The sequence below is a fragment of the Onychostoma macrolepis genome, chromosome 20, assembly GCF_012432095.1.
Source record: "Onychostoma macrolepis isolate SWU-2019 chromosome 20, ASM1243209v1, whole genome shotgun sequence".
Taxonomy (NCBI): domain Eukaryota; kingdom Metazoa; phylum Chordata; class Actinopteri; order Cypriniformes; family Cyprinidae; genus Onychostoma; species Onychostoma macrolepis.
The window spans coordinates 20,333,808-20,593,939 of record NC_081174.1 but is presented as its reverse complement, the minus strand read 5'-3'; the positions used below and the strand labels follow the sequence as shown (position 1 = coordinate 20,593,939).

Below are 260,132 nucleotides of genomic sequence, written 5' to 3'. Positions count from 1 at the left end.
TAGGTTTAGGAAAATGTAAGGTGGGAGGAGTTGGACCCAGATCCAACCACACCCCCTGGATCTTGTGTTCTGCAGTGAGGACCATCTCGTATTTTGTGCAGTTTACGGTTGCAATAACCGGCGCAGTATTGATATCAGATCGCGTGGGATTACCTGATTCATCAATGAAGGTGGTCAAAGCAGCAGCGCGTGTGATTCGACGAAACTTAAAAGAACAAGGTGTCAGTGTGTCCTTCGTCAACCGTTTCGTTTGGGGGGAGATTGGTTCAGAGGATGTGTTCTTACTCGGGGGGGCACATTGAAGAAACCGAATTCGGAATTGAGAACCATCAATTCATGCTTGTCATTTGTGGTGTCTGTATTTCACAAAGTAAGGCTGCACCACATCGCAAAATTAACTACCCTGGAGTTACAGAGTGCCAGCATACGCAAGAAGCTGTGCAAAACAGTTCTTTTTCAAGGGTTTGGGGACCCATCCAAGATGGCGGCCGCGCTGATATGTCAGCTCCAATAGGCAGCGTCAGTCTATGAGGCGTCTACGTATATTATGTGTAATGAATGAAACCGTTTCGCGCAAGATCAGAGGTCGCGCGGAAAAACCATTACAAACGTTCAAGCGCAAACAGCGGCACTTGGAGCAGCACAAATATCTGAGGTAAGACAACAAAACCTTTCAAATAAACTATGGTCTTTTTGAAGAGCTATAAAAATAACACCTAGGTAATGTCACAATTGTGTGTTTCATAATGAATAAATGATGATGGGCCACAGAATTGTAGAAAAATTAAGTACAAACGATGTTAATGTGGCCTCAATATTAAGTCAGTTTACCGGTCCAGAGTTAATTATTCCACATATACCATGGTTACTACAGCTGAAGACCTTTTCTCAGATGTTTTATTTCAAGATATTTTTCAAGATTTTAGCCTGCTGGTTACCAGAGCACTCGTTTATTGATTATTTTCACCAACAGAGGGCGCTGCGAGCTACATTAATACCTTTCATATAGTAATACAAGTAAATTGCCGTAAAATTACCAGAACGACTTTACCGGTAAATTCAAAACTGCGCTGTTTACACAGGCAACAGCATTCTGTCTTTTTTCCGGTAAAGCACCATTCACACATCGGTTTTAAATTAGCGGTAAATTCTGTGACATCATAAAACGGAAATGACCTCTAAACGGCTGCGCCTCGCGGTGTTGTGTTTGTAAACATGGAGGGGTAAACGCAATCAGTGTTTTTGTTGATGTTTTCATTTTTGTGCCAAATGTTCACGTTCATGCTGCTTCTTTTGGCCCAGAGACATTGCATGACTTCAAACACAGCGCGGAGTAAATGCGTCATCTGCATCAGAATGTTATGATTGGCCCAGAGCTGTTGAATTTTGAATTTCAACGGCTCTGGATTGACCCGGAGTAGACGTCTTACGTCACCGCGTTCTGAACTCGTACGTGCTCATACCGGTAATTTTCCTTCTGCATTCAGACACAGCAGAATTCCGGCAATTTACTGGTAATGTTACAACTTCTCAATAAGCCCTTTCACACATACAGACTTTTTGCGGAAAATTACCGGTAAATTGCCGTAAAAGAGATCATGTGTGAACAGGACCTTTTCAAAAATACCGGTAAATTTGTTCCGGCAATTTACCAGTATGAGAAGTTGTAACGGTACCAGTCAAAAGAAGCAGCATGAACGTGAACATTTGGCACAAAAATGAAAACATCAACAAAAACACTGATCGCGTTTACCCCTCCATGTTTACAAACACAACACCGTGAGGCGCAGCCGTTTAGAGGTCATTTCCGTTTTATGATGTCACAGAATTTACCGGTAATTTAAAACCGATGTGTGAATGGTGCTTTACCGGAAAAAAGACAGAATGCTGTTGCCTGTGTGAACAGCGGCATTTTGAATTTACCGGTAAAGTCGTTCTGGTAATTTTACGGCAATTTACTGGTATTACTATGTGAAAGGTATTATATTGGTAAATTGCCGGAACGAATTTACCGGTATTTTTGAAAAGGTCCTGTTCACACATGATCTCTTTACGGCAATTTACCGGTAATTTTCCGCAAAAGTCTGTATGTGTGAAAGGGCTTATTGAATGCTTGGTCACGTGCCGCTACTTTATTCGGGAAGAACCTGGACGACAGCAGCGTGCTATTATCATCAATTCTCAAAAGAGACACCATTGTCCCTATCAAGGTAGTATGTTTAATTAAAATAATACTGTTTGTATGTACTTTATAACTGCCTTTATAACTATAATTTCATGACTCCTGTTGTTTTAACAGACTGAAATTGATGGAGATATTTTAATGAACCTAACTGAGACTACGAAAGTTTAAATATTCCCAAAAATGAAGGATTAAGTTAAATTCATAAGATTACAAGAAAACCTAAAAACTGAGATGCCAGCAAGACCACAGACACCATGAGTAAGTTACTACTCTACGGATTTAAACATTTGTGGGCACATTTAGGCTACTAATTATTATTAACTGTTATACCTGTTGCTGTCTGGTCGACGCTACGCAGCTCTGAGAACCAGAACGACCAGACACAGGAACAGTTTCTTCCCTCAGGCAAATTATTTAATGGGATGTACGGAAGAACTTAGTGACTTTAACATTTTCTCACATTTATGCATTTGGTTGACATTATTACAAAGCAACTTTCATTGCATTGCCATTTTTAATGGGATGCTCAATTAGGTGTAATGGTCAGGTCAGGTGTCCACATATGTTTAGCCGAACTATATTGTGATCTTTGCAAATCATTGAGCTGTTTTTACCATACTAACATGCACCTTTCTTATTGATATTTCACCTGGATCAGTCTCAAGACTGATTCTTGTTTGTTGCAACATATTGTAGCAATAATAATAAAAAAAAAGACTTGAGAGAAGATTGTCCTTTCAAAGAAAAAAAATAAGCAAACAAGATCAAAAATAATTCAAGGTCTGTTTGATTAGATGTACACATATACATGGTAATTTCCACAATGCAGTAAGTTTATAATTTTAGAGAATGATGAGGGTAAAAATGTTTTTCTCTATTTTCAGGTATGCAACAGGCGAACACAACAAGATGTCTTCAACCCTTGTTACCAAATACCAGTTCTTGAGAGTAAACACTGGCAGAGGATGTGCTTAAAAACAAATTCCAAAAGAGAAAGATCACCTTTGATTAATGTTGAAGAAATAAATGAAATTTGCTGCAGGTTCGGCAAAGTATGAAAACAGATCATTTTATCAGGAGTATATGGCAGCCATTGTAGAGGTAGGTTTGCTAAAATAAAGTCACACTTCAATACTTGCATTTCTATTATCAAGTGAGAATGTTTCATTTATATGTTTATTTTTCTATTATTTATTTATTTAGTAGATGGATGATCTATCTGGCCAAGATTTGTATCAAAAGAGGCCAAGGCCAGTAGGGGTAAGTGTCACAGACAGTGTCTGGTGGCACAGACAGTGATCAACGAGTGCCAAAGAAGAGCAGTTGGGGTAGATATTGTTACTGAGTTGGATGAAGAAAAACAAATCGTTGGTTTGGCACACAAAGGTAATAAATCACTGATTTACATGAACAGTAATGCTAAGAATCACAATTATCAGAAACATAGTATGCCATATTCAATTTAACAAATGTTATATTTAAGGTCTCAATGGTTACTGCTGTCCTGCTGTTTCCACTTCTATTAAAGGAGAGTCAGAGATCTCTTTATGTCATCAGTGAGGTGAGTGCATTAGGAACAGTGTATCCGTAATATTTAAATCTATATTTTTTTCTTTTTCAACCCCTTCTCCTGGTTATGATTTCTTCTAAACATTTAGTTAGGGGTTATTCTGTGGAACTGTTTGTGTCCATGCATGTTCCACAGTAACATCAGCAAGAATGAATAAAGGGAATATTCAAACAAAAATTAAAATTCTGTCATAATTTACTTGAAAGAAATTTACTTAATCATTGTGAAATAAATTATTTTCAAGAATGTCACTGAAAATCATTGACATGTTGTTCTGGACCCCAGTGATTTTCATCATATGGACATTCTTTAACATTCTTAAAAATATCTTATTTTGTGTTCTGCAGAAGAAAAAGGGTTGTTTGGAACAACCTCAGGGAGAGTAAATGACGACAAAATATCCCTTTAATGGGACATATACTTTTGATTACAATTTGTTATATTTAGAATTAACTGTTTTCTCACTGATGTCAACGTATAATATTAGTAAGGGATTCTTGCAACCAAAAAAAACTCATAATGTAGTTTTTCATGACTACTTGCCACCCTCTCTATTATCTTAATTATGTTGATAATACAGTTTACACTGCCTCATCTTTCTTTTCAAAGCCTCTTTTACATTAATAGGTTCAAAAATAGTCAAATATGTATTACTGACTCATTTTTTAATCTTAATTTAAAAAAAAAAAATACACTTTAACTACTAAATATTGTTATAGTATAACATTATTTTCTCCTTGTTTAGGAGCCACATACACTCAACCCCATGCTGTTTATAAAGGGACGTGCCTTGGATGCAGAGTCTCTTTTAGAAATAATGATGGAAGGGGAGGAGGAGGTCTGAGAAGTAGACGATGTGAACACGGCTCTACACTTCATCTTCAACACTGAATATGCTTTAAAGTTGACATTCATTGAAAACTGTTTAATGTATCATAAAGCCAAAACCAATATGCCAGCCACAATGGCCAGTTTTTTAATTAAATTAATGTATATGTATATAAATGCATGATGTTGATTGTTGTTTATTTATTAATGTTTGTTGGTTTGTTTGTAACACATTTATGTTTGATTGTTGTTTATTTATTTATGTGTTTGTTGGTTTGTTTGTTTTACATATTTATGTATTAAACAGTTTGTGGACAATCACGGTGTTCTGTCTATATAGTGAAATTGGATTAATAATGTATAATAATAATAATAATAATAATAATTTTATTGCTATCTAGAAAAAGGTTAAAAAAGGAACCCATGAAGGTCATTAATGCACCTTTAAGTGAAGGTTCCAATTAGAACCTTTTCAAAAAGGTTAAAAAATGAACCTTTAAGGTTCCCCCACAGTTGTAATCTCCAGGAACCTCAAAAGGTTAATTTTTGAACCTTTTCTTCTAAGAGTGATCTTAATGACCTTAATACCATTTTGCACGGACAATCTTATCATCCTGTGTCATTTAAAGCGCTCGTTACCAATTTCACAATTTAGTCGTATTTGCCGTATTTGCAGCAGAGATGTAGATTTTCAACAGCAATCACATATCCAAATCCAGTCTGCAGTGAGTCGTTTTAAAGATGTATCACAACAGGAGAGTCTCGTTTAAAAAAAAAAAAATTGACCGTCGGATTAATTGTTACATTCAATATTCGCCTGTTTCGAAGGACATTAATAATGTTTTATTGAAACATTGGCATACTGTAGAGAGTGATCCCAGTCTCAAGAAGAGTTTTGACGACCCACCTCGTTTAGTGTATAAGAAAACACCTAATCTTCGAAATATCTTGGTCAGATCTGATTTGAAACCTGCTCCTCATTTCTTGAATAAAATACCGTATGGGAATTACAGATGTGGTAATTGTCAACAGTGCAATTTCACATATAAGACGTTGACCTTTACACATCCTCATACGGCGAAAACCTTTCAAATTCGGGGCACCATTTCGTGTAAGACGACTAATGTTATTTACTTGTTGCGTTGCCCTTGTGGCTTATGTTATGTTGGTAAGACTTGTAGACCTTTTAAAATTCATATTTCTGAACATCGGTGTGCAATTAGACATCGCGATCCAAAAAGTCCAGTAGCACAGCATTTTGCAAACTCGAGACACTCTGTTTCCACTCTTCAGTACATAGGAATAGAGGTAGTCAAGTGTCCATGGCGCGGTCGTGATATTAATAAAATTACTTTTACAACTTGAGGCCTTTTGGATTTTTACATTAGATACGTTGTCCCCGAGAGGATTAAATGAGGACTTTGATATTCGTCCATTTCTTTAAATATGAAATACCTATCTATTTATATGGCTTTTTTACAGCTCTAATAAAGGTTTTGATGGTACTGGTTGAATTTATGTACGTAGGCAGGTATCAATTAATGCTGTTGAATTGTAGATTGAGAATTGTATTTTGTTATTTTGCATAGCTTTATATACTCCTTTTTCCTTCTCTTTCTTTTTTTCTTGATTGATATGTTATTGTTTTGATTTATTTGTTGGGGTATTATTATTATGGTAATATTGTGCTAGGTCATGTGACCTTTGATCACCTGGAGGTATAAAGAGAGGCATATCAGTGTTGTTCATTTGTCTGATGAAGATCCTGCGTGCTCGAAACGTAACACACTATGCAAATTTTTTTAAATAAATTTATTTGATACTTTTGGAGCTTTGGTGTTGCCAACTTTGCATTTGCATAAACAGTCAGAAACAGTCCATCTTGAAAATGGCTTTTGTAATTCTATCTGCAACCAAATCAATTTCTTCTCCCCTGTCAGCCATTGTGGGTTAAAAACCAGCTGATAAATCTACAGGAATATATTTTAGCTTGTGCAGTTTGCTACAGATTTGCAGGCTCCGAGTCCAATTATCCAATCAAAGGATGTAAAAATGCTGACGTTATTATATACCTGCTAGATGGCCCCGGTGTCGCCAACTTGGTTAAAGCAACAGTTTAATTTAATTTTAAGCTACAGGTGCCCACACTGTTGATTCTGAAGGTTTCAAGGCAGATTTCGTCGGCCATTGGCTGAAATCTGATTGGATAAAAGCTCTAACATAAGCATACACTATAGTGGAAGCAGCGCAACTAAGAGAAAGGCTATGAAATTAATAGAATAGACTATTGGGAACAATTTAATACATATTAATATTGCAAAATTAATTGCAAGTCAGTGATTCCCTGACGGCCCACCACTAGTTTTATGAATACTTTGAATGAATACTGTTAGGGATACTGTTCACATACTGTTAGGGAAGTATGCAATCTTGGATTCAACCAATCATTTGTTTCCTTCCTGAGTGAATCAGTGTTGTTGAACAAATAAGTTGATTTATAGGAGTCAATGACTCATTCGTAAAGACAGTCACTTATCGCCACCTACTGGTGTAATTATATAAGAGTCTCCATATAGCACAGAGGTTATCCAAGATGTAGTTCTCCTAAAATGAAATTTTTTTCGTTCCAATTTGTGTTTTTGCATCTATTCCACGCATTCCTGCTCTTACTGTGCATTGGAATGTTTAATATCTTTTTTGGGCATGATAAAATCACTCAGACATTTGCCTCCAGAGCTTTCTTACTCTACCCCTTATATTGTCTTCTGCCCTCCAGCTAGCATTATGCATTCAAATACAGCCTGTGTGCACACATTTATGATTGTTTACTGAAATCTTTCCCACATTGTTACATTTAACTCTAAGATGAATGCAGTCTGTAGATTAATGTTACGAAGAACAGTTCACCCACAAATGACGATTCTGTCATCATTTACTCAACCTCATGCTGTACCAAACCTGTATGACTTACTTCTGGAAAACTAAAATAGTTAGGGAGAATGTTCAAGCTGTGTGAGTGATTTTCAATACCACACAATGAAAGCGGATGTCATAGTGTTTTGGAACAACGTGAGGTTAAGTAAATGATGACAGAATGTTTATTTTTGATGTAAACTATCCCTTTAAACTCTATATGCATGTGTATGCATTCAAAATGCTTCCGGCTTCCTGTTCTTCAGAGATTAGCACACATTTTAGTAGGTTTCATGTGCCTGAAATGTATCTACCTTTCCTCCTAATCCACAGAAGCCTCCAGGCAGCAGTTATCAGTGAAATGATGCGCTGACCACCCTCATCCCTTTAAACTCTGTTTCTCTCTTGTTGTCTTCCATCCTCTCATCTCTTAAAACAGGCAGAGTGGAAGGGAGAGGTACTGTGACGTTGCCATGGTGATGCTCTTGTCTTCATCATAGGAAATTCAATATGCCTGGTGTAATGTGTCTGTATGTTTGGATGTGTGTGTGACCATGAGAGTGTGTTTTTGTGTATAGAAAGAGCTTGTTCATACTGTAAGTAGAAGGCAGTGATGAAAGCTGAGTACATGCACAAAGACAACATTGTACACGACTTTGGCTTTTAAGAACAAAGTGTGCATGAGAAAAAAAACAACATGCCACTCACAGCTGTGTACGATTAATGATTCCTATGATAAGATGCATAAGTGTCACAGTAATCTGGATGCCTTGGTGTGTGTATATCTTAAAAGAAACCTAGCATGCTGATACAGCTGCCAGAGAGTTGTCATTTTAAATGTGAATGAATAATTTTTACATCACATGGTCAACATTTGGTTTCGCAGTTAGTTCACAGATAAATCAGGCTGCCTGCAATCCAGCTATTATAATATTCAGCAGCAGACTGTTGAGAGAAATATTGAACTGTGGAAAATGAGGTAGACGTACAGGAGGCCACGACTACTGAGCAGAGGGCCAGAGAGCCTTATTTTGATTTAGCTGTGTTGTCTCTCCATGCAGTTCATTGCTTACAGAATGTATGAGGGCTCTATTTTAGATTCATTTTGTGCTGCATGAATATTTCACACACTCTCTGGACTTTGTGGCAAAGCATGCTGCAAGTCACTCTCCATTCGCAAGAGTACTGTTGCGACATGTATCATATAAAATCATCCTGACAACCAGGCTTGTTTTCTCTTTCGGTAAACTCTTTTTGTCCTTCTGAACATTTGGCTGTAATTCAGATTAAGTCATTTTTTGTGCAGAATGTTGTTGCAGAGTACAGTTAAACTGGCTTGCTATACATACTGTTTGTGTGACTGTTTATAGTCTTCTGTTGTGAAGGTTTCAGCCTTCCAGTCATGTATAATTCAAAGCCAGGCTCTCGGTTACATCACTAGATACATTCATCCCAAACCTCTGCAATCAGACTCCTGCAGCTTCCTTTGATAACCAACCGTAGCGTAGTCCATACACTTAATGCCAGACTCAATATTACGGAATCACACTTGTTGCTTAGAGTGGGAGGCATCCAACCGTTCAGCCCATGGTAATTGAGAACACTGCCATAACGGAGGCAATTTGAACTGCACCTCGTCACAAAGTAGGGGTCCTGAACTTTGCTGAGGTTACACCTCTTTTGTCCACTCTGCAAAATGGCAATTTAGTTTCAAATGATGTTATTGTTTACAGGACACACTGAATTTGCAAACATTAGTGTCCTCAACTGACTTTTAGCTCCTTGTGTACCTTGTTTGTGCATTATACCTTCATGTAAAATCTTGTGTAATGAACCATTTGTTTTCTGTCAGAGTTCATCCTAAGCCAAAAAAAATATATAGTATGGTACCATAACTCTGCAAAGTTGACCAGCACATAATGGAAATCATTGAAATAATGGAAATCAAAAGTGAATTTTAATTAATAGATTAAAAATACAGAAAATTAGGGCTGTCAATTAAACACAATTTAATGTGATTGATAAACAAAAATAACCCCAAAATTGTGCTGTATGTGTTTGATTCCCTAAAAAGAACCAACTCATTGAGGTATTCGTTGGGGAATTGAACTGGTTGTGCTATTCCACAAGCCTACAGTAAATGGATGGATAAATGGATTAACTGCTTGAAGGATGGATGGATGTGCAGTACGTGTTTGATTCCCTAAAAAGAACTGACTCTCTTACACTGGTTGTGCCATGTTAGTTTTATGCACTAAAATGAACTGTCCCAAAAGTCCCAAATTTGTGCAAGAATTAGAGGTAACACTTTAGTATAGGGACCAATTCTTACTATTTACTAGTTGCTTATTAGCATGCCTGTTATTAACATATTGGCACTTATAAAGCACATATTCTGCATGACCAAATTCTGCATCCCTAATCCTACCAAATACCTCAATTTAACAACTACATTACTAACTGGGCATTACTTTAGGGGGCAGTCGTGATGGCCTGATGGATAGAGAGTCGGACTTGTAACCCAAAGGTCGCGGGTTTGAGTCTCAGATCCGGCAGGGATTGTGAGTGAATGACCCTTGAGCAAGGCACATAAATGGCTGTGTGTGTGTGTGTGTACTTGGATGGGTTAAATGCAGAGCACACATTCCGAGTATGGTTCACCACGTCACGGCCTTTCCTTTCCTTTGAACTGTTAATAAGCAGCAAATTAAGAGTTTATTGAGGCAAAAGTCATAGTTAACGGTTTGTTAATAGCAAGAATTGAAACTTAAAATAAAGTGTAACTGAATTAGACTGCAACGGTCGCTGTAGTTGAAATAGTGGCAGAATACTGCAGAAACTAGTATTTTACTATGATGTTACACTTTTTGACCGCAAAAACTTGTGAGAACCAGTAATGGAACCAAACGTCATTTGTCAATACTCAGCGAAAATGAATAATTACTGGGCCAATCATTAGTTAAAAACTAATAAGTTCAGCTAGTGTGAGTTTAAGAGGCCAAATAACTTGTGAATATGCATATCTTTCTCTCTCTGTGTCCATCTCCAGTCAAGCTCTGTCATCCTCATGACATTGTCTCTGTGACTTTGATGATTATGTGCTGAGAGAAAAATAGAGGCAAGGGACACCTATGGGGTGTGTGATTGCTGTTATGGAGGAGCAACTGATAAAATGCAGGGGGGGGAAGTTCTCCCGGTCAAAGGACGGTCAAGCTGAGAAATAAATGCAGTGCTTAGCAGAGGAGAAGGAGGACAGAGAAAATGAAGCGAGACACTGAATGAGGGGAGAAAGGTTGAGCTGAACATGTGACTGCAAAAACCAAAGGCAGAGGAGAGGAAAAAACAGGGAAGATGAGATTTGAATTCCGATGTGCAGTATAAGTAGAAGTTTGTGCAAGCATTAGATGAGATATGTGTTAAATCAAAGCCACGGCAATAACGTATGTGATTGGCTTTGGCAGAAAGAGCAAACGAGCCTAAGCATGGAGAAATACAAGATGTGAAAGGGAAGGGGGTAAATATGTATCTGTGCTAATAAATGCAGAACAAATGTGCCAGTGTGTGAAATGTAACAAACCCTGGGAAAAAATGGGAGAGTGTAAGATACTAGAGGCGAAACAAAGGTATGGCATTGTGCTCGGTCCAGCAGAGAGAGCAGAACATCTAATCCTGCACCTCTGACTCTCTCATTAACTCACACAGAGAGAGCAGGTGAAAGAATGGAAAGTTATGGGCACACTGCGTTTGTCTGTGAGTGCCGGTGTGCCCCAACTGCTAAATTAAGTTTCCTGTTGATTTGTTTTGCCCAGATTTGAGTGTGACAAAACCAATTAAAACTGTATAATATTAGTAGCAGTGCTGTGCTCAATATGTAGATGCACTCTCCAGAGAAAAATTTAAGCACTCGGACCATGCTTTTTTTGTCAAAAAGCACCAAAAAAATTAAAGTGGATCATGTGAAGTCTTATGAATTCTTTTTTTTATTTGGATTTTCAATTAGTTTTTGTCATTTTGGACCTTGACAGCTCCACTACTCATTCACCTTAATTATACTGAAAGAGAGACCTGGATATTCTTTTTAAAAATTCACCTTTTGGATTCTGCATAAGAAAGTAAGTCATACCGGTTAGGGACAACATGAGGGTGAGTAAAAGAAATACATTAATTTATTTGTGTGTGTGTGTGTGTGTGTGTGTTTGTGTCCTTCAGTTGCAACAAATGAAAATGCAGTAAAAGAATATGAAATGTATGACCCCTGAAAATTCAGCTAGTGACAACTGCTACTTTCCTAAAATCTGTGTTGTGTGTAAAGAACTGGCTTCTGTACAAAACTAGTCATTAACAGTGTGATTAAAGATACATCAGAAATGTTTCTTTTATTTCTCCCTCTTTTTTTAAATGTGCTGCAAACAAGTCACACACCAAGAGCTTTCTAGTTACTTTAGTCAGTAATAGCATTAAATGCTTAAAGGGACAGTTAACCTGAAAATCATAATTTTATCGTCATTTACTCACCCTCAAATTGTTCCAACCTGAATGACTTACTTTCTTCTGTAGAACACTTTCAACTGTTTTTCACTATACAATTAAAAAGTCAATGTTTTCCAAAATGACTATTTGACTTTGATGTTTTCATAGTATTTGTGTTAAAAAAATCAATGTCAGGAGAAAAAATCTGAGTAGTACAAGTAAAAGTACAAGCAAAAGTCTCCATTTGCTCTCAATTCAATCTCATTGCTATCTGTAGGAGAAACAATTAAGATATTAGAATCTCATTTGTGACTTTTTGTTCTTATAGGACCAGAATTTACAATGCTACAGTATCTCACACAAACCCTTCTCTCCACCATCACCAACAGCTGTGAAATCTCCATTTTCACCGGCCATAACTACACTGAGTCTCAGTTCACCTCACAAAAGAAACGGGCCTCTTCTGATCCAAACCTGAGAGATTGGTGAGAGATTGCTTCATTTTTTTTAAAGGAGAGCTGTCATTTTTCATGAGGCAGGTTGTTTTTCCCCTGCCATCGCTGTCCGTGTTCACTGTACGGTGCAGAGGGAGACAGCAAGAGGAGCAAACACTTCTGCAGTAATTGGGTACAGACCAAGAACTTTGGCGTGGCCCAGCGTAAGCTGATGTGAGCCTAGTAGGAGCGGAGTAAACATAAAAAGGAAGGGAGCAGGGGAGACTATTGGGGTCTGCAGGGACTCACACAAGAACACAAAGCATTAACATAATGAGGCTGTGGGGGGTTGCGTAAACAATCTACCTCATTGTTCTACAGGTGACACAACACCTCTGACGGCGTCCAGCGGCCGTTTCTGAGAGAGACTATTCATTCTAAACAGGTCTGCACATGCTCTGACGTGATGATTGATAGGGAAAAAAATAACATTTTCTGCAATTTAAAATGAAAGTCTTAGCTGGCTGCTCGCCTCACACACTATATGTTGATTTTGTTGAGTCATTGTAGATGCTTTCTGGAACTCTGCTTGAATTTTTATCAGACAGCGCTCTTTCACAGCCAGCAGCGCTCTCGCTTAGAAGCGTGAAACAGAATTTGCTTAATTCTGCAATGTGGCGCATTATGCTGTGGCATTATAAAAAGAGCCTTTAATATGATATGACCTAGAGTCTAATCTACTCTCTAAGGATGCCCTGCACACTGTAGCTCTGACCGATTCAGTATGTCCTGTTACAGTGAGTCCATCTCAATGAACCCTTAGCAGTACAGAATCATTATGGATGTGCTATAGAAATTTATTATCTTTATCTGTATGCAGAAGAAATATATGGATGTGCCTTATTGGCTACCATGGTACTGAATGATCGCATATTCATGTACTGCAGTGTTTAGAATACCATACCACTTAAGGTACTTCAGGAAAGGTCCAAAACAATATGGTAGATAAATAAATTGTCTTTACCTGCAGAGTCATTAACAAACAATAAAAATCATTTGCAAGTTTTGTTTTCTACAATAGATTGATCCACCTTATCCAGCGCTCTTTTTGTTTACTCTCTAAAAAATATAGTTTATTGAGGCAAAAGTCATAGTTAATGGTTTATTTATAGCGAGAATTGAAACTTCAAATAAAGTGTGACCGAATTAGACTGCACTGGTCGCTGTAGTTGAAATAGTGGCAGAATACTGCAGAAAACTAGTATTTTACTACGATGTTACACTTTCTGACCACAAAAGCGTGTGAGAACCAATAATGGAACCAAACGTCATTTGTCAATACTCAGCGAAAATGAATAATTACTGGGCCAATCATTAGTTAAAACCTAATAAGTCCAGCTAGTGTGAGTTTAAAAAGCCAAAAAATGTGAATACGCATTCCTTTCTCTCGCTGTGTCCATCTCCAGTCAAGCTCTGTCATCATGACATTGTCTCTGCGACTTTGACAATTATGTGCTGAGAGAAAAATAAAAAATATCCAATTACTATTTTGGTGTGAGAAACCACTGCAAACTTATATTGTGTGAATGAACTGTCCGAATTAAGCAAACAATTCCAGACCTTTTTTTATTCACGAATCTACACTATTAGATCTAGAATCTACACTAGTTCTGATTCTAAACAGCTGATAAAAAAAAAAAACATACAAGACTTGATAGCTGAAATATTATCAGAGAAAATTCTCAAATTGGTATACATCAATCCCATTGACAAATAAGGATTTATCAGTTAAATCTTTGCCAGGTCACAGTGGGTCTTGTGCCACAGTAAAAAAGGGTCTAGCGACACCCTTGGACCAGGATATTTTGTCCAAAATCCCAATGTAGTTTCTTCTCAGTGCGCCTTTATTTCAGCAGTTCTAGATGATCAAGACAATTTCTTTAAAATTGCTGTGAAATTTAATTGACAAAGCAAAAGAGAAAAAACCCACAAATGAGGCTAAATTCCTCCTCTACTCCTGAGGCCAGATTACCAGCTAGCCTGCTGGTTTAAATGAATATCCGATCGAGTCTGAAAGAGAGGCAGGATTTCTGCAGAGCACAGATGCTATGCATAATTCTCCCTCAGCAGAAGCAAATGCCTTATCGTTAGTTCTTTAATCAATGCAAAAACAACAAGCTTTCTGTTAAAGAGACTCCTCATCCTCTCTCCAGGCTTCAAGTAAAACAATATTCAGTTGACGCAAGCTAAATGACTGGCTGAGGTTTCCCCAGTAACAGGTTACGAAGTGTGACAGACACACACACACACACACACAAACAAACAGGACGGCACACATATGGCATATCACTGAGAGGCAGACTTTGTTTCAGGCTAAAGATATTCTGTTCAGCTCATGTTGGCAACATCTACTCCCTCAGCCCATCGCACCTTCACTCCTGTCCTCATTCTCCACATATAGCCTGCTGCCCCACTATCCTAAATTTCCAGCAACAGAAAAAAAACAATCGGTACAGGTGACAGATTGTCAGGCTCAGAGAACGGGAAAATGAGGCGGGGGTGGGGTAATGTCCCACAAAAAGGGGATCCCACAAATCGTCTCGTGAAAAAGTGGGTTACTGGGGCTGCTGGGATTGGTGAACAACGTGGTAGAGACAAGACTGGAGAAACAATGGTGATGACACATTCTGAGCCAAAGGAAATGAGTGTGTGAGTGTTAATGTCTGGTGTTTCTCAACCGTACTAGTCAGTTTACTGTCAAAGTACATACTAACAAGGCTTGCAGGTCAGTACTAAGTTTTTATGTGGTGGAAAATGGCTCAGAATACCAAGATCTGACATACTTTACTGTAAACATACAGCATTGTTTGACCAATGTGAATGTGCTTGATTACAGTACGTATATAAAAGCCTGGTTATAATGTTTTTCTCTGTAATTTAATGAACAACTTGTGCCATAATAGAATAGAAATAGAAAATGTATAAAAAAAAAATCTGTTTTTAATAACGTTATTTAATGCCATTATTTAATTTCCATGGGCAGTAAAAGCACATTATTTATTGTGCCAGACAAATAACATAATTTGCCTCTTTTCTGTGAAAATTGAGTTAATTTACACTAAAAAGAGTGATAATTCATTGAATGCAACACTATTTCATCACATTAATCATCTGGTTAAACAGAGTTGTGGATAAGACGCAAGACGTTTTTGAGAAGTAAAATTTGCTGTAGTCGCCCAAGTCCGTAACCTCTATGATGAACTCAACTGACATCTTTCCCAACCATTAGAAACCTGTCCCACTTGTTTTCATTCACACAATCGCCCCGCTTTCCATATTAACGGCTCAAACTGACACACCTGACACAACATGTTGTGCATGATGTAGACTCATGATTAACAGCCTGACCTGAATAGTCACACAAAAAATAAGCAGTAAAGAGTATGTGAACGAATATGCAGAACACATGCTACAGGAACTAGATTAGATTACAGGAACTAAATATTCAACTAGATTATTAACAGGAAAAGCAGAAATGATTGTCTATTCAGTGTGTAAATCCATAAACTTACAGTTCATTCAGTTACATTGTGCTGGACATAAACTCATAACCTGCAGCACAAAGGTAAACCTTCTAAAAATGGACTTCGGCCTTGCATTATACAAACTGATTTTCAGAATAACTTGTTAGTGTTGGCCAGCACAAGCTCTGTAAAGGGTCCAGCCACACAGACCTGCGGGCCAATCAAGCCCCACTGAACATAAAGCATAAATGATCCCAGCTGCAGCCTACAGCCTCTAATAGGAAAACAAACAGAGCATGACCATATTTACTGGTGCTAGAGAGCGTCTATGTGCACAGACACACACATATACACAGCTCTCCCATTACTTAATGCAAACCTTGCAGCCAAAACTGGAGACTGCAGTTAATTTGGATGTATGGCTTCTGGACCACAAGCGGAGCAGTCATAAACTTGATATGTATAATTAAAGTAACAGACGGAATATAGAATAAAAAGTGTCTCCTATGAGTCAAAGTTAAAAACACGCTGCTGATGATCATCCACCATAACAAGCCAGGAACAAAAGGACAGTGTCTCCATGCATCAACAGCTGCCCATAAGGCATACTAATGCAGCAATGATAACAAATGATTGCCCTGCTGGCGGGAAATAAATCCATCATAAATGAAATGAAGGAATGATCGATACTGTGAACACTACAGAAGGTTGATATGTGAATTATAGGTTAGGCTCTGGCGTGAGGCTACCTCAGCCAGCACGTGCTTACTTATTGCATTCGTAGGCAGGCAAAACAGTATGAAAAAGAGCTAGAGACCAACGCAATTTTCATAGGGCAATCTACGTTTATTTAAATAAAAACATTTTTTTTTTTTTTTAAATGTACTAACTGAAATACAAAAATATGGACTCCAAAAACAGAAGAATGTTCGCTGCGTTTGTTAATAACAGAATGAAAACAAAGGCTCGTGTGTTGTCGCCTGTAGGGGTTTAGAGGAACTAATGCAGCTGGACAGATGCGCAATAACAGCTCCACGTTTAATATTAAAGCTCTGGAGTTCCGTCAAATAAGAGACATGTGGCAAGCTGTTTTACCTTTATTCCTTTAACTTTACTCATTTAATTTACATAGAGTAGTCCACTAGCGACTATACCGTCTTTATTGATTTCACATATCCTAATTATTCATTCAACTGTCACAACTGACAAGCAAATAGCCTATGCCACGGTACAAATTTAGAATCTGTGGTTCAGATATGAACTATTCAACTCCAGCTTGACTAGTACCATTCATTGGGTACTAAGCTATTGATATTTATCTCAACTGTTACAAGTAACATTCTTCATCTCACTAGTAACATTTGCTTTTTCACTTAAATGTAATGGCTTCTTTATGGTTTAAACAGAATCTTACTAGTGCGATTAAAATATTACACGTAACTATTGGAATACACGCTACTAGTGTCCATTCAAATGTTGCTGGGACAACTGAAATAGATACTAGAAACTGTTTGAGTAGTTATTAGAATAATGAGTATTAACAGCAAAAACAAATGCTAGTTAGTCTTAAGGAATAAATGTCAAAACGGCTTGCCACAGACATATGAACACATCGTGGTCACCATCTGCCGCAGCAGGGCTCGGGTGCGAATTTGAGGGGGCTGTATCGGTTCATGGGAGATTTGTGATGAGGGCTCACCTTATGTTTTATCTTTTTCCTTTTTAAAGGTACAGGGTGACTTTAGTGGGGCCATCGGTTCTCACAGCAAAACCAAAAGGGGCGTTGTCTTTGCCAAAACATGTTCACACAAATACGCACAACCTTCCCAAAGTCCTGAAATAAAGGTAAGCAGCCCTTGCTCAAGGCATGCAGAGAGTCCCAAGCGCTCATTCCTTGCCGGTCACCAGCGACAGCTCCTTGAGAATGCCACTGGCGTCCACACGCCGTCTCTCGCGTATCATCTCCTCCAGGCTGCGGAACATGAGCGTGTGCGCGGTGCTCTCGGACAGGTGCACCTTCAGAAAGTAGCGCTGCTCGACCGAGTGCGCCTCCCCGCCCGCTTTAAACTCCCGCTTGCCGAAACGGCACCAGGCTGCGAAACTTTCCGAGTTCGTCCAGCAAATCTCGCCGCTGCTGAGCCCCACGTGCCCGCTCGCGTTCTGCATCACCAAATCAGCTGGCAGCGGTCGGTAGCGGTACCGATTGTTCACTATCCTGCCCTGCCGACCGCAGCTGATCTCAAATAAGCTGTCCTTGCGGATCTCCCCCTTGTAGAGGTGAATAACCTGATCCTCCCCTTCAAAGATTGCCCAGTGCGGGGGTTGTGCGTTGGCCACTAACTCCAGTAGATCCCCGGGTTTGCACATGGTCAATAAAGTTTTCACCGAATAAACATTCAGGTCCTCGTTCTCTCGCAGTTTGGAGTATATACATTCCTGGCAGCAGAACGCCGAGTATTCGATTTCATTGAGCGCAACCGGACCGTCTTTGCTAGGGCTGTTGTTGTCTTTAAAGCTGTCCGACTGCGATCGATCGTCCAGCTCTTCCTCCTCATCGGAAAAGAAATACGCCACGCCAACACGCAACTCGTCCTTCTCGATGCCCGATGGATCCCCGGTGGGTAGCTCGCTGTAGTTCAGGTGGGTGATCCGGTCCAGTTGGTTTCCCATCAATAACAGGGCAGAGAAGAGACATGGAATACTGCTTCTGAAATGCAAAAGGGTTATGTGAGTGTTATGCTAGAGAGGCGGACTGGAATTATTCTGACGCGCCCAAAAATGCTGTCTAGGTACACAGCCGTAGTAAGTCACCTCACAACACAATAAACCACGCGCACCTGGGCGCGTAAACAAGCCAGTCTCGCAGAGCGCGGCACAAAGAGGCAAAGGGCGAGTCAATGTTGAGCTGCTCACGAAGCTCTTGTTAATAAGTTCACAACACAACACCTCGAACGGACGCGTACCTGCGTATTTCCCCAGGACTATGGCTAATGGTCCTTTCTCTCCATCGGTGCTTGCGCTGTCTGTATCCCGCAAGGTCTCCAAAACAAAACGCGTTCGCCTCCCTGACGTGTCCTCGAAGGTACACTGGATTCTCTAACACTGTGCACCGCCGCACTTTAAATAGTCTAGAAAACTCCGCCCCGACCAGCAGAACCTGCCCTCCTCATGGCGATTGGTTCAGAGCCCTCATGAAAAACTTAGACCTTTGCTCAGAGGCTTATAATATTACAGCTGTTTGTGTTGTTCGCAGCCTTCAAGACCCAAAGGATTTGGCAGATTTGTCATATATAACAATAGTAAGTCTAGGCTTGAAATAGAGCTAGGAAAGTTTAGAGATTCATTATAAGGACATGTGGGTTCTGAATGCTTGATTAGCTCTGTCAAATCAAGTTAGAGCTTTTGTTTGCAGGGAGAACACTTTATTAAAGCAGTATTCAGGTTCAAGACTTAGCCTAATGTCTGCATAATGTTGATGACCAACGACCACAAAAATAATTTCGCCTTGTCGCTCATTTTCCTTAAAAAAAGAGCAAAATTGAGGCACCTACTATGAAGGTAAATTAATTTAATAAATGCACTCTTTCTTCAAGCATTATTTAAGTCTGATGTTGTCATGACAATAAAGTTATGAAACTGCAGTATAACTTAAACACAAAATGCATTTTTATGCATCTATGACACTTTACAATAAGGTCTCATATTGACTAATGCAATAACATTAATGAGCAGTACATGGTTCTGTATTTATTAATCTTTGTAAATGTTGTTTAATAAAAATACAGTTGAATTAAAAAATGAATTAAAAATGAAATAATATTAACAAATAACTTTTTATTTTAATAATTGATTAGTAAATATTGAAATTAGCATTGAATAATACGTATTTTCACTGTTAGTTCATGTTAACTATTGTTGTTAATTGCTGTAATAGATGCAACCTTATTGGAAAGGATTACCTATATACAAATTAGCCCCATTCAGTTCTATTGTAAGTACCTCATGGTAACCCAAATTTTTGCTCTTTTAGATAAAAGGAGGGACAAGAACAAATTAATTTTTTATGGTAAAGATAAAATATCTAAAATATATTTTATCTTGCATTGAACCTGGAATGTTTCATTAACATGACCTGGATCTATATGATAAGATAGAAGCTGTTTTTCTGTCAGGTCTGGTGTGGTCCTCATAATCCTTCATTTATCTCCCTCACACACAGGGACATATATAACACACTCACTAGCTGTCATGAGACTCGGACAGTCAAGTGACTGAGTAATTCCTTGCGGCATCGTCTAGCCATTCATAATCAAGAGTTTGCGGAAATGAAATTCCAGCCCTCACGCAATAACGCATGCACACACACATACACAGTATCAACCCTACCATAATATGCTACACGCAGACACATATTCCCACACAAACAAGGTACTCGAGTGGCAGGCTTGAAGTTGGAATGATTTAGATTATAATTATTCTGCAAAGACAGATCCAATTATCCACCTATGAAATGGATTGCCCTTGTGTCTCAATAATACACCCATCTGTGGATATGTAGTGTGCATGCGTGTTTAATATGTATAGATGCTCTGCCTATGTGTGTGACGGCGAGAGAGAGAGAAATAATCTATTTGAAAGGCAGATGTAGAGGACCCTGAAAGAATGCTGATGCTTTGGTACATACATATACACACACACACTCAGGTACGCGGCGTACATCAGGAGACCTACCTAGGTGTCAAGTGTGTGAATACTTGCAGTGCGTGCGCGAGAGAGTGACAGAAAAGAAATGGAAGAGAGGGATGTGAGGGAAATAAAGGGACAACACACAATATCCACAGGACTTCTGCACTTTTCTTCGAAATATAGAGATGGGCCATATTTGCAGTAAACAAGCACGCTGTAATCATATAAGAACACGAGGGAAAACAAGTCAAGCACAAACAAAGAAGAGGAGGAAAGAGGGATGAGAGCAGCAGAGGAATAGAAACCAGGAGAAAAATGGCTTTTGGTAACAATGACCATGTGGCAGTCTTGCATTCAATATATCCAGCTGAAGGCATAGGCTTTGAGAAAGCAGTATTTTATGGGCTTCATATAAAACGCTGCCAAGATAACTAATCATTCCCTCTATATGAGTTTAGCAGTTGGTGTATGTGAACCTCTTTTGCAAGCAAGATAAACACACTTGAATCTATCTTCTGCTCTAGCAGATATAGAGTTTTTACCTAAAAGAGTTTCTTTTGTTGTTATTATTCCATAGAAAAGTGCAAGCATTGTAATATATACCGTGGGGTCAAAACGTTTTAGACTATATTGAAAAAATGGCATTTCGTTTTTCATTTAAACTTTGAAAATAGTAATAATAGTAATGAAAACAAAAGTTTAACAAAACCTACAGGGTTCTGTTTTATTTGGTGCTCATTAAATAAGCTAATTTGTTACCCTGATCACATAATGCTTTGTACCAAAACACGGAATACGATCCGTAGCCGTAGCCTATTCTTTTCCCGCTTGCTCGTAAGCCACAAACATTCATCCATTCAACTGTATATATGTTCTCTAATGCTGCTCAAATTTTAATGAAAAAAATATATGTGACCCTGGACCACAAAACCAGTCATAAGGGTCAATTTTTTGAAATTGAGATTTATACACCATCTGAAAAGCTGAATAAATAAGCTTTCCATTGATGTATGGTTTGTTAGGATAGGACAATATTTGTCTGGAATCTGAGGGTGCAAACAAAAAATCGAAATATTGAGAAAATCACCTTTAAAGTTGTCCAAATGAAGTCCATAAGCAATGCATATTACTAATCAAAAATTAAGTTTTGATATATTTACGATTGGAAATTTACAAAATATCTTCATGGAACATGATATTTACTTAATATCCTAATTTTGACCCATACAATGTATTGTTGGCTATTGCTACAAATATACCAGTGCTACATGCTACCCGGGTCACATATTAGCCTAATTTAGTGTTTATTCACATGATCTCAGGCTTTTGTATCCCACTGTAGCAATTTAAAGAGAGAAAAAGTAGCTTCAGTATGACTGCAGAGGATAGGGAATTCCAAACAATGCATCAGTTCCTACCAAAAGCCCTTATATCCTTATGCTTTATATATCACTGTGTCCTCAGCTCAGTGATTATCACAGATTTGTTTCATACTTAAAGTGGTTTCTGAGAAGCTCTCAAGAGGGAATATTAATTAAGATTGCACTAGAAATGGTGTTACTGTCTGTTAATACCAAGAAAATGAAGACTTTGGGCGTCCAGGATGAAATGTATCTGATTTATCTGGCTTGACCTAAAAATATGCTCTGCTCTTAAATTCTCTGTCACAGTCACACAACAATAACACTGCCAGTCAATCTCTTGAGTCACAGGTTCTGAGTGCAGCGGGGTAGCGTTCCAAACCGTGCCTGTGCTTTAAGGGCCCTGACCCTGCTTTAGACCATGCAGCGAGATCAGCTTCCATGCCAAAATGACATTTTAATCCTCCCTTTCGCAGGACACCACAGATACTTTTTTTAGACCTGCAAGAAAGAGTTGTGTTTTTGAGATGGCGTTATATATATTGTGTTCCCACATCGGGTGGAGAGAGGGTATTGACAATTCTTTCACACATTTCCCTTATGGCCCTTTTGTAGAACTCCCATAACACTGTGCTATTGATGGGGCAGCTCACTGACAGTTCATTCTCCTCTTCTCTGCTTTCAGCGCTGCCATCCTTACTCACCCCCTCTTTTTCCACACTTCGATACTATTAGTAGGCCGTGCTCCCTGAGCCTTTATCTGAGAGAAGTGCGCTCTCAGCCCTACACCCTATCACTGCACAAATAACTATTATCAGGACCGGTTTCCTGTTATGAGCCAGCTGGCTTCCATGGCATTTCATATGAGATTTTTCTTACCATCACTGAAACTTTATAGGGCACCAGCCCGCACAGTCATATCCTGTCCTGCTGTGCTTCTAACCCAGAGTTGTGTGCTTTTCTGCCACCAGACCCATTAGAAAGCCTGGTGAGGAACTAATGAAAAACGAGAGTTCAAAATGACTGGTCAATCGGAGAGAATGAGCTAATAACTAGCTGTCAGACAGAAGGGTTAATGCAGAGGCTGAGGTGGTGCGAGGAGTTTTAGCAGATAGACATTTTCTTCTGAGAAAGTATGTCAGACTAACAGAGGCTGTTAAATTATAAGCTTTGGGTTGAGGCCGGTCCATTGATTAAATACATTTTCATGTCATCTGCCAAATGGAAAGTGTCTGAGGAAAAAACAGTAAGATGGCATTTTAGGCGATCCAGCTGAGCTGTAGCTTTTTGGATGTTGAAGAGTGAACAACTTGACCAAGCGCTGACAGGAACTGGTAATTGGTGTTTTCTGTTTGGCTTTTCAGCAATAATTATATTGCCAGTTGCTGGTCAATGCACTTGTTTACCTTCAATCACTGTACTGAGTTTTTCTCTGACACCTGTCTTGACTTTTTAACATGCTGACACACAGGCTCTGGTCGAGGTGGATCGTGAAGCAGCATCTTCCTCAGTAAATCTTGCAGGATTGTGCACCAATGCCTTCTGAACTTCAACTAAATTCCTTAATTTTAATAGAATTTAAAATAGCAAACATGATGCATAATTACTATTTGTATGTATAATATGAGTATAAAATGAATTTGGAATGTAAAGAAATGCATTTAAATGTAATTTAGCTTGAAAGCTGGCTTGACAAAGTGTTGTCTGAAGGTTTTGAAAAAAGTTTAAAAAGCCTTGAATTTAGAAAGTTAGACAGGCAGATAGATAACTTATAATGAACTTTTCTGGACCAAACATATTCATTTCCCAGAATACATTATCAATTTTGATTTTCTAAGCTCTGCAGAGAGTGGCCAATTCCAATTCTACCTCACAAATTAAAAGAGAGTCGATTCTTCAAATCTGAATTTTGCACAACCTAATATCTCAATTTTAATTATCATTTAACAGTTCCTCGCCTCATAAAAGGCAAAAAGAGCCATGTTCACCCAAACAGTTATGCCCATCTGTATGTTTAAAATAAATGCCATGATTTTTCCCAGGCTAAGGTTATATTTTGTTGTCAGCAGAACAAGCAGGAAGAAATGCGAGCAGATCGGCACATTCCATTTCCTCTGACAACATAACAGCCTTTGCCCCCCTTCATCGTTCAAAACCAGTTTGCTCCTGTTGTTTATTCTTCCACAGCTCCTGACAGACGTGCTGATCCCCTGTTCTCAGATCAGAGAGCGTCTGTGTTAGTCTCTCTGGAGGGGAAGCGGTTAGTGTGTGTTAAAGTGTCAGCTTCATGACATGCTCAGAGACATGCAAAGTTAACAATTAAATGCTGTTGAACGCGGTTCTTTGTTATTCTGGGTTTGTTTGTAACACGTTCTCGTGTTCCACAAAGTTAATGCTTAACTTGTGGCTCGTTAAACAAAAGGCTGCCTGAGTTTTTTCACTCAGTCTAACATCAGGGTTTTTTATGGCTTTGCTGCTTGGCAGCAAAAAATGGTGCCCCGAACAATTTGACTACAAGATTATTATGTTTAATTGGAAGCACTAAGAAGCGGGTCCACGAGTCTGTGTGTAATTTAGGTCATATATACCTACTGCAAGACATGTATCATTGTTGTAGCTTCTGGTGCTTCCAACACCCTCTAGACCCTTTTAAATGTGTATGCAGTACCTAAGGGATCTCATTATGTGTAGGCCATTTCTTTGATGAGGGCTTAAGAGATCTCTTAACAACATGTATAATCCACCTGGACATTGCAGGAAAATGTCATTCAGATAGAAAATGTTTTGACTATTCCGATAAATTTGGTCCTTGAGATTACGCCATTGTTAATGCTCTATTTACAATATGTCACGGAGTATCTCTCAAGGTCTGCTGCATCAGCAGTGTTATTTTTTTCCGCACTCTTATGCACCTCATTGATTACTCTGTTTACCGGAATGTTGTATGAAAAGCATTATCTGTATGTCTGTCTTTCTGGCCGTCAGTCCCAAGCTGGTTAACTAAAGAAATGGGAGAACATATGCATAGAAAGTAACTAGGGTCATGTGGAGGTCAGTCATGCCGGCAGAAGACTTAGTTCTAGGAACATTGGCTCCAACCTCAAACAGGAAAGTAGGTATCACACTGTGACTGAATTCATTGCAGCCAGCATTTGCTATAGCCATAAAACCACAGAAAAAAGCTATGGCTCATCCATGGTTTCTTGCAGTATACGCTTGAGACAGTCTGGGCTGAACAGCTTAAAAAAATGGATTTGAACATGGTAAAAACCTCCAGGCATTAAATATGGTTCAAACTAAACTTCCATAAGATGTTTTATGAGCAATTTGTAGCTTTAGATCTTTGTAATTCTATTTGTAAAGATGGCAAATCCTTCTCCTGAGTTATTTGTGGTGATATAAAGTACTGTTAGCTTCATGACGCTCAAAATATGTGCTTGTTCCATCTGTGATGGGAGTGATGCCTAATGAAAAATAATCTGCACCATAATTACAACGGAATGCAATGAAAGGTACCATATGTTTAACGCTGATGATTAATAACTCTGCAAGATAAGTAAGAGTTCTTTATGATGTATTCTTTTTTTGTAAATATCCTGCACAGGTGGCTAATTAAACCTGCTTTGGAAAATACTTTTGGCACATTTGTCATAAATGCAGATGCATTACGCTGAGACTGTGACAGTAGTCTGTGCTGATATTTCAAACAGGATATTGTGATTTTATCTTAGTAGGTTGTCTGTGTTGCTGTGATTGCTAAAGTCTTATAATGTGGAAAAAAACAGTGTGTTCCCCAGATTTTTACCCACCGAAAAAATCTCCCAGCGCTTTCCTTGCCCCAGGCTTGCTCTTAGAAGCTCCACAATTAAAGTGCTCTTGAGAAGCGCATGACAAAAATAATCTACAACTAAACCAAATCAGTTCATTCAGATTAACAGTAAAGACGTGTATTGGGGTTGGAGACTAAAAATGCTGATATTCAAAATAGCTAACCATGAATTGAAGCTGTACATATAAATGAGTATAGAATCCCTCAGATATGTCTTGTCTGCTAAATAAAAGTATAGATGCAACAATAAATGTGTTTTGAGGAACCATTTCTTAGTTGATTTATTCTTAATGTGGTCGCATTTCTATGCCAAAAAATGCAAACAGGCCTATCTCTCTGCGGAAAAGATAAATTAGGATATAAAGCTATCAGACAATCATGTCTAGTTCATTTTGCAGTTGGCACAGTGCTACTGAATACATTATTTAAAAAAGTCCTCATTACAGTTTTGCCAATATATCTAGTTGAAGGCATGATTTTATGAAACCGAGAGCAAATACAACCACAAAATAAAATAAAACAGCTATTTTTACTAATTTATAAATATTCTTCCATTTATACACTTGTAAACACTAAAATCCACTAAGCAAATTATGCATGAATTTTTGAATCCATTTGCAAAGACACGGGTCAGTAACTTGTACAAATATAAAGGGAGTAAGAATTATGTTGTTTAAGGCACAAATAATGCTATTACTGAAATAGCATTATTTGTCGTCCTGTTTTGCTTTTTCTTGATACAGCTCATTTGTTGGAAGATTTAAATTAAGCTGACATTTCTGCTCCAAAAAATGTTGTTCTGTGCAGTGTTCAGATATTAATACTCCAAACTTTTAATAGCTGTTGTCAACTAAACGTGTTTCTTACCAAACTGTCACAAGTTAATTCATAATGCTTATAACGATCACTCAAATTTGGCTCTTTACAAATACTTGATTCTGATTGGTCAATTGCATCATCCCACAGTCAGATATTTTTATAGCTACACTGTATATCAGACTGCTTATGCATACATAAACTCGCCGCTACTTTTAATGTCTTAATATCACACCTCTCACTCATGCTCTCTCATTTCATACAAACGCAACTGCTTCCGTTGGATGAAATGACCTCAAATTACTTTAGAAATATTGTTGCTGTGTTTGTCTTGTTTCGAGACTGAAGTTGTAATGCACTATTTTTAATCACAGTGAAAGTTTTAGGTTGATATACAGAATAATATTTTATTGTCAACTTATATATAGTGAGTGTAACAAGTTCAGAGTAAGGGACCTGATTATCATGTCTGGTTGGATATTGTAAATAATAATTATTTATTTAGCTTTCTGTTAAAGTAATTCTGTATTCTTTGTTACATTCATCCCAGTTTTCTATATTTTATTCTTATTTAGTTGTCACAACAGTTTTTCTGGAATAAACTATAGCCATTATCTTTGAAACTAAGGTTTTAAGGTTAATTCACCTTTAGCATTTCCTCCCCTCAGTTCATTTGGAAAGGTCTTGGAAAAACCTTTCTGTTCAGTCTTCCTCGAGCTGTTTTCACATAAAGCCTGCAGGACTCAATTCTCCCTCATTAGAGAGTGATGCCAAGGGCCTCCATGCTGTTGCTTATCTCATTTAAGCGATTCCCTTTCTCTATTCGTGGGAAGCCCCCTGCCTCCACCCATCTGCTGAGCAGAGCTCTTGATTGGGGCAGTGGAGAGTGAAAGGCATGTGACGTGTTGGCATTCTTGCCATGTGGTCTGAATGACTCATTCTGGAGTGAGTAACTCTCTGATCTAATCAACAACTTCTCCAGTTTCTGCCACGGTGGGCTGAGAGGTGGTCGTGCATGTCCGAATCAGAGTAGCTGGTGTGCTTTTCTCTTCAGTGGAATAATTCAGCCAAAAATGAAAATATGATTAAAAAAGAAATGAATAAAAATTCCTCCATGTCATCCAAGATGCATTTGTTTCTTCACCTGAAAAGATTTGGAGAAATATAACATTACATCACTTGCTCACCAATGGATCTTCTACAGTGAATGGGTACCGTCAGAATGATAGTTCAAACAGCAGATAACATCACAATAATACACAACTAATTAAAATGATTCCAGTCCAGCAGTTAGCATCTAGCAAAGTGAAAAGCTGATGGTGATAAACAAATTCATCATTAAGATGTCCTCTATCCATAATATTTCTTTCTTAATGGGGACCTATTATGCCCCATTTTTAAAAGATGTAAAATAAGTCTCTGATGTTCCCAGAGCGTATATGTTAAGTTTTGGCTCAAAATTTTGATTTTGAGTATGTTGCTTTAAATGCAAATAAGCTGTTGCTCCCGGAGAAGAGGGCGGAGCTTCAAGAGCTCAAGCTCCTGCATTAGCACTAGCAGTGCTAGCCTTTGCAAATAACTATTATCCACTATTAGTACAAGCCTGTTATCTTTGCAGAAAACATACTCTGTTTCAAAGTTAGTCATCTGATTATACTGTGCATAATAAATTTGCGTTTATGAATCACACCGATGGGGAACAAGGCGGGATAAAAATAACAACATAGCTGGTCTCATGCTATCACAAATTTTATAAGTCCCACTTCTGATCATGAGCTCGACAACTTCAAGCGATTGACTCACATTGCTTTCATATGCAACTTTTAACTACCACATTCCTATTTAAGATCATTCTGGTAGCACTTGAAGGCAGTATCAGTGAAAACAGGCAGGGACAATGATAGCTTTAGCAATTAGCCTTACAGAGTGCCAAGAAGCTCTTTCAAAAAGGCAATTTGGAAAACAAACGCGTGAAACTTACTTTGTCTGGAGCTGATGTAAGCACACGAAGCATTGATATTGATTCCTAAACATTTAGGGGACGTTATACTGATTTTTTTCCTGGATATTTCCTTCATAAATAAAATTTAACCACTGTGTCCTCGGCTCAGATGGGGGGAGATTATGGCGACTCCTATGCACTACATTAGTGCATCCCAAAACACAACACATGTAAAGCCTCTTTGGTGCTGACATTGTATATGTCTCCAGTAATGGCGGACTGCAGCTTCTCACTCAGGGCTGTGTCACAAATGGGCGGGACTTTTTCCCCTCAGTTACGTGAACAGAGGGAGAAACTCTTTTGGAGAGACTGCTCATTTATTGGTTTTATTTTAAAAAATGAGTTGGTGGATTTTTAACATTATAGGCTGGTTGTTTTCACACACTGCAGCCACACAACTGTGTTCAAACACCTTATAAAAGTGATTTTTGCATAATTGGTCCCCTTTAAGGGAAAAGGTAGTTTTGTGTGAATCAGGAGATTTTTACAAGTTTATAAGCAAAAACAGTCCAAAACAGTTCTAAATATGTCGGTGGAGTCTGATGTGAGAGGACAACAGGGAAAGACTTTTTCACTTGAGGAATCATTATTATGGAGTGGTATTTTGGTCAAAAGCCGAAGTAAAAATTTAAATGCCTTAATGATAGATTTGTTTCTTACAAACACAGATTTTCACTTCACAAGATAGTAATTGATGGACTGGAGTTGTAGATTCTTGTGATGCTTTTGTCAGCTGTTTGGACTCTCATTCTAACAGCACCCATTCACTGCAGAGGATTCTGATGTTGTTCCAAACCTGTATAATATGTAGGACACAAAAGTGCCATAAAAGTATCATAAAAATGGTATGTGTGACTCGTACACTGTATTCTAAGTCTTCTGAATTTGTATGATAGTTCTGTGTGAAAAATGGACAAGGATAACTAGTCATACAACAACGTGTTAGGAATTACCATTTTTTTCATTTCTGAGTGAACTATCAGTTTAACAAATGTGTTAGCAATCTCTGATTCTCCATCTCCTGTCTGGTGTACTGTAGTTGCATAGGGTAGTGTATAGTTGTGTAGCAGAATCTATGAATTATTTCATTCCCTTCGTTCTGCCCCCATGCTTTCTAAAAGGGTAATGTCAGGGCCTTGAGGTGATGTAGAGGGGTCATGGATGGGGCAGAGCACCTCTGTGGAGTTTTATGGTGTCAGCAGGGTGCTAGAGTCATAGAGAAACCACCCTGTTATTTAAAGAAATCATCGGAGGACAGCAAGATTGAAAAGTAAGGTGCTTATTTACTAGAATGAGACTCCCTAGCTATGTTGATGTACTAGGGTGGATATTACATTATGATGGTGATGATCTTTGACTCTACAAACCCACTGTGAAAGCCTGACCTCAGAGAATGAGGCTTCCTGTGCTGCTTGCTTATAGATAATAGGAATTTTCTAAACTTTCCAGTGTTTGAACGTTTAAGATGCACCAACAAAGAAATGGCCTGCGGTTTCTTGTAAAAGTTTTCAGAACCTTACCAACTGCAAGTACTACAGTATTGTTGACATTTGGTTGTCTGGGAATTTGGTTCAGTGCACTGAATTCAAGGTTAACTGTTTTGATTTGACTTATTTTCAGAAATCTTCTTCTCCAAATAGCTTGCAATAAGTATTCAGCCCCAGTGTTTGGACAGATTACGAAAAAGAAAAAACAACGTTCAATTCTATCAATCTGTCAACAATTATTTAATCATCAATCATGTTTTCCAAATAAAAAATAAAATCACTTGCTTTCTTGGGGCAGTTTTGTTACTCTCTGTGCAGAGCATCGTCCCCTGGTTAATTTCTGGCCCTTTTCAGTATGCATTGACAACACTGATGCAATGTCTGTGCAATTTTAACATACATTTGGCATATTATTAAACCAGGGCTTGAGACGGGTAAAACAAACGATTAACTCATTACAGAATGGGTTGAGTGAACCATTTATGGACTCCAGGTTAAACATTCATATGCTGAATCATAAAGCAAAATCATGTTCAAAAGGGAATTTGGCAAACCATCATCGTGGCATTTCACATGATGAAATCATTTGACATAGTTTTTGTAGTGCTCACTATATTACCTGAATAAAAATCCAAAATCATTCCCAAAATACTTAATAAGGTGATATCTTCAAAGCTCTAGTATATTAATCATTATTATTCTGAAGTCTCCAATTTCGGAGCAGAGAGTTTGAATATAGGCCATTGTCATCGTACCACTTTCCTCTGGAGAACAGGAGTGTGTGAGATTTGGAGTGTGTGCGTGCAAGTGTGAGGTCGGTGCAGGGTGAAGGCGGAGTTCTTGACTCCGTTGCCAGGATGAGGAGAGTTTATTTCAGAAGCTGATTGAAAATTCCAAGTTACTGTCGTCGGTCTCAGGAGCTCCTTTTAAATGCCAGAGCAGCTCTCAGTGCATAACAATCGTAGTGATTTCCCCTGGCAACACCCTTATACAAGTGAGCACTCACCCTAAAAGTCCTCCACCAAGAGCGCACGAAGGTCTATGGGAAAGTCAAGTTCTGAGCAATCTTCAGCTTTTATTTGAGGTTTTGAATTAGACCAGGGCAAGATTCATGCCCAACACAACAAAGGTGACCAGAAGCATGGTCTTTTGGATTTAAGGCCACATTGTGACATTTAGTGGATTGGCCTTAATTCAGTTTGTGGGAGTGAGTGTTGGCCGAAATGGCATGTTGACGCATTTATTGCTTCGACCTTGATGTGACATTATGGTTTTCAAGTGTTTGTTGAAGACTTGCCGCTGAGTGTGTGTGCGTACCTCACAGCATGTGTTCTGTAATCTATGTGTTATATCTTTAAAATGCCCTTGGGCCAACTTTCCACACTAAGCCTTTCTATACATAGACGCACATACAACATACATGCCCACCTGCACAACAGCACACTGGGTCTTACCTGCTTACAAATCCCTCTTTTCCCCTTTGACATTTGCAGTCAATAATCTAGAGATTACGGCGTGATTTGAATCACAAAGCAGCACTGTAAAACATTTTCTAACTTGTTTTTGCTGTCTCAGTGTATCGCATGCTGTCCTTCTTTTCTCATTTTCTGCTCTTTTAATTAGTAGAAATATGGTGGAAGATGTGAAATGAGACGCTTTGCTGTAAAAGGTGAAAAATGTTTCTTTAGGCAGAACACTGTACGCTTGCAGTCGGAAAAGTTTAACTTCTAAGCACATTCAACAGTACAAAGACAAAAAGCAGGTTCTTGAACTCTTTCGATGTATGAATGCATTGAAGTTGTGTATTCTGATTTGATTTCGCTACATAATGATTTATCCTGAATAGCGTTGTCATACTAATAAAGTCCGTGTTGTTTGGTCAATAGCAATTTGCAGCTAATAATGGGATGCGTTACAGCATCCTGTTTAATATCAGTCATTTTGAAATTTCTTTATAGCATCACATCCGTTCTGAATATAGTCTTGCAGTATGAATTCTGGTCTCCCATTGCAGAATTTTGACTAAGAACTGCCTACTATGTTGCTTGTTTTGCGGCATCAAGCCAAGTAGCTCCGCCACAATGAAATCTCATTGGACTGAATTAACCACTCTTCATGTATATTGCACATCAAACATGAATGAGTAGAAACTGACTGTGGCAGTTTAATATTAGATATTATATGACACATCCCTTAAGTTCCACAAGGAAAACCGTAAAAGTCAAGCATCCCTAGCGTGTTTACAGTAGCAACTGTGCATAATTTTCCAGCTATTTCTGTTATTTCCAGAATGGCACATCTCATAAATATGAGTCTCGAGACATCTGCGTTCTGTGCAGCACTTTCCTCAACTATTCCTCAGTGCTGTAACTATTTCTCAGTGCTGTTTTAGGGTTTTGAATGAAAGCATCTTTACGCATCTTTCCACTGCTCTGTCTTTTAAATATTTTCTATGGACACTTGTGATAGACAGACTTTACTTTTTACCGTTGTAATGCATCTCATGCATATGGAAGCTTGTTTCAGCCACGAAATAAAAAAATGCAAAAGATGATGGCGACTTTTGCTCTCACAATTCTTTTTTAAACTCAATTCTTCAAAGAAAAGATCAAATTCTTATTATGAGAAAAAAAGTCAGAATTATAAGATAAAAAGGCACAATTACTTTTTAATTTTTTTATTCCATGGTGGAAATAAACCTCTGTACATGTGAGCACTGCATTTTTTAAATTCTGAGATAAAACACCTTTTAAAAACACATCACAAGACTGTTCATTTTCATTTTGCTGCGCTTTCTGTGTGACCAAAATTAAATCTGTCTCACCGACATCTTACTTTTAAAAGTGCCATAGAATGGAAAACTGTATTTACCTTGGCATAGTAAAATAATAAGTGTTCTGTACATGGAAATGACATACCGTGAGCCTCAAACACCATAGTTTCCTCCTTATGTAAATCTCCTGAATGCAAAAGACCACTGAAAAATAGGCGAATCAGAACATAACACTGACTGTGACGTTATATTCGGGATCACTAATATACGTTTACACCCCCAAAATTTGAATATACCCGCCCATGTTCTAGGCCAGCCGCCAGCCGAACCTGCAAAGCCGAATCATCAGAAATTCTGCAGGTATTGTGAAAAAACAAGTGAGGACAACAGCGAAAATGGCAGATCATGGAAATAAATGTTGTGTTCCAGGCTGTACAGGGGGATGGGTTGGTGTCTGTATTCAGAAAGGCACGGAAAGCAAATAACACATTCTAATAAAATAGGGCGAGCCACTAAAAGGACATTAGTATATTAGTATGCCGCTCCATAGTATAAACAGAGTATGTGCAATTGCGAATCTCGAAAGTGAAAGTGAAACTAAAAAGCGATCGTGCATTTGAAAGCAGTTTCAATGCATATTAATAGCGGCTCCCTGATGCCTGCATTTTATTTACAGTATAATTACCCAACGATATAACTGTGCTAGAAAATATTGAAATATATATTTTCCCTGTGTTTCCTTCCTGTGAGCTACTGAAATGAGCAGCACTGTGAAACAGCCAATCAGAGCAGAGCAGAGCTCAACATTATTATTCATAACCCTTCCAACTAAGGTAATAACAGACCATTTAATTCTAGGGAGAAATCCTAGGGTTGTAAATGGACATGTAAAACTGTTTCTGGAGAATTTTTTCCCTTACCTAAGCCACATACCTTCTATGTAGATATCAGAGAACAATTTAAAATATTGTATCAATGCATTCTATGGCACCTTTAAGGATGGGTTTATGATAGAAACTGTACAGAAGCCAGCTAATCAGATTGGAAACTTTGATTTTGAGATGTTTGCTATTAATATGTTTGCTTTATGAACATAGAATTTTAGGATCAGACCTTTTAGAATACAACAATGTTAACTTAAAAGAAATTCAGGAATCCAGAAGGATTCAAATTCAGGATAAAAAGGCTAAGGGAAACAAAGATGACAAAGATAAAGAATGAACCAGTAATATAGCAAATAAAGTGGCTGCCTGTGAAGTCTTCATAGTTTGACATATTGAAGGATTATGTTTGGCCTATTTGTCTGTCTTAAAACAGACAGTGCTGTTAAACAACTAAAATGTATTGAAAATGTATGTGAGTGTGAGAAAGAAAGATCGTTCATTCATTCATGCATGCATACATGTGCAGGCTGCAAAATTAAAAATGGCCTGTGAAATACTCCATGACATAAAAGAATTATAGATACCTTGAGCACAAGTTGTCTTCCTATGTCACTCTCTCTCACTCTCCTTCAGAGAGAGAGCAATTTCTTCTTCGAGAGAGGAAATGAGAAATAATCTTCCCAGTCCAGACCAATGGGCTGTGGCTATGCGAGACCGGTTTAAAGTTAAAGTGAAGCGAAAAACAGTGCGCATTTGCATTTAAATCCATCTGACCTGCAAAAGCACCGTTCCCCATCTCAAAAACAAGACAATTACAGCCAATTACCAGTATCCATTTCCCCTTCTCTTTTTCATTTTTGAGTTGTTCATGCATGCAAAAAAGAAAATGTCTGAATGATTCTGTCATTTGTGACAATTACAGATGATCCACTGAAGCGAAACGACTATCTCTGACTCTGAAATGGTTTAATTTATTTATTTTCTGTTCTCCGAGCGAGAGTGAGCAAGTGAGAGAAGCATGAGACAGAGAGGACTCACAGAAGTGCGTGTCTGCGAGTGGGAGCTGAAGGAAAAGTTTGGAACAGTTTCTGAAGCTTTTAACGTCAGTCTGAAGGCTTGCACAAGGCCTGCATGTGTGTTGCGTCTGGAGCATGTAGATATTTTTCTGTGCTTCGGCTTCCCTCTCTGAACTCTCCCTGCAGTTAGCAAGGTTTAGGAACCAAACGAGACGAATCCGTTTGCTTGTATCAAAAGCAGCCTTATTCAATCATGCTCTGCAACACGCAGCTTTGTGCCGTGATATTTATTTATTTATTTCCTCTATCAAATAATTGACAGCACATTCTGCTCTGCGCCGTAGGACTTTTGGAGCTTACACATGATGCCGTGGAGGTGATGTTGAAGCATTCGAAAGTCAGTCTTACCATTTTGAAATGTAAATAGATTCAGTCAGAAGTAATATATATGGACGAGTTATAATGAAGGATCAGGGATGAGAAACAGGCTTTAAACACTTCAAACAGACCCCCCACCACCACCACCGCCACCATCGCCACCCCTCAGCTGCCTCTTCTCATGGAGGCAGGAGTGAGAGCTCTTGTTGAAACCAAAAGAGATTTGCAAGTATTCTAGTAATCCATTTCAATCCAATGTTCTGCGTTGACAGGAAATTTGTCATGTGAGAGTTGGTGATTCGGATTGAAAATTCAACCTCCTTTCCTTCTGTCTTTCCTCTCCTGTTTTCTCATCCCATTATTGTTTCCAAAGGGAGTTCAACCTCTAAACCTCTATTTGAGATCTCTTTATCTCATTTTTTCTTGGGTTAATGTAATAATTATGTAGTACTCTATCTATCTATCTATCTATATCGATCAAATGTGACAGTAAGGACATTTATAATGCAACAAAGGATTTACATTCTGTATAAATGCTGTTCATGTAAACTTTCTTAAAAACTGTATTACAGTTTCTGTATTACGGCACAACTGTTTTCAACGTGGATAAGAAAAGTTTCTGAACCCCAAATCCGCACATTAAACTGATTTCTGAATTTAAAAAATAAAATAATAATAATAAAATGCATACATACATAAAAAGTAAATTGTAAAATATAGGAGAGATTTTAAAAAATCAATTTTTTTATTTATATATATATTTACTTATGTACACCATGCAATTATTGAACATGTTATGTACCAAATGAAGATTTTTATTTATTTAAATGTATTTATTTATTAAAGATTATTTTTATTTATTTATTTTTCAGTTTTTACGTATTCATCCATTAAATTCTATAACATTTAATTTTCCTTTACCTGAGTTTGAACCCAAAATGGGTTGTAGGCCTGTTCTGAAAAGGTCGCAGATTGCATGGATCAACAATGCTACCTATAAATAATAAAATGCAACTATAAAATCATATTGTAGTTAGGACAGCAATATTGTAGTTAGTTACAATATTGCATACACTGTAAAAAGTGATAAGTTGACTTAACTTAAAAAAAATTGAGGTTAAGTAATTTTAGTATTATTAAGTAAATAATAATAAATAAATAAAAATAAGTTAAGTGAATTGTCAAGTTCACTTAACTTTTTTAAAAATTATTATTTACTTAATTTTAAGGCAACGGGTTTCCTCAATTTTTTTAAGTTAAGTCAACTTATCACTTTTTACAGTGATACTGCTGTTAGGACAGAAAAATAAAATCGGATTATCAACTTTTAAAGTCAAGAGAAAATACTTCCCATATGTTTTGTTATTGAGGTTTGTACATCTAATCAAACTCTATGGTCAAAATTCATCTGGAGTGGTTCTCTTCGTAATAAGCCTCTTTTTAACCTCTTTTAATGCATATTGGCTCCTTAATTGCCCTCCCCTAAGAAATCCTAAAATCACCACAAAGCCCTGTAATTTCCGGTCTGACACTGGTTTTCTTCAGTTGGTCTTCGTTTTTCCACTTTACCACTCTTAATCAGAGATAAAGGGTTATTCATTTGGCCAGAGTGAGCCTATTAGCACTAATTATGAGTGAGGTGTAGTGTGGAAGAGTGTTCACTCATTACTCACAGATGAAGAGGCAGAAACAGAGGCTCACAGAAGGAGAATGATGGAGTGGAAAAGAGGGAGAGAGAAAGACTTATAGAGAGCAGCAGTATGTCCGAGAAATTCTCAGGGGGTTTAGTAGATAATGTTCTCTCTCTCTCTCTCCTTCTCTCTCTCTTTCTTATTGTCTTTGAGTGTTTCTCAAAGCTTCCTGAAATTAGTCAATGAACACTTTTTTTTTTTTTCTGAACAACCCGTTCAGAAAAAAATATCCCTTCACTGTATCACTGAATCAAATTAAATTGAATGAATAACAACTCCTGACGCAATTGCAATGTTCCAAATAAACAAATTCACAGAGAGCACACGGTCATAATGCAAGCATCCAAAGGCTGTTTTTCTTATGTTATTCCCAAATGCAGTTTTGTTGGAGAAATGGAATGTTATTTCACTTGATATTTTTTCAACAAATAATTACGAAGGAACGGACTGATGTCCTCAGAAAGCTCTCACAGTACACTCAGGACCCCTGTGTACTTCAGTTTCCCGCTATATGATAGTATTTCACTTTAACTCATACTTTTCATGACCTTTTTGAACATGATTGAGCTGGAAGCTGAAAATGCGATGCAGCTGCCACAAGTATCATCTACAAAATGTCTGTGACTGATTGTGTCCTGAAGTACAACATTTCCACATGAATGCAAATGACTAAGATGTGTTACCCTATGTTTATCCAAACATGGTTTGGTTTTAGCTACATTGTAAGTAGTTTTATGAGTTCAAAGTGAGATTTTTTTCTTATTCTTGAATGATGCCACAATGTGAGCATGCACATCTTTCTTTGCATTATTCAGTTGCTTTAGGCACTATAGCTCTGGTTTGTTTACTCTGCATAAGGAAAGTGGCGAGAGGGTTCTGGGGTCTGTTGAAAATTGATATATTACACATAAATGCATCTTTTAAAACACTTCTACATTCTCAATTGTCTAGCAAAAATATTTTTAATGGAAGATAGTGATTGCATAATATTTCCCAATGTTAGTTTGATTAATTGGCCAAGACTGCTACTGCATAAAAACTGTTTGACATAGAGATAGGCAGTTTCCTTACCATTACTGCAATGTAAATTTTTTTTTCAGTCAAACAGTTTTGAGTATAATATATAATTTTTTTTAATATTGTTTCAATTATTTAATATAACATATTTAAATAATAAAACAGTAATATTTTGTATTTATTAAAATATAAACCATAAACAACTATAAATTAATATCATTTAAATAAAAAAATTATATATATATATACATACTCATATATATAACTAATTAAATTTTTTAAGATTTCAGATTTTTTTATATAAACTATTTTTACAACTTTCTTTAATATTCGGGTGAGCAGTAATGTTTTTAGTAAAGTACAGTTTTGAAGTATAATATATGAAATGTGAATGTTTTTATTAAATTATATAATATAAAATATTTAAAATATAAAATAGTAATATTTTATGAAATAATAATTAATAAATAATTTTTAATAATTAAGTAAATCAAATGTTATAAATTAAACTTAATTATAATCTAAATTTATATTTGAATCAATAAAAATTGTATTCATTACAACTATTAATAGTTGTTTTTTTTTTTTAATATTATGATTTTTCCATTTTTAAAATGCACTGATACACCAAATGGATAAATTGAAAAATGGATACATTGTAATAATTGGTGTTGCAAGTAACCCTCAACAAATATTGCGACTTTTAAAGGCTTTACAACCCTACTTCACATTTTCATATTGGGTTCAAGGTCTTAAAACACTCAAGGTCTGTTATTTTCATTCCCATCTCCAAAGGGAGTTCTTTAATGCAAATCCATTTGTCTCTGGGGGGAGAGATGAGTTATTCTACCGCGCTCTTTGTGCTAGTCTCTTATAAGTGCTTTTTTTTTTTTTGGTCCCCAAAACACTTAGCTACCAACAATTCGGGGTATTAATGTGCAGCACATGAGTCATTGCTTCTCCTGAATGCTTTCTGTGGCATTCTCTGTCCTTTAAAGATGCTTCCAAAATAAGTGCCCTTGTTCTAGTTGACTTGAACGCAGAAATAGTACATTTATTTCACTCTAAGATGGCTCGGATCAAGGCTAAGTGACCTAGCAATGCTATCTTTGCGCTATGCTGCAGAGCAGCTGCCTTGGATGACACAGCAGGTGAATTAACACTAAAATATACACTGTCTCCTGTGTCTAGAGCGATTTTAGATTCAGACCCCAAGTCCTCTGGCTTTATGGGCATCATCCATCCGAGGCCTCTGTCCTGCGCTGAGCTACCCAGGGAGGGGGCAGGTTAAGTATTTATGAGAGATGGAGGAAAAACCAGCTCCAGCCCAGGCAGAGGTAATGGAGGCGAGCGAGAGTGGCCGCAAACGTTAGCGGCTGACCTTTTGCCACAAAGACGCAGCATGAATTCTTCATTACTGCTCTGTGGTGACTCGCATCTCATTTTTGAACGTAACGCCTTCCAAAGAGACCAATTAGCATTGATCATTTTGTTGTAATAGCGCAGTTATGGTGATGTTGCATGCATGCTGATGCGACTGCCAATCCCTTAAGCTGCATGAAGAGTCCTTGTTTGAGATGTGATGGGCCTCCTTTAGGACTCACATTAAACACTCCTTATGAAGGAAAAATATGGGCAAACAAAAGGCTTAATCCTAATAGGTACATAATGACAGTCATTTGTGTGTGTGTGTGTGTGTGTGTGTGTGTGTGTGTGTGTGTGTGTGCGTGTGAGTGTCCATTGCGCATAATATAAGTTCCTAAAATATCCCTACTACCTGATAAATATAATTGTACACTTTCAAGAATCCTTCAAAAAATCAAGCACTTTATTACATCATCTACTGTAATATAATGACATCTCTGACATATAGGCTATATGTATAAAATATGACTTTGTCAGACAGCATGTCTACCTTTTAATAGTCATCAACAGTATTGTTATTCTTAACTAAACCTAAAACTATTAAAATCTGTGTCACTAATTGATATAAAGGTGAAATTATATAAAACTGAAAAAAATTGAAAGGCTGCCTTGGAAACTAACTTAAAGAAGCTGCTTAACTTACAAAAAAATGACAAAAGCACATAAAATTATTAAAACAAATTCAAATTCAAATTTGAATATATAAAAATAAAAGCTAAATCAAAATATTGTTAAATAGTATGTTAGTATATATATATTGTATTTAAAAAATAACTGATAACCAGCTAAATAAAAACTGATAACCCATTAACCAATCAGAAGCATTCTCTGCTTGTGAATCATTTTGTGTGTCCATGTTTGCTGACAATAGATGAATTAACCTGGTTTAAAGTTTCTAGTCTAAAGTTGACGAATGCCATGATGGTGATTAATTAAAAAATAAATAAATTAAATTTAAAAAAAGATGTTTATCAATATTTGAATCCCTTTAAGATATAACAAGATAACATAATTTAAACAAACAATCAGGGAAGGAGGAATAACAGACATCTTATCAATAATTTAACAGTCTGAGAAGAAGACAAATTTTTGTGTGCATTATAAGTACAACAGAAATCCCTCATGCTCTGTGAGTTCAGCATAAAATGAGGAAGCATATAGAAATTATTCACCCAGAATATGAAATATATTTTGCCATCCTTCTGCATTAATGGCCTGTGAGGAGTGTCTGATTCCCTCTCTGTCTCTCTCTTTCTCATAACCATACAACCTCACACCTCTCGGAAGGACAGATATGAGTATATTAATGAGCCATCATAGCGCTGATGACAGTAATGTAGGTGTTTCATTAGGACATGCATTATGTTTAATCCCAGATCAATACAGTACCATCTCAGGACTCCACATAATTATGAACACACAAAGCTGTTTTAATTACTGTCTGACTACGTGAAGGATCACGCAAAGGGTTTTCCATTAGTAGCATCCTTGTGTTTTTTGTTGTGCTAATTATTGCAGGTCCAACATTGCAGTGGAAGGGGAAGATGCAATACTTGTTTTCATATCTCAAAACCAAAAAGCCATTAAGGCTGTGTTCAGCAAACAGCGCTGAATTCTTGGAAGTGCAGCACACTCTTTCTTAAGCTCATAGTCGAGTGCTCACCTCCTCAGCTCTGCCCTCACTCACCTCTTCTCTCCCCTCCTGTCTCGTTTTTCTTGGGGACATCGCAGACTGACTCTGGTTTATCTTCACATTCCAAGCCCATGCTTTGTTGAGTCTGTCACTGTGTGCCAAAGCCTGAAGTTGAAAAGGAATCTGAGGACTTTGCTCTCTCTCTCTTTCTCTCTCTCAGTCTGCCCCACTATATATACACACTTCACGCTGAATTTGCTCTGACATGAAGAAACAAAATAATTAAAGACGGCTGTAAAACAAAGAAAGAAATCTCCATAGCACAGGGACATTACAAGGTCAGCATGTGTTAAGATGTTGTATTTTACAGGTGGATGTCAAACAAAGTTGTTATAGGGATTGTTTTCTGTCCTCGTGTGGAAGGGAGGTCACAGCCGTAGAAGATTCTTGGTAAAATCACTGCTGATGGTGCAATGCTTCTCTGCGGAAGGACTTTGTGAGCACATAATTCTAAGCTGAGCTCGCCCATCGACGAGCTATTATAAACACGAGGCTGTCCTTGAAGTCAAGAACTTACAGATCTACAATGAAAAATAGGTCTCTCTGACTGGAATATTCCTATTGTTGTGATGATATTGAAACATTTTTAAAATAAATATCTTTCAATTCAGTCTATAAAAGCACTCAGCACTTGCAGATAAATCAAACATGAGATTGTTCATTTATTTAGGCATAATTATTATAATATAATAATTATTATAATAATGAACAGTATGAAAACATTTAACAGTGCTATTGTTTTTAACTTCAAGTTAGATGACTGCCAAGGTCATTTAAATGTAAAAAAAAAACAAATGAGCCTGCACAATTAAATCATTGACATTTTAGTATTATCTGAATACTATTAAAATATTTATTAATATTTTGAATGAACTTTTATTTTTATTTAAAGTTTTCATTTTTAATTTGAGTAATTTTGTTGTGTTTTGACATTTTTTCATTGTTATTTCTGTTTAGCTTTAATTTATTATTATTATTTCAGTTTTAGTTTTAGTCATTTTAGTACTTCATTTTTAATGTAATTGCCAAGACGACATTTCTCAATTTGTTTCATTTTTCTAATCTCTAATATTTATAATAATAACAAAATTACCACATTACTCAAATTACAAAATTTATTATTACTAAATAATAATACGAATAAATACAATAAATCTCTAATTGCAGCTGACAACCAATATGGTACCAAGATATTGGAATGAGCGTCTCTCCAGTATTAGGATACAAAACACTGATACTCATAATTCATCTTATTCATCTCTGGCTGTGATATCAATAACAAAACTGCTAATCTGCATTCTGTAAAGCTTTATAAATATGCATATGAAAATCATTAAGAATAAAGCCATGTATTGATGCGCACATCCCAGTTATCTAAAAAAGTAGTGTAGCTCAAAGGGACAAAAAAGGCTGTCTATCAGAAAATAGTTTGACTTGGTTTTAAGTTTTATAATTAGCATAGCATAATGTGTCCCTTTGCCCTCCAGACCTTTTACACTGGTGGAGGCCACACAACTGGTTTGTGATGATTAGCATTGCTTTTAATACAGATTGATCATGCCGGCTGTGAGGCTGGGCTATGATAAAGGTACTTTGAGCTTCCCTTTTTAAGACACCGCTCACTTTTTAATAGGAGATACCAATAACACTGAAGCCATAATTAATTTTTCATGTTAGTTATATTGGAAATCTAACTTCATCCCAGCCTCAGGACAGTGCTTTTTAAGTTTCCATGCTGACACCATGGGCTATGATTTAATAATGCCTTCTCTCTTGTGTTGTGTCCAGAGGTATTTTATTAGAATGATTTAATTAGCCAGGAAACGACTCAACATCTCATTTGCCCCAAGCCAGTGTTACACCCCCTCTGCCTTTTTTTCTCTTCCTCTCATAAGGGAAGAGGAAGTATGTTTTTAGTCATAAAATCATACAAGGTTTAGGATGGATAGATAGCTGCATGTCAGTTTGAGTGTCTGCCAAGCTTCAAACAGATGTGTGTCCCTGTGTGACTGGATCACTGTGGGCTGACAGCAGTTTCCGGTACGGACCAAAGTTTTCAGCAAGTCTCTTCTAGCCAGACTTATTCTAGCAGCTTATTCTAGCCAAGAACCACCTACTTAGAAAAGGAAGAGACCATTTGACCGCATGGAAAGTGTTGTTTTTACATGTTGATTAGTGGTGGTTTTATGTGAAATAGATGGCACAATCTTTGACAAAATCATTAAACATGCATAAGAAAATTATGCAACAATATTTAAAAATAAATGTCGAAATTTGCTTAGTCATGAACCTTTGTCTTGAAGGATTGGTGAGGAGATATGGACAATTGGGCATATTTTCTTTGCAAGTTGGTTACATCACAATTTTACCTTCTTACCCAGAAAACAATGCAAAGTGTTTGAAATGACACTAAAATTGACTTGCAGAATCGTTCAGAAAACAAAGACCTTTGCTGGTATGTTTTTATTAATCTTTATATCCTGCAATCTGATGCAATGTAGCAAGGTCTTCATTCTCTGCTGATTTTGGCATTGAGTGTCCACTTATCAACAGATTAGAAACACTTTAACCAAAATTATTCCAAAAATGTAGTCCAAAACCAAATTTAATCCAAAATGAATCCTCGCCAAGCTGCAAATGAGCTCCAAATGTATCTAGAATGTGAAAAGTTTTCCCCACATCTCCATGTGGCAACACATATGTGAAATGTTTTAGCATTAAGCCACCAAAATGGACATATCAGCCATGTCACCCTGTAGCCCAAGAGTGGTCACCCACTGAAGCTAAGCAGGGTTGAGTCTGGTCAGTACCTGGATGGTAGACCTCCTGGGAAAACTAGGTCAGTGGTTTTCAAGCTTGTTCCTGGGGACCCACAGCTCTGCACATTTTGCATGTCTTCCTAATTTACACACCTGATTCAGATTATCAGCTCATTAGGAAAGAGCTCCATGAACTCAAATGAGTGTGTCAGATAAAGGAGACATGCAAAATGTGCAGAGCAGTGGGTCCCGAGGAACAGGATTGAAAATCACTGAACTAGGTTGCTGTTAGAAGAGGTGTTAGTGAGGCCAGCAGGGGGTGCACACCCTAGCACCCCAGTATAGTGACGGGGACACTATACTGTCAAAAAGCACCGTCCTTTGGATGAGACGTTAAACCGAGGTCCTGACTCTCTGTGGTCATTAAAAATCCCAGGATCTCATTCGAAAAGAGTATAGGTGTGACCTCGGCATTCTAGCCAAATTTTCCCATTGCCCTCTGACCATCATGGCCTCTTAATCATCCCCATATCTGCTAATTGGCTTCATCACTCTATCTCCTCTCCACCAATAAGCTGGTGTGTGTTGGGTGTTCTGTCGCACTATGGCTGCCGTCGCACCAGGTGGATGCTGCACACTGGTGGTGAATGAGGAGATCCCACCTCACAATGTAAAGCGCTTTGAGTGCTTAGAAAAGCGCTAAATTAATTTAATGAATTATTATTATTATTATTATTATTATTATTATAACATAATGGAACGAAATCATGCACACTAAGATGAGGTTTGTCACTATGGAAATTTTTTTTTTAATTCAATTACATATATAAAAATAATGCAATATACAGTTTTGTTTAAAATGTAATTTATTATTTTTTTATTTGAATAAAAAAAAAAAAGAATGCAAAGTACAGTTTCATGTCTAGTTAATAGTTTCATTCACTTGCTGATGAAAAGAAAAAAAAACATCATGACAGAGCATAACAGAATACTGTGTGACTTGTTTGCAATTGATTTGTTTTGATTGTTCTTTGCATCAAACCAATTTAGCCAGCCAAGTTAGCTAATAAGCTGGCTAAAGAAAGCAAATGGGAGAAAACATTGGGAGATGAATGCCAAAAAAAACCCCAATTAAGGCAAAAAAAAAAATTAAAATAGCAATAAGTCAAATTAAGCAATTAAAATAAAATAAAATTTTGTTCTAGATTGTAATAAAACTTCACAAAACTGACTTGTTGTATTACAATCTTAACTTTACTGACACTGTTTTGATGCCACTAAAGCAACTCTGTTTGGATGATTAAATGGCCTTCGCCACTAGTTTTATGCTGTGTGATTCAATAAATGGAGTACAAAAGTTTAACCTTTACAAGACCTAAATAAAGGCATGTATGCCTATTTCATTAGAGCATGAAGGCTGTTACCAGACATGTGCTCTGTAACATCTGTCATACTGTTGTCCAATTCCAGCTATTTACTGCAAGCATTGCGACTGCAACTTCCTCGGCTCTCTGTATGTGAGTCTCTTATACGTATGATTACAAATTCAAATCCTCCTTGCAGTATGCATATGTGTGTGTCTGTGCATCTCTCTGCTTTCTTTAAGCAACACACGTTCCTTCAGGCGACCGCAGACATGTAGAAACATATTCTGCTTCACCCAATGCATTTTCAATTACATAAATCCACTGTGTGCTGTAGAAAGAGAAGAAAGAGGCAGGGGAGAAAAGAGGGAGAGTTCTGTAATCAAAGGTCTGCTGACAGAAAGCACATGTGCTAGCATTTGATGGATTGATGGGATATGGATGCATATAGGCGAACAGATGGATGGATAGATGGATATACGGATAGATAACAAAACCGTGCCAGATAAAAAAGCAATCTCTTTAGGCATGGTGTGTTTACCTATAGAGGCCAATTGCTTTGCTATGTGGCTTAATAACTTTCTGTAATTGAATGCAGCTTAATACAGCTTTACTTATAAAGCTTTTAAAACTGTATTGTAAAGGCTGAAAATCAATAGTTGATGGATTTTTTTAATGGCTGGAATTTTCTTAGGGAATAGTATGAGGATTGCTGACATCCATTGTGTATATAGAAACCAACAGATGTAATTTCTATGTTTTTCTAAACTTTCAACAAAACCATGTTATGAAAAAGGTACAGTTGCTTGCATCTTACATAAATGATTGTACATGTTAAAATAAATTGTCAAAACACCACCATGAAATAATTTATAATCTCTTCAGTGTATCTTCAGGCTACTGTAAAGGCATACATTCATGTGTTGAATATTGCTGAACTGACATTATACAGTAGCTCTGTTACAAAATCCTGGTGAGCTGCTTCGCTGCCTACATACACTGTTCAAATGTTTCAGGGTTGGTAAGATTTTTATTTTTTTTAAAGATGTCTCTCATGCCCACCAAGACTGCATTTTAAATATTAATACAATTTAAAATAACAGTTTTATATTTTCATATATTTTAAAATGTAATTTACTCCAGTCCTTGAGTCACATGATCCTTTAGAACTCATTCTAATAAATTTGCTGTTAAAGACATTTCTTATTATTGCCAATGTTGAAAACTGTTGTGTTGCTTAATACTTTAGTTACACCATGATGATTTCAGGATGTTTTGATGAATAAAATTTAAAAAGGACCACTGATTTGAAATGGAAATAAACTGTAAAATATAAGTGTCTTGTCAGTTCCTTTTGATCAATTTAAAGCGTCCTTTTAGAATACAAATATTATTTTCTTTCTGTAAATTAATCAATCCGACCTCAAACTTTTGAATGGTAGTGAATATATGCACTTTTTCCTCACCTACCCAAACTTCTGGAGACAAAATTGCTGACAAAATATCTCCAGAAGAGAGCTAAGACCTCTTTTAAGGGATTTGCTTAAAAGGAAAATTGGTTTATTAAGAGAAAAGTTGTACCAAAAGGTTTTTTTTTTAGTGTCAGGATTAATGTATAGCAATTATAATTAGATTAAAAAAAGTAGAAGTTAATGGAGATTGAAGTTTTAATTTAGATAGCTACTATGTGTCTCATGTGGGCCTGTACTTTACTACAAAACTGGTGACCAGAGATTGGATGATTACTGTATGTGTAGTGCACAAGTACAACAGGCTTTAAGATTTGTGTGATAGATAGTATGTGCAGGTGTGTGTGTGTGTGTCTGTGGTTGGAAAGCCATTTGGTTTTAAACGAGATTTCCATGCCTAAGGTTTAATTTATAGCCTCTATACCTACACTTCACTGTGTTTTGCAGAGTTAGCACATTGCACAGCCCCAATTCAGTGGGGAAATGAGTTTGTCTTTTAGCTGCTGTTGAGGTATATGTGTGTGCACACACATATTAGTAATGGCGGTATTGGGTTGGTATTGGTGATTGAATCTGAGCAGTAAAACAAGTCAATGGCTTTTAAACAGCCGCTTGAAATTTATAATTCCATACCCTTTCATTTCAGACACATACTTGTCTTTCTAAAGGACTTCTATTGCTTATATAAAACTATTTATATAGATTTTGTCCTTTAAGCACATAGCTAAGCACATTTACACACACAAAACATAATTATTTCAAATGACTCTCTAACTAGACTTGATTCTGTTGTCTGTATAAATTGTATAAATGCACTTGTTTAACCACTGTTTTGTGGTGTGAGTCAACAGCAGTCAACAACAAGGACTGTTTTCCAAGGATGCCAAGACTTAAGAGAAAGTGGAGATTAAAAACAAGAGGAGGATTGTCATCAGACCCCCGGCCTCCATGCTGAGTGTCCTCACCATTACTGGCCTTAACCTCTCATTTACCCAGAATGCCGAGCAGCAGGGCAGCACAGGCTTCACTTCGCCTCATAAAAGACAATTTAAAGAGAAGCATCATTACACACACGCGCACACACATAAACATGCTGACAGGGAAAATGCACACCAATGAGCATCCAAACAACTACTACAACTTTAACACAGACTCTCGCTTGCAGACACGGTCGCAAACACGCAGTGTGCGATCGCTCACAAACCCACGCACATGAGCATATACAGCATCATTACACAAACCCATCAGCTCCCACTCAGCATCCATACTTTATAGGCTTTCACTTAATCACACGAGAGAGGACACTAAAGACAAAAGGAAACTGAGCTTGACATTTTTGAAAATGTTATATTCATGTTGCCCCTTAAGAATGTGAGTGAGTGAGTGTGTGTTTTATATGTGTGCAGAGTCACTTCCTGTCTGGTGTCATCTCTCTAGTTCTTGGAACATTGTCCTAGTTTTACATAATTTAAGACTGCATTCATGAGTCAGTTTAGGACTAGTTTAGGATAGTGTCCCATATCATTGGTATTTACATAATAACTGTTTGATTTAAGCATCCGTAAATAGCATTATATATAGTGTTCATTGAAATTAACAGAGTCCAGCTTTACCCAACCCCTTTTGTTTTTTTTGTAGCCTTTAATCCATAAGTATTTTTTCACACAGGGATTTTTTTTTTTTTTAAGTCTTAGTTTAAGAGTTATATGCCATGAACTAAACCGACCAGCTATGAGGTGAATTACAACCAGTGATGGGAATAACGGCGTTATAAATAAACGGCGTTACTAACGGCGTTATTTTTTTCAGTAACGAGTAATCAAACGAATTACTGTTTTCCCCGTTACAACGCCGTTACCGTTACTGACAATAAAATGTGGCGTTACTATATTATATTATTAGAATTAAATTTTTCAGTTCATCTGAATGGATGCGCAGTGTAGCTGTATTTGACGTACCATAAACTCTAGTGTGAAGGCGCACACCTCGCCGTCGCTTTCTCTCACATACACGCACGCAAAGAAAGATACAGAGCAAGAGAGTCTTTCATAACATGCAGAATTGACGCGCTACATGTAAACGATATTCTTTGTTGTATTTTCCTGTCAAAATAACGGAGTTCCTTTGGAATTCTTCAGCTTTTAAGAACTGCCGGTTTCTCTGGTGGTGGGCGGAACTAATGCGCTCACTGGCCGGCGCTCACCTATTATCATCACTGTTTTGATTTCAGCAAATCAATTCGAGCGAACGCAAACAACATAATTAATATTCATGAACCCAGCATCTCATTAATCCTTAGTGCGTTATATATTGATGACAAATATGCATTCATACTTGGTTATTCTAATTACTAAAGTTCTATCATCATATAATATTAAATTATCATAATATTATATTATAATGCTTGACTGACTGATACTAAGTGTCAGTAGATAAATAGTGTAGATTAATGCACAATGTTTTATAATAATAATTTATTCTTTTTAGTGTCCATTTCATTAATTTAACATATTTAATATTGGGGGCATCCAAAGTTATTTGACATTTGAAATTTTTTTTAAAAGTAACGCAATAGTTACTTTCCCTGGTAATTAGTTACTTTTATAATGATGTAACTCAGTTACTAACTCAGTTACTATTTGTGAGAAGTAACTAGTAACTATAACTAATTACTTTTTTAAAGTAACGTGCCCAACACTGATTACAACATTACAAACTTTGATTTGAACCTAAAAAGAATGAAAGCATGGAAAAAAGGACAACAATACAAGACTGTGTACTTGTGTATGTACATTGTGTGAAATAACCACAATCACAATGAAGCATTGTAAATGAGAATAAATGACTGATCAATATAAAAATATTGATTTGATGTGTATATAGGCTATATTGGGTAATTAGCTTGTTTTGATTTTTGATTGGTGGAGATTTCTTTGCAGAATCATGGGTAATAAAATTTCTCATTAGGATAAAATAAGTATAGGTGAAGGAACAGGCCTTCATGTTTTTTTTTTGTTAAATCTTACATTTTCACAGTCTCATAAAATAGTTAGATCTTCCTGTGGTTGGTTAGGGATTCCCATCAGGTTGGTTAGTAATTGTATAACGACCTTAGTTGACTTCTGTATTAATAATATTGTCGCAGTGTTTGTCTCGTTGCTATGCTGATTTCATACATTGTAATGGGCAATTTTTAGCAAAAGCTGTAAGATAACATAGAGGTAGAATTATAAATGATTTGAACTCAGATTAATATTTTATTATGTATTTCTTTAGCTGAATAGCCATGTGATATACGTGCAATTGTATCAGTAACATAAACACTAGCTTATACATTTTTGTTTCTATATTTATGAAAGATAAAAGTGAGGATGAACGATAAACCAGATCAAATGGGAGAAAGTGGGGGTTGGAATTATTAAGCTCGAAAATCTGCAGTAAATGAGAATTTGATTCTGTCTCCTCTAAAGTTGAAATATCCCCTAGCGGCATTTGCATTGACTGCCGCTCCTTTCTTTGTTTAATTTTCCACATGACTAAATCTGAATCAGAGAGAGTGTCATGTTGGTTGTCCTCAGCTCTCAGTATCAGGCAGCTATCTCACCATCAGCACATTAAATTGTGGTCTTTTTCAGCCTTTTCTGCTGCTTATTAAGTTGCTTGTGTGCAACTTTGTCATATTGCAAGCTGGTTCAATCTTTGGTTCAGCTTTTAACTGTATTAAGCTATATAGAATAAATTGCAACAGGGATTTGGGTCAGGTTTGTACTACATCAAACAGAATCTTTGTGCAGGAATATCTGTCTGTTTGTCACAAAAATTTCAGGAAGCTTGGAATATCTTGCATGAGTCATATAGACTGATTTTATAGTATTTTTGTCATTTTTGGAGCTTGACTGCCTGTGATTCATCATTCTATGGAAAAGTTCTGTGTGAAAATTATTTTAAAATTCCCTCTTTTGTGTTAACAGTATGTGGGTTTAGAATGACATATAGCTGACAAAATAATAACAGCATTTTAATAAATTTTTCCCCCTTTTTTTTCTTTTATTCAGTGTTCCTGTAAGGCTGATTGACCACGTGAAAACTACATTGCAGAAGAGTTACGCCAGCACACTCTCAGAAATAAAGGTCCAAAAGTTGTCAATGGGGCGGTACCTTTTCAAAAGTTACATGTTTGTACTTAAAGGGTCCATTTTAGTAGCTTAAAGGTACATATTAGTACTTAAAGTGTACAACTTTAAACCTAATAGGTACAAAAGTGTACCTTTTGAAAAGGTACTGCCCCAGTGACAGCTTTTACCTTTATTTCTGAGAGTGCAGTATGTACAGTGTACTTCTGTCTTTCTGTCAGTGAAGAAAATGTCAAATGAATTCCATACCCTCCCTAAGGGATTAAAGAATCTTTTCATTTAAATTTAAACATCATCTTCTGCAAATTGAGAATCCAATTACTTATTTAAAAGTAATCCCACCCCTATAATTTGACTTTTTCATAATTTTATGAAAGTGCCGTAGGACACTTAAGACCCTTCACTTCTCCACTGGCTAAGTGCTGACACAGGAACCAAGAAGGAAAAAAGAGCTGCAGGGAAACAATATTATTTTTTGAATTGTTCACCTCTAAGGATAAAACACTTGTCTTTTCTTTGTCAGATAGTGCCTGATGGTGTCAAAAGAAGTGAAAATGATTTAAGTCTTATATTAAATAGCCACACAAGTCACAAAACTCATAGGCATTATATGCTAGGTCACAATTCATGCAGCACATCCTCAGGTAGCCTGTAGTCCACAATGGCTCCATTATCATTTATCAATTAAAGGTAAAAAAAAAAAAAATCTGTCTTTGAAATCATACGACCAGCCCACATAGATGGGAGAGCATTAGTTGTCAAGCATTTGTTGTTGTATTACCACTAATGGCCCTTCGCTTACACCTTTAAAATCCTCAAATGGGTTTGCAACCATGACTGCCAAGATATCTCCAGAAAAGAGAGTAGTCCTTCTTCTGGGACCATCATTTAATCAGACAATATATGAAATAAAAGAGAAACACAGTAGTTTTCTATAGATCCTCATTCATTTTCAGACACCTCCAGGCCTCCTCAGAAAAAAAGGTACAAAGCTGTCACTGGGCCAGTACCCTAAAAGCTAAAAGGTACATCTTACAAAGGTACATATAATATCTTTTGAACGGATACTGCCCCAGTGACAATTTGTACATCTTTTTTCTTTGTAGTGCCGAACTACCCTCTTTTTTTAATTTTCCATTTAAAGTGCTTTAAACATGATCCATTTGCAAGCTTTCTTGGTATGGCACTATTTAAATTGGAGAAAATGAAAGGTCTAAGAAGTGGAGACAAAAATGAGAAAAAGAGCTTAAAAATTTCAGAAAGCAAAGAATGCACTTTGTAGTACTGAATGGTGGATGGTGTTGAACATACACAGTTAAAAATTATGTAAAAAAAAAACAAAACATGACCTACTGTGACCTTTTAAAATGTTGCCGCAGGGTATTTGCAGATGAACCATGTGTAACCAAATAGCTGAATGTATAATCAATAAACTGCTAATCTGCTGTCATGTTTGATGAGTGTGAAGTGGATACTGAGGCAACAGCAATCAATGCTGGCATTTCAAACATAACTGTTTTGCCAGGTAACAGGATCAAATGTTAGTATTATCTTCAACAACTGCAAGTTCTTGTGCTGTGTTAGAAAACTGCAGCTGAGTGGAAGATGTCAAATGCACTATAACGTACATTTTGGTTGGTTGGCTTTTTGTTCTGCTTTAACTTTGTTTAAAACTATTTTCGTTGGCAGAACAAAACAGACAAAGTAACTGGCAGTTGTATTAAAAAGTTATTTAGTTGCATGTATATTAAAGCAATATCTGAATCACAATCATACTGTTGAACTGCAAGCCTGTGATTTGAATTTTTTATGTACTGTATATAGGTAAAATTTAAAAGGTTATTACAAACCAGTTAAAGAAGTTTATTTTGGTTGCTTTGACACTCTCTCCAACCAAAGAAAGCATTTGCTTCAGTTCGTTTTTTTATGTTGTTACAGTGGGATCCAGAGGAATGTTAAAAAATTATGTAAAAAATGTCAGACCATATAAAATTCACAGGCTAAGAATAAAGTTGCCTTAGTATAAATAGCAGTTGTCATTATCTTTTATAAAACTCTGGATGTTTTCTGTGTAATCGATCATTTCTTGCACACATGGCATGTAATATTAAATTGCATTTTAAAGTATTCATGTTCAGGTGAATTTATGGAAGAGGAGCATTAAAGTGGGTTGCGGTAAAGCTTTGCAAAAAGATTGCAGGTAGGACTATACGTTTACCTTGTAAGCCCCGCACATCAAACTCAAGGGAAAATCTGGAAAGTTTTCTTGAACATGCGCACTGCTCCATAGGTGTAAGATAATTTTTTAAACAGTTCAGTTGCGCCATCAAGTTCAGTTGCAGGCATTTTCACAGTAGCACATCTTCATAATCACATTTTTCCATTCCTATTTCTCAGACTGTGAATTTCAGACTTTTTAAACCTTGTTTGTAGTTTATGGATTTGTTAACTGCAGTAGCAATACTCCTGGCCTACATCATTTACATGCAGAGTATCATAACACTGCACCGTTAACCCGCTAGAATAGCAGTACCATGCCTATAATTTATTGCATCCTATGTTTCTCTTTAGATGCTTTTCTGGTGTGACAGGAAATGAGATTAGACAAACTGAACCCATGGTTCACCTCCAGGCTTTCACTATAAATTTCAAACTCACATTGCTATCTGCTGTCTCTGGAAAGAGACAAGAAGTCGTGCCTCTGTATACTTGAGCAACTTTGGGCAAGACATGAATTTAAACATCTGATCTGGTCATGCTGCTTTTATCACCAGAGTGGATAATGTGTCAAAATGTCTGCAGTCTCTAAAAGCAGTTAATGTCCAATATGTTATTTTGAATTCTGGCAGGGTTATACCAGTCAGAGAAAATTTTTATAAACTGGAAGCTTACGCAATTTCACAGCGCCGTAACCCCATATTCCCATTAAAGTTGGCTCATAACATATTCTGCTTGTCGCCGTGCTGTTAATTCATACCCTATCCTGCAAGTTCAGGCCTGGAAAAGGAAATCAGCTCTTTTCCTCCCGTGGAGCCGGCAAATTAACAGTTTAATTTCTTGTAAACGTGTTTTGAAGGGAAATGAGGGTCTTTGTATGTTGAAGAGAGATCTCCAGCTGCATGCATGACAGCTGGCAAAAGTTACATACTCAGCACTTTTTAGTTAATGTATTAACATACAATTGCCAGGGGAAATCTGCTATTCATTCATATGACATGGAATAATGATGTCGATTAATGAACATGAATACAAAGATACAGCAGGATCCAAAAATGTCAAAATCTGATTGAAAATAAGCAATGTTGTTTGAATGAATAAAACAAATGAAAGTTATGACATGAAATGAATGGGTGGCATCAGAAAGAGAGTCCAAACAGCTTCAGTTCAACAGTTTGACAGAAGAAGGTAATATTATGGATAGAGGAACCGGAAGCAATAGTTGGAATATAAAAATCTTAATGATTGGTTTGTTTATTACGAACATGCAGCTTTTCACTTCACAAGATGTTAATTGATTTACTGGAGTTGTGTGAATTACTTGTGTATTATTGTGATGTATTTATCAGCTGTTTTTATCAGCTGTTTGGACTCTTATTTTGATGGCACAGATTCAATGCAGAGGATGCATTGGTGAGCAAATAATGTGATGCAATATTTCTCCAATCTGTTCTAATGAACAAACAAACTCATACAGTATATTATAAATTTTCCGAACTATTACTTTAAATTTGATGGCTTGAGTGCCATTGTCATATATATATGTCATGTTCATTTTTTTTAGTTAGACTTTGTACTCAAATTGTTAATACACTGGTAATAAAATAAGAAAATAAAATTAATTAATTAATTAAAAGAGAGTAAAAGGAAAATTTATGCTCTGCAAGTCTGTCTACACCCTTCTCTTTGTCATTCCGTCTCTGTCTCTCACTTCTCAGCACATAAATGGTCAGTCCTTGGGTTTTCTAACACCTTCATTGTTTAACCGTTGTGAATATTAAAAGGCACTACCTTAAGTGCCTCATCTGAAGCTGAGTGGAGTGAAGAAGACAAAGAAACCCTTGACATGCATGCCCACGTGTAAAATTCAGGCTTTATGACTTTCAAGCAACAGAAAATAAATGAATTTCCCAGCACCACACAAAGTTCTCACGACAGACCAAGGCAATGCAGACCCTTAGAGTGATAAACCACTTGAGCGTACACTGTAAAAAGTGATAAGTTGACTTAACGTAAAAAAAATTGAGGAAACCCGTTGCCTTAAAATTATTAAGTAAATAATAGTTAAAAAAAAAAAAAGTTAAGTGATTATTAATAATTTTAAGGCAACGGGTTTCCTCAGTTAAGTCAACTCATCACTTTTTACAGCGTACCTGTACTATTCCCACACCACAACCTTTTACAAAAATCCCAGATGACAAAACAGTTGTCATTGCTTTCCAAACTAAAAAAATTCCTGAATAAGTCTCCTAGTGTGTGTATGATGACACACTCGCAATGAATTAAATTACTGTAATCAGATTTTAAAACATGACTAATTAAGAAGAAAACATATTGACTCTGAATGTGATAACATTTAGCACCCTTTTATTGAGTTAATGTGTGATGCAGAACAATCCAAATCACTAGAACAATCTCTGCAACACAAATTAGAGTGTCACAGTTTGTTTATGAAAATTTAATTGAGTGGGGGTTTTTTTGCTTATATGCAAGGAGCTGCTTCAGTTCAGTGACATGTTGCTCTAATTAAGAGAACCACACAAAGTGAAATCAAGCTTCAGTTTTAACTCTTAATCCACTGTGCCAGCACTAAGCCACATGTTAAGAGTGAATCAAAGTGTTTAGCAAATTTTATGCACTCAATCAACAAATACTGTAACTTTCCTCCAGTATCCTCCTTAAACATCTACTTAGCACAGAAATCACATATTTCTGAACTTCTAATTCACTGAAGCACTGCTACAGTCGTTGTGAGATGGAACATGAAAAATAATAACAGACTAAAACGGCAGAGTAATTAGAACATCTTTGTTTGGATATGACCCTGTTGAACCCTCGATAGCAGAGAGCCATTTTCATTTGAATATTTTCCTGTTCCTTCTCCATTCTTATTTCTCAGTAACTATTAAAACAGGCCACTGGTGCATTCTGGGATGGAAAACATGATTAACTGGGACAAAACAGACAAAGCAATGCAGTTAAAGGGCTAACTCAAATTGCTGACATTTAATCAGCCCTTTTCAAAGAATATGTTGCCTCGGGTATTGAAGCCATTTCTTTAATTGCAAAAAGATGCCCATCAAGAAACTATCTATAGCTGCCTTCCAACTGCATGCCGAGTGCAAGAGATATTTATCAGAATGAATCTAAGATTACAGTTTAGTTAGATTAGCTCACTGTTTCAGTTTCATTTTGATGGGAACTCATATTTGATCATTTTAAGATTATATGAGCAGAATATTGCTTTGAATGAATAGATATTAAATTATATGTTGGCAACAAAATTTCATATTGAGTCGATGCTTGATAATATGTTTCTGCTGTATTATTTGTAGTGTAAAGTACTGCATTATACTGCTCATAAAGCTTTATTATTTAAACATTTGTTTAGCTTCCCCTGAGTCAGCGTGAAATACGCATTGTAGCATTTGTACGAGCATATGAAAATATAATACACTCATCCATCCATCTTCTAAATCTGCTTTATTTTTAGGGTCATGGAAGGGAAGGGATGTCTCTCAGGCACTGACACTGAAACACCCTGGACAGGTGACTGTAATACAAAATATTTAAAATGCTTGCATGGACAACTGTCAGCTTTTTCTTTTTCTTTTTTTTTGTAAAACAAGTAAAAAATATTCTAGTAACATTTCCAGTTAGATTTAATCTTTTCAAAAAGTGTATGAGTAGGCTATTTGATTAATTTTATAGAAACGATGCTACTCAAATCACATCTAGTGAACGCAATCACATTATTAGATATATTTAACTCTGAACTGATTCAGTATGAAATTTGAAAGAAATGTTATAATCAAACGATAATTTACTCTGAAATGTCAGCATGTCATCATTCATCGCCATTACATGTTAATGGATTTTGTAGAATAATAATTCTGAAATTCATCTGAATCATCTCTTGTGACATTTTCTATTATAAAAATAGTTTGGCATATTTATTTAAATACAGACTTCAAACAGAAGTAAGTTTCATTTCCTCATATTGGCCTGGTCGAGAATATTGACTTGATAATATGGTGTGATATGATCAACATGATGATTTGATAATTAGCTATTTTTGCAATGCTTTCAGTCTTGTGACATTCAATCAAACATTTTGAATGTTACAGAGGTGGTGGTCCTCCAATACACTCTCAGAAAACATGAGCAAAAATTCTACTTTTAGCGGCACAAAGCCTTATCACTGGAGAAGCACTTTAAAAAACCTACTTTGTGCCTTAGCCCTGAATGGTTCATAGTAGTACCTTAAGGCTCCATATTACTACTCTAAGGTACTAATATGCAGCTTTTAGGGGTAGATAAGGGACTGCTTTTTACCTTTAAGGGTACTGCCCCAGTGACAAGCTGTTGTACCCCTAAAGGAACAAGTTTTGCATATTTGTATGACAGTGTACTATGTATATGCAGTTAACAGTCATAGTACTTCAGACCTCAGGTGTGGAAATATGATTTCTTGGAAGTTCAACAGTAACCTTTTCATATGAAATGATTAAAAAAGTCCTGACGATTTCATACATAAATGGCACAGTGTCCTGATAATAGGCCATTTCCACGGCAAGTGCATGTGTGTGTAAATGTGAGGGAACTGCCTATTCTGGTTAGAATTCGGACAATTTAGCCCACGTAAAATGCGAAAGCATACCAAGTCCATCAATATTTAAGATAGCATACTGTATTACAGTAACGCAATGCATCGGCATTAAAGTCAAGAGTGGAAGAGATGGGATCTCCTTCATTTTTAAGGCATGCTGAAAATATCTAAATAAAAAATATTCTGGCAGATGTTCATTATACTTTCTATTTTTTAATACCCTATCTGTTGTACAGATGGGCCTTATGTGTGTGTGTGCATGTGGGGTTAAGGTGAAGTCAATGTGCTTCGCTCTGTTAATGCACATATGGTTTAGACAAGTCTTTTAGCAGCCCACATTTTCTCAATTCCAATTATTACTAATTTACAGATTATCATATTTCACTGAAGAAACACTTGATTTATATTCAGCACTTGGCTTGGGTGTATTACTGTGTATCAGGAGCGGAGAGAATAGTGAATTTGAAAAGAGTCAGAAAAAAAAAAAAAACGTGATGAAAAACTGAGATTTTTCTTTTCTCTCTCTGTTTGAATACTCAGCAGTGGGAATTTGGGCCCCAGAAGAATATGGCATATTTTATCTGTTCAACCATTAATATGATGATGAGCCTTTTCAAGCAACACAAAATTTCACTTGTTAGCTTGCCAACATTGTCAAAGTGTGTAATTGGACTTATCGTGTGTGTTGATCAATCAAGAAAAGCAGCATCGAGTGGTGTTTTCCTCTCTGCTGTGTGATTTGTTGAAAGAACAAAGGACGTGTAAATACAATAATTTGCTTCTCTCCTCAAAATGCTTTTGATTATATTGTCATCCCTCAATGAATTGCCATTGATTACATTAATATTTAAACTTTCAATTGAATGATCATCCCAGCAGATTCTGGTCCGTAATGCGATGACTGTTTTTGTTTATCTGATAATAAATTGATGCTGCTGATGTAAAAGAATGAAAACAGAATGAGAGATGAGAGCGCTCGCTGTCATAAAGAGACACGGAGAGAGAGAAATGCACGTCAGGAGAACATGTGCTAAGCCTCAGTGGGCAAAAGGAAGTTTGTAATTATCCTGACAACAACTCAAATAGAGGTACAATCTGTCTCTTGTTTGCTATTCAGATGCACAGCCATTCACGTTCCCTTTATTTACCCATGATAATGATCAGATCGCTTCCCCTTTATTGATTTCATTTAGCAGATTCGCTTTATTTGTATTGGGTTATGAATTTGCATTTTAGTATTTGTATTGCCGTGTTCTCCATCAGTCAAAGCAAGCTTAGCTTGTTAGGCTACAGTAAGGGGAGATTCAATTCTAGCAGTTATATGATTACATTGAAGTAGCCTAATAATATATGCAGCACTTCAATGGAGACTGTTGCTGCTGGTCTCATTTTCTAATCTGGAGAAAGACCTAGGCCTATTCTAATAGTTCATGATGGACGCATCTGTCATAAGCAGGTTAAAAAGACCATGAGCAATGCAGTGCTACTGGAAGAGCATCATTAGTCTTCTGCTAACTCATCGGTTGACATGACAAGTTGCTAAGACTTGAGTACTAAGTTGTCACTTTAAGCGTGTGTCATGCTGGATGATGCAAACGACAGATACACTCAGCAGTGTGTGTCATATACTGGTGTGGTTTAGTGTACTGTGAAAAATGAGTGTAATTTAAACTGTAATAGACTGTAAAAATGTCAAAAACTAATAGTTTTAACCTTACATTTCATGCAGTTTTAAGTAAACTACTGTTAGATGTGCAGTTTGTGGAAGTGAAAATGAAAACATAAACTGACATTCTCAGAATTCCTTGTGTGACAGCTCACATTTGATGGTATTTTATTTAAATACGTCTCTTAATAGTTTTGTGTATATTAGGGTTTTATATTACAACTCATGTTGTATAATTCATGTTTATTGCGTTGTTTTAGTGTTGTGTGTTTTTTTATATTTTTTGTTATATCTTTTATATATATATATATATATATATATATTAAGGTTTTATATTACAACTATTGCATTATTTTAGTGTCATGTGTGACCATGATGGGGTTTTGATTCATCATGTAGCTTTATCTGTACACCCTGTTATTATGGTATTTGCCAGTATATGTTAAATGTACAAAAACGGATTTTAGTAGCAGTGTGGCCTTGATAATTCAGCAGAAAATTACTGTTGGATTTATAGGTTTAAAATGTATGATTTTTTTTAAAGACAATTTATATTTTTTTTGCTGGACCACAGCTGTCAGTTTTTTTTTTTTTGTAAAATGCCTGGAATTTTTATGTAGTGGTAAACAAAATCAGCTTACCAAAGTCACCTATTATTTTATTTTTTTATGAGGATAACAAACACAGTTTCCCAACAGGGGATTTTTAGAACGAAAAACATGCCTAAAATTAAATGTGTTTGTTTACACTTCAAATAAAACATTTTTTCCACAAATAAAGAAACTTGCAGTGGCTACAATCTATTCAGTGATAAAATGATAACATATACCTGCAGAATCACACATTATTACTACTTCTCACAGTGATTTTCAGCTTGACCTATTCAAAATCTTCTCTGCGGCCTCTGACTATCTCTGTAGTCACATTTATCTGTCATCATACTCAGGCAAGCACAAGTGTGTTTTAAATGTTCTATGTTCTCATGCTGGATACAGATGACCCACATCTGTGGCAGAGTTTAAAGGAGACCAACTTAAATGCCAGAAGTGAACTACTGCACATTATTGGAAAGTCAAACATAATTTGCCCCAATTAGGCCTCAGGCGTGCTGTTGTTATAACACACAGCCATACACAGCTGGTACAAGATCCCAAGGATCTTTTGAGGAGTAGTAAAAGACTTATAGCACACCAGAGGCTCTGTCTGATGCTTATGGTCCTTCACACAGACACAGGTACAAATATAAACACAGGTCCAACTTACTAAAGTAAAGCTTAAAGGATTAAAGATAACATTCTTATAGTGAAATAATTATTAAAATTATTTAAAAAGATCATCATGTGAATGAAAATGCAAATAATTTCAAATAAAATATAAAATTAATAATTAAAATAACTATTCTAAAATAATATGTGCATGATTATTGTTACTGTTATTATTATTATCATTATTGTTGTTGTTGTTGCTGTACTTTATATATACGAGTTTAATATTATTACATATTTTCATGAAAATCTTTTATATGTTTTGTAAGGATGCTGAGCACCTGAAAAAAAGAGATATAAAATGGCACAACTTACTAAATTAAAGCTTGACGATTGAAGACTGACATTGTCATTGTGAAATAATTACAGTTATTTTAAAGAAAAATAGATATTTAACAATAAATATATAATATATATATATATTAAAAAGGCCCAGCAGAGGTTGTACTTCCTTCGCCAGCTGAGGAAGTTCAACCTGCCACAGGAGCTGCTGAAACAGTTCTACTCCGCCATCATTGAATCCGTCCTCTGCACCTGAATAACTGTCTGGTTCAGCTCAGCTACCAAATCTGACCTCAGAAGACTACAGAAGGTAGTCCGGACTGCTGAGCGAATCATTGGTACAACCCTCCCCAGTCTCCAAGAACTGTACTCATCCAGAGTGAGCAAAAGGGCTGGCGAAATCACTCTGGACCCCTCACATCCAGCACACACCCTCTTTGAACTGTTACCATCTGGTCTACACTACAGAGTTCTGAGCACCAGAACGGCCAGACATAGGAACAGTTTCTTCCCTCAGGCAATCCATCTCATGAACACTTGACAATAATTGTGGAACATACACTATTTATACACTTATACACTTATTTATCTAACACACATACTTAGTCTACATTTCAATTTGCACATAATATACCTGTACATAAAAAACTGTCTATTGTAATATACCTGTACATACAATTGTCAATTTGTATATTGTTATTCCTTATTTATTTGTTCTATTTTTTGTTCTTCTTTTTATTATCTGTGTTTTTTTGTTCCGTCATTCTGTTGCACTGTGGAAGCTTCTGTCACGAAAACAAATTCCTCGTATGTGTAAACATACCTGGCAATAAAAGCTCATTCTGATATATATATATATATATATATTCCAAAATAATATGTATTATCATTTATTTTTTAATTGTGTTATAAAGATTTTGTTTTTTTATTATTATTAGGCATTTTCATGATAATCTTTGATATGCTTTGCGCATCTTTTTGTTTTGAGAGCCTCTCAGAAGCATTTACTCAAAGCAACTGCATATGTATTTTACACATTACTGAATACTTGAAACGAGTGCTATATCTGTTTTATATCTGTGGAGTGCTTTTGTCATCAATAGTTTAAAGGCAACCTTGAACGTAAAAGCAACAACTGAAATGCAATTGTGAGCAGACTGCAGTGAGCGTACTTTTAAGAAACAGTGAGCACAAAAACAAGAAAAAGAAATGATGAATGCATTACGAGATCGAGAGCTTCAATTTTCCACTGTCTGCATTTCTGCTCATCCAATTAATTTGCTTTGCCTGCTCTTTGGGCGTCGTGCCTCGAGGAGAGACAGCGAATCAGAAGACAGCGTCCCTGCTCTTGGCTTGAGTCATTAATAAGAGCAGCGCACTGTACTGAGAGATGCGGTGCCTAATGCAATTTATGAAGCTAAAAACAAAATCTAAATGAAAAGAGATGGGCCTCATCATCCTGTGTGTCAGGTCTGCATAAAGAGGGATGTCTCATATCCTGTGTTGCCAGATTGTGCTTGCATGTGTATGGCTTTGTTGCATATTTCTTGGCCACATTAAAAAAATCAGTGACGTGACATCTGCTATTTGTGCTTTTGGCACATTCTGTGCCTCATCATGCTCTGAAATGTCATTGGACTGCCTGTTTTGGTTCCATTGACTGCTTCTGTATATCTGGTGCCTGGAGACATTAAACAATTGTGCAACGCTTTGAGTGCTCTTTGAGAATATTCTCATTGCCTTTGTTCTCTGAAACTTAGACAAAATAGAAAACATTTTTCAACTTAGATTAATGTCACAAACTGAAAACATCACCAAGTATTTTGTTTTTTGTTTTTTTTCTGAATTAAGTAAAATAATCATAAACATCATGCATTGTGCTAACAACGTAAACTTAAAAAAAAATTTCTACAAATTTTCAGACATTCTTGCCAGAATTTTACGATTTAAGTGATACTGAGGTTATTTTTAAACTGACTAATAAGCTATGAAAATGAAATGAGATGATACATTTCAGTAAGCTTTACCATACACTGAAAAAAAATTATTCATTGAATTTACTAAAAAAAAAAAAAAAAAAATGATTTTTTATTTTGGTTGCAATCAATTTATTTTAGCTACATTTAAATAAAAAAAATTTAGTTGACTAACTTTCAACATTTTTTTATTTATTTAAATAAAAGTATTGCCGAGTATTGTATGCACATATCGCTACCCTAGCCGATAGCTACCCTACAGAGCCCTTCTAGTTTCCTTAGTCAGTCTTGCCTTGCCTGTTTTGGATTGTGTTTTCCCCTGCCTGGATTATTGCGGTGTACCTGGATTATCTCTCTGCCGTGCCCTATTGGATACTGTTCGCTGATTGTCGACCCACGCTTGTCCATGTTTACTCTTTGTCTTGCCCGTGTTATACCTGTTTGCCACTGTTCGACCCTGCCTGTTATGACCACGTCTCTTCTCAATAAAAGCTTGCAAATGGATCCCCACGCCTCTCGTCTCATCGGCTGTTACACAACCGCTTCACTGTAAAAAGTGATGTTGACTTAACTTAAAAAAATTGAGGAAACCTGTTGCCTTAAAATTAAGTAAAATAATTATTTTTTTTTTAAGTTAAGTGAACTTGACAATTCACTTAACTTATTTTTTTTAATTATAATTTACTTAATTTTGAGGCAACGGGTTTCCTCAATTTTTTTAAGTTAAGTCAACTTATCACTTTTTACACCTTAAAAAAATGTAGTATTTTTTTTAAAGTATCTTTCAACATACCTTCTAATGTTCATTAATGTATTTCCGTGCTTTAGTCATAAAGAGGAAGAGATGATTCATGAGTACTCAATAATAATCACTTGTGTGTGAGCACAAAGAGCATCAAAATAATATTCATTGTTTGAATTTCATATTTTAAAACACTTAATATTAAAGTCGAGACTTTACATAAAAACATGAAACATGAAATTAAATTGTTTGCTTATACCTTTTGTTTTTCCTGACTCAAAATAAAAGTGCATGTCATATCATTTTTATTGTTTACATCCCTTTATTTAGCTATTTTTCATTGACATTGACCTACACCGATTAGAGATTCATCCACTATTTTTTACTAGTGTTTCCACTGGATGAGTCATTTTCCACCTGAAAATAATGGAATTGTAAAAGATTTCATTGTAGGTCAAAATCGACAGTGGCGTTTAATTGCCTTGTGATGAATACTAGCCTTCGACAAAAGGGCATGCTTGGGTTTGTGTGGTACTATTTCAGTATCAAAGTGACGCAAATGATGATGTAAAATGCCCAGTCAGCACTACCAGTCGTGACAAAGGTCTCTACTAACCTGTATATCATGCAATCTGACATATATGCTACAGTCTTGTCATGGCTCCTACTCAAACTCTCCAATCAGAAAAGCAACCATTTCAAAGGACTGAAAAACTGTAAATTGTGAAGCGGGCTTAAGACAGCGAAGAGTCTATATTGTTCTCTGCCCTTCAGTGGGATGATACTGATTAAAATTCAGCTCAAACATTCTGTTCAGAAGTTCGCTACAGTCTGTTCCACTTAAAAGAGTTTTGACCCCACTGGCAAAACATTGTAGGGTTCACTGCAAAACAATGTCCCACAATGATTATAAAAATTGCATGTCCTTAGGTCTTTATAGCTAATATCATACATGAGTTAAAATGTAGCAGGGCTGCGGAATGAAAAAGTAGCTTAGAGATGTTGTCGAGCGTGTGATGTGTTCAGTCAGATAGAGATAGCTGTGCGCAGAGGTCTGACCAAGGCCTTGCCTTCGAGTTCACATGGGAGAGAGAGGAGAAACAGCAAGCACACAGCATGAAAGATAGAAAAACAGAGTGAGGAACAGACAGAGAATGATATAAAAAGGCAGAGAGCTAATGACAAACGATGGGAGACTTAGATGAATGGAGAGAGACACAGGAGGAAAAAGATATATTGTCTGTGTTACCACAAGGTCAGGGCTTGAGCTGTGGGTTACTTATTCTATCAGAGAGAGCATGCTCAGAGAATTCTTCAGGAAATGGACCCTGAATTTATCATCAGCATCTACACAGACACACACGGCTAATGTTTGTGGGATTGGACCATTTCCTGAAGCCAAACGTCTCTGTACAGCAATTTTCTAGACAGTTCAAAGAAAAGAGATATTCACTCAAAAATGAAAATTCTTTCATTATTCACTCACCCTGTTTCCAAAACTGTATGACTTTCTTTTTTTCCCCTGTGGAATACAAATGGATTTTGAATCTTGTACTTGTCAGTGTTGTCCAAGCATTTGCAATGAACAGGGACTGGAATTTTAAAGCTTCAAAAAGAAGATAAAAGTAACACAAAGTTCATACAAATTTTATGAAGTCATTAGTTGTGTGTGAGAAACAGACTGAAATTTAAGTCATTACTCACTGATAATTGTCCCCTCTAGTGAGCAAGTCAGTAAGGGAACAAATCATTCAGACCGGTTTAGTGAACTGGACCGACTAAAAAGAATGATTTAACGAATGTTCCAAAAAAGGCAAGAGAGTTTTAACATTTCTAGTGTTGTGAAACATTTCTATTTCAAATAAATTCTGTTTTTCTGAACATTCCATTCATTGAGGATTCCTGAAAATGCATCACAGTTTCAGCAAAACAAAACAGACAAGAAATGTTTCTCGAGCACCAAATCAGCATATCAGAATGATTTCTGAAGGATCATGTGACACTGAAGACTGGAGTAATAGCTGCTCTTTGCCATCACAGGACTAAAATATATATTCAAATAGAAAACAGTTTTTTTAAATTGTAATTACATTTCACAGTATCGCTGCTTTTATTGTATTTTGATCAAAAATGCAGCCTTGGTGAGCTTACGAGAGTTCTTTAAAAAATATTACGGCCCCCAAAATTCTGAACGATATTGTATATACAAAAATTGAATTTCTTTTCTGAGCCCTATATGAAGCCTGGCAATTTTGGATCAACTACTTTATATCTCTTTAAGTGAACTCTCACACACACACACACACATTAAGGCAGAACGGTTTATTCTTCAAGGCATCCCCGGATTGGAAAAACAGACACACACACTAATGCTAAATCTCATTCCATGTTCTCACCGAGCTATTTTAAGATTATTTTGTTTTCTGCCAGCTTAATCAGGTAGCGACAGCCCTTGGGTGGTGCTTTAATCCTTAACTAAGACAGTTAAAATGCAGGCAGGACTCCACCATGACTGCCGTCAGTCATCGTTTCCTCCCTGTTACTGCCCTTGTGGGAGCTGTGGCTGCATTTAGCACACAATCAAGCGCATTATTATTATTCCATTTAGACAGGTGTGCTGCCTGCAATACCTGCGGCGCAAAACAATGCGTAGTAAATGTAGACAAATTTACAAACACACAATGACACACTTTACCCTCCATTTCCCTTCCCTCCCCAAAAATATCCCTCCGTCGCTCTCCAAGAGATTGCATTTATTTTGCAGTTCAGGGGGCAAAAGCAGCTGACAATTATAAACTTGATTAAAACACAGTTATGCAAATCAGATGTGAGCGGCCCATGTAGCTCTGAGCAGCCTACTGACACAAACCCACTCAGACTCTCTCAATCACAATTACCTTCCTGTGACGCCTACGATACTGATTAGACTAGGAGAACAATAGCTACAGCATACTTAAACGCAACAAACAGATGTTATCAAATATTCAAGAGGGAGCTCAACATCATTTACCTTCCCCTCTACTCCCTCTATGCCTTTGTCGTTTTTCATCTTTCTTTCATTTGGGATTCATTGTGGCAGGATCGATCCCACTGCTTCTCCTGATTAGCATTAGCATGTTTCTTTGCTTTGGCATACTGATATAATGTGGCTGCTGAGCAGGAAAAAGTCCTTTGACCTTCAAACGGAGTTAAAGCCATTGTTTGAAAGCTATACAAAATCATTCACCTCAGTTTGTTGATATTTGTAAAATATAAATTGATTATTAAGACAAATTATACGGTTTGGCTTATTTTCCAGTAGCCGTGTAAAATTCTGATTATCAATGCTAAAAAAAATGACTTAAACCAGCCTAAGGTCTTGCCACTCAGGTCAGGCTGGTACTGTATGTTTTGATAGTTTTAGTGATGATTAGATTGTTAAACTGACTAAACATGACCACCAAACCAGATTAGGCTGGTTTTCATTTTTTTTTTTTCCAACAAGGAAATCGTTTTCTTTTGGTATCTGGTAATTCTGTCATCATTTACTCACCCTCATGTCATTCCAATTCTATATGAGCTTCTGTGCAACACAAAAGAAGAAAATGCTGGGGTCCAAACAACCGATAATTTGGTTGAATTATCCCATTGAGCGAAATACTATGCAACTAGAAATCCATTAGACATTCAACATTTTACACAAGTCTAAAAGAAATGCACGGTATTCTGTAATTAATGTTCTCACACTCTCTGTTAAGGCTCAGGAATGGTTCTCCTAAGGCCTTGGTGTGAATAGTTTTCTCTGTCTCCAGACCGATCTGGGATTTACAGTTGCTAAAGTGTCAAGCAAACACAACAAAGCTCAAAAGATTGAGAATGAAGAATTAGTAATTATCTTCATTGGGATGCTTCGGCATATCTCTTGCTCCAGCAAAGGGACAAGGAAAAAATGAAAGAGAAGAAAGGAGTGAGAATAAGCAGAAGGAATTAAAAAATGTCTTATGTGTGGAATGTCATAACAGTAGTCAGCAATTTCATTTTCATGAGAGGATGAATAATGTAGACAGACCGCACAGCAATGCAAAAGATAAACATTAGAGAATTGCTGATGATAAATCTTAAATAATTACTTCTGCTCAGTCTAAAAAACGAAAAGAATTATAGATCATCTAATTTCAACTTGACAGACGGTAAATGTTTTTTTTTTTCTTTTTTTTTTCACATTGCACACATAAGCATAACAAATACACTCCATACATCATATTCTAAAGAATTCTAAAGAATAATTTAAAGAACAATAAAAACAAGTTTTATGAAAGGTCCTCACTGGCCATCATACTAATATTTCTATCAAATATACAGTTTGTTTTATTGCAAATCCCACCAAATATTTGCTGTGGTGCCAAAATTATATTTGTAAATTTTCAAAAATAACTCTACACTCCTTTATAATGAATCACTGTGATGAAACATGATGTAGCTATTATATATTTAATGTGTGTTCTGACACACATGCACATGCACACAATTGCTTTTTATAAACAAATTCTTTGTCTGCATTCACTATAGTGTTCATCTTCTGAAAGCTATGATTTATTTTCCATTTTCTGCTCATCTCTGCCTGTCTTTAACTTCTTCTTACACAGCTGGAGCTGCAGAGAGGCTTGGTTTCCAATACCACAGTGAGCAAGCCACAGGCTTGTCAATAAAGTAATCATTACCTCTAAATTGAGTTTGTGCGCCTGGCTGACCAAAGACACTTGAAAGGCGGTGGCTACTGTGCTCTAGATTCAATATTTTGATGCGGCACATCACAGACTATCTAAGCTGGTTTAATATATATGCATTTATACTCCCAAGCATTTACATACTCGTGCTGGAAAATAGCTAAAAGGCAACAAAGCTACTAACTTAACTGCATTTTAGTAGCTTCACACTAGTTAAGTAATGTTTTTACAATAACAAACTACTGTGTCCACTAAATCACAATGTGTTACTGTTTTTAAACATCGGCTTGTATCCGTGTGGAAATTCACTTCCGGGTCAACTACTGTAATTAAAAGCCTATGTAGGTGGTAGAATCTATTGGGGCCAACAGGATTACGATGTGGTTGGCAAACACAGGTCTCTGGCGCTAAGTGCTACACTGTGTTTTTAATGTCTTAGCAGAGGCTAATATTAAGCACATTCACTTAAATGGTCTTCCTTTGCTTTCTCTCAATTTTTTTAAGTATCGGCTTGTCCTAAACGGTTCACATTTATAGGGATAGTTCACACAAAAAATGAAAATTCCATCATCATTCACTCACCATCATGTTGTTCCAAACCTGCATGAATTTTGTTCTTCTGTTTCTACAGTTGACGGTAGCCATTGACTTCCATAGTATTTTCTTACATAATATGGAAGTCAATGGCTACCATCAACTGCATGGTTACTCACATTCATCAAAATATCATCTTTTAAAGAAGAAAGAAACTCTTACAGGTTTGGAACAATTTGAGGGTAACGATGACAGAATTTTCATTTGTGTGTGAACTATCCCTTTAAATGTAGCATTAGAAAGATGAGTCATTCTAGGGAATTGGTTCATTTGGATGGTTCATATAAAGGAACAAATTCACAACAATTATTCATCAACTCAGGGACACTACAAATTCAAAAGAACCCTACTCTTTTTCTTGTTCCATTGATCTATCTCTACACAGCTCCTCCAAATATCCTTGATATTACTGAGAGAATTAATTTAGCATTACCTGTCTGAGAAATGAACACTGTGTGTAAAAGAGCGAAAATGAGACAGTGTGAGTAAGAGTTCAGTGCTTTAAAGAAGGAGGCCAAAGTTCCTAAATGACAGCTGGAACATTTAAATGGCCCTCTGCAGGACCTTGTTCACTGTGTGATGCCTGCTCTATTCTATAGAAATGGACTAATATTCAACAACCATGAGAGCACTTTCTCTGTGCTTCAGTCACCATGGACTTGACTCACACCAAGGACTGAACAAAGAGCCTGACAGCATTCAAACTTTTAGACTATAGTGGAGAGGAAGCGGGTGCTGGTTAATGTTGAATATAGAAAGCTTCAGGAATGAGCCTGCTTTTGAACCTTCTCTGTGTGTGTGTGTGTCTGTGTGTGTGTGTGTGTGTGTGTGTGTGTGTGTGTGTGTGTGTGTGTGTGTGTGTGTGTGTGTGTGTGTGTGTGTGTGTGTGTGTGTGTGTGTGTGTGTGTGTGTGTGTGTGTGTGTGTGTGTGTGTGTGTGCGCGCGTGCGCGCGCGTTCAGGTTGGCTATAGTTGTGTAGGCCAGATTTTTGAAAATGTCCTCACAAATAGTAAAACATGTCAAAAACAACTTTGTGAGGACACAGTCCTTACTATTTGAATGTTTATGAACTGACCAAATGATGATTTGCTAAATCAAATAATGTCAGAGGGTTAAATTTAAAGGTAGGGAACCATTATATTTATAGAATATATATGAAATTAACAAATTAACAATTTGAATGAACTGTTTACATAGTGCCTTTAATGGAAATACCATAGATAGATACTTCTGAAATGGTGGAAACTAATTTACACAATTCAATGTGGTTATTGTGATACCAGCACATTTTGTATTTATAGATGCAAATAGAAATGTCTAATATTTGTCACAACTTTCATTTTTTGCTCTCAGCAGCTCTGGGTTTGCCATCTGTTTGATCTGTGAACTTGGAAAGAGCAGCTAAAGTAAATTTTATGAATAAATATGTGAAGGAAGATGTCCTAAATTTAGGTTATATAGACCACAATAACCACTGGCATGCAAATATATTTCCTTAATATTCTATATATAAGAAAGCAATTCTGACAGTTGGCTGTAGCTATTTACTATTCAGTGAAACTGAGCAAAAATTCCTGAAATTAATATTTTGTTTTAATGCAACAAAAATACGGCCATTTGAAATTAAAACGTTCAATCACTGACCTACTCAAAGAAACAAAAACAAAAAAAACTTTTTAATTTATATTCTGTGATTTGCCCTTTAACAGTAATATTTAGCTTCAATAACTCATCTGTACTACATGGTTTCAAAGGGTAAAACTGTCTTGTGTTTTTTTCTCCATAGACCACAAAATAGCATTCAAGCATGATTATCTAAAAGAGCAAAATGAGGCACAACACACACAAACAAAAAAAGGGGATTATTTCCACTGTAAAAAAAAGAGAGCAAGATAACAGATGCTGGTACAAAGAAAGATGTCTTGCACAGAATATAATATAGCAATCAATGTGACACTTGAAAAGCATGTTTTTGAACTTCATGTCCCTTGAAAACAGTCTCAAGGATAATGGGAATCTTCCTCCCACATACAATAGTAGAATATCCTTTTAAAACTGTAGAAACACTGTGGTACTCCTAGCTCAGCATGTATAACCTGACAAACATCATATCCTTTTAATTCATAAAGCAGAGATAGAAAATCCATCCATGTTCCGTTAATTAAAAGAAACCAATAAAAGATTGTACACATCCTGAAGATAGGTCTCCCAGAGGCTGTACACAATTTATAATATGGAAATGTATTGTATTTGTCTTGTGCTTCTTGATTTTTATTATTTTTATTATTTGTTTTATTAGACTGTCCATTTTCATATCTATCCATACGATATGTCATTTTTAAAAATGCAGAGCATGTTTGGCCCATTGCAATATGACTTTATAAGCTGAGGGTTAACCACAGCTATGTGACCCCTAGAAATAGAGAAGGTGTGAGCTGAGAGACTTGTCTGTCAATCCAGCCCGGAGAGCAAGGGCCATCAGAGGGCAGAGGAGAATAATAGAGACACCGAGGACTTCTGGTGGAGGACTCTGCTTTACAATAGTATATTGGATTTCTTTCTTAAGCAGGTCTCAAAGCACTCAGTATTGCAGAGATATATTGCCATTGTCAGTCACTATGATCATAGAAAGGGTGTACAACTTATAGGTTGTCTTCAAAATGTTGGCATGAGTTGCTATCTTCATTGGCAAAGGAATAGTTCACCCAAAAATGAAAATATGCTGAAAATTTACTCAGCCTCAGGCCATGCAAGATCTAGATGACTGGAACAGTCATTTAGCATGTAATTTAGCATTACATCACTTGCTCGCCAATGGATCCTCTGCAGTGAATGGGTGCCATCAGAATGAGAGTCCAAACAGCTGGTAAAAGCATCATAATAATACACAAGTAATCTCCAGTCCATCAGTTATTGTCCTTTGAAGCAATGTCCAGTGTGTTTGTAATAAAAAAGTTCATCATTAAGTCATTTTTAACTTCAAACCAATTCCTCTCATAATTGCTTTCTCCAGTAAAAAAGTCATCTTGTCTGAATCAATAGAGCAATATGCACAGATCAAGCACCACTTAAAAGCAAAAAAAGGTCCAAAACAGTGGATTTTGGTGTGAGAGGACAAAGGAACCATTATTGGCCAGACGCAACGGTCAGTAGTTAAAAATGCCTTGATAATGGATTTGTTTCTTACAAACACCCAGTTTTCACTGGGTGAACTATTCCTTTTTATAAAATACATTTTAGTACAAACTTTTGGTTACTTAAATTGATGCAAACAAATGCAAATGATATAACTCTCTTTTAATATGTTCCAAGATTCAGCTTAGTGTCAAATCTTTTTTATATGAAAAACATTCTTACATATTCTGACATTTTACGGTTCAATAAATGAAAAGAGTTAGCTGTCACAAAATTCAACTTTTAAATAACTAGTCTATTTATGCAGATCAAATTTATATACAACTACATTTATGTAATCAGAAAGCTCTGTTGATGAACATATCATCAGATTTCTGCAGAAAGAACTGGCTCATGTATTTAGCCCCGTGAGACTCTCAGTAATGACTTCATGAGTTATCTCAGTGATGACCTTGTCACTGATCTCAGTGTTGGCTCATTGATTGCCTTGTCTTTGACCTCATCTGTTTAACTCATTGGCAGGTAATTGAGTCCTCACCTTATCATTCTCATTTTACACTAGACAGATGCCTTTCACCAAAGCTTATGGTAGACACAGTGTGCTATTTACCTCAAAACCAACTTACAGTACATGCAGAACATATATTTTATCAGTAAATGTGTTCCCTGCTTTTATCCACATTGATATATTTCTGAACTCCACACTCAACAGAAAAAGAAGCTGTAGGTTCTGAAATGGCTTGGGTTTGTTTTTCTTGCAATATCAGATGAGGCAATTCCAAGTATCTAAGAGTGCCTGAACTAATTGATCAGCAAGGTTGTACTCGGTTAGCTTTACCCAGAATCCACTGGAGGCGGAGGAAGAGAAGAGGATGGTGGCAACATTGGAGTCCATAATGAACAAGTCTGCACATCCTCTATAACGAGCACTATAATAATCTTGGAACACCTTTAGCCACCAGCTTATTCTAGCATTATGCTGTAAGAAGCACCACTGGTGATCCTTCCTGCCTGCTTCTATCAGACAATACAACCCTGTCTCCTCCTCCTCTCCCCACAGTCCTTGGCCACACATTACGCTTGACAGAAACCCCCGTGAGGAGTGATAACATTGCACTGCGTTGACAGTTGTTCTCATTCCAGGACACAGTGGTATTACAAGCTAATGCATTCGCATTCTGTATTAAACTGTAATGCAGATGCATTTGTATTTTGCACAAATGCTGTGTCATTTTACTTTGTTTTGTTTTGGATGCATAGTGGCATTTGTTGCACTTCATGCTTGATACATCTGGAATTGCTCCTCTAGCTGTTAATTCATCTGTCTATCCAAGTGGAAATGAATAACAACACTGTCAATTTTTTCCTTGAGCACCTCTTATATTAACAAGAACCACAAAGAACTGACTTTTTTCAGAATGTCAGTGCCTGCGGTTTCTCCTGTCGTCAGCAGACGTCGCTGTTTCCCAGATACTATGTTTCTTGATGATATTTTATATGAAGGTTATCACCTTCTAATTTAGGCTAAATATGCAACACTTATTTATTTTAATTATAAAAATGTATGAAAAGAATGAAGAAAAGTTTTATTTTTTATAAAAATTGCCTTTTTTTTTATTTTCATGTTTATTTAATGTTAGGAATTAACAAAATCACACCAGCCACATGCCAAATTTTAGTAACTGAATAAAATATGAATAGAAAATTAATTGGCTCATATAATATCAGTTTGAACATATGAACCTAAAATTAATGATCAACATCTGAAGGTTAAGTACTTCCTTTCAAGGACCATTTGTTGAATAAAATAAAATAAAATAAAATAAAATAAAATAAAATAAAATAAAATAAAATAAAATAAAATAAAATAAAATAAAATAAAATAAAATAAAATAAAATAAAATAAAATAAAATAAAACAAAATAATAAAATAAAATAAAACAAAATAAATAAAATAATAAAATAAAATAAAATAAAATAAAATAAAATAAAATAAAATAAAATAAAATAAAATAAAATAAAATAAAATAAAATAATAAAATAAAATAAAATAAAATAAAATAAAATAAAATAAAATAAAATAAAATAAAATAAAATAAAATAAAATAAAATAAAATAAAATAAAATAAAATAAAGTGCTTCAGGAAACTCAGCCCATATAGGATAGCTGACTATAAAAGAGAAATACTATTTGTCAAATGACTCATATCTCTTTGATGTCAAGCTTGAAATCTTACATATGCAGTGCAACACAAGAAGATGAATTGAGTTTTGGCAAATTGATAGCAATATCAAAGTAAGTGTTATGCTGCAAAGGAAACAATGCAACTGACGTGAAATAAGATGTGACCTTTTGTTGTCAATATTCATTCAATTGTTTGTTTTCCCCTGATATCAAGCAGAGATCTGTTTATAGTTATAGTGGAAAAAGCTTCCAGCATGCTTGTATTGTTAAAAAATATTGCTGGCTTTTGCAATGCTAATGTATCTGTACACAAACATTTGTGATTTAATTTTGAATTTATGCATGTCTAGCTCTTACAACAAAAGCGTAAAATATCAACATTGACTGAAACTCAGATATGCTATCAGTAAGAAAATAATTTAAATATGTTCCCTTTGATCAGAAGCACATCTCACATAGCTGTTAAAATTATTACACACTCAGTATCTAACAAGGTTTAAAGAAGCACTTGCCAGTGATGATAAGAGAATAGCACCCTGTCTCGATGGTTCATAAACCTCACACCTGCTGTTAATGAAGATAATTTTCCACTTCAAAGCTAAAATTAGTGGGGTTTTTTTGTTGTCGTTTGGCTGTAGTCAGCCTTAGTGCAGGCTTTCCAGTGTCACAGTACAACATCCAATCCTGGAAACCACACTATACTTTATCTCATACTTGGTTGACCTTTGAGAAACAAAATGTTTGTGGACCAAAGCACTTTATAAAGTTTAAAAAATGAATTATTTATACTTTATTAATAAGTCCTGAAGGTTAAGGCTTGAGACTTGACTGCAAAATAACTTAGACCCACATCACATGATTCTATCCAAAATAATGCTCCATTACTAGATGTTAATCGGGATTCATATCTGCTAGGCAGGTTAAAGTAAAATGTGCACTCTGCACCCCTACATCTGTGTTTTCCTGCTACGCAGTTCTTCCTATTTCTCTGTTTATCATGCCAAATGTTAATAAATCTTTTTATAGCTTGTAGAATCTTCAGTTTTGAATTTCCCTTTGTGGTTAATTGTTACAACGGCAGACATTTTATTGTTTGACACTCTAATTTCCTCCATTATGCTCATTACTGTATGAAGATTCTGCACTGTTCTACTTGTAGGGAATTCATTGAAATTGTTCACCATAAGTTTAAAGGGTAATTCATTTTAGTTGCTGCTAAATTAGAGATGAAGCCTGGAAAAACTTAGTTGTGTAACTTCAAAACATGCATAATCCTATTTTTGCAAGTAAAACAAAACCTGTTTTATGCTAAATATGTATAAAGGGATGGTAATTGCTACTTTGCTTTTTAATTGAGATATTAATTCTGCTATCAGTGTAGAGCGTTTTTGCATAAATGGAAGAAATATGACTTTATAGGAGCTATCAGTGATTTCACTTCTTTATAATAAAGACATTCAGAGAAAGAATATAAAAAGCCAGAATGTCTAGCCAGACTGGATAAGAATTAATGAATTCTTTGCTGGCATATAGAAGAAAAGGTGCATGTGAACAAAGATATAATGGTCCTTGTGTTCTTACTTTTGATATTCTCTTGAAAGCCTTTGAGTTACAGAAAAATCCAAGAGATTCTGGGACCAAAAAATAAAAATAAAAAAGACACTGAGAAACGGTCTGATATTTAAACATTTAACAACAAATGGCGGAAACAAGGAGAGAAAGTGAGAAAGTGTTTTCTCAGAAAGGCTCAATTTCAGAAATGCATATTTTGTATTTAATAAATTAATTAGTTTTCTTTATTTCAAGTAAAATGTCTGAACTTAAAAATTCACTGGAGAAGCAATAAGGTTTGTTTTCAAGAACAAATGAACAAAAACGTTTATTATTATTCTAAGGATGGCCCTTCTGAAAAGTACAGATGAGCTTAATCTGAATTATCAATGTCAGAGCCACTAACTGTTTTTGATTTAGTTTTGCAGGTAAGGGGTAAAGAAGGAGGGTTTACCTTTAAGAAACCCATTACCTATGTGTCCACTGTGGCAAGGTAATGGAGTGAGTGCATTATAGCAATTGCTCACGTACCCAAGCACCAGATGTCAGGAACCCCCTCAAGCACAGCCTATCAAGCCCCCAGACAAAGTGCCTTAAAAACTTTCTCCGACAGGTCGGACCCAACTGGATATATTTATATGTTTTATTAATAAGTACAGATGTGAGTGTTATGTGAGTTTATATTGAATTCCAAATGTGGCATTTCCCCTCGAGGTGGATGGGAGGTATATGTTTTTGCCTGTTGAGTTAGAACCTTCTCAGCGCACTGCGGTTTTGCCTTGGTGCTCGTGGAGCACCAGGACTATGCGTATCCACGAGTCTCATTCTGTCCTGGATCCCTCTCCATTCTCATCAGGGAGACTGGGACGGGATAGAGGGGTAATAGGGTGTGAAGAGAGGGGAAATGCGCCACATCTCACTGCTTCTCTAAAGGGAGACTGGATTTCTCCATCTGCCTCCAGACACCTGTCAGATTATGGTCTGTTTTCCCTGTCTTCGGCTAAGCATTGGAGGATTGAGGTTGGAAATCTAATTAAAAGGGTTTGTCACACCCCTCTGTTCATAAGCGTGGAGTGCTAGCAGGAGTTGGAGAGCCATCATCTGTATCATGGGCAGGGTAATTGTTTTTAGAGGAGTTGTTAAGGAGTAAAATGCATCTGAAAATGAATCATTTCAGTTCAATTATTACACATTGTCAAAACAAAATAGCACCATTGTATTGCACAATATCACTGAGTTATTATTTTAATCAACACTGACAAGCAAACAATGCTATGTTTTGTTTTAGGTCTCACTAAAGTATGAAATCACATACCTCATCTAGATACAAGCTTCTAAGGTATACTTACAGCTTTGTTTCTTGTAATATCCAGAGATAAACATGACAAATGAAAAAGAACCAGTGAGAAAAAAAATGCTGTTCTGCAACATCCCATAGCCTCATCTGTCAGTGAGTGATAAATGTGATATCTAGAGGCTATGCTAGGCTAGCGCCTTTTGTACCCATACAAGATTAATCACTTTGAAATTGAAACGGAGTATTACTGATATCATATCACGCTGGTTGATTGGTGTTGAGATTGTTTTTAATCCGTATATGAAAATATAACTTAAGCATAACTATATGGCTTAAATGCAGTGTTGGGGATGCTACTTTGAAGGTTAAACCTATATACAGTATATGTACACTCTTACAAATAAAGGTTCTTAATTGGCATCAATAGTTCTACGAAGAACCTTGAACATCCACATAACCTTTCAAATGCAGAAAAAAGATTCTTTCGATTTTTTAAACGTCCTTCAAAATGAACTGTTCACTGAAAGGTTCTTTTGAGAACCAAAAATGGTTCTTCTATGGCATCACTGCAAAAACACCGTTTTGGAACCTTTATTTTTAATAGTGCATAATGTATTTGATACAATTACAGCTACAAATTTGTGAGTGTTAGTTATTCTGTTCTCTCTAATATACGTATATTAGACTTACTAGAATAGAACACTCACTAATAGCTGTAGTTATTTTAAATACATTGTGATAAATTAAATTAGCTGTTATAAAAAGACCATTGTTTCACTAGAATGTTTCACTAGAATATTTCCAATGCTACATAATAAGCAAGAAATCTGTTTATGCAATCTGCATTATGCAAGTACAGCCAGCTTTTAGTCTACCTGTTCTGTTGCCCTCTAACACCAGCAGTGTGCAAAGTTCTAATTTTAATGCTTATCAAAATGGCTCTAAAGGCAAGAAAAACCGATAATTCTACAAATGTGTGTTGGGATGGAATGAATTATAAACAAGCAGAGATAAGGAAACCCTTTCCCCAGGGTTCTCATATCCCGCAGTTATTTTCTGCAAGTCTCTGCAACATGATTCAGTATTTGAGAGTATGCGAATCATGGGAGTTTCTTGTCAGAGATACGCTCTGCAGGGAATACTGTACGTGTCATGCTGTTATTGCAGTCGCTTTCTTGATTATGCATTTGAGCGATGGACAACTGCTGCAACTTCCATTTGGGAAACAAAAGACAGACATGTACTGTATCACCATGCACATGTTTGGATGCGCATCCTTTCCTTCATATTTTACCGTCAAAATTCTTGTAACTCTAAAGCAATGTTATCAAACAGATATCTCCTCAAACAGCTCTGAGGTCAGAAAAATGAAATGACAGGTGCCAAAAGCATGTGGGTTATTTTGGGATGATTGATTTATCATGACTCAATCAACCATCAACTCTACCCCTCCTCTCCAGTATCTCTGCACAGATTAAAAAGATGAAGAAAAAAAAGCGAGTATCTGAGGTGTGGATAGAATGAAGGGTCAAATATGATGGGAGTTCGTGCGCAGTAATGGAGATGTATTATTTTGGGTGATATGGAGAATTGCTTTTTATCCCTGCTGATTGAATTCGAGGCAGAGAGATATTGATCAAATGAGCCATCTCTTTCTTTTCCTCTCATATTACACTTTCCCTTCACTTTCTTTTTTTTCTTATGAAAAGAGACACTATGGATTTCTTGATTCATTTAATTAAAAAAACACTGACCTAGCGGCATTGTGATGAAAAATACTTTAATTTCTTCTTTAGTTCAATTACAGTAACTCAAGTTTGATCCCTCCATTGAGTTGAAGGTCGATAGGACTGTTCTTTTAGTAAAAACAAAACTGAAATTATTTACAGACTTTTCAGGGTCTGTTTAAATGGACATTTTAAGAAATTAACCTATGGCTCCTATCCCATAAAGGTTTGATAAAAATCCTCAAAGTGTAATAAAACAAGTTTTCTACTGTACACTCTTAAAAAATAAAGGTTCTTTATTGGCATCTATGGTTCCATAAAGAATCTTTAACACCCATAGAGCCTTTTTATTGTGCAAAAGGTTCTATATAGGTTCTTTAGATTATTAAAATGTTCTTCACATCAAGACAAAAATTGTTAATTTAAGAACTGTTCACTGGTTCTTTGGGAAACCAAAAATGGTTCTTCAATGTCATTTTTAAGAGCGTATGTGCCAACAACATACACATTTTTTCTTTATTATCTTCTCGAATACAAGAAGAAACTAATTCATCTCATACTAATCCAAGCTTCCTCTCACTGTCAACAAGAGGGAGAGAATCTGTCAGTGTTTCTCTGTGTGTGTGTGTGTGTGTGTGTGTGTGTGTGTGTGTGTCTCACTGCATGCAGGATTAGTGCTTATTAGGCACAGCCTTGATATAATGAGATTCATTTTTAGGACATAAAGGCCAGAATAATGGACAGCAAACTATCCTGTTCATCTCTTTCTCTCTTTCTCTACGCCATCCTCCTTCTTCACCCATCACTGCTTCTCACATTATACCCTAAATAACACAAAGAAGAGGTCTGAGGCCAGGGAGACACATTGTGAACTGACCTGGGATTATAGCACTCCAAATGTAGTGTGGATGTGCAGCTGTCCACTAATATGCAACAGTTAAACACATTAATACGTTTATTATCATCATAACAGTTACTTGTTCTGACCTGTATTGTTACAAATGTGTTGATGTTTATTTCCTCGCACATTTCACACTAATGTAGCAGGAGACAAGAACAGACAGACCAAGAAAAGGAAAGCGTAGAGCTGGTAGAAGAGTGAAGGAGTTTGCCAATCGAGTTGGACGTGTTTCAATAGGGAATGCCAGCACCAACTGGGATTGAGGCAACATGGCACAAACCGAGGGAAGATGGCGAGGAAAGGAAAATGAGAATATGACAGTAGATGAAAAAAATGGAGCCAGGGATGATGCACATTATTAATGTCAAACGACGACAAAATGAAGATAATCAAAGGATTGTTGAGAATATTCAGAAACCAAAATGTAGAGAGATTTCACAATGAAGAGAAGTTAAAGTAATAGTTCACCCAAATATGAAAATTCTGTCATGATTTATTCAGTGGGGACCAGTTGCTATTTTTTTTTTTCCATTTTAGGGATGTCTTTGGAGACCGTCAATTGTTTGGTTACCCACACTTCAAATTTTTTTGTGTGTTTGTGTGCGAGTTTGTACAGCAAAAGAAAAAAATCATGTGTTTGGAACAACTTTAGGGTGCGTAAATAATAACAGAATTTACATTTTTGAATAATCCATCCCTTTAAATTCACTCCCATATTCACTCCCACATCATTCGAAACTTTTTTGAGTCTTTTGAGATTTTAAAGAAATAAAGAAAGTACCTGCCTCAAGAACACAATCTCATGGCAATTCATAACTATTTCATGTTTTGACTAATTGTTGGCTAAATTATATGAATTTGTACCTTTCTGTCCGATCTTCTTACACAGTGATGGTTATGTTTAGGGTTGCACCTTCATACTTATTTCTTTTCTAAAAATCATACCTTTTCGTACAACTGACATCATAAGTTGCCACGTGGTAAAATAGTTAAAGGGATAGTTCACCCAAAAATGAAAATACCTAAAATATGAAAATAACACATAATACCTTAGTTCATCTTCAAAACATTAATTAAGATATTTTAGATGAAATCAGAGAGCTTTCTGACCTTCCATAGATGGCAACGCAAGACATGTTCAAGGCCCAGAAAGGTAGTAAGGAGTCAAAAACTGACATGGAAGAGAAGAAATTGTTGATTAAAGTCGTTATTTTTATTTTCTTTGCACACAAAAGTATTCTCTGAGCTTCACAAAATTAAGGTTGAACCACTGATGCCACATGGAATATTTTATCGATGTCTCTACTACATTTCTGGGTCTTGAACATGTCAGTTGCTGTCTATGGAAGGTCAAAAAGCTCTCGGATTTAAAAGGATGCAAAATCCTCATGGGAAAGAGCAACCAGGACATTCTTCAAAATGTGTTCCAAAGAAAAATAAAATGAGTAAATAATTACACAATTAGGTGTGTACTATTCTTTTTTTAAAATCTGCACACGGTCTCAGTATTTTGTGTTCAATAAGTACTGGAAAAATTAAAAACATATACCTCAGACTTATTAAAACACACCTCTATCACAGACTAGATCTCAGTGCCCTTTCTTGGCCTCCAACAAGTTTGTTTTCCAATATTTCTAGGATGTTACTTTTATTCTTTTTTCATCCTTCTCTCCTTCTTTGAGACTTACATCCTGTCAGTTTCATGTGTGCCTTCCACATCCTCCTCTAGGGCAATCTCTGAAGAGAGAGAGAGTGTGTGGAGTCTCTGAGTGGCAGAGATAAGCCGGCATCAATGCTACAGGTTTAACCACAGCCAGATGCAAACCAAAGAGAGACAACCGCGGGGCAAACAAACGATTCACCCAAACATGTTTGACAACGAGAAGCCCGCTCTCCGGTTTCATTCCTCACACTTTGAAGTGCAAATGACATTGACAGACAAACAGGCGTGTTCAGGGTTTGCATTATTTATTTATTTGGACTTATTCGGATATGGGCTGAGAAAAGAGGCCTGATGTTCTGAGGTGATAAGATACTTGAAGGTTGAGTTGTAGATTTTGCTTTCTCTAGCTACTGCTGCAGTTAGATAAGGCGATTGGCATGGTGCTAGAGCAATATGAAAAGCACTTTTAAAAGGTGCCCTGAAGGTTGGTCTTCCTTTCGGACCCTTTTATCCTGTTGAACATGGGCGTTCATATGAAATGTTTAGCATATGCATGAAACGACAGCAGAAACATGAATGTAAGGTCTCGATAAAGAGCAATAACTGTAGAAAACCTAAATATTACCTCAAAACCAATAGTATTCCAACATATTGCATCAGAATTTTAGGTAATAACATCCTACATCAGAACACAATCTTTAGCCCAGGAAGCTGTAAAGGTGAAATGTGCAATGAAAACTGAACTGCAAAAATAATGACTATTTTCAAACAGGTTTTCCGAATAGTCCCTGACAGTCATTTGTTACAACAGAGTTGTCCATGCACATTAACCTGCATGACCTGAATACAAAATTTTTTATGTAATTTTGTAATTAAATGTGTTCATATTTCCTGAATAGCACAGAGAAGAGAAGTAAAAATAAAAGTAAATAATGTAGATGCATTGTATTATAAATGAAACATACACTGTTATCTGGATAATAAAACCATCTTTGTCTGTTGTAGAGCTGTTACGGTCAACTGCCAATTAATGTTGCAATGTTGCACTTTACTTCAAGGAACCTGTAAAGATTTTCCTGACAGTTCACACACACTCAAAAACTCTTAAAAAAGAAAAATATTATCAGCAAGAGAAGTGATATATGTGTGTTAAAGTACGTCGCACTGCTTTAAAGGTTATTTCATCTTGGTTTCGACTATGCCCGTCAGGGTGGGTTTTTCCTTTCAGTAATTAAATAATTAAGCCCTAGCTGCTGTGGTGAGAGATAAGTGCTAGAGGGAAAGTTTTAGCATATTAATTAGCAGTGATTTAGTATCCACTCCTGTTCCAATAAAGACCTGAAATCAATCGCCCCTCACAGAGGATGTACTCTCCCTCTCCTTGGATATTTATTTGGTTGCAGATGCACTTTCGCCCCAACCTCTCTTATTAAACGTTGTTTTTCTGCTATGCAGAGCGTCTTAATTAATGCTCCTGATACAGAGAATTTGTTTGCGTATTTAATTACTCATAAAAATATATGTAAATGATTATTAATCTAATGCATGCTTAGGCTGAAGTGCCCGTTTCTAATTAGCTTTATCTGAAAAAACAAAGTTGATGGCAGTTTTGGACTCACGTGATGTGAATAGAGCAAACATTTGTGTGAGAGCACTCAGGTTGAAGTAGAATATTCCCTGCTTTTCATGGAGAGTGAGACTTATTTGGTAATTTATATACTCACGGCTCGTGAAGCTTCACGAGTCTGATTAGCTCGGCTCACAGTGCGAAAGTGCTCTGTGGCACGTCCCTTTTTCCAGGTAAAATGTTCCGGGAAGGACGCAGCGAGGAGTTTAGCACAATTTGAATCTAGCTTTTTTGTTAACCCTGAATCCCTTCCAATTATGCCCAATCAGCCATTTCACAGTGTGAGAGTGAGCTCTGCGTGTCCCATGGTAATCAATCTGAAAAACACCTCACTGCTGGCATGCTGCTTAGCCCTGGACTCATGCCGTTTCTCCCTCTCCCTTTTGTGAAATTGTATTTATCATTTTCGTATCGTTCCTCCCAACCACTTTGTTGCTATCCATCTCCCCACTACACCATGCCACCTCTCTTAATTTGAATTTTCCATGCTGTTTTCTGGCTCTGCGTATCCTTTTTCCTCGCTCTGCATCATCATCATGTCCCTCTCTCTCTCTTTCTATCAGAGCTGTCATCTCTCTTTGTCTCCAAACACACTGATAGTGTTCCCAGTATGTTTCCTCAAGCCCATTACACAAAGTGTGTGCATGTGTGGGTGTGTGGAGAGATGTGATATGAGAATGCAGTTGCCCTGTTTGGAGGGTCTAACAGCTGAGACGCTGCTAGATAGGCCATTTGGGGAGGGCGATGAGAGCTAACTGGTGTTCATAAGATGTGGCTGTCAGGCAGGATGTTGATGAATGAGTGTCTATGAGAGGTGGCTGAGCAGGACTGATTTTAGGCAGTTGATAGAGAATGTTTGATGCTTGCTGAGATGAAGTGCAGTTGTTTCAAGCTGAATGTTGATCGGTAATGGGTTGGGTGGGCTGATATGACTCAAAAAGACAGGGTTTGAGGAGAGAGAACGAGAGCGAGGCCCGGCAGAGTTATTTGCAGTGTGCACAGGGCAATGTGAAACAGGACTGATAACTATTGAGGTGCAACCTTACTAACAAATAAGGTGAATGGATATGGTAAGAAACTTCTGAAGAAGATAAATCGATCAACACCTGTTGCTGGGGGAATTATATTTAAATTAAATCAATGTGTTTTGGCACGCCAAGTCTTCATTAGGATTTAAAGAATACAAATGAAGAGAAACTTTTTCATTATAAAACAACAGGAAAGTCCAACCATCTAATTTTTTTATTTTTTTTTTACTTATTAATGGTAAGAATGAATAAAGCTTCTACAGTCTGCAAATTAGTTTATATATTTTTACAACATTACTACTATTACTACTAATAATAATAATAATATTAATACAAACTTTCTGTTCATCAAAGGATCCAGAAAATATTACATCATGATTTCCACAAAAATATTAAAAGTGACATACTGTATCATGAAAATCGTACTTTTTCCACGTTTAAGTGCTATAATCGGGTCCACGGTCCATCTACCAACCTAGAAAACATGAAAAACAACAACCCAGTAAATTTTTGTTTGCTAAGCCATTCTCTGCGAGCTCGTGAAAAAACGAGCGGCTAATATTTTGCTCCCCCCATGACGTAGAAAGGGGATCTTATTATAATATTACCACCCTTTAATCTGCACGTTTCCAACCACAGCACAGCCCTTCTGTTTTTGCAAGCAACAACAGTGTACCAGTTATGGCAAAAGTTCAAGCAAAGCATGCTAACTGTTCTGTTTTTGGCTGCAATGATGAACACAGAACACTATTTAGAGACCCAGCCTCAGAGGCTCCTGCCACACAGATCTAATATAAATATGCAATTTCTTTCCCAGCTGTTTACCTTCACATACAGTGAGGAAAATAAGTATTTGAACACCCTGCTATTTTGCAAGTTCTCCCACTTAGAAATCATGGAGGGGTCTGAAATTGTCATCGTAGGTGCATGTCCACTGTGAGAGACAATCCAGAAATCACAATGTATGATTTTTTAACTATTTATTTGTATGATACAGCTGCAAATAAGTATTTGAACACCTGAGAAAATCAATGTTAATATTTGGTACAGTAGCCTTTGTTTGCAATTACAGAGGTCAAATGTTTCCTGTAGTTTTTCACCAGGTTTGCACACACTGCAGGAGGGATTTTGGCCCACTCCTCTACACAGATCTTCTCTAGATCAGTCAGGTTTCTGGCCTGTCGCTGAGAAACACGGAGTTTGAGCTCCTCCAAAGATTCTCTATTGGGTTTAGATCTGGAGACTGGCTAGGCCACGCCAGAACCTTGATATGCTTCTTACTTGGTTATCCTGGCTGTGTGCTTCGGGTCATTGTCATGTTGGAAGACCCAGCCTCGACCCATCTTCAATGCTCTAACTGAGGGAAGGAGGTTGTTCCCAAAATCTCGCAATACATGGCCCCGGTCATCCTCTCCTTAATACAGTGCAGTCGCCTGTCCCATGTGCAGAAAAACACCCCAAAGATGATGCTACCACCCCATGCTTCACAGTAGGGATGGTGTTCTTGGATGGTACTCATCATTCTTCTTCCTCCAAACACGTTTAGTGGAATTATGACCAAAAGTTCTATTTTGGTCTCATCTGACCATATGACTTTCTCCCATGACCTCTGGATCATCCAAATGGTCATTGGCAAACTTAAGTCGGGCCTGGACATGTGCTGGTTTAAGCAGGGGAACCTTCCGTGCCATGCATGATTTCAAACCATGACGCCTTAGTGTATTACCAACAGTAACCTTGGAAACGGTGGTCCCAGCTCTTTTCAGGTCATTGACCAGCTCCTCCCGTAGTTCTGGGCTGATTTCTCACCTTTCTTAGGATCATTGAGACCCCACGAGGTGAGATCTTGCATGGAGCCCCAGTCCGAGGGAGATTGACAGTCATGTTTAGCTTCTTCCATTTTCTAATGATTGCTCCAACAGTGGACCTTTTTCACCAAGCTGCTTGGCAATTTCCGTAGCCCTTTCCAGCCTTGTGGAGGTGTACAATTTTGTCTCTAGTGTCTTTGGACAGCTCTTTGGTTTTGGCTATGTTAGTAGTTGGATTCTTACTGATTGTATGGGGTGGACAGGTGTCTTTATGCAGCTAACGACCTCAAACAGGTGCATCTAATTTAGGATAATAAATGGAGTGGAGGTGGACATTTTAAAGGCAGACTAACAGGTCTTTGAGGGTCAGAATTCTAGCTGATAGACAGGTGTTCAAATACTTATTTGCAGCTGTATCATACAAATAAATAGTTAAAAATCATACATTGTGATTTCTGGATTTTTTTAGATTATGTCTCTCACAGTGGACATGCACCTACGATGACAATTTCAGACCCCTCCATGATTTCTAAGTGGGAGAACTTGCAAAATAGCAGGGTGTTCAAATACTTATTTTCCTCACTGTACATAACCGACTGTTTTTGTAACTCATTTGTGTTTTTAACATAAACTTGTGTGTATTTGACTGTTTAAGCGCAATAAGACATGAAAAAAAACTTACTTTAGAACTCACATGCCGTGTGACAGCCACTTTCCGTGTGCTTCGGATGTGTGCACTCAGAAGACCATATATCAGAAGTTTAAACTAATGTGGTTTAAAACGCATGATTTCAGTGTGATAGTCATGATAATCAAAGCCAAACAGATGTTTTTTTAGCAGAATATTTGAGGTAAGAGCTGTAAAGGCACAGCCCTATTCTGGAAAAAAGGGGTGGGGAGCAACATCTCATTTGCATTTAAAGAGACAACAAAAACAGCGTGTTTCTGCTTCCGCTTTCTAAATGATATAATAGATCATCTGTGGGGTGTTTTGAGCTGAAACTTCACAGACACACTCTGGGGACACCCGAGACTTATATAACATATTGTAAAAGAGGCATAATTGGTCTCCTTAAAGCAGCACAACTGTTTTCAACACTGATAATAAGAAGAAATTTAAGCACCAAATCAGCATATTAGAATAATTTCCGAAGGTAGCGGCTGCTGAAAATTCATATTTGCTATCACATGAATAAATTACAAAAATTAGAAAACATATTTTACATTATTACTGTTTTTACTGTATTTTTGATCAAATAAATGTAGCCTTGGGAGACTTTTTTCAAACCTTTGAACTCAAGTTAACTGTTACAAGCCTGCAATTTCAGACCAAACTGGTTATAGCTCTAAACGGTTTTACTAGTCTGTTCTAAATGCTTCAGTCTTAAAAATATTACCACTATCCTTCATAGTTGATTACAGCTTTAGGGTTAGACTTACTGCAATGGGAAAGGTGTTATGTTATGGTGAGTGCTCATACTAGACAGCACACATTACTAGCTGCTGTATGCTAGTCTAGCACATTTTTCACAGCTTGCGTATCAAGGGCCTTTTAAGCTGTCAAGGCACTTTTTCTGTCCAGCAGCACAAATCTGCAGAAAGGCTGAATTCTAACCTCACTTTGCTACCGTCCACTGTGCTAAAAGACATTTAAACAAGCCCTATTGGCCCTATGGCTTCTCTCTCAAGCACACAAAGGCACACACTTCACGAGCAGCCAAATATACCTACATTCTTCCTTCCTCCAGACATTTTCTCATCAAATGGCTATTTGGTAACATGGGATTACTCAGATCCTTTCAGGTGTGTGCGAACACACTTGCAAGCAACTGGGGTGTGTGTGTGCATCCTTTTGAAGTGTCATGTCTATTTGAGAAAGATATGTGAGAGGGAGGTGAAGATATTTAGCAGGGTCATATGTAAAGGGGAATGGTGCTCCAGAGAGACACTTGGCAGACAATCATGAGTTGCTGGAGTGAATGGGCCATGGCAAGACACTGTGGCAATTCACGGACTTGGCTGCACATGCACACACACACAGTCAGCATCACATTATTCAAAAGAAACCAGGCTTTAGAAGATCTGAGATACACAACAAGTCCAAAAGTATGTGGACACCCCTTCTAATTAATGGGTTTGGCACTTTTTAGCTCTAACAGGTGCAAAAAATATCAGACATACAGCCATGCAGCTGAACATTTATAGTAGAATGGGGACCTTTTCTATATTTCTGTGCACAAAGCGGGGGTCATAAAGAAATGGTTTACTGGGTCTGGTGTGGAAGACCACATCTAAACCTCACTGAACACCTTTGGGATGAATTGGATCAGTGACTGTGAACCAGACCCCATCAACGAACATCAATGCCTGACTTCAGAGATGCTCTTACGTCTGAAAAGAAATAAATGCCAAGCCATGTGAAACTGGAAGCTATTATAGCAGCAAATGGAGGACCAACTTTCTTCTTCATGCCCATGGTTTTGACATTAAATATTCAACAAGCAAATATGGGTATGTGGTATTCAGGTTTCTACATTCTTTTGGTTATGCATTGCAATATATTACAATTTCCATCTCAGCTTATGGTTATTAACTCAAGAGAGTGTTTTTGTAGGGGTACAAACATAAATTATAAATTATACTAATGAAAATTAATGTTCAATTATTTTGTTCTCTAGCAGCAGTGTAACTTTCTTTCTCCTATGCCAACCTATTTTACACCTCATAACATGTTTTACTGTTGTTACCTCCATATGAACAATATATTGCTGCACGTCTGAAATTTCCACTTTATACAGACACATGGAATAAAGTTACAAGACTCTTGGCATTAAAGTGCTAGAACTTTAGGAAACCATTTACCCCTTAAACTGAAAAATAGGGCCATTATTGGCTAAACTGTATTTTTTTGAAGTTTTATTATGCATAAAATGGAATGGATTTCATTTGGACGATGGGATCATATTTCTTGTAATTCTGAATAAGGCAAAGTGTGTAGCTGGAAAACTACTTGCACAAGTCAGACCATTTAAGTCACAGACTTGAAATGTAACTATAATTGTGTGTTTTATATCAAACTAGTATAATGCTGAAGGTGTTGGCCAGAACCCAGTGGAACATCATTTTTAAATATTTGTATAATAATTTTATCAATAATATAAAAAAAGCCAGGAATTACAATCATAATTTAATTATGAAGAAGCCTTCGTAATGTAATGATCAATAATTATTTATGCCTTGATTTCCAGTAAAAATATATTAACATCCTTTGAAAAAATACATTTACTTGAGAAGCAAAATTGCATAAGATAATTAGACTTGTTTTTAGAAAATAAATCTTGAATGAAATATTCAATGTATTCTAAAATCTTTCTCACAAAGTAAATGTTTTGAAATTGTACTGGAAAACATGACAGTAATACTGATTAAAAATATTTGTGCAGTGTATGCTGTAAGATTCTTATGTTGTAATTTGTCAAGTCTGATCTTTTATCTAAACTTTGTAATGATGAAGTGTGTAAGTATAAGTTTGGACAAATATGAATGTCTAGAAATATTGGCATTACATAGAAAACAATGTAAACTTGAGATGTCTATGAAAAGTCTCAAATGAAACTAGGATTTTATTGTGGAGTGGACTTGAACTCGACTGGAATAAGCATCCAAGATCAGGACTTTACATTTTATAATTCCATGTAAAGAAAAACAAATGAACAAAACCATTAGACAGTGGTGCAAGGACCAACCAGTCTATAGATTCACACAAAATCCTTGTGCTAAACTCCAAGTAACATGCAGATTAACTATCTAAAAATTTGACAGGTTTAACCTTTCTGAAAACTACCCTGCACCACACATCTAACACAATTTCCCAGCAGTGCACACCATCCTTTCTGATTATGTCCTCTTTTTCATATGTAAATCTAAAGCTGAAAAGCTGACAGCCAACACAGTGTTTTAAGCTCAATTGTAAATTTCCTTTAAGTAACTCCCAGACCACAGAACAAGAATACTAATTCTTTGACTTGGAAATTCAGAGGGGTTATTTCATCCATAGATCCCAAACTCCCAGCCCAGGGATCGGCTGTTGGGAATAGAGCGAGGCCTACCCCAGCCACCACCATTGAGCATCGCTCCCACAGGCACAGAGGCAAAAACTGGGGGCTGAAAAATTGTACCTGTCATTCTCAGACATGTAGAACAGCTCTTTTTTTGGCATTTCAATTAAGCTGGAGATGGGGAATCTCACCTAAGCTGTCGGTGTGATCGTTGCTCGGTCTCCAGGAGGATTTCAGCTCTATCGCTCAGTAGTAGGACATTCCTCGGCAGACTTCATTATTGAACTGCTTCTCTGTGGCTTACAGTCAGAGTATATACATAATGACAACCCACAGCTGAATCTTTCCCTTCTATAGAGAGGGTATTAAAATATCACATCTGTTTGATGAAATGATGGCAACATCATATGTTAATGTCTGGTGCTCTGATAGACATAGTTTTAATTATAGTGAGACTGAAGTGAAACACTGTGCTATGATCTTTATAACATATAGTAATGTAGCCAATATCTTCTGTATATAAATACATTTGAAACATTCTTATGTTATATAACATGCATTTACTAGTGTTATCAGTATAATAATCTTGGTGACAAAGCAAAAGACCTCTAAAACACCAAAAGACGCTTTATAATCATATAAAGATTTTGATAAAATATCTAATTTTGTAGTTTATTGCACATTGTAGCAGTACATCCATTGGCAGACTTTCAAGAACTTTTTAAATATCTGTATTAAGTTTTACTTCTGCAATGGCATATTTCCATATTTGATCACCAGAGGCCATAGTCTGTACTGAACCATGTGAAGCATACTTTTTCAGAAAAATAAAATTCCTTTATAAGCGCTATAATCATTAATCATTATTTCTTTGCCTTACCAGTAATGCTAAGAAGGCTTGAATGCTAAGAACTAACATTCTTAGCATTCAGAGAAAATGTATTTAAACTAAACAAAAAATACTGATTAAGAAAATTATTTTTGAGGTATGCTGTAAAGTTATTATCTTTGGCTAGTCTGATCCTTCATCTAAACTATGTTCTGATGAAGCACAAATGCAGGAGGAAAGAAGTTTAACTTAATCGGATAGTTAGCGAAAATGTTTAATACAAAAGGTTCACTATAAAAACTGTAAAACTTCAAGCAATATTCTTTCTACAGAAAATAATACAGGTTTTGGATGACATGAGAATGAAGAATGAAAAATTGAACTATCCATTTAAGGTTGTGCATTAGATATTACAGTATGTACCCTTCAGTGGCAGATTTGGTAGATCTTGAGGACACTTCCCTAGAGACAAGCTAAAGGTACTTTTTGCACTTTCTTTCCTGAAAGTGTACCTTATCAAGCTGCCATAAGTATATTTAAGACTATCAAACATCCATGTTATCCTTCTAAAACTGCAGAGCCAGCTCCTACAGTTCTCTGGTCATATGTACCAACGGTGAGAGATTATGCTCTCCTGCTCAACCAGACGAGACGTGTATGTGTGGGAGTTGATGCATCTATCAGGCCTGAAGCAGCTGTAATGTAATGTTAACGCTCGAGACGCAAACCATGCAGCCGTCAGTCTGCCAGTCAAACTCTGGAAACATCTTCATTTCAGCCCAAAAGACAGCATAGTTTCATGCCGAATCTGAAGGAACTGACACACAGAAGTTCCCCTGCCCCCTTCTCACTCGCTTCGCCTGTCATCCTCTCTGTAATCAAGTCTCGATATAGTTATGTTTCTGTCATTTGTTCCTTGATGCATGTAATCATCAAAACAAAAAGCCAGGCTATGGTGAAAGGAAACATATGTGTGCATACATATACAATGATCTCTATGCAACTGGGTAAATCGCAAGCATCATCCCAGCTTTTCTCCCTCCACCTAGAACCTTTCTTTTTTTCATGTCACATTGTTGCATGTCCTTTAGCAATTGTCACAAGAGAAAGTAAATCAGAGAGAAATAAAGAGACATGATGAAGCAGCAGCAAATAAAAGTCATCTATTCATCTTTATTTCCTGAGGCAAAGGGGATGCCTTACAAACTATTTCAGAATAAAATGATTACTCAAACAGGATTTAGAAGAAAACCCACAGGGAGGGCACGACATATCCCACTCTCCGTCTGTCAAATCCAATAAGCTACTTCCTCTTCTCTCATCTGCTGCTGTCCCCCCATTTAAAAACATCTCCAGACGCTTTCCACATGAACTCCAAACGGATGGTGTAGGGGGAGATGGAGGCAGATGAGAGCGAGTTATGGTATTCAAGGCAGACGGAGATGTTTTAATATCTTTATGTGACATATTTGTGCCAAAGTACAGCTTATCTCTCTCGTCCTAGAGAGATAAGCTGTATGTACATGAGAGGCTCGTCTTCAGTCGGTCTTCTGACACACTGCCATCACTGAGATGAGCTCATTTGAGTCGACAGATAAGACTACAGCGCTCTTCTAAAGAAGCCTGCACTGCTGTAAGCATGTTTTCCTAAAGCCTTTACTTTTATTTCTTATGATATACAGTGGAGAGACTACATTGAAGATATGGATTTCAAAATGTATTTCAGCCTGGAAAGAACATTTTCAGGATTTTAAAAAAAACTAAAAATCTGAATGTTGAAATGTTCATTTGTTAACAAATTGTGATATTCACACCCATTTTTGTGTTCAACTTCAACTATTCTTATGCTGACAATGTAATTTGGAGAAAGAAAATAATGCCAAAAATAAAGACATAAACAATAATTGATAAAAGGATTATGTAAAGTTTAGACTATTCAGAAATGAATTGAGATCACTTTATTTATATGAGAATTGAGATCCTTTTTAAAAAAAAAAAGGAATTGAGACACCAAACAGGAAACAGAACTGGAGTTTGAATTTGAATGTTACGTAGAATTAAAAATAAATTCATGTTCAAAATTCAACCAACTTTTAACTAGAAAAGTTTGTAGACAGACAAAATGATAGATGATAAAACTATTGATAGAATGATAAAATGATTGACAGAACATTGATAGACAGATAGACAGACAGATAGATAGACAGATATAGATAGATAGATAGATAGATAGATAGATAGATAGATAGATAGATAGATAGATAGATAGATAGATAGATAGATAGATAGATAGATAGATAGATTGATAGATAAAGCTTTAACACTCACAGTCCTTCTATTACTATTTCTTATTATGTACACAAACATATATAAACTAATATATATGAGATTTCCAACAATTCCAGATTTTGACATCACAGAACTTTATTGAATATGAGGGAATATTTACATTTCCACTGGTGGGAATATTCTACAATATACTCTTCCTGCAATTTTCTATAAAAATGGATTTTCCTCCATGCCTTCGGGTTGCATATTGTATCATTTCAACATTAATTTAAGAGCTTCTCCAGAATCTGCAGACTCTATATTTGTCTTTCCGTTCAGAAACACTTGGCCAGAGGCGAGGGTTTTTTTGGGCAAGTGTTGTGTGGTGTTACACTGTTGCACATTCTCATCAATGGGCTGCTTCAGCCTTGAGAAGCTTTTGTGTGCTTCCCCTTCAGCATGATACACATTCATTTCAGTTGCATCTGTATTCTGAGAACACTCCAGTTTCAAAAGGAATAGCGTGAGCCTGACCTGTCTGATTTTTCTTAATCTTTTTCTTGTGCGTGGGTGTTCTTTGATGCCATCAAAATAAACAGACAATAATAAAAAATCAAGTGAAAACATAACAACAATAGAGCACGCTCATGATGTGCATCCTCTCTATATTACTGGCACTCAGGTTAAACACTCCCTGCTATGAAAACAAGTGCTGAATATTGTCAATGAATGAATGAATGTGGCTGAAAGCTTATCATCAGGTTTGAATGGAATTAAATTCAATGCAAAATTATTGCAGTTCACCACACATATTAACCACTGGGGTTGTACTTTTTTTGAAACAAGTTTAGTTTTTAAATACACCAGGGGTGTTTTGTCTAACTCGTCGATTTATACATGGAGGTGAGAGAGTGAAGTATGATTTATTAGCCCATATTGTGTTGGGGCTGTTTTTACATAAAGCACATTTAAGACACAACAGTGCCACCTATATGTAGAAGACAGTCAGCACAACACAACAATACAGGTAATATAAATATTCCCAAATTTTTAAGGTCTAACTTAAGTGTCTTCATATGGAGGACTAGGAGTGCCACAGTGTATTCAATAAAAATACTTTTTCAAATAATACCATTTTAAATATCAATTTATACCAATTTGATCATTTTGATGTATTATTTACTACATTTTTAAAACATTTTGTTTCAATGTTTATTTGTCCAATTCATTTGAAATATCTATTTTTAAAACAAAGACATTTAAAACAATTATTAAAACAAATACATACAGTTTTAAACTGCTATTTATGCATTGGTGAACTGTTGGCACAACAGCCATGTTGCTCTGCAAAACAAGACTAGATGTCTGAAGTTTGGGAGGTGTTAGAACATTCTACATTCTCACAAGTGCAGAAAAGACTTTATTAGAAAAGTTTAAGAATGGCCTTGAACATGGTGCAACTTTTGTATGTACGTTCTGGTTTGCACTGAGTTGTGTCTGTCTGCACAAGAGCAGAAATACAGGAAATACAAACAGCGATATATTTAGTGACAACCATATACAGAACTACAAATACAGTTAGAGTGTTCATAATGCTTTATTCTGACTCTTTCATAATGCTCTATATTAACCTCACAAACAGACACGCAACGCAGAGCCTGTCGTCAGTCACGAGAGTTCACAACACTGAAGCCTATCTGAAGAAATAAAGCAAACCAACCATAAAATCATATGCATAAAATCATTATTTGTTAAATACACAGTCATATTATAGCACCAACATGAATGGTCCGTGTTGTAGTCCTTTTTCCATTAAAACTCTTTTGTGAGCTGACAAATTTCAACAGCCTTACATGGGACTATCATCAAGAGCAGCATCCATAAATGTACACTTACATTTTTCATTATATAAAAAATGACAAGGAATGACATGGTGCGGAGGCAAACGCAAACCTGACATATGCACACACAAAATGATCCAGAGCTGAACTGAAGAAAAGATTACCCCTAAAAGCCCACTCATATTCCTGTCACAAACATTGACAATATCTAGCCAGGAACATCAGAGCCAGTCAATGTCAGCAGAATATTTGTGTGAGGTCATAAACGGCACTAAAAATGATTAAAGATTTTATGAAAGTGGCAAGGCTTCCTACATGAAGTAGGATTTAGTTAAGTGCAGCCATAGAACGGAGTGCTTAGAAACATATTTAAAAGCTCAGTGCTGCTATTACTCAGTTAAAGGGCTTTTAAAACTAAAAAGATATTCCCACTGTTTGAGTACATGACTGAAAGAAAATAAAACTGCTTTTAAAGCTAATACAAGAGTTTGAGCATCACACATGGGAACATAATTCATTTCTATAATGTTGGGCCTCTGTGTTAAAAACATCACATGATTTTGGGATTTAATTCTTCCAACTGTTTATGAAAAAATGAATACTCTACTTTTCAAATCAGTATAGATTTACTGACCTCTTGGCACCAGATTTAAGAGCTCACTGATTATTTCACTTTATTTCTTACTGGTGCCTACATTTTTCATTGAGAAAGCTATTCCCCAACAACTGATGCTACATGAAAAGGAAAAAAACAACAACTCAAAAGCCTCCCTGTTTCAAAATTCTAAACAATGATTCTGTACAGATGCTCAGTTTAGCATAGCAGTCGCTTTAAGAGGCAGATTATACAACAATGAAGTCTAGCACAGCAAAACTGATTCCATGTTAAAGCTGGATGTGTTCATCGATGATTGGATCTAAACTGTACTTAATTCGCTCTTTAACTTAAGAAATGGTAGATTTCATCTGTGATTATCACATAAATTATCGTATTTACACATGATTGCGGATACAGAAAAGTTGTACACTTCGGTGTAATCCATTTTTGGATACGTATGACATCATCAAGGCGGACTTAAAGGGATAGTTCACCTAAAAATGGCAAATCTGTCATCATTTACTCACCATCACGTCATTCATAGACTTTCCTGTGGAACAGAACTGAATTTCACTGGAAGTCTTGGAACGACATGAGGGTTAATAAACGATGACAAAAAGTTCATTTTGCATGAACGATCTCTTAAATTCGCCTGTCTGAAAAGCAATACAGTGATTCTGAATGCCATTTTTGCTCAATAAAAAAATACTAATAAGAAGAATTATTACCTGAAAAGGAGACTTAAATGACTCTTTCACACATTTCCTTGGTGTTTGACAGCAACATATGGTCAGAGAAGCACTTTAGATTCTGTTCACATATACACTGTACGTTTATGAAAGAAAATTCATGTCTAACCCACATCAAAGTCAACATGTTACATTTAAAAAATAGGCTGAAACATGTCGTGCATTTTGTTGCAACACTACAGTAAAGTTCAATTTGTTTACATTTGTTAATTAATTAGGTATGTAAACTAACATTTTTACATCATTTATTAATCTGGGCTAATGGTAATTTATAAATATGCTATTGTGCATTGTTAATTTATATTTGTTTATAACGGTATTATTAATTCATGCAACTTCAAATATAAAAAAAAAGTGTAAACTACCGTTGAAAAGTTGCACTTGAAGAGTGGGTAGATTTTGAAATGTTTTTGAAAGTCTCATGCTGAGCAAGGCTGCATTTATCTGATCAAAAATACAGTGAAAACAGTCATATTGTGAAATATTATTAGAATTTAAAATTTATTCCTGTGATGTCAAAGCTGAATTTTCAGCATCATTACTCATTTTCAGTGTCACGTGATCCTTCAAAAGTAATTTTAGTTTGATGATTAAGATTTCTTATCAATGCTGAAAAAGTTGTGCTACTAGTATTTTTGTGGAAACCATGTCTTTACTGTTAGTTTTGATCAGTTAAATGCATCCTTGCTGAAAAAAATTATTTACTTTCTTACTAAACCCAAACAGTAGTATATGTAGAAATAATCATTAACCTAGATTAATAAATGCTGTAAAAGTATAGTTCATTGTTAGTTCATGATACCCAATGCATTGAATGAACTGAACATTATTGTAAAGTGCTTCGCATTTTCTAAGAAAATCATAAGCTGACATTTGTGTAGAATCAGAGCAAATTGAAAAGAGTAAAAAACAAGAAATTTTGAGACTAATGAGACCTCTCAGTGAATTTGGTCCACAGTAAGAAATGTACTGTACCAGTATAGTTGTTTTAATTAACTTGACTTGCTGGTTGAGAGACAGCACCTGGTATGCATTACTATGTTTGTAATGCACCATTTTTAACTGCCTAGTAGTGTATCCTGTTTAGTTCTGATTTAGGCTGCCAAGGAGGCTTTCCAAAGATGGTGTGAATGGTCCATTGCTGAGTCGAGTTGCATTTGTGCCTGTTATTTGCTGGTTGCAAAGTGGAAGTGTTCATAGTTGTACCCTGCCAAAACTGTGTGCGTACTGTATCTGTTCAGTCAAAAGCACAATGCTGAATTCTGTTTGTAACAGATCTCCCAGGTTAGCGGCCTTTGAAGTAGCTCTCCAAAAAAAAAAAAAAAAGCTGAATGGTTCCTGGTAACAATGGTAGTAAATGTCACAGAACTGCAGTGACTCCACTTCACCAGCAGGTGGCTGAAGTTCACAGGGATTTAGACAGAGTCCATGGCTCTGAATAAATTGGAGCTCATTTGTCTGTGACTTAATATGTTTGTTATGACGCCCATTTGAAAAAGCATGATTTACACTTAGAACTCATCTGCACAACTCTCGCTTGAAGACAGATAACTCAAATCCCAGAAATCAGCTGAGATGACTTGCTATTTGATTCAAGCAGTGTTCAGTATCAAGTAGTCAATAAAACGCTTGTACACTTAAAATTAGAACAAGGAAATGTTCTGGTCAGTAAAATGTCCCAATATACAGGCAGACGAACCACGCAAGTAAAAAAAATTGTCTGGTACTTGTCCTTAAATGACCAGAGTGTGGGGGGTGGGGAGAGGGGACAAAATCGTCCTGTACTACAACAAATGAGAGCGCCAGTAAATACTGAGTGAATCCATCTGTGTGTGTTTGTAGGGTGCAGAGACAGGTCAGAACTTGTTCTGTTTTAGCTTGTCGATGTGGTAGCAGAGCTTGAGAGCTGGGCCCAGTTTGAGTCCCAGGTACTTCATGATCATGTCACTCTTCAGGAGAAGAAGAGCATCCCCATCAATCTCCTGAAAAAGTAATCACAATGTGCACAACAGAATGCTTACTGTACACATGAAATAATGTTTTACAATACTGCTAGTGAAGATGTCATAAAAATCTGGTCCAAAATGACAATGATTTGAACAAATACTGTGATAATAGAAACTACATTATGTGAGTGGTGCAGAGTGGAAGCAGAGCTTAAAAACAAAATAGTAAAGAACTTTGCTGTGAAGCAGTAATGGTACAAATATTAACTAGATAAGCAAAATTTGAATGTTGCATCTGATCTGAGTTTGGTGGTCAAGGCTTGAAAGCTCTAGGACAATTTACTCTGTTGAGCCAACATACTTATAATAATATTTATAATCCAACTTAAATAATAATCATCTCCCCCTCTATTTCTTCACTTGTAGCAAACATGTGGCGAGATACATAAATGTGAAGCTAAAGTGAACCTGCAGCGCTTTCCAATTACAATTTACACATAACCACCATACTCAGAGCACCTACTGAGATGGACTCATTTCCACATTTAATTAAATCACAGGCTTTTGCACTTTAATAATGCACACGATTCCAATTTCAATTCGGCTAAGTGTGCAGCCCTGGATGGAAGAGTAAATTCAATTTCATTAGATAGTGTTAAATTGTGCTTTTCTTTTGTTCTAATCTAAATAAGCTATGTGCAAAAAAGTTTCATGTAACATTCAGCTCAGGTGGTTATTTTAACAATTATGTGAACTTGAATTGCTTCTGAAAGCGTGAGTTGTGAAAACACACAGTTGATCATATCCAGGGTTTTCTAACTCGAAACTGAACTAGTGTTACCCACATAGGGATTTCTTATCTGACGAAATGTTCAACACATGGTGTTTGTTTGCCACTAGTAAATAAATGTGTCAATCAAACTCACATGCTTTCTGAAGAGATCCACGTGAGGGCCCAATGCTTGAGGGTCTGCATCCTTGATAAACCACACCACCTCATCCACACTCCACCTGGAGGGATCCTTGCTGGGTGGGGGCTTTGCCTCCCCTCCCTCTGGGGATGGACTGTAGGCTAGATAAAGAGAAATCAGGTTCAGAGATGGCAAGGATTTTATTCTTGGTTGCCATCAAATTTTGGGCAAATTCATGTCCAAGCTGTGAGGGTAAAAATACTGAGAGATGTTGTTAATCAGTATACTATACCAGTGGTTTCCAACCTTATTGAACCCAAGGCCCTCCATTGTCCACAACAGAAGACCCCATGCCTCAATTCAGTTAGTTTGAAGGTTTTTTTTGTTTGTTTTTTTAAATGTATCACTCAATTTCTACCTAATAAAATATTTTAGAGCTTGGCATAATTATAAATTTTCTGCTCTTGAAATCCACTGGTACAGTGTGTATATAGGGCCCTATGAAATCCGTTTTATTTTTTTCCCACATTCCGTTTATGTGTTTTCCAAATTACATTTTTTCTGTTTTAATTTTTCTAGACTCTGTTTTAATGGTTAAATACAATTTTATTAATCAAAAAACATGTCTAATTAATTGAAATCATGAAACTCACACAATTTAACAGCAATTTATTGAACGTTTAACAGATATTAAATTTTTAAAGCCCTATGAAATAGGTTTAATTTGTTTCTGAAGTTTAGCTTTATTTTACCAAATACTGTTTTCCATTAATTTTCTGTATTCCATTTTAATTGTTCATAAAGTTTTGATAATCAAAAGCATCTCTAAATAATTGATTTTATTTTTTCCCCCAGAAATACTGTGTTGTGTAGTTACATTTTTCTGGTATATAAATTCTGGTAAATAATTTTTTTTGTAAATATTACTTAAAAATAATGTTTTAATAGTTTTGTTTGTAGTAAAAGTACTATCATTACATGAAGTAATATATTTCTGTCACAGTTTAAACCGAACTTTTATTTTGATGGGTTGTTGTGAAGACCTTTAAGTTTCTCTGTTTATCTGATACGATGATAGTTTTTTCTCAGAAGAAATGCTCATGAAGTTCATGTGTTCATGTACTCATATATTGAGGCGGCAGAGTCTGAAAACACAGCGAGCATCACGCATGCTTCAGTATGTGTGTAGTAAATGAAAGTGCGCGTCTGCACCTTTCATTCACACTCTGAACATGCAGAACATGCAGGATTCATATTTAAATAGTACTTTGCAGCTTTATATTCACAGATGCTAGTCCATATCACGTTTTGATAAGTGTACTGACCTAATTTAGATTTATTCATCCAAAATTTGGCAAATTCCATGACATTCTGCGTTATACAGTAAATTCCATTTATGACTGGATTCCGCGTCGCAGAAATCATTTAGTTTTCAGTGTTTTGATTCTTTCTTGATGTCTTCTCACATATAGTGAGCATCTTCTCATCTAAAAACATAGTTTTAAAGTAGTGCGGAAACACTATTGCTGCCTCTGTGAATAAGTGGACATTTCCTCTCTTACCACTTCTGTTTCCTTCCTGGAATGTGCTGGGACTGGCTGCCTGCCTGCACACGCCTCCAGAGTAGGCAGTGCCAGAACGAAAACCATACGCAGGTTTACTCGCTGTGTACGGTGAGGACATCGCACCATAGGCAGAGTCGCTGTCAACCGAATAGCGCTTGGGGTCCATTGAATCGCCATGGTAATCGTCCACCATTGAGTCTGCTGCACAAAAAGAAATGCAATTTAGGGAAATAATGCATGCAAAGGCTTCATTTGGCTCAAGCTAATTATTGCTTTCTTGAGTGCAGATTGTCCTGCATGGTTTAGTCCAAACCAAATTATATACATGCATGCAAAATGAATCCTAAGAAAACACATCTTTCTATGTCTTTCATCACTCAAAAGCAAACATACAGAATGACTAGTGTAGTCTGATTCACAAAAAAGCGAAGCTTTCAATGAAATCGCATAAATGCACAGTTATGAGTTTAAAACAGTCTAACAAATTTTTCACCAAATAAACTCACTGAATATTTTGTCATGTCGGACACAGAATGTTTGTAGACTTAAGGTTTTAAAACCATTAAATATCATTAATAACAGGTTTTTCAATAAATATATAAAATCAATTAAAGAAAGAATTACTATATATATATATAAACAAAATAGTATTGTTATGTAGTTGTAGTATTTTTTAAATGTAGTTTATGTAGGTCAAATTATGGGGTAGACAGTGGTTTCTGCCACAGCAAACACAGCTGTCTGCAGGAAACACTGATATACATACAGTGTATATAGGCACCTTCGAGAGTAGGTTTTCCTCTCTTAACCACGTTAACCATTGACATGGGACTGAGTCATGACAGAACCTTTGCCTGTGTAGCTGTGTGGCAAGATTCAGTGTTATACTGAAGTTAATGGTCTAATCTCTAGAGCTCCAAAACCACATTCAGGCAGGAATGAGAGAGAGAAAGAGAGAGAGAGAGGGAGAGAGAGGGAGAGAGATGGAGCCAACAGAATTTAAACACTCAAACCACAGGCCACTCACAGAGGCACTCAACCTTTCACTGCCACTTAAAAAGCTCAGCTTGCACTAAAGGCCTCCTCTGCATTTTCAGAAGGGCAAATTTGACAGCAACAGAAAAGAGTGCAGATGCAACCAAATTGCCAAATTACAAAACATCCAAAACCAAAAAACAGTCTAATATATAAAACCTAAGTTATGCTGTGTCGATTGTATTGGGGAAAATGTAAATACAGCTCTATTAAAGGGCAGAAGAAGGGTATGAAAGAGTAGAAGAACAGAGGTCACGTAAAAGCTTGATGAGCACGCACTTGACTTGGGCTGTCCGTCTGAGTGCTTTTCAGCGTGGAATGAAGAAGAGGAGGAGGGAGACGATGAAGGGGCGATGGGCTGGTCACTGAAGAGGTTCTCACACAACAGGCTTCGGCACAACTTCTTGAGGAAGCGTAGGACGTAGCCCACGCTGTTGACCACTGGCAAACTCAACAAATGCTGCTTACCATCAAAGGTGGCTGAGGAAGAGAAACAAAGAGTGTTTAAATTCAAGTAAATTGCACATTGTTGAAAATTGTCTTAATAATACTTATACAGCAAGACTTTATTTCACAGAGTCTGCGTTATACGTATACGTAGACATTACATACAGTTTTACATCAGAGTGGCCGATGCAAATGCAAATATCTTTTAATATATGTAACATTTTAAATACATACTATAGTTGTTTAAATTCATTTGAAATACTGAAAGTTTGTTACATTTCAAACTTAATTTAAAATACAAATACATTTATAAATACATTTATTTATTTACTCTAAAGCATGAAAACAGAAATTGTGCATTATCAATTAATATAGATGATGGTAATATTATCTGATAATCATAGTTATTATTGATGATAACCTCAAAATGGCTAAATACTGATAGATTAATCTGCTCTGGACAATATACCTATCAAATCACATAATTAAAACTGTACAAATTGTTTTTGAAATAAACCTCTTACGCTCACCAAGGCTGAATTTATTTGATAAAAATATAGTAAAAAAAAAAAAAAAATTAAAATGCAAACAACATATTTTAATAAATTTTAAAATGTAATTTTCTATTACTCCAGACTTCAGTGTCACATGATCATTTAGAAATCATTCTAATATGCTGATTTTATGCTCAAGAAACATTTCTTAATATTATCAGTTAATATCACTAAATGTTGTTGAAATGTCTGAAACTCTTGTGCCGATTAATATTTTTGTAGAAACTGGGATACATTTTTTTTTTTTCAGGATTTTTTGATGAAAAGAAAGTTCAAATGAACAGCATTTGTTTGAAATAGAAATCTTTTGTAACATAAAAAGTCTTTACCATTACTTTCGATCAATTTAATGCATCCTTGCAGAATAAAAGCATTAATTTCCTTTTTTTATCTTACCAGCCTCAAGCTTTTGAGCAGTGCATATAAAGGATGAACATCAGAATGCAGAATGATAATCAGAATGGAGGCACACATTTGTGTTGGCATGCAAATTAACCTGAGATCTTTTCTCCCCGTAGCCCTCAGTAAGCAGGGTGAAGACGGCTTTCTGCTGAAACGCACTGTCAATGCAGCCCTGTACTGCCTGCTGCAGCACCACAGAGGGCCTGGCAGGACCCAGGTGATCGGGCAGCTGCAGCACCTTCTGCCTGTCCAGGATAGGACCCGTGTTCACATGCTTATTCACGTAGATACACACTGTAATAAGATGGAGAGATTTTAGAGATGGAGAAAAAGAGAGAGATGAACAGAAAGATATTTCTTATAGTAACTGTGTAGAATTAGCAATATCTGCATTTATGATGGAATAAGCATGATATAAAACTGCTGTAATGGCATATCTTTTTATCAGTACACATTCAAGCCGTTGTCTGATTACCTTAGAGAAAAAAAAGCAAAGTTAAACACCACAGTTAATTGCAATGCTGTGCAGGGTAATTAGCTTTGATCTTGCTTTTGAGAGTTTTGAAAATGATTTTATTTGGTTAGCTGGTGACATATCCTTAAGTGTTTGTGTAACTGTAGCAATAAGTCACTTTAAAAGCACAGCAAATGAATAGCACAAATAACATGTCACCACAATAATCCAAAATGAATTCATGACCTATAAAGACAATGCCCACATGTAATTGTGCAACACGCATACACTGAAAGATTGGCACACAGTGCATGTCTGAGATTTTACTTTTAAATCCTTTGGCTCAAATATTTGTCAAGGAATCTTCAAATATTTGAGACCACTTTTATAGATCGTTTCCAGAGGTCAGGAAAGGAGAACTGCATTTCATATATAAGAAGATATCACGTCCTTATCATGGGACCCAAGAGACAAGCAATAAAAGAAAGGGTGGGAGGCAAAGGAGGAAAGACATGACAATAAAATCTCGGCTCATGTGACAGCTTAGGTTTCACAGTGTTTTATCCTGTGTATTTAAATAGTTGTTTACCTGAAAAAGGAATAATTCAACAAAATTAAACCTGAATTGAAAGTGTAATTAAAATACTAAATTCACACACTTAAAAATACAAAGCATAATACAAATAAATCTTGCTGCACTTCTTGAGGTAATGTCTTTAAACTATATCACATACTGTAAATCATGCCTAAAAATCATCTGTGGTTTTATGAGCCAACCGCAGGCAATACATTTTTGATTACCCAAAATAAAACCAACCCCCCTCAATAGGAACCATTTCCATGTATTCATTTATCTCAAGTGACTTACAAACGAGGAAAAATACAAGCGTGAGCGAGTCATCTTAACAAAAAACAATAGATTTTGTATGCATTACCACAGAAACAAAAAGAGAGCCAGAAAAAGAGAGAAAGCAGCCTGTGTAGGAATCCACCAATCACTTGCCCCCCTCCCAAATCCTCCCACACAATCTGTCCCCACTGACTTCCCTCGCTCGTCTGCAGCATGCGAATGCTTTAATCTGACAGATTGCCATGCTGAGGGATTTCCTCCGTCGTCTGTCATCTAGAAGCGCCATGACCAGGAGTCAGACACACACACACAAACACTCCCTGTGCCGCCCATGGGCTAAAATAATCGCAAAAAAATAGCCTGTGCGTGTGTTTAAGAATGTGTAACAGGATAAAGTCAATGAACATTGAGTGTGGGAGGACTGATATGACACACAAAGCCTTAAAATAGATAACTGATAGCAAGATTACTGACATGCCAGACATGTAGACCTACAGACACTGAAAATGTTGCACACTCAGGAAAGGCAATATAATTTAACATTCACAAGCAAACACATTTTCAAGCTCAAAAGCTATTAACAATGACCTCAGGTCATCAAGGTCATGACCTCCACCAGCAGCCGCAACAAGTCCCACAGATTACACACATACTGGAACACAGGTTTGTGAGCATTGAGATGTTTTGTCAAATTTCTGTCTTCAAAGAATTAAAGGCAATATGCTGATGTCAAACATATGAAAGCATCAGCATGAATCTGGACAAAATGAACATGGTAAAGGGACTAAAAGAGAGCGTGACTCTTCCGCTGTACAAAGAATTAAAGTCTAGAAACCTGGTGGGCAGACAAAAGCCTCTTGTTCGGCAACTGCTCCCTACAGCAAAGGGATTAAGCTCTGAGAACTCAGGATTGAGTTTAGCCGTACCGTCACATCTTCTCATGTTTAAAGTAGACCTCATGGAGAACCAGACAGGTGCATTGAGATGCAGCCTCCACTCATTGAAAGGCAGAATTTAAACCACACGTGCTATAGTTAGGATGTGAATTCATTCTCAGCTAATTTTTTAAAAATATTCCACTAAAAAAAACAATGTAGCAGAACAGAATTGATCTCTCCACTGTAATAAAGAGATAAATTGGATGATAATGCCTCCCAGGCAAGAGCAGTCAGGTCCCTCAATAATGTCCCTTGAGACTCTCACACCCATTAACCTTTAAAATAAGAGATGTAACTACTCTTTTCTCTCTGTTCCCTCTCCTTCTAGTGATGGATGTTATTGCCAATTGGATGGGCAGTCCGTGCAGACCACTGGGTCCTGACCTCAAAGATTGAGTGTGTCTGTGCCGTATGAAATCATTACTGGCTACATTCACACAGACTGAGTTTGGACTGACAGATCAATGTATTGAAGTCTTATCACAACTGGCACAACAATATTTGAATGCTTAATATTTAGGTGCATGGATCAGCAGCTGAAGTGGACTATATAATTAATCAAAGATACATGACCATTCACAACTATTGGGTGCATACTTTAAAAAAAAAGAAAAAAGAAGAATGCATTAAATAAATAATAAAATGTCAGAAGTTGCATTGTTACAAAAATTTCTAATTCAAATAAATACTGCTCTTTTGAACTTTTCCAAAAATCCTTCAAAAATGTTTTTCACAAAAAATATTCAGCAGAAAAACTGTTTTCAACATCGATAATAAGAAATATTTCTTGAGCATCAACTGAGAATGAATGATTTCCGGAAGGGTCGTGTGACACTGAAAGCTTTGCCTCAGGAATAAATTACATTTTAAATTAGAAATCAGTTATTTAAATTGTAATATTTCACAATATTGCTGTTTTTACAGTTTTCAATAAAAATTTTAGCTTTCATAAGTATAAGAGACCTCTTTCAAAAATATTTAACTTTTTACAAAACTTATTGTAAAAAACTTTCTGTAAGATTAGATTAGGTCAGAGAATTAATACAAATTAAACAAAAGAGGCAACACATTCTCATAGTTTAACTGTAATAGATATTGTTGCCCTAAATAACAGATAAGAAAAAATATCTGGGCTGGTCATGATATGATGCGATGTGCCCCCCACCCCCCCAGACACACATACCATCTTGATAAAATAACAGTTATCATAACTCCAATATATGGGTAGAGTTACAGTCCCCACTGGCCACAAAAAAGAGAATGAGATGGCACTGAGTCATAATGTGACTCCTCTGAGGACAGTGATTCCTCTAATGCTCACATTTTATTATTCCCTTAATAGTAAGAGCAGGTTACTAGTTTCTGGGATTGGCACAGCAACACTGCAAATAGTAAAACTGGCAGTCTGCAGAAGTTTGTGTGCTTTGGTTACCTGTGAGGACCTGTGGGGTGGCTGAGTGGGGGATAGTAGCAGCATCCTGGGGGATTGAACTCATGTCTGGCTCCGGGGTGCTGCTGGGAGGAGAGATGGCTAGGGGTGTCATCAAGCGAGACTTCAGCTATTAAAAAAAACACACACATCATATTTGTTATTATTATTATTAATAATAATATTTAGATATTTATAAAACATAAATATAACATGCATATTATAATATAAGATTTTTATTATAATAAAAAATATCCCAGTCCATATTTAATATATATATTATTGTTGTTATTACTACAGTGATATACATCTATACTTCTTTAAAGGCAGTAAAATATTATTATTATTAATTTTAAAACATGTCTATTATCCTAATCATACAAATAATACTGCAAGGCCCAGATATCTAGATATTAATGTTTCCTTTTTAAAAATTACATGCTATATTAAAATGAGCAGGAACAATGTCTCTATTTGTCTCTATTTAGTGAGTCACACTCCATCACAATGAAATCACAAAATAAAAAGCAGCCAAATACCACCGTTTCTGTTATACATCAAGTAGCAAATTTGCTTGGTTTATTTAAAAGTTTTTGAACCCGGGATGACTCGCATCAAAAGAAAGATATATGAGACTGGACCAGATCTTGCCTAGGGCACCAAATTTTGGGGTTCCCCATGTCCAAAATCCCTATTTAACCCTTTTTACACAGAATGTGTTAACAATTTCCTGATAGACAGGAAATAACCCAATTAAAAATCATCGTAAATCGTAAAATGACGTAAAATATGTGTTTTGGAAGATTAACTCTCCCTAACACTGCTATAAAAAGCAATAACCATCAGGTTTAGGTTAAGCAAGAATATATTTGCACTGTGTCTACTGCAAATCTTCTAACATGCACACACATTGTGGTAGCGTGTTGCTCTTTAAATCAGCAGCAGCGACATTATGAGGCTTGTGCTCAGGCACACGGCTAAAAATAACTCAGCAGCAGCAGACTGCAGATACATCAGTCAAAGAACAACCACCCTATCACCTCCTTCTCTTGTACAGTCAACATCAGATGGGCCTACCTACAAAGCATTACTCTGTTCCTCTAGCTAAAGCATCATAAGTGTTACACACGCACCATTATGCACTCAAATGCACCACTTGATGACATTTATGCATTTGGTAGACACGTTTGAACAGTGAAAAGGCCTTATCTTTGTGGCCTATGCATGCATGCGCGTATTTAAACAGACACACAAACACTTTGATATTTGCTGACCTTAAAGCCAGGCTTCCTCCCTCTCTTCTTAGGCACTTTAATGGGTGGGAGGGATTCTGGGTAGCGACTCTGATATTCCGGGTGCCTCTTTAGGGGTGGGCGACCCCTCTTGCGACCTGGAACTTTTCCACTTGGGGGCGGGAGGAAGGAGGGGCTAATGGCCCCAGGTGATTGCATCTCTACACCCCCTGATTGAACTGATGCAGTAGCAGGAATACTCATCAGACCTGAGAGAGAAAAACACAATGTCAGAATGTTAAACTGTATTTACATTGATATTTAATTATTTTTAATACAATAGGTCACATGCTTTTCTTGATTTAAAGTAAAAAATTGTCATTCTGCATCATGTGTTGGAGATTTTACTTTACAAATACATTGAATTGTATAAGGAGTACACGTGTCTACTGTTATAAACAAAACCAAGACAAAAACCACAACTTTTTAACATCCAACCATAAATTCATCATAAAACTCTTCAACACACCACCAACCAAAACACGCATACACAGAAATATATGTAGTCAAGTATGAAATTTTGGGTTCCCACACCTTTAGACCAATGAATTTCCATGATTTTTCATTCGTCAGTCATTCGTGATTACTGGATAATTTTAGTAATCTGAAAGAAAAAAAATATATAAAAATAAACAATATAGCAATTTTAGCTGAAATTTAGAACTGAGCATAACTATAGAAATTATTAAATTAGAATAGCGTATAAGAAATGATTGACCCTGGACCACAAAACCAGTCATAAGGGTCATTTTGTTTTTAATTGAGATTTATACATCATCTGAAAGCTGAATAAATACATTGATGTATGGTTTGTTAGGATAGGATGATATTTGGCTGAGTCTGAGGAATCTGAGGGTGCAAAAAAATCTAAATATTGAGAAAAATCGCCTTTAAAGTTGTCCAAATTAAGACCATAGCAATGCATATTAAGAAATCAAAAATTAAGTTTTGATATATTTTTAAAATATCTTCATGGAACATACTTTACTTAATATCATAATGATTTTTTGCTTGAAAGAAAAATCGATCATTTTGACCCATACAATGTATTGTTGGCTATTGTTACAAATATACCCGTGATTCTTATGACTGGTTTTGTGGTCCAGGGTCCCATATTTATATATATATATTATAAGTGCTGTCAAACAATTAATCGCATCCAAAATAAAAGTTTTTGTTTACATAATATATGTGTGCATACTGTGTATATATAAACACAAACACATGCATGTATATATTTAAGAACAATATGTTATGTTATATAATAAATATTTATGTTATATAAAACATAAGAATATGAATATATAAATGTATAAACGTAAATATTTTCAAAATATATACTATATGTGTGTGTATATTTATATATATATATATATAATAAATATGCACAGTACACATACATATATAATGTAAACAAAAACTTTTATTTTGGATGCGATTAATCACGATTAATCATTTGACAGCACTACTGTGTATATATATATATATATATATATATATATATATATATATATATATATATATATATATATATATATATATATATATATATATATATATTGCAGCTGATAAAATAGTTTAAAACTGAACTTCACTACAGAAGAAGATATTATCTATTGAACTTTCAATTATACTTTGCATTTTATTATTAGGATTTTCATTTCCATGTTTTTTCCAGGGGCTAGAAATCAGTTTTAAGACTCCCTGATATTTCCAGGTTTTCTATGACCGTGGGAACCCTGGAATTTCCCTTTCCCTTAATTCACAGAAAACAAACATCAAACCAACCAAAACCAAAACAGTTTGAATTCAAATAACAGTCAATGTTTTAACATATTTATTCTGAGAGTTCAACTCAAACACATGACCACAGCTCAAACACTGCAACCTGTAGTGCAACCTGCAAACTAGCAGTTGTTCCTGGAAACATCACAGTGAAACAAACAAGATAATAGTACTTAGTACTACAGCAAATTAAAAAATAGAAACAATGCACAAAAAATATAACATACAGACCATCCATAATTACATATTACCATCATATTTACTGTGTAAATACCAGAAAAACATACTTCATAAACCCTAAACATATGAAACTGGGCTGGTATGAATTATTTGAAGAACAAAACCTTGATGGTGAAGCTGTGAGGTGGCCTACACTGTGCAGACTGTGGAAGAAACAGACACTGAGCCACATAAAAGCATCTTCACTATCCTCCGCTCTTCCAACTCTCTCTCTCTCTCTCTCTCAGTCAGTCCCCCTCCCCCAGTCCTCATTCACTCTCATCCCCTCCCCCTCCAGCTGTGGCGCCTGGCCTCAAGATCGGCCCTGACAGACGGCTTCCCCTGCTCTCCTCCTCTCTCATCCTTCCTATTTAAGTAAGTATTCCCTGGAACTCTGTTGAACTGGGACCTTTTAAGGTGGAATTTTAGGATCTAATTATTTAATTATGATATCTTGGACAAAGAAATTAGTAATGCATATTATGAATTACTTCTCATAACTACAGTTAAAATAATAACAATAATAATAATAAATTGCGATAATTATTGATCATTTTAATTATTATGCTACCTTCTAATTATTTGTATTGATTCTGTGTCTAAATACACAGAACACGCTACTTTCATATTCATTTTTAAAGGGTGGGTGATAAATATGCAATGCAATATGTGAAGTGCATTAGCTGTGCATAGTCTGTACAGACAATAGACACTTTGAAGCTCAGCTGTGATAATAAAATGACATGAATCTACTTTTCTGCTTTTCCAGATAAACATTCATGAGACTATATGACAAATAGTAAGAATACAAAAAGTTATCTGCACAAAACATCAAGTAGCACATTCCATGTGCTACATTATAAACGAAATATAAAGGAATCATCTATTTTAGTTATTATTACTTGTTTACAAGACAAATAGGGATGACCCCAATTTCAAATGATATTCATATATGCACTTTCTAAACATCAGATCATTTCCGCTCACCTGCGCTCTCTCTCTCTCTCTTTCCCATGCATCAGCCAGGCCATGCGTAATTACATTAATCTATTTCTCACGCACAATGGTTTTTCCTACAGATACAAGATTTTATCCTACTTCCAATGACAGAAAACCGGTGCCCGGCAAAACGTCCAGAAAGCAGCCTGAAAGAGAGAGCGCGCCATTAAAAATAGAGCGTCAAAAATAGAGCACCGTTCCACATGCGCGTGTTCATGTTTACGAGCAGCATTGCATTGCGCGAGCTCTTCCTTCCTTATCTCCTAATCTCACTGCGAAATCAGTGGCACGTAAACACATTTTAAATGTATGAACACTCACCGAGCTCTCAGCGCTGGAGCGGAATCGTTATCAGCAATGTCAAGAACCGCGTATCAAACTCGCTTCCCTGCCTCTGTCGCTTCACAGACCGGCCGCTTCTGAAAGCCCCGCCAGCCCTGAGAGCCACGGCGCGCTCGCGATACCACCGCGCGCTCCGCAGCCGCTACTTCGTCCCCTTTCTGTCGTCATGGCAACTAGGCGCCTAACATCCTCCCTTTGCCATAGTCATAAGCTGATGCAGAGCCTGCGGAATAATTTACACTACAGCAGCGTTTAGAGCAGCCAAGACTCCCAAAATGCTATGCCCACTGCCAAAAGCTAATGGGGCTGAATTTATGTTTAAGCTAGTTGATTTGAAAAATACTACTCATGATGTAAACAGTTTTTCTATTACACATTTTATTCGATTTCCTTTTTGGACATGTAATAATTAATATAGCCTACTGTAAATTTAATAAATAATGGATTATATTAATAAAAAAAAAAAAAAAAGTAATATAGCAATATTTAAAAAAAAATAATAATAAAAAATAATATATATATATATATATATATATTACAAATAAAAATATTCAATACGTAAATTGGAATTTCCTGATTCTCAGTGCAGGTTTAAATCTACAGGATAAACTAGAACAAATCGCCAGCCTAGTTAGACTTTAAAAATCCTCAAAAAAAAATAAAAATAAAAAACGCATAAATTACGCATGCGTTTTGTCACATTATGTGGGCATGAAACCAATTTCGAGTTCTTTCCCAGAGTTTAAATAATGTAAACAAATTCTGCAGACAACTACACCACTAAATAAATAAATAAACAAGCTTGTATAGATTACATTTATATAAGTTAAATATATATATATATATATATATATATATATATATATATATATATTTATTTTTTTTTTTTTTTTTTTTTTTTAATATAACAAAATAGAAGTAAAAATTATTGACGTATTTAACAAGACAATATGTATACTTTTGCAACAAACTGATTTTAATAGTTCAAACAGAGTGTTGTTATATAATTTAATGACACTTGAGGGGTAGTAATTAATATCTAATATTGTAAAATATTTGTTTAATTATTAAGGGAAAATAAATAAATAAATGCCTGTCCCCAGCTCTTGAAAACACTATTCTCATTTAGGTAATATTTAAATACTCTAACTGCATGTAATCACATTGTCTGAAACAATTTTTATAGAAGCTTGGAGAACAATATTTTAACTGATGTATGTAACATTAACAATATCTCTGAATAATTGAGGTATTATCGAGCTATATATACAGTAATACGCTGCCCCTCTTTTATTAAAATTCAGGTGCTTTATTGTGAGTCATAGAAGGCCCACCACCACTTTATATTTTAGTAAGTAGAATACTATCAAATCAATCACAAAGTGTTAAATGTGCACCGACACACGTCATATAGATTTAAATAACAGAAACACTGTGATTTTAATGCCACAAACAGCACAATAAAATCCAAGAAATCAACCAAATGAAAGATCACATGTCCAAAAACTAGTACAGGCCACATTAAATTGAAAGGCAAACCAGAAGAGATATTTAACTCATCTATTATCAACAACACAAACACTGAATCATCAGCCTGAATGCTTCTGAGCACAAGCCATAATAAGGCACCTTAGTTTCATCAGTTTTCACTTTGCTATAACAATAACTCATCAGTGGAAGTGCTAGTCACTTGTCTTATGGTCACTGAGAAGGTTGCTTCACTGACCATGTAGTGCATATACTACATGCATTCAACCAGACAAACTAAAGCAGACGATTTCAAAAGGTGCCTTTGGTTAAAGCCCCCAATTCTTGGTCTTATCATTGAACTAGTGGATAATCTCAACACTGCTCTGAAAGACTGAGTCCTAGCACTGTACAGAGTGAAAGAAGCTTCCTCCTTTCCTTCCGACCCCCCTCAGAAGAACGCTGGGAATGTGTAGCACTCCCTGAGTCGGTGGTGTGTGTGTGTGTGTGTGTGTGTGTTTGGAGGTGGGGGAGTCTGGCTCGTGTACCACACACACTGTCACATGCTGGCGAGTGTACAGACAATGTAGCCATATATCTGCTGACTTGCTCTGTCCAGGATAATGTTGTTAGATACACAAGCAAAAGATTAACCACTATGTAAGCTGGACAGTGAAATAAGATTCAGGAAAAGTCTTTGTATGAAAAGGTTAAGCCATTGGGCAGTGAGGCAATAAATTACATTTTGGCCCCTTCTATATCAGCACTTCACTGCTACAAGAAAACTACAAGTACTATAAAAGTACCATCACAAAGCACACACACATGTTGGGTTTCCATGTTTTATAGAGACATTCCATAGACATAATGATTTTTATACTGTACAAACTGTATTTTCTATCACTTCCCCTACCCCTAAATCTAACCCTTACACAAAACTTTCTGCTATTTTAGATTTTCAAAAAAGATTTTTCTAAATGATTTATAAGCCTGTTTCCTCATGGGGACCATAAAATGTCCCCACAAGGTCAAAATGTACTGGTATATCCTTGTGAGGGCATTTGGTCCATATAACGCAGGGAACATGAGGACCACTCATACACACACACACACACACCCACACTCTTTCACATGCCGTCTATCAAACTGACCTGTCCTTGACCTCCCACATGGATACTTGCATGTGATAAACTGCTTCCAGGTCAACTGAAGGTCGAGCCAATTGTCTTTCAAGTCTAACCACACACACACACACACACACACACACACACACACACACACACATGCACACAAACAAACAGAACTGAAAAAAAAACAGTTCAATTTCAGGATCATCATGCCATAATTTGCAGTGGAATGAAAATATATAGGCCTATATATAATAAAAATAAATGTACTGCTAAATACATAAATTATAATATTACAATATTATAAAATGTGTAAAATATAGTTAGGATGTGTACCTTTAACAACAGAGTCACATGCTTTGAAAACAACAAATGTATGATCACGTGAACACAGAAACAACAGCACCAGCAAAGTTCAAACAACAACAGACGTATACAAAATCAAATGGGTCATCAGCAAGATCAATAATCAACGTGGGTTGCTATGACAACAGCACTTGCCAATGCTGAAATAAAAGCCAGCATAGAAAGAAAGAAAGAAAGAAAGAAAGAAAGAAAGAAAGAAAGAAAGAAAGAAAGAAAGGTTATTATCTTTGGGACTTGTGAAGAATCTTGCTGGCAGAGCACTAGCTGCTATCACAGAAATCACATCCGCTCCCATGGCTGACAGACAGTGGTTTCTAGGGAGCAGCGATACTGGCCACTAAGAGGACACAAACCACAAACAAAAAGCAAACTCATGGAAACTGTGCTGGAAACCCAGCTAGCCTGACAAGTATTCACCAAACCAAAGCCTCCATACAAAACACTTATACAAGTTTTGCTTCAGGACCCAGATTTAACACTAGAACCTAGTGGTGACCTAACACAGCATCAAAACGGTTCAGAATACAAAAGCATAGAATATGACCTATCAGCTGAGAACCAGTGAAATATAAAACGACTGTCTCCCTGGACACTGCACTCTGTGAAATACATTTAGACAGCCTGACGCAGAGCTGGGTGCCATTCACCCATCCAGCTGATTGCTATATTTAATTTCTAATTATGCCTGGAATACAGAAGCCAATAAATCAAAAGTTAATTAAAGTCATGGATTCATCTTTAGTGGCAACTCAATCATCTCAAACCCATTAACACTGCAGATGAGGGACAACTACTGTGTGTGTGTGTGTGTGTATGTGTCTATGTAAATGAATGAGAAAGAGAGGAAGATGGACAAAAGCCTGAAGCATCCCACATGAAAAAATACTATAGTAAATACTATAGTGTTTTTCAACCATACTATAGTAAAGTGTATTATACTGTATATATTATAGTATTTACAACACTTTGTTAATGAATGATACAGCATACTTTAGTATTAACTATGGTGAACTGATAAACTAAAATAAATACTGTAGTATACTTCAGTTTTTACTACAGTAAACTGTAGTGTATTGTAGTAAAATACACCCTATAGTTGTAGAAAACACAGTACAGTATTGGGTAAAGTAATTTGTTTATATTACAATAGTTGTTATATTACCACAGCAACTATAGAATTACCACAACAAATTAATTCAAGTCCTTTACTATAGTATGGTTCAAAAAGACTACAGTATTTACTATAAATTACTATAGTATTTTTTCATGTGGGATGTTACATTACCTTAGATTAAAATGGCATGAGGAGACAAGTAAACAATTTTCTATCATTATTGTTACTATTTTCTGACAAGAACAGCATACAGTAATCTAAATACCTCATTGCATTCAGATTTAAAGCATAACTGGATTCAAAGCTAATTGTTTAACTAGCATTTTATAATGTTCACACACACTAATGTTAAACTACCAATTTGACATGTCGACTGGAACAAAAGCTCTAGGTGAACTAAACAGAGAACCATCATCAATTTTCTGGTTTCAAAGTCACATGCCCAGAATTGCCTGCAGCCATTGACTGGAAATTATACCTAAAACATTCCCACTGATTGCACACATGCACAAAACGTGCAATACAAATTGTGCACTCACACACGCATATCTACTAACTCAAACCAAAATAACAAAAGAAAAAAAAGCAAGCAACTCCAGCCAACGCCTAGCACAGAGGAGGGGTTTTGTGAAGAAAGAAAAAAATTATAATTTGATGTGTTACCCCTCACAAACAACGGCAAGAAGTTATTTACTTCATACATGGCACGTTGCCATAGCAACAAACAAGGGAACCCTGATACTAAAGACCATGTGATCAAAATATAAAAAATAGCACCAAAAATTAGTATATGTCTAAGACCATTATAGTGCTATATACTATTTCCCTCCAAAAAGCAAAAAACTGGAAAGAACATCTGTCTTTCTTCATACACAGCGTGAGAATAGTGACTGCAATAATTAAGAACGACACACATTAATCTCCATTAATCTTTTTGGAGCCAAGCAGTGCTGAATCCCAGGGTCCAATGTAATGAACAGAGGATCTTCTCACTCTTCTTTTCTTTCTGTCTATCTTATCCTCTCTAATACTGTTTTTTTCCTCTTGTGCCCAATTATTCTATTCTCATATCTTTGCAGGTCCTTTTCACCAGCTGGAGAGCCATCTAAATCCCTCTTAATGATGGTAAAACCCTGAGTATTATACAAACAGGTCTCTGTATGCAAAAATAGCATTTTATACACTGTCTATAGATCTGACCTTTTTCAGTCATGAACAGGAAGTGAGGAAACAACATCAAGAACGCTAATATAACTCTTAGCTTAGGGTTATGCCAATAGACGATAGTCGATAGTCGATAGTCGATTTGATGATAGTCAAAGATACCTGATGCTTTTGACGATATCAAGACAATTATTATTATTATTAGGCTAGTATTATTATCTAATTACTATTTGAGCATATGTGTTCCACTGTATTTCTCTTTACGCGTTTTTACAGTGTTGCACGTTATAATCAATCACACACGATTCCGTTGAGTTCATGCATGCAATGGCCAATCAGAGGCGTTCAGATGAGTCATCGCTGAAACACCGGTGTTTTGTTGTTGAGTGCGTGTCTCGCTGACTGAATTTCACTCTCTTGCGAATTCTCTCATCATAAACAAAAAAGTGCAGATGTGCGTGCAATGCAAGTATAAGAGACAGCTTCACTGATTATCATGGGAGAGTTTTTTAAACTGCATAAACTCGCGCTGGACTGAAGTCATTGATGATGTATCTGCTGCTTGAATAACTGAGGAATATCAAGACATCCATATGCTACTTGACTAAAAAGATATAATGTGTAGTTAACAGATTACACTAACATTAGGCTACAGTATCCTGGAGTTGGTTCACTCTCCGGCTATAAAACTAAGTAAGTAAACAATTAAATAAATTAGCATGATAATATCATGTATCGGTGATCGCATAGGTTGATGATAGGACTATGGAGCATATCGCCCAACACTATTAGCCATCCACACAAAGCTCTTAGAATTTCAAACAACACCTTGGTAATTCAGGAGCAATCAAGGGTTTTATGTTTGTGAACTGCAGTTATTATGAATCAATGTCTTACTCTGAGAACAAGTAGGAGGCGTCCTGTCTCGTATCCGACGCCCACTCTGCGCTTCCTCTCCCAGGTCAACCAGTTGCCAAAGGCCCCTCCCCCTGTCGTCACGGCGATCAAGGCGAAGGCGGAGCCTGACGCTCTGCACACCCAGGACGCTTGGTATCCAGGAGACAGTGGAATCCTCCAAATCCCTGCCACGCAGTCTCATTCCCACAGCGACTCACACATCGACCAAAACATTACACTGGGAGACACAAACACACACATATCGAGAACATTAGAGCAGTGTGCATCATACAATTCTCAGCTACACCGCTGAGGGACATATATAGTTTCTTTAAGGTACACAAGTTGTCTAACATCAGATTAGAACAAAATTCCCAATGAATGTTCAATTCCACCACTTTCTGAGTAGAAGAGTGGAAAACAAACAGACTGCAGCAACTTATTGTCATCATCAATTTTTAAAATGTATTATACTAAGACTGGGAATTTAAAGGGATCTATATTCACAAATCTTTCGAGATTTGCAATTGAAACGATACATTCTTACTATTCTAACAATTATTTTATGGATATAGTACATCCTAACTATTTTCCCCCAGAAAGTAGGTGGTCCCTGAGAAAACAAAATACGGTAAAAAAAAAATTATATTATGTCAAAATGTAAATTATTATTTTATTATGCATTTATATTTTTTTGGGGAAAAAAACACATTTTTTTTAATTATTTATTTTTTTATTTTAGCAATATTTCTCATTTTTGTTTAAAGTTACTAAACTTCTAAACAAAACAACACTACTAACCTTCAACTAAAATTAAAATGAAAACTAAAAAAAAATAATAATAATTTTATTAATTCTAATTTAAAATATGAACAAAATAATCTATCAGTGATACTAAATAATGCCAAGAAACTTTCAACATCAAGCTTCAAGAGATACATCAAGGTGGCTTGGACAGTGACCTGAATGGATGTTAACAATGGCTAGCAAAAAACTAGTAAAATTTAATAGCCATCCAGTCTATGACTGATTATTCTTTGTGTTTCTAGTTCAAATAATCCAAATAGACATACGTGTAAGGTAGGGTAACACAGCTTTATCTAAGTTACATTTGGACTTGGATAACAAATTCCAGCAGCTTTAAATACCCACCAGAATTCCAGTTTCACACATAAAAGCAAGTACAAGTAACATTTGAAGTGTAAGGGATGATTTCATTAACCCTAAATCAGGGTATTGAAGTAGTCATTGGATTAGAGTTTCTCAAGCATCTTTGTCAGCACAATAAACGATCAGACCAATGCTTCATTTGGCAAAGGAATATGTCTTGGCAGCCATTCATGACCCAATCACTGGTAGGGTTGGGTATCGTTTGGTTTTTTTTTCGATACTGGTGCCAAATCGATACTTTTAAAACGGGACCTGTGCCTAAACTGTGACTGAACCGATACTTATAAAACATTTTTTTAAAACAATAAAAAATAAATAGAAATGACCAACTAATAATTGGATTGGCCATCGGCACTAAACACATGATGTCTTTCATTCATACTGGACCCCAGAGGATGCCCACACACAAAAGATCCACATATCCAGTCACAGAAGTAGCGGAACCAGGGACAATTCTAGGATTTTCATTTTAGGGGGGCTCAGCCCCCAATGAAGGTATAATAATAAAAAATAAATAAATATTTACAAAAAAATTGATTGAAAATTTGTACAAAAAATTGTAGAAACGTTCTACATAAATTCAATTCAAACAATAAAAATTATTTTTTTAAATTAATACAAAACACACACACACACACAATGTTTCAATCTGTCAATCACTCTGATATGAAATTAAAATGAGTGCATTGACTGAGTGCTGTCTGTCACTGTCTTTAATCATTTCTATGCATAACTGTATGGTAGTTAATGCCACATGCACTGTAATATTATGTTCTATATCGAAAGCTAAATTTTCAAATGAAAATAGCAATAACATGATCGTTTTATAAAGTCATCATATGTGTTAAGGGCTTTCGCTGAAAGAAACTGCTGCTACTGCTGAAAGAAACTTTACAGTAGATTGGAAACCGATTGCTCTCCCATGACTTTTTGTAAACTGTATTTATGACAAAGAACTGCATAGATGTAGATATTATAACAATCTATCATAAACACACACCTTGTCCTCTCCTCTGCGCCACCGCAGTCTGTGGATTTGAAGAACGCGCAGAAAGATGGAGAGGAGCCGAAGTCTGCTGCCGTTTTCATTTGAAATTTAAAGGGGAAGAATCGCAAGATTTTTAGGGGGGCTGAGCAGAAATGAAGGGGTGCTAAAGCCCCCCTAAAAACGGCCTAGCGACGCCCATGAGCGGAACTCATGAAGCTCCAGGAAATCCCAATTAAGTACTTGTAATCAGAGAAAGTTACATTTTAAAATACTCGTAATCAGACTACAGTTACTTTTTTATGGATTACATGATTACATATTATTCACAAAATAGCAATAAATGATTCATAATTCATTGATTCTCCCTAATTTCTCTTTTTCATCTTTTAAACTTTCCTTTCTAAAATAGCCTACCGATTATATACATATATATAGTCCAGTTTTGTGGACATTCACACAAAGATCAGTCATCATTAGTCAGGTGGTGAAAGAATTTGACCACTGGATTTACAAAAATCATTTCAGGTTTAAGAAGGGTTTCAATATTGCGTCAACTACTGATGAACACATTCGTTTTTATTTGAATTATTACTCTGTAGGTTTTTTTAACCATGTATTATTAATTATAACTAATTAAAATGCACATATTCACCTTATTTCTTAGTTGCATGTAATGCAGGCATTCCAAACTTTTTGTCATCTAAACCTTATTCACCAAATATATTTGCTTTAAGTACCCCTGAGATTTTTAAATAAATATTTAAATAATTAAGTAACACATTTGCATGTTCACGGTTTCTTTGATGTTGATTAATGATCATATGGCATGCAGGTAAATAAAAATCTTTTTTAGTAAGTGTTTTATTTACTCCTATACTTATGAATGGGAGAAACTGCAACGCGCAATATGGAGGAATAGTCCCACCTTCTAAAAGAAAAGAGCCAAATTTCCCATAGAAACCTGACTAGACAAGCCAATGCACACACACAGTCTTAAGCATGTTATGACTCCACATGCACATTGGCTGGTCTAGCCTGAAAAATAAGCTTTTTAAACGCTATTTAGCACAATAAACAACATTCATGGGGCAATTAATTTCATATTTTTCTTGCTGATTTGACATATGTAATTTAATTGTGAGTTCAACGAGTAGTTTTTGAGATTTCAGGATTCCCCCATTCATTAAGATTGGTCTTGTATGAGCTGCCCGGAGGCGTTGCAAATATGGCTACCGAGTGAAGAGACTTTTCTCGAAAGGGAGTTTGTTTTAAAATGATTTATTTTCATTTTAATTTTTTTATGATTAATTGTCAGCTTTTCATTAAACCCACAACCCCCCTGCAGTTCCTTTACGAACTCTAGTTTGGGAAACCTTGATGTAATATAATGTTTAATGCACTTCATGTTGTAAATTACAATGAATGGAACAAGTTTTCTTACACTTTGCATTTTTTCCATCATTATGGTACAAGATAATGCTATTTAAATCGATGTGATAAACGAGTTGAATCAAAAGTAATCTAAAAGTAATCTGATTATATTACCTAAAATGTGCAATGTAACGGATTACGTTACCGACTACAATTTTTGTCATGTAATCTGGAATCAGTAACGGATTACAATTTGTAAGTAATCTGCCAGCTCTGGTCACTGAGTAAACAAGATATAAACGTTCTGAATGATAAAACACTCGACTACGACAATGTATAGTTTATCTGTGTTATTCTCTGGTATTTTCATAATAATTAAGTATATTTATAATCCATTGCTAATCGATGTAGCCTATGGAACATCAAGCTACATCAAATCACAAAAGGAAGCATTTAACTGGTGTTGTGGACTAAAAAGTTTATAATGTTCTCTTTTGTTGGACAACAGGTTTAAAAACGTGAATACGAGAATTTTAGCTTTAGGCATTTTTATTTAAGCATGTTTAGCCTAACGTTAGTTAGTTAATGGAAGGCTACCTGCTGCAGTCAGAGCAAGTGTAATTTCTGCATTCACGCGCTCCTCGGATGCTCTCATTTCCAGAGTTGTGATTTTAAGTCGGAATGTGAAAACAGCACGCTCGCGTTACTACAAAGAACTGTTGGACTTGTATTATTAGAGCTTTCGGACTTGAGTTCACGTGCATTTTCTCAGTCGGGAAATTATTTTTAACGTGCGGTGCCGGTTTTCTCAGCAAAACTAGCCCAATCGCTTTTCAGAGGGGATTCCCGGTAAAAATCGCGTTCCAGTGGGGTAAAATACACTTTTTTGGCAGAGTCCTCCTGATAAAAGTCGCATTCCAGGGGCTAAATATCCCGTTACTGGGGTCGCTTCAACCCGCGGACATGAAAAACATCCCGCGGAAAGGGCGTTAAAGTAGCCCAATTTCACGGGAAAACCGCGGACTTGGCAACACTACCCCCCTCATTGAAATCGCTACCTGATTGCCTAATCCTAACCCCTCCCCCACACCTAACCCTAAACCTACCAATACTAGGGGGGTAATAATCTGGCAGGGGTCAGAATTCAAAATGGTCAAACCAAACATGTAATGTAAATGGGTTTCTCCACTGCAAAGTTATATGTCCCTGTGGAATGTCAATTTAGAAATCTAGTAATTTAGTACAAGAAGCCTTAATAAAATTCAAGTTTGTAATTTTACTATACACAAATGCATATATGTAGCAACAACCTCTTGTTGTATCATCTGCACTTATTCTACAAAACACTCTAAAAAGTGAAGGACTTCCTAGAGGTTTGTAAACTCTGACTATTTCTATTCTGCATATTAAGGTCTCTCAGATTTAAGCCTTTTATAACCACAAATAACCAAATAAGCAACAAAATGTGCAGCATGAAAATCAGATGTTGAATTTGGGTTTTAAAAAAGCAACGAATTCGACTGACCAAAAGAAAATTAATAATAAAAAAATTAGATGCAAATTAGCCAACTGTGCCAAACAGTACAGCTATTGTTAGGAAAATTGGACTGGAGAAGAGTAGATGATTTTTCACCACACGAGACAAAAAAAGTCTTGTCTTTTAATAACTATCCTAATTCAAACATCCTTTAAGCCATTTTTTTACAGTCTTCAGAGGAAATCTAAGCATTTCAGTCATTTAAATTCATAGCACAACTTTTTCCATCCAAATGTAGTTTAAAGTGAACCATATTCCAACCTAGATCTCAACCTAGTCCATTTCCAAAGCTCACTCATATGGTTTTAATTACACTTTAATGTGTTCTGATTTCCTGCTTGGAGAAACATTTGATATTAAAAAAAAAAAAAAAAACCTTGCTACGTGTACTGTGCTACGTGTACTGCGTTAAGCTAACTGAGACGAGTTATAGCACTTGCATATCATTGCTCTTTTGTTGATTTTGATTGTTTTCTTTGCATCTGCTAAATAACTAAATATTAAAATGTGCATCTTAATGGAAAAAGTCAAATCGCTGCTAAATTTTTAAGGTATTTCAAAAGCACTGCAGCATTTGATAGCGCATTACACTGTATTGCATGTTTAAAGTAGTTAACAGTATGTATATAGAGTGCACAGCAACACAGTCCTACAATATATGTTTGATTTTCAATTGAATCAATGGTTGCTAGTCTTTGAATGTAAGTGAGATAACTCCAGGAAAACACTGTGTATTAGTCAAACAAAGGGCTGTAAACAGTGACCTATGGAAGTCATTTCACCAGGGGGTTTGAGTACTCCCTAATACTGAACCATTCCTATGTAGTTTAATGAGAGTAATGGGACCCAGCTGATATGAGCCAGTCATATCACACCCTGAGAGCCAGTTTACAATTGAACTTCCTTAATCTTCAGCACAACAAATCAGTGCAAAAGAGAGCTGTGCTTCACTATCACAAAATCAAACCTGAACCCTCTTCCTTTTTAGTTATTACATAATAAATAAAACCGAGATGAGCAATCTGGATGCAGAAGTTTGCATGCTTTGCTGTCACAGCAGACCGGCAGCTGCCCCTGTAATAATGTCTGCCCTTCCAGATAATCCTTTTAGTGAGGGCCACACTTGGCCAGTGCTTTATTAGCATTCATCCATATTTTATCATATTTATTCGTATTTGCCCTTGTGCTCTGTAGGCGCAGAGAGGCTTAGGTTCCCCTTGAGAAATTACTTAAGAAGCAAAAGAATCGGAGACACAGACACATTCAGAATTTAAACATTAAAATTCATTTGTGCCCAAGACAAGAGTCACTCTTGATTCACATTCACTATACACTCACACACATTCTGGAATGTTGATATGACTAAAAGTGCACTCAGTAATTTTTTAGTTAATATATGTTTACAATCATGATATACACACAGACTCTATCAATGGCCTAAAAAAGCAGTTTTATTTTGCATTGAGGGGTCACGTAATCAAGGCTGACATGTTAAGATTACATGTCAATATGCAATATGCTAACTTAAAGTTGATTTTTTAAAACTAACTTAATGTCTTAATTTAATAACACCGGTGATTGTAATTTTAATCAAATCACAAAAAAATGTCATCCATTTTTAATACTGTAAATTATAATTCTGTGATGCATAAATTAATGTATAGTATTTACAGATTATTGATTTTAGTTTTTAAGATTTAATTTTTGATTTATTTAGACAAAAATTATCAGCTTGAATAAATGTAAAAATGTATTAAAATAGACCAAAAAAATAAATAAAAATCACAAAAAACAGCTTATAATGAATTTAACAATCCCTTTACATCCAGAACAAACATGCAAAAACAAAACAAAAATCTTAAATAACCCAGAGCAGAGCTCTGCCTATCAATGTCACTGTGCTGAGTCAGCAAAACAAGAAGACTGAATTTCATTCTGGATGACATTCAGCCAGAGATATTCAAATACACTTTCCTTTAGTTTCAACAACAGGAGACATATTTGAATATCTCAGTTAAAAATAAGAGGTGGAGCCAAGGGGTAAAAGGCAAGATATAGAAGGACGTCGCATATGAAAGTGCCACTTAGAGGCGATTTCATGTTTTTTCAAAGCAGCGCAATCAAAAACAGGGAGGGTATGTGAATAGTGAATGTTGAGGTCATGTGGTGAGGATCATCGAAATGACCTTCAGGTTCAATGAAATTTCACCCAGCTAAATCTCAATCGTAATCATACTCTCAAGAAACACTTCAGAAAATTGCAGAGCTCATATCGGCACTTGGAAAGGCACTCTGTCTACCAAAAAAAAAAAAAAAAAGATTAGCCATTTTTGGGCCAATTACTCCACAATCAAGTCTTATTTCAGGCCCATTTTCAGACCAGGAAGGAGTGTGAATTTTAATTTACCATGTGTGGCACCCTACAACATCCTGCTGGTATCTCTGATGCCTCAGCACAAGGTCAACAGAACATTATTTATCTATCGTTCAGCGGTATTTCCTCACACGAACCATACCATAAACTGTAAAAGGGCAGGGCTGTTTTTGCATGACCCTGAAGTGCTCTGTGACTGCAGTGTGTTTTTCTAACCTTGTAACCAAACACACTTTCACACAGTCCATCTCTAGTGGCTTATTTGGTTCAATAATAAAGAATGTGTGTATCCACTTATTCACTCTGACACAGTGCCTGAGGGTCTGTTAATACACACACCACTGCATTGTGTATGTGTGTGTGGGTGTCAAGGGGGGAAAGGACCTTCACAGGAGTCATTTCAAGCATGCTTAATCCCTGAAGTAAAAAAAAAAAACATTACTTGAGGATTAATAATTATGACTATTAGAAATCAGGACCGCAATGTTATGTAAAGGTGCAATGGAGAATAAGAGATTATGGCCCATAAATGACCCTGATACTACATTACTTTTTTGTGTCTGCAAAAAGCTGTTTGCTTAGCTGAAAGCAATAAAGCAAAATTATTATCAGCTTTCTTATTCACAAATCTCATCTCCTCAAGGCTGAACTGCAGTCCTTTAGTATTTAAGGGAAATTGCCAGCAAAACTAAAGCAAGCACAGGTGGGGCAGATACGTCGTCCCAGCAGACTAGAACACAAACAACCCTACCCATAGGAAATATTTATTGCTCAGAGGTTGATCCTTCATAAATCAGAATTCTTACATAATGAAGATCTGAACAATGTTTCATTTAAGTACCAACTTTGCCAAAAGTTTTCTTTAGAAATAAAAATAGTCACAAATTGGACAACTTTCAGTACAAAGCATTAAAATTCATGTGCATGCATGACTCAGATAATTTGATCATTAATCTTTGCATTCATATTAAAATCTCTGCAAATCAGAGACATTGCTGAGATCTCACATGTGAGATTGCTGGGGTCATTTTTACAGCATAAAATATAAGAAACAGGAGACATAAGATGTTTTTTGCCATTTAAACTCATTGCTGTCTAGGATAAACAATGTAGACCTTAAGAAGATGCCATCTGTGATTTTTATTTCGGGTGTAATCAAAAATTTTACGATACAATATTCATTAAAATTAGGAAACTGTGCATGACATAAATAAAAAATAAATAAATAATCAAGCTACGCTGCAGAGTATTTAAAAGTATAAAAACATCAAAGATGTCATTAAAATAATCTGTTAAGCTAAAATATGTAAAATATTTCATAAAATAAATAAATACGCAAGCTACGGTGCACAGTGTCTAAAAGTACCAAAAAAATCGAAAATGTCATTCAAATCATGTTTTTAATTAAAGACTTGCACCAACGTAGATCTCAAAGTGATATCAATAAGTGCAAATCTCATCTCAAGATCGTCTAAAAATAGACAGACGTGTTGTCTACTGAATAGTAAGTTATCACAATTAATACAGCATATCTGTTGATTAATCACCAGTCAGACAATATCGCAGTGGCCATTTCATATTTGCGTCGACGAACTTGACGTCGAATGACACTGACATCAGCAAAGATCCACCTGGAAAAGTCGAAATGATTTACCTCTGCTTGTCGACGGATGCAGCGCTTAGATCGTCGCCTGTCGGAGTCGTGCAGAACAATTTAGCCCAGCTGCAGCAGCTGGACTGCGGGCTCGATTTTCCTCCCGCGCCGCCGGTGCAGAAGTGAAGTCGCGCGAGGACCGCGGCCAGGGCTCCGGGAGCAAAAAAACAGCCGGTTTCGCTTGCACGCAGACACGGTGCCAAACTGATCCGCACCCCGGGGATCTAATTAAATGCCAAGCCACGGGGGCGTATGGTGAAACGTTTATATATTTCGCCTAGGTATGCAAAACGATGAAGAGTAAAACACCCACACAGGATATCCGACTGTATCCCAAAAATCTATTGCATAAATACTGCATGTGTGTATACCTACGGAGCGGGAAATCTCTCCTCGGTTCTTGGGTTTTGGAACAAACCCATTTGAGCCCACATAAAGCTTGTTTGTGAAATTCCGTGGAGGATCGCGAGCTATTTTAAACAGTGTTTCCGATTCGGCTATAAAGCAGTGTGCAACGTTTCTCAATTTAGGATTTTAAACTGTTGTTTTATATTGCCCACAGACTCATAAGTAGCCTAATAAAATACAGAAGACCCAGTGTCATTTTATTTTAACTCTCGTAAGAACCCATTGCATAAAACAAGGCCACTATAAATAGGCTCATCAATTTCGGTTTTTAATAAACAACAATAGAACATAGATCTTTTTATATGAAATTCAATGCAAATTTTATTCTAAATTACAGTAAGCTAAATTATAATTTTACCAACCAGCCGTCTCCAGCTGTACAGGTGTGTAGCCTATAGCCTACCATGAATTCAAAATTAATTAAATCAATTAGTCCGTCTTTTTGTAAAAATGTAAGATCTCAGTAGGCTATGTTTAAGACCTCAATTCACGGTGATTTGATTAAGCTGAATGTTAGATATCTGATTTATTTTTATTTTATTTTTATTTTTCCTCCAGATTAAAGAATTTTAGTCAGATTAGAATGAAAAGGCGTTTCATTTCTTGTCGTTTCATGCATTGAGATGATTAATAAGTCTTTATTTATTTATTGAGTTATTTGAAAATATATGTCACTATATTCCTTGTGGTCATGTCTTCAAAGCTATTGAAAATCAGAAGTGTGGAAAAAAGAGAAAGATTCGCATATGTTGGATTTGGGTGTTGAATATGTATCGCAACCTGTTCTGGACGCCACACAAGGTCAGTGGGACGAAAACTGATAGTGGTTTCGACCTGCAGAAATACACTTATATAAAGCGTGTTATATAGCCTACATGTGTTCCGTGGTAAAAATGAGCAAAATACGGCACATATGACCACACACACGACTGGACAAACATAAAGTCTATAAGCTATTATCACGAAAATCTGTTTCATATCTGGTCTAAACAACAGCGAACCTAGTTATTTTGCACTTTTTAACATGTTGACGTGTCGCGTGGAGTTTTTTTAAGCTCTACACTTGACTCCTCAAACTTGTTGGTTTAATAGGCTACATTAATTTCCTTATAACGGCAACCATTACTTATAAGTGGCAAAAATGTGGATGAATATGAATGAATTAGGAGCATACGATTAAATCTGAAGACGAAAAAACTATCAAGATTCTAAATTATAAGATGCTTTTAGAGCTTCTCAACAAAATGTAGATATTTAGGAACAGTTGAATATCCTATTTAATTCAAATGACTCAAGTCCAACTTGCAAACCTGACAAACATTTATATTAGATATTATGCTGACAGAAGCTTGGTTGTTTGGAAACAGATTTAGAGTTTATAGACTAAGATCAGACTCAGGGACCCTCAATATAGCAAAATCAGAATGTTCTCTGTAACACATTGCCATAATGTTCATAATTTTCCTTTGTATAATACTTAACAGACCATTAGCAAATATTCCTTCAAATAGTTTATGAAAATGTCATGGGTAAAATAAAATAAAAAAAACCTCTAAAGGGAACCCCCAAGTGCCTTCAGAAGAATAAAGAAATATGGAGTTTCAGGTGGAAATATTCAATTGTGTAATCAAAAAGAAAATCTTTTAAAAAGTTATTTTATTTGAAATTATTTAAATACAAATAATATATATTTTCCCATTTACAATGACAGTTTTCTTGTAAACAAAAGTGGCAGATACTGTTTACTAGGCAATTCACCCCTGTTTTCTGGCCGGTGAGTTTCTCTGTGTGTTTATGTATAGACATGATTTCTCATAATCTGTGCACTTCAGTCACAGCTTTGTATACACAGCATGAATTATGAGGCTACAGTCTTTTTGGAACTATAATACTAAAATGTCTATTTATCTGTAAAACCCTTATAATTTGATAAAACTGGTTGTGAACGTGTGTTACATGCAGCCAGAATATGACACTTTCCCTCTGTCAGTAAAGATTGCATTGCGTTTATGCTAATGAACATAAGGGGGGGAAAAAATAAGCAAAAGATTTTCTAATGACATTTGCAGTTTTCCAAAATGTATCTATAAAATACATACATTAGCTACTGGGAACAAACAAGAAAATCCAATTTCCTGTCAGAAATTCAAGATTTAAAAAAAGAAAAAAAAAGGAAAGAAAAGAAAATTAACCATAAATGCAGAGATTACATTTCATGTGCATTTCTACATTTCAAATAATTTCATATCAGTCAGTTTAACCTCTCCCACTAATTGACAAATGAACAGACTTCTATTTTCACAACCACTAAATCAGCACTTCCAATACGCTGTCAGACCTCCACTGGTGCAAAATAACATTTAAATGGGATTAAAATAATCACATTCACAAAAAAAAATCAAAATTCTGTCCTCAATTTTGAGTTTTGTTGTCATCCCTCCATGCATAAAAACCAACATAAGAAAAACCTGCAGAAATAAACACTGACCCTCAATTATTCCCATCACTGATGTTTTGTATCAAACCATTTGCGATATTTGTGGCCACAAGGAAATCTGTACATTGAATAAGGCGTTCATATTTGATGAGAGTGGAATGTAAGACAAAATTATATATAAATACAAAAAAAAAAAAAAAACTATGATCTACAATTGAGGCATTCAGTTCCAAAAGAAACCAGATAAAAACATTATCCTAAAGAGAAGTTTTGATAAGTTTGATAATTTTTGGGTTAAAAAAACCCAACTGTGTTTTGCAGTGTTTTTTTTGTGTGTTTGTAACTGATGGGAAAAGGCTTGCACTTGTGCATGTTCAGGCTATAATCATGTTCTCCTCGTAACAACTGTACTCAGCAACAATGGGAAATTTCCAGTTTCCAGTCTAAAAAGTCAGTGGGATGAATAAATCAGGCAGGAAAAAAAATCCAAAACTTGAATTGTCCTAGGGTTTCAAAAAACATAGGCCATGTTATTACATAGTGCCAAGAAACCATCTGATATTGACCTGCTTATTTGTTGAATAGCAGCGACATTAAATCAGGTACTAAACCATAGACCTGGCTGTGGAATGTCTGCAGTCTTTTTTTCGTGAGGCTGAGACAACCTGCGCTTGTGACGAGAAGTTGGAAGAAGTTAAGATAGGTGAGATTTATAAATGTATTGGACTTCCACAGTTCATGACCATGGAGACAAATTGAGACAGCCCACAGTGGTGCAGTACACCCTTCACCCCGTCATTCCTGCTCAAGCTTAGAACGCACATCCACGTCCTTGTGGTTCATGCTCACTCCAGATTACATGTCACACAGCCTCGTAAAAAGTGGAAACACCTGGTAAATTTGATATCTAATAAACTACATAAACTACAAAATGATAAGGTAGAAAACACCCTTGAAGCATAAACAGTGACATTGAAAAATGACAGTCATGAGGTGTGTGATTTTTCAGCGGTACTCTGGTTTTTATTTTTCTGACGCATTGGTTAGTCAGACATCTTTTTCGTCAAGTGGAGAGGAATCTGAAACGCAGCTGGACCCCACAAATTACCACTGTGACAGCCCACCGATAACGACTGGATGAACGCAGGGAAAGATAACCAACAGTTCCTTAAGTCTTATTTTGACTGGCGAAATAAAAGGACAGATTTGTGATTCATGAGTGTTTTGAACAGGAACATGGGGCGTCAACGTCCTTGCCTCCTGTTTGCCTCCGGTGTGTAGCGGCCCAGAAGACGGCAATGGTCTGGGGCTATGTGGGTGTGTAGGAGCGTGTGTGTGTGTGTGTATGTGTGTGCGCGCATGAGTGGGCACATGGGTGTATGAGCTGTGCTCAAGTCTGCATGAAATGACTGGTTTAGTCGTTGTCTTCTTCATCTTCCTCAGATTCCTCAATGCCATCACTGTCCTCCTGGTCATCCTCCTCTTCCTCGGTTTCTGGGATATCCCACTGAGGGTGGTTATCCATTATGGCCTTCGCCTCATGAACCTCCAGCTGAAACAAAAAATTAGGATCACAAAGATTATAGTAAATAAATACATTTATATTAAAATATTATGTGTGTATACGATGTATACAATATACATATTTTTTGTTATTTTGTAAAGATATTTAAACAGATTCTTGATCACCAAATCAGCATATTAGAATGATTTCTCATGTGAAACTGAAGAGTAACGACTGATGAAAAATCATCTTTCATCACAGAAATAAATCAGATTTGAAAATTATTTTAAATTGTAATAATTTCACAATATTACAATTTACTTTATTTGTCATCAAATAAATGCAGCCTCGGTGCGCATAAGAGACTTTTTTTAAAAATCATTGAAAAAAAAATCGAATCAACTCCAAACCTTTGAACATGCATCATCTTAAAATATTTTATAAAAATATTTTATAAAAATAAAAAAAGTTATAAATATTCCATAAATATTTTATAAAAATATGATAGATATAAGAAAACAATTCCAAACAAGAGAGTATAGAAAAATAACTGACCTTGAGTGGCTTGATCTGATCTAATCCCATGAATGAATCTGATCTGAGAATCACAGAATATTGATAGTTTCCGGTTTTGGATGGAGCGGGGAATTTCAGTTCAACCTGAGGCAAACAGGAAGTTTAGATAATCATTGGTCACTTTACACGACTCAGCAAAACCTAACCTACGGGGGAGTAATTGGGAGATATGGGGTGATTTATGACCCTCTTGTTTACATCCTTGCATTCTCATGCTCCTCACAGAGAGGAAGCACTCACTGTGTCAGACAGAATTATGACAGGCGTCTGGCTGCTCTGTAACCAGACAGAGACTGCAGTATGGAGGTTGCCTGGCAACAGGCTATGGGGAAAACTGCTGCGCAGGAGACTGTGTAGCTAGTACCATTCAGCCAGTCACACACACACACAGAGTAAAAAACTCACTCATTCTATTATCTTTCCATTTTACTTAAATTTATTGACAGCACACCATATTGCAATTAATTCTAGTAATTTGTTTTTGCCATTATGTATTCAAGTTCTAAATGCCTTGGTATTTCTATTGTAAGACTTCCAAAAAAAAAAAAAAAACCCCACCAAATTAATTGACTGAAAATATCTCCCAATCCCACAATGGCTCAAACTACAGTCATGATTATGAACTAATAAGAACAATGGAGAGATTTTTGGGCTCCCACTCCTTTTCACTAATGACTTTCAATAACCAGTCATTTGTGATTATCATTCTGATTCAGACTGATTGAACCCGTTTGATTTTAATTTGATTCTATTCGATTCAATTCACTATTTGATTTCACAAACCGATAACGACAACTATCAAACATTTGGTTGTTTGGCTATTTGAAATAAATCTGAAATGAAATAAAGTATACATATTACATGAAAAACTAAGAAAGGTTGCATTTGAAACTAAGTGAAATCAGTTTAAATTGAAGCAAAAAATTTGTAACTACACTGTAAAAAAAAAAAAAAAAAAAGAAAAAAAAGTTGAGCCAACTTAAAATTTTAAGGCAACCAGCTTCAGCAGATTTTTGAGTTTGCTCAACTTATTTTTGTGGGAGATTCTCAAATTTTTGTATAAACTTAAAATGACAAGTTGAGAAAACTCAAAAATCTGCTGAAGCTGGTTGCCTTAAACTTTTAAGTTGGCTCAACTTTTTTTTTTTACAGTGTAAATAAGCAGAAAGCTAAAATTAAAAATAAAATAAAAGTAAAGTAAATTAAACCTGAATAATAGTATTAAAAATGAATTAAAAATAAAAATTATAACTGAAAATAAAAAAATAAAGGCAGATTCAAAATATTAATAAAAAATAATAATTATTTACCATGACCAGTCATTTATGATTACTGGAAAAGTTCTCTATTTATTCGATTCACTAATTAATATTTTGTGAACCAATTTGATAAATTCAAATCACTTGACTCACGAATGGGGTTACTTTAAACTAAACTATTAAAAACATTTTGGATATTTAAATGAAAAATTAATATTGCACAAAAAACTTAAAAGCAGTAAAATTACTAACTGAAATTAAAGGAGGGAAATTTAACCTAAAACTAAAAATTAAATAATACCTAAACAGTAATATAAAAAAAACAAAAACAAATTGAAAATATACAAATTTATTTAAAACATTAATAAAAACTATAATAACAAATAAAATAAAAAAACACTTGCATTATACTGCTTGCAAATCAAATATCACTTTGATTTGCAAGCACAATTTACTTTGCACAACATTTACACATTACATTACATTAAGGTTGTCTATCCAATAAAAATATTTTTAAGCAAATTTTGCACAAATTTCCATGACTTTACGATTAGAAGACACTTCCAGGCCCAGAAATCTTGTAAAAACTAAAATTTCACTCCATTGAGCAACACAATTTCCCCCTGTCTATTCCCTCTTTTAACTCTCCCAAATTAAAAAAAAAAAAAAAAAGGTGTGATAAAGCTCAAACGGGTGGATGTTTCCTCACCTCCTCTGTGTCTCTGAGTGTGCACACGTGGTTAGGCATAGACACCAACGTCTGTTCCTTCCTATCTGCAATGTAGAGCCACCACCACTCCTGCTTCTCCTCAGGGAAGTACAAGCTGTATACAGGATGTGTGACCTTAGACTTGGTCTCCAATAGTGCCCTTTCACGGCGCTGAATGCTCTGTTGTAGTGCCTCCCATTCCTACAGAAGAGACATGCTGGTTATGGAAAGCTGCACTGGAATGGCTACAATCAGCAGTCAGTCATCCAAGGGATATGACACACACCTCCTCATCGTCTCCAGCAATCTCGTCCCCCTCAGTGTCACTCTGCTTGTCACTCTCCTCATCTCTCTCGCTGGGCGAGTCCTTATTTCCCTCTGCCTCGTCTGATTCACTGCCTTTATCAGAGAGATCGTCCTCTTCCACTTTTGACGCAGCTGCAACGTCCTGTGAAGCAAAATAAAAGCACATGGAGTTGGACGAAAGATTTTTTGATTTTGTCAATTATACTGTAGAAAATGTGCATCATAGTAAAACTGACTAAAATTAATGAATATGACATAAATATACACTTCTGTTCTGTTTTAATCAATTAAAGGTCCCATGACATGCTGCTTTTTGGATGCTTTTATATAGGCCTAAGTGGTCCCTAATACTGTATCTGAGGTCTGTTTGCCGAAATTCAGCCTTGGTGCAGAATTTCAGCCACTATGAGCCAGTCCCACAATGAGCTTTCCTTAGGACGTGCCATTCTCTGTCTGTAGCTTTAAGGATGAGAGAGGCGGGGCAAGGTGGAGGGTGGGGGTGTGGCCTTAACCAGCTTGCGCTACCATGAGCTAAAGTGGACAGTGGATATATGGCAATGGCTCATAGACACGCAGTCATTCAAGCTTTTCAGTTTAACCCAGAATCTGATCAGTGGCTACAGCAGGATGTTTCCGAATGGTTAGTTTAAAATATTGTGTCTGGGTACGGTACTTTAGTTGGTTTGTTTATGTATGCTGTTACAGTTATTATCATGTAGCTAATGCTAGCCATAGGCTTGGATGAAGGAACTAAAAAAATACTTCGGTGTTCATTTGTACATCCAAACACTGAGCAACTGCCATGCTTCGCTCGTTTGCAAGCCATGATGTCTCTCGAGGAAAAAAAATATTGCGCTCGCCTCGCACGGTAGTGGCTCATTTTCTAATGGGCAGGCAAAGCAGAGAAAGGGGAGGTAACCTTTCCCCATATGACGACATAAAGGGAAGATTCCAGATTGGGCATCTGAGCTTTCATTTTCTCAAAGCGAAGCAGGATACCCAGGGCTCGGTTTACACCTATCGCCATTTCTAGCCACTGGGGGACCATAGGCAGGCTAGGGGAACTCATATTAATGTTAAAAAACCTCATAAAGTGAAATTTTCATGCCATGGGACCTTTAAAATAATTTTAATCAAAAATTGAGTAATACTGTGAAAATTCTTTTAAACTTAAAATAGCTCTTTTCTATTTTTCTATTTTAAAATATTTTTTTTTTCCTTTGTTGGCAAAGCCAAATATTCAGCAGCCATTACTCCAGCCTTCAGAGTCAGATGATTTTTCAGAAATCATTCTAATATACTGATTTAGTGCTCAAAAAACTTTATTATTATTAATATTAAAGTCGAACTGAGTTGTGCTGCTCAATATTTTTCGTGGAAACTGTGATTTTTGAAGTTGAAGTTCCAAAGAACAGGATTTATTTGAAATGGAAATCTTTTATAACATTTTAAGGCCTGGTTTCAAAGACAGGGCTTAGGCCATAGTTCAATTAGGAGATTTAAGTAATTTTATAAACGTGCCTTAGAAAAAAACATTACTGGTGTGCATCTTGAGACAAAACAAAGGCACTGATATATTTTAAGATCAGTCAGTGCAAGTTTCTTACAGTTTAAACAGCTCAGATTTACATTTTAGTCTGGGACTAGGCTTAAGCCTTGTCTGTGAAACCAGGGGTAAATGTCTTTACTATCACCTTTGATCAATTTAATGCATCCTTGCTGAATAAAAGTATTCATATCTTTCAAAAGAAATCTTTTTGACCTTTTTTTGAATGGTAGTGTATATCAAATAAAATTGAAAGCTGTTTCTTTAAAAGTGTAAAACTGAACATATACAGGTCTATAGTCCTTACATTTCCTGCCACATTGCCATTGGCTTGTCTGGCCTTGTCTCCCTTTGCTTGCTGTTGGGTGACTGGTTTCTTCTTAGTCAGTTTCTTCTTTTTGGACTTGGCAGCTTTTTTAGCTCCTTTATTCTTATTTTGCCAAACTTTTGTTTTGTTTGTTTTGGCATCTCCTTGCTGCAAAGTACAAAATAATAATCATAAACTTTTAGACATCGTAATGAACAAATAACAAGAAGTAAATACACATTTTGAATTCACTATTAAATTACGTCTGATGAACACGTAGCTTGAAAGCATCACTACCTCCTCTGCATTAGTTTCCTCAGTAGGTGGTGGTGCGTCCTCCTCTTTCTCAAACATCTCCTAAACAGAAATTTAGTATTATTAAAAAAAATGTCAAATAATACAGACTGTTTTTGTAACAGATAGTCTTTCTGAAATGAAATCTCGACCTAAAAACCAAAGAGGTTCAGCATTGACCTCTTGTGGATACCTGCTGCAACTGCAAGATGTGCCATTCCATGACTATAAATACATTGCATAATATATATATATATATATATATAAAACTTATAAATCAACTGCTGTATTTGAATAGCATTACACCCTCGCCCCTCACCTAAACATCTAGATAGGCTCATGAGATATTCTCTCAAATGTACTACTTACAGACATTCTCTTCCTTGTCAAAGTGACCGTAACTGTGACAATGGATCCTGCCGTGATGTTATTGCTATCTTCATCATCCAACACTATGGAGCAATGAAACATACACAGAGTTTAAATCATATGTAATGTGTTTTATTGAATGTATGAGTGTTCAAGCGCTGCTGAACAATCTCACCTTGAAGTTTGGTTTCCATGTTGATATAGGGAAAGCTGCCGAGGACCGTAAGGACCTCCTCATACTTCTCCTCCCCAAGGAATCTCAGCATATTTCTCCTGTCAGAGTCCTTCAGACTGACCAGATCCTGCAATGTCCGTACCTTATACTGAAGAGAGAGGGGCCATATTTAGAAGATTTGAAAACAGTTTTTGCATAACAACGGAGGTATTAAACACAATTGTTTTAACAGATCCTTCTGTGAGCTGCAATGCTTTTGAGAAAGATGTACCTTCTTAGAGATACAGTATCGGAGGTGCTCCTCTTCAAAATGGGGCAGCTGCAGCAGAGGAGATTTGGCCTCCTGCAGTCCTTGAACTACCATCTGAGACAACTTCATGCAGTTCTCTATAGATGTCAGCCTGGGAGCCCGAAGCCCTACAAAATCCAACATCAGCAAAAACCTTTTTTAATCATGTATCATATTATACACTACCTTACAAAAGATTTTTCATGTTTTTGAAAGAAGCCGATTATGCTCACCAAGGATGCATGATGAAAAACACAATAAGGCTCTATTTTAATACATTAAAATATGTAATTTTCGCCTGTGAGGACAAGGCTGAATTTTCAGCAGTCAGTACTCCAGTCTTCAGTGTCACATGATCCTTTAGAAATCATTCTAATATGTTGATTTGGTGCTCAGGACATATTTCCTATTATCAATGTTGAAAACAGTTCCGATGCTTAAAATTCTGGGGAATTTGTAATAGTTTTTCTTTTTTCAGAATTATTTGAAAAATAGTAAGTTCAAAAGAATAGCATTTATTAGATTTTTATTTTTTTTGTAAAACTTTAGTCTTTAGTGTCAATTTTGCTCACTTTAATGCATCCTTGCTGAATAAAAGACTAATTTCTTTACCCAAAAAAAAATCATACTGATCAAACTTTTGGGTAACAATTTACAATAAGGTTCATTAGTTAACATTAGTTAACAACATTAGTAAACATGAACTAAGAATGAACAATACTTCTACAGCATGTATTAATCTTAGTTAATGTTAATTTCAGCATTTACTAATGCATTATTAAAATCACAAGTTGTGTTTGTTAACATTAGTTAATGCACTGTGAACTAACATGAATAAACAATGAACAATTGTATTTTCATTAACTAACAGATTAATAAAGATGAATAAATAGTGTAATAAATGCATTGTTCATTGTTTGTTAATGTTAGTTAATACATTAACTAATATTAACAAATGACACATTATTGTAAAGTGTTGCCAACTTTTGAATGATAGTGCATATATTGATGAAAACATTATTTGCATTAATTATTTAATTATATTACTTACCTCCTCTACTGGTTGCCATCATAGTAAGTTGACAGCCAACATTGATCATTTCCTGTAGTAAAGCAGGACACTTCTTCACCACAAACCTTTGATCTGCAGAAGATATTGAATTAATTAGCCGTTTTATATGAACATTTTGTTTGGGTAGCTCAACTGGCAGAGTATGCCATTAGTAAACCAAGGTCATGGATTTAATTCCCAGGGATCACACATACTTTCAATATATTTCTTGAAAGCCTTTGTAAATGCATAAATTATATGAATTGCATTAGACTGGTAGTCGGCGTTTAATTGTCCTACAGGATTAAATATTGACACTTGAGAGGTGTGTGTGTGTGTGTGTGTGTGTGTGTGAATGCATACCCTCCTCTATGTTCTCAGAAACATCCATCCTGGCAAGGTGCGTAAGTAGTAAGACTCGTGCCTTCAGGCTATAAGGATAGCAGAATGGAGGCTCCTTCTTCTTCACATTAATGTTCCCCAGTTCCCGAATCAACTGCACAAAGGATCACAATACGAGCATTAAATTTGAATCATTATTCAATCTTTGGCACAAAATACATATGTTTCAACATTTTACCTGGGGAACTTCTATGTTGTCTGTTGGTCTTATAGTGGCCTCTTTGTTACTACGAGGATCAAACTCGAATGCTGCCGTCAACACCATCACCAATCCTGTCAAATAGAGAAAAGACTTAGTCTGCAGAATCTAAAGGATCTAAAGGGTCATAACATATTTTTCTTCAACTTACGTTTCATGTTCATTGTAGGCGTTTTGTACATAAAGTGCATGAAAAGCTGTGTGGTGTTGATGAGGATCTGATCACCACTGTAGCGGATGGAGCGGTACCACCATGTGCCCTAAACAAAAATGCACATTGCTATTGGGTTTATCAGAATATCAATTAATCAATTTCTATACTCTGCTTTCCAAAATGCTTGTACAAAAAGATCCAACAAGGCACACTACCTTTTAAAAGTTTGGCGTCTATAAGATTATTTTAAAAGAAATTAATACTTTTATATAGCAAGGACACATTAAATTTATCATAACCGATAAAGACATTTAATAATGATATATGTATAACTATAATAATACTTCACAATATTACTACTTTTACTGTATTTTTGAACAATTATCTGGGTCAGCATAAGAGACTTCGTTCAAAAATATAGAAAAAATCTTAATGACCCCAAACGTGTTTTTATTTATATCTAACATCAAAGTTATTTATTAGAAGATAAGCTTACCACAACCACAGGAAGAATAACCATGAAAGCCAACCCATAGACCAGCAGCACCTGTGAAAGGCACAAGCCAACAGGTTTAGCTAGTTATCGCATTCTTGGGGCATTTATGTAATTATTAGTTGACACTTAAATGTAGTCAAAACAAAGGCAGCTGTAAAAAAAAAAATTAAATAAATAAAAAATAAAAAATAGTCGGTGAACATACCAGCATGGAATTCTTCTGGTCAACAATCCATGCAGGAAGAGCGATTCCAAAACTCGTCACTGATCAAGAGTAAAATGGAATACAGACAAATCAGCATAGGTAATACTAACAGAACAATTCTTTAGAAATAAGTTAACAAGTTAAAGAAACTGTCACCTCTTGGGCCATCAGGGTTGCCATACATCTGCCAGTTGTTCCGCGATTCCTCATTAGTTAAACTGTGAGAAAGCACCAGTGTGGACAACAATTTTAAAAACCCGGATGATTACATGCGGTGCAATATTGACAAGTAACAAAAAGGTGCTGCATGGGTATTTTAAGAAGATTAAGTGTTTAATTCTGGCACAGTGGATGACATTTTTATAAAAAGCTTTTATGAATTGTATTGTGCCTATGATTACACACTGCAATACCAACACCAGCCCACATAGAAAAATGAGTTGGCAACTGCTATAAATAACATGACATTAAACGTGAAAGGTAACAATAAATAAATCGGGTGGTTGCAAGAGTCTTACGCTGAGTAAGCTTTAGCAAGCTTCATGAACATGGCTTCATCTCCGCCTTTATCAGGATGGTGTTTCAGAGACAGTACTCTGTACTGCTTCTTAATCTCAGCAACAGATGCTCCCTAAACAAAAACAATGGATATATTAATCTTGAGAAGCAGTTTAAAAATGTAAATGAGAAAGAACAAGATTCTCAAAAAAAGAAGTAAGAAAGACGCCCTTACTGCTTCCAAGTTGAGGACCTCATAGGGGTTATACTCCTGGTACTCTCGATCTAATTTAGACACCTTATAGGCCAGGAAAAGAAATACTGCCCACCCAAACAACAGGGCTGCTTTTCTAAGATGACAGAGAAGTACATTTTAAGTTAGTAACAAATAGACAGCAGCTGCTATATGTCATGGTGACTAAACAGCAAAAACAGCAGATTTAAGTCACGAAAGACAGGGTATTTCTGAATACTCCACACATCTGATGCGAGCTTTGTTCTTTAAATAGTTGGAGCAGAGCTTTGATGAGTGTCTGAAGTCATTTTCATGCAGAAGAATGAATAATTTCATGAATTTCAACCACTTTGGGAGGTGCCACAATAATATGCAAAATAAATAAATCAGACCATCACAACCAAATGTTTCTTGACTCATCTGAAAATTCATAAATCATATAAAAAAATAAAAAACAATCTCTGTTGCAAGACCCTTGAGAAAGCATTGATAAACTGATCATTGCTGTCCCCTTGGTTACTCGTGATTTAAAAACAAAAGCATTTAAATAATATTTCCAGAACACCAAGCGCTTAATACATGGTAATAATTAATACAAAATATGCTTTTGTCCTTCAATATACTTAACGTTCATAAAAAGCAAATGATATAATATTTTTGCATTTTGCCTCATTTTAGACAGATCCTCTTGTCCAATTAATTTTGTTCCCCAGTTCACACTATATACACACACAACTCCAGAAACCTATTGAAATTACAACAATTTACTCATGATCAAAACTAAACGCTTACAAGCAGCAAACAGACAGGACACAAGTGCAGTGTGTCATAACAACAGTAGGCGCAACGAGCTAAATGAGATTAATTCCCCTAAACCGCCTTTTACTAATTACACAAACATAATCACTTACTTAAATGTTGGAACAATGCTCTGCTGTGATTTCCTAAGCCGAAGGTGATACCACAGACATCTTCCATGAACTCGCCGTAAACTCTTCAACCTTAATTGCTCTGTGAATTCATTCACATAACAGACAACAAGAAAAAAATCAGCATTGTGCAAACTAATTCACAACCACAGAAATTCTGCCAAAACAGTACTCAGCACTGTGAAATTGTATAGTAATAGTTTTTGATAGTAAATTATACAATGTAATAATATTAAAAAGCATGGCAGTACTGTTACTTTTTAGTTAGTGAGGTACTGCAAATCTTTTTATTTTTATCTAAATGTGACCCTCTTACATTGTGAGCTAGATTACGAAAGCTGCCTCAAAGAATGCCAAAATGTTATTGTTATATAACGGAATAAACAGTAGACATGGATTTGTGTGCAATGAAACCATCTTTATTCATTTTTGAAGGGTTTTATACACACACACACAAAAAATCTAACTTGTGTGTTTACTGTCTGGTAGGAAAAACCAAGAACCTATGAACCTTTCTTGTGAATGTGTTATTGCGCACACTGCCTACTTGTTTGCACAACTGAATATCTGCACTGTTTGAAACAGACATTTGCACTTTATATACAACTATTCATTTATTTACATATTGTATTTTTCCTTAAGTGTTTAATTTTAATGCAACATTTGTATTGTCAATACTAAATTAGTAAATTTGTTGTTTTGTTCTATTGTAGCCTGCAGAATCTAGAAATAATTGTCTGCAAATATGGCTTCATTTATTGTGAACTTGATCAACTTCGACTGACTTCAAATTGAATAGCATGTCGATCTGGTGCATGTAAACAGCATGTAAAAGTGCAGTTCATGAGAGTGTAATTCACAAGATGGTGAACATACCACAATGAGCAGCTAAATAAACAGATACCTTTGCAACATTTCATAACACGTGCTGAAAAATTAGTGGGAGTGGCATGCCATTCATAAAAGACACAATTAATGATCAATGACGACTGTTATATGATCAGATCAGCTGATCTTAAAGCAATATATTTGTCAATATAAACAAACGAGGACATACGAAAAAAGCTTATATTAAACGGATGACCAGTACTTTAAACGTATGTAGCATGCGTTTGATGCTAGCAATGATCAATTATATCCTACATTTATTCTTTATAAGTATTGGCATTATGATCCATAACTGACATTTAAAAAATATTGGAAGTATCCCTAGTGTAACTGTTAGTTAAGCTGAGTGGGGGTCAGATGCTAATGCTACGTATCAAATTTACTAGATTTACCTTCGGTATTCGTTTTATTAAATAACGTTACAGCAATGTCAGAAAATATTCCTCACAGAGGTGCCAATCTGGTCATCAGTGCTGATCATCAAGCGACATGTAACTGCTTAGCTTGTAGTGTATTAGCATATGGGGCCTTACCCGCATTCTGATCCCGGGGCCAGAGGTAATAGGTGGCTGGGATGACTATTAGTCCCACAAAAGACGTGAGGAAATAGAAAAAGGTGTTGCCACTGTCGTCGTACTGAAACTGTTGTCCAGCCATTTCGCAGCGGCTCTAAACCCCGATTTTTTCTGCCGCCTTACCGCCCTATCAGTCGCTCCACTGTAGTAGGACTAGTCACATATGCTGGAGAGGGAAGCCAGCATCCACACACTTTCTGCCACGATAGCGATTGTTTTCAAAATAAAAGGCTTTCGTATTATTTTATTAAGACTGGCCGCCAGACCTGACCGTGTACAAATGAGTGGGTATTTTTCAAACCGCATGTTATTTTATTGTACTGCTATCAAGTTACCAGTAGTATAATTAAAGAATGAGTGGATTTCCACGTTCAACCTGACTTGGACTTTTATTATGGCGTGTTAATAACGCTTCGCCGCTTGCAGTCGAAGTTCCGAAAAGAACAATCTGCGCCTAGCAGTGTACGTGTTCTACGCATGCGCTCTGCGGGAGTATGTGTATTTACACAACTCGTACTTTTAGATTAGTTTTTCAGTTTTTTTTTTTTTTAATTTATACAGATTTACGGGCCGCTCACACAGGCTCTTAGCCAACCCAAGGACTCCAATGTAGTTGTAACCAGATTTTTTAAATAGCAGTTTGAGTTATTTATAACTTGAATATATATATAACAATATAACATATATTCCATGCTGCATAATGGATCAATAATGCATAGAATACATAGTAGAAAATCCTGTTTTAAATCATTTACAGATGAAAACTTTATATTCTTATGGTTTTATTATACAAACACTTTGTCCTTCTTGATTTTGCAATTAAACGTATGCATTATGAGGACACTCCACATAATTGTACATAAAATATACACACTACAGTGATTAACAAAACAGTCACCTTATAACTTAAAGAAAATTTTTTCAACATGTTGTATTAATTATCTGCAACATTACTTATCAATACTAATTGTACATATATTTTCTTTTTTTAGTGGTTCGCCCAAGTGAGGCTGCAATGTCTTGTCTTTTAGATATTCCACCAAGACTTCCAGAGTGTCCGTAGCGTAGTTCATGGAAAGGTTTTTGGGTTACATCGTCCCCAATGCAGTCCACTGGAACAATATACATTTCTAGGAACATGTTGTATAAAATACAGCATGTCTTCACAGCTAAACTGGTTTGGCAAATGGAATGCTTCTGCAGACATCTGAGCCTCTGAAAACAAGATCTCAGAGTATGGATGGAGCCTTGTGCCACTGCAAGAGATGACTGCACTTTCTGGTTATAACATACTTTTTTCTGTCCTAGTGTTGCATAATCAGGGAATGGAGTCAGAAAGTGCTCTGAAAGTGGGAAGGTGGAATTGCCAATGATGTGTTTGCCATGTAGTAGAGCCACAGGGTTTTCCCGCAATGCCTTTCCAACCTCCGTGGCTGACAGGACTCTTGAGTTATGCCAATTTCTAGGGTGCTCTGCAGAGACATAGGTAAAGCGACCCTTGTGGTTGCAAAAAGCCATGAGTTTTACAGAGTACGACCCCTCTGCGTCTCTATATACCTCTGGATCTGGCACATCTGTAGGTTTCTCAATAGGAATGAAACACGTTCCTACTACACAGAGAGTATCTGGTAATCCCACAGTAGAAAGGAACCCTACCACGGACATTTCTGCTTCCTCCCCATGTGGCCAGTGAATTTCATTAGCCAAGTTACTGGTAACAAGGGTACAGAACTCATCCAGCTGATCACAAATGAGTGACTCTGTGATGTGAAAACGATTTGCCACACTGTGGTAAGACTCTTGGGTAGAAAGAGCCCACAGGCTAGCAAGCGCTGCATGCCACACTGTCCATCCCTCTTGCCTAATGGCAGTCCATTTACAAGGTGCCAGCAGCCGTACCAACTGCTACAAACACAAAAAGAACAATTTTGTTTTACAAAACACAAATGAGATAAGCAGAAAATAGGACCAGCGTGAACTGAAGTACCTCAGTTTGAGATGGCGTCAGCTGGAAGTGACTCTTAAAATCACTTATTGTCAAGCTTTGCAGCACGGTATTGAAAACATCTCTTTTGTCATCCTCTCTGACATGTAAAACAAAATAATGTTAAAGCATTTATCCAATGTGCATTATGAACAGCATCTTTCTTATATCAAGTACAGTACTGCGGTCAGGCCAGCCTCCACTTTGAAAAACACGGTCATTCTAGCCGCCACATTATTTTGTGTTGCACGCATATACTATCTGCGCGCATCACAAAATAAAACCTTTCACTCATATTCTACCTGTGATTTTGGATCGCTCTAAAAAGGAAACTCCCTGTTTCAATTCAGATTAAGTCCACTGCCCCAGTGTGTCACTCAGCCAGTTTTGACGATCTCATGCTGCATTACAAAATAAAAGCCCTCCAAAATCTCATACATGACCAGTTTTGTCTTTGATTTTCGATAACCCTAAAAAGGAAACTCCCTGTTTCCACAAACCACTTTCAATTCAGATTAGTAGTTCACAACCCCAGGGTGTCACTTAGTCCGTTTTAGGACTGTCTGATGTAGCAATACAAAATAAAAGCCCTCAAAAACTCATATGACCAGTTTTGTCTTTAAATTCAGATAGCTCTACAATGGAAACTCCCCATTTCAATTCAGATTAATAGTTTACCACCCCAGTGTGTCACTCAGTCAGTTTTAGGACTGTCTGATGTAGCATTACATAATAAAAGCCCTCCAAAAACTCATATGACCAGTTTTGTCTGATTTTGAATAGCTCTAAAAATGAGACTCCCTGTTTCCACAAAACAGTTTCAATTCAGATTGACAGTCCACTGCCCCAGTGTGTCACTCAGCCAGTTTCAAGACGATCTCATGTTGCATTACAAATCTCATATATAACCAGTTTTGTCTGAGTGACACTGGGGTAGTGGACTGTCAATATGAATTGAAACTGGTCTGTGAAAACAGGGAGTTTTCTTTTTAGAGCTATTCAAAATGAATGACAAAACTGGTCATATATGAGATTTTGGAGGGCTTTTATTTTGTAACGCAACATCAGATTGTCTTGAAATTGATCGAGTGACACCCTGGGGCAGTGGACTGTCAATCTGAATTGAAACTGGTCTGTGGAAACAGGGAGTTTACTTTTTAGAGTTATCCAAAATCACAAGCAGAACAGGTAAAATATGAGTTTTTGGATGGCTCTTAATATGTAATGCAACATCACACAGTCCTGAAACTGGTTGAGTGATACACTGTGGACTGTCAATCTGAATTGAAACTAGTGTGTGGAAACAAGGATTTTTCTTTTTATAACTATGTGAATTTACAGATAAATGTGGTTATATGCAAGTTTTGAAAAGCTTTTATTTTGTCATTTCTCATCAGACAGGTATTTTCATATTATTTGGAAATTCAACATTTAATATTACTCAACATTTTAAGTCATTTTCATTTTATCAGACCGTTTTTTAAACATTTGTATTATTTTAAATTCATTTATTTATTTATATATTCGTTCATTCGTTTATTCATTATTGACAGAGAAACTGGCTCAATAAATGAATGCTAGAGATCACTTTTCCTTTGATCTGAGTTTTTACACGCTATTACAGCAACGCCTAGTAACGATATGCGCACAACACAAAATAACTTTGCGGCTAGAATGACCGTGTTTTTCAAAGTGGAGGCTGGCCTGACCGCAGTAATACCGTGGATCATCTTACCTTTGCAGATCATCACTTGGTTCAGTTTTCAACTTCATTCTATTGAAATATAAATTAATATCAAAAGAATTAGTTGCATCAATGGGTTTTCACAGCTGGAAATAAAAAAAGCTTTTTGGTTGCTAGTTTCTAGCTAGCTGCGATCTTCAATTAACAGCTAACTTATATAATCGAGCTTTTTTTGGTACATTGTAGGTAGTCAACCAGCAACCACGTTTCAAAATATCACCAGTTTAAGATGGATTTTAAACAGGCTGGACAACTGAAGAAATATTTCCAATAGTCAAACAGTTGCACGCTGTAGTAAATAAACGGCGCATTAAAAGAGGCACCGTGCTGTTTGTTTACCAAATAGAGCGACATTAGAGATATATAGAACACAGTTTTCTTCACCTTACTTTCCGACGTTTGCGAGTTGCATTTTTCTTGAAAAATAAGAAATCTTCAACATCATAGCTGTCTGCTAACAAAAACGCAATACATGTTTCAAGCGCCATGCTTTTCGGATTCAGACTGTTGCAATGTCGCCCTCTTATGGCAAATTCAATTCCCCACTAAATGTGGTTGATTTCAGTGTGGTTTTGTCTTCAGTGGATATTGCTTGGGAACTTGTTTTACAAACCAGGCAAATTTAGGCAGAAAATATCTTAAATCAGCCTACGATAGTGAGGTGGTATTATATCTGGTTTATGCAGGTATTCTATGCTAGTTTAGTTGGTCAAAATCCTGGTCTCCCAGAGTGACCAGATAAAACCACTAAAACCAGCCTAATGACCAGCAAACCAACATAGTCTGATTTATGATGGGCTTTCTTTTTTTCTCTCTTTTTTTTTTAGCAGTGATGGCATGAACACATGTCTTGTCTCAATCTTTCGTTCACTCATTAAGCAAAGTGTGGCTTAAAATCATATTCCATCGATAGATGGCACCAGAGGAATACTATGAACCTGGTGTATGATTTATCTCCATGTAGATAGTATCATTGGATCAACTGTTGATAAATTACATATAATTTACAAAAAAGAGAAAAACATCAAGTGTGTTTGCTGATATGAGAGAGAATAAAATGAGAGGAAGTGATCATACTCAAACCCTCCTCAATAACCTTTGCCGTTTCCTCTTCAATCCCATTGACCTGAATAATGATGGCAGCACAAAAAAACAAATAAGAGCTACAGTGATGAGACTGCTTACTTCAGACTTGAGAGATGCTCTTGCCGTCCTGCGTTAATCAGACAGAGTTAAATATGCAGGGAGTAATTGTGCAGGTCACAACCCCTCATCTTAATTTACACATTATTACACAGAGGTTATGCACTATAAGGCCATAAATCTGTATAAAAATCAACTATAACAAGTTGCATGGAAATTAAGACTGTGACATTTACTTTTGTTTCATGCCCAAATATATTAAGTAAATGTTCTTTTTACAATGAGTGGTTATTTTAAAACTTACTTTTACAGTTAGCATTTGACCAATGGATAGGCTTCTCTGTTATAGAAATTAAATAAAGGTCAGTTCCATAAATCTTAAATATTTGTTTTCATGATCCTAATGCATTTGACATGTAGTCTAATCATTTGAAACCTAAAAGTAGAACATTTGCATGTTAACATAATTGATTAGGCGGCTCTCCGGAATACTTGATTCTGATTGGTCGATCGCGTAGTCAAGCGATCAGATATTTAATTCATGGCGACGCTGGATATTAGACCGTTCGTCCAGGTAAATGAAACTTATTAATTAATATTACTGTAATATTGTTGCTTGTGCTTGGTGGACTATTTCCTTTCTTACCTGACGGTTTAAGATATTATACAATTGTAAAATTGTTCAGTATTAACACGAAATAGAGAGTAAACAAACATTACCATTAGCAAACATTTGAGAGTAAAACATATTAGCATCTTGAGTTGAGTGTGTAGCTTCATGGACATTAATATAGGCCTTTAGTGAAGCAAATGATTTATTTTATCCACTGCTTTCTGTTTTGTTATACTGAGTTATTGAGATGCCAAACTAATTTTAGACATAGTCCTGAATGCAGCTCATCCTTGATGAAGACGAAGCACCACAGTGGCCACCTATTGCCTCCCTGAAATCTTCTTTATTATTCTCTTTAAGAGGCTTTATAGCCGTCTTATCCAGCTGATGGGCCATGCACTGTACCCAAAGATGAGTGGGCAGGGGTGCCCAACAGGGTCAGATGTTTCTGCCCTTATGCCATGGCGTGTTATTCAAAAGCTCTTATTCTGCCAGACCCCCTGGGTCTGTGTAAGCCTTGCCGACTGTGATCCTGTTGTCTTATTAAAAGAAGCTACAGGGAACAGAAGTCATCCACCTTGGGTTTCTGACACACCAATCAGCATCTGCGATGTCTCCTCCAGCTGACCTCTTGTACGACCTTTGTAATGGGGTGGAACATTTAAGAATGATCAGCAGCTAATGGAGGCTGGAATGGAGAGCTCTGTAGCCATCAGCGGTGCTAAATGACCACTGTGATGAAGTGATTCTATAATCATAATACCATAATCCCATGATCTTCAGACTTTGACCCTTATGAGGTCATAATGGCCCCTTTCATTCAGCAACACATGTTAGCTCTTAAGTGAGAACTCTCTAATTATAAAGCTATATTTCTTCAACAAAGCACCATATTCAACTTTAGCTAATTGACAGCTTTAAAAAGTTTACATAACAACCAAAGTTGTACAGAAAGTATGTGATTGATGACAGAGCAGATTTATATACAGTAGATGAAGGAACCTTAAATTACAGATATAAAACAAAAATTACAGAAATGAAGGATGAATGAGAAAGAAATACAAATTTGATAAGTAAACCTAATTTGTGATAAATTCACAGTATCTCATTTATATCCCAGATACTATTATAAAAAAAATTGTAGTATATTTATTATATTGCTATTATACAATTTTTTTTATCTATCAGCTAGTTGACAAACACTGCATACTTTTTCTTGCTGCCTAAAACACCAGGTGATTACTTGTCCTTTGAGATTTTTTACCTCCAACATAATCCTTAATCTTATATGATAGATTAAATGTCATGTTTTGCTATATTGTATCTAACCTGTACTAATTTTAACACATAAGAAACAAAATAAAGTATGCTGACATATACATATACTACTTTGTTGAATGTTGTTGAAAATGTTCAACAATTTTCAAGCAATATTGAGAATTTTAATAATTAAAAGGCAGAGGGTGACTGACATGGAATCAAATTACAAAATTACATTTTCCAAATAAATAATTATTTTCTTAGTCAATTCCTATTAAAGCTCCTTTGGGCAGATTATGGTGTGTGGAAACAAGCCAGAGGGTTATTATAAAAAGCATGGTAAGAACTCACATTGCTAAACATGCTGTATACAATATATACTAAATAAACAATACATATGAGCAATAAATTAAAACAAATGTACAATAAAATGAAACACTTTTAGAATGAGTTATCTTATCTTTTTATTATTCATAATAAAATTACAGCCTTACAAAACGTGAAAATAAAATCAGACTTTTGTTAGTATGCAAGTTTGTCTAAAAGAGCACAAAGCAATCATTAATCAGCACACAAAAATGATTCATAATGACAAGTCATCCAAAATCCTAATGGCAACTTTTAAACAATGCAGCAGCTACTTTGAGGTTTGTTGGATCAGTCGCTGCTGAGTTTCAGGCTCAGGGATATTTCATAATGGGCTCACTGCTTAAGGTCCAAAGTCACTGCTCCGATTCTTACCAGGGCAAAACGTGATAACGGATAATCTCATATTCCCCACCAGTTCCCCCTCATCCTCTCTAAGGTTCTTGAATGGTAAAGTAAGGCTCGGGTCATACATCTCAAAAGGTATTTCAGCTTTTGCGTCAGTTCCTCAAACACGTGGCGATAAAATTCGCCTAGTTGCTACAATTGGCAGTCAGGTCAGGAGTAATGACTTTCACCAACAGATCTGGCATTGCAGGGATGAAAGCTGTCATTCTTGTTAGACATTGCACTCGTGAGCCACAAATGAAAAGGCTATTTTTCCCCATATCTTCCTGTAAAATCATATGATTGGATAAATCAAGTGAAATGCGCTTAACAGGCAGTGTGATAGCCAATGGCTTGGCTCCATAAGACCAAAAAGCCAATGCAGCTTAACGGATGTGTTGTTACGATTAATCGGCCAAGTAACTTTATCCTACATTTAGATTAGCTGCTAATGACTGGGGAAACAGGCGCTTTGCAATCCATGGAAAGTCCACGTAACCCTGAAAACAACAAGCCTGTCAATCGCACCAAGGAAGGCTTTAGGAGTTAAGCAAAATTCAAATTGAGGTATGAGGAAGCTATTTGAATTGAAAACTATTTCACAACTATAGAAGTATGCAAATATTCTATGAATAAACCTTACTGCATTCAGAGAATACAAAATAACACTTTACTTCATTTAATGCTATGGTCAACATCTGAGTACAGAAAACTTAATTAAGCTTTCCTATTCCATGTCTATCTTTTTCAGAATAACTGGTGTGCTCATTAAACATCTGACAGTATAGTATATAACCACACAATGAGGGAAGACTATGGCAAATCCATTGTAAAACAAAAAGTGAAGTAAACAGGCACATGGACCATCTAAAAAGGCTTCGCATTGCCTCTTCCATCCTTTACTTTTCTCCTCTACACACTGCATACACCTTTGACCCTGAATAAAGTATTTGTTACAAGATCTTTCTCTAATGCACATGGAGTGCTTCCAGAAGTGGTACCATTGCCATGTACTGTGTGTGTGTGTGTGTGTGTGTGTGTGTGTGAGAGAGAGAGAGAGAGAGAGAGAGAGAGTGTGAGTGTGACTGTGCAAATTTGTTATTACCTAGGAAAATAGAGAATATAAAATGTAACATACTGCACAGTCTAATGTACAAGACATCTCCTTCATACCTTAAATACAATAATATAATACTAGCATTCATTGTAATTATTAAAGTCATCACTGATCCTCTGAGAAAATCAGTAGAATTATCAGTAAAACTTGCAATTGGCGTTATTTAAATCAATAGTGCAAATCGTGCAAAAAAAAATCTGATTTAAATAGAATGTGAATACAGCATCTGTAGAGCATCATAAAGTCTTTGATCCTGGATGTGCTTGGGGTCCAGGAGAAGATGTGAACCCTGCCCATCCATGCTGAAAGTGTCTGTTGGTTTAGCAGGAGAGGTGAACCAAAGATTCAGTGCCCTCTCGTCCCCTCCTCGCCTCATCTCCACTCAGCTGAATTTGTCTTGGATATTCATTAGGCTGCTGCTAGACTTGACTCTTTTGGCTGTGGATCAGAATGAGGGAATAGATTAGAACTAAACTGGCAAGAGATGCAACAAAATATTCAATGCACAGTTTAACATTGAAGTCAGACGCTGCTCAGAGCATAACACTGTGTTCTACATGCTTTGAAAGATGCTAAAATTAGTAGTGTTTGAGACTGATTGGTTAAGTACTGTCTGAAAGTGATTGACCATGAAATCAAAAGCAGTAAGGATCAAGCATGAACAATTAACACTAGCAAAGACCTTTGCCCTTTTACTTAAACTTTCTAGAGAGACGATTTGCAAGGCTAGGCAAGTTACTTACGGTGTATAAGCTTACGCTTCTTTTGTTCTGAGTGCAGGAAGCTGCTTAAGTAAAAGATGACAGGGAGGAAGAGCATGAAGCTGGACACTGCGATGACAGGCACCGTCTCCTCCCGAGGTAACAAGCAACTAAAGTTTTTACTCCACAGGTGCTGTGTCATGTTCATCTGAGAAGTAAGCAAGGTAATGATATCACAATTCTCAATTCTATCATAATCTGCTACCAGGCTGGTTCACACTGTACCAACAAAAATATATTTATTTATTTTAACACCAACATCTAGCAAAAACAGAAGAAATAACAAATGTCATTGAATTAACAAGAAGCTACAGTATATAAGCCATTTAAGGTTAATAGTAGACATTGTACCAACAAAAAACAATGGCTTTTGTTGGATTAGTGTGTTACTTTACATTAATGTGTTTGGCAGATGATTATGATTTTATCCAAAGGAAACTGCATTTTAGATATACACTTTATAATGGATTTTAATACATTTCCTGGAAATGAAACCAATAACCTTGGTGTTCCTACTGTCTGTAAAGTCTGGAATACACTACGCCACTTTTAAAGGAATAGTTCATCCAAAAATTTAAATTTGCCATCACTTGGTCGCCAATGGATCCTCTGCAGTGAATGGGTGCCATCAAAATGAGAGCATTACAATTGATAAAAGCATTACAATTACCCACAAGTAATCCACACGACTCCAGGCCCCAATAATGAATGTCCTGTGAAAAGCTGCATGTTTGTAAGAAACAAATGATCTAACATTAAGACTTAATTAACGTCAAACTATTGTTACTAAAATAAGAGTCCTCTATCCATAATGTTGCTTTCTCCAGTGAAAAAGTCATCTCATCTGAATCAGGAGAGAAATATGCACAAATCAAGCACAAGCGAAAACAGTTCTAAATAAATATGTTGCTGGATTTTAATGTACAATAGAGGATGGGCTTTTTTTACTGGAGGAAGCGTTAACTGATGGATGGAGTCGTGTGGTTTCTTGTAGATTATTGTGATGTTTTATCAGCAGTTTGGACTCGCATCTGATGCCACCCATAAACTGAAGAGAATCCATCGGTGAGCAAAGGTGATGTATTGCTAAATTTCTCCAAATCTGAACAGCTTGTAAAATATGTTTGATAATTCTCCATCTGAATAAAATCATAGTCTAAGGATAAAAAAAGGCTGTGCCCCTCATAACAACTCCAACTGCCCAAAATCTGAAGACTGGCTCTGACTTTGGCAACTATTGTCAACTCGTCCAGAACTACAAATTGAAGCAAAAAGTTTTTGACAAAAGTCGTATTGTGTATTCCAGCCTTTAGTTTGCACAGATGTAGGACTACAGACAGTGCTGTTTTACAATTCTCCCATAATTCCTCATAAAACTTAATTTGATAACTTAGGACTGTGTTTGAATCAAAAAACAGGGTGTGTGTATATTAGTGCATACTCACTGCGTCTTCTAAATCAATGCAGAGCGTTTGGTTTTTCTGCATTCTACCATAGACCTCATTCAACCTTTTGTATGAGGTTTTGCAGTCTTTACACAGTTCAGTGTGGTTCCTCTATTAAGAGAACAGGATACTCTCAAACTCTAGTAATATGTTTTAACTGAGCTTGTACCTATCTGTATAAGACATTTGATAATACCTGATATTGTTCAAAACAGGAGAGTGACTGATTCAGAGTGGCCATGAAGTAAAGAGTATCGTTGGAAAGAGCCTCTTGATCTTCAGTCAGACATTCTTTTGAGCAAAAAATATTAGAATTATTCTCAAAATAATCATAACTAAATAAAAACATCATAAAACTTCTTCATACTGCAACAAGTGGTGATAAGTGTATCATCTGGTTAAGAGTGAAAATGAAAGAAACATGCTTAAGGGAAGCATGCAGTCTAATGCCAGTTTTAATTGAACCTACAAAATTTCAGGCTATGTTACTTACGCTTGCATTCTGCTGATGTCCAGATCTCATCTAATTTGATGAAGAGGGTATAGAGCAGCATCAACCTATCAGAACGCATCAGGCTGTCATGGCAACTGACATTTCCAGGGCCAGACTATGAGGACAACACATAATCACAGGTCATAAAGTATTTTGCATTAACTTCTACTGCTGCAGTCCCCGTAACTGATTTTATAAAAACAACTTGTACAATGACAAAAGAATATACAGTACAGTATGTACTTACATTGCTTTTTTTAAGTGAGATCATATGAGAATATGATACTGATGTGTATGTTCATGTGTATATTCACTGATGTGAACTATTTAAATAGACTTGGTTTATCTTAAAATAACTAAAAATAGCTCTTTAAGCATACTAAAGAATTCCAGAGTCAGTGCGAGTCGGGTTTGGTGAAAAACAGTGAACACACACAATCACGAGACATGAGTGCATGTGACCAGCGGGTGGGAATTCGGTCAACCTACAAACCTTCAACATAATATAGGCACTTTGTTGTTAGAAATGGACATTTCGACTTGGAATGAGCACTTACTTGGTCAGATGATATGTTTTTATAAATGTCCTCCAGACTGTTGAAGCCAGTGTAACAGTTCTGACAGATTTTGACAGGTCGGGCATAAGTCACGAGGCAGTTCGCCAAAGTCACGTAGCGTTGACCGTAGATGCGAAGCAGTTCAGTACAATACTCGTTGACTTCCAAGTCCTCTGGAAATGCAGATGAAAGACTGAGAGAGTAGAAGGATCCCAGAGTGCTCTTCTGTGATACAGGAATGACTGCTGATGGCAGCTTCAGTGCACTATCGCCACTCATTTCTGAGGGGGAAATAGAGCAGTTAGCAACGGCAATAAAAGTAACAGCCCATTCTGCAAATAAGCATGCTGATACAAATGTAAATTTCGTTAACGACTCCATATCTTATACACTCCAAATACAACACGCTATCGCTATCGCTTTGCGACTCTACACAGCTTCCTGTTTTCTTTCTTTTCTCCTACGTCTCGGTCACATGACTAGGGTAATCTCGCGATGGACGAGATTTCAATTGACAGGTGCACCTGTAATGACTAAAGTGAAGTCCCGATTCATCCATTTCCAGTTGTTTTGTGTCTATACAATGTACTGTTTAAAATAAACTATTTTGCTTGAATTTCAGAGTTGAATTCTGCATGTTGCAGTTATTACAGAAAAAGCTGAATAGGGTCAATGGTGCCTCTGCCATCTATTTAACGTAAAATATATGTGATACCCTTTTGTTTTTATGAAATATACATTTTACTACTAGTAAGGAAAATAGATGGAGTTGGGTTTTATTGGAATTAATAAGAAATTTAACAGCCTCTTAAAAGCTGCAAAATGAGTCTATTTTCGTTCTAGTTTTTGATCATGTACACAGAATATAGTATAGGCTATTTATTTGATTCATCACTATCAATATTAATCATTAATCAAATTAATAATTTTAAAAGGTAGCCTAAAACATAAACGCAAACACCTAATTTAATCCGTTTAAAATCATCGGGATTAATAAACAGTCCAATATATTTCTGACTGCGTTCTTTTTGTATTTCATTATTCTGTGTGTGTTTGGAGACAGTGTCTTTATGAAAACGCGCTGCATCCTCTCTCTTCTCGGTTTTTGACACCGCGTGCAATTTTGCGAATGTGTTAGCGCGCGCGGCCAAAAAATAATTACGGAGTCAAGGTAAACGATCTGGGCTCCGATTCTGATTGTGTTAATTGTAGCAAACCCTCGAATCAAGCCACTGCAGTCAATGGTCTTTAATGTGAAATTAGTGCCTCTTGATAACTTGCAGTCCGCGGCAATTCTGCAGTCATGAGAGCCTGATGGAAATGGGGGACTGAGAATGCCTCGCATTAAGGGCTATTCTACTGCGTGCGCTGATGTCTGAGGGTAAATTCGCAGGTTTTATGTCGGGAATTGTAGCATTAGCTCTCCACTACTACAGTGTAGCAGCTCTGTTATTGTGATAGCCTTAAATTGGATGATCCAAGTCATCCCTCCACTCTTCCCCCCGGCAGCTGAATTCATTGGTTTGCAAGCAGGGAGCTTATAAACGAGGTATAGGCTATACAAAATCATACAGTGATACCAAGAGGACGTTTGCAGTGAAAATACCCCCAAATATTTTATAGGCTATATATCATATATGTTACCTCAACATGTCCTGGAAGAAATAAGATTATTGATCATCAGTGTGAAACTAATCAGGTTTTTATAGGTAGGCCTACAATTACCACGTGCATTAAGGACTTCATTTGAATGCACAACAGAGACGCAGGCAATTGAACGAGGACAAAAATCACTAATTAGGCTGCCTAAGTGAAGTATCTTCATCGACTGGAGAGCTCTTAAGCAAAGGGATGAGCCTGGATAACTTGGCTTAAATTCTGAAAATTATAAATGTGTGTGACTCAAGATTATCCTAATGAATTTTTAAAACGAAAAGCTGGTTTTCGAGGAACTACAAGAGACATTGATTTCATGGGTCATCTGACCCTCACAATCATTTCTGAGGTAAATGAGGCATGGGATCGTGATGACATTTATCCCGAGATTAATTATTTTGTTCTTCCAGTTAAGGCGTTTAAAATCTTAAAACAAAATTCTGCCATTGAAATAAAACTTTTGGATTAAACACCAATAACAGCTACACAACTGAATATGGATTGTTTTCTCGGTGAATAATTGATTGACAATTTTTCATATATCTTGATAAAATACAAATACTACATATTAAAAAGTAAATGCGATTCGGTCTCGTTTTTTTCTGCAGTGTATCGCGCTTCATTACCTTAACTTTGACTTGGTAATTCATGACTCTGACTAGGGACCAGTTAAGGGTTAACTAAAGACTGTGCGCTTTAAGCCGTAGCCTAAACCTGGAGAGAGAGGAGCTGTAAAGTTATGCAGAAGTTATTCTCCATCCTTTGGGCCGTCCCTAATCCCCCAAAACCGCGTTCTTTTATGCGAGAACTGTGCCTCTTTTCTTGTTTTGCGCTGCCTATACAACATAAAGTCAGACTGCATTTAATGCTTATGGCGGGATGTGAGGGGGATTTTGCAAATGCGAGGCCCCCTTTCGCCGAAATATTGCTCTCTAAACGTCGTGTGAGTCTACCAACCCAAAGCGACCCCAGATTCTCCCCCCGGTGTCTGACTCGAATGACAAACCAGCCTGATTTCACTGCATCGCTGGGAAATGTTGGGGCTGATAATAGAGATTTCGCTTTCATTTTTTACGGTTGACTTGGTTATTGTTGCTTTTCTTTTGCCCTGATTCCTTCCAGGGATTAGGCCTGACTTCCCCACTAGCAGCGGCCAAAGTGGCCCGAACTGGGGATGACAACTGACGAGGATCAAGGCTTGGGCTATTCTGCCCTCTGAGAGGCAATGTGAACCGAGAAGAGCTGGACAGGAGAAAAGCCCTTGGACAGGAGAAACGCGCTCTCAATGTTCAATGAACGGATGCCCTTAAATAGCTTAGAGAGCCCTGCAGCCTAATTAATTACTCCTAACTTTCCCGTTAAAACGTGCATATCAGGACCTCGCTAATTTGCATACTATAAATGGTGGTTCTATATAAAAAATAATTTAAAATTAAAAAACAAATTTTACAAAAAATTCAGAACAAAACTGAGACAACTTTTAAAGGGGAAATGATGTACAGTTGCCTCATTAAAAGTAAAATAAAACAAGAGTGGGATAACAGTTAGTAAGTGATAGTAGTTAGTCATTTATATGACCACTGGGGTGGTATCTTTTTAAAAGGTAGCCTACACCTTTGTACCTAAATGGTGTATATTGGTAACGTAAAGGTACATATTACATATTATTACAAAAGTGTAGCTACCATTTGAAAAGGTTGATACACATTTTTTTTTAAACTAAAAATCTGAAAATTAGAATTTTGTTTAGAATTCTATGTTGCTGGTATAAAAAAAAAAAAAACCTCATATCAGTTTGGCGGAACACTGGTCTGTGAGGTCGATCTCAGCCCCAATTCATGAAGTTCAAGCTGATCCATCATCTAGATCAGTTTGGACCAGCTAATGACCTGGATGGTCTAACTAAACATAGTACCTTAAACAGACATATTAATACCTTTTGATAGGGTACCAACCATGATGCCATGTTAGCTGATAAAAGCTTGGTAATTAATGAACAATACGTCAGAGCCGTTTGACACATCCTGAAAGTTCCAGTTCTGCTTTAGCAACACAATTTCTGCTAACAGGCTAAACTTCTGCTTCTGGCTAGACCTTCACAAAAAAATTTACTTCATATATGCTGGTGGATTTTATTAAACTTATTCTAATAGAGCAATATGTGTTTTCTCAAAAAGCACAAGTCCTGTATGATGTTTTTATTCACCCTGTGAAAAACAAATTGTGGATTGTGTCAATTGTTTTACTATAAAAACATACACATTTGAACTGATTGGTAGCACTAATCAATGATGTTTTGAGCTTGTCTCCCTCAACTAGACATGTTGACCATTCATGAAGTTAATCTTTGTTGACAGTGTTGTGCTCCACTGTCGGCCCGCTTGGCTCGCAGATCCAAGTCTCCAACAAACAGTCGGGATAATTACCAAACATGTAGCAGACGAACTCGATACACAATGGCGCATTGACTTCCTCACTGTTGGTCGCCTCTGTGGAGCGCCACGGCGAGGCCATCGCTTCACGCAAGTCACCCCAGGCATCATTCACCCGGAACAGGAGGCAAGGACGTCTTGTTTCATAACAAGACACGATGCTGACTTCTTTCAGCTCCAGCGAACTGGACATAAAACTCGGCTGACAACCTCCAGCACAGGACGATCAGAGAGGGAGAAGGGGGCGGTTAGAGTCAGCTTTCTCTGGGGAAAAAGAGTTACAGTTAGAGTTTACTAAGTTGACTTAAACTGCATGAACATTTTAACAATATATTTTACAGGTCACTTTTTTTTGCGCCTAGGACTTACTCTTTGCGTTATGTTATCGTCTTGGGCTTATAGTGACACCTAGAGGCCTGGGTCCAACCAAGAAAAAAGTCAGCCATGATCGTTGGTTATAACTGAAAAAATTCTTCCGAAATCACATACTTCCCTCCTATATAGTAGGCAAAAAACAGTATATGACAAGAGTAGTATGTCCGAATTCACAGTTTTCACGCTTTAATATCCCATGACCATACGGCCTCAGGAAAGGATTCGTGAATGACTGTGAAGTGATGCAACTGATGCTGGATCCTTTTTTTTACGGTCACAAAGTCTTACTAATTCAAAAGAAGTGCCTACCTGAGTCCAATAATGGAAGCAAATGGCATTCAGCTGGTCATGTGATCTCAAAATGGCCACCTCCATTAGTAGACCCCCTTTATGTAAAATAAAACTGTTTTTATAAGGCTACTCATTTACAGAGTCTTTAAAACATAAATCATTTAAAGATTAAAAATGCAATGAACATCTTTATGTAAAACATCTTTAAAGAGGGGAAAACTGCACCTTTAAGAGCCTTAGTTAATTTCCCTGCAAAATGTAATATAATTTATCATATTTTTATTTACACTAGAATGAATACATTTTTAAGGTTTAGTGTGCTGGCAGTTTCGCCAGTGATATCGCTGAATGAAAGACCCCCCTACAACTCCTTGTTAGTTGCCAACTATGAACTTTTTTTGCCCTGAAGAGCAGTTCAGTGCGAGTCGGTTCTCATTCACTGGCCGGCTTTTGTGGGCCGCCCTCGCTTTCATTCCTCCGTGCGTTACACCAATTAAAGGAGGACGTGCAGCAACTGTAATGGCCCGAAGAGTGATTGTTTTTGACAAGCAACAAAACACATAGATCCACCCCTCCGATTAGGACGGCCGGGGGGAGGGTGTATTTTAGGGAGGTAGTGCTCAGCCCAGTCAGTGCCCTTAAAGCGGCATGAACTATGAGAGGAGGGGTATGGCCTTCAAGGGAAGGGTTTTTTTTTCTCAAAGACCGGTCATGTCAAAGAGGAGGACAGAAAGATACCCAGCCTCCCCCCTACCAAGCTTTATACACACTATACCGCTTGCCTGCGTACAAGTGTCAGCATTAGCTTTTACCACACCAGGGCTCAGTTTGAGAAGCCTGGAATTCCAGAATCAATGAAATTCCTAAAGAGCCGGATCTCAACATGCAGGCCAAATCCCACAAAGATTAAATCCAAAGTTAAGCTTTGCTTGGTGATCTATATCAGTCATAATCAAATAAAAAGAGCAGCTTGGCTTTATGTGGCCAGGACAATATACTTCCAGAAGGAATTTCCCTTGTGTGTGATGTGTAATGTTAGTGAGATTCTTACTGTCAAGTGATCTAATCACTCGTGCACTTTCAGCCTTCACTCAAAGACTTGACTTACGATTCAACTGTTATCTGATTCTGCAACAGAAATTATATTCTGCATGTCAGTACTCTAAAAAAGTGGCAGCTGTGGTTGCCAGACATTCACAGTTAAAATGTATATTTTGCATATAATGGAATGGCATATTGGTGCATGTATACATCTTAATCTTAATAAAATAAACATTGACTAAATAATATAAAACACTTATGTGTTTTGACACCGATGACAATGAGAGCAAACTAAATTATTTTTAGTTAAATTGAGTTAAATCATTAACTATAACTTTTGCCTCAAACTCCTAATTTCCTGCTTATTAATAGTTAGTAAGATATAGTAGGTAGGAGTAGGGATGTCGAATATGGTCATGCAAAATATGTGCTTTATAAGTACTAATAAACAGCCAATATGCTAATAATAGGCATGCTAATACGCAACTAGTTAATAGCAAGAATTGGTCCCTAAAGTGTTACCAATTATTTCTATAAATCATAATCATGTGATATGTCGCGTAGATATCCTTTTACTGCAAATATATACGAATTAAAATTAAATTTACACCAATAATTTATAGCTTTTACTTGCAAAAAAAACATTTTACAATATCTTACAGTGTAATTGCATATAATGCGATGTTAATCCATTTACACCGTATATGTTGAGCTAAGTTTTTACTGTAGCATTTTTAGCCTTTTTCTGTAAAAATTTTTAAAAAGCATCAGGAGTAATATTATGCAATTATTTTGACTGAAAATATTTGCTGAAAACATATTTTGACAAATTTTTTATATTTATTACATATATATACACATATCATTTTTTCATGACAATTTTCACAAATAATTGTGTAAACAGCAACCATACCAGCGCAGAAGTCTTTGTTAGAGCCATATAGATGAAATTATTCAAATTTGACGGACTGCCGAGCCAACACAAATATAAGACCGATACTAATATTGATCTGAAACGAAATGCATAACCGCTCATGAATTGATCACGGTAACGCATTGAGGCAACTCCGGCCGCGGTGGAACGCAGATGCCAGGTGAAAGCCGGCTCTGATCAGCAGGGGTGCGTATGCATTTTGCTCCTTTAGAGAGAAGGCTTTGGCCCAGATGCAGCTATGTTAACTTTGAGTGGCCCCCCAAACACACTCCTTCCCACTCTTCCCAAGCCCCCAGGTTGCCTTTGCATGACATCATCGCTGAAGCATGCCCCCCAAGCCCCTGTGAATCTCCCCGTCCTTATTCCCATTGAGCCTCTGCAAGCCATACGTTTCTTTCTCTCCCTCTCCTTTTTTCCCCTCCTTCTCTTTCTCTTCCTCCTCTGCTTCCACCAATCCCCTCCCTTTTTCCTTAACCAGGAGAAGGCATTGTTTGGGGCGAGGGCCTGATCAAAAAACGCGGCCCGCCCAAACTGCGGCCTTTCTGTAAATTCAATAAGCCCACCTTAAAGATTTGCCTAATTAATGGATGACATCTTTGGCTGGAGGAGAGGCGAGGTATTTTGCTCGGGCTCGCTCATTGTTGGCCTCCTAATTAACTTTCCCAGGTCAGCCCGGGTCTCAGCAACCTGGGAGTGAAGAGCTTCATTGTGAGAGGAGTTGTAAACTTACTTTTTTTGCCTCGGCACTTAAAAGGGAAAGCAACTATAGGGAACAGAAAATATCCTATTTAAGGCCTTTGTGAGTGAACTGCCTGCACATGGTCCAATAAAGGAAGTCTTTTTAAATAAGCGTTCATGGTCCTCCCCACAGTCCTCCTCTCCCCTCCCTCTCTCCTCTCCTCTTTTCCTTTTCGGAGCGACGCAGAAAGGTTATGAATGATAGTTTGGGGTCTAAGGAGTGAGGGGCAAGGGCCAGTCTTCTGTGTACCATTTGTGTTTGAACCTTTTGAGAAAGTCCGAGTTTGGGGGAAAAACCTTTCTGGTCTGTCTGGCAACTGTATGATTAGCGTTTCTCACTAGGAAGACGAGAAATTTGAAGTTTGAAACATGGATGTATTTGGCCTTATTATCTCTTTCAATTAGGCCACCTACAACGGAGATAGTTGTGGCGACGGATGCAATTCACGTAAACGTAACACACTAATATCGAACTTAATGAAGATAAAACTGATCATGGAGAACGAACGGAAACAACAACACAAATCACACTTTGGGAAAACAATGAATCCATCAGTTACACCTAAAAACGCCCCCCCACCCCAGCTCCGATATCGTCTCGCCTCCTCCCTCCCTCCCTCCCTCCCTCCCTCCCTCTACACCCTCTGTCTGATCCCAAAATCCAAGCCTCCTCATGTAATGAGCGGGGTGTGATCTTCCCACAGTCACTGAGGCCAGCTTCAGCATCAAAACATCAGCTATTTCAGCTCTCTCTGACCTTTACTGTCATTGGGTGGCAATACAATAATAAGCTATGTTAACGTCTGTAGAATGTATTATTACATAATCATCGTTTCCATAACTGGTGGACATGTACAAATGAAATTCACAAGACAAGAGGATTATAATAGCTAACAATGAATTTTTTTTGACAAGTTAAAAATGGATAAATACATACGTTTTGTAACTGAATTTTCATTTGAATTATTATATTTTTTCTCTATATTTATTCAGTACTTGAACACTGAATTTATGTATGTCAAAAAAAAAAAAAAGAGAACTTGACAAATTGAAAAAATGTCTCTGAAATATTTTTCTTGTAGTTGTTTTTTATATTAAATAATTGTTGTTGGACATCTTTACATACTTAAGGGTTAGTAGAAAGAATTTTACTTGATTTTGGTAACACTTGACAATAAGGTTCTGTTAGTTAATCTAACAATAAAAAAATAAATAAAAAGGATAATTACAATATTTACTAATTATTAAAATCAAAAGCTGCATTTGGTCATAATTATTTAACGGAGCTGAACTAACAATAAAGAGTGGATTCTTCTTTAATGTTAACAAATATGAACAGTAAATATGACAAAAGTATTGATAGTTGGATTAGTTAATGCATTAACTAATGGGATCTTATTGTAGTGGTACCAGGCTGCTTTGACACAATCTGTATTGTATAGATCACTACAGAAATAAAATTTGTGTGTGTGTGATTATTTTAACAATTTAAAAAGATATATATTATTTAATTTATTAATAATATATTATATATTGCAGAATTTAATGTATTATTACATTTTTTAAATAAAAATTAATTCAGGACACAGAACATGCAAGCGTATCTATAGTAAAAAATGATCCAATTCTTTCAGTGTTACTGCAAATATGACAACAAAAAGCAAAATCAATGCATAAAGCAAAGTTAAAAATATAAATGAAATCATACCATATATCATATAAAAGCCATCAAATGATGTGATGGGCTTTGGCAGGCAAATTGTTTCTGTGAAATATGCCACTGATGAGCCGTCACCTGAAGAGACAAATAAGAGAGCGCAAGCAAGTAGAAGAATGTTGATTTCACAGCAGAATAAAGTTTGTCATTTCGTGCCCCTAAACTGTTTGCCGAAATGGTGTGAACAGCTAAAGCCTCTTTAGCCAGCTGTCATAATTTGTTAACGAGGCCTTTCAAAAAAGCAGAATGATAATGAGGACAGAAAAAAAGAGACAGGCAGCGAGAGAGGGTAGAGGGGGTGCCCTTCATAAGTGACTGTGGAAGCGGAGAGTCGGTCCCCAGGGAGCCGGGTCGGGGGGGACAACATCAGACCGATTTCAGCGCAGCAACATGATGGCATCTCTGACGTTTTAATATTAATGAGAGCGAGCTCCTCGGCCCGGCCTGCCAGCACTCTCAACAGGTGCCTCTCTCCTGTCCCGCTGACGATAACACCTCTAAGTCTCAGGAGGAGCTCTGGGCCTTAAAGAGAGGGAGGGCAGGCAGAAAGGGCAACGGAATGAGTTAAGTCATCCATTTAAAAACTTAGATGATGAGGGGAGAAAGGAGCTCGCTTTTAAAGTCACCTCTCGTGAAGCCGAACCACGAGGTCTCGATATTTCTCCTCTTCTCCCAAACCCCCTTGAGAAAGAAATTGACTTTTGTTTGGAGTTTGTGAAAAGTGGGAATCAGGAGAAGGACAATGGGGCTCCCCATGGAGAGGACCCGAGTGAAGCCATCTCAAATCAGTCAGCCAAGGGACCAATTAATCCGGCCATTGTCAGGCCCAAGCCACTGCCAGCACATCAACACATTCAGAGCCCATTGTCCCGACCCTCCTGCAGTAGGATTTAGTCCGTCCAACAGCCAGTTTTGTCCGGGCCAGCTCAGGCGGAAGTTTCTCACTGACAATTTGCCCCAAATAGATTTGTCAGAAAGCGTCCATCGACCTGCCAGTTAGACAGGGCGAGGTTGTGTTCGGCCTTTATTACTATTATTATATTTTGGAAACGCAGGCAGCATAATGGGAAAATACTACAGGTGTGTGGAGAAACGTATGTGTGACGGTCTAACCTCGTGTAAGGTGCGAGTTGAAATGAATACTGTAATTGCTAACACATGGAATGTGTGTTTGTATGTATATAATTAAATTAGATGTCAGGTCTCTGTGTATGTGAATCCAAAATGTTTATCAAAGGGTGAAATATAGGGTTCATTTTGCAGTAACTGAAAGAATACGAAAATGATCAAGATGATGATTATTCCTACATCATACTTGCTATGGGAAGATATTATATATTTATATTTATTCAAATAGAATTTCCCTTAAAATACTATATGGACTATCCTGTCCTAATTTCTCTGTACAAACATTATTGCATACAAATTTGCAAGGATAGTTATGAAATTGCTAATGTTATTTTATTCAATCCTAAATAACACCTATTTAAAGATGTATATTCAGTTACCAGGGAAAAGCTGTCTAATTCTAGACAAGTTAATGGGTATCTGATTGTTAGCTACAATGTGGGAAAAAAAAAGGTTAAAAAATAAGCAACAATCTGAATGGCAGATAATATCTAAAACAGAATAATACAAAAAAATCCTCGTCTATTTAGTGAGAACTTTTTTTTGAGTATTCAATCAGCGATTTCTGGTAAAATAAATAAATAAAAGATTTGTACACGTAAATACAAAACAGTTTAACAGACATATTTCTATGAGAAACAAATATTCTATACACCATACACATATAGATACGTGGTTTAAGAAAACATGTTTTGTATATACCTCAGTTAGAATTATTAAATAAAACTGTTTTGTTTTTTTCTTAGTGGCCCAATAATAAGAGGTTAGTTTTTATTTTCTTAATTTAGTAATTAATTTTCAGTTTTTAATTAAGTAATCTATGGTTTGATCAGATTTGCCTCAGTGAATTAAGGGTTAGAAAGGCTAGGAGCTTACTCAGGTATTTTTTTTTTATACGTAATATACATTTATTTCTGTATTAATTCATAATTTAAAAAATTGAAAATTTAAGTTCCCATCCTCATTTGATAGTAGTTTCTCTACAAGACAGGAACAGAAGTGCACTGAAAGTGCCTAAATATTTGTAATCCTAGCCATCAGCAATCCGCAACTTTTTTCTGAATTGATACTGCCTCATACATGTGTTCATCTCAGAACAAAGTGCCAAAACAGAAAAGTCTTTTGCAACATCTCCAACATGCTGTTACAGGAGTGGTTAAGGATAAGAGATGGTGTTGCTGTCCCTCTCCACTTTAAGGGCTAAGTAAGCAGTTGCATACTGATTCTGTCAAGCCAACAACTAGATACACAATCAGATGGTTCTTTGTCAGAGATTTTCATTGACTGTTATTGAGAGGAGAGTCACAAGCACAAAAAGTGAAAGCAAGCAGCCGGGGCAACCATGATGTTGGTTATGTTTGTGTAAAGACTATCTATGAATGACAGGATTAGGGAGAGTTAAGCAGATTACTACGAGCAGACCACCCCACCCCTAAGACACACACACACACACACACACACACACACAGAGAGAGAGACACATACACATATAAACACAGAGATAGAGAAAGTGGGAAATGAGAAAGAAAAGAGAGACGGGACAGAAAAAGTCTGATTTGTCCACAATCATATGCAACATGATGCTCTTAACATAGGCTATCTAAAAGTCATTACACTCAGAATCATGTTGATTTAATCACTCATGGCCTAGAGTTTGCTGGTGATGCCCACAGAGATATGGATCTTACTGTGACACTGTTTTTCTCAGTCTGGCACATAAGGTCCTGAAAAATGCACATTTGAATGTGCAGTCATTCACCTGTCAAAAATCCTAATTTCTTTTCAGTGCACTGAGAACACCGTTTAAAGGAGGACATGACAATCACTAATTGCGATTAGATACGCCCCCGTTCGCCACGTTTAGACCGAGATTTAGGGCTCCCATATGGCCCCGAGCTACCGTGGGAATGTTCATAATTAAACCTAAAATATGGGTGTCTACTGGCGGCGGCCACAACACGGCACGCTGTTAAGGTCAAGATGTCATTGCGCACGCTCTCAAAGGGGTACAGTTGTGATTCCACGAGGGAAACTCGCACGCATGTTTCCCCTCTAAAACACAGCGCGCACTTGATTTTACAATCCATTTTTACAATTTTTCTTTCTTCTTATAAGCAATTTAACCGAGTCTGCGGTGAAATGTATTTAGCATTTAAGGCTAGTACAAAAAAAATAACTTTTTTCCATATAGAGCTCATTAGAGTATAGGTAAATCTATATATAAACATAAAATCCGTTCTAGAACTGTTTATTTATGGCTACATGTTTAGACTGGGTCTCATAAATAAAAATTAACTTAAAAAATTTACTTCGCGCCCACACGACAAAGAGACGTTGCACGAGCAGTGCAAAAGATACAAGTAATTTTAATAATTTTTTTCTTGACAAAAAAGTTGAAAGTTTTGTGTTACATACACAATAGTACAAAGAAAGAAAATGTTGCCTATCCCCCCAGAAAAATTAAAGGTTTTAAGTAGATCTATAGCCTAAATATAATAAAGGATGGTGTGTATATTTAGATTTTATCTACGAAAAAGTAGGGGGGGGGGAAACGTGCAGTCGAACAAATTACAGTGTTAAATACACATTTACCACAAACCAGCAACATTTATTATATACTAGCCTACAGTAGTAATCATAACAAGACACATTTACCTGTTGATTCACTCTTAAAATGCAACAAACAGACTTACAAAAAAAAAAAAAAAAAAAATCCTCTAATTTTCAAGCCGTGCGTAAAAACCTGGCAAGATGAGAGAGCGATGTGAAACACTTTGGGCTCGATCTCTTTCCTGCAGTCACTCTACCAAAGCAACAGGTGCACGCGCGCGAAGGAAGAATCCGGGGAAGTTCGTTGCAAAAAGAAAAAGTGATCATGTTTCTAAAAGGTTATTTAAATAGAATGCTTTAAACTGTTTACTTCGGTCTGGGAGCAGTTAGGTCACTGAACTCTCTGAGGATGGAAATGTGTTCCTAATCAGTGGCAAACGTTCGATTCGGTCATTTAAACAGCCTTGCTGATCCTAATCAATTCCTATAGAGCGCACCATTAGCCTCTGACAGTGTCTGACTCACTGTGTATGGAATATCACTTCATCCGTCCCCGTGACGTCATGCGCGAGCAGGAGTTGAAGCAGAAGGCAGGGAAAAGCTAAGTGGTCAAAGGAAGTTGGGCTCTCCTCCCACCCTCCCTCTCTCCCGCCCTCCTACTCTAATACATCTCATACATATTACCAAACCTTTAATCTGACGGTACACATCACAAAGTCACTCACCAAGGCTCCGGGCTGAGACGCATTTCCCAGCTCATGTTGTACTTTTTAAGCTGGTGTTGAGCAGCACAGTGCTTCTCCATTAGTTGCACCAAGTTTCCGTGGCGCTGAGAGACCACAGACCAGGGACCGGTTTGGGCATTATATTGTCTGTGGGGCTGCATCCATCGCATCAGTCAACAGTCAGACGAAATCTGGATTCTATTTGCTGAAAAACAAGAGGAGCGACTTGGACACAATCGAAGAAAACTCTAACAGACAGCACCGGACCGGTTGTCCACCGCAAACCGGATGTTAAATTTGTGCTTGTCATTTTTTAAAACCAAGACAAAAGTGTTAAGACTCCCCTGGGCCTGAAAAGTGTAACTTTTCAACGCAGTTTTCTTGGAGCAGAGGTCTTCAACATGAGCAAGCCTGCTGGTTCAACAAGTGGTTGTCTGGATATTTTAAATGTCAAATCCAGTGAGTAGATCGTCTTTCTTTACTTTTGAGATATGCATGTTGTTAGAAATAGCGTGATGGCGAAGAAAAAACGCAGTCTCTTTTTGTTTACGAAATAAGTGCAAGTAAAATTATTGCTTGTGGGTTAAGATGACAAAAATCACGTAAACTCCATGGAGCTGTCAAACGCAAATCGAAACGTTTACATGCTGTCAAATTGTTGCCTATACCTAGACTGATAGCACACAAGCCAAAATACTCTAGAAATCATTCTTTGTATAGGGCTACATCTTAGATGTGAAAATGAAAGAAAATAAATAAATGCATGCAATCTTAGACAAGTTCGGGTTTAGTGATGCTGTTACACTCCTGAGAATGTTTTGACAGCCTTATTACCCCATTATGCTTTGCAAATAAGTTGTGCGTGCACATTGAGATTCTAAAAAAAAATTATACTAATTATAAGATACCAGCCTGTACAGTTTTAAAATATCATAACGTGGTCCTAAGGTATGCGTAAACTATACATAATGTGTCATCAAAGCAGATCTGCAAAGTTTTCCTTATTAGGCATTCTTTTGACTTTCAATAAATTTCAAGGTAAAAAGAATGCAAGCGCCCTGAAATTCATCTATAATAAATGTTTTCTGTCAATTTGTTATTTTACAATTGCAGATAAAATTCTCTAAATTGTCTAACTGGAAACATTTCTTGAAATATGAAATACTGTGTGTGATTTTCCTGTAATAGCCTACGCTTGTGGTGGTAAAAAAAAAAAAAAAGAAAGAAGTGCGCCTCTATTTTACTTTTTACATTAGGCTTAACTGAAAATGAAAAACACAAATAGTGTTAAAGGTTTTTAAAAGTTTAAGTGGCTTCAAGTGAAAATTAAAAAGGCAATACAATTCATTCAAGTGAAAGGCAAAGAAAATAAGGTAACCCAATCACAATTTTAAAGTACACTGAATGATTTCTAAATAACAAAACTTAACATATTTTAGATTTAACACAATTTTTAAATCTATCCTAGAATTTTATAAGTAATTTTTTATAAATATGAAATTTGTAAGGAGTAATTTATTTAGCACCGGTGAACAAGTGAATTAATTTCGTTGAGGCCTAAACTTTTCGTTCATTATTATTTTAAATGGCTACCCCAAAAAACTTTTTGATGACACTTTACATGTAGGCTATTTGACTCGGGTGTAAAATGAAGGAAAAAAAAAAAAAAAACCTCAGGTGATATTTAATATTCACTTGAGCATTATAGCCTATATATATTTGTTTTCCAGGGGTGAAATTGCGGCACTGTTTGGGTGGTCGAAGGCCCATTAAGTTCAGAGTTTCTTACAACTGCACGTAATCCAGTGCAGCAGGTCCCAGGGTTGATGCTGATTACAGTAATGAAATATGCCATGTCTTTAAACAATTACTGCGCACAATGCAACAGACCGGGACCCCCACCGTGGAAAGTTAAAGACGTGTCCCCTTCTCTAACAAATCCGCCTTCAGTTCATATGAGTGTCTTACCAACGTACCAGTGTGAGTGTTGTCATATTATGCGATGACTGAACTGGATGGAGGACAGTAGGACTTTATGACTTCCTCGAAATAAAAGCAGTCTGGTTTAATGGGTTTAGTTACCACATAAATAGGCATAAAATCGCAGAAACAAAAATTCTTAATCAAAATAGAATTTGTAAATGCCCTTGAAAAAGCAGGCGTTCTAGCTTCAAGCGCTTTATCATCTGGGGGAAAAGAAGTGTAATCGTGGAGCAATTTTCAAGTTTCAAAACGACTCCGATACAAAAGCAACAAGTTGCCTCTATCACAAGAGAGGTTCTCTTTTTAAGTCATGCAAAATACAAGCATATGAAATGAAATATTCAATTGATCTGCATTGTTGTCAAGACTTTTACATGCAAGTTTCGCACTGCTAAATTTTAAAATCTATACGCACACAAGCAAATCTTCATCACCAGAAGCCTGTAACAAAACACCATTATAATTTCTGAAAGGACCTATACGAGGAACATCTGGCATGCACAGAACAGAAATGTGTTTTTACATTAAAATGCAGCACAGTTTTTTTTCTTGTTTTAAGAAGTCAGAGTGCATGAAGTCGTTTTCCTTCTCCGTCTTTACCGGTCTATATCCGAATTCCCATGCTACCCTTTTTGACGGGTCACTGGAAAATCAATGAGCAGGTGGACATATGTCAGTGTAATTACATAGCCGTTTCTCTAAACGACTCCCCCATATACATGCAAATATAGCTCTATTGACAGACTTAAATACAGAAAAAAAGTGTTCTGCACACACAAGAAAAATCACAATTTTCATTTACTCCAAGTTCATTTGCATACACTTCATTTGAGTCGCTGAAACGCGCTGGTGCGTATTATTCTCCTCTCCCGTGTCACTCCCTAATCCGCGAGCCTATAGACGGCGCGAAGAAAGCAGTTGTCGAGCTTCATTATGAAGCGGGGTTGGCAGCTTGTCGAGACCAGGCCAGTCAGACGAGGCTCAATGGGGAAATCATTAAGTTAACACTCTCCCTAATGTCGCCATTGTGCGCGTCAACTGAACATTGTTTTATGGGACCTGCGATATGACGCTTCCCACCAATGCGCTCTCAACGTAGGCCTATGGTTTACACATTCCTATGGACAGACTCATTAAAGGTGTGTCTTTTAATACAACATTTATCACGATTTTAGGGCAAATGTGCAAATTATGCAATGACTTTCAAGGAATTTCTCTAGAAAATTATCAGGCGCAGTCTGTTGGAATTTTGCATCTTGCGCAAATTTTTTTTTTGTTTTTTTTGGGCCCTTTAGTTTTAAACAAAATGAATGCGTTTTGCGCGACACACTTGTTTAAATGAATCTAACATAAAGTGATTACTAACAAAAGTAGCATACTGTGTTTTGCTGGTAAACCGCAAGATATTGAACACGAACTAAAGCGCACGAGAAGCCTACTGTTGCTATGGTTACCTCCTCATCGCGATTTTTGTTCGCTACTGTCTATTATCGACAGGTGGAAATATGAGCGCGGCCTAACTTGTAATCATAAACTTAACTAAACGTATCTACCAAATTGGGGAAAAAATAGGCTAGACTAAGTAGCCTACATTTGAGACCCCCCAACTTTTTGTTCGGACGTCCTTTCGGGGGTTCAAGCCTTAATTAGGATGATCAGCTCCCACCCTTTGCAAAAAAACAAAAACAAACAAAAAATAAATAAATGGACTGAGCTTTCTAAAATATTTTGTCCGGTTAAAGTGAATAATTATTATAGCCTATATATATATATATATATATATTATAAACAAATCTACAAAAACTTATGAATAATCAAATTTTACAAAACATTTGTCAATATAAAAAAATAAATGCTGTATTTTCTATCTCTGTTAGGTCGGATTCTGGACATTCCATGTAAAGTGTGTGGAGACCGAAGTTCTGGAAAGCACTACGGTGTTTATGCGTGTGATGGGTGCTCGGGATTTTTCAAGAGGAGCATAAGAAGAAACAGAACGTATGTCTGCAAATCTGGCACACAGGTGAGCTATACTAATCAATTACCGCGATGTGTTTGAACCATAACAGCGTCGGCTAATTTGATCTAAGCAAGCGCGTCTAAGGACTAGATTACACCTCCAGTGATTTTCATAATTGAAAGATTATCCCAGAAGTGAGCCCCCTCCCGCGCCTTTGAGGGCCCTTTGCCCCGTCTAGTGTAACAGGTGTAATCCAATCTAACGCACCGGCAGGACTGGGTGGATTTGGAGAGCGGTAGGCGGGAATGAGACTATTGGCCGTGCGGCGGGGGAGCGAGTCAATAGCCGTCATTACTCTGCCATTCTCACATACCTGTGGAGTGGAGACCAATGGAGCATATAGTAGAAGAGGCTGTTTGTCTGCCTTTACTGCTCAATGAAACGAAACCTACTGCATTTCCTTATGCCTTCCACCTTTTTCCTTAGGGCGGCTGTCCAGTAGACAAGACACACAGAAATCAGTGCCGCGCCTGTCGCTTGAAAAAGTGTCTAGAAGTGAATATGAATAAAGATGGTAAGTGCTAGTAAATAGGCCTACATTTGTCTTTGTTAAAAACTTGAATGAATTTTAGATATGACAAAATAATTTTGTCTCTAGACTCTGATGCATGTAACCCCCTTTGACAGAGGCAGAAAATGAAAGCTCTTTATTCATACCATAGAAAAGTATTGCTTTTAAGTGTTTTACTTACGAACAACAAGACCACTCGTATATGCAAAATGTTTGACTTTTTTTTTTTTTTTTTTTGAAATAGTACTAAGCCGTAAAGCCACTTTTAACTATTATTAACATTTGAAAGAGAGAGAGTGCCCATGCACCACAAGACTTAGTAGTCTTTGAATGAAACTTTTTATGAAAAAGGTCAAATGGAGTAATCCTAATTAAAGTAGCTAATTTATATTCAAGATATTTGTAGAAAAGAAATAGTAGCCTATAATGATTAAGCTGTGCACACTTTTGTGTTTTGTGTCTTCAAGATGCAAGTAGCCTAAAATAATTTAGAATTTCAATAAATTTTTAAATAATGCTATAAACGTTTTTCTAAAATGTATGAATCCAACAAGAACAAATAAATTATTTGACACGTTTCTAAACTAATTTTAAACGATTTCTGTTTTGTGTCATATGAGAACGCTTATTTTTCATGTCACTGATCTTTACATCACTACAGCCGTGCAGCACGAGAGAGGACCGAGGACTTCAACCATTCGAAAGCAGGTGGCATTGTATTTCCGAGGGCATAAAGAGGTGAACGGTTCGTCGACACATTTCCCATCCACTTCTATCCCGGGGCCGCCGTTTTTCACTACAGTCACGCAGCTGGAGCCTCACAATCTGGAGTTAAACACGGTCACAAGCACACCGGAACGACAGGCCATTGTGGGCCTCGCCCAACCCACACCGAAGGTAAACATGTTCCTTCATAACAATGCAGTTTAAATGAACGAATTGTCAATTTATATGAACTTCACTAAAGCATATTGAACTATTAGGCTATCTGAACGCATGCGACCCCGCTTATTTTCTATGATAATGTAATCACTTTTCAGTATCCTCATGAAGTTAGCGGCAATCCCATGTACCTGTATGAAGTGGCGACCGAGTCTGTGTGCGAATCAGCAGCGCGCCTGCTCTTCATGAGCATTAAATGGGCCAAGAGCGTTCCGGCCTTCTCCACACTCCCTCTACCGGACCAGGTAAACAAGTGTTATTATTCGCCAAGGTTTAATTTCACACAGATTAAATATGCTATATATGCCACCAAGTGTGAAACCAAACTCAAATGCTAGGTGTTTTATTTATAGTCATGAATGAACTTACCTTTTTTTTTTTTGCAGTTGATCCTATTAGAAGACGCTTGGAGGGAGCTGTTCGTGTTGGGTATAGCGCAGTGGGCCATTCCAGTGGACTCCAGCACTCTCCTAGCTGTTTCAGGTAGGCCATACAACGTTTTGTAAAAATACGATATCTTCAAATGTTATCTCCATACAAGTCAAATATTTAGTGTTTTCTCGCGAATTAGGAATGAACACCGAGAACACAGATTCCCAGAGGCTAAACAAAATCATCGCAGAAATCCAGGCGCTGCAGGAGGTCGTGACTCGCTTCAGACAGTTAAGACTGGACGCTACGGAGTTCGCGTGCCTCAAGTGCATAGTCACCTTTAAAGCAGGTGGGGTTCGAGAAAATACAATAAAATTCAACATATTAAAGCGAAATATAGCTACTATTAATAATTACAGAAACTTTCTCTACTGGCCAAACAGTAGGTCTGAACAAACATGCCGTTTTTTCCCCCCGTTCTTGCAGTTCCAACACATAGTGGCTCGGAATTGAGGAGCTTTCGCAACGCCAGTGCTATTGCAGCCCTTCAGGACGAAGCCCAGCTGACTCTAAACAGCTACATCCACACCAGGTACGGCATGGGTGAATCTATAAAAGCTCATTAAATAAGTATTACGCAAATTTAGAACACTTCATTTTGTGTATTTTTTTGTTTTGTTTTTTTTAACGAATTGTTGCGTTCCAGGTACCCCACTCAGCCGTGTCGCTTTGGGAAACTGCTGTTGCTCTTGCCTGCTCTGCGTTCAGTTGGTCCGTCCACCATTGAAGAGGTGTTTTTCAAAAAGACCATCGGAAACGTGCCCATCACACGACTGCTCTCCGACATGTACAAATCCAGTGATATATGAGCTACTGAGAGACAGAGAAAAGAAAAGAAAACGTATCTTTGACCTTGGCATTCGCATGGACGCTGTGGATGATACCAGATACCCTAATGTGATACTTCACGCACTTGTTTGGAGAACAAAGCTCTACCAATGTCAAGATGTTATTACGCAGGGAAACTATAAAACAAACAAAAGACTGAATCTCTACAAGTTGAGCTTACTGCTTAGAAAGAAAAAAATGAACGTTTAACCAGTAATTTTCTAATTGATTTACTTTTAATCTATTTAAGTTCGTTTATGGAAGTAACTTAACAAGCTTAATCTGTTCTTGTTCTGTCAAGATTTAAATACAAAATTATCTTAGTTCGTAGTCATATTTGAATGGAGTGTCCGTGAGGTTATGTACAATCATTCATTTCAAAACGGGACTTTTATTGTGTCCAATTGACCAACTACCTATATGACCAATGCTGTTTTGATTTCAGCACCAGTATCATTCATTTGTCCACAAGAACTTTGAAGAAAACCAAAAAAGAAAAAAAGAACCCATGAGGTATGTTGCAGGGAAGTAGGTCGCTGTCCCTTTGACATAGTGCTGAAAACCAAAGGCCCATGAGTCAGAATTGAAGAGCAAGTTCATTCCTGTTTTACCTTCTCGCAGAAGCTCCAACTTTAATCAAAACACTTGAACCAGCTAATCAGGGTTACTTCAAATGTACACTGAAAGGTTGGAATTAAACTCTGCAGGAAGGCAGCAGGACTGAGCATTACTGACTTGATGCATCACATAATTACCTACTGAGGTGACTGGGAGGCCGCAGCACCCACACCCTGTGACCTTAACAGAAGATTAGGGTTTACAGGCAGGGCATTCGAAATCCTCTGGATACAGATCTGTTGGCATTGTGAGTTTTCTGTGCGCCCACTCTGAAAATGTCATTTTATTGATGTTTAAAAAGTTGTTTCTGCTCAATCCATGGCCCTTGTCGGAGGTCGCCATTTTAAACCTTTGTTTGACTAGCTACTAACCCTGGAAAAGAGACACCGCGATCAGCACTTGATTTGTTTTTGTAGTCTGTAAATACATTTCTCGTTGTACAGTGATAATTTTTGTGAAAGTTGTTCTAAGATATTAGAATAAATATTGAATATTGATCACCTGGTCCTTCAACAACTGTCAAATGCATGTCTCCTTTTACTTTCTGGGTTTCTAAGGCTTCCTTCTACAAGCAGCAAAAGGTCCATTGCACCCTAAACGGGGTATTAAACGGAGACAGAGAGGTTCACGTCTGCACGTAAGTGCATATTGAACCATTGCCGATACAATACCCTGGACCTTGAGTGAAGTTGCTGTGCCTCGCACGGCTCGGGGTTTCAAGCACTCTTTCACAAATCAAGGGCTTATCCCAAATTGCATTTTTTAGCTTCATTTTTTGATAGAGAGGATACAATAGAAAGAAACATGATTGCGATGACAACTTTCAATCCAATTTATCCTAGTTCCTTTTTAATGGGCTGCTCTGACGTGAAATGAACTCCAAGGTTACATGAGCCAAGCGGCTGTGCCCTTCTCTTTACCTTATATACAGCATTGTTGCACATACTGACTCTCAACAACATTTGAATTCCGTCAAAAGTAATGTAGGCACGATCTGTCATGCTGTAACAGAATAGCAAACAATAAATACGAGACAATGCTAGACTTAACAAAAGGTTGAATGTAGGCCTGCAATTGCAGTGTCTTGTACAGCAATTAGAAACAATACAAAAACACACCCGTTTCCCAACAGCGTACACTCATAGTTATATATCCTATATGTTTTTAATATATAGTTACATATGCGCTTTCCAAAAGGTATCAATTAAGTGCAGTGTTCACTTTTGTCCTGGTTTCAGTAAAAATACACTGTAAATACCCACAAAACAAATGACCCTTATTTGAAGAACCAGTTATTGTAAATCAATTTTGACCCCAAAATATTCTTACAATGAAAAACGTTTCTTCTACTCTACTGTTTCTGAAGGACATTTGAGGAGGAACTGACCTTCACAATCTAGTATTGCCTGTGTTCTTTAAGATTCCTCTATATCCGAGCATCCAGGACCTATGCCTTTCTCATTGTTTCCTCCAGTCCTTTTTCTAGTCTGAGTAACCATTCCTAATTAAACTATTTTCTCCCTTTCAGAGCCACCCGCCTCAGTCTTAGCAGATTAATAAAAAACCTTCTGACTAAATGCATTCTGATTTCGATGTGTCCGTTTATCAGTAAATGAAATCTAGCAAATAACAAAAGAGCGATAACTAGAGTTTATGTAGTTTTTAATATTGTTGTGTGTATAATACTGACAAATGTCCATGTGCTGTGGATGAACAATACCTGGGTAGAATTCATTTCACTGTTCATTTTGATCATTCCTGCACATGGAATACTAATACTTGCCCTTCAGTTAACAAAACGTATTTCCTCTGAAATAATCTCCGGATGGTCAAGAAAAAGCTTTTAAGGCAGACTAAATGTCTAAAACCACTCTAAAGCTAGGATCGCCTCTTAGATATTTCATCGGAAGCAAACAGAGACGCTTTAGTTTTGCAAACCACATCATACATGCATGTGTTTGATCCGTTTTATTGGAAAATTCTCATAAACAAAACAATGGCACAGCAGTATACAAATCTGGAAACATGCATTGTAGGCAGCACTCTCTGTGTTTCTGTGTACCGCCTTTACACAGTAAAAACAGGCTGGTCTGCAGCCAAGTGGGTCACACGGCACACGATCAACCACCACGTATCAAGGAGGTTCCCAATTAAGAGCATCCTGCACGGTGAGCTGCTGTATGTGTTCTTCAGCATTAAAAGCAACACAAGCAGGTAGAAGCAATAACACAGGGAAGCCGATGTGTGAGATATAGTGCTTGCATAATTGTGATACAGTTATTTGGTTCGTTTCGCTTGATCTTGTACTAATTGAAGTTAGTGGTGCTCTCAGACAAAACTACCATAAATAATTGTTAACCACAATGAATTACACATAATAACATATTTGATCTGACTTAAAGTGGTAATATTAAGATTATGGATTTATAAATCAGAATAAAAGACTGAAACAATCTATAAGCAGAGATCAAAAAAGTACTTTTGGAGAAGTGAAGGGACAACTAACGCTAGAGAACATTTTCAATTATTTTGTAAATGTTTTAGCCACCCTATGGTTCATGCTAAGATTCTGTTGCTGTTAAGAATGATTCAAACCTTTCATATTGCTTGTGGGCCATGTTTTTTGGTGTGTGTGTGTGTGTGAGAGAGAGAGAGAGTGAGTGTGTATGTAGAGTCCAGACCGGTTCAGGCTTGTCTAATTTTGGAAGGGGTGTAGTTTTTATCCACTGACTCATCCTGTAGAAACATGTGCAGGCAGCGCTCATTTTGGGCCAATGGATGACCAGCCACTCTGGAAAAACCAGACCAAAAAATGCATGTTAGCCACCATAAAAATATTATGCAAGGACACACACTGTAAAGCAGGAGAGAGAGCGAGAGAGAGAGAGAGAGAGGAGGCGGAATCAACTTTGACCCCAATCAAGATACAACTCTTAGATATTATTAGGAGGCTGTGACATTCTGCAGCATTCCTCTTCAGATCATAAATCATCCAGTTTGAATTTCAGAGCAATAATATCGAAATTTAATTACGCATATCTTTAAAAACAGTAGAATGAGCCATCATGCTAATTAAACTCATTATTTTACCATTCAATCTATTCCAGTTTCCAGTGGAATAAAAAAAAGGACCCTCACACCTCTAAAATTACACGATGCTCACGATGTTACAAGTCAAGATGACGGAGGATCATTTTCAGATTTGGGACATGCTGTACAAATCCACTCACATGTAGTCTAGAAGTATGATGGGAATGCGTCCCCCTTCTCCAGGTGCTATTAGTAGTGAACAATGACATTTAATTCAGGAATTTTCGGTAAAAGAAAAAAAAAAAAAATCCCATCTTAATTACCTCCATATCCTTTCTTCAAACCTAATTTACAGCTGTTCATCTCGTATTAAAATTCAAACAGGTAGAGCCGGCGCATTTGCACATGAAACAAAGATAATGGCAAAGTCTGCAATCACAGCAAATAATTACAATCGAACTGTAACTTTTATTGTCTCAGTCGGCGGGGGAACGGCACCTCGGATCAAAAATAAGCAGGAGTGCACACAACATCTTGTAGGGAAAAAGGTATGCACGCCTGTAATTTCACTCGCAATTATCATAAATTACACATCAAAAATAAAACAAATGTAAAAAGTAAAGCTGGTGCACTTGCGGCCTCTCATCAGTTTCGATCATTCTGTAGGTAATTATGAGAGAAGGAAAAAAAGTGTGAGGGAAGACATCCGATGACACAAAGGCTGGCAAGTGTCTGTTTTTCTCTTTTACTGAAGTACCTTAACCTAAAAACTCAAAATTAACAGAAAGAGGAAAAACTATTGTAATTCGTTATCGTGATAACCGCTTCAGTCTTCTTTACAAAAACAGTTCAGAGGTGCTAAGGCTAAAATAGGTTAAGAGGAAGGACACGCAGTAGAGGACTATGTAAATTTTGTCATATCATACACTTCTGAATAAAATCTTTTTTAATAACTGACATTTCCAAAATGCATCCTGGGTACATACAGTATCCTCCAATAATATTGCCACTTTTGCTGCGTACCCTCTTTTTTTCTTTCAAATATTTAACCTCTACATTTACTCTATACTCTAAATATAACCTCTACATTTCAATAAATAACTGAATTTTTTTATTTATGTTTTTATTTTATTATTATTAGCACTAAACCATTTTGTTTTTCCAAATGTATGTGCCACGGGGAAAAAAAAAAAAAAAGTCTTTCATGGTTTACGCTTTAGTGTATATACAGTATAGTATATCTCATTAATAGATCTATAACTTAAATCTTTAATAGATCTAGATTTCTGTGACTGTTTTGAATGAAAAGTTGTTATGACTGGGAAAGAAATTGTTTTGTTCATATTTTGGCTTTTTAGGTTCTGAATATTAGTGGAAAACTAATTTAGCATTGAGAACTGAATGTTGGCCATAGGGGCGTTGCAATACAGTAATTTTCCTGTAACTTAAACAGTACAGCACGGCGCTAGCAACTCCAAAGTCATGAGTTTGACTTCCAAGAAATACATGAACTGATAAAATGTACACCTGGAATGTAGTGCAAATTGAGTTTGGATAAACGGATCTTCACAAAGAATACTTAATTTGGAAAAAATGCATGTTAATTGTTAAATTTGGAGTTAATTCTGTCCTTATTTGTGAAATTTGTAGCGATTTATAGGAATTGTTCTTTTCTGCTCAATTGGTTCAAGGTAAAATCAAAGATTAATGTTTCTGGTGAACAGAAATGCAAGGTATCTGGAGGAACTCACTTATTGAGGAACTGTTCTAGGCCTTGCCGCCGTTCTTCGATAAAAGAGTCATCAAATATACCATCATCCCCACGGAATGGGAGCTGCCTGATCAGAGCCTTTCCAGGAAGAGGAGGAACTACCACCTATTTGTAAAATACAAAAACTTCACTTACGTTACATACATCTCAATGCAATCACAGGTCTCTTACTATCACTTCATACATAATTTCCAATCCAATGATTGAAAAAGCATTACTCTTAAATGTTTCTAGTTGAAATGGATCCTTACAACAACAACAACAACAACAACAACAACATGGAAGGATGATAAAATGCCCCACTCTGAGCATTCATGCACCATGCTCCATCCAAAGCAACATCATTTCATTCAACTATCCTTCACCTTGCTTTCCCTCTCAAGCTCTCCTCTCAGCCACTCAAAGTCGCTGTACCTCCTCCGGACACGTGACTCCTTCAGCTTGAAGATAGGGAGGTTTGTCTGGGGAGAATGGAAATTAAACATCTGAAACATCATGTCTATCTCATATTAAGGCAGACCGTTTCAAAACAGATGCACATTTTTAAATAAAAGTAGTTTGAAAACCACGTTAAGACTGACGGTGTGGCTGAACAGCATCATTATTTCAATAAAACCAAGTTCAGTATTAGAGTAAAGCATTGAATAAATAGGTAGAGTCCACAAAAAGGCCCACCGAGACTCTAAAACAGGGTCACTGGAGAGGCAGATGTTTATGAAATAAAAGAACAGCCTGATGACAGTATTCAAGGAGAAGCTGAAGAGGCAAAAGGCAGCGTACGGGAATAAAATACAGATCAATACTCCTACACAGGCTGATTTGCTCGATGCAGACTCCAAACAGATGAATACACTGTGGAAGAGACAGTAAGTTAAACGAATAAATGAATGTATGCTTTGGGGACAAAGTCTCATGTGGGCCCTAATTGGACAGGAAGAGTTGAAATGCTCATCGATCCTCAGTTACCCCAAGACCTTTCCTTTTTCCATTGCTCATTCTCTCCCTCCATCTCTTCAGCTACTCCAAGTCAGGTTTTTAGCCTTGAGAGGGTCCCTTCAGAAAGTGTAGATCTTTCCTCACAATGAGAAATATTGATGAAATACCCACCACTTCAGCCCCCCCCCCCCCTCTATTTTTTAAGTCTTTATCCAACTCTGCTTGTTTCCCATCTCCATTAACCTGACTCATATCTATGTTTTTCATTTTATGCCTCAGTAAACCATATAATTTAACGTATTAAATTAATATATTAAATTGTTATCGAAGTGAAACTGTCCAATAATAAAGAAGTTAGCAACATAAAATAAGTATATTCAGCTGGTCATATGATCTCAAAATGACCACCCCAATAAAATGACCCAGTCCATGTAGAATAAAATAGTTGACATTAGCCATTGACTTCCATGATATTTTTTTTCCTTACTATGGAAGTCGGTCGCTACCAGAAACTGCATGTTCGGGTTCCCACATTTGTCAAAAAAATCAGAAGACAGAAATCCATACAGGTTTGGGAACAACATTATGGTGAGTAAATGACAACAATTTTCACTTTTGGGAGAGCTATCCCTTTAACTTTCTATTCATCAAAGAATCCTGAAAAAAGTATCAAGGTGACTTCCAAAAGTTTTTCCGACCCCAAACTTTTGAAGTGTAAATTTATAAATTCATCAAAAAATAAAACCCTCCGTCATCATTTATTCACCCCAATGAGGTTCCAAATCTCTGAATAAAAAAAAAAAAAAAAGTTATTTTTTTTTTATTCATAGAAATTTTTATAAAAAGACATAAGTTTGTATAACTTCCAATCTTTCATTCTTTGCAGTAACCTCCTCGTCCTCACACCACTGTATTTCTGTGATCTCCAGTACCATCTGTATTTTTGTAACTCTGATCTAGGCATTTCCTCAACCCACGCGGTCATATAAGACGGGGATTAACTCAATAGCTTTGAGAGCAGGGTAGCTGCAGTGCCGAGGAAGCGTTTAGCAGCAGCCTCGCTGAGGTGCTGACTAATACTTTGTGAATGGCTGAACCACTGGGTTTACGTTCCACTAAGTAAGAAGGTCAAAAGAAGTTAATCCCTATGTCAATTGATCGCAGTAACAGGTAATTTAATACACACACTCATGACAATAATGTCATGGTTTCAGGACTATTATGTGGTCCACGGTCACACCGGTGGAAGAGTTAGTTAGTTATTGAACAGGATTAGTTCTTAGGCCAAGGGTGAAAGACCATTTATCTTGAAAACTTCTTAAAACACACACACACACATAGAAATGATAAAGACCTACAAAAGGTGTCAACAGGTCAGGTTCTGTTTCTTATTTCACTCTACGTCTTCAGTCATGTGTTTACAAGGTGAAGCAGGGGACAAGATTGAAAAAAAAAAAAAATAATCCAAGCTGGTTAGTCATCTCTTCCCCTTATTTGCAAGGCAGAGGACATCAATGAAAACAGAAAATAAATGGTCAAGAGTAGAAAGCCTATGGATGATGACGATGAGGATCATGGATGATGATTATTATATTAAACTTTTCAGTGACACTTGGACAAAGGACAAGCTTGCCAATTCTGCCACCAGCCAAGGTGTGGCATTTCTGTGGCAGTAATAAAACAACAAAAATAATAATTGTATCTGAACAGGTTTTCTAAAAAAACGCTCTCTGTCTAGTCAAATCAATGTTACCATGTTGGGCCGCTCAAACAAAATGAAAAAAAAAAAAAATCACTTACTTAGAAAGCTGCCTCTGTACATTAAGATTAGGACAAAGTATTTTATTTATTTTTAATAAATAACAGTACCTTACGTAACACTTTTACATCGTTACAACATTTCTATTTTGAAATAATGCTGTTCTTTTGAACTTTCTATTCATCAAAGAATACTGAAAAAATGTATCATGGTTTCCATTATAAATTGTTTCATACATCTTAAGCAACACAACTGCTTTGATAATTAAAAAACCCCCCCAAAAAACCCACTGATAACAAGAAAGATTTCTTGAACCTAAAATCAGCATATCAGAACGGTTTTTGAAGGATCATGTGACACTGAAGACTGGAGTAATGGCTGCTTAAAAATTCAGCTTTGCCATCACAGGAATAAATTACATATTCAGATAGAAAATATCTACTTTAAATTGTAAAAATTTGAATAATAATTTAATTAATAATTTGACTTCTTTCAAAAAAAAAAAAACAACAACTACTGTCTCCAAACTTGAACTTGAAGTGCACAATTTAAATTAATGACAAATACTAAATATTTGACATTTTCTGAAGAAAAAGTGGTAGCTGGCCATTCAAAAGTCACCACCATGATGAAAGGTCTTGTGGTTAGTTGCTAGGCTGTTCTAACTCCTGTCCCTATTTCATTGCAAGTCATTGGGATTTGTTTGTCTGTTTTATCACTTGCTAGTCATAAATTACAAGTCTGACCAATAAGAAAAGTAACAGCACACAACAAGCTGCACGACTGAGGTATCAATCACGTACCTAGTGCAAACTCCACAGCCAAAGCTGAGATTTACGACTTTGGCTTAGGGTTTTGTTCAAATCCCTCACCTTAAGTATGAGCAATAGTAATAGTGATGCTTGCAAGCACCACTAATTACACTTCAACAAAAATGCTGTGACGGGAGCAGTGTTGTATTGATGTGTGTGCGCGTGTAAAGAGAAAAGGAGGGGTGCGTCACACTGTATACAGCTGCAGATGTAAACTCTGAAGAGTTTGACTGTCCTCCCCTCACTGCTAATGATCTCAATCAAACCTGAGACAAGCAAACAAAACAGCCCAACAAAGGGCCTGATTACCGTGGCAACCAAAGTTAACCACACAGACGGAAGCCCTTACACATCAAACACTCAATGAGCAGATGAAAACAGCCCAATTCATTAAGACAGCAGCCTTGCGCTGCGGCTAAGACGGGGCTTTTCAAGAGGTCCATCAATACCTGTGAGCGTACTGGTGAGAGGGGAACGCTATGACATGATTAAACCGGCAGGTAATGAGACTCTATGTTGCACGATCAAATGCTTAGAGACTCTCTGATGGTCAGCTATGCTCTCTTGGGTGGTTTTTATGTTAATTCCATAAGCACTGTGGGATATTTAATGATGTCTGTTTTTAATTATCTCTAGACGCCTACTAACAGGACCTGCTACAAACAAAGCTTCTTGACATGAAGTATAACACTGTGACACTGTGATAACCAAGAGTGATGTGATGTTAATCAGAGTTTTTGACATTTGCTGCTCCGAGAAAACAACATTTGGTGGATCGCTTGGTATCTATTTGGTTGCACTCAATAGCCCCGCCCTGAGTGAAACCTCAATGGTCCAAAATCTAGCGCCACATAGTAAACATCAAGCAGCATTTTCACATTCAGTGTGAATAGGCAAATAGCTTGTGGCTGGATCACAATGATAAATTTTACACACAGTGATCAAAGATACAATGATAAATTTTAAATGGACCACCGCTCAAACGTTGAGACAGTAAATTATTTTTTTTTTAGGAAATTAAATATTCTAAAAAGATGCATCAAATTGATCAAAAAAAGACAGTAAAAATGTCTAAAATGTTACAAAAGATTCACTGTAAAAATATATATGATATGATCAATAAGTCATTTCAACATGTCTTTCCATTACTTCAACTCAATCAAAACAGTTGAACCAATTTCAACTTAGTTTTTGAAGTTATAGGAGATTCAACTTGATTTTTAAAGTCATTTTAATAAAATTTTAATTTAAGGCAGCAACTGACTTCTAGTGTTTCTATTTCAAATGCTTTACTTTTGAACTTTCTATTCATCAAATAATCCTGAATGAAAATCTATCACAGTTTCCAAAAACTAATAAGCAGCACTGTTTTCAACATTGATAATAATAAAAAAGTTACTTGTGGAGCTTTAAAGTATCTCGAAGTCTATGACAGAACATGGCAAGATGGCTGTTTCAAATAAAATGATAACAAAATAAACAGGACTAAATTGTCATGAAACATGGCTCGGTTTGGATTTCAAATTGGACCAAAATTAGTTTATAAAATGTAGCATGTGTGCAAACTGTCCTTTCACTGATCAGAATTATGTCGATTAACCAGAGGAAAAGGCGATTTCTTTAGATAAGAAATTACACAGAGATTCTATCTTCAAGATTCAACAGGTAGCCTATATGCTCAATGTTATCAGCACATTCATCTCGTCCAAACAAACTAGGTTCAAAAACGCCCTAAAAATGTCAAAAACAAAAACAAAACGACCCAAAAAGAATGGAACAGAGTGACTGAGCGAGAAAAAGTCGGAGAGAGACAGAGAGTAATACAGACCAGGTCCATTTTATACACAACACCCAAAAATAGCCAATTGTGTGAAAGCTGCACTAAAAGCGCTCTTTCTTTTAGTCACTCTTCCGCACTGTTAAAAGCTTCCACATGGCTTATGCCGATATGAGGAGATGGCAGAATCCCGGTCTCTCTCCTCTTTTTCAGATGCATGTGTGTGCTGGGGACAATGGTGTATCCTCATTAGGAGGAGAGAGAGGGCAGTGAAAAAACAGCCGAGAGAGGTCACCTCACCCTGCGTAAGGGCTTTGCGCTGGCTATGCATTAGCTTTTAGCGAGTCGGATCAAGTCAAGTTTAAGAGCGAGCATTTCATCTCTCCGCCCTGCTCTCTCTTTTTCAAAATAAAAGTAGCAAAAATGGAAGCACAATGCCATCTCATCGCATCATAGCTCCAAAGAGAAGAGGACAGAGGGACAATGAGAGCACTCGCGCCCCACCATCATCCCCCTCCACGTTTTACACACAAGTCGCTCTCTCTCTCTCTCTCACACACACACACGCAAAACACACCCGCCCAACACCCTCACTCTGGCAAAAAGCTGCCCCCTGTCTTTGTTCCCATAGCATCAACTCCCACTTTTGATACTGTCATCTCAAGTAGGATATGGTAGCCTTGATACAATATGCTGCCCATTACCATTAAAATAGTTGTCGGGGAGGATGCTGTAGACTTTGGATTACACTTGACTGGGACTGACAACCAGGCAAGCAAGCCATTTTTAGTAATGGCAGAAAGGGAGAGCGAGAGAGAGGGCTTTTTGGAAATTGGAAAAGAGAATGAAAGGGGGATGAGGAGGAGGAGGAGGTGAAGAGGGAAGAAAGGGAGTGAAAGATGGGTAGGGAAAGAGAGCGTTGTATACAAAAACGCAGAAGGGGGGCTGAGGATTCTCCTGTCTGTACACAACATTGAATCCCAAAGTCCTCCGTCTGGTGGTTTTTGTGCAGAGTCAGTGGTCTCATGTCACTCAACTTTTGCACTGTAAATAAAGTGGCCACAAAACAGAGTTAATGCCATGGTGAGACCGTCACAATATGGATCTGATATTAAATTATATGAACTGAAGTCAACAAACAAAACTTCTATCATTATCTGAGAGTCCATGCCTATGTTCTGCTGTCATGTGAATATGAATTCAAGCGGTCTGTGACAAACCCAATAAAACGGACCTATTCTGAGACAAAGTCAATGCGTCACAGTTACAAAGTTGAATAATCCATAAAATGAAAGATTAGAGGTTGTTAACATTTAGTTTCTTAAGCTATTTTCCTTTTCTGATATAAAGCAACAGTTCTCCAACTGGACTGTCCTATCTCATGAGCAAAAAGTATGACCAATTGGAAAATCAGGCAGAAACCAAACTGATTCAGCTACGCTATCTTTCCAAAATTTGGGTTTGGTAAGATTTTCTCTTATGCTTACCATAGCTTCATTTATTAAGAAGCAATAAAAAAAGTAATATTGTGGAATATTATTACAATTTAAAATAACTGTTTTAATATATTTCGACGTGTCATTCAAAGTCGAATTTTCAGCAGCCATTACTCCAGTCTTCAGTTTCACATGTCCTTCAGAAATCATTCTAATATTCTGATTTGTTGCTCAAAAACATTTCCTATTATCATTAATGTTAAAAAATTCAGCTGTGCTGCTTAATATATTTGTGGAAAAATTTCAGGATTCTTTAATGAACAGAATGTTCAAAATAACCACTTAAAAAAAAGAAAAGAAAAGAAAAGAAAACTTTACTGTCTTTACGGTGATGTAAAATGCATGCCTCAATTATATCATGTTTTTACAATTCATTTGTGTGAAAACTTGATAGAATTTTTTTTTTTTTTCCCAGCATTGGGGCTAATTTCATGGAGTTTATTCATTGTAAACAGATCTATCACATTTAATAAATTATGCATTAAATTTATCAAACGTGACAGTAACAGAAGCATACCTGCTTTGAGTTAATGAATTAAAGTGCCCCATTATGAATTTTTGAAAATGACCTTTCATGCAGTGTGTAACACAGCTCTAAGTGAATGAAAACATCCTGCCAAGTTTTAAATCTTAAAGTGCACCGTGTATAAAATTATTGTCTCTCAAAAGAAAGAGTCGACTCTGAATCATTGAAACCAGTCATTTTTAAAACGAATCCCAAACCATTTCATGTGGACGTCAACATGAAACATTAGCATATTGCCCGCCCACTTGTTGCACGTGCAGACCTGGGAAACTTGATTTAGAGCCCTGCACGGGCCTAAAACCTAGAACCCGAGGGGCTTGCAGACGTCTAACTTGATTTTTGCGTTGGTCTGAATGAAAATTCATTCTTTGCCACTAGGTGGTGCTTTTGGGGCAAATAGCTGTTTCCCCGGTAACGGCTGTATACAAAGCAGCACTGCCCTCACAAACGCTGCCTTAAATGAAATCAACCAATCGAGCCAATCACCGCAAATTAGCGTCACGCAAAGGAGGGGTTTGGAAAAATGAATCGTTGAGCAAATCGTTTGGGAGTCGTTGAGCAAATAAGGTAAAAATAAAATGCATATTATAAGAAAAAAAAAGTGTTTTTTGACCTTGCATGCATGTCAACCTGTCGTTGGGGACTCCCAAAACCAAAATATGAACCGTTCATAACCCATAATAGGGGCACTTTAAACTTTGCTAAAGGGACAATTGTCCCAAAAAATGTAAGTTGTCATCACTTACTCACCTTAATATCGTTCCAATCCCGTTTGACTTACTTTCTTTAGTAAAACACAAAAGAACAGATTCTGAAGAATTTTACTGTTCGCACTTTCCAATACACCTACAATGAATGGGAACGGAGGCTTTCAGGCATCAAAGAGGATGCAAAAGCACAATGAAAGTATCATAAAAGTGGTGCATGCAACTCTTGTGGTACATTTTTATGTCTTATGAAGTCACATGATAGCTTGATAAGAACAGACTAAATTTAGGTTAGCTGCTGCAACTGGAGAGTCAGTCAGTTCACAAACAAATCATTCAGTTTTGGTTTTGTGAACTGAATTGATTGATTGATGACAAAGATTGTCCTCACACTTCAAGATATGTCCATAAATCGGACACTGTTCACATGAACAACACATAAAAATTTTTTTCCATTCTGTCAGTTTGATAATCGGTTTGAAATGGCATGAGTATAAATAAATTCTACCTTTGAGTTACAGGTGAACAAAAGACAACCGAACTTTAAGAATCCATCACTAGAGATATGCCCGTCCCGAGATGAGACCAGAGGAGCAGGTGACGGGGGATGGGCATGTTTTGTGCCATTCCAGTGGGGGGTGGGTTTGGCAGGGGGTTAAGACGAGGTCTGCACCCCCATAGTCATTCACACGTTCCACTTTAAAAGAAGGGATTAAGAAGCTTCTCGTTCCCTCTCCAAGACACACACACACACACACACACAAATATGGCTTGGCTTCTTTCTCTCACTTACCATGCCAGGATCATCTATGGGATGTGGGATATGACGATGGAAAGGATAATGGTTGGCCACGGAGCGAAAGAGAGAAAGCGTGCGTGGATGGTGCGGAAGAGCGTCAAAGAAAGATGCTGCCCTTGGCATGCAAAAGCATGTAATCAACATAGGCAGTGTTACTATGACAAATACAAACAGAATCTCTTTATCTCCTCTCATTGTTGCGATTGGGCTACTTCAGAAGCAAATCAAAAGTTGACAGCTCCGCTCTTTCTCTCTGTCTTGAGGGCTAGAGCGAGAGAGCGATAGCGTGAGAGGGATGTGTGGGGTGTTCCCTTATGCAAAGCAGGGTCACCGCCGACTCAGAGACACACAATAATACTGATTACACGCATATGCTAATTATTATACGCTAATCAAGTACAGTAGCTTTAGATTTGGGCTAATGGCAGGCGGTGGCTCGCTCTGTAGGTAGGAGAAAGCTAAAAATACTATTGGAAAGCTGGGAAGACAGTGGCCTATTAGCAGACACAACAACACCTGTCACAACTCATCAGCTGTGGAAAATGACTGCTTAGGACAGTAAGGGGTTTTGACAATGTCTTATCTGCGCCTCCGCCTCCTTAGGCGAGCACTTTAAATTTAAAAGTATTGAATTTCAAAGGAGAATTTGGGCTATTTAGGGAAGAAAAGGGAATCAGATGGGAAGAGTTTCAACAACAAAACCGGAGTCTGATTAACATTGCGTCTTTCATCAAAACTTTCTGAAGGAAAGGGGACTGTATTGTTACAAATGTGTCAAGAAGAAAAGAATAGAATAGAATAGAAGAACAAAGAACAGAGGTGAAATTTATTTCCATTAGTTTCAGGTAATGTTGCAATGTTAAGCTGCAGGGACGGCGAGTACCTTGCTCAAGTGCACAATAGTCAGTGCAATCTTTTGTTTACCAACCTAAACCACTAAGATGACTTCTAACTAGGCCATGTATGTTTTCCTGCTAAAGAGATGTTCACACTGATTTGTAGCAACAAAGATATTTCTGGAGATTTTTGCAATTTGAGCAACATCGACCATTTGCGATAAGTTCAAAGATGAGCTTAACTTTCATGCAAATAAGCAGTAATACAATGTGGCGACTACCAATGGAGGTACAGAGAGGGGTGGCACGGTACACAGATGTCACGGTTCGGTACGTACCTCGGTTCGGGGGTCACGGTTCGACACGATTTCGGTACAACAGGGGGAAAAAACCATCTACTATGCTCAGTTTCTTTTCATTTATTTTGAACAGACAGTAGTGCAAATTACAATTTTTTTCCATCTAGATGTGAAAATACTAAATATTATTACATGTTATGTCTATAAAATCCGTTTTGTTTTCATTGTGAGTGTACACAAATAAAAGCAGACCTTTATACAGTGATTATTAATAACACAATAAGTGTTTAAAGTTGATTCTGCTGGTATAAGGAAACAGCGCGCGCGCACAAACACACACACAAAAAAAAAAAAAAAACACATCAGTTCCAGCATTGCTAACTTGACAGCACTGTTGGTACTTTATCAAAATAAAATACAGTGAGCCAAACATCAGCGCGCGCCTCTGTGTCACCGTTGGAACGCGACTGAAGTACAAAGCCTATAATTTACATAATAAATAATAGTTTAGCGTTCGCAACTACACTTTACATCGCAATTATGGAAATATTATGGAATATTTGGATTTGTGCCGAATGAGAGAGGTAGGATACACAAGCTCAAAGCCCCATTTCGCAAACAGTTGAGTACGCAAGCCTTTAAAGTATACTCCCTTGTCAGTCTATGTGAGAGACGCGTTCAGAATCAGCACATGGTCACTGTCTCGGGGCTTTGTTTTCAAGTGCGCATCTCACGGCATTCGCTGTTCTTCTGCTGGCGGTTATCAAACAGCGTTGCATTACTGCGGGCGCCCCCTTCTGGATTGGGGGTGAGTTGTCTGTATTCGTCGTAAGACCTCATGCACCGAACCGAGACGCCCGTACCGTGACGGTTCGGTACGAATACATGTACCGTGCCACCCCTAGTTGGATACATCATTAGAACATGAATGCCTCTTAGAAAACAACAGTGCGTATGGACAGATATGAGTCTCAATCAAATACTGCTGACAACAGAGCTGTAATTTATTTATTTTTTTGCTTAGTTCTAGAAATCTTCTAAAGCTATAGGGAAGAATTACACAACTTACACCAACCGATCATACAAAAGTGATTACCATGTCCACTGCTTTTCAGGGGCAAATACTGTATGTCCATAAAACAAAATAATGACGTGAGTCAGCTTGCTTTTGATTTGGCCTACCTGTTGATTTTGGTCTAAATGATTTGTTTCTCACGCATTTCAAGTAATTTAAAAAAGAAAATACAAGTAATGCAAAACAAAGCAAATTATATATAGTGTTGAAACACTTAATATAACACTAGAAGTTTGTAAGTAGTCTGCTATACTGTTTATAGTGTTCTCGTTGAATGACATTATATGCTATATGTATTTGATCTTAATTATTAGCCATATTAATATCAGCAACTGCACTGAATTGCATCATTGCTCAGTTTTGGCATCTGAATAAAAAGGAGGCATTTTTCCCTTTGAGTATGAGCTCCGTCTTCTCTTTTATTATACTACAATGATCTACCATCATACTAATAAACTCTTCCATTTCAATATACATATATATTTTTTGGATTATTATTTAATATGTCAGGCTTTACGAGGTTAATAAAGTTAACTTTGGTCACATGTATCTTATATAGTCTTTGCATTCATTTCACTGAGGGGTAAATGAACATTCATCATTTGCAAGTTTAGCTGTCCTTGGATAGATAATCCTAATTACATGTACCATAACTTCCCATTTTTCCATGGGAATTTGGGAGGTTTGCATGCTATTTGGCCTGTCAGTCATTTTATCAGGTGTAAGGTCAATTCCATGCATAACAGCGCGCAAACACACACATGCAAAGCAGATGGCATCCATGTGGGACTCACTGTTCAAAACTTCCTCTAACATTCAGAATAATTTGGCCAACAAATCATGAGGGTACGCATTTTGTCAGCACAAATATGGGCAAGTTGACTCGTCATGTCTAAGGAATGACGTGTAAGCGTGGGAAATTCACTGATGCAATAATAATCTACACAGTGAATTCGGAAGAATTTGATTACAAGACAACTTACTGAAACATGCGTCAAATCAATTCTGCTTAACTTGGGTACATATGAGGACAAGAACAAAGAAAATAAATAAAAATTAAATAAATAAAGCATTTTAACTAGCAAACTGAAAGGTCTCACTTGATTAAGAAGATGTGCACAGTACTTTAGCGTTAACCAGGTTCATCATTATCATTATAAGCACCATTATCTTGGGCTTACACAAAGGGGTGTGGTCACACAGACTAAATGCTTGAGATCTAAATGGAAATGGCTAGAAACTCTTGTCTCAAAACTCTGTCATGCCAAGTGTACACACCAACTAAACTGTGTACTTGACTGCACAACATACTTAGTTGATCATTACACAGTCAGGCTTAATAAAATATTTAGGTCAATGCCAAAAGGAAAAATTAAAGGGTTAGTTCACCAAAAACTGAATAATCTGTCATCATCCACATTTTGTTCCAAACCTGTATTCATTCTTATTAGACAACACAAAAGAACAGGGATGTTATGCAGAATGTTAACAACTGCCAGCTTCAGTTACACCTTTCAATGAATCTGATTTCCATACAATGAAAGTCAACTATTAGGCACAAATGAGAGCTTCAGTTACATCTCCTTTTGTGTTCCACTGAAAAAAAGAAAGTTATATGGCTTTGATAAACATGAGGGTGCGCTCAATGCAAAATCAAAACAAAGCTGAACAGTTACACTGTCATGGAAATATTTTATCAAGCCATCAAGTTTTACAAAGTTATACCTGGACGCATTATTAGCTAACGTGAGCTTGGATACACTATGAGCTACACCGTTAGCACTCGTTTTAATCGCATTAAAGGTGTATTTCAAGCTTCAGTAAGAACAAATCAGTGTGTCCAAGCGTGTGATGTCTGATCAGGGCCAGCATTGGCTGCTCACCTTCAGTCTGATCTCATATGTCGTGAACCTGTTCCGACCGACGCCAACCGTCTCGGGGTTGGAAACATCAATCTCTAGAAAGTTATTCGGTGGCCCATACGCATCGCTCAGGTTTTGTGGTTTAGTATACAGCCTTCTAGTATCTGCTATGGCCTCAGCCATGGCTTTCCGTTACAGGTTTGAGCAAACAAGCAGCTATCGATTGCACTTCCGATCAGCTGAGGAACAGCTGACATGTGACATACCGACGCGGTCACGTGGTAATATCCTTGGGTTTTGATTGGATTAAAGCTGTCATAGCGAGTACAGTGTACTTCTTAGTGTACATATGTCGTCGAAAATGTTATAGGTTAACTCTTTATAACCGTCTGTAGAGTAATAACTAGCGTTTATGCAGTCACGTGCCAGTATTCTGAGCTGCTGGATAAATGTTAGCAAAGCAAGTGTAGTTTTTGGTGGACATCTTTAATGTTCAACTTTTATAGGTTATAAATTCCGAACCTTTTGTAGAGTAACATTTGTCATTTATTCAAGCTCCATTCTGTAATGTAATTAGATAAGTGCTGTCAAAGCAAGAACAGTGCACCTTTTGTAAATCTGTATTGTTAAAAATGGTACAGTTTCTCTGTTATTGCTTATAACCGCCTGCAGAATAATATCTCGCATTTATTCACGAATAAGCTAAGATTTTGATCTTGATATTTATAAAAACATATTTCCTATGTATTGTAACGTGTTTGTGACTTATACAAACCTGAAAGAACAACATGCATAGCAGAGTGTCTGTTCTCCATAAAGGGATATAAGGTGTCAGTGTACAGAGCTCAATAAAGTTATTAGGTTTTGAATCAACATGGCGGCATACAGGTTGCGGTCGACAACGAGATGTCTTTTAAGACTTGCATTCAAAAAGACAAGTTTGTCGAGAGGAATTTGGTGTGAACGGTTTAAGGCCGTTAGAGGTGAGCATTAATATTCCCCTGTCATGGTCAGTGCTGACAAAGTGCTGAAAACACGTGATAACTGCGGGAAGTCATTTACGTCATAGTTCTTTATATCCATCTTGTGTGTGTGTGTGTGTGTGTGTGTGTGTGTGTATATATATGTATATGTATATGTATATGTATACATACATACATACATGCATACACGCATACACACACACACAGAAGTATTGTTTTTGTTTTGGGTGAAAAATGAGAGTAGCTACTGTACTGGAGTATGAAGAATTTATGACTTTGTAAAGTCTTCCTCTGCCAGCTAGATCTTTCAATTCTGTCATCAAAAGTTTGTCTCCAAGTTATGTGCATTTATTTAAAACATACCTTTGCTCTAATGAGAGAAAAACAATCATGCCCAAACTTTTATTGGATGGAGTTTTTCTTTATTTAAAAAAAAAAAAAGAAAAAAGTAACAGTAAAGCGATTGTTATATTATTCAGTATATACATCCCCTAGATGTAATTTTTTCTGGATTAATTTTTTGATAGTATTCGTTGGAAGAAAGCATGGTTACTCCCTGAAAACTTTTGCATTTCTTATAAAATAACAGGTACATTTTAAGATTTTGTATAATGTCTATCCAGCGAACTGCCAAATTGCTCTCTAACTTATGTGTACTCTGCAAAGTTGAGAAAGAAACTTTACTTCATTTATTTTCTCATTAGAATCAGGTTAAATCTCTTTGGGAGAACTTAAGTAACTTAAAATATGATTTTGCTGAATGGTATTTTTCCGTCAGTGATCATGCTATTGATCTTGTTGTTAATTTTTTTTTTGTTGCGTTGTAAAATTTTTATTCACAAAAACAAATTTCTCAAGATGTTACCTAGATTTGACGTCTTTCTTGCTGAGACGTTGCTTATTGTTAAATCTCTGAAACTCCTTGATAACAATAAGAATAACATGTTTCTTAAGGCTTATGTTATTTTTCTTTCTTTGAGGTGTTGTTTTGTTCCCTTTATGTTATTGTATTTCAATGCAGTGCTTTTCATCGCAGTGCTGTTTCAACAAGAATAGCCTTAATAAATTGTAAAACATTAAAAAAAAAAATATTATTATTATTTTAAAACTAGCTACCAAGCTGTCGAAAAGATTAACTTTTTATTGTGCTGTATAAGTATTTTATAGGAACACATTTCTTGAATCTTTCCCAACTTTTAATTCTTTTAAGTTTAAATATCTCATATATCTTTTACAGCTGTAAATTATACAGTAGGCAGTATGTTTTTTTTGTTTGTTTTTTTTGAAGCAGTTATTGTTTATTTACTGTAATTTATAGTGTGAGCATATTTTATTACAAGATATGTTCACTTGTGTGTTTTGCATAAATGTACAGTTCACCCAAAAATGTAAATTGTCATTATTTACTCATGTTAAAATGAATCTCTTACTTATACATTTGTTCATAATCAAGAAAAAAGTTATGTCACACATAATAGGTGTTTAGTGGATCTACTGTTCTGCATTCATCAATTACAAAATCTTCACAAAGTCTTATTGTGAAATATTAAGGAATTGTTATTAAGCATTATGTGATTATAAACACTGTCAAAATTCCTTACTAAATGGATCTCAAATATGCGTTTAACAACATATTCTTGTTTCTTAATGGTATACAACATTTTTTGCAGGACATACATCTATGTCAGCACCTTGGGCTGCTCACGGTGGACTCATCAGCCACTATGACAGCCTTGTCTGCTCCGGTTCACTGCGAGAGGATGATCAACAAAGAGCTGCACTTCTTCAGTTAGAACAGTTAAACAGAGTGATGACAGACTATACCAACATCCCGATCCTTCTCCCTCAACCTAAAGACTGTTTACATAGTCAACCCACCTCAGAACTGAAGAATAATACAAGTAAAGTAAACCTTTGCAGTCCTCAAGAAAAGATGTCAAATGAAAAAGAAGACCGAGATGTTGACAACATACAAGAGGTATGGGTTTATATGTGCCAAACCGAGCAGTGCAATCTGTGAATGTTTACAGTGAAGAAAAAGCTTAGCGGTCCAACCTTCAGTCAGACCCCAGCGCTTGCACTGTGCCATTGCCTAATTTGCCGTGGGACTGTTGTTTGTAGGTCAAAGCAGCTTCAGCCTGTTTGTGTTTGTGGGGGTGGAGAGTGGGAGGAAAGACCAGACCAAGCACTTGCTGGATCACAGCACGGCCCCCTACTGAGTCAGGACACCCCACCTATCCCTCGCCTCAGTAATGAGGGGTCGCCATTGTCTGGGAATGAGATTCCCAGCTCCACTTTCAATATGGGGAAATAAACATAAACATGTACAGCGACGTGCTCTTGTGTTGATTATTTAGGGCGAAACAGAGTAAATGAATAAATGCATTCTTTTCGTGTAGAAGTAAATCACTTATTATAATAAGCAAAGTTCTTTTTTCCAAAAAAATGAATTCAAATCCCAAAGTCATTGTTTATCTAGAGCATTACCAGAGCAAACAACAGTTCATTTGTGAAAGAGAGTGGAAAACAGAGCCTAAGAGTGTTGGCATGTGAACTTTTTTCCCCTTGGCTGCGTCCTGTGAAAGTGTAGAGCATGACTCCACCTTGTGGACCCGTCCCTGACAGGGCCTGTGTCCGCTCTCTCTCAGTCTCTTCACTGTGTTTGTCCACTCTACCGTGACTGGACCACTGCCACCAGCCACAATAACGAGCTACAGAGAGTTCTGGAAGTCAGTGAGAAGTCACACGCTGTCATCCAAGAACGCTGCGCCTCACTGCTCAAACAGCATTCACCCCACTGAAAAAAAAATCAGAATACGGGCATTAGGATGTCGGCTCTCTGTCTTTCCTGAATGATCAATTGTCTGCAGCCACAGACAGTTCTGGACTGGCTCATCAAACGCCTTGTACTCTGAAAGTTGAATGCGTTGTGGACATTGTTTGGAAACTTTGAGTCAAGGGCACTTAATCATATAAGTCGCCAAGAGTTACTTGAATATTTCTTTTTGTTACAATTGGTGACAAAATCAAACCATAAGATGTGTAAGTGACATAGGCTAAAATGTGCTGAAGCAAACCAGCTTTTTTTCAAACCAGATGGTAATATTTGCATTTATTTTACAGGAGTCCCCAAAGCCACATCCTCCCCACGGCTACTATATCCATGGTGATGTTGGTAAGCTTAAATTCTTTTTTTTTTTTTTTTTATTTTTTTTTTTTTAGCTGTGGCAGCAAAATGATTAGTCATTTAAACACGCATATGTTGAGTTTGGAGGGATTGGACTGGACTTTACATTGGAGAGGCCAATTAATGCTGTTAATGTGTTTTGTTTCATAATCAATAGGCACTGGAAAAACAATGATGATGGATCTTTTTTACTCATTTGTGGAAAATGGAAGAAAAAGGAGGGTTCATTTCAATGCATTCATGTTAGACGTACATAGAAGTAAGTGGTCTAATTAAACCAAGGTGGCCTGTTCTGGAGTAATTGTGGATACATACATGGCCATACACTGTTATTCAAAAGTTTGGCGTTGAGGTTTTTTGTTCTGGGTCACAAAAAATACTGTAAAAATGAGTAAAATTTAAAAATATTATTAAACTTAAACAGTTTTTCAATATGTGCTAAAATGTAATTTATTCCTGTGATAGCAAAGCTGAGTTTATATATATATATATATATGAATATAAAAATGTTTTTAACATGTGATCAACTTAATGTGTCTTTGCCAAATAAAAGTATTATTAATAAAAACTGATCCAAAACTTTTGAACAGTAGTGTATATTTACCTCATTCTGTATTATTCAATTTGAAGTAGTAATATTTAGATTTTTTTTACAAGTAGCAAACTAACATGCCTGTTATCATGCATGAATAGCAATTAAGGAAAATAACAGCATAAAGTAGAATGGAGTCCTCTGAGGTCAAAATTTGATTTTGTCTAGGTTCTGAGAGCATATACATTTATTTCTATTGACTTTAATTTGTGCATTGCATTCAGGGATCCACAAACTGAAACAGAGCCTGCCAAAGCGACGGATAGGTAAAATGACAATGTATGACCCCATCTTTCCAGTTGCCATGGAGATCGCAGAGGAAACCTGTCTCCTATGCTTTGATGAGTTTCAGGTGAGGGCAGGAGAAGGGAAATTGGGAGGGTGAAGAGTTTGTAAAATTGTTGCAAGTTGCAATTTTAATGCATATTTTCTGTGTGTTCGTGCATGAGTGAGGGGAATAATGTGAGCTGCAGAAATCCCAAATATAGAAAGAATCAGCATGTGCTGTGGTATGTTTATATTGATTTAGTTCATCTGACTAGAGTGTGGAATAGCTCTTTGTAGAAATGAGCCTTGTTCATTTTGGAGCCATCTAGTGGAGTCAGATACCTTCACACGGAGCTGAAAACCCATGCTGAGTCCATATATAATCGAGATTTGAAAATTAAACAGAAAATTTTCTTCTTTGCGAGCCCAAAAAGATGAATAAATTCAGATATAAACCAATCAATCAGCCCATTTCTCAATCAAATAATCAATATTTTCCTTACGGAATAATATCTATTAATCATTATCTAGATTTTTGTTCTCTGGTTCAGTATCAGTGTGGTGTTTATTGATTTCTAAAAATGTCCTGTTATCTTAATAATATTACATGCAGTACACAAATAACCATTTCTGATAATCAAGAGCTCATTCTCTCACTGCTTAAGGATGAAGGGCTGCTCTTTTTATTAATGGTTTTTAAATCGAAATGTTTACCTCAGACCTGATCACTTTCATATATTTATTTAGTATGGGTTCTCATTATTGCCTGAAAGCTCACCTCGCCAATCGTCGCTCGAGGCAATATGGAAAGCACACAGATTTTGTTTATGATGCATAAATGAGGAGCTGACAGCCCCTTACCAATCAGGAGCCACTGCCACTTAAGCATGCAAATGAGGCATCGAGTTTCAGTCGGCCCCTCTTGCTTCCTTGAGTGAGGGGTAATGGAGAGCGACTATGGCGGGTCGCATGCATCCATGCCTCTTAAATGCTAATGAAATTTCTCCATTCTCTTCATTAGTCCGGCATCATTATCAGTAATTTGTAGCCTTCCCCTTTTGTCCCTCTCCACTCCCTTAATGAATGCAAGGTATTGAGAGAAGGACCAAGAGAGATATAGAAAGAGGAAGAGCGAGCAGAAAGCGTTTGAGGCATTGTCTCAGGCCCCTGTCAGTCGCCGGGTGAAATTACTCATCGACAGAGTTGTGTAAGTAAAGGTTTAAGATCAAAAGAGTGCAATTTGGCACCCGTGTGCACCACACAAAAGTGACTCTTTGCTGGCATAATTGGATGCTCATTTGAATATCCGTGCTGTTGTTTTCGCTGTCGTCGTCCTCAACAACGCCACACAGAGGGCTTTCTTGCACTCAACCTGGCAATCAATACTCCGAGACTGAAAGTGTGTGTGTGTGTGTGTGTGTACACACTCGCACATGAGTGTCCCGGTGCCTGTGCAACAAACAAAAAAACAAATACAGGACAGATGAAAAGGTCATAATTAAATGACTCCTTTGAAATGAAGAATAGAAGAGGACGGTTAAAGGAAATGTGATCCAATTTATTCCGTAGCACCTCGTCTTTGTAACCGACCACCCTTCCGACAACACACACGCACGCCCTCCACCTTGCTGCACATAAGGCTGCTATAGAAGACGCTAATTGGGTTTGATGGGGCCGAAGGTTTAATATGCAAAAAAGGGAAACACTTCAATATAAGAAAAACAACATATGCTGGGGGTATGGCAGTCATAAGTGTGTCCTTCTAAGAATAGTAGAGCTCAGTGAATGAGGAGGTCTTCTACATGACAAAAACATCCCCGGTCACAAATTTGGCTCCTCGTTGCCAGATATGCAAACGCTAATCAAGTATTAATGCGACGCAAGGAGAAACTCTATTTGCGTTTTGACTAAATGCATTTCAACCCTGAAAAAGTTGCAGAAATGTGGGAAAAGATGAGAGCGGACCATGGTCGATCTCATTGTATGTTTTTGACTAAAGGGCTCCTTTTGTCAGGGGAGGGTCAGCAGCCCCACTGTTGCTGCAGATGTGTGTGAGGCAACAGCTCGCTGCTGTGAAAAAGGCAACGTTTAAATGATAATAATGAATGATGATGATGAAAATGATAATAATGAAAGAACCACTCATCCTCTCGCTTCTGAGATTCAGGGACAGCCATGCCAGGCCCTCAAGAGCACAATGGGAGCGCATCTGTGTGTGTGTGTGTGTGTGTATATGTATTTGTCTCTGTGTGGCCATCTGGCTGTCATTGTGCCACTGATTTTACCTCGAAACACTGTTTATTTATTTATGTATTCAATTATTTACCTTTTTCAGCGCTTTGGCCACTTGTCCTTGTCTCTAGCAGAAAGCCGCGGCTCTGTGTGGCCATTTTACAGTCAGGTGGAGTGGCTTTGTGTCTGTCCTGCGTCTGTGTGCGAGCGCGTTGGGGAGGGTGATGTCAAAGGACCTTGGCCGAGGCTTTAGTTTTAAAATGCAACGACACCTGGTTTTCACTCATTCATTCGCATGTACACGCATGCACAAGTGCACATGCATCTGCACAATTGTGGTAATTAGCTCAAGGCAGAGAAAGGCCAAAGGGGAGAGAGTTGCGCCTCGCTCATCTCCAGCTAATGCACCTGTGCTCGCTCCCATAGTGTCTGACTGTCCTGCCTAGAGGACAGAAAAGAAACGACAGAAAAGAAACAACAGAAGCTATAGGTTTCTTTAAAGGCAACATGAAATTAAAACCAACCTATTTATTGCATTAATACACATTATTACAGTTTGCCAAAAATTCTGTTGAATTTGACCTTTTCCTATGAACTTTTACATGTGCAGGAAAAAGGAAATAGCTGATGCAGAATATGGGTTGCTATAATACATTTTTTCTTCAGAGTACAATGAATAAAAATCGTCTTTTCTTTTTTTCTTTTTTTTTTTCTTCAGGTGGTGGATATAGCCGATGCTGTGATTCTGAAGCAGTTATTTGAGGGCTTGTTCAAGTGTGGGGTCGTGGTTGTGGCAACCTCAAATCGACCACCTGAAGGTATGGAGATGTCTGGGTAATGTTGAAGCCATTTATGTGATTAACAGAAACTGGTGTTCGAATGTCCAGGTCCATGCAGAAAATATTTTTTTTTTTTTTTTTTTTTTTTCCAGTCTTATTTAACCCTGGAAATAAAGTTGAGTAAAAATGTGCCTGTTATTACTACATAAACTTTTTTTTAAATTTAATTTTAATTTTAATTATTTTTTTTTAAATTAATTTTTTATTACATTCAAATCAGGTGTACTTGTTTAGCTGTAACATTTGGGAGAAAATTATTAAATATGCACTACTTTTTTGTTTGTTTTTTAAAGAAATTAATACTTTTATTCAGCAAGGATGCATTAAATTGATCAAGAGTGATAGTGAATACTTTTACATTGTTACAAAAAAAAATCATGACGATTTCTGAAGGAACTTATGACAATAAAGACTGGAGTAATGGCTGAAAACTCAGTTTTGCCATCACAGGAATAAATTACTTTTTGTTTTTTAAATAATAAAAATACAAATCAGTTTTTTTTAAATTGTAATAATATTACTATTCTATTATATATTGGTCAAATAAATGCACCCTTTGAAAGAGACTTATATAAAATATCATACCGACCCCAAAGTTTTAAACTGTGGTGAAAATATATGTGTAAATATATTTATTTAAATGAGGTTTTTATAATTCATAACCCTTTTTGCAAAAACAAAAACAAATCTGACAATAAAAGCAATTTATTCCTTTCATTTCCTGCATCAATTTCCAGGGTTAAGTGTGTGTTTTCTGATACTGACCTGTCACCTACACAGCACACATGACTCTTGTACATTTTCACCTTGTATTGTTCGCCACCAACTTCCCAACAATAGACCACCATACCTTTCTCATTCTCCTCATTCTTTTGTGTGGCCTGAAAGTAAAACATGTTCCTAAACTACACGTCCGTCTCGTGTTCTAATCCAGTTCTGCACCATCTCGTGTGTCAGGATCTTATTTCTTCTTTTTCACTCCTTTCTAATGTTCACCTCCTCTTTAAGTCACTCTTTGGTTAATCGCTGTATTTTGATACCATGATGTTTGAGGTCTATTGATAATCCGCATAAAGTCTCTCACTCCTTTTCTGCTTTTTATTGCTCTCTTCCTTTCTTGCATACACTCAAACACCTGTCATTGGCTGCTTCTCTGTAGTGGATTACATGAAACTAATCTGAGGAGTGTTTTTTTTTTTTAGGCCTGAAATACAATGATGACTGCATCCATCTGAACTTTAAACCCTTAGTTCTTCAGTAAACTATTTCCTATGTGCTTTTTGGTGTAGCTTGAGGAATGATTCACCCCAAAATTAAAAATTATCATTATTTACTCACCAGTATGATTGTTTGTTTTTTTTTTTTGCTTCTGTGGAACACAAAGGCAGTTATCTAGAAGACTGTCTAAGCTGTTGTTTTCCATACAGTGAAAGTGAATGGTGACCAAAGCTATCAAAGGGGGAAAAAAGCAGCTTGGACATTCTTCTAAATATCTCATTTTGTGTTCCATAGAAGAAAGAAAATCATACAGGTTTAAAATGACGTGGACGATGTGTTTGGATGAACTATCCCTTTAAATCATGTGGAAACTTCAACCTCGCCGCCATCAAAGATTTCTCGCCTATACGCCGTTCATCATAAAACGAGGCAACTTTATTTGATACCCGCTTGAATATGAGCAGTAAGTCTTTAATCTCTCTCCACCGTTCCCACTCTTTTCTTCCTCTGCCTCATTGTTGATTCCACAGACGCCGTTTTTTGCAATTGCTGTGATGTTACATTAAACTGGAGAGGGAGAGTGATAAGGGTAGAGATAAGACACTCCTTCTGCCTTTCTCTTCTCTGTCTCTGTCTTGGAGCGCTGCTAATGTCTCGTTGTATGAAGTGGCCTTGTGTGCCAAGTACAAAACGGTGAGCGGCAGTTACATAAAGAAACCCTCTCCTAACATTAACCAGTCACGGAGAACAAAGCCTACGCTAAAACTTAATAGCCATCTTATTCCATTTTAATTAGGTGACTAATGGATAGACGGGTACACATGAAAGATGGGAGGGAGAGAGATGGCACCGAAAGAGATTGCTCGTTTATTGATATAAAGATGCTAAACTGAAGAGCCACTAAAGAGGCTTGCGTGTTTGAACTTGGATGTTTGTCATTGCCCAAAACCGTTTCTTCAGGTAAAGCGAGGGAAATGGATGGACAAATGTGAAAGAGGGTGCACTTCACCAACAAAATCTTTAAATGACCCTTTAGTTATGCACCAGGATAATGATTAAGCTGCTGAAAGAGTGTAGAGTGAATTCATTCAGAAGCATCTGGATCTGTTTTAATAATATAAATGTTATAAATATAATAATAATAATAATAATAATATATATATATTTATAAATGTTATAAATATAAATGCCTTAAAATATCTCTCAGTAAGTAAGGCTCATCCCAGTTTGTATGAATCACTTGAATGATTGTCATAAGTGGCCTCCAGATGCCTATGGAAATGCTTTATCTATCTGTTCTTTCATAGTAAGATCCCTATAGCATGCTTTCATTTCTTGGGTGAGAACTGGCCGAACGTGTCTCACTGGACTGTTTATAGCTCAACATGCCTCTGTTATGACAGATCTGTTTCCTTTATATTTTCTTGCCCACGGCAGCTTTAAACAAGCTTTTACAGCACAGAGAGAAGCATATACTCATCATGGTCTCTTTACATCTGTGTGTGTGTGGTTTATCATGCCCGTGTGGCTAATTGAAGTCTCCATTCACTGCGATGCAGGTTTATTGTCTGTGCAGAAAGAAAAAGACTTCTTCTCTTGAGCTCATTGTTTGGGAATGTAATGAATTTCATGTACTGCCTTTCTCCTGTGCTGCCCACAGAAATCAATTTCTGCCTCTCCTCGTCCCTTTTGTCCCTCCTCCCCTCCCGTCCCTCACTTCATCAATAGACACTTTATTTGCCAATCATAGATGGAAAATGACATTATGAGGAGGCTAAAGAGTGAATCTAACCAGCATCTCTCCCTCTCGTGCTCTCTCTCTCTCTCAGAACTGTACAAAAATGGGCTTCAGAGGGCTGCTTTTGTGCCTTTCATTGGCGTACTCAAGGTAAAGACAAAGTCATTCTCTCAGTTAATTTATTTATCCTTTCATTCTATCTCTCTCTCTCTCTCTCTCTCTCTCTCTCTCACTCTTCATGTTTCCTCCTCTGCTCTGTCTGGTTTTTGATGTATTTTATTCACAGGTAAAAATACACAACCCCATATGTGTTTGCAAAAACGCACAAAACAGAAAAAAGGCAGCTTTGATCATACCTGGAGATGAGAGCAACAGACTGAGAGAGAGTGTGACAGACATGGAGGCCGTTTAATGACTGGCGTGGGTTGGCTGGAATGAGACAGCATTGCGTGAAGCTGCTTGCATTTCAAAGTGCGCCCGGCCATGGACGCCAGCAATGCTCTGATCTGCTTTGCAAGTTAATTGTATTATTTTAAGCAGGTATTGGCATTATCCTGTGTGCTGTCTGGGTAATTACCATCATCCTGCGACAGCTTTCCATCATAAATAATCAGACCATCATTTTCAGGCATTTTACAGCAGGCCACATTCTTGCACATTTGATTGATATCAACACACCGAGCTCAATACATTTTAACATTGATTGGCTTGTTCTCTAGTTAAGTATTGAGCATGCTGTTCAAGAAAAAAAGCCTAAAAAGAAAATTTGCTGAAAATGTACCCACTCTCAGGTCATCCAAGATGTTGATGAATTTTCTTCTTCTTCTTCATCAGAAAAGATATGGAGAAATTTAGCATTACTTCATTTGCTCACCAGTGGATTCTCTGCAGTGAATGGGTGCCGTTATTGTGATGTTTTTATCAGCTGTTTGGACTCTCATTCTGACGGCACCCATTCACTGTAGAGAATCCATTGGTGAGCAAGTGATGTAATGCTAAATTTCTCAAAATCTGTTCAAATGAAGAAATAAACTCATCTACATCTTGGATGGCCTGATGTTTGAGTAAATTTTCAGCAAATGTTCAATTTTGGTTCGTCACAATTGTATGGGGAGCGCTATTGGCAATACAAACCAGTCATCCTTTACATGTTTCTTTTCACGCTGTGATCTTGAAGATCGACAGAATAAGAGGATGCTTTGATGACTGGCAATACAATGTCTTTCTAATCCACATTATATCCTAGTATTCCTCTTAGTTAAAGGACCCCATCCCCCTCTGTAGAATGTGCTTAAAAGCTATAAAAGCTGCTAGATGCTTCATTCAGGTTGTGATTTTTCTCAGTTTGACCCCTGGATCTTTTATGGTCAGTGGCCCAGCACAGTCACTCTGGTTCAGACCGTCTCTGTCAAAACCCTGGGGCCCTTAAAGTCACCCTCTATTCTGGCCTGTGTTAATCTTGCCTGGTAAGAGTACTGAATACATCTCGCCCTGCGCTGCACCTCTAACGTTTGAGCTTCTTTGTTAGGCCATCTGGTTTTGAGGCAACCCAGGATCCCAGTTCAGGGTAACTAGGGTGGCCCAAGTGCCTCCTCTCATGCCTGGTCAACCCTAATAATGTGTGACAGACTCACTGAAATGCACTCACTGGCTCTTGACTGTTCTCCTTCTATATATCTTAATCTCTCTTCAGGGTGGTAATGTTTATTTGCCTACTAAATATTATTCAAATTATTATTATTATTAGGGCTGTCAGTTCAACGTTTTAATTCCGTATATTTCATGTAAATATGATTTAAAAACAATTTAATATTGAAATATATTTCTATTTTTTTTTTTTTCAAATTATATACTACATTGTTTTTTTTTTAAGAAATCAACACTTCTATTCAGCAAGGCTTCATTAAATTGATCAAAAGTTATAGTAATGTTACAAAATATTTGTATTTCAAATAAATTAAATCTGTTTTCTATTCATCAAAGAATCCTTAACAAAATGGTTTCCACAAAAACGTTTTCAGCATTAATAATTATTAGTTAATTATTTTAAATTCTAATAATATTAAAAAATAGTGTTTTACTGTATTTCTAATCAAATAAAATGCAGCATTTATGCGCAAAAAAGACTTTTAAAAAAAGTAAAAAATAAATAAAAAAAAGCCCAGACTCCAAACTTTTGAACAGTGATGTATTTTTAATAGATTATATAAACAATATTTTTTTCTTAAAGCCAATTGTCTATTCAGTGCTTTTGTCTAATGTAATGCCTTTGAATGAATGTTGATATATGGTCAATCTGATTCATTAATTTTGATTTGGCAGCCCTAATTATACATATTAAGTAAGGTCAGAACCCCTTATTGATTTTTAAGTTTTAAGCAACTTATCTGTCTTCCATGGTATCTTTTTTTGTTCCTAGTGTTTTGTTTTATTTTATTTTATTTTACTTATTAATCTTTTGCTCCAACAGACCCATTATCATAGAGGTGTGATTACCTTATTTTTTCCTCAAATGTCTGTCTTCATTTTGGCTAATTGCTTTTCTCTGCTGTTTCCCGTGTGTCTTTGGTTATGGTGGTCTTGGTCTTGTGTGTGTGTGTGTGTGTTTTCATGGTGAAGGTCTCTGGTGGGTAAGGATGAGTGTATGATGATTGAATGACTTGGAAGATGGAGCAAAAATGAAAAGAGGCAATTTATGTTGGATGGCTGCTATTGTTCCACTGACCTTTTGTTAACCTCTTAATTCTAATGTTTTTTTTTTGTTGTGTTTTTATCTTGGCTCTCCTGTCTCTGTTCTTGCCGTTGTTATGTTTCGATCTGATGTCTAAAAGTCTGTTTACACCAAGTCCGATACAAAACTTTTTTTTTTTTTTTTAACCAAACTATAATGGTAAGTTCTCTGAAAATAAAAAAAACCTGAATGGCAGTGTTTATTAAATTAAGCAAAACATTGACCATAACTACAATATTTTGGACTTAAAATCGTGTTAGGCATGTTTTTCCTCTGTCAGAACTTCTGGCTTTGGTGTGAATAAGCCATAAGACCAATATTTGATGTGCCTTGACATTCGTTAACAGTCACTCAAAAGATGTTGTTTTGCCAAGTCACCACTAAAGTTGGTCAGTCATGTTTTTAGCAGGCACAGATTAGCAAAGACTGAGGAGTGAGTGATTGTGATAGAGAGGATGAGGGCCGTGGCCTGTGGCCTCTGCGGAGGTCTGGGGGGTCCATGCTTTCAAAGCGAGACAGATGTTCCAAGGGTGATGTTTCTTTAAGAGTCCTGGACAGGGCAAGGAGAGGTTGTGAGAACATTTTGAGTATGTTTTGAGAGTGTTCTGAGTAACTAACAAAGCCGGTTACATGTAAAGGGAATAGATAATTAGGCGTAATTAGTGCGTTCACGTCGTTAACCACCCCCATAGCTCTCTCTCTCTTTCTCTCCCTCACACACACACACTCACTAGTCACCTAATCTCTCAATACATTCACTCAAGACACGCACACACACACACACACACACACACACAGAGAGAGACAAAATCGCACACCGCAGTGGTAAAAACACTTTGATGTAAGAGGAGTCGTCCAGGACTCAAAAGCATAAAGGCAGTGTTTTAAGCTGTCTCTCGTTCTCTTTTTACCCCGCCCCTGCTTCCACCCCCCTTTTCTTTTCTCCTACCCACAGAGGCTGTAAGACACACAAAGATGAATGGACTACAACCTTTCCCCCCTGTCCCCCTCTGCCACCTCTCTTTTTCAGTTCTCCCACTGCGCGCTCCTTAAGCCAGCCTCTGTCAGTCCACCCCTCTTCCTCCCAAACAGGAGGGAAAAAAGCATCAAATGTTTTCGGCTGTCAGTAATGAGGTAGTGGACCTCATCAGGGTCCAATCGCCAGCTATCCTTGGCTTTTGTTGGAGCTCAATGGCAACCCTTGCTTTGAAAAACTCAAAGGCAACTTTTTTGAGGAGTGGAGAAGAGCTAGAAAGAGAGAGCGAGAGAGCAAGACGGACAGAAAGAGAGACAGACTTCATTTTCATTCTAAATGGTTGTGCAGGGAAGCTGTGGGCATCCAGCACATGCAACGATAAGAACTCTCTTTAAAATAAACTTTGACTATAAAATAACTAAATAAACAAATGTATTTTTATTGGTTTATTTTTTGTAATATCTGGTAATAACGTGGGGCATTACAAAAAATTCAATATTACTATTATAATTAAGAAAAAATATTTATTTTTAATTAACTTATAAAAAAACTAAAACTATTTTTATTGATGATGAAGGAAAAAGAAGAAAGTTTTATTTATTTATTTTTATTATTATTTATTCTTTTATTTTTTATAAGGTCTGGTAATGCAGACATAATTTAACCAAATTCTTCTTCCACTTTTTATTTATATATTTTTATTTTGCATATTTTTTTTTTTTTCATGCATATATGTCCATGTGACCTGACAGATCATTAAAAATGGTGTCTTCAGAAATTATACCTGCCTCTGTAAAGAGACTTTTTATTTATGTATGTTTGCAGAGGGATGTATAATCATTTTACAACTTTTGCTAACACTGAGTTGGCTTGTCATGGGCACATTTTGGAGAGAGGTTGTGTTGTTAAAATAGGGGTGGTCTAAATCAGTGACTAAGTCTGTTAAAAAAGTTGTCAACATGGCTGAAATTGTCCAAACAACAGCCATCAATCTTACTAACAGCAAGTGTGAGTGCTAAATCTAAAATGATATCATTCTAGTTGCCATTTTAATTCCATAGAAACAGGTTTTAGTTATTTATTAAAAGGTCAGTCAGTTAGGAGATCCTGCTCATTTTGAGGTGTCTGGCGGGTCTTGTTGAAGGCCGAGGATGTGCATCAGATTTGCGTGGCAAAGTGCATTCTGAGTTGAGAAGGGCCGATGATGAAGATCTTTGAGGAGTTATGAGTCCTTAATGAACCCATCAAAGGCCATAATCATGCAATGATCCACAAGAGGACGTGTCTTCAACTGATTATAAAGAACCATGCGCTGGAATCATTACTGATTGTATTTCTCTCCCCCTCTCCCTTCTCACGATTACTCTCCTGCGATATGGCCCATCAACCGTTAAGATATACAGGCGGAAATGGAAAGTTTTTACAAAAAGAAAAAAAAAGACAGAATAGGGTGTGCAGAGGAAAAACCCCTTTTTTTGATGGCTGCTGGGGAAGCGCGGTTGTCGTGGCCATGGAGGCTGTTTACATGGCGGCCTGGTGACAAGGTCGAGCGGGGTTGATGAAGTGACACTTTTCCTTTTGTGTTCTTCTGCTCGTGGTTTGTCAGCCTGTCATTACGGCTGATTCAGCCAATTGGCTCGGACGCGGAACTCTGCGCTCGAGAGAGAAAAGTTGACAGCACTGGAGAATGGGGGGAAGAGGCGAGAGATACAGGAAGAAGAGGAATAGATCGCTCCTCTCTCGCTCTGTGTGGTGATTGCTAATTATCTTTAGTTCAAGGAGGAGGGTGGTGGAAAATTCACTGATTTCATAATTCGCTGGAGCTGTCATTGAGGACTGATTCAGGCAAAGGCCTCTCGCCTAAATACCACATATTATCCACATCCTGTTAAAAATAATCACCCTTCCTTTTCATCAGTCATTTTTGTCATCGTTTCACCAGCATTTTGTTCCTTTTTTTAATGTTTTTTTTCTTCCTCGTCACAGAGGTTTGATATGCTGTGGTTCCACACAGTCACTCCATAAAAGTGAGCGATTAACATGTTTAAAACAGTGTTGACATAGTATGCATATTTTATTTGACCCTTAACTACATATCAGTTAGTTTCAAAGAGGCTATTTTAGCAGTAGAGTAATTTCGTATCACACAAAAACAAGTGCAAAGATGCCATTATAAACTCTCTACTTGCATTGTGAAAACAAAAAGAGTAAAAGATTGAGGGATAAACTCTTTCAATTTAAATATATATATATATATATATATATAGACCATGTAAAATAATACTATGAATACCTGGATGCTAACAGTAGTTTAAAATCATTAGAATAGATCGAACTTAATGTATTTCTTAATTATATGGCTTACAACAGGATAATATGAATCACAGTATTATTTTGTTATAGCAATTAAAATGTGTTTTATTAACCCACAGTGCATGTGGCATTGTCACCCCCTAGGGGTGAGCTGTGTATTGCAATACAAAATAAATAGCAAAACAGAACTACTGTCATTTAAACTTACTCTTGAAACGTCACTTTCTCTCTTCTTATTTGTAACTATTCTCTTTTACCACATTTCTCCTTTGCCGTACAGAAGCACTGTCATACCGTCGGTCTTGACACTGGAATAGATTACCGGACAAGAGAAATGGAAGCAGCAGGAAAACTATACTACATGTAAGACAACTCTCTTTGTGAAAGAGTGATGTAACAACATTAAATTAATTTTTAAAACGCTGTAAGGTAGTTTAGGGCAATTGTAATTTTTATTTTTAGAAGTATTTATTTCCTTGTTTGTTTGTTGTATGTTCAGTACTTGGACCTTTATGGCTGTTTTTAATATTGATAATAATAAGAAATAACTTGTATTATTCCTGACAAATTATACATATATGCTACCTTTCAAAAGTGTTTGAAGAAATTAAAACTTTCAACAAGGGCACATTGAATCAAGAGTCAGTCAAAAGTGACAGTAAATTTAAATTGTTACAAAAGATTTCTATTTCAAATCAATTCTGTTCCGAACTCGTCTATTCATCAAAAAAAAAAAAAAAAAACATAGTTTCCACAAAAATGTAAGCAGCACAACTTTTCTCAATATTTGTAATAATAAGAAATGTTTCCTGAGCACCAAATCAGCACATTGGAGTGTGAACCTGTAGTAATGGCTGTTTTTCTTTTTGTTTTTTTTTTTTATGAAATGCATGCAGTCTTGGTGAGCATAAGTCTCTTTCAAAAACATGAAAAAAATCTTACTGATCCTTACATCAAAAATCTTACATCAAACTTTTGAAGTTTGAATGGTAGTGTATTTATTATACATTATACATCATATATTTTTTGCTTACTTTACCTAATGGAACAGTTATTTTACCACACATAAATGTTTATCATATAAAGAGATGGCAGTTGTAATAAATCTGTGAGTTCTAAAGAAAAAAAAAATGTAAATGATTCAATTGCCTCTGGTCTCAACTACTGCCTGAGAAGAGAAAACAACTGATAATAAATGGCAAGGGAAAGAATTACATATCATGAGTGCACATTAATATAAATATACACTCTGCGTCTTTTTCTGACTTATTATAAACCCTTTATCTCAACAGCTGCTCTTTTAGAGGATGTTAATATGCATGAGTTTGTTGACACCTGATTGCTGCTCCCTCTTATTCACACTCTCTCAATGTTTGCGTTTTGAATCCAACATCCTGTTCTATTGAGGCACTGTGAAAATTCAAACACAAGCCTTCAGCACGCACTGTTTGATGTGACCACTTCAAACCTGGTTAATTTCATATTCAATTATCTCTCTCTTTCACTCGCTTTCCATAGATCAAGTGAGCCTGATGCAGAGAATGCTGTCAATACACTGTTTGAGGAACTGGCGTACAGACAAAATGATGGTAAGCGAGTTAATTTGCCTTTGGATAGATGGGGGTTTTAAGGTTAAGAGTGGATGTTTCTTGACTTGGTGTGTGAGGTTTAATCTTGTAGTGTTGGCTGTTTTTATGTGTAGACCTTATCGTTTCAGTGCTAAAGTGTTAGATCTTTCTATTGCAATCAGTAACTGCATGTCTGCCTCTAACCATTGATAGTAACCAGGCCAAGAGTACTGAACGTGCAAGGAAGAGAAGTAACCCTGAGCAGAACCTGTGGAACCACTGCAGACTGCACCTTCCAAGAGCTGTGTGAGCGAGTGAGTGTGTAGGAAATGACATAAAATTCTGGTTTGTGGTGTCTTTCCCAAACCTTTTAGATGTGGATATAGGAGGGCAGTGGTTAAACTGGGAAGGAACAGCATTCTGGCACCTTATATTAAAAAAAGGAATACTAAAATACTAGGAGCTTGTCATTCCACCTATATTTTAGTCAGTGTAATCACTCTAAGTAAATGGAGTAAGTTCATTGCATTTAAGCATTATACTTCCACCTTCCAATGTGGGCCACTCACACTTCCAAATAAAGTCATAAAAAAAAAGCTCCTGTTTTTAAAACTTGGGCAGGTTTTGAACCCAGGAGCCCTCAGGTCAAAAAATGTTTTGCCACTGGACCTGGAAATACTATAAAGGCTTAAAGGGATAGTTCACCTTCAGTTGCTGCCCATTGACTTGCATAGTGTTTTCCCCCCCATACTATGAAAGTCAATGGGGACCAGCAGCTATAGGTGAACAATCAGTTTAAGTTATATTTGTATATTTATTTGTATGACTGTTGTTGTTGTTGTTGTGGGGGTTTCTTTTTTGCTTGATTTTTACATTTATTTTTATGAATACAATTTAAAAGTTTGAGTTTCAATAAGATTTTAAGACACTTTTGACAGAAGTCTATTAAGCTCACCAAGGCAGCATTTATTTGATCAAAAATACAGTAAGGATATTTAATTTAAAAAAATTATTTTTATTTATTATATTTACTTTTTTCTATTTTAAAATATTTTATGCCATTTATTCCTGTGATTTGCAAAGCTGAAAAAGATTTCAGCAGCCATTACTCCAGTCTATAGTATCACATGATCCTTGAGAAAACATTCTAATATGCTGGTTTGGTGCTCAAGAAACATTCTTAGTATTAACAATGTTGTCCATAATATTTTAGTGAAAATATTTTTTTTTTTTCAGGATTCTTTGATAAATAAATAATTTAAAGGAAAATTTAAAAGGAGCATTTAAAATAGTTTTTGCAACATTATTAATGTATTTAACTAAAGCAAAAAAGGCCTCTAGCACTAGCTTCTGTTTTCTTTTTATTTATTATACAATTTTAAAAACCCTTGCTATGTGTACTGCGTTAAGCTAATTGAGACTTGTTATAGCACTTGCGTGTTGTTGCTCTTTTGTTGAGTTTGATTGCTTCCATTGTCCTCATTTGTAAGTCGCTTTGGATAAAAGCGTCTGCTAAATTAAAATGTAAATTTATTGCCACCATTGATCAATTTAATGGATCATTGCTGAATAAAAATAACTTACACAAACGCATTTCAACACAGGCTGTTATTCTTGGGATGGAAAGGAAATCATTTACAGTGGGGCAAAAAAGTATTTAGTCAGCAAGTTCTCCCACTTAAAAAGATGAGAGAGGCCTGTAATTTTCATCATAGGTATACCTCAACTATGAGAGACAAAATGAGAAAAAAAAATCCAGAAAATCACATTGTAGGATTTTTAAAGAATTAATTGGTAAATTCCTCGGTAAAATAAGTATTTGGTCACCTACAAACAAGCAAGATTTCTGGCTCTCACAGACCTGTAACTTCTTCTTTAAGAGGCTCCTCTGTCCTCCACTCGTTACCTGTATTAATGGCATCTGTTTGAACTTGTTATCAGTATAAAAGACACCTGTCCACAACCTCAAACAGTCCAACTCCAAACTCCACCATGGCCAAGACCAAAGAGCTGTCAAAGGACACCAGAAACAAAATTGTAGACCTGCACCAGGCTGGGAAGACTGAATCTGCAATAGGTAAGCAGCTTGGTGTGAAGAAATCAACTGTGGAAGCAATTATTAGAAAATGGAAGACATACAAGACCACTGATAATCTCCCTCGATCTGGGGCTCCACGCAAGATCTCACCCCGTGGGGTCAAAATTATCACAAGAAAGAAGACTGTGAGCAAAAATCCCAGATCCACACGGGGGGACCTAGTGAATGACCTGCAGAGAGCTGGGACCAAAGTAACAAAGGCTACCATCAGTAACACACTGCGCCGCCAGGGACTCAAATCCTGCAGTGCCAGACGTGTCCCCCTGCTTAAGCCAGTACATGTCCGGCCCGTCTGAAGTTTGCTAGAGAGCATTTGGATGATCCAGAAGAGGATTGGGAGAATGTCATATGGTCAGATGAAACCAAAATAGAACTTATTGGTAAAAACTCACCTTGTCGTGTTTGGAGGAGAAAGAATGCTGAGTTGCATCCAAAGAACACCATACCTACTGTGAAGCATGGGGGTGGAAACATCATGCTTTGGGGCTGTTTTTGTGCAAAGGGACCAGGACGACTGATCTGTGTAAATGAAAGAATGAATGGGGCCATGTATCGTGAGATTTTGGTGAAAACCTCCTTCCATCAGCAAGGGCATTGAAGATGAAACGTGGCTGGGTCTTTCAGCATGACAATGATCCCAAACACACCGCCTGGCAACGAAGGAGTGGCTTCGTGAAGCATTTCAAGGTCCTGGAGTGGCCTAGCCAGTCTACAGATCTCAACCCCATTGAAAATCTTTGGAGTCCGTGTTGCCCAGCGACAGCCCCAAAACAGTACTGCTCTAGAGGAGATCTGCATGGAGGAATGGGCCAAAATACCAGCAACAGTGTGTGAAAACCTTGTGAAGACTTACAGAAAACGTTAGACCTCTGTCATTGCCAACAAAGGGTATATAACAAAGTATTGAGATGAAATTTTGTTATTGACCAAATACTTATTTTCCACCATAATTTGCAAATAAATTCTTTAAAAATCCTACAATGTGATTTTCTGGATTTTTTTTTTTCTCATTTTGTCTCTCATAGTTGAGGTATACCTATGATGAAAATTACAGGCCTCTCTCATCTTTTTAAGTGGGAGAACTTGCACAATTGGTGGCTGACTAAATACTTTTTTGCCCCACTGTATTTCCTTTAGAATCATCTCCAGAATAATCACCAGATTTTAAAAATCCTCCAAAATCCCAGATTAACCTTTGCTTACTGTTAAGGAAGGCTGATCCCTGGTCAGTATACAAGTGCAACATATATTACCCTCTTAGGGAGCTTACTTTCTCTCTTATGCATCACTCTGCATTTTCCACTTTGTTTTCCATGTTCATCTACCACCACCACATCCATTTCACTGATACTATGTATTGCCCATGCCTTCATCCATCCATATCTCTACACCTTCAATTCACCATTGCAGCCCAGTGTATGACCAGTCTAAAGCCAGCTTGTGTGTGTGTGCTTGTTTATGTATGTAACCTTGGACTTGGTTTACCAGTATGATGCTCCTTTTTTGTTTGTGAAGGAAAGAAAGAATGAGTATGCTGCTCTCTAATGGAGCCGAGGCACTGTCTCTGCGTCCTTCAGTGCTTTTGAGAGCGCTGTTCACTTCAGTGTACTGAGAGTGTGTGTGTGTGTGTGTGTGTGTGCATGTACATGTGTGGATTTATCTGAAGAGTCCTCAACTTCTTCGTCTTCATGGTCAGGCTAATGCAGTTGGGACTATGTCAGCATGTGTTAATGTGCCTTTCCACTTAGTTACCACAGAGATACATGCTACCCAGAGAAGATACAGAATATAGGATGAAATTGAAGATTAGAGACAAATTTTCAAGAGGGAATAAGCACATGAGATGAGAGAAATGGATGGGTAAACATGTATGTGCCAAGGCTTCAGAGACATCAGTGAAGTTTCCCTCTCAATCTTTGTCATGGTGGAGAGACCCCTGAAGATCAAGCAGATGAATTTGCATTTTATATTATATTTCCAAATATAATACACACTGTTCAAAAGTTTGGGGTTGGTAAGATGTTTTTTAACATTTTTGAAAAGTCTCATATGCTCATCAAAACTGTATTTATTTGATCAAAAATACAGTAAAAATTGTGAGAATTTATTGAAATGTAAAATGAATTTTCAGCAGCCATTACTCTAGTCTTCATTGTCATGTCAGTGTTGAAAACGGCTGTGCTGCTTAATATTTTTGTAAAAACCATGATACTTTTTTTCCAGGAACTTCTGATGAATAGTATAAGATCAAAAGAACATCACTTTTTTTTTTTTTTTTTTTTTTGTAACAGTGTAATAGTCTTTAATGTCACTTCTGATCAATTGAATGCATCCTTCATGCATTAATTTCTTTAAAAAAAATTATCATTCCACATCTGTATGACTTTCATTCTTCTGCTTTGAATAATGTAGTTTTTTTTTTTTTTTTACATTTAATTGCAATGAATAGAAATCAAAAATGAAGCAAAAGCTCATGAGAATGAGTAAATAAAGATGGTTAGTTTTTTGATGAACTATCCCTTTAAGCAGAAGAGCTCACTAAATATGGCTAAACATAATATTATGTCAATTTTATTTGTTGTTTACAGCCATTGGGTGCAGGTGATTATTTAGAAATCGCACGGCAGTTTGACACGGTCATCATACGGAATGTTCCTTACTTTCGAGTCGGAATGAAGGACCAGGCTAGACGCTTCACCACACTCATTGACAACTTTTATGACCAAAAGGTAATGACTCTTCAAAACAAATACTAACCCTGACATCCTTCAAGCTCACACAGGCCTTAAACATGTTCATCTACAGAATCAAAAACACTTGTTATTTATGTGCAATCCTCAAATACATTTGTTTCATAATAGCTTTGTCATACTCTGTTAGCAACGCCAACCTATCGACATGGTTGAATTATGTGTTTAAACACTCAGGTTAGAGTGGCAATATTGGCTGACGCACCATTACACCGCCTCCTTGATCAGGGACCCATGACTGGAGAGGAAGCAAGAGATCGCCTAATGATAGATGAACTTGGCCTGACCGATGTAATAACAACACCCTAACAGTGCCACCTCATGGCATTACATTATAATTCTGAAACTATACATAAACACATACTGACAGCACACATTAATGTTGCATGCATATACATAGTCATGTATAGATAAAATCTCTCAGGTTTATTTTAATTCCTGTAGAAAGACTATTGTAATCGTTCATCAGAACTTCATTTATTTTGCTCAGGAGGCCAGTGAGCGGCTGACATTGTTCACAGCAGATGAAGAGGTCTTTGCCTTCCAGAGGACAATATCTCGCCTCACAGAGATGCAGACAGAACAGTACTGGCTCAGTGGGGATCGGAGTCAAACATGAACTGAAACTCCTTTGCTGTAACCAACTACCTCTTAATAGAGTCGACAGGAGAGTCTTTGTGGCCTCCCAAAACATTTGGGATGGTATATTTCCATCACCAAAAACGGACTGTTAGCCTTATCTTATTAAATTAAAAGCAAGTGGAATTGTCCATATGCTCACATCAACATTAATACTTAAAACTAAATATCATGGACTGTAGGAGGACAATGCATATTCTGCAAAATAAGACGATGTCTAGCACCCTCTAGTGGATCGTGTATTCTGTTGTATTTAGTACATTATGTACTTTGGAAGACACTCTCACTGTGGGAGAGGGAAAAATATATTTATATTTAAATGTTTGATGTCTAATGTGAATTTATGCAGTTGTGCTTCCTTAAATATCAAAGCATGTTTCCATATTTAAGTAATAATAATTTCCATAAAAAGTAATATAAATTACATAATTATGGGATAAAAGTTAAAATCATAAATTATTCCGATTTACCAAAGCGTGTTTTTTTTTTTTTTTTAACATTTATTTATATTATGTGGTGGAAATGGGCTTCCATTCTTAAATTATTAAAATGTTAATGAATCTCCACAAACAAATGTTATTTTATTTAACTTGACTGTAATTATTTTATTATTATTATTATTTCTATTTTACTTTGTTTTGTTTTGACTAACCATGATGAGCATAACTTCCAAAAAATCAATTTCTTTAAAATCTTAACATTTTAAAGGGGTCTGTTTTCTGTAATCTCTCATTTTGGTCTGAAGATGGCAGTAGAAGATAGTTATGTTGCCTAGTCACACCCACGTGCTCTGTGTTATTGTTTTACATGACACAAGCAAAGCATCCTGCAGCTCCCTATCTGTTCCTCCCAGAGAGAACTAGACTAGGCACCTTCACCTACAAACAAATCTGCAACCTACAAACAATACATCTGTAACCATATGCGCAGGAATACTGAACAAACATTTATACAGGCTAAAGGAAAACAAGTATCATAAAGACATGTCCCACAACATGACAATGTGTAATCTACAGTGACATTATTGGTCTCAGGTCCTAAGGAACAGTTTTAGACATTTACAAGAGCTAGTGTCTACACAGTTATTGTAGAGGTCACCTGCGGACTTTTCCGTCCATGCAGGGTTAGGAACAAAGGAAAGGGAGACAGAAGAGGGAGGGCTGATTTAAAAAAGATAAGGAGTGAATAGAGGAGCAAACAATGCTGATGTTAATCTTTAGTGACTGAATAAGATAACAGTCTTTAGTGACACTTGTTGTTGGCCATGCAATAGTATCACAGAATAGCACCACCTTAATATCTTACTGCATACATCGTGCAATTATGTAATATGGGTTCTGTATGTTTTTTACAGGTATTTCCGACTATGAACCTGCATTAATATCATTATTAATCTCATCTTGTATCTCGATTAATGCGATTAGCCTTTGTGTCGATGCGTACAGGTGGAAGAGCGCATTCCTTTACAAAGATCGTCGTTTTCACCGCGCCCGAGAAAATACGCATCTCCGCAGGAACAAAGACGTGCTCGTGTTTTGAAAAGACGTCACCGGAGGAGAGAAACGGTGGAGCAAATTTCTTGATTATGAATTACGTCATGTGTTTGAATAAAACGAGGCTGGCAGCAGGGGGCGTGTCATGAAGAACGACTTCACGCTGGGATTAAAGGGCCAGCGGAAGGCAATACAAGACATGCCCCAACATTTGTCAGAGGCCCCAGACAAGAGCAATTTTCTTTTAATTAAATACCAATATTTTCGTTATTAATTATTTAAAGAAATGGTTCCATTTAAAATTAAAATCTTATTTACAAACCTGCATTATTTTCTTTCTTGGAGGGGAATAGGCAATTTTACATCAATTGAAAGTGGAAAGTAATTTTAAATTCCAAGATCCAAGAAAGACAAAAAAAAAAAAAAAAGTCATGTATGTGCTATTTTGTGGTTCTATTACTTTCTTGTCTCTTTCCTAGAACTTTTAAAACCGCAATAGCAACAAATCTTCTCTTCTATATTGCGACGTAACAGATCTATCGCTTCTTGATTGGATTTTGAGAAGTGGGCACTGCACTCAAAAAAATTGGGAAAAGATGAAAGGGTTTTTACAGGGGAGTTTAAGCAGACTTAAATTAGTAGAGAAAACCAATTTACTAGAGAGAGAAGTGTGTTGTTTCCCTGGAAGATCCAGTTATGACATTTTAGGTCAAATAAATAAATAAAATAAGATCTGTAACATGAATTTACAACATAGGGTGAATTTTCATTTCAATCCACCATAAGGACATCTTTCAAAAAGAAGACAATACGGCATTGAACAGTGGAGAAAATGACAACATTTCTGATGAACTGTTCCTTTAAGATATTAGAGATTATAAGATTATCAGGCACCTGATTAGAACAAATTTTTTCACACTTAATACTGTACTATTGGCTAATTCTGGTTACTTGAGTTACCTGAAAATGTTGTCTCTAATCTATAGCACATTCCAGATAATATGCCCAGATAATGTTGTTTGCATGTCTGAACTACAATTTCGAGCAACTAAATCTATATTTGGAAATCCGATAAACTGATAGGGGCTCTCAGTGCTTGGAGTGACTTGTTTGAACATGTCCTCTCGCCTGTTGGCAGCTGTGTTGGGGAGCAGTGGCCCTTTAAGAGGCGATCCCATGCGCGGAATCTAGGGGGCAGGTCCCTGTCAGCGGTAGAGGCTGCGATTCTCCTCTCGACCTCCTCCAGTCACTCAGTCCTAAGTTGAGCTCGCTTGAGTGCTGACAGACGATTGGAGTAGATAGTCCTCCTGTGCCTTTAGATAGATAGATGGATAGATAGGTGCAGAGAGAGCAAGGGCTATCTGGATGGGAATTCTCCGCAATGTACCGTTCGTGACATCGAGGCACTGGCGCGCGCTCTAACAAGACACTGTCATTAAGCGATAGTTGCGTCTCTACCTTTAATTGTTAAAGAGACTTCGGAATGCGAACAGACATCGGGTCAAGCTAGCAAATAATACAAAATGATCAGTGCAGTCTACGAGCACGCGTAGTTCTGTCCTCGTTATTGTAGCTGTCTTGATCTGACACAACGGCGTTTCGATTCTAGCCCGCTGAATGTGCAGTGGCTCTGACAGTTCAGTTCTTTTGTCACTACAGTGACTTGCTGCTTGTGATGGTAGTGTGCAGTGACGTTGTGGTGCTTTGTCCGTGGCTACTGGCGAAGTGCGCTGGAGAGATATAGTTGTATTACATCAGTGCACCAAGTGACTGCCTGGAGTGCGACACAGAGAAGAGAAACGGCTCTGGCTGAATGGTGCGTGTTGAGGTATTGCATTTTGCATTCTAATATTATAATGTATACTCATGCGCATATATATATATAAAATCACAAGCACAATGTATTCATGTACTGGATTTGTTAAATTAGGTACAACAGTAGTTCTGGTTGACAGTTGCGATTTACGTGCGTAGTGTTGGCAAATACAGCTTAAGAAGTCATTTAATAATATTTTGTTTGGAATCAATACAATTATGCTAACTGCTTTGAAAACATTGCAAATACTTGTAGACTCACATGAATAATTTAAGTTTAAACAATACAGATTTCTAAAACGTTTCTCTTTTTAGTCCTCTTTGCATTCAGGCTGTTTTTTTGGAATCCAGCCAACTATCAAATTAATAATATTGACTAATATTGAATATTGTTATGGAATAGCAATACATTTGTGTCCTAAATTTTTCACTTTCACAATAGCAGTGGTTTTAATATCTCATTCGTGCGGTCATCTCCACTGGTATACGAATAATTTAATATGAGTCAGATTGTGTCATTATGAAAGTGTAACGAGCAAGAATATGTGCCATCAAGCAAGTGTTAAACTGAAATGAAAGCGGAGCACTTTGCGTACAGTATACACGCTAATCTTTGTTTATATCTTCACGTGAGTGTTGCGCGTACCAACGCATACGCGTGCGCGCGCACCTCTCATTTCCAGAAGCGTTTAATTTTCACTAATTCATCGGACACATAGAAAAATAATACGTTTAATTGTACTTTTAATGGTTTTTGAAATAGTAGCTTAAAATGATCTTATTTTGATGGCAAAATGTTCAATTTAAAGTGCATAATCTCTCTCTGTAATGTAATGTGCATGTGTATGTATATAATGCACAGTTGTATATGAATTATTATGTTGTATTTTATGTCATATGGCTTTAAATTGTATATTGTATTTTTGTCTTTCTGAAACACAGGGAGGGGTGTTAATTATCATTAAGATTTGCACTAGTCGCTCAAGAAGCATTTAAGCACCATTTAGAGTAGAGGTGCATTCATGGAATGCGACTGTGACCGCTTCCCACTGCCTATTTAACTTTGACCAAGACAGTACAGAGGAGCGTCAGAGAAGGCTGGTAGAGGTGATGGCAGAGACAACCCTGGAGCCACTGTCCTCTCTGGACGTAGCCATTGATCCAGATTTTGAGCCACAGAAACGGCCGAGATCATGCACTTGGCCGCTGCCAGAATCCAGCTCGGCGAAGCCTGCGTCTAATGACACTGACATAATCCCAGAGGAAGAGGATGATGAGGATGACAATGCAATGGCAATCAACGGCAACGGCATGGGTGAAAGAGAGGACAATGGCAGCCCAAGCCTGGCTGAGGAACTGCATCCCGCTGGCGGTCTGGAGAACACAGGCTCCCCGCTTTCTTCTCCGCCCGCTTCTGTGACCACAGCGAGTCCGGAGGCGAGCGGTCAGGGCAGCCAACAGCAAACTCCCCGGAAGTCATCTTCGAGGAGGAACGCATGGGGCAACCTGTCCTATGCAGACCTTATCACAAAAGCCATAGAGAGCACCCCAGACAAGAGACTCACACTGTCCCAGATCTACGACTGGATGGTCAGAAGCGTCCCATACTTTAAAGACAAAGGCGACAGCAACAGCTCAGCTGGTTGGAAGGTAAGCACTCCACTCAAGCAGTGCCTCCCAACTGTGTTCCTGATACCAGACACTACAAATTCTGGATGTCTCTACTAATAAGCTGATGAGTTTAATCAGGTATGAAGGGACAATCTGTCATCATTTGCTCGCCCTCATGTCATCCCAAACCAAAATTTCTTTCCTCTGTGGAACAAGAAAGAAGAAATTTTGCAGAATGTTGGTAACCAAACAGATTTGGTTCCCACTGACTTCAATAGCAATATTTTAGGCTATATTATGGAAACCAATGGGACCCCAAACTGTTTGGTTGCCTACATTCATCAAGATAACTTCTTTTGTGCTTTACAGAAGAAAGAAAGGTATTCACGTTTGGAATGACATGTGGGGAAGTAATTTTTGGGTGGACTATCCCTTTAAGCAGACATCAGACTTGTGTACTGTTGGAGGGCCCCTTCAGGAACAAGGTTGAGATCCACTGCACTAGAGAATGCGTGTCATAAGGTGCGCAAGTGTCTCTTTTATTCCATGCACGATCTCATTCTGCATCACAACCAGAAACACATGTTCTGGCATGTTTGACCACGCTTACTCACGCACAGAAAACTGGAAAGGTTACGAGGGTTCGCGTGCGCGTGACTCAACGGTGCAGTGACATCTCCTATAAACAAACTATTTGGACGCCAGCATAAAAATAAACAGCAAATTAGGCATGATCAGTATGGAAAATTTGTGTAACAAAACAATTCAAGTTAGTTTAGATGGACTTTGTCTTGTGATAATGTTTAAAAGCCATAAATAATATATCCTCAGAGCCAAGCCTAATAAATGTCCATGCATCCAAACGCCTTTATGTTCATATCCACACAGCACGGCTTACATAAAACTTGGCACGGTAAATGTACCCGCTCTAGAAGCTGCCCAGACTGTTTATGTAGGTGTTGAATGGCATTAGGAATTGCATAACAACTCAGAATGGCGCGAGCTTCTCCTTGCAGTCAGCAGGCAGGACTGCCTTCAAAGGGAATGTCATGGCCATGGGCAGGAGCCAGCACAAGACATATGGGCCTTTCACTTACAGAGCCAGGGAGGGTTGGGGGAGGGGGTGTATGGTGGGGTTGTGAGTGCAAGGTCAAGGGCTGAGTTTGCGGCAGGAGGCCCAGCTCACCCATCCCAATGGCCGTAAATAGCCATGAATTATAATAGTGAAAGGAGAGTTACTGCTGGGTCTGTGGCAACAGCAAACTATGTGGACTCTAGCTCAGCGTGGAACTGTTTGCACACCGACTCGTCTAGCATTCAGAACCGTGTGTGTGCACGATCAGATTTCTCAAACTGCTATGTAAAACATTACCTGTCAGTCAAACATGTCTTTATGATCAAATACTATTCTAACCACAATTCTAGCATGAGTACACACAAATAAAACTCCTCCCCCAACCAGTAGTCCAGTGCCTGCTGCCATTTCTGATATGTGGAAAAACGTCTAAACGTATTCCACTGAAATTTGTTACTGTGTCACCTTCAGCTCTAAATATGACACACATTCCAGCAAACATCTGACAACTCGGAGCAGATCTGTGTGTACGGAGTGTGGATGCTGGTTGTAACACAACCTCAGATAAACACTCCTGCAATTAGTATTTAAGTAAAACATGCATGTACACAATACATGATATATGCATGCACACACTTGCAAACTTGTTTTGAATCGTTTAAAGAATTGACACTGAAGTTATTTACCCTTTTAATTTCGACTTACTCAGAATATCTCAACATTCCAGTAAAACCACTTCACTTAAACCCTGTCTTGATGGATAGATACTTGATACTTGAAAAAAAAACAGATACTTGAAGGATGAAAACATAAGCATTGATACCCACCTCGACCTACTGAAGTATTCCAGGTGTTGAATGTCAACATTTGCATTTTACGGTAAATTGTTTGCAAAACCTGCAGCAAAGGCCATTTTCCATACTAATTAGGAATGAAGATGAAAATATAAGTTAAATTAAGAAACCGAAAGAGCAACAAAAGATAAGTAGGCTTAAGATGTCTTATCCAAACACAAAAGGCTGGAATGGCCCAAGTACAGGTGCAAAAATGACATGCTGCATCACTATGGCTACCAGGTCACTGGTCCTCTCTGCTTTAATGAGAGAGTTTGGATGATATGTGATCTCATAAAGGCATTCCTTTGTTTCTGTTGAACATACTGTTGTGACTGCAGGAGAGAGAGAGAGAGAGGGAGTGACTGTTATAGCATAGATGACATTACAGCACTCTCCTCCTACTCTCTGCACTGAATGTTACAGGATAATGCTGTGTGTTTATTTAATGATCTGGTTATACAATCACATTTAATGTGAATAAAGTCCAGAATGTGTTGGAAAAGGTTTCCTTTGCAGGTGTACAAGTGATAAGATTTTATTGATTTATCGTTTTCCTTCACAATGAGCTCCTGCAGAGACCGATCATTCCTCTAGTGCCAAATGATGTACTCTACTCTTCAGCCTTTAAATTATTCAGCAATTCGAGCATTAATTTGGGTCATTTTATCAATTTTTCAGAGACACCTCTTGAGGGTCTCTCACACACACTTGCACATTTGCCAGCTCACTGCTTTTAATCTTGTAATCTTGTGTCCACCACAAACTCGTCTCTATGTTATTACCTTGCGTAACCCTGCTGTTTATCTCACATCTGAAATATAATCAGATTATGTAACTTAAAAAGAACAAGCTACTACTATAATGTGTTGCACCATTCTTGTTCCTGGAACACTTAATATGCTGAGCTGCTACGCTAGGTCCAATTGAAATCTTTCAGTCACTATGATGAAAGCAGTCTGGTCACCCTCCAGAGGGTCTGTATTCTGCGAATTTCAATCGGCACGGTTCCAGGATATAGGTGGGCTATTTAAAGTTTTTCCTGTAATCTGTTTATTGTCAAGAGGGTGGGGTAAACAAATACAACATTAATATTATGTATTCACATTATACGTGCAAAACTGCACTCCTAGAAGTGCTGTACATAATATCCGTATCTTATCACGACAAAATGGAACTTTTCTTCCGTATTGTGATTTACATCAGAGTGTAATGGATTATCGTGAAAAATGAAAAAAATTTAGGGCAGTGACTTGCATATGTGTCACCAAAAAACAAACAAACATTTTTTTCAAAAAAATTAAACATGCAAAGGTGAACTGTGCTCAATGAGATCTATAAAAAAATTTATTTTAATGAAAATTACTTTAAAGACTTATTTTAAATGTGCAGACATGTTGCTGTGGCTATGACTGTTCGCTCATGTACAGTCACTGTTTTCAGTGTTAATGTTCATGATTGGTGCTTGCATACATGCCTGGTCATGTTTAGGTGCGTGAGAGGTCTTGAAGTGAGGGTCACACAGATGTTTTGCAACACCGAAGTAAGCAATTTTCTCTTAATTTAATTGAACAAAGCGCCGTAAACGGTAAAACTACTTGCTCTAATTCGTATGCACTTTCCCCCTCTCACCCAGCTGACATTTTCATATTTGAAAACATTTGATTAAAACTCTGACTTCCTGATGGGACAGCATCTACAGCGGCACGTCAGAAGCAGATATGCTGTGGTTAAGACATTTGAATGTATTTCTAGTTCAGCCTTTGCTTCTTCCCACCTTTTCCGTGCCCCTAATATACCCGCTCAGTTTTCTAAAGGTGTGCTTGCTTGCAGCTCTGACCTGAGGCTTTTGAAACTTTAATTTGTTTTGTTCCCGACCCGTCATTTCCAATTACGTATGTCTGCCTGTCACGGTGCAGATAAATAGTTCTTGTTTAAATTTTAATTGAGTACAATAAAGCTAGATTTCTATGTCAAGAGCTTTTGGCCAGACAAAGCCAGCAGTAATGAGAGGAGATGCGGCTTTGTGGAGAGTGATTATTGCAGTGAACAGAGGGAAATGACAGTTTTAGGGAAATACATCCTCAGTGACAATCTCATGCATCAGCCCTTTGAGAGATAACAGAGAAACATTGTCAGACAGGAGTGGGCGATTATTAGCCTGGTTGTGGTGACGCAGAGGGTCTATTTTGGTGCTCATACGTGGGTGCGCATGTGTCGACTTTTGATTAGACAAAAGATTGGATTGATTAACCCAGATTATGGTAAATTGAATGTGGCTTTGATTGTGGAACAGGTGTTTAAATATGGGTCTGCGATGATGTAAGGCTTTCAGATCCTCCTTGACTAAGCAAATTTATTGTCTGTGACATAACACCACAGCGGCCAGCCACATGGACGTCGTGAATTTGGTAGTCAAATTTATGATGGTTTGTGTATCTGACAGAGCCATAACCACACAACCTAAATCAATGGAACCCAGGGGAACATTTTTATGGGCCCAATAAGTAGGCTATATGACACCTAGACAAAAAAAGGAAACTTTACAAAGCTACAGGTTTGGATGGTCATCAGTTATTATTTATTTATCTTCACATTGAATCCTAACAGCGACAATCACAGAGTAGGTCCAAAACAATACTGCATAGTTTTATATCAAACATACAAATAATTTTATTTGCAAATAAATTCTGATTAAAAAAAAAATTCCACAAAACTATTTAGTAGAACAGCTGTTTTAAGCATTGATCAATATATTTGAATGATTTCTGAAGGATCGTGTGACACGGAAGACTGGAGAAAAGGCTGCTGTTAATTCAACATTTTAAATTGTAATAATATTTCACAATATTACAGTTAATACTATATTTGTGTATCAAATAAATGCTGTCTCTGCAAGCATAATAAACTTTAAAAAATGGTAGTATAGCTAGATTAAAATAAAATTAAAATGATTTGGTTAAAATAAAAACAAATTGTGCGTGCATGAAAGCTTGTAGGTCAGGGGCATCCGGTCTTGCTTCCGGAGGGCCAACATCCTGTAGTTTAGCTCTTGTCTCAACACAACTGTTTCTAGCAATCCCAAAGACCTTGTTTGAGGTGAGTTTTATTGGGGTTGGAGCTAAACTCTGCAGGACAGTGGTTTTCTAGGATTGGAAAACTGCTGTTGTTGGTAGTTTTCACCTGAAACTCTTAGGGATTTTTTTTCCACCTCACTGTGGTCTTTGAATTGCTCACTAAGTATCTCTTTGTCTGAATGTTTCTCAATCTGAATTTCTCTTAAAGTCAAAGTCTTTTCCAAGAACCGATGTCATAACAGTACAGTTTGTGACACAGCGCCAAAGTAACACCTCTTATCAATACAGTGTGTCCTAAATAACAGGCCAATCAGATGTTCGGCAGGCGGTGAGGTCATTGGCACATTCCTATTATCTGTTTTAAGAGTCCATTGCCTTGCACGCAATCAGCGGAGGCTTATCTCTTTTCACTGCACCTTCAGTGTTTACACACCTGTCTTTAACCTGCCCCGGGGTCAGTTCTGGTGATATGGATGTCAGTGGAGGCCAGTGGATCAAGCTGAATGGGGCCAAAGTGCTGACTTAGCAGTAAAGTCTGCAATGGTTCCAGCTGCTGGACACATCAGCAGTTTGTTATCAGCCAGCTCAGGCAAAGTGAGGAAGCAGTATATCAGGAACATTATGGCCTAAAGTAATGTGGCACATGCCTTTTGCCACATATCTGAAGGCAGCCGTTCTAATTTCTAACACTGTCTGTATTTTTAGTTAGATTTGCTCATTTTTGTCCCATTTACCTCTGCCTGCCCTCCTCCCCCATCCATCTCTCTCTATACTCCCATGTGTGCCACAGTGTTTATGGGGGCATGAAATCGCTCCACAGCTCGTGGGCGTCTCGTGTGCATCTTACTCAGACTGCCATCATTGACACGCTGCTCTCACTGTTTGTCTCTATTTGTCTGTTTCTCATTTGTTCTTCCTTTGCATTGCACATTCTCAGAAAAGATCATTCTCTGTCTTTGCATATGCCAATCAAAAAAAAAAAAAAAAAAAAAAGTTCAACCTAGTCAGTCTACAGTAGGTCCAATGCACTATAAACATTATGGATGGTAGAAGAAACTAACTCAATTAAATTAACACTTAATCGTTTGGTTTACTGTATATTTAATCATTTTGAATTTATGCATTCACAAAAGAATCACAATGCCTGCCTGAAATTTGATACGGTGATTGACAACAAGAAATCACTCCGATGTGACAGACAAGCAGTTTAGTGTAGCTTTTATGGAGAATCTTAAAGGGATAGTTCACCCAAAAATGAAAATTGTGTCATCATTTACTCACTCTCAAGTAGTTCCAAACCTGTATGAATGTCTTTGTTCTGCTGAACACAAAGTAAGATATTCTGAAGAATGTGGGAAACAGAGCAGTTCTGGGGCACCATTGACTTCCATAGTGTTTTTTTTCCTACTATGGAAGTCAATGGTGCCTCAAAACATCCTGGTTACAAACTTTCTTCAAAATATCTTCCTTTGTGTTCAGCAGAACAAAGAAATTCATACAGGAACTACTTGAGGGTGAGTAAATGATGACACAATTTTCATTTTTGGGTGAACTGTGCCTATAACACAGAATTTGTTCACCAGAATCTCATTTGGAATCTCATTGTTACTACTTGAAAACCATTCTTTTACTCACCCCCATCATTCCAAACCTACTTTTTTAAAGAGATACTGGTTTGTAATGACTTGAGGGTGAATAAATGATGATAACATTTTCATATTTGGTTGGACCTTCCCTTTATAAGTATAGCAGCAACAGAAAAAAGGGTTAAAGGGGTAGAGAGGGTGATAAATTGTCAAACGAATTATGGTTTTGGCACAAAAAATGTACACTAGTAATAAACTTTACATAAAGTTGTTGCTACACTACCTTTCAAAGTTTGACAAAATGTTTTTAATACTTCAATACTGAATAATAATTAAGCAAATGATCAAACACTAGCTATGTTTCCATCCACCTATTTTTATGTGCATTTTGGAATATTGCATAAAAAAAATGCTGGATGGAAAAATGCCAAGATGTGCATAAATTCTAAAAATGCACATAAAAAATGTATGCGCACAATTGAGTAGGATAAACTTTTTATCCGATAAGAAAAAAGGCGCACAAATTACAATGGAAACACATTTACCAAATAAATTCCACCATGCGCATCAAAAAAGTCATTTGACTTTGCACGATGGAATGGGATAACTTCACTAACCAGCGGACCGATCTCGTTGCACAGCATCTGAAATGTTGTTTTGGTCCTTCTGAATTCATCAAAGTAGGCTATTTCTGTATAATTGTCTTAACACGACTGCATTTCCGAACAGCAGGCTTCCGTCTCCGAAAGCAATGATCGCATTTATTGTGTTTCGTCTGCTCGCTCTGAGGCACAAGTAATTTATAATAGGCTATATTTATTATATCCAGTGGCTTTTCTTAGTGATATTTAGTGGCAGTTTATCAGGAAGTGATGATTTTGTTCACTTTGACTCGTTGAATAGAAACGGTGCTTAATTCACAAATGTTTTATGCGATATTCCAGTTTTACGTATAAGTTAAATTCACATATTTGGATGGATACATAGCTACAGAAAGTAAAGACGATTATAATGTTAGAAAATGATTTCCATTGATTTCCAGCATTCCAATAAATGCTGTTTTCAAGAACTTTCTATTCATGAAAAAATATAGCATGGTTTCCACAAAAGTATTAAGCAGCACAACTGTTTTCAACTTTGATAATAAGAAATGTGTCTTGATCATCAAATCAGCATATTGTGACACTGAAAATCTATTTTTGGCATCACAGAAATAAATTGCATTTTAAAATATATTAAAACAGAAAACAGTTCTTTTAAATTGTAATAATATTTCACGTTTTACTGTTTTTACTGTATTTTTGAGCAAATAAATGCAGCCTTGTTGAGCATAAGAGACTTCTTTCCAAAAACTTTTGAACTGAAGTATATAGAAATAGTTTGCTTGAATGGCATGGAGGGTCACAGGGTTTAATGAGTAAACATGCTCCTCATTGACTGCACTCTCAAACAGTCATGCTCCCTGAATCCCACAAACCAAGCATGCATTCTGCAGTATATACATATACCTTCTACGACACCCCCTTTGTTTTTAAGGAGTAGTTAAGAGGCCCTGAGTCTGTTTCTTTCGTTCCCGTTTTGTGTGGTGATGCTTTTGACACGCACACAGGCAAATGGGCACACACACACACACACACGTTCGTTTTTGTGAAAAGTGTGGACATCCCATAGGCGTAATGGTTTTTATACTGTACTTACTGTATGTGCTATTGCCGTACACCAACCCTACACCTAAACCTACCCCTTACAGGAGACTGTGCATTTCAACTTTCCCCCAAAAAACCTCACTCTGTATGATTTATAAGCGTTTTGAAAAGTGGGGACATGGGTCAATGTCCTGAAAAGTCACCTTCACCTTGTAATACCTATGTCATACCTTTGTCATTATACAAATCTATGTCCTGACTTTTCACAAAAACGCGCACACACCCACCCCCACCCCCACCCCTTTCTGGGAACAGTAATGCATTTCCTTGCTCATATGCTTCAAAGATAGGCCTTTTCTTTTATGTGCGGATGAAAGCATGTGCGCATGAGTGACCGTATGCAGTAATGTAGCGTGAACTCCCACATTGCAGCCTATTTGTGTTTTTGTGGATATATTTATATAAACACAATTTTTATTATCATCACTGAAAGGAGCCACTAAACATGTCTGTGTCTGTGGTTTTACAGTGTTCTTTATTTCTCTCTGTGTAGAGGCCCAATAAGGGGTTACATGGGGTACCAGAAAAAGGGGCCCCTCGCCTTCTCTCTTCCTTCTTTTTTTTTTTTTTTATCTGAGTTTCCCTTCTTATTTTTCTCTCAGATTACTGTGAACGGGTGGGTGGGGGTGCGAGGTTACACTCTTCCGTGTTGTGTGTAGACCTTGAGGGAAACATACAGTATCAACTTTGTTTGAATACAAACGGCTCATTATATAACAGTGTATGAAGGCTGTGTATGAAGAGATCTTAATTTGCTTAAACAATGGCATTGGATGTACAGTTGCTTATATAAGTGGCTTATGCTTGCTTCTAGCTGAATGTTGTGTGTATATAGTTTACCATATCAACATTATTTCCATAGGTCTGAGAGAGAATGAAATAACCACACAGTTTGCGATACTTGGATGCAGTGAAAACTTACAACAACAATTGTGTAAAAGTGTAAAAAGCAGTGAGTTTTGCAGAGGTTTGGTTTTGGTCAAGCGAAGTACACAACCCACACTGTGCACTCTTTCCAATAAAACTACATTTAAAAAGAAAGGGAAAGGCAAACAGAGACAGACGGATAGATAGAGATTGGTCCAGTGGGAGAGGATTGCTGATGGTCTAGCTGGGAATGACATCAGCTCTCGACTGAAAGGGCTTTTAGACAGATTGATTTGCACATATGCGAGTGAGAATATGACGCTGATGTGAGTTAGCATTCGCAGAATCAGCGCCACTTATGATAGTGTGTGTATTATTGGTCTAAATGATTGGTAAATTCGTTGCCTTTCCCAACGGATTTTCTCCCCTCTCACGGTGCTGCTTGGTAAATATGGGTTAGTGTGCCTTTCCTGTCTCTCCTCTCCCCACTTCTTCTCCCTGTTTGTTTTACTTTTCCTTTTCTTCCACCCAGCTTTTTGCTCCCTTCTATTTTTTTCCCTCTTCCTGCAGCTGTGCAGCGGGATCCAAGGATTTTCCAGGAGAACACAAAGGCTTGGAACAGCCAGTCTTTCTGACACGCAGTGTTATGCTGAGTTGCAGCATTCGTCTGAAGACGCTTTCAACCCTTGGTTAATATATTAGTGTTATTTTGACTTGTTGTTTGATTGACTTGTTGTATAAAGTATGCTTGGTAAAGACAGTTTCTCAGTGGTGTGATGTGCAGTGGATTAGTCTCTAAACTTGAGGCTTAGTCAGGTGGCTGGTCATATGAGCTGACTTAGTGTGCGATGTGTGTATGCACACATACAGTGTGTGCGTACAGAGAGCGAGTGGAGATTAAACGAAGGATCATAGTGTAATCTGCTGTGTGGTTACATCAACTTCACTATCACACCATGCATCACACCAGATTGCTTAATGCAGAGAGAAATTACACCACGAAAAAGAAAAAAAGGTGGAGAGAGTCAGGGGAAGAGTAAAGGCAGATAAAAACAGTCATGCAGATAAAAAACAGCCAAGATAAATAAGGATGAAGAAAGAGCTTTGATTTTCCTACCAGTTGCTGACCAGGATGAGTCTTTGAGGATGACAGCGTTTTCCAACCTTTTCGGTTTATGTATTCTGAATGAATGAATGAATGAAAATGTCTGATCTTGCACACACACTAAAAACTAGTTATTTTAAAATTAGTTAAAAAAAAATATTTTAATTTGTTAAAAATGCTCTGTGTTTTAAAGTTTGGGGTCAGTTTTTCTTAAAATAATGTTTAAATAGGTTTTTTCAGCAAGGATGTGTTAAATTGATCAAAAATGATTTAAAGACTTTTGAAAATGTCCATTTTCAAATAAATGCTGTTCTTTTTAACTTTCTGTTCATCAAAGAATCCTGAAAAGAATATCATGGTTTCCACAAAGATAAATAAAATTAAGCATCATTTGCTTAATGAACTGTTTTCAACTTTTACAATAATAAGAAATGTTTCCTGAGCACATTAGAATGATTTCTGAAGGATCATGTGACACTGAAGACTGGAGTAATGGCTGCTGAAAAATCAACTTTGTCATTACATGAATAAATTATATTTTTTAAATACATTTTTTAAAGTTTTTAGTGTATTTTGGATCAAATAAAAACAGATTTTGAGAGACTTTTTTTCAAAAACATAAGAAAAACGTTTGAACAGTAGTGCCATTCACTTCAATGTGTAATCCTGAACACACGATTTTGTTTTTCTTGCTTTTTTTTTTTTTTTTGTTAAAAGGTAACTGAAAAAAATCTGATTCATTTTTTTTATTTTATTTTAATTTATAAAAATTATTAAATGTTTTAATTTTTGTAATTGATCAATTTAAGTAATGGAAATATTTTTTTGATTGTTTAACAAATCAAAATGTTTTCAAGTATCCCAATGGTTGGGAATCACTGCTCTATCATATGACCTCCCGATGACCCTGTTTTGGTGTTTGTTGAATGTGTGTATGTCCGTGTAAGTTTATACAGGAGTTCATGTTTCTTTGTGTGTGTTAGGGTATGCAGAGTGTATATTTGATTGGCCAACACTACCCTCTTCATGGTCCACTGAGGTTTCGTCTCAGCGGTGAACAGGCAAATTTAACATCAGTCAGGTACCCCATAATTTTCAGAAACGAAACCCAGCACAGACCCTGGTTCAGGAATTCTGAAAATCATGTGCAAAGGATGAAAAAAAATATATATTCACATATAATTTCCATTCTTGGCGCGCATTTTTTTTTCTTGCTTTAACTCTAAAATTGTACAGAGACTGTGAAAGCTTGTGCTGAGGATGAGGAGCGTTATTGGCTGAAATGCACTCCTCCCCCGTCTGTGATTGGCTGGAAGGTTCAGTGGGGCGCTCAATCAGCGCAGTGGAACCATATGTAGGTCAGTGTGTAGCTGTGCTGCATGGTGTGTTTGTGTGTGTGTGTACCGTGCGGTCGCGTACTCTGGCAGTCCTCCAGCTCTCTCTTTCAGAGTTAGAGAAAAGGGCGGAGGGGGAGGGAGTGAAGGAGAGGACAGAGGGAGGAGTAGACTGTGAGGCCTCTTCTATCTAGTCTGCGCATTAACGATACTAAACGCATTAGTGTTTAGTCTCAATTTGGTGACAAACATTTGGAACAACTTTTCTGAATGTAACGCCAAACCGATTTGTATTTCGTTGCCACAGATATCTTCTAATCCTGTAAAAAGAATCCTGTTTCCATAGAAGACGTCAACAGTGGCTGGTTCCAATGACACAACCTCTGAACCAACTTTGCCCAAACCACTACATATAAATACACGAGGATGCAAACATAAATTTGTCTCATTTAGTGGTTCTTGCTCTAACTAGATGTACCGCTGGCAACCTAAACAGACCTTGGAAAGCTGTAGTGTTTTCAAAGGAAGTGGATTTACAGTGAAAATGAGAGAGAAAGGGAAAGCCAGGGTGAGGGGGAAAAGCAGGCTTTGAGCGTTGTCCAAAACTACACTTCTGTATCTGTCTTTAACTACTGTGCCCTGAAAGTGCCCCATGTACTTCTAAAGCACTTCCCTCTGGCACGGCCAGGAATTCAGCTTGAGTCCCTAAGGCGTGCCACAAAAAGCAACGAAAGTCTGTTGAGCTGCTAAGCTTACCCGCAGTGAATAGCTATCCCCTCTAAAAAGCTCCCACTGCACACACACACACATGTGCTAGGCAACCTGGCATGGGCGAAAACATCAACTCTCTTATATCTCCAGACGCTGGATGTCTAGACAGAGAGAGTGAAAGGGTCGGACAAAGAGCCTCATGAGCGTCTCTGTCTGTGCATTTTACAGTGAACCAACTCGCGCACACACACTTAAATATGCACACATACCCAAATACAAAATTACTAAAAGCCTGGTGGGCACATTCTACACTTCAATGAATTATGAATCACTGTTGTTAGGCAGATTGAATGCACAAGGTCCTTACCCAGATTTCATACAGCCCACATTGTTAGCAGAAATATGTGATCCAGTTACTTTTGACACTGTATACTGGCTACCTGAATACAGAACCTAGCTGTCTTTTGTCTGTCTTTCTAGCTGCGTCTGTCTGTCCTAGACATTCATCCATCCATCTTTATTAAAATTTGTTTTAAATGGCAGTCAGGACCTTATAACCTTTGTGTCAGAAAATCCATTGTTTAGACAGGAGTTTCGTTAACACCTTGAAACACAAGTAGAGTGTAAAAAAAAAAAGCATCAGATGACAACCGCACCTTAAGAGTACATACGCATTATTCAGTTATTTCGGACCCTGTAAGCAGAACCTAAGAGTAAACATCCTGCACACTTCTGTTAGTTTTTCGTCTTGTCTCGTGATCTGACCGCCACTTCTGTATGTCTGCAAATAAAAATAGAACATAAACTTACTTCCTTTTTCTGATGACTATTTAAATCAGCAAATTATGGCCTTAGTCACTGTTGTGGGTGAACAAGCGTTAGCATTTTTGATGCAAGGAAAGCAAGTTTTTTTTTTTAAAAGACGTATGCATGAGCAGGCTTGCAACAGCTGTGCACTGTTTCTATTATGTCATTTGTGTCAGAGGTCAGTTTAAATCCAGTTAGGATATTTGATAAATAGAAGTATTTTTATTTTAGGGAGGATGGAGATGGCCGAGTAGGTGTGTGTGTGTGTGAGTGCGTGCATGGGCGTACATGTACAGTATGTGTCAGTAGGAGGGTTGCTATGCAGGTTTTTCAAGTTGTCCGAGAGTTGTGCTCTCTAGTCCTCAACTGAAGAACTTGTCAGCACTTTTTGCCCCTTCTACCCCCCTTTCTCTCTATGTTTCTGGAGGGATTACTGCACAGACCTCTTTCAAAAGGGGTTTCATGGTGAGATTGAGCCTCTGGATTGGCACCCTGCTCGTGTATCAGTGTTCTTTAGTGGATGGAAACCAGTGCTATGTGCTCACTCACGTATGTCTTGATTGTATGGAGTTCCAAAGCACTTTTTTTAATTCCAGAGAGAGGCCCAGTTCGACTATGAGTGTGCGTGTGTAATGATTCTGGAAGGAGTCCAATTTGCCCGAGAGCGTGTGAATGCGTTGGAGCTGTGCCAGAGAGTTCAGGGCAGTAGATGAGTTGTTACTGGAAGGCTTTTGTTCTGGGTTCCACTAGAGAAAAGCCCTTTACAAGAGTCAGCCAGTCAAAATGGCAGAAGGGAGAAAGGAGAGGAAAAGGAGAGGAGGGAAAAAAACCAAATGTCCTACTTGTGAGACTGATCTATTATCGAGGACTTCACTAACAGCCTTCAAGATTCTGCTGAGATATACCACTGCCATGGAGATATGCGTTCCAGTCCATAATAAGCTGAATTTACCTCAAGAGGTCTTCTAGGAACTGTGGCTTGCCTTGGAATCTCACAGCTAATTATGCCCCTAGACATCATAATTCAGACACCTGTATTTTAATGCAATACAGGTATATTATATATGGGTTAAAAAAAAGTATTTGGATATGTAAGTGCACTTAAAGGAATAGTTCACCCCAAAATGAAAATTTTATCATTATTTACTCACCCTCATGACGTTCCAAACCTGTATGATTTTCTTTCTTATGTTGAGCGCTTCACAATTTTAACGAACCAAACAGTTGTTGGTCCCCACTGACTTACATAGTAGGGAAAGAAGTACAATGGAAGTCACCCTGACCCGTGTTTAATTCCATTAAAAATTCCTTTGGTTTTATCAAAAAATACTGATGTTATGTGATTAGTTGCAAATAATTTGATTAATTGCCATCTCTGCAAACAAATGATGACCTTTTCATTTTATAGTGCCTTTGACCAAACTGGTCTCAAGTTGCTTTTTAGTGTTCAGATACTTTTTAAGGCCATTGCACATACTGTATATGAGGTCTGGAACAGGAAATAGTTGGAGAAAGTGCTGTTGATGGTAGTGGAAGTGAGGTCAGAGAGCAAGACCCAGGCCTGCGACACAGTAATGAAGTTAAGGCCAAAGGTCTGTAGGATGTTCTCCTAATGTCATTCAACAGCTAAGTGGTTATGACTCCTACATAATAACCTATTCTTATTACCCACACCTGTAAAACTGTTTATTTACACATTTACAGTAGACAAACTGCTGCTGAGAAGGTCTAGAATACCTACCTTAACCTATTAGAATTATAATTCCCATTTAAAATAAAATATATGTATTCTATCAGAATACTTTTGCATGGCTGTCAGTGTAGAAATGCTTTTTGCTGGCAGATTGTGTGGTTATGATATCTACCGGAAAGGTTTAAGTGGACCATGCCAACCAGGGAAACCTTGACCCCTTGAATGGAGTGCAAGGGATTGTCATATATCTCTGTGAAAGGAAAGTGTGAGAGCGAGAGAGAAAGTGTGGAGGGGGAGGGGGAAATCAATAGACAGAGGACATGTCCATGCGGTGTGTTTCAGTGTGTTTCGTCATGATGGGGAGCTGCAGCATTAGCGAGCATGTGGTTAAGCCTTGTGTGCTTCAGAGAACCAGAACAAAGAGACATGAAGAAAGAAAGGAAGATGAACGAATAAGTGACAGATCGAAGCTTCCTAAGCCAGATACACAGAGAAGAGACTGTGCTGTTCAAGCCAGCCGTGTCCCAGACACACAAACCCTGACCCAGCACAAGAAAACACGCTCTTGTTTGTTTGTTTTTGTTTATTGAGTTGTTTTGTTGGGGGCTTTGTTCAACTCAACTAGTGTGTGATTGGCTTGGGACAAAAGCATGCTTTGCTTTTAGGCTTTTCAGGGCTTTTTTGGTTACAGTGTATAAATGAGTAAAGGAAAAACACAGAGGCGGAGAGGTGGATGGTATGCGTTTTCCTGCACGTCCCAATATTTCTATGTTTAGAACTGTAATCTCCTATTTATCCAAACACACGTACACAGCCAAAGTGACCCCATCCTTAATCATCTAATCAGCCTGGTTTATTTTGAAGGAAGACATTAGCAGGCACCGCTATTGTTGGCTCTTTTTAATATTATGGAGGTTAAAGGTGTACTCAGCAATTTTTGGTTTATATCAAGGTGGTCATTTTAGATTCAGCATCATGCCAACGTACACGTTTTTAGTTATTGATGCACTGTAAAAATGCTTTATTCACAGTCAGCCATGTTTCATTTAGCCTATCCTGCAAGCCTCTCCAATAAAACGTTATTGAGATAAAGTGAATAATATTTAGACAGTCATGTGATCATAACCTGGCGGCCCCCCTGTGGCGACCTATAGAATGAAATTATTGATATATGTTATTTTATTTTTGTCCATGTCCAATGATGTATGGACTCTAATAACAAAAACTGTGCACTGTCACTTTAATGCAAAAAGTGCTTACTCTTCCTTTCAAGATTAACTCTTCAGGCTACACAGTGTACTCAGAGAACATGAACTTGTCATCTTATCCGAAGCCACATTGCATCAACCAATGATATCGTCCTTCTCCTTTTCCCTCTATCTCCCTCAAACACATGCATGCATAACCAGAACAGTGGTAACATGCTGTACAGAGGCTGTAAAAAAGTGCAAGCAAAGCAAAATACCAAATTGGTATAAGAGCCAGAGGAGTAGATTTCTACATTATTTAGATATTTATTAAACACTCCCATGAGTAGGTCACCTGGTCACTCAACAAGCATTTAATTTAAAATCTGAGCATTACCATCCAGATTTGTGCATGATACAATGTGCATGCACGTGCAGCACAGCGAGTGTATTTTTGTTTGTGTGTGTCACATCAGCAGAAACAGGAAATCATGCGGCCCAAAAGTCAAGGCTGCAGGAACTAGGGGAGGGGGGTGAGAATTGCTGGTACAGCAGAAAACCCTGTGACACACTCTCTGCTGTAACGCTACTTTCTTTGTCTCTTTTTAGGTCTGTTGAGACCCTTGTGAATTATACGTCCCTGGGGTGCAGGCCTTACTGTAAATTATCGTCATACAGTGATATTGCATCTCTTTTTTGCAGGAATGTGTGGTGTGCTGGCTCTCCATACTTTGCCGAGCTCAGCAAAATAAAATGCGAGTTTCTACGCAAATATTTCCACACAGGCACACGTGCACACACAATAGTTTAGCTACTGGTCAAGAGATAAAGGCTGGGGGTCAGTTTTAATAGCACCTCGGTGATGTTTAGTGGCCTAAAAGTTGAGGTCAGGGCAGTCATGTTTGCTCAAAATCAGTAACCTAAACTGAGCCTGTAATCCCTCCCTCCTCCATCCACTTTGTAGTGAATTCTGAGTGAACAATTTCATTTTCTATATAGTTATATCCATATTTTACATAAATAATGCACTCTTATTTATCGTGCACAACCAATGTATATAAGTCTGTGCTATATTTCACATAATCCAAAGCAAGGGGACTCCAATGCAGCAGTCTTCATTTCTGCAAAATTTCTTGAAAAATGCAATCGGGTAAAATAAAAAAACACCTGTATCAGGCCGATATGACAAAACATCTGTGTAATTACATATTATTTAAAAAAAATGAAAAGAGAGAGGAAAATAAATATTTCACCAAAGAAATGAGGGACACAAGCCAAAAGGTAAACTTTGATTTGAAGCTGTTGTAAAACAGCCAATATTCATATTTTGACTGCACATAATTCTTTAATAATGTGCAGGTTGCGATGTTGCTTAATAAGGGTTTTGTCATCTTGACTTGTTTGGTACACATCCTGCTCTGTGTTTTTGCATTGCGCCATGTTTCTTAGTCTCTCTCATATGTAAATAATGTAAAACAGGCCTGCCCAATGAATAGTGAATGAGAGAGCGAATTCGGACACGGTATTAGTGAGCTTTGATTGCTAATTACCCGATCTTAAACAGCAATCCACTTCAACACCAATTCATGAAATTCATGTAGGCATACAATGAAATTATAAAACCAAATGAAACACAGGCTTGTCCCTTGAGCAAGCTGCGTCTTTGTGATCATAGCTAGAAAAGCCGCAGTGTATACACATTCTCAAACACACAAACACCCACAAAAATAAAACAGAACAGGGCCTTTTTTAAATCCAGCCCAGATGTGCATAAGAGCGACAAACATTCACATAGAGACGGAGCCAAACACTGATAAAGATGTTTTGAGTTACTCCCGAGAGCCACAGCAATGTGACTACAACAGCCACTATGAACAAATACATTATGAGAATATTATTAGAGTCAAAAGAAAATCTGTTCTGTTATGTCTTTTTTAAATTACTCTACATTTCCCGTATTCATCAGTGAATCATCTGTGCATGTGACAACTTTACAGAGGCAAACCTTTGAAACGGATTATTCACTGAAATGTCACAAGCTCTGTCTGCCATTAGAGCTAAATATCGCAGCTGTAGTCTTCCAAATACGTGTTGCTTGTTCAATACATGCTGCTTGTATTTTGCTAGACAAACAGGTCCCTGGCACGATAAAGTGAGAACCAAATACAGCAATGATTGAGAACAGATTTGTTGGAGCCACGAGAGCTAGTTTTATTGCTTTACTGAGAAAAAAAAAACCCTCTCTGTTATAACATTTGGAAAAAGAAATCTAGCTTATACTAGCAGACCTGTCTAGCAAAGACTTATGAATAAATAGGTCCCTACTCTATCAGTTTGGCCAGGTTAACCTGGGACATCAGGGGACACAGTGTTCCAATTTGGAGCTAAAAATATCACACGTGTGGCTGATGTCTGTTCAGTGTTGTTTATCTGTTGAGGCGGTCGTGGGTCTTTCGTATTCCGAGAGAGATGCCAAAGAGGGTGTGGAGCAAGAGTTTGGACGTGTGGGAAGTGAGTTGAGTGGCCTAGAGAAGTACACGGTAGACACGTACTGAAAGGATTTTACTAAGATGATGAACTTCAAATCCAAGGCCAGGTACACATTTCTCATGGATTTGATAGTCAACTTTCCCTTTTTCCCCTCTCCCTCTTTTACTTTTCTAGACTTTGCGTAGCCTGTGTAGTCTATCACCCTAAATAGCTGAGCTTTAGATGTGGTCCAGACAATTCTCTCAGTCATTCATCACCACCTGACAGGAAGGGCACATTTAGTACTTCCTGATTAGAGAGAGGACATAATCTTCTTCACTGGATTGGTTAAATGTGGTGTACTTCAGAATACACTGTCAATGATCTGGGTTTTAGTATTATTATTATTATTATTATTATTTATCAATTAATATTTATAAATATATAAATAAATATTTTAAAGGTTTTTTTCCTATATTTTAGTTAATTTTTTTATATTGATATTTCCCATATTGACATTTGACATGATTGTACACCAGTATTGTTTTAGTGTCATTGCGATACTATTATAGGCTTTTATTAATATTTATTATTAGTTTTTATTTTAGAATTAGTTTTTATTTTTATATTTTCCATTTTAATTTTAGTTAAAATCTTAGTAATTTTGTTTTTTCCAGCTAATTATTTTTTATTTGTTTGTCTATTTTTCTTTTTTTTTCTTTTTACTTTGTTCCTTTAGTACATAAAATTAAATTAAAATGAGAAATGCTGAATGCAGCTGGCTGAAATAAAATGCTTTTTATATTTTATTTTATTTCAAATAACTTTCTTCCCCCAGTAATTTAGTTCTAGCTTTTAGTTAACTGTAATAACGCTGTATATACCATCAGTTTATGAACAAATCAAAGGAACTGAAGCATAATTATAATGGTGAGAGTTTTGAAAAATGAACAGTGGGTTTAAAGTCCTTCTTATTTTTATTTAACACCACCCCTTCCTTCCGTTTCTATCTCCAGTGCATTTGTTTAGAGTTGAACGAATGGGATTTGTAGTTCTTTGGCACACGACACATGCCTGTTAATGAGTTATCTGTACCAGAGACGCACATAATGTTGTCCTAAGATACTCCCTGCCACCTAATACTATTACTACAGGCATACTGCTGTGACGTCTCAATGAGTCAGTGGCTGTGAGGGGTTGCCAAGCTCTTGAATCAGAGTGATCATGTTTATATGAATATTTGTGTTTGCAAGCTGTAAATACTTTGTGGAAATGTGAGAAAATCGAAGTTAGGAGTGATTGTGTGCATTTGCTGGACAGCACAGATGACAAATACAGTGCTACGGTGAGGTCAGCTTTACAACCGGTGTGTGTTTGTGCGTGCCTGTATATGAACAATGTGATTGGTTAAACAGAGTGGGCTGGGAAGGCCACCACCCCTGGATCTGAAGTCCCAGGATAAACAAAGAGGTTTTTGAACATGCCACATTATGTAATGTGCACATAACTCACACATACTTAAGATGCTTTGTGCTGGTCATGTTTTGGAAACATTCCCTCCAATTATTAGTTCTGTGTAAAACTTTGGAGGGAAAGGAATAAACATTCCCATAGATTTGCATGCAGTTGTGTAATTGTTTCTAGCTGGTTAGTCATGCATGACCTGCACAATTATTTTAATTTGTGTGTTTTGTACTTTTAGCTAGAGAAACTCTTATATTGTTGGCTGGGACGTACAGTATGAACCTCTGAAAGAACAGAAGGAGAACAGAAAACACAGAATGTACTGTCAGAGAGAACTGGAGCCTCACTCCACATGCAGTCCACTACAGTTTTCAGTCAATTCATATACAAACTCTCTTTCTCTCTCTCTCACACACGCACGCACACACACACGCTTACACTTTTGAATAAGATGCACACACACAAAAGGAGAGACGTCCTGTGCTGGCCGGAAAATGCACATTTTGGTTGGATGGAATGGAATGTTCTCTCCTTCTCTCCAGCAGTCAAGGCAGCTGGGAATGGGATGAGGCGAGAGTGGGAGGGTGCGGGTCAGTGTGCTTGGACCGTGTGTGTGTGTTTGTGTGCTTGCATTTGTGCATAAACTGCCTTTCTCTTCACCGTTGCTGTGTCAGCAATAGTGTTCATCTAGTCAAAATGACTAAAGAAAATGTTTGTTGATGAGAGGCTTTTTGATATCAACACATTTTTTTGATATTTTTATATATACTGTATATCAGCTATACAATGCATGTGAAGACCTTTATAATGTTACAAATGATTTTTCAAATAAATGCTGATTTCTATTCATCAAAGAATCAAGAAACTGGAAAAAAAATCACAGTTTCCACAAAAATATTGAGCAGCACAGCTGTTTTCAACATCGATGATAATAAGAAATGTTTCTTGAGCATAGTCAGCATATTAAAATGCTTTCTGAAGGATCATATGACGCTGAAGACTGAAGTAATGGCTTCTGAAAATTCAAATTCAGCTTCTCCATCACAGAATACAATAATTTTTTAATATATATATATATATATATATATATATATATATATATATATATATAGAAATAGAAATTTTTACATTTTTCAATTGTATTCATATTTCACAATATTACTGTCCACACTATATTTTGATAAAATAATTGCAGCATTGGTGAGCATAAGAGACTTCTTTAAAAAACATTTTAAAAAATCTTACCAACTCCAAACTTTTGAATGGTGGTGTACATGTAAACCAACCAGTTATTGTAAATATATTGACTTACTGACAAGATAAACTATAGACTATTATAAATATTGGCCATTTTCTGAAAAGACAGAAATTATGATTAAAACAAAATGGTGTAGAATTAACACTGGTCTCAGTTTATTTCTAAACTGCTCAAGTGCCCTGTTTTCTTCCCTCTCAAACTTGTTTTGTCTTTTTCTAACTCTCCTCTGCTCTGACCCTTCCTAAAAACATAAACACTAGACTCTGAATGTTTTCTTTTCCTTTTGGCCACAAATATAAAAGCACACATGGACCAAATACTTAGAAAGCCAGTGCTTGGGTTTGCTAAGAAATAAGATCTATTCCTGCAGATTTCTGGAAATGTAACTTCTGTGTACACCCTCACACACACACTGCCCTCCACACTCTCCATGTCATTGAAAGGCAACCACAGTGAAATGTTCAGCTGCCAAACCCATATTCATACAATGGCTCTGCCTTGAGTTACTGCAGTAAGTGTGTGCTCCTGCTGCTGAAATAATGCTGGCTATGTGTGTGTGATGAAGAGTGGGTGGGGGGAAGGACTTTATGGGTCCTTAAGAAGATGTGAATTGTGTTTTGTTATGGGGCATGGTGTGTGAACTCCAATAAGAGAAAAAGATTAGTTGCTCTTTGCTGGCTTTCAAGCTTTCAAAGGAACTGCATTCACATGGAAAAATTAGACACATGCCATTGGGCTGTTTGATAATATAGTATAGAATATATTTACAATATGTTCAGAATAAATTTTTCAATATATTATGTTGTGTACTACAATATTTATTTTTTATTTTTTGGCCATTAAAGAGTGTCAGTTTCACAGTCTTTTCTCACATCTAGTAAAAATGAGAGCATCAAGACAGATCTTGATTTAAACTTCATTTGCAAAAATGTCATTTTGATTTATTTATTTGATCGCACAGATCCAAAACTCTGATTTAATAAATCACAGTGAATTAAACATTTCACAGAAGTCTAATGTGATATTTTTTATGTATTAAATTAAGTACATAATATTAAGATATTTGATGAATATTGTCAAAGGGTAAAAAAAAAATCTTTCTTTTTTTCTGCTTTTTTTTTTTATTAAACATTTACTGTATGCAATATTTATTTATTTCAGCGATTGCTCAGCCATAGTCAAAATTATGACAAACCTATAGTTAGTTTGTCTCAATATTTAAAATGTCCTCTTAATCAATATAATTTTCTACCGTCTAACTCTTTCGTAAGGGTTGGCAGGTTTATATCCCTGTGGTTTTGGTTTGGTTGATTTGTGGGCAAGTGCCTGCTGGTTACAGGTTTGTATAGTCACTGGCTTCCTGACATCACAAAAATTACCAGTCAGAGCGCAATAACATTCACAGAGAGCACCAGATAACCAAAACACATCTCTCAGAAGAAGAATGTGAGCGAAGCCGTAGTTGCGTGTGTGTGCATTGCGTGTCTGCTGACATTGATGGATTGTTACCACATGTTGCTGACGGACAAAAAGGTCTCTGTGTTCCAGAGAGATTCTGTATGCAGCTGGGCGCTCAGTTAACAGCCTCCCCACACACACACACACACACACACGTGTGCAGAGAGATCATACACATCACACTGACTACTAGACATTTACACAAAATGGCTTAAATTTAAACGCAGCAAGTGAAAACTGATATTGTTTTGGTTTTTGTCATTTTTTTTAGCATTAAAAGACAGAAAAATTGTTAGTGTCCCATTAGTTTCAGGCTGAAAGGATGAGCTTTGCAGATTAAGGAAAGTGTGGGTATGTGTTTTCTGACTGAGAGGATAATTATAGGGTTTACAGGGTGTGTGCACTGCACTTGTGCATCTCATATTTTGTATGTGGCACAAAGTAGGTGAGCAGTTCATTGAAAGTATACTGCGTACGGATAGATACGTTTAAGCCAGGGGCTTCCTGCACAAATATCTCATGTATAAATCCAAACCCATTTCTTTTTCTGAAAGCTATGTTATATCTTATGGCAATGCAAGGGCAGTAGAGTTGCTATGAGTCAGCTCTGAAAAGTGTTAACAACCACAAAGACACTGATACTCTGACAATCAAAACACATGCACAAACACTCAATAAACACTTATTAAGGTCCTCTCCTGAGGGCCTTACCTAGAACAGGATTACGCAGTAAGGAAAAGTTCAAATAAGAGAGGTATATGCATGGAAAGAAAGGAGAAAATGTACTGTATTTGGTGTAATTGGCATAAGTTTGTTTTTGGTGACAGTGCCACAAGTTTGTTTAGAGCTGCCATGCAAGCAGAGGAAGAAAATGAATTGGTTTTAATGACTTCATTCACAACATGCTGCTCCATTGAGTCATACCCTTCCGCCTCTTTTCCCCTCACACACACAAACATTATGTCATTAATCTCTAGAGAGACTTGGCACTGTAAACACCAGTATCCGTGGTATCGCTCATCATAGCTCAACACACACATCTCGTGAGTCAGGGATCAGGGTACTTAAGTTGAGAAATGTGCACATCAACATGAACTAAGCTTTTGTGTCTGAGAGTTGTAAATAATAAGGTGCAGTATATATTAGAATGTATATGATAATTGAAATATTTAGCATGTATTGATGTCTGTATATCCTAGTGCATCCTTCTGCATTATTGAAGGGAAAAAGAGAATGTTTTAGAAATGTAACCTCTCTGTTCTGCCAAGGTTACCAGCTGTAAAACGTTTCCTCTGCTAAGTTACTATAGTTACACAGCACATTGTGCTTTCTCAGCCTCTTGAGATCACATTGTACGTGTAATACACAATGACATCTATTTTCCGCTTGTTTCTTATTCGTTAGTGCTGAAAAGTACCTGCTCTTCAGATATCATAAATTAGGTTGGAGCATTATGTTGGAGCATTATGAGATAGATAGATAGATAGATAGATAGATAGATAGGAAAATGTACTTTTTTCAAGTGATTTATTTCCTGAATCATGGGATGTTATGATTAATAACCATCTGTTTTCTCTGCTTTCTGTCTGTTTTCTTTCTAGAACTCCATCCGGCATAACCTGTCCTTGCATAGCCGTTTTATCCGTGTACAGAATGAGGGGACTGGAAAGAGCTCGTGGTGGATGATCAATCCTGAAGGGGGGCGGGGAGGTAAAGCACCAAGGCGACGTGCAGTCTCCATGGACAATGGTAACAAATACACCAAGACTGCACGTGGGCGTGCAGCCAAGAAAAAGGCAGCGCTGCAAGCAGCCCAGGAGGGTTCGCTGGAGAACGTATCTGCTGGTGGTCTATCCAAGTGGCCAGGAAGTCCCACTTCCCGGAGCAGCGATGAACTGGAATCCTGTTGGACTGACTTCCGCTCACGAACTAACTCCAACGCTAGCACCCTGAGTGGACGCCTGTCACCTATCCTGGCCAATCCAGAGCTTGATGATGTTCCAGATGGCCCACCCCTGTCTCCAATGCTCTACTCCAGCCCCAGCAGTCTTTCTCCTCCCTCGTCGTCCTCCTCAAACTCCAAAACGTGCCCTGCTGAACTTCCAGGGCTAGCTGACTTGACTGGCACAATGAATCTCAATGAGGCTGACAACCTAATGGTCGATCTGTTGGACAACATCGCCACACAAGTGCAGGTAGTTCAAGGGTCTTCTGCGTTCAGTTTTGGCTCCAAGAGCACCACATCACCCACAAGCTCCTCTTCATCCCAAACTGTGAGCAACAACACCGGAGGATTCAGTAACACCATTTTTGGGTCTACAGCAGGAGGCCTACGTCAGACGCCCATGCAGACCATCCAGGAAAACAAGCAAACGTCATTCTCTAGCGTTTCTTGTTTTGGGAACTCACTTCAGGAGCTGCTGAATTCTGATTCTTTGGTCACGCATAGTCATAGTGACGTTATGATGACGCAGTCGGACCCACTCATATCACAGGCCAGCGCTGCTGTCACCTCTCAAAACTCCCGTCTTCGCAATGGCCTCATGCTGCGTAATGATCCCATGATGTCATCCTTCAGTTCTGTGCTCAATGGGCGAAGCAGCCAACTCCAGAACAAGCAACAGGGACCCAATGTCCAGGGTTCTTTGCGTTCCCTCTCCAACAACAGGGCACAAAGTCTAGCTAACGATGCTAATAATTTAGTTTCCGCAAAACAGCACCTCCAGCCACAGCCCTCCATGTTGATGACCGAGACATCACTTTACTCTGGCCTGAACGGAAGTAACGGGGTGGGGATCTGTCACCCCTCAGGAACTGATCGTTTTCCATCAGACTTGGACCTGGATATGTTTAACGGCAGTCTGGAATGCGATGTGGATTCCATAATTCGCTCAGAACTAATGGACTCTGATGGACTGGATTTTAACTTTGATGCTTTGGTGCAAAACGCCGTTAGTCTGAATCCTGTGGGAAACTTCACCGGGACAAAGCAATCCACTCAAAGTTGGGTGCCTGGCTGATGGGAGTCATTTAGGTAAGCCAAAATATGCAGTCATACAGTAACTGTCCATGTCATGGAGAAACAAAAAGGCAATTTGATTAAATGCAAACAAATTTCAGTTTAATTAGGAAAGAAATATTTTAATAGGGGCCATTCAGACAGGACAAATGCAGGATACAGCACAGTGGAATGGAAACAAGGTCTAGAGACACTGTTTTTAAGCTTAAGTTTTTTGGAACGCTGTGTTATGCGTGAGATGCTGCAAAGACCTGAGACACAAACACACTGGTCAAAGCTGTCTGTGTACCACATGTTTACATAGAAAAACCAATGGAAAAGTACTGCAGTAGAATGCAAAACCACTTTTTGTTTGAATGGCCCCTTATACTATACAGGATGTGTTTTGTTTTTCTTATTACAGAGTTTTACTTACTTTTCTTTCTCTCTATCTAGGCTCAGAACTGCAGAGAAAACAACAAACAATAGAATAACAACTACAAAGAAATATCCTGCACAAAAAAAAGACATCCAACAGACTTGAAGTATACTTTGCCAAGTTTGCTGTCTGCGGCAAGCACTGGATGATATGCCTGTTTACAGGTCCATCTGACTACAAGATCCTGATGATGTTTACCTTCAGTTCAGCAGACCGAGACTATAACAAGAGACTGCCCATTGGAGAAACAAACAAACAGCGAACTCACAGATCATTATGCAACATTATGCAATGTTTGAAATTATCCCTTTGTTAGAGGTGATGTAATCTAAAAAGAAATTTAAAGAGGCCTGTTGTAGCTTTTCTGTCATAAACATAGTTTCCTTGGCCGGGGTCTCTCTCTGCTTTCCCTAACATTTTTGTTAAATGATTGGTTACTTCTGTCATTCTCTAAGCACTAACTGTGTAGTCACTGATCGATATAGAGGTGGAGACTTAACCTGAAAAATTACAGAGCTCAGGTGGAGTAATGTAGCTCGACACGGTGCACTTCAACCATTGCTTTCATTTTTAATTCACTGTTACCATACAGTAGTTAGCCTAGTTTCCAATCTGAAATATAGTTGCCTCATAATAATACATTTTTGTGATTGAATATAACCATATAAGGAGTAATTGATTTGTGTGTACTGTCTGTAACTGTACAAAAAAGTGGTAAAATTGAAAGCTTAGCAGGTGGAGGCGTCTTATTTAGCCAGCAAAGTTATGTTTGGACTTCTTGCATATAAATGTAGCCAAATGTAATGAATAAGTAAATATTAACTTGCATCGTGGACATTTCCATGCCATACCAGGTGCTAAATAATCAGTGTTGAGCCCTGTCCTATTATTAAGGCCATCTGTGTTTCCCTGGCCACGAGGACATAGTATAATTGATTAGCATTAGCAATTAGCATCATGGCAGCATTCAATGATGGATGGGCCTTTCCTCTGGAATCCATCTTTACTGAGCAAAAACAATAAGCTATCTTTTATATATTTGCCAAATTACTTGAAAATGTAGGAGATGCTGGCAGCCAAAATCACAAAACACACACCGTGAAATTTGGGGACTTTTATGTCCCTGTATGCAAAATGCATCACTATTGCTCAGGGGAGAGTGGGGTCTCCATTACAACATCAGGGCCTCATCTTGAATTAACTGCAACCTGGCTGTACACAATTTGTTTTATGGACATTTGTACATGAACAACAGTCTTCTGAAGTAAGGAGATGAAGCAACAGGAATCCATCCTGTGTTATTGTCAGTTTATTGATGTCTTTATGGGGGGTTTGTCACTTTATTAAACTTTTTTGTTTGTTTGTTTGTTTGTTTGTTCAGTTGTGCTCAACTATTATCACAAATCATGTACAAATCCTAATGTTCTGTGTTTCTGTCCCTCAGAGAGGGTTACCCTTCACTGCATACGTCTTTGTATGCATGCATGTAAATGTACATATGCATCGTGTGCAATGCATATATATGTATACATCCTGCTATACTTATGAAATTTAGTGTTAATACAGATAGAACTTTCAAAGTCCATGTGTTGAACAAAATAATGTAATTGTTAATTGGGGAGTTGGACAGATTTGGCTTACAGCTGGTGTGTCAAATGAAAATTACTGTATGCATTTAACTCTTTATGCGCACTACATGCATTTCATAAATGAATAAAGCTGCTCTAATAACCAATAATGTGTTAAAACAAAAGCAGAGCAGATTAAATTTACTATTTCACATATCTTTTGATTATATGCTTGGAAATTTTGTAATTTGGAAATATTAATCAAACATCATTGACAAGGGAAGAGAAGTTTAAATGCAAGTTCATGCAACAATGTAAATTAAAGTGTTTATCTGTCCTACTGTAGGTAAAAAGTCAAATCTAGTACAAAATACTGATATAATAAATGAATGCATAATTTTAGCCATATGTTTGACACACCTGCTTTACTCCAAGATTCCACACCCTAAAGCTTTTTGTCTTCATCATATTCATTTGTCAAACTCAAATTGTAAGTAATGATATCCAGTATGCAATGAATTGGTAAATTGCCCCTACAAGACATCTGAACCTTGTAATTTTTTTCAGAGACAATATTTTTGCTGTCTCAAAAACTGCCTTGCATGCATTCTTACACCTCTTTCACTAGAAAAAGAAAAAACACAATAAAATTCTTCTTTTTCCAGATGACTTACACAGGTACCTGTCTTCCCATTTACAACCAGTTGAGCATCCTCAAACAATACAGGTTTTATTTACTACACCCATAATGATAATCAGCAAATACCACTATTTCCACATTTTCCCACCTTGATCGTAGCCTTCCTCCCTCACCTCCGTCTGCTTATTACCTTTTCTCTTTTACTTCTTATCTTATAGTCATATGGCTTCTCTACTAGATGTTTGTGAGTATTTTTCCTGTGTACTCCATTTTGAATTGTAATCTAGTTTGTATAAGAAATGTTGCGCATGTAAATAAAGCTTGGTTGAGCTATACAGTATGTCTCTGCTGTTGTTTTAAGTTTATTTAAAATTCAATCCATTTAAACTTTGAACAAGTCCCAACAAGATGGCTTTCCATCAACTATTTTGTGGCTTTCATTTAAAATTTTACTTCCCTTTTGCTTTCGGCTTATTTTCAGTGACCTCTTAAAATAGCAGTCACTTTGGCGAAAGACTATAAACTTTGAAAATGGATACATTTGTCAAGTGTTAAGCTGACCTTGGGACATTCCCTTGTGAAGTTATGGCGCACTGATAATATATATATATATATATATATATATATACATACATATATACACACAATATATATACAGTATCTCACAGAAGTGAGTACACCCCTCACATTTTTGTAAATATTTTATTATATCTTTTCATGTGACAACACTGAAGAAATGACACTTTGCTACAATGTAAAGTAGTGAGTGTACAGCTTGTATAACAGTGTAAATTTGCTGTCCCCTCAAAATAACTCAACACACAGCCATTAATGTCTAAACCGCTGGCCACAAAAGTGAGTACACCCCTAAGTGAAAATGTCCAAATTGGGCCCAAATTGTCAATATTTTGTGTGGCCACCATTATTTTCCAGCACTGCCTTAACCCTCTTGGGCATGGAGTTCACCAGAGCTTCACAGGTTGCCACTGGAGTCTTCTTCCACTCCTCCATGACGACATCACAGAGCTGGTGGATGTTAGAGACCTTGCGCTTCTCCACCTTCGGTTTGAGGATGCCCCACAGATGCTCAGTAGGGTTTAGGTCTGGAGACATGCTTGGTCAGTCCATCACCTTTACCCTCAGCTTCTTTAGCAAGGCAGTGATCGTCTTGGAGGTCTGTTTGGGGTCATTACCATGTTGCAATACTGCCCTGCAGCCCAGTCTCTGAAGGTAGGGGATCATGCTCTGCTTCACTACGTCACAGTACATGATGGCATTCATGGTTCCCTCAATGAACTGTAGCTCCCCAGTGCCGGCAGCACTCATGCAGCCCCAGACCATGACACTCCCACCACCATGCTTGACTGTAGGCAAGACACACTTGTCTTTGTACTCCTCACCTGGTTGTCGCCACACACGCTTGACACCATCTGAACCAAATAAATTTATCTTGGTCTCATCAGACCACAGGACATCGTTCCAGTAATCCATGTCCTTAGTCTGCTTGTCTGCTTGTCTTCAGCAAACTGTCTGCGGGCTTTCTTGTGCATCATCTTTAGAAGAGGCTTCCTTCTGGGACGACAGCCATGCAGACCAATTTGATGCAGTGTGCGGCATATGATCTGAGCACTGACAGGCTGAACCCCCACCCCTTCAACCTCTGCAGCAATGCTGGCAGCACTCATACGTCTATTTCCCAAACACAACCTCCGGATATGAGGCTGAGCACGTGCACTCAACTTCTTTGGTCGACCATGGTGAGGCCTGTTCTGAGTGGAACCTGTCCCGTTAAACCGCTGTATGGTCTTGGCCACCGAGCTGCAGCAAATTTACACTGTTATACAAGCTGTACACTTACTACTTTACATTGTAGCAAAGTGTCATTTCTTCAGTGTTGTCACATAAAAAGATATAATAAAATATTTACAAAAATGTGAAGGGTGTACTCACTTCTGTGAGATACTGTATATATATATATATATATATATATATATATATATATACAGCAAAGCCTAATTTAAACCTGATTAATTGGACTTTGGTACACCTTAATGTACTCTCAAAGTGTCAGGTACAAGGTTTAATGTCAATAAATTTGTCAGCATCTCTTCTCTACATACTAATATAAGAGTTCACAAACAGCTTATATGTACGAGTGACATAAAATGCTCAACAGCCAATAGACAGTGTTGACTGTCCCTCCCTGACAGGGCCATAAGAAATGTCTGGTATTCCCCACCTGTCCTATTGAAACACAGATGCACTCTCACCCAAAGTTCAAGGATTGTTATATAACTAAGGGCAATTCTGTTTTGCCAATACTATGGATCAGAGGTCTGTGTGTGCATGTGTGTATTCAAGGTGTGATGTTTGCTGTGGGAACAATATGCTGAGTTCAGTGGCGGCTGCTGGTCTTTCAAAGAGGCGAAGCTCATTTTCGGCCTACATCATAAAAATTGTCCATTTATTTATACGTAAATTCTGCCCTACGTTCCTTTTCAAGAAAATGCTCTGTGACCCTGTTGTACCAACTAGGCGTCTTTTCCAGTGAGGCTAGCCTAGCCTACTGTATGAATGAATGAATGAATGAACAAACAATCTAAAAAAAAAAAGATATTAAACTCGACGGAGGAGGATATGTGGGAATTAGGTTAAACTGAAACAAGGAATGTGGTGTATAATATGTTGTCACGATACCATAAAAATGTCTTACGATACTATACCAGCTTAATTTATAATTCAGTTCTACAAAATGAATCAAAATTTAATAAATAAATAGATGTAAGTGAAAGCAGACAATATTATTCTCTGAATACTTAATTAATGTGAATGAATGACTGGCTATTGTTATCCATGAAATGATCTAAACCAAACTCATCTTAGCACTGCACAGAAGCTGCATGAAGTGACATTTAGATGTGGCATTTATTCATTTAGACTGTATTTATAATTGCATAAATAATGTTATGAGATTAATGTTTTAAATACTAAATTCTGAATATAGAAATATGTTGGAAAATAATGTAATATGCCTACTTTTAGACGGGAAACTTAAAAACGGCCAGCAGGTGGCAGAAGTTCGTGATTGAATCACTGAGTCATTCAAATGATTCTTTCAAAACGGCTGAATCCTTCAGGAGCGAATCAAATGCTCAGTGAATCAGTGATTCGCCCAAATCAACGCGGGTTTGGATTCGAACACAAACGAAACAAAAACAGCACTCTTGCTCGTGTCTTATTGCTTAAGTGTCAGGAGCATTTTTTGCTCGCATATCTTGAAATTTCCGAGTTAGCAGCATGTATATTAAAACATAACATTATAAATGAATAAAAAATATATATAATGATTGACAAGAACCAAGTGCAAAGCCGCGATGGGATTGAGCTCGAATAGCTTTAGCGTCAGCGACTTTTTATTGTACAAAATCGCTGTCAATCAAAAGGAGATACAGACCCTCCAATCATCGCGCAGAAGCCCGGAGTCCAGGCACGCCCACTCCTCCATTCACTCCCGCTGAGCGTCCGTGGGCGGGACATAATCGCAGCATTTATCCAATGACCGTCTAGTTTCGAAGCACTGAAAAAAACTGTTCAAAGCAGCCCCATGGAAGTCAATGGACGCTCGGCTTCAACGGAGAAATACTGAGCTTCCCTTGCAGTCTTAAAGAAATCCCCACTGGCTGAGTTAGAAAACAAATCCTACTTCAAAATTAAAAGCTCTACATCAAAATGAATAAATTTGATATAAATCTTGCTTTAAGACCAGTGTTGTTATTGTTAACTAAAGATAAAAATAAAACTTTTCGGGAACTAAAACAAAACTGAAATAAAATAATACTAGATTCAAAAAAATGAGGAAATGCTGCCTTGGTAAACAAGTGAAATAAATCATTTTAAAGGGATACTCCACCCCAAAATGAAAATTGCTCTTATGTGTCAGCCACGCCACAAGGATACGTCTTCTACGTTTGTTTACGCTTTGATTTGAATGAAAACAGCGCCTCCGGTATGCAGCTGACACACAAGAGCATACGCTGCTTGCGTCCAGTGGATATTCTCCAAAATGGCACAACGCTGAACTAGAGGAGACACATTGTTGAATAAAGTTGTTGTTTTGTTTTCTTTGCGCAGAAAAAGTGTTCTCGTCGCTTCATTAAATTCAGAATGAACTACTGATGGCAGATGGACTATTCTGATGATGCTTTTCATACTTTTCTAGACCTTGACAGTGCAATTTACTATGCAGTCAATGGGACAGTCACAAGCCTCCCGGTTTTCATCCAAAATATCTTAAATTGTGTTCTGAAGACGAATGGGTTTGGAACGACATGGGGGTAAGTGATTAATGACAAAATTTTCATTTTGGGGTGGAGTATCCCTTTAAGTATTAAAGCTGCAGAAGTACTAAAATTTAAGCTAAATAGAAATATAAAGAATCTAAATATATAAATACTATAATAATATAAATGGTACTAAAATAACACCAGTAAGACCAAATAACAATGCATGCCATGGTATCAGTGTGCTGTGAGGAGTAAAATTAGTCCACATCATTTAATGAAGTCAAAATGTGCCTTAATAGCACAGCATCATGCTTTATGCTTTTTCTGTGTTACTCACATGTGAGCACATCGATATATCTATGATGACAGATAAGTAACAGTGTGAGCAATTAGGTGTGTACAGCATGAGGTATTTTATAATAGTGCATTTGTGTGCAACAAATAAAGTGCTGTAAATCGGCTAATGGACGACTATATTGTGTATCATGGGTGTGCCATGAATGCCTTCACCTCTGACTCCTCAGGTGAGGCCAGACCTGCCAGTGCTGTGGTCTGACCGGTCAAAAGCTGTGTGAGGAGAGATTGATGACATGGGGATTGGAGAACTGGGATGTGGTGTGGTGATGTCATTCCTGAAGGGATAGTGTGACATGGTAAATGAGCGACAGAGAAGCAAAAAGAGAGAGAGAGCCTGTGTGAGGGATCTCAGGTTCACTATCCATTAGGCAGTAGAATACAATCTGCCTCAAAGCAGTGTGACGTACAGCATTCTGGGATCTGTAACTGAAAACACCATTAGGCCTTGTCACACACTACACATAAAGTACACCAGCAGGACATAGGCATCAGCATTTAGAGCAGGGATGGGACAGGATAGTCAACTAGTCATCTAACAACTGAGTCAATTAGTGATTAGTAAAGATGACATGTTTTTCTTCTTTAGTGCTTAATTTAGCACATCATGTGATTCAAAGCATTAAACACAGGTCTATGCTGACCAGCAGTTTCTTCCATTTGGAATAAAAGTGCTGAGCAAATTACTACAAGGTGGAAAGGGGTTTGTACAATGCAGTATTGCAGAAAGATAAAGATTACATCTCCGCATTAAGCAAATTTAAAGCAATGCCGCTGATTACTGTCAGGCATGTACAATTTTCCCAATTTTTCTATTATTATGCATAATTTGTCTTGTGAGAACTATGATAGTTTTGTGAAATAAAGGGTACAGTTATTTAGGTTTTATTCACTGAATATCACTTACCCTATTAAAAGGGTTGCACTCCATATCCATTCAATATATCTGTAAGGAACACTTGAGACCACGTGTTAGCAAAGCTGCCTAGTTCATTTTGTTTAATCTGTCCTTCATATCTCATAACTTAATCATAACTTAATTTCTTTAAAATCAATATTTTTTCTAATTTAATTAATCCTATAATTTTTAGGGCTTCTGATCCCCTTTTTCTCTATGTAGAAAAGTACTATGAATGTGGAATCTTATTTTGAAATTTTGGAAAATATGCAATTAAATAATGTAGATAAATGAGTTGAATAATTGAATTAATAAAAATGAACAATTTTCCCCTAATTTCCTTCAAATGAATTTTCCCTAAAATTCTCAATTTAGAGGCATCAACAGTGTTCACTTTCATAGTGTGCTCTGCCCTCCAGATAAAAATACAAGAAAATCTGTACGAGATGCTGTGCACGCATGTATAGATTCCTCCAACATTTGCTGGGAATGTAGAACACCAGAAAGATAACAGTGTTCCCAGAATAAAACGTTCAGAGTTTAAATACCTGTTTGTGTAGATTAAATGAAAAGGAAAATAGGCAACTCTTTACGGGAGCCTGGACACGAGAGATAAAGCGTGAGGAGAAGAAGGTGGAGGAGATGGAGAGACAGTCATTAGGCAGCAGATGAATGGACAGTGAAATGTGCAGTGCTGTGATCAGTGAGAACCTGAAATCAATGCAGACAGAGAAATCCTTAAGTGAAGGATACATCAATCTACTCAATCAGCTGCGCATTACCTCGCTCTTTTCAACCAACAAAGGCTTGATCTAATTGCACAGCATAAGATCCTGTGAATCTGTGGTAATTCTATCTGCAGTCACTGGTAGCTTCATTTAGCAACGGTATCTAATATACTTGAACCAGTCACAGGGACTTCATCTCAGTTTAGTATGTCTCCTCTTTTAGTGCTGCATCTCACACAGAAGTAAAGAATGTTTATTGTGGTCTAGTAACAATTTATAGCCTACATTAAATTCATAAAATCATAGTGACATTTGTGTTTACTTCTCTGAAAAAAATTTTGCAAAGGTGAAAAGGTCAAGTCTGTATTATGCCATGTAAAGCCATATATATGCCACCATGGAAATGTTTTGGATGTTTTTTCGTTGCACTTATATAAAGAATAGTGAGCTAAGAAACGGCACCTGTCTTGTGATTATTGTTTTGGTGGCTTAAAATTTTTTAAGTCTTTGTTAAATAGGACAGGATTGGATAGGAGAGCAGGAAACAAGTCTGTGAAAGGACTCAGGTCATCTGAGGTACAAATTCACAATAGGACTCACACATGACTCAGACAAGAACACTGAGTACTATAAAATAAAATCTGAAACAACTAAGATAAACGTCTGACTGTAATGTGTCTTTGATTTTGATTTGAATCATGCAAGTCACTTGCATCAGCAAGAGTCAGACTGTCATTCTTACAATTTGTCTTGCCATTTCTAATTATTTATCATCCACGTCGCAAGCATTTAATTCTAGATCATCCATGTATATATAAAACATTTCTCTCAAACACACAAATGCACACCTGTGTATGCATGTCAGGGACAGAGAGGAAAATATCTAGCACTTGATACTGTTCTAATGTCCAACAAAGATTCTCTACCATCTGATCTGTGATCCTTTTCTCCTATTTCTTTCATCTCTCAGTAACCATTCTCTCTCTTATGAACCATCCCTTTCTTTTATTACAATCTCTATGTCACTGAGACAGAATAAATGAGTCCCTATGCTTGGTGAGACAATAGAGTGATAATCTACTGTACACAATCTGTGCCCTTAGTGATTTCTGACATGATTGCAAAAGGCAAAATGGACCAAAGTCATGATTTATTAGCACCATTATGCGCATCTCTCACATAACATAGACATATTCACCCTGACCCTTCTCATACAGACACAAACACCAACCATCCAACTGCACACTCATCTCTTTGTTTCCCAGGCCAGATGAGAGCTGTAGATTCTATTCATTATAGGGCATACAGACCCACGGACATAAGCATGGGAATAAAATCACAGAGTAATGTACTGTAGATGGGTGTGTGTGTGTGGGGTGAAGAGAGAAATAGATAGAGCACATTTATGACAGTCCTTAGGGAACCTTCTAATCAGCAGTGAAGGGAGAAATAGGGCTGTACCTACATAAATCTTGGGACAGGGGAGAGGGGGAAGGCAAACAGTAGTGTAGCACCCCACAAACACAAGAAACAAAGACAAAGAGTCCCATTGTGTTCACATCCAAAGAAATCCTCAAATAAACCTCACAGTATCATATCTAAAGAAAAATAAGAATTTACCATACTGTAAGTGTATCTGTTGGCTGACTACACGTATAGTGTTTCATTGTTTCATTATACTGTATATGCATGTTAGGTGACATCTCTGCATCATATCACCTGCCATTATGACTGCAATCACTAAGTTATAATGAATGTTAGCTGTGCCAACATTCCATTATCTAACGACATTGTTAGAGTGCATTAGTCTAATTATTCCTTTAAATGATGTGCAAGTAGGTGTTGGGGTGGATAAAATGGGACTTTTTTAGCTCAGGGTGTGTGATAGTATTGTCCTGCACATCCTCAGAAGGGTTTGTCGAGAGGTGTGTCGCAGTGACAAAAGACACAATGTGGATACTATCACCCAGGGTTGAAAATTAATGGGGGTTTGGGGTAAAAATGACACCAAAATTCAAGATATTGGTGCAAAAATCCCCCTGTATTCATTATCTTTATTTATAACATATGATGTCTTTCAGCAGTATATCACATAAGCAAGAGTGTTGTTTTCCCTGAATATCAGCTTGCCTACAAATGTGAAACTGATTTTATACAAATGTTCAATAGACAAGACAAACTAGAACTTAATATGAAGTGAATTACTTTTTAGGCACAGTATTTTCAATATTGCCACTACATGACTCGAGTGACAAACACTTCCTGACTGAATCGGTTTTAGTGTCCTTCTTAAATGTTTAATTTACTTATTTACATACTTACCTTTTCATTTTATATTTAAACAGTCTACATTGCATTATTTATGCAAATGCAATCACAGTGTAAATGCATAATCCTCACATGTTTCTTTGCTCAAGCTATAGGACATTGTGTTGTGATGTTGATGATGCAATGTTTTGCAATGTCATTTAAAAATGTCAACCAATAGAAATTGGATTTAAGGTATGGGTGGTATAGTGGGTAGGGATGATGAGTAAAGACCAATCAGGGACTGTTGTACAGCAGGAGCATGCTTGGATTGGATAGACTGCTCAGATTGACAGACATCGCATTTACCATTTGCCATAGAACAGAAGTGCACAACTAGAGGCTCAGCACTCATCCACCAGAATCTTACTACTTATTCTTTACATAAATGCATTGGATGGACCAGCCAACAAGTTGGCCCGTGTCACCCTGGCCCTTATGTAGCCTCACCACTTCTTTGCATTGTATCTTATGCAACAGCTGCTGAATTCATTACTATATTTGTCTAAACTATATAGCACCCCACTCAGAGCTCACAGAACAAAGTGAGAGAGTGTGGCTGGCTTTTCTGGACAGCACTGTGAGCAGATGAGTCAATTAGCAGTCTGTCGTCACTGTGTCATAATCAAAGCCACTGTGTTAGAGAAGAAAATGGCAGTGTCCAAAGCAGTCAGCTGCTTGTTCTCACTATTTTTCTTTCAGCAAATTAGTATGTTAGATGGAAAGGTCAAAAAATGTGTTTCCAAAAGCAACACAAAACCCTCCTATATTTATGTTCATGTTAATTCCAAAACAAACCATTCAGGTTTTTGTCTCTCACCACCATACTATAAAGGTACAAACAACAATGCCATATATATATATATATATATGTGCATGCTTGTGTGTATATGTGTGTGTGATAATAAGGCATATAAAGCAAGCTCTGTCGCACCATATGTCAAAGCACTGGCCACAAGGTTATGGCTCCAACAACAATTCCATTTTTATCCTTACAATCCATCCTGGCTTAGTATACATGCTTGATCGCGTCTTTTTATTTATGCCTAGCAGGCTAAAGCATGTCTGGTACACCACAGGTATTTTTATTTATGTCAAACAAGGTAGAACAAGTGATTGAGTAGGTGCTGGGATGAGACAATGACAGCAATGTATTTTGGGGTTTGGTTACTTGCACCACTGAGGCTTGACAATCTGAACAGTCCCCAGTTCGGTCAGTGACATTTCCGGCACCGTTTGTTCCTCTATCCTGCTTTCACGAATCAAACACAGATAAATATGCAAAGCAACATGTGAACTACAACAGCCAGACAGGCCTAAAAGTGGAGGACTTCAATTATCTCATTTAAGTCGGCATTAAGCTGATCATCTTTTCAGAAGATTACGAGAATTTTAAAAACATGAAATTAATCATGTGCACAGATAAAAAAAAAGAAAGCAAAACCAATATAAAAATGTGTAAATATTAAAATAAGATAAAAAAAAAAAAGAATTGTCAACTTTGATTTCATGGTCACTTTAATT

The 260,132-nt window shown here is 37.1% G+C and overlaps 8 protein-coding genes and 1 long non-coding RNA gene across 13 annotated transcripts; 3 read left to right on the top strand and 6 right to left on the bottom strand.

Annotated features, from left to right (window-relative positions):
* Positions 1 to 9,431: 9,431 nt before the first annotated feature.
* On the bottom strand, positions 9,432 to 19,032 carry lratd1 (LRAT domain containing 1). The gene is made up of 2 exons (XM_058756332.1): positions 18,888 to 19,032; positions 9,432 to 18,631 (listed from the first exon to the last, which is right to left on the bottom strand). The coding sequence occupies exon 2, from the start codon at positions 18,592 to 18,594 to the stop codon at positions 17,812 to 17,814; it is 783 nt and encodes a 260-aa protein (XP_058612315.1). The 5' UTR covers positions 18,595 to 18,631; positions 18,888 to 19,032; the 3' UTR covers positions 9,432 to 17,811.
* A 75,216-nt stretch (positions 19,033 to 94,248) lies between these two features.
* scml4 (Scm polycomb group protein like 4) lies at positions 94,249 to 121,732 on the bottom strand. Its single transcript, XM_058756327.1, is given in 10 exon segments — positions 94,249 to 98,011; positions 98,902 to 99,047; positions 100,449 to 100,652; positions 101,766 to 101,966; positions 102,984 to 103,001; positions 103,004 to 103,183; positions 106,564 to 106,690; positions 107,835 to 108,061; positions 117,333 to 117,570; positions 121,459 to 121,732. Coding segments are annotated over 9 exon segments (1,431 nt in total). The 5' UTR covers positions 117,535 to 117,570; positions 121,459 to 121,732; the 3' UTR covers positions 94,249 to 97,885.
* Positions 121,733 to 128,474: 6,742 nt separating this feature from the next.
* sec63 (SEC63 homolog, protein translocation regulator) lies at positions 128,475 to 142,440 on the bottom strand. Its single transcript, XM_058756316.1, has 20 exons — positions 142,196 to 142,440; positions 140,757 to 140,856; positions 139,846 to 139,960; positions 139,631 to 139,743; positions 139,269 to 139,330; positions 139,113 to 139,171; positions 138,908 to 138,958; positions 138,409 to 138,517; positions 138,237 to 138,331; positions 138,020 to 138,152; positions 137,657 to 137,749; positions 136,588 to 136,733; positions 136,317 to 136,464; positions 136,142 to 136,224; positions 135,776 to 135,835; positions 135,479 to 135,646; positions 133,606 to 133,767; positions 133,320 to 133,520; positions 131,331 to 131,435; positions 128,475 to 130,823 (listed from the first exon to the last, which is right to left on the bottom strand). The coding sequence occupies exons 1-20, from the start codon at positions 142,317 to 142,319 to the stop codon at positions 130,686 to 130,688; spliced, it is 2,265 nt and encodes a 754-aa protein (XP_058612299.1). The 5' UTR covers positions 142,320 to 142,440; the 3' UTR covers positions 128,475 to 130,685.
* Positions 142,441 to 142,939: 499 nt separating this feature from the next.
* si:ch73-257c13.2 (uncharacterized) lies at positions 142,940 to 146,500 on the bottom strand. Of its 2 annotated transcripts, none has more exons than XM_058756331.1 (4): positions 146,355 to 146,459; positions 145,957 to 145,995; positions 144,225 to 144,321; positions 142,940 to 144,142 (listed from the first exon to the last, which is right to left on the bottom strand). In XM_058756331.1, the coding sequence occupies exons 1-4, from the start codon at positions 146,408 to 146,410 to the stop codon at positions 143,201 to 143,203; spliced, it is 1,134 nt and encodes a 377-aa protein (XP_058612314.1). In that variant the 5' UTR covers positions 146,411 to 146,459; the 3' UTR covers positions 142,940 to 143,200. The 2 variants fall into 2 exon arrangements, with proteins under 2 accessions (XP_058612314.1, XP_058612313.1); XM_058756330.1 differs by having other exon boundaries at positions 142,942 to 144,142; positions 146,350 to 146,500.
* A 5,113-nt stretch (positions 146,501 to 151,613) lies between these two features.
* nr2e1 (nuclear receptor subfamily 2, group E, member 1) lies at positions 151,614 to 175,468 on the top strand. Of its 2 annotated transcripts, none has more exons than XM_058756328.1 (9): positions 151,614 to 151,711; positions 171,555 to 171,700; positions 172,124 to 172,211; positions 172,870 to 173,105; positions 173,249 to 173,395; positions 173,537 to 173,633; positions 173,722 to 173,871; positions 174,009 to 174,114; positions 174,229 to 175,468. In XM_058756328.1, the coding sequence occupies exons 1-9, from the start codon at positions 151,651 to 151,653 to the stop codon at positions 174,389 to 174,391; spliced, it is 1,194 nt and encodes a 397-aa protein (XP_058612311.1). In that variant the 5' UTR covers positions 151,614 to 151,650; the 3' UTR covers positions 174,392 to 175,468. The 2 variants fall into 2 exon arrangements, with proteins under 2 accessions (XP_058612311.1, XP_058612312.1); XM_058756329.1 differs by lacking the exon at positions 151,614 to 151,711 and adding an exon at positions 167,890 to 168,153.
* On the bottom strand, positions 157,851 to 158,927 carry LOC131527310 (uncharacterized). Its single transcript, XR_009267628.1, has 3 exons — positions 158,880 to 158,927; positions 158,565 to 158,691; positions 157,851 to 158,459 (listed from the first exon to the last, which is right to left on the bottom strand). It is a non-coding gene; the product is annotated as an uncharacterized LOC131527310 (long non-coding RNA).
* A 1,483-nt stretch (positions 175,469 to 176,951) lies between the features above and the next one.
* snx3 (sorting nexin 3) lies at positions 176,952 to 192,975 on the bottom strand. Its single transcript, XM_058756335.1, has 4 exons — positions 192,735 to 192,975; positions 180,195 to 180,290; positions 179,810 to 179,934; positions 176,952 to 177,819 (listed from the first exon to the last, which is right to left on the bottom strand). Exons 1-4 carry the CDS (start codon positions 192,894 to 192,896, stop codon positions 177,714 to 177,716), a joined length of 489 nt encoding a protein of 162 aa, XP_058612318.1. The 5' UTR covers positions 192,897 to 192,975; the 3' UTR covers positions 176,952 to 177,713.
* Positions 192,976 to 193,449: 474 nt separating this feature from the next.
* On the top strand, positions 193,450 to 217,428 carry afg1lb (AFG1 like ATPase b). 2 transcript variants are annotated; one of them, XM_058756321.1, is made up of 13 exons: positions 193,479 to 193,696; positions 195,367 to 195,674; positions 196,820 to 196,871; positions 197,041 to 197,142; positions 197,700 to 197,827; positions 200,693 to 200,792; positions 203,861 to 203,919; positions 210,070 to 210,152; positions 211,308 to 211,378; positions 211,571 to 211,671; positions 216,044 to 216,184; positions 216,383 to 216,496; positions 216,696 to 217,426. In XM_058756321.1, the coding sequence occupies exons 1-13, from the start codon at positions 193,588 to 193,590 to the stop codon at positions 216,822 to 216,824; spliced, it is 1,497 nt and encodes a 498-aa protein (XP_058612304.1). In that variant the 5' UTR covers positions 193,479 to 193,587; the 3' UTR covers positions 216,825 to 217,426. The 2 variants fall into 2 exon arrangements, with proteins under 2 accessions (XP_058612305.1, XP_058612304.1); XM_058756322.1 differs by lacking the exon at positions 216,383 to 216,496 and having other exon boundaries at positions 193,450 to 193,696; positions 216,696 to 217,428.
* Positions 217,429 to 219,536: 2,108 nt separating this feature from the next.
* On the top strand, positions 219,537 to 250,373 carry foxo3b (forkhead box O3b). Of its 2 annotated transcripts, none has more exons than XM_058756318.1 (4): positions 219,537 to 220,153; positions 221,095 to 221,802; positions 245,995 to 247,427; positions 247,848 to 250,373. In XM_058756318.1, exons 2-3 carry the CDS (start codon positions 221,263 to 221,265, stop codon positions 247,411 to 247,413), a joined length of 1,959 nt encoding a protein of 652 aa, XP_058612301.1. In that variant the 5' UTR covers positions 219,537 to 220,153; positions 221,095 to 221,262; the 3' UTR covers positions 247,414 to 247,427; positions 247,848 to 250,373. The 2 variants fall into 2 exon arrangements, with proteins under 2 accessions (XP_058612301.1, XP_058612300.1); XM_058756317.1 differs by having other exon boundaries at positions 219,537 to 220,165.
* Positions 250,374 to 260,132: the final 9,759 nt, after the last annotated feature.

Excerpts from the sequence above, each read along its gene's own strand:
- snx3 (XM_058756335.1), bottom strand. The coding sequence starts at position 192,896 with ATGGCTGAGGCCATAGCAGATACTAGAAGGCTGTATACTAAACCACAA. Across the intron at positions 179,935-180,194 it reads AGCTTGAGAGGGAAAGCAAG|GTGGTAGTTCCTCCTCTTCC; the intron begins GTGAAGGATAGT and ends TTTTACAAATAG. Across the intron at positions 177,820-179,809 it reads CTAGAACAGTTCCTCAATAA|AGTGGCTGGTCATCCATTGG; the intron begins GTGAGTTCCTCC and ends TGGTTTTTCCAG.
- afg1lb (XM_058756321.1), top strand. The coding sequence starts at position 193,588 with ATGGCGGCATACAGGTTGCGGTCGACAACGAGATGTCTTTTAAGACTT. Across the intron at positions 193,697-195,366 it reads ACGGTTTAAGGCCGTTAGAG|GACATACATCTATGTCAGCA; the intron begins GTGAGCATTAAT and ends CATTTTTTGCAG. Across the intron at positions 195,675-196,819 it reads ATGTTGACAACATACAAGAG|GAGTCCCCAAAGCCACATCC; the intron begins GTATGGGTTTAT and ends TTTATTTTACAG.
- sec63 (XM_058756316.1), bottom strand. The coding sequence starts at position 142,319 with ATGGCTGGACAACAGTTTCAGTACGACGACAGTGGCAACACCTTTTTC. Across the intron at positions 139,744-139,845 it reads AGGTCCTCAACTTGGAAGCA|GGAGCATCTGTTGCTGAGAT; the intron begins GTAAGGGCGTCT and ends GTTTTTGTTTAG. Across the intron at positions 131,436-133,319 it reads CACTCAGAGACACAGAGGAG|GTTGAACTGAAATTCCCCGC; the intron begins GTGAGGAAACAT and ends TGTTTGCCTCAG.
- foxo3b (XM_058756318.1), top strand. The coding sequence starts at position 221,263 with ATGGCAGAGACAACCCTGGAGCCACTGTCCTCTCTGGACGTAGCCATT. Across the intron at positions 221,803-245,994 it reads ACAGCTCAGCTGGTTGGAAG|AACTCCATCCGGCATAACCT; the intron begins GTAAGCACTCCA and ends TTTTCTTTCTAG.
- si:ch73-257c13.2 (XM_058756330.1), bottom strand. The coding sequence starts at position 146,453 with ATGGCGCTTGAAACATGTATTGCGTTTTTGTTAGCAGACAGCTATGAT. Across the intron at positions 145,996-146,349 it reads CGCAAACGTCGGAAAGTAAG|AATGAAGTTGAAAACTGAAC; the intron begins GTGAAGAAAACT and ends ATATTTCAATAG. Across the intron at positions 144,143-144,224 it reads TGACGCCATCTCAAACTGAG|CAGTTGGTACGGCTGCTGGC; the intron begins GTACTTCAGTTC and ends TTGTGTTTGTAG.
- lratd1 (XM_058756332.1), bottom strand. The coding sequence starts at position 18,594 with ATGGGAAACCAACTGGACCGGATCACCCACCTGAACTACAGCGAGCTA.
- nr2e1 (XM_058756328.1), top strand. The coding sequence starts at position 151,651 with ATGACAGGGAGGAAGAGCATGAAGCTGGACACTGCGATGACAGGCACC. Across the intron at positions 173,396-173,536 it reads CACTCCCTCTACCGGACCAG|TTGATCCTATTAGAAGACGC; the intron begins GTAAACAAGTGT and ends TTTTTTTTGCAG. Across the intron at positions 173,872-174,008 it reads CATAGTCACCTTTAAAGCAG|TTCCAACACATAGTGGCTCG; the intron begins GTGGGGTTCGAG and ends CCGTTCTTGCAG.